The sequence below is a fragment of the Citrus clementina genome, unplaced genomic scaffold (assembly GCF_000493195.1).
Source record: "Citrus clementina cultivar Clemenules unplaced genomic scaffold, Citrus_clementina_v1.0 scaffold_2, whole genome shotgun sequence".
Taxonomy (NCBI): domain Eukaryota; kingdom Viridiplantae; phylum Streptophyta; class Magnoliopsida; order Sapindales; family Rutaceae; genus Citrus; species Citrus x clementina.
In genome coordinates, this window is record NW_006262688.1 from 11,339,629 (window position 1) to 11,555,634 (window position 216,006).

The 216,006-nt window shown below is 34.4% G+C and overlaps 32 protein-coding genes and 2 pseudogenes across 40 annotated transcripts; 11 read left to right on the top strand and 23 right to left on the bottom strand.

Annotated features, from left to right (window-relative positions):
- Positions 1 to 5,122: 5,122 nt before the first annotated feature.
- On the top strand, positions 5,123 to 11,165 carry LOC18051958 (shaggy-related protein kinase eta). The gene is made up of 12 exons (XM_006446751.2): positions 5,123 to 5,372; positions 6,721 to 6,813; positions 7,078 to 7,137; positions 7,226 to 7,498; positions 7,585 to 7,659; positions 7,736 to 7,792; positions 8,724 to 8,864; positions 9,008 to 9,058; positions 9,138 to 9,233; positions 9,731 to 9,814; positions 10,095 to 10,196; positions 10,612 to 11,165. The coding sequence occupies exons 1-12, from the start codon at positions 5,241 to 5,243 to the stop codon at positions 10,705 to 10,707; spliced, it is 1,260 nt and encodes a 419-aa protein (XP_006446814.1). The 5' UTR covers positions 5,123 to 5,240; the 3' UTR covers positions 10,708 to 11,165.
- A 2,357-nt stretch (positions 11,166 to 13,522) lies between these two features.
- On the bottom strand, positions 13,523 to 19,255 carry LOC18051556 (aspartate aminotransferase, mitochondrial). Its single transcript, XM_006446753.2, has 10 exons — positions 18,906 to 19,255; positions 18,514 to 18,599; positions 16,375 to 16,581; positions 16,099 to 16,204; positions 15,838 to 15,942; positions 15,572 to 15,744; positions 15,007 to 15,166; positions 14,187 to 14,282; positions 13,985 to 14,079; positions 13,523 to 13,883 (listed from the first exon to the last, which is right to left on the bottom strand). The coding sequence occupies exons 1-10, from the start codon at positions 19,077 to 19,079 to the stop codon at positions 13,811 to 13,813; spliced, it is 1,275 nt and encodes a 424-aa protein (XP_006446816.1). The 5' UTR covers positions 19,080 to 19,255; the 3' UTR covers positions 13,523 to 13,810.
- A 3,385-nt stretch (positions 19,256 to 22,640) lies between these two features.
- LOC18051557 (glycine-rich protein A3) lies at positions 22,641 to 23,629 on the top strand. Its single transcript, XM_006446754.2, has 2 exons — positions 22,641 to 22,684; positions 22,989 to 23,629. Exon 2 carries the CDS (start codon positions 23,007 to 23,009, stop codon positions 23,418 to 23,420), a length of 414 nt encoding a protein of 137 aa, XP_006446817.2. The 5' UTR covers positions 22,641 to 22,684; positions 22,989 to 23,006; the 3' UTR covers positions 23,421 to 23,629.
- Positions 23,630 to 25,492: 1,863 nt separating this feature from the next.
- LOC18051558 (glycine-rich protein A3) lies at positions 25,493 to 26,237 on the top strand. Its single transcript, XM_006446756.2, has 2 exons — positions 25,493 to 25,778; positions 25,887 to 26,237. The coding sequence occupies exons 1-2, from the start codon at positions 25,583 to 25,585 to the stop codon at positions 26,048 to 26,050; spliced, it is 360 nt and encodes a 119-aa protein (XP_006446819.1). The 5' UTR covers positions 25,493 to 25,582; the 3' UTR covers positions 26,051 to 26,237.
- Positions 26,238 to 30,280: 4,043 nt separating this feature from the next.
- LOC18051559 (60S ribosomal protein L11) lies at positions 30,281 to 32,586 on the top strand. The gene is made up of 5 exons (XM_006446757.2): positions 30,281 to 30,392; positions 30,540 to 30,647; positions 30,761 to 30,803; positions 31,673 to 31,868; positions 32,177 to 32,586. Exons 1-5 carry the CDS (start codon positions 30,390 to 30,392, stop codon positions 32,373 to 32,375), a joined length of 549 nt encoding a protein of 182 aa, XP_006446820.1. The 5' UTR covers positions 30,281 to 30,389; the 3' UTR covers positions 32,376 to 32,586.
- Positions 32,587 to 34,001: 1,415 nt separating this feature from the next.
- Positions 34,002 to 34,924, bottom strand: LOC18051560 (probable endopeptidase p60). Of its 2 annotated transcripts, none has more exons than XM_006446759.2 (3): positions 34,599 to 34,924; positions 34,404 to 34,505; positions 34,002 to 34,267 (listed from the first exon to the last, which is right to left on the bottom strand). In XM_006446759.2, the coding sequence occupies exons 1-3, from the start codon at positions 34,839 to 34,841 to the stop codon at positions 34,187 to 34,189; spliced, it is 426 nt and encodes a 141-aa protein (XP_006446822.1). In that variant the 5' UTR covers positions 34,842 to 34,924; the 3' UTR covers positions 34,002 to 34,186. The 2 variants fall into 2 exon arrangements, with proteins under 2 accessions (XP_006446822.1, XP_006446823.1); XM_006446760.2 differs by having other exon boundaries at positions 34,404 to 34,508.
- Positions 34,925 to 38,014: 3,090 nt separating this feature from the next.
- LOC112100884 lies at positions 38,015 to 38,653 on the bottom strand. The gene is made up of 2 exons (XM_024190747.1): positions 38,505 to 38,653; positions 38,015 to 38,303 (listed from the first exon to the last, which is right to left on the bottom strand). The coding sequence occupies exons 1-2, from the start codon at positions 38,651 to 38,653 to the stop codon at positions 38,015 to 38,017; spliced, it is 438 nt and encodes a 145-aa protein (XP_024046515.1).
- Positions 38,654 to 42,083: 3,430 nt separating this feature from the next.
- LOC18051561 (chaperone protein dnaJ C76, chloroplastic) lies at positions 42,084 to 46,374 on the top strand. The gene is made up of 9 exons (XM_006446761.2): positions 42,084 to 42,522; positions 42,751 to 42,879; positions 42,965 to 43,094; positions 43,480 to 43,600; positions 43,910 to 43,991; positions 44,423 to 44,476; positions 44,718 to 44,756; positions 45,065 to 45,167; positions 46,029 to 46,374. Exons 1-9 carry the CDS (start codon positions 42,289 to 42,291, stop codon positions 46,157 to 46,159), a joined length of 1,023 nt encoding a protein of 340 aa, XP_006446824.1. The 5' UTR covers positions 42,084 to 42,288; the 3' UTR covers positions 46,160 to 46,374.
- A 2,401-nt stretch (positions 46,375 to 48,775) lies between these two features.
- On the bottom strand, positions 48,776 to 49,982 carry LOC18051562. Its single transcript, XM_006446762.2, has one exon. The coding sequence runs from the start codon at positions 49,817 to 49,819 to the stop codon at positions 49,070 to 49,072; it is 750 nt and encodes a 249-aa protein (XP_006446825.1). The 5' UTR covers positions 49,820 to 49,982; the 3' UTR covers positions 48,776 to 49,069.
- Positions 49,983 to 53,675: 3,693 nt separating this feature from the next.
- LOC18051563 (ras-related protein Rab11D) lies at positions 53,676 to 57,575 on the bottom strand. Its single transcript, XM_006446763.2, has 2 exons — positions 56,974 to 57,575; positions 53,676 to 54,407 (listed from the first exon to the last, which is right to left on the bottom strand). Exons 1-2 carry the CDS (start codon positions 57,192 to 57,194, stop codon positions 53,972 to 53,974), a joined length of 657 nt encoding a protein of 218 aa, XP_006446826.2. The 5' UTR covers positions 57,195 to 57,575; the 3' UTR covers positions 53,676 to 53,971.
- A 2,711-nt stretch (positions 57,576 to 60,286) lies between these two features.
- On the bottom strand, positions 60,287 to 62,384 carry LOC112100778 (annotated as a pseudogene).
- Positions 62,385 to 63,488: 1,104 nt separating this feature from the next.
- LOC18051566 (pentatricopeptide repeat-containing protein At2g41080) lies at positions 63,489 to 71,331 on the bottom strand. The gene is given in 5 exon segments (XM_024190388.1): positions 63,489 to 63,745; positions 64,688 to 64,693; positions 68,806 to 69,045; positions 69,048 to 70,120; positions 70,863 to 71,331. Coding segments are annotated over 5 exon segments (1,956 nt in total). The 5' UTR covers positions 71,243 to 71,331.
- A 44-nt stretch (positions 71,332 to 71,375) lies between these two features.
- LOC18051567 (ATP-dependent zinc metalloprotease FTSH 2, chloroplastic) lies at positions 71,376 to 72,056 on the bottom strand. 2 transcript variants are annotated; one of them, XM_024190389.1, is made up of 2 exons: positions 71,926 to 72,056; positions 71,376 to 71,828 (listed from the first exon to the last, which is right to left on the bottom strand). In XM_024190389.1, the coding sequence occupies exon 2, from the start codon at positions 71,826 to 71,828 to the stop codon at positions 71,484 to 71,486; it is 345 nt and encodes a 114-aa protein (XP_024046157.1). In that variant the 5' UTR covers positions 71,926 to 72,056; the 3' UTR covers positions 71,376 to 71,483. The 2 variants fall into 2 exon arrangements, with proteins under 2 accessions (XP_024046157.1, XP_006446830.1); XM_006446767.2 differs by having other exon boundaries at positions 71,376 to 71,831.
- Positions 72,057 to 73,449: 1,393 nt separating this feature from the next.
- LOC18051568 lies at positions 73,450 to 75,195 on the bottom strand (annotated as a pseudogene).
- A 1,429-nt stretch (positions 75,196 to 76,624) lies between these two features.
- On the bottom strand, positions 76,625 to 78,701 carry LOC18051569 (pentatricopeptide repeat-containing protein At2g41080). Its single transcript, XM_024190386.1, is given in 1 exon segment — positions 76,625 to 78,701. A coding segment is annotated over 1 exon segment (1,974 nt). The 5' UTR covers positions 78,631 to 78,701; the 3' UTR covers positions 76,625 to 76,656.
- A 36-nt stretch (positions 78,702 to 78,737) lies between these two features.
- On the bottom strand, positions 78,738 to 82,715 carry LOC18051570 (ATP-dependent zinc metalloprotease FTSH 2, chloroplastic). Of its 2 annotated transcripts, none has more exons than XM_006446771.2 (5): positions 82,501 to 82,715; positions 80,885 to 82,069; positions 80,499 to 80,812; positions 79,331 to 79,571; positions 78,738 to 79,234 (listed from the first exon to the last, which is right to left on the bottom strand). In XM_006446771.2, exons 2-5 carry the CDS (start codon positions 82,067 to 82,069, stop codon positions 78,890 to 78,892), a joined length of 2,085 nt encoding a protein of 694 aa, XP_006446834.1. In that variant the 5' UTR covers positions 82,501 to 82,715; the 3' UTR covers positions 78,738 to 78,889. The 2 variants fall into 2 exon arrangements, with proteins under 2 accessions (XP_006446834.1, XP_006446833.1); XM_006446770.2 differs by lacking the exon at positions 82,501 to 82,715 and adding an exon at positions 82,404 to 82,491.
- Positions 82,716 to 83,468: 753 nt separating this feature from the next.
- On the bottom strand, positions 83,469 to 87,109 carry LOC18051571 (putative Peroxidase 48). The gene is made up of 4 exons (XM_024190748.1): positions 86,804 to 87,109; positions 85,886 to 86,083; positions 84,402 to 84,567; positions 83,469 to 84,290 (listed from the first exon to the last, which is right to left on the bottom strand). The coding sequence occupies exons 1-4, from the start codon at positions 87,107 to 87,109 to the stop codon at positions 83,785 to 83,787; spliced, it is 1,176 nt and encodes a 391-aa protein (XP_024046516.1). The 3' UTR covers positions 83,469 to 83,784.
- A 12,510-nt stretch (positions 87,110 to 99,619) lies between these two features.
- Positions 99,620 to 101,780, bottom strand: LOC18051572 (E3 ubiquitin-protein ligase RNF126). The gene is made up of 3 exons (XM_006446773.2): positions 101,549 to 101,780; positions 101,373 to 101,458; positions 99,620 to 100,395 (listed from the first exon to the last, which is right to left on the bottom strand). Exons 1-3 carry the CDS (start codon positions 101,696 to 101,698, stop codon positions 99,819 to 99,821), a joined length of 813 nt encoding a protein of 270 aa, XP_006446836.1. The 5' UTR covers positions 101,699 to 101,780; the 3' UTR covers positions 99,620 to 99,818.
- A 578-nt stretch (positions 101,781 to 102,358) lies between these two features.
- LOC18051573 (protein ROOT PRIMORDIUM DEFECTIVE 1) lies at positions 102,359 to 104,440 on the bottom strand. The gene is made up of 2 exons (XM_006446775.2): positions 104,355 to 104,440; positions 102,359 to 103,907 (listed from the first exon to the last, which is right to left on the bottom strand). The coding sequence occupies exon 2, from the start codon at positions 103,860 to 103,862 to the stop codon at positions 102,663 to 102,665; it is 1,200 nt and encodes a 399-aa protein (XP_006446838.1). The 5' UTR covers positions 103,863 to 103,907; positions 104,355 to 104,440; the 3' UTR covers positions 102,359 to 102,662.
- Positions 104,231 to 106,860, bottom strand: LOC18051574 (protein Mpv17). Its single transcript, XM_006446776.2, has 6 exons — positions 106,444 to 106,860; positions 105,685 to 105,840; positions 105,446 to 105,578; positions 105,308 to 105,347; positions 104,719 to 104,864; positions 104,231 to 104,604 (listed from the first exon to the last, which is right to left on the bottom strand). Exons 1-5 carry the CDS (start codon positions 106,714 to 106,716, stop codon positions 104,777 to 104,779), a joined length of 690 nt encoding a protein of 229 aa, XP_006446839.1. The 5' UTR covers positions 106,717 to 106,860; the 3' UTR covers positions 104,231 to 104,604; positions 104,719 to 104,776.
- A 22,469-nt stretch (positions 106,861 to 129,329) lies between these two features.
- Positions 129,330 to 137,630, top strand: LOC18051575 (auxin response factor 6). Its single transcript, XM_006446777.2, has 14 exons — positions 129,330 to 129,492; positions 129,927 to 130,039; positions 130,648 to 130,746; positions 130,837 to 130,893; positions 130,962 to 131,120; positions 131,225 to 131,309; positions 131,892 to 131,982; positions 132,413 to 132,577; positions 132,654 to 132,776; positions 133,602 to 133,677; positions 133,810 to 133,957; positions 134,081 to 135,228; positions 135,750 to 135,940; positions 137,049 to 137,630. The coding sequence occupies exons 1-14, from the start codon at positions 129,450 to 129,452 to the stop codon at positions 137,245 to 137,247; spliced, it is 2,697 nt and encodes an 898-aa protein (XP_006446840.1). The 5' UTR covers positions 129,330 to 129,449; the 3' UTR covers positions 137,248 to 137,630.
- Positions 137,631 to 138,510: 880 nt separating this feature from the next.
- On the top strand, positions 138,511 to 140,863 carry LOC18051576 (protein DETOXIFICATION 41). The gene is made up of 8 exons (XM_006446778.2): positions 138,511 to 138,871; positions 138,959 to 139,503; positions 139,586 to 139,672; positions 139,769 to 139,825; positions 139,914 to 140,152; positions 140,232 to 140,350; positions 140,427 to 140,513; positions 140,601 to 140,863. The coding sequence occupies exons 1-8, from the start codon at positions 138,557 to 138,559 to the stop codon at positions 140,667 to 140,669; spliced, it is 1,518 nt and encodes a 505-aa protein (XP_006446841.1). The 5' UTR covers positions 138,511 to 138,556; the 3' UTR covers positions 140,670 to 140,863.
- A 5,351-nt stretch (positions 140,864 to 146,214) lies between these two features.
- On the top strand, positions 146,215 to 147,721 carry LOC18051577 (protein DETOXIFICATION 41). Its single transcript, XM_024190749.1, has 6 exons — positions 146,215 to 146,267; positions 146,801 to 146,857; positions 146,945 to 147,183; positions 147,265 to 147,350; positions 147,491 to 147,577; positions 147,650 to 147,721. Exons 1-6 carry the CDS (start codon positions 146,215 to 146,217, stop codon positions 147,719 to 147,721), a joined length of 594 nt encoding a protein of 197 aa, XP_024046517.1.
- A 266-nt stretch (positions 147,722 to 147,987) lies between these two features.
- Positions 147,988 to 152,804, bottom strand: LOC18051578 (pentatricopeptide repeat-containing protein At3g59040). The gene is made up of 7 exons (XM_006446780.2): positions 152,661 to 152,804; positions 152,141 to 152,453; positions 151,760 to 152,050; positions 150,983 to 151,231; positions 150,040 to 150,164; positions 149,221 to 149,319; positions 147,988 to 148,890 (listed from the first exon to the last, which is right to left on the bottom strand). Exons 1-7 carry the CDS (start codon positions 152,714 to 152,716, stop codon positions 148,230 to 148,232), a joined length of 1,794 nt encoding a protein of 597 aa, XP_006446843.1. The 5' UTR covers positions 152,717 to 152,804; the 3' UTR covers positions 147,988 to 148,229.
- Positions 152,805 to 153,406: 602 nt separating this feature from the next.
- LOC18051579 (protein NPG1) lies at positions 153,407 to 157,604 on the bottom strand. 2 transcript variants are annotated; one of them, XM_024192120.1, is made up of 6 exons: positions 157,174 to 157,604; positions 156,770 to 157,022; positions 155,489 to 156,663; positions 154,597 to 154,744; positions 153,918 to 154,257; positions 153,407 to 153,825 (listed from the first exon to the last, which is right to left on the bottom strand). In XM_024192120.1, exons 1-5 carry the CDS (start codon positions 157,336 to 157,338, stop codon positions 153,938 to 153,940), a joined length of 2,061 nt encoding a protein of 686 aa, XP_024047888.1. In that variant the 5' UTR covers positions 157,339 to 157,604; the 3' UTR covers positions 153,407 to 153,825; positions 153,918 to 153,937. The 2 variants fall into 2 exon arrangements, with proteins under 2 accessions (XP_024047888.1, XP_006446844.1); XM_006446781.2 differs by having other exon boundaries at positions 155,489 to 156,699.
- A 298-nt stretch (positions 157,605 to 157,902) lies between these two features.
- Positions 157,903 to 159,118, bottom strand: LOC18051533 (non-specific lipid-transfer protein 1). The gene is made up of 2 exons (XM_006446782.2): positions 158,233 to 159,118; positions 157,903 to 158,112 (listed from the first exon to the last, which is right to left on the bottom strand). Exons 1-2 carry the CDS (start codon positions 158,568 to 158,570, stop codon positions 158,103 to 158,105), a joined length of 348 nt encoding a protein of 115 aa, XP_006446845.1. The 5' UTR covers positions 158,571 to 159,118; the 3' UTR covers positions 157,903 to 158,102.
- A 102-nt stretch (positions 159,119 to 159,220) lies between these two features.
- LOC18051534 (monothiol glutaredoxin-S7, chloroplastic) lies at positions 159,221 to 162,187 on the bottom strand. Its single transcript, XM_006446783.2, has 3 exons — positions 161,880 to 162,187; positions 161,255 to 161,524; positions 159,221 to 159,457 (listed from the first exon to the last, which is right to left on the bottom strand). Exons 1-3 carry the CDS (start codon positions 162,091 to 162,093, stop codon positions 159,402 to 159,404), a joined length of 540 nt encoding a protein of 179 aa, XP_006446846.1. The 5' UTR covers positions 162,094 to 162,187; the 3' UTR covers positions 159,221 to 159,401.
- A 1,621-nt stretch (positions 162,188 to 163,808) lies between these two features.
- On the top strand, positions 163,809 to 179,090 carry LOC18051535 (transportin MOS14). 5 transcript variants are annotated; one of them, XR_002907318.1, is made up of 26 exons: positions 163,814 to 164,584; positions 165,294 to 165,392; positions 165,509 to 165,733; positions 165,900 to 166,025; positions 166,268 to 166,351; positions 166,457 to 166,516; positions 167,174 to 167,302; positions 167,473 to 167,534; positions 167,979 to 168,035; positions 169,642 to 169,765; positions 170,294 to 170,425; positions 170,874 to 170,933; positions 171,592 to 171,672; positions 172,049 to 172,162; positions 172,276 to 172,355; positions 172,595 to 172,730; positions 173,301 to 173,450; positions 174,121 to 174,206; positions 174,654 to 174,841; positions 174,948 to 175,040; positions 176,125 to 176,312; positions 176,488 to 176,599; positions 177,079 to 177,236; positions 177,626 to 177,742; positions 177,851 to 178,396; positions 178,543 to 179,090. XR_002907318.1 is itself a non-coding variant. In XM_024191993.1 (25 exons), the coding sequence occupies exons 1-25, from the start codon at positions 164,366 to 164,368 to the stop codon at positions 178,070 to 178,072; spliced, it is 3,102 nt and encodes a 1,033-aa protein (XP_024047761.1). In that variant the 5' UTR covers positions 163,814 to 164,365; the 3' UTR covers positions 178,073 to 178,494. The 5 variants fall into 5 exon arrangements, 4 of the variants coding, with proteins under 4 accessions (XP_024047763.1, XP_024047761.1, XP_024047762.1 ...); XM_024191993.1 differs by lacking the exon at positions 178,543 to 179,090 and having other exon boundaries at positions 177,851 to 178,494; XM_024191994.1 differs by lacking the exons at positions 166,457 to 166,516; positions 178,543 to 179,090 and having other exon boundaries at positions 177,851 to 178,494.
- Positions 179,091 to 179,417: 327 nt separating this feature from the next.
- LOC18051536 (eukaryotic peptide chain release factor subunit 1-3) lies at positions 179,418 to 182,629 on the top strand. Its single transcript, XM_006446787.2, has 2 exons — positions 179,418 to 179,652; positions 180,968 to 182,629. The coding sequence occupies exon 2, from the start codon at positions 181,007 to 181,009 to the stop codon at positions 182,318 to 182,320; it is 1,314 nt and encodes a 437-aa protein (XP_006446850.1). The 5' UTR covers positions 179,418 to 179,652; positions 180,968 to 181,006; the 3' UTR covers positions 182,321 to 182,629.
- Positions 182,630 to 183,069: 440 nt separating this feature from the next.
- LOC18051537 (acetyl-coenzyme A synthetase, chloroplastic/glyoxysomal) lies at positions 183,070 to 189,339 on the bottom strand. The gene is made up of 18 exons (XM_006446789.2): positions 188,836 to 189,339; positions 188,576 to 188,719; positions 188,311 to 188,466; positions 188,092 to 188,214; positions 187,832 to 188,000; positions 187,242 to 187,324; positions 186,898 to 186,999; positions 186,725 to 186,813; positions 186,521 to 186,611; positions 186,008 to 186,121; positions 185,717 to 185,793; positions 185,542 to 185,620; positions 185,327 to 185,395; positions 185,040 to 185,215; positions 184,750 to 184,806; positions 184,426 to 184,516; positions 184,137 to 184,235; positions 183,070 to 183,714 (listed from the first exon to the last, which is right to left on the bottom strand). The coding sequence occupies exons 1-18, from the start codon at positions 189,247 to 189,249 to the stop codon at positions 183,529 to 183,531; spliced, it is 2,319 nt and encodes a 772-aa protein (XP_006446852.1). The 5' UTR covers positions 189,250 to 189,339; the 3' UTR covers positions 183,070 to 183,528.
- A 3,130-nt stretch (positions 189,340 to 192,469) lies between these two features.
- Positions 192,470 to 194,434, bottom strand: LOC18051539 (pentatricopeptide repeat-containing protein At3g26630, chloroplastic). The gene has a single exon (XM_006446791.2). The coding sequence runs from the start codon at positions 194,340 to 194,342 to the stop codon at positions 193,026 to 193,028; it is 1,317 nt and encodes a 438-aa protein (XP_006446854.1). The 5' UTR covers positions 194,343 to 194,434; the 3' UTR covers positions 192,470 to 193,025.
- A 108-nt stretch (positions 194,435 to 194,542) lies between these two features.
- Positions 194,543 to 195,628, bottom strand: LOC18051540 (putative MO25-like protein At5g47540). Its single transcript, XM_006446792.2, has one exon. It carries the CDS (start codon positions 195,556 to 195,558, stop codon positions 194,578 to 194,580), a length of 981 nt encoding a protein of 326 aa, XP_006446855.1. The 5' UTR covers positions 195,559 to 195,628; the 3' UTR covers positions 194,543 to 194,577.
- Positions 195,629 to 200,875: 5,247 nt separating this feature from the next.
- Positions 200,876 to 204,586, top strand: LOC18051541 (O-acyltransferase WSD1). The gene is made up of 5 exons (XM_006446794.2): positions 200,876 to 201,116; positions 201,410 to 201,979; positions 203,524 to 203,877; positions 204,029 to 204,166; positions 204,268 to 204,586. Exons 1-5 carry the CDS (start codon positions 200,925 to 200,927, stop codon positions 204,412 to 204,414), a joined length of 1,401 nt encoding a protein of 466 aa, XP_006446857.1. The 5' UTR covers positions 200,876 to 200,924; the 3' UTR covers positions 204,415 to 204,586.
- A 1,655-nt stretch (positions 204,587 to 206,241) lies between these two features.
- On the bottom strand, positions 206,242 to 206,934 carry LOC18051542 (pentatricopeptide repeat-containing protein At3g26630, chloroplastic). Its single transcript, XM_006446795.2, has one exon. The coding sequence runs from the start codon at positions 206,926 to 206,928 to the stop codon at positions 206,434 to 206,436; it is 495 nt and encodes a 164-aa protein (XP_006446858.2). The 5' UTR covers positions 206,929 to 206,934; the 3' UTR covers positions 206,242 to 206,433.
- Positions 206,935 to 216,006: the final 9,072 nt, after the last annotated feature.

Genomic DNA, 216,006 nt, shown 5'->3' on the forward strand with positions numbered 1-216,006 from the left:
ACTTTTTTTCAACAATATCTATTGATAATGTATGTGGAGACAACTGAATCTAACTTTTATTTATTGAAGAAAAGAGTGAAAAATTATAAACTCTCATCTTATATTAGATTGTAAGGCTTTAATGGAAAGATTAAACTGTTTTTCAACTAGAGATTTAAAGTATTAAAATTTAGGTAGGGCATATGACTTAAAAATCAAAGAAAAAATCCAGCAATATTTAATATAATCATAAACAAAAGAAATGCAGCATTTATAACCATCAATAGATATTACGGAAGCTAGTCCCCCTAAATCTATGTGAATCAATTCTAATGGATATTTTGTTTTGATCTCAATGACTGAAGAATGTAACTGATGTAATTTTTCAAGTTGACATGCATTACGAACTAAAAAGATGAATTATTGACGTTAACAAAAGACAAACATTTATTCCTTAGAATAGTTTGCGTAACATGTTTGCTTAGGTGACCAAGTTGATTGTGTAAAAGATTTGTCGAAATAGAATTTGAAGTATGGAAACTTATAAGGGACTTTGACTTAAAATTGAAAGACAAAACATTATTAGTGTTTTCAACAAAACTGATATCCTTATTGAAAGAAAGAACTGACACTATAGAGCTAGGTTGGAAAACTTGCATATAAAAAAGAGAGATGAATTCTTTTAGTAATAATAGCTTGTACATAACATCTTTAGCAATCCCCTGAGCCAATAGAATTCTATTCACTTTGTCATTCAGAAAACAAGCATCAGAGGAAAATTTAATGATAATGTTATTACCATTAAGAAGTTTGGAAACTGATAAAATTTTTGGTAAGTTTAGGGACACATAGAGCATCATTTAGATACAGACAAATGCCAAAGGAAGTATAGAAGCAAGCATAAACTATATGTGTAATTTGAAGAACTTAACCATTACCTACAACTAGTGAATTATAGCCAAAATAAAGCTTACCATCATTTAAGTTCTAAACTATATTACTGAGGTGGTGAGTTGCTCCACTGTTAAGGTACTAACCTTGATCAGTAGCTCCTTAAATGTGGCCATATATTGCCTTCGACCCCTGATTCTAACTAAAAAAGTAACCTAGGACTAGAAAGTTTGGAACAAAGTTCTTATTGAACCTGTCTTTGCATTTAGCTACAGTATGATTGAATCATTAAAAAAATCTAATAGGCAATTCTTCCTCTTTGAACAAATCTATTTTCAATACCTCTTGAACTAAAACCACCTGTTCCAAAGTTATTATTGAAACCACCAATAAAACCATCAACTAAACCTTTACAAATATTATTCTAATTTCTTTTCCCTAAGTTTTGTCCTTGATAACCACATTTGTTATTGCCACCAAAACCATTAAAGCCACCTCTTCCACCATGATTAGGGTTCCAGATACTGCCTCCACCTCTATTCCAGTTACCTTGACTATTATTGTTTCCTTTCTTCTAAAAATTTCTAGCTTGAGCTACATTAGCTGCACAGTTATTTTTGACCTCTTTGCTATCATTGAATTTACTGCTTTCAAGCCTAGCTTCATGTGTGAAAACCATAGCATATGCTTCACTAGGTTCTATAGTTAACATTTTTGTCTCAATGTAAATAACAATAGAATAATATGACTGATCTAAACTAGTAACATAATATGACTGATCTAAACTAGTAACATGATAAGTAATTAAATCTATATTGTTCACCAGACTACCAGCCAAAACAAGGCCATTAGTAACATTTTTTAGCTTTGTGAAATATTCAATCATTGATAAAGATCATTTTCTCAAATTGCTTAGAAACATTTTCAGATGAACTTTCTTAGCCATAAATCCATATCCACATTGTTTTTCAAGATTTTCCCACAACTCATAGGAGGTTTTAGAGCTTACCACAAAGCTGAGTATATCAACAGTCATTGATGACATGATCCAACTAAGCCGAAGCTAATCTTGGCGTTGCCACATAGTATATTCTAGATTTTCATGACCTTATGTGTTGGAAGAGGAGCCTCTAGATCCAGATCCATATGAAAGAAATTAATTAGGACAGACCTAGATCCATCAGTGTAGCATTCAAGTCCATTACCACAAATTGAAGAGAGTAATTATTTTTTTCTAGATTGTGTAATTTGTGCAATCAAGCTTGATTGGAGTAGCAAAGGTGAAAAAGGTTATGGCAGTAGTGTTAGATTGTTGACTCCAGCTTGTTGGAGCCGTTAGAGTGGCTCTAATACCAAGTTAAAGAAATTTATTCTGTTTGTTTATTGAAAAAGTTAAAGAAAAATATAAAAAAAATGTTGTGACTCAAATTAAAGAACAAATAATTGAATTCATCATATTAGCTTACATACTCAACTTAGATTACAAGAGTATTTATAGGAGTAACTAGAACCTTTTACAAGAAATAAAAACATGAGCATAAAACACAGCTCAGCTTAACCACTTTGTAGAGGGAAATAACAACCAAGAGCGGCTTGCATAACAACCTGCTTGCATGAAGGCTGACTCAAGTCACTCAACATCTTGTTTACATTTTGTTGATATAACTGCTGGCTCAACAACTAATTCAATATTATTCTTAACAGTGTTGACAATAGTGTGAGCATATTTTTACATCGTTGTAAAAGTATGTTCATACTGTTGTCAATTTATTTAGGACTTTAAAAAATCTAAGATCTTGAATAAGATAAACACTTTAAGTGTACAAATATAACTATAGAGTGAAAGATGGAGAGTTAGTCCTAGTGAAATTAGACTAAGATTGTCTACTTTGACCATGTCAGCAGCAAAATCTCCACACAAAAAAAAGTATATATGAAGTAACAATTATTAAAGGAGTAAAGTTCATTATGACATTATATCTCTGATTAGTTATTTTTCTCTGTTCCTTTTTTTTTTTTTTTTTTCAAATAACAAAATCTTTCTCATTTCGTCGAGGTTTTCACAAAATAAAAAATTGGAGAGTAGCATATTTGATTAATGAAATATCCTAATTATGATGAACGTCCTAATTATGTTTCATCTATTTGGGGGCAGCAGACAAGACTATGTGGAATGAATTAATCAGTTGGGTATTCGAAAATAGAAATTTTATTATAATATAAAATAAATTTCGGTTTTGATCGTGGAACAGGAACCAAACATCAATTATTAGAAACACAAAACCATGCACAAACAAAGGGCCCATGTTCATCATTAATTTTTCAATTCAATCTCCTTCCTTTAGAGTGGAGAAATGAGATGAACTTAACAGGGCAGTAGAGCATTATCTTTTATCTTTTACTTTTCCTTAAAAATTCTCCACAAATGATCTTTTATACTGACTAGCATTTGAAAATTCAAGAGGAAGCTCCATGATGAAATTTCGACCAAAACAGGGAAGCAATCTAATAATTTCTAAAGTCGGCAATAATTGGACAGGAGTGAATGATCCAAGAAGAAGCTGCTTAAGGAAGTGGGCCTCATGGGAGGCCCATTGTCATCAATTGACTCCAAATGTAAAGAGACTGTACAACAGTTGCCGGAGTCTTGTCGTCAATAATCAACATGCATGGTGTCTTGCCATGCACCGCTTTCTATAATAATAGACTGTGGATTTAAATTAATAAAGATTTCTTGTTATCATCTTTCTAATCATAAACAACTTTCTTTTTTTTTTTTTAATTCGCATGTATGATTTCGGTTCCTTTGATCAATCTACTAAATGGGTTAAATAACATGTACCTTCCCTTCCCTCTCCACAGGGAGATCATCTATGTTGCATACGGTGATGCCATATTTTTATTGCTAAAATATAGTGGGTGTCAAGTAATTAATGAATAGTATTAGAGGAACAAATTATTTCGCAAGGCATGTATGTTAGTTTGTTTCACTAGTAAATTTTTTTTTTAAAGTTAATATAAGTGGTTTGGAATTCAAATTATGTTCCCTATTTCAATCCATTGTGCAATCAAAGTTAAATAAAATCTAATTAAAGTACAGGAGGAATCAAATGGTTATTAGATAATGACTTGTAAACCTATTGATTGAGTTGAATTATAAATATAAATGTAATTAATGAGAATAATAACGCGTGTCATGTGACTATTGAACAGAAGCAATACCCATCAACTATTCAAATTACGCATGATAGTTTATAAAAAGAATTTGTATTCCTTCTACTATTTGTAAATGATCATATTAGAGCATCATCAAAAGACTTTTTTAATGAGATTTTACTTCTTATTGAAGAGTCACTAAAGGTATCAATTTTTTTTTTTTACATATTCAAATAAGATAGTGGTTTTCTTTATTCAATACTGAAAAGTAATTTCTTTATCTTCACAACATTTTTTTTGTGAAAAAAAGTTAATTAAAATAATACAAAATTTATTTTTATTTAAAGAGTTTTTGGAAGAGATCTTATTTTTCAGTATTCTATTTGCTACGTAGATAAATAAAAATTAAAGAGTCTTGTAATGGAATTAGGATTATCTACTAATATGAATTTTTACAAACTCTTAAGAATCTTTATATTATCTATTGTTTAGTATTAGTATATAATTATAAATTCAGTATTTTTATTTTTTTAAATTTATTAGTTAACAATCGCTTAAGTGAATTTTGTTAAGAAGAAGATGAGTTAATGAGAGGATTCTAATTAATTTTAGTGAAGGTCTATTCATTATTAATGTGCTTGTTTTACAAAATCTATCAATGAATCGACAAAAAACATGTCATAGGAAAGACATACCTTATCTTAGCAATTGAATGGTATTAATGAAGCGGATAATGCATTAAATATATTAAATAACAATTGTAACTATTTGATAATTGACACCATATTTAATGGATAATATGATTAACTCCACACACACCACTAAAACAAATTAACAAAAAATTTAAAACAACTCTTGGCCTCTTGGGCAACAACAATACAATTAGACGGTAGGCATGCTCGTACGACACCAACTAAAATAATGAATGAATATTCGGACGTAATATTATTATTTAAAACATAAAAAGAAAGAAAAAAAAAGGTGATTGGAGCGTGATTCACACTGCCACGAACAATCGCGTGGGTCTAAGTAGAAAGTAAGCTGCCTTGTGTTTTTTAATGTATCCAAACCAAAACCAAAACAGAAAGTGAGACAGAAGAGAGAGAAAGTAAAGCAAAGCGAAAAAGAAAGAAAAGAGGGGAGAGAGAGGGAGAGAGAGAGTGAGTGTATGTGTATTGAATTGAGAGTTTGAAGCTGTAGCAGCTGTAACCCACATGGCTTCAATGCCCTTGGGGCCTCAGCCTCAGCCACCGCCGCCACCACAAGCACAAGCCCCACCATCGCAGCAACCGCACTTCGACAATGACCTGCTGAAACGACACCGTCCGGATATGGACTCCGACAAGGTCTCCTCTCTGTGTTGCTGCTTCTTTTGCTTAGTAGTATATGGTAGTAGCTTCGTTTTAGATCTAGCTTAGTTGAAATTAGCTTTGTTTTAGCTTATATTCTATTTGATCTGCGATCCCACTCACTTTCCGGTTGGTTTTACTGTTTTTTTCCCCATATTATTCTGAAGTGTTGTTACGCACTGTTCATTTATTTATTCTAGTTTTTATAGGGATGGATAAAATACTTTAACAAAGTAAAAGAAGGGAGAATAAAATTGGATTTTTTTTAATTTAAATTTAGATTTTGGTAGAGAAAGAAGAGAGGTATGTTGAATTTTGCTTGAATTTTAAGGTTAATAAGCTTAAAAATCTTTGCATTTTGGGTTTTCTCAGCTACCCACAGGTGCATTAAGATTTTTCTCTATTTTTGGTACACCCATTTCTTTTTTTACTTTTTATTAGTTTGATTTTATATTAGATTTTTGGGTCTGTCGCAATCTTTTGTTTTTGGTCCCGGATAGATGTTTTGGATTTGTGTTTCAAGAGTTGTAAATTCTTTTGTGAAACTTTTTGCTTCTTTTTCTTTCGCTTTACGTAGAGTGTTCTTAAATCTGCTGTAGTTTGCTTCATCTAGTGAGTGTTCTTCGATTCTCTTGTGAATAGTTTCTTGTTTTAAATGCTAACTTTTCGATGCATGTGATTCTTTCTTGTAACTTGTGGTCTTTGTTTGTTGCTTTTCCTATACTTAAAAATAACACTTCATGATCTTTGTGGCTGCCTTATAATCTGCATTCTGAGGACATCTTTTACTTCCACATTGTGGTTGATTTTCTTTTCTCATCTTGTGGTTAATTTAATTTTTTTAAGTATTAACACGTTCTAATCAGTTCTCATTTTGTTTGCTTGTTTGTTGTTTGTGCTTTTAACTGTTGCTAATTGAATTATTAATTTGATCATCGTCGATTGCTTTTTTGTCGCTTTCAACAAAGACATCAAGTGTTATCATAACCCCAGTTCAAAAAGGCAAGTCACCATAATTTCACGGATAATGATGCCTGTATCTGACTTTGCATGGATTACAAGTGGATATGGTAGCTTCTAAAATACAATTAATTCCATGAACAATTGGTTAACAGGATGCCGTGTGCATTATAAACATGTTCTTGTACTGGGTTTATAGTTAATTAAGATGGAATCTACTTTATTGCCCAATTATTGTGAGTTACAAGTGGCTGTGGCCACATTTTTGCTTCAACAAGCGTCCTACATGCAACAAATATCGAAACAAGTGTCCTAGTTATCACATGCATAAGTAGCCCGTTGCAAGTGCCTTTGTTAATTCTTTTTTTGTTTCTGCGAATTGCAGGAAATGTCAGCTGCAGTTATTCAGGGGAATGATGCTGTCACCGGCCACATCATTTCTACCACAATTGGAGGCAAAAATGGCGAACCCAAGCAGGTGAGTGCATGGTCTTTGTTCAAGGATGTCTAAAGCAAAGTTTCATTTTTTCTAACTGGTCATTGTGTCATGCTGCTCTTATTTAGTTCAAGCGGTAACTTTTCTTGAAAATTGATCAATCTTATATCCCGATTATTGTTTTGCTAATATATTATTCCCTTTTTGTGCCTAACAGGTGATTTTTTCTATATATATCACTATACCTTGATGTATCAGAGCTTTGAGTCATTGTTTAATTAATGTATGGGTGTTTGTTTCTTGCAGACGATCAGTTACATGGCAGAGCGTGTTGTTGGTACTGGATCATTCGGTATCGTTTTTCAGGTATTAGCTGCAAACATATTTATTTAATAACAACTAAGGTTCCGTCTATTCTTCTACCCATTATGTCTCTGATTTCAACCGTATTTAGGCAAAATGCTTGGAAACTGGAGAGACAGTGGCTATAAAAAAGGTCTTGCAAGACAGGCGGTATAAAAATCGTGAACTGCAGTTAATGCGTTTGATGGATCACCCGAATGTGATTTCCCTTAAGCATTGTTTCTTCTCCACAACAAGTAAAGATGAGCTTTTTTTGAATTTGGTTATGGAATATGTTCCTGAGACTATGTACCGGGTGCTGAAGCATTACAGCAGTATGAACCAGAGGATGCCCCTCATCTATGTAAAACTGTATACATATCAAGTATGTTTTATTTTCCTCACTTACTTTTTTGAAATTGCCTTTCGTTTTTACAAATCCTGATTATTGTAATAGAAAACGTGTCTCAGATCTTTAGGGGCTTGGCATATACTCATACAGTTCCTGGGGTCTGCCATAGGGATGTGAAGCCTCAAAACCTCTTGGTACGTTACTCTTTATACATAGCTATTCTATGAGTTTCTGCTTTCAGAACCTAATGCACCAACATATTTTATGTAGGTTGATCCACTCACCCACCAGGTTAAGCTTTGTGATTTTGGGAGCGCAAAAGTTCTGGTAGGTGCATCCCCTTGTCATTTTCATTTAAGCTCTTTCAAGTGTTGCCCGTGTTAGAAACCCCATAGGGATCTCCTGACAAGTCAGTCATGACCATATATTCATTAAAAAGTTCTGGTATAAGCATTTCTGAGTTGTCACTGCCTAATAAAATGGAGAATAACACAGTTTATTCCGTTCATCCCTAAAACAGGCTAATGCTGTTTTATGGAGAGCATCATGGTCTAAATTCAGTTTTAGATAATGAGAAAGAAGTCATCATCTTTCACCTATGGTTTTGTTGGATGTATGCATGAGTATGTTAGTAGTAAATCACATGTCAGTGTAGAATTAGTCCAGTAAAGGATAGGCTAGGTTTGATTGAGCTTTTGGGTTGAAGATGGTATCCAATTTGTGTAAGGTCCTGGTGCAAAGACTATAAATTTCTCCTTTTATGTTAAGATGTGCGAATGGTTTGGCTTTTTGGGTGACCACAGCTTTAGCGGCATACTCCATGGCAAGTGGTGACATCAGTAGCCTTGTGGCACCCAAGTTAGTAGAAGGTGATGAGCTCCCGTTGTTTCCCTATCCTGTTGTAGAGCTACAAGTCAATGGTTGTCAGCTTTGAGTTCCTGGTTGATTGCTTGTACGCTTGATACTGTGAAGGTCCCCGTACATGGGTGCATTTATTAAATATTCACATATGGAGAGTAGATACAATGGATATATGTGTATGGGCAGCAAACCCCTGACTAAAGAGTAAACTGGGAAACTTGTACGTGAAATGAAATGGTCCATGACCATTGAGCTTAAGCTTTTTGACAAATAGGAATAAGATAGTAGTGCTTTAAACATTATTATTGCATTTTAATGAAGTTATTAGTATTACCCCAGCTGGAGGGTATTCTGTGGTACATTTTCTGATGAATTTGTCTCATTTCCTGGATATCAGGTCAAGGGCGAAGCTAATATATCGTACATATGCTCTCGATATTACCGAGCTCCAGAACTGATTTTTGGTGCAACAGAGTATACTACATCGATTGATATTTGGTCAGCTGGTTGTGTTCTTGCCGAGCTGCTTCTAGGCCAGGTTAGTAATATAAGTAGCTATTCAAACTTAAAAAATTTTGTATTGCCTACAGTTTTCTCAATTATATGTGAAGCTATGTGCTCAGTTTATATGTGTTGCTTGTACATTTTTTACTTCTAATTATTTCAATTCTTTTTTCATAGCCATTATTTCCAGGGGAAAATGCAGTTGACCAACTAGTAGAGATTATTAAGGTGAGCAACATTATCTATGCCAAAACCATTTACCAAGGTTTATTCTGCTCAAATAATCATGAGATCATGTGTGAGTTAGGTTCTTGGTACTCCTACTCGGGAAGAAATTCGATGCATGAATCCAAATTATACGGATTTTAGATTTCCTCAGATTAAGGCTCATCCTTGGCACAAGGTATACTCTTAACCGCTTTCTTTCCCTGATAAAATTGCTTAATGGTTTTCTAGAAATGATTTTCATTTCAAGAACAAGATAATGAATGGCATTGGATTTTTTATTTACAGGAGTTTCTACTTCACAAAGTTGTTTAGTGTTATAAGTATGGACATGGTCCAAGAAATTGGGTTTTGTACAAGAACAGGCACCCGTACCCACACGTGCCACTCTTTTGTCATTCTACTTTCTAGACATGAGTGAATTTACTGTCCTCAACTTTGAGTCTCTTGATTTCTGAAAGCATTTAGATTTTTTTTTGTGTGTGTATGTGTGTATTTTATATATATATATATATATATATATATATATATATTCATTTTTGTATATATATCTAAAAATTTCGGTTAGATAGTGTTTGTTTCTTGGTTAACGAGTCAAATTATAATTGTTGAATGGAGATTTTGTTTCAGTATTTCTTTCTACTTGTATATTTACTGCAACATTCCTTAATTCAGGTTTTCCACAAGCGAATGCCTCCGGAAGCAATTGACCTTGCATCAAGGCTTCTTCAATATTCACCTAGTCTCCGCTGTACTGCGGTGAGTTGGACTTTGTCATCTACTAATGGAGATTAAACGTTTGTGCTCACTTAAAAGCCCATTTTCAAATGAATTTTTTTCTATCTTTTTCACTTGGTAAAAAACAATTCCTACCTTCAAGTGTGACATCTTCTACTCTGGGTGTCAGCTGCCATTTCCTCATCTATCCATTATGACAATTTGAAACAGTTGAATTGTTATTATTGTTATCATTTTTTCTTTATTTTTATTTTTGTAGGTGATTACTATTTTTCTTAATAGCCTTGTTTTCTTATTGTAGCTTGAGGCATGTGCACATCCTTTCTTTGATGAGCTTCGTGAACCTAATGCCCGCCTTCCAAATGGTCGCCCCTTTCCTCCGCTTTTTAACTTTAAACAGGAAGTATGTATCCACTTTGTTAATTAAAGATTATGAACCACTCAATGTTAGCGGTACAATCCTTGTGTATATTTCATCATGCTTTAGATGACATAGCATTACATTGTTGACACACTCAAGGGCAGTGTCTGATTACTGCTGCCTCACCTTAAAATAGTACATGGGATATTCCATTGATGTGGAGAATCTGAGCCTTTGTTTTTGTAATGTTATCATCAGAATGTCAATCAAGATTTGACATTTATGTGCTATCAAAGCCATTGATTTAATTGCACGCCATTCACATGCCTTTCATGCTAATTTAGTATCATTTAGCCCGTCATAGATAAATTACTCTGCTATATATACATTGAAGATGTTTTGGGAGAAGTTTCCTTATTTTTCTACCTGATCAATTCTATTCGCATTCTGATTACAGTTAGCTGGAGCTTCACCTGAACTGATCAACAGGCTGATACCAGAGCATGTGAGGCGGCAAACAGGTCTTAGCATGCCACATTCAGCTGGCACGTAAATATGGTGACATGAAACAAGTATCAAGAATGCCATTGGTGGAGGGAAGTGAATGAAAGAACCTTCCTGGTCAACATATATTCAACATTTTGGCCTAGTTGGTGGATCTTCGCACCGTGCAAAGATGTATGCATATACTGGCTTTTGTGCAAAGATGTATGCATATACTGGCTTTTTGGCTTAACCTTGAAGTTGATGATTCTGTCTACTATGTCGATCATGCTATTTCCCTACTTTTTTGTACATTGTTTTGAGTGCAAGGATTCTGAAAAGCTAGGAGTATAAGAAAAGGTGACTGTATTTATGTCTAGCTAGGTAGGAGTTGCAAATCCCAGCAAGAGCTCAAGGGCTCAGTACTGTAGTAGTTTGGCTTGCTTTCTTGCTTGAACTTGGTGTTATTTTCACATTATGTCCATGCTGATCTCAAATGGAAACTAGATTTCGCTATTGATCCCTTTCTTTCCTGTTATTTTTGGCCGGTTCACTTTCTCTGCACTTTAGAGCTTCGTAGATTTAACTAGTTTGGAAAAGGATGCAGAATGTACAGGAAACTTGCAGTTTAGCAGCATAACTTAGTCTTGTTTTATTATCTGTTAGAATAGTTTAGGCATGGAGTGATGAAAGGGGTGTGTGTGTGTATACTACATATATAACAAAAGGAAGAAAGTGCCAAAGAAAGGAAAATGTAAACAATTATTAATCAATTGAAAATGTAACAAGAACTCTTAGTACCTAATTGTTTCATTACATCCTTATTCTTATATTCGCTCCCAAGTCTGAACCTGTCCAACAAGATGTTGAGTGTTGACTGAAAGCAACTAATACTATCAAACACTAATGGACAGAAATTAATTAATGGGAAACATGATCAAGCTTTAGTGTTTGAATCAGGATGCAGCGCTGCAGCAGGTTTCGGTGGCGGTGCCCAAGGCCAAGGGTGTACAGGCCAATTGATGGATGGCATTGGTGGGAGTGTTCCCCATGGGCAAGGCCATGGACGACCTGGAGCTGACGGTTTGAGGTGGTGGCACCAAAGGCCATCGGCCGTGGCCGCCCCATGGCATGCCCCAAGGGTGGAACCCAAACCATGATAGATCTTGGCCATAAGCTAAATTTGATGATGCTGATGCAGCCTCATTTCTACCTGCGACTGCTAGCACTTGACTGCAAACAACAAACGACAACAAACAAAATGAAAATGGCTTTTGCTCCTTTCATTGCTGCTCAGATCTAATTAAAACTCACACTCACTCACTAATTAAAACAAGGCTGCAAGTGCTCTCAGCAGTCAGCACCGTAGCTTGACAGCTTTATATAGGACTAACAAAAGAAAAGATGGACACCAACATAAGTTTCGCTAGGTTATCCTTCGATTTAATTTAACATTTTTCGAATTGGTATGGGATGACTTTACTTCAAACGGTAGCTTAATCTTTCCAAAATAGTTGTAAAAGAGTTATTTGTTTTTTTTTTTTTTTTAACATTTGGTGTTTTTCACGAAACTTGAACTCTCGAACTCGTCTTCCTGCGTGCGATAAATCATATAATAAATTGCATATACGGTATAGATTAATTATCTGCGGTTCATGAATCGTACGATTATCCTGTTAGGCCATTTTTGGATGCTATGATTAATTTTAGGATTAAATATTTATTTCATATTTGGCAAGCATAGTTGGATTGGATTAAGGGGACTAAATTTGAATTTAATCCTAAAATCATGGGATTAATAATACTAATTTATACATGGATTTAGATGGGTTGAGATTTAAAGAAAAAAAATTGTCCATTCATGAGACTTTTATTTATATCAGTTTTTTAACTTACACCTAATATTAATTAATTAATTGAATTTTTTTTATTTATGATTTACTCTTTTTTTTTATTATCTATGATCTTATTAAATTGGAACCTTTACTTCTACTTACTCTCAAGATTAAAATTCATTACTGTATATTTAATAATTTATCAATAAAATTAACCATTTAATAATTTATTGCATTATTTGATTGTACTAGATTTAATAATCACTAATATAATATTAAAAATAATCATGAAAATTAATTGTACCACTAATTAATTGATTTTATATAATATTTTTGATATTTGATAAAAGTTAATTAAATATTAAGATTGTTTTATGTATTGTTATTTGATTATTATATTATGACTACCCAATAACTTATTTACAATATATTTAATTTTCTTATTAATTACTTTTTAAATTTATTTTAATTATGATTATAAAATTTCATGAATAATTGATATTTATTTTTAAATATCAACTTAAATGCTATTTAATATTATCTAAATATAATTTAAAATATTCTAATATGGTATAAAACTATAATATAATCCAACTTAATCCAATCAACTTAATCTAATCTAATTCTAATAAATAGTCCAATCCAACTTTGTGTGCCAAAATGTAGCCTAAAAGTATAAAACAAAAATAAAAATAAATTTTTTTTTAAGATGAACCTCAATGATAACTTTATTAATTAAAAGAAAAAACTGGAGGAGCCGTAAACTAATCAAGACTTGGGAATAAACTAAGAACAAGCCAACAATTCAAAGAAAGGTGAACTAAACTCGTGCATCAACGCACCAAATGCAAGAACCAATTATTAATGTGTTGGAATTAAAATCAGTCCTTTGATTATAATTATCAAGTATTTTGGGTCTCATCATTTAGTTTTATGCATGATACATGCCATTTTCTAAAGGAATCAATAAAAATAACATTTCGAGCAAAATTTCCTATTTCTGCGCATACAATAACGTTTTTAACTTCTCTTAAGTCTCAAAGCCTCATATGTAACTGCAAAAATTTTGCCCCGGTATCATAGATAGTAGCGACCAGAAGTTTATTATACAAGAATGAGATAATTCAAAGGCTCTCTCCTCCCTCCTAAACAAAACAAACTTAAAAAGAGGGAAAGCAGCTCCTGTGAAAGAGCAAAAATAAATTATGTCCGTTATAATTGTCCTTCCCCCAGTCATGAAGGGAATGGCAAGAATATTTCAAAAATTTATTGTATTGCATTGTGCCCCTGTGTATATATGGCTGCCTACAAAATTGATATGCAACTTTTATAAACAAACTAAGTAGATTTTGTGACCTCATGAACAGCGTTTGCAAGATATCCGACATTGCCTGTAGTTACTCCGGCCATGCTGCATAATATGGTATAAAAATTAGCAAATATGAATTTGCAGATGCATGCATGTAGTTGGGTATCACACATGATTGTAAAAGTTGTAGCTGGATATCATACCTGATACGACCATTTCGCGTCATGTAGATGTGATATTCATTGGTTAGACGATCCACCTGTTCGGGTGTCAACCCACTATAGCAAAACATACCAATCTGTTCGCAAGAGCCAGCATTTTCATTAACACACAAACAAATGAAACCTGTCAAAGATAAGTTTGGCAAATGAAATTGAATGATGGATTTGCCAAATTTTGCCATACCTGATTAGTTATGTGTTTCCATGATAAGGGTGATCCCAATTCCTCGAGGTTTTCTCGAAGCGCAGTTCGCATTCCAATGATGCGATCTGCCATGCCCTGAAAGAGTTAATTGTTAATGATGGATTCTTTTCTCAGCATTGTTAATTCAGGAGATACTAAAAGAGAAAAGAAGACTATAATAATATTAAAGCCTGTTCAACTATAGTAGCAGTATAAACTCAAAACTACGATGTATGCTCCCTTTATTTTCTATTCGTTGGGAGGTAAGAACCTTTGCAACTACAAAGAGTCAAGGCATTCACCTCCAGGACAATCAAGCTACAAGAAAACAATTCCAGGAAGAGATAATAAATGATTTCTTGAAATAATTTTGATGGTCTGTAATTTCATCCATAGTCGGCAATCTACAAGGAAAATTCCACTCTAGGTAAGAACAACATCTACACAATTGCGGAAGTGTTTGCACAAATTTCAGTTTTTCTTGCTTAAACTGGATCCCTCCAAATATGGGTATAAATTGTAGCAGCCCATCTAAGTTCTAGTAATTAATCACATTAACTCTAGACCTGCAAGGTTGCATGACAAGGGATATTCCTTATGCTCTATTATATTAAAGTTTTAAAGTGAAAGCCTTCATGATATACATAATTTTTACCCTCCAGCCTAGCCCACAGAATCACCGGCAAGGCATGCGTTTGCACTTACATTGTGCTCATGTTTACTCATCTGCTTATACATGCAAATTTGAAGACTACTTCATGTATTAAAACCAAATATAAATGAAATAAATAACAAAAGAAGCCAATGAATAATAAATTACCTGAACTTCCTTGAGCCATAATTTCTTCAATTCTGCATCTCCAAGGATGGTTGAGACTATGAGTGCACCATGAACAGGAGGATTGCTGTACATGGGCCTGGCAAGCTGCTGCAACTGACTTTTAACAGCCACTGCTTGCTTTTCATCTTCACATAGCACACTGAAATGATTAGCACAGCATCAATGAGAAATTAGAAGAGTTGTTGCTTTAAGAGTTCATTAAATGAAATAAAACTCCTAACTCCATTGCTGTGTTCCTAAGTTTTGACTTCCAGGGAAAACCAGCTGTTCATCAGGTATGCATGGCCATCTTATTTTCAGAGGAAATTCGGAAGTATAATGTCAAAATTAATAACCAGCAATCACATTAAGAACATAAAATTCTATCATATGAAAAATCAGGTTTGCACAATTGCAATTGGTATTGGTAAACCCATGTCCACCCTCCAGCTAATCCAAAAAAATGCCAAACCAATTTTTTTAAGCCAACTGTTGTAAAAATGCTTCACAACATGAAGACATGCAATTGATCCAAATGATCAAACAAATAATAAGAAGACAATACCTAAGGCATCCTACTCTTTGGCCATAGAGTCCCATATTTTTTGCATATGACTGGGCTAATCCAAGTAGGTGACCATCCTTGAGAAAAATTCGGATGGCCTTGGCATCTCTCTCCGGATCACCACTGGCAAAACCCTGATACGCCATGTCAAAGAATGGGAAGTGACCTTTTGCCTGAAAATGAACATATTATTATATACAAGGCAAATTAGTCAGTATCAAAGTATAAAATTAGATGAAATGTAATACTAGGCAACAAGTATTTACCTTAATTTGGTATGAGATCTCTTTCCATTGTTCCTCTGAAGGATCCACTCCAGTGGGATTGTGAGCACAAGCATGAAGTAGAAAGAATGAACCATTTGGTGCATTCTAAGAGGAATATAAACAGAAAACAAACAACAGAATGTCAGCATTGTGGATTTAACATAAAATGGAAAAAGAAATGGAACCCTAAAAACAAAAAGAAGAAAATGACTAATGGTTGTGTAAAAAAACCAGTTCTGAAACTAGAATGGCCATACTTACCTTAATGTCATCCATCAGTGCTGCAAAATCTAAACCCTTAGTCCCAGGGTGATAGTAATGAAAAGTCCTTTGAGTGACATGGGCATCTCTCCAGATGTTATGGTGGCTGTTAAAATTTCATGTTAGAACTTAGAGGACATTTCAAATTAAAGAAAATAGGAGGAAGAAACAGCAAACTTCTGACTACATAATTAAATTTTCAAAAGTTAAAAAAATAGAAACAAATATCAAATATTTGACTGTGAAGGGATAGAGCAAGGGAGCAACAGTACTCACTTGGACCATGTTGGGACAGGTATGTAGATTTGAGAATCAGGATGAAAACGCTTCTGAAAGTCTGCAAAAAGTCGGCATGCACCAGTCCCTGAGAGAGATTGTACAGCTGCTATCCTTTTATCCTTGATGAACTCAGAATTATCTCCATAGGCGAGCTTCAGAGTTTCCTCCACCATTTTCACACTCCCTCCCATAGGAAGATACTCCCTGAACCAAAATATTCATAATTTGGAAACCGAAATTATAATATTAATAAGAGGAGGATAAAAATTTCAAAGCAACCCTATCCAATTACTTATACAACCAGCTCAACCGTCCTTCAAGAAGGGCAGGAAAAGGCAGAAAAAGGAAGGGAGGGGTAATGAATAGAAGTAACAGATGTTCTATGCTCACACAAACTCACACTTATAAGGAAGCTAGGAGAGATTAGGGCAGTGGTAATTTGCACCTAGTGTAGTTTGCCCAAAAAGAAGAGAAATGTGTACAAATGTATTTCCCTCGTTGAAGGTGTTCTTAATCTCCTAGAATTAAATTTCCAAAAATGTACTCATTGCCCTTTGACATATCACAGCTTCTAGGGGCATATGGTAGGGATATATTTTACATTCCTGGAACTTGGCAACTGTATTTTGGAGAAGCTGAGACATTCACATGGAGTAAAGAACAAATTACTTAACAAAGTAGAAGTAAGAAAATGCAAGACAAAAGATATTAAGAAACCGAAAAAATGGAAACTGCACATCATAAGATATTACAGTCAATACGATCCTTTCACAGTAATGTGCCACAGTCCAGACGAGTTGAAAAAAATCATTTTTTAAAGACGGCATATTTAAATTGTTCTGAATCTTGGTTTATCGTATGGACTATTTGTTTCATGGAGTTGGATTTCAAAACCATATCCATTTCTGTCCAAAGAAAAGCAGCAATGTGAACTGCAGAGTATAAAAACATAAGACTACTAGCTTCATCAAGGTATATCAGACATAAAAGCCCATAATTGAACTCGGTTGTAAGTCAAATAAGTATTGGTTTATTTAACCTACCTCCCTTATTCTACTAAAATAAAGCAAAAAATAAACATTTACTGCAAAAAATTCACATATTTTCTTTTTCCTAATAAGAGCCGACAGTAGTGACAAACCTTCTAAATTTCATGCAACTCAACGTGTGTTTGGGTTTGCTTTTTAATATTTTACAAAAGTATCAAAAAGAAATTCTTTCCAGAAATGCACGAAGTGCTCCTTCACAAGTGCTTTTAAAACAAAAAAGGGCTTTAGAAAAGCATCTACCAAATGTTAGTCCAAAACAAATGAATGCCCATTTTGAATGGCCGATAGAATTTTTTATATAAAAAGCTCTTTTAATTTGTACAGTGTCATTTTGTTGTAACTAGAGAAGAGCTAGTTAAGAAAATTTTACATCTACCGAAAGAAGCTGAAGTTAAAGGTCTATGGGAGAAGACATTAGCAACTCCTCCCCCCCCCCCCCCCCCTTGTGTGACAGTGTGAGTATGCTTTTTTTTTTCCCTTTTGAGCCTTGTGTGAGTTTGGTAAATAGCTTAAAATACACTTATTTTATTTTATTCCAATCATGAAAAAATTATCTAACTATAGAGTTTTTGCCAAAAGCTACTATTGACAACCAAGCAAGCAATAATTTTTCGGTCAAAAGCTCTACTAGTAGAAGTTCTACTTGAGGAAGCTAAATGGAAAAAATTATGTTTTTGAACTTGGCCAAAAGCACTTTTATTTAATTCACCTAGACGCTATAAAAGATTCAAAAGCTATCTTGGAAGCCATAACCACACTGCCACAAATCCTAACTAGTTTTGACCCCAAAAAGGGAATCTTATATCACCAACAGGCCATGATGTTTCAAAGCACACAATAATAGAAGACAACAGAAAGGAATCGAATACGTTAGTGGAGTTATAAAGGTGGTACTTTAAATTGAACCAAGCAGAAAAGTAGGGGAAAAAAAGAAAAAAAAAAATCATACACACAAATCTTATTGCTACATGTAAAGCGAAAAAGAACAGAATAAATATTTATCGGTTGATAAAAAGTCTTGCAAAATAGTAATATACTATTTTTATTTTTGACAACAAAAAAATATAAAGTACAAAAAATAGCTCACATGTTGGCGGTTCCAGCAATTCTCCGCTCTGCTTCTCTGACGCATTCAAGAACAACTGGCTTTCCATTATCATCTCGATAAGCTCCCTTAATCACCATTAATCAAAAGCCAACAGATAAATGATTTTATTAATTTAAAATACTAAAAGAAAATGAATAAACAAAACAAAACATGCCAAGTGTCAACCAAAATGATAGCTACGGAATGGATGATTAATAGAATAAATAAATAATCTCCTGTTTGGCTACAGAGAAAATTATAGGAGAGAACATAAATTGAAGTTCCTACAGGGATCTACTTTTCTACTCATCTGCGATCGCCAGCTGAGCTCAGAATTTGTGTTCCTTTTTTTTCTATATAAATTTACAGCTGAAATTGAGAGAGGAACTTACGACTCCAACATTGACTTTATCAGGACTGGGATCTGCCAAGAAAGCTTCAGTGACGCCGAGAATCGGATCCTTAGGAGCGGGCTCCACGTTCCGCCACCACGACGACATCCATCTAGCTCCTAAAACAGAGCTCCGACACGAGACCCGCTCCGATATCAAGCTCCGCATCGCCATGTAAATGAATTGGATTTTTCTTCTTCTTTCGCTCTAATCTTAAAAGAATAAGCGAAGAAAGATTTTGGTAATATACTTGGCTTTGAGGATGTGCCAACTGCCAAGTCAGGTGTTTATTGGGCGGCGTTCCAAGTTGTTGCAACGGACCTCGAATTGCGTGACTATCTCCTTCTTTTCATTTCATTTCCCATTTGGGTCCGCCTATGTTGCAACAGTTGCAACATACAATAACTTTTGTTGTTTTGTATTTATTACATTACAACACCTTATATTTTCTGTAAAATTTAATAGGAACTAAAAGTTATAAATTTTTACATATAAATCTATTTTTAGAATAAAATGACATTTGAAAAGAATTTTAATTTATTATTGTTATTATTAATATCATTATTATTATATAAGATTATTGCTATTAAATTTTATTATTTTAATTATTATTATTTATGATTATTACTGTCATTATTATTATTAAAATTTATTACTTTTATTATTTTAATTGTTATTATACCGTAATTAATTCATTATTATTAATATTTATCATGTTATGATTAAAATTAATGTTATTATTAAAATATATTAACTTTTTTATTTTAATTATTTTAATTGTTTTAATTATTGTTGTTATTATTTTTATTAATAATAATATTATTAAAACTTATTAATAATTTTTATTATTTTAATTATTATCATTATTAATATTATTGTTTCAGTTAATTTTGTTGTTGTTGTTATTATTATTATTGTTAAATTTTATTAATTTTTTGTTTTAATTAACATTATTGTCATAATTGTTATTTTTAGTTTTATTATTATTATTGTTTTAATTATAATAGATAGGGACACAATTAACAAAGGGCATTTTAATAACTGATAATAGTTTATTCCAATTATAAAATAAAGTAAACACATTAATGAGAATGTTGTTCATTCCGATTCCGATTCCTTATTACGATTCTATCTCATTTTGATTCTTATTTAATAAACGCACCATTAGAATGTGCTTAGAACATAATATTGTATATTGTTATAATATTGTTCACATTAATTTATTACTTACCTATGTTTGGAAGTTTTAAAAATTAGATTGTGGTCAATTATATAATTCACTACAATGTGCTAAATTTTGTCTTAATAGAAACGTTAAATATATTTAAATTATATTTTTATTTTTACTATAATAATTATAATATTATTTTATTATATCATATTATATTTATATATTAATAATTAATATAATAATAATAATTAAATATAATTTTTAATAAATTTACATAATGAGAGTAGATTTAGAAATGATAGTAATAATTAAAAAATATGAAACATTTATGAATTTGTGGAATAAATAAACGTATTTATCTTTATGAAGTTAGGATGCAAACATAAGCTTTATTTTATATTTAACAAGTTGTGGCTCTTATAAATTAGTATTGAATCATGCATTGTAATTGCATAATATCAATAACAAAAGTCCTCTTAAATTTCCTAGTTCTTAGAGCATCACCAAAAGACTCTTCAAATAAGATTTTATTATTTATTTGAAGAGCCATATTAATATTTAAAGATCCAAAAGACACTCCAATTAAAATTCTCCAAATAAGAATTGATTCTCTCTCTTCAAATTTAGAGAGTTAATTTCTCCTTCTTCAATTTGTATTTTATTACTTTTCATTGAAGAAAGAGAGAGAAATGTTTTAATTGCTATTGGCTTTTCTTTTAAAAAAATAATAATTTGATTAAAATAATATTAATTTATTTCTATTTGAAGAGTTTTTTTGAAGAATATCATATTTTTTTACCCTTCTATTTGCCACATAAGTAAGCAAATAGGTATTTAAAAAGTAAAATTTATAGAGGTTTTTGAAGATGCTCTTATTCATATCATTTAACAACTAAGCCAATAAATAAAATAATAATAATTATATTTTTTCCTGACATTTCAGAAAACAAGGGGGATTGCAATGAAAATAACCTAAATAAATACACTCTGCCGTTGGATTTGCTATTACCATTCTTATCTTGGATCCAATGGTTAAATTACAAAACGACAAAAAAAGTGATATGTTGCAACTGTTGCAACATAGGCGGACCCCATTTTCCTTCTTGTTATTATTTTTCATTTTTCACAACTGTCTTTGTTGGACCATTCATCTTTCTTTTTTATTTTAACGGCTTCGAGTTTTTGACAATTTCTGTTCAGAGTTGCCTGCGTACGCGCCCGTCGCTCCACAGCGCGTGAATGCCATTTCCTCCCTTGTTTTTGTTTTTGTTTTTGTTTTTTTTCCATTTTCACGTCAATATTCAAAGATGTCAACCACTAATTATGGATAAATTTATATTAAAGGTTAATTTTTGAGCAGTGACATCCAAATTTTTATCTGAACTGTTATGTTTTTATTGAATGATGAATTTATAATTAGTAAAATTATAATTAGATTATCCAATGAATAAATATTACATTTAGATAAAAAAAAATTGAGGAATGGGGATAAATAAGTATAATTGTCATTTAACAAAACTGATAGGGGTAGAAAAGTCAGTTGATTATTGGTATCTAGCTGCTTGCTTTCCCAAAAGGATATTTAAATTATTTTTTTATGCTAATTGGTTCATTTTTCTGGCGGTGATACAAGAGGTTTAGAATTTGAATTCCATTTCTCTTTCTTTTGGAATAATTGTTATCATTCGTCTTGTTTATTAAAAAAAAATTATTTATAAACACAGCGGATCCAAATAAGAAATTGACTTATTCATAATAGTTGAAATATTTAAAAACAACTTTAAAGATATAAAAAAATAATATATTGTATGATTATAATCACGGCTCACACGAATAATTTTCATTAAATACAATTGAATTTTTTTTTTAATTTTATATAAATTAAAGGTTTTGTTTCCTAACATTATACAGATACAAGCTCCATATATAAGCTAATAAAAACTGTGAAGGACAAAATCACCAAAAGTAACAATTAAGTAATATATAAATAAATAATGTCGGCTATGTGGCGATAGTTAATAATATGAAATCAATTTATATAGAAAAGCTTCCAGAAAACAATTCGTATGTGTAACATTATTATAATTCTACAGCCTAAGCACCATTAAATAATTTGATTTTCTTAATTTTTATAAACTTTATGATAATGTATAATGACATCATAATTGATAAAATGGATAACTCAATTGCCTAATCACTTAGAATAATATATTAGGGGCATAATTCGTAATTTCGATGTGGCATATTAACTTGTAAGATTATGCCTAAACACGAATTATTGAAGATTGATACCCTATCAATAATTGTTCGAGATTCGAGAATAAAAGCAAAGTCTTATCATCATAAAATTCGATTAAAAAATATTTTTTATCTTTTTTTTTTTTTTAATAAATCATTCATATACAGTTCGTACAATCATATTCTCTCCAGAGCACGTGCGGTGGCTCTTGCAACAGATGTTAAGACAATTGTAATTTGTAGAGATTCTCATATTCCATGTCAGGTCGAGAATTGCCTATAAAAGCTAAAACCAATGAGCTTTTTAGGCACCTCTGTCTTTAATTTGCTCTCGTCGTGTGTAGAACTTTCGGGTATCACATTACTGAAGGTTAGCTTTCTATCTCGTTTAATTACTTCCTATAATTATCATTATCTATATGTTTAATATTTTGGTGAAGTTGAATAAGAGCATTAATAATACGAGGGTGTAGTTCAATAAACTCATTTGGGTACAATCAATCATCTATTATTAGTATCATTTTTTAACTCTTAGACTTTAGTACTTTAAGTGATTCAATGTTGATTTTGGATTCAGTAATGATATTTTTTTATTAATTGGAACCTGTATTTGTTATGCATGATGTGTGTGTCTGAATCTAATCAGTTTATAATATCTTTATTGCGGAAACCAGTTATATTTGCTGACGACTATGGGAGGTGACAAAGGGCTGTTTGGCTTTGGCGGTCCTGGATATGGATCGTGTCCTCAAGGACAGAGCTATCCTCCATCGGGAGCAGCTTATCCGCCACAGAGCTACCCGCCAAGTGGCTACTCAGCTGGGTACCCGCCAAGTGGCTACTCAGCAGGGTACCCGCCAAGTGGCTACTCATCAGCAGGGTACGCGGCTTATCCTCAACAAGGCGGGTACCCCGTCACCAGTTACCCTGCCGGCCCATCCCCTCCAAGTACTGGCTATTCTCATCATGGTGGATTCGGGGGTTCCTATGGCACCCACCATGCGGCTCCCCACGGGCACTACGGTAGCCATGGAAAGAACAAGGGTGGCTTCGGCCATGGCCACAGCCACGGCTACGGAGGAGGAAAGTTGAAGAAGTGGAAGTGAAGATCCGATTACCTGTACCTTGAATAATATTCATACATCTTTATGATGTTTGTGTTTAAGTTACTTTTAAACTATAAGTGCTTTCTGGCTTCTTGTATCTAATAAGAAATGTGCTCTCAATAAATAAATGAAACCCCTGGGGGTCTGTGGAGGAATGCATACTTGTCTTCCATAGTATTTTCCAGATTAATATACATATACGCATTCTGTGTTTGTCTTTTAATTAATCCATCTCATTCCTTAGGTGCCAAAAATCCAATTCTTATGAGCAAAATTTTTTCCAATATTTTATCTGCAAAAATGATTATTATTTTTAGATTTTAAATCCATTTCATTAACAATATTAAATCTTTTGATAATTTGTTTCTCTAACAAGAAGTATTGATTGGTCTCGATTTCTTTTTCATTAATTGAAGTTAATTTAATTTTTGGGTAAATACTCGTTTAATCATTATGTTTTGACTTAAGAACTCATTTAATCCCTATATTTTAAAAAAATCCCAAGACACTCCTAATATTAAGTATATCATGTTCCTACCCTTAATTTTTCTTTCATTTTACAATAATCACCTTGTAACAATATTCTTAGGGAAAATAATGAAAAAAATGTTAATTAAAGAAATAAAATTTATGTAAATTTTATCTTATTTATTTACTTTTAGGATTAATTTGGTCAATTAAATTTTTATATACAATTATTAGTAAGACTGTTGCAAAGATATTGAACATTACTTCAAATAGACTGATATTAATTTATTTATAAATAGTTATTAGTAAGATTGTTATAAAGGTACAAAAAATACTAGCTCTGTCATATTGATATCTATTGATTAATTTACTAAAAAATAATTATTGGTCAATTTGCTAATTAACTTTTGTTTTATAGATAACATAATTAATTTTAAGAATATTGTTGGTAGGGTATTATTGTAAAAATAAAAGAAAAAATAAGAATAAGAATGTAACATATTTAATAATATTAGTAAATTGAGATTTTTTTAAAATATATAAACTAAATGAATACTTAAGTCAAAATATATAAGCTAAACAAATAGTTACCCTTGATTTTTCAACCAAAACAAAAACTTTCCTTCTAGTTTAGAAATAACAACTAATAATTATTCTAATCAATCTCACTTTAGGAATAATCTTGGTATCAAATAATTTCTTTTATACTTGTGAAATCAAAACATCTTTAGCAAAAGGTAACGTTATCTTGTGAAGTTGGTATCTCAAATTTGCATCACAAAAACCCAAAAAAAATCACTTTAGTTTAATATATCAAATATAGTGATTCATTTTAAAAATATATATATGCACAATTGGTCACTGTAATAATTAGAAAGTCGATTTAATAACATTATTGCCGACAAAAATATGCGAAAAAAACAAATTGTATATTAAAGATTTGGTTCACATTAATGAGTGCTTCACGAAATCAATCTAAAAAATTAGTTGTCAGAAAAATTGAATTAAGTGCTTTGTTTAGTATGGTTTATCTAATAATTATAAATGTTAATTTAATCCCCTAAGTTCTTTTCAAATTTTTTCTTGTTGTTTGGTTTTTTTTTAATAGAGTTTTTGAAGATTAAATAAATTATTTTGTTTCTACTAGCAAAAACTTGAATTTTGAGTTTTTTAAAGTAAAGTTGAGAAACTTTTTTAAAATATAAAAATATTTAAAATATCATTTCTTTATTTCATAATCTTATTTCATTTCTTTATAATATAACTTTAAATAACTTATCTATTAAAATAATTTTATAATTTTTAATACAAACTCTCATTGATAACCAAACAACTAATTTTTTTTTTATAAAAACTCTATTTAAATAAACCATATTTGAAAAGTTATATCAAACGGAACCTAAAAGAGATTCTTTCAATTTTTTTTTAATATATCATAAAGAATCCTCTAATTAAATTTTTTATTCTTTCTCCAACGAACAAAATATTTGGGGCTGATTGCTCTTGCAAATTGCAACACATGTTAATCCAAAATATTCTCTTCACAGTTCACACGCAGGATCAAAAGTTGAAAAGATTGCTTATAAAAAGAAGCGTTTATATTAACTTGAGTATCCTCCCTCGCTACCTTCTTGTTTAGAATTGTTTCACACACAGCACAAGGGTAGCTTTCTATATATCATCAGAAAATTAACATGGGAGACAGGAGGCACTTCTCATACGGAGCTCCAGGTTATGGATATCCTCCTCCGGCACAGTACTATCCTCCTCCACCAGGAGCAGCTTATCCGCCGCAAGGTTACCCTCCGCAGGGATATGGATATTCTCCAGTTGCCGGGTACCCGCCATCTGGTTACAGTACCGGCCTGTATGCTCCACCTCATCATTCAGGTTTGAATCTGCAGATATATTTTGATTTGAATGTTAATTCGCGTTATTGTTTATTAATTTCTGAAGCTGTTGACTTATTTATACATTTATGGTACGTTTTTATATTAGGATATGGTGGCGTAGGGGGACTGTTAGCCGGGGCTGCTTCTGCTTATGGTACTCACCACATGTCACACCATGGGTACGGCGGGCACCATCACGGCAAGTTCAAGCATGGAAAGAACTACGGTGGCTTCAGGCATGGAAAGCATGGAGGAAAGAAGTGGAAGTAAACTTCTAAATTTGTACCAATTCAACCTATCGCTACAAACGCTTCCCTATTAATTCCTCTTGGATTGAATAATCCATATACATTTATATGTGTATGATGGCTGTGTCTATTAAGTGCCTTCTGGCATATGTTGTATTTTTCTAAATAAGATCATCCGGGCTAGGTATTGCAAAGTTTTCTTGTTATCAGCTTGTTTCCATTCTTCATGTTTGTGCATGCGGTATAGCTGCGTGATGATTTAGTTGGGGCATCATCTTATCTGGTGCCAAATTAAAAGCCCAATTCACGGATGATAGTAATTAATTAACAGAATCAAATTATGGTCAAGTAAGTAATAATCTGTGTCTTGGATCACAGACAGGTCGCTAAAATATGCTACAGAAATCTTTACTGAGAATGCCGCCGCGCGTAACTTGGCGATTCATAAGCATGGCTTGCAAAACAGAACAGCTCTCTTAAGAGGACAAAGTACGTATACACGTATTAATTAGATGAAGATTTTTTCTTTTTTTCTTTTTTTGATAACGTAACAATTCCTGATCGATAGAACTGATATTCTTTTTGAGCTGTTTACTAAAACAGATTAAAAAAGTTACACATTGTTCCTCATTCCTGAACCACACAGCTGCACGCGAAGGCAAAAAGCTTCAGGATAGATTCGATTATAAGCCAGTGCGCGCTTTTAAGACTGAAGATCACGAAGGAATGAATTCCTTTGGCATGAGATCCCAATTGCAGTGGGAAAAAAAGTTGGTATCACTGCTTGAGAAAGCAAGATGCTCTTGCCCTAGCTTATCATTCACAGTGGCTTCCAATTCGGACCAACATAATATTAAAGTAGCTTGATATATAATTATGTATAATTGATTCACATTCTCATTTTCCTACCAATAATGATGGGTACAAACTCTTGCCGATACATTTGTGTATAAACTGACGTCAATATTGGCTGGATGTTCTTCTCATGAGCTCACTTCATTAATTTCATTGAATTGTGTACTCTATCTAACTTACAGTTCTTAAACACATGTTTATACAGAATTCAAATCATTAGTTTATTATTATTAGAATAATACTTTACATTTTCACTTTTTTTTTTATTAACTAATACTAGAAAATCCAAAATTCCAATGATTTTGATAATTTATCTATAACTGTCACTTCGTAGAAGCTATTAATTACATGTTAGTATGGCTCATTTGAGACTACTTTTGAAGGCTTAAAAATGATTTTGAAAAATTAAAAGTTAAATTTTAGTGTTTATTAATTTTTGGAAAATTATCACTTATATACCTTTTAATTTACTTTGTTATTAAGCATATTACAACACTTTTATACTGTGTTTACTTGTCAATAATCAGAACGGGCTGAAATGGGAATGAGCTGGAATGGGAGTCAGAATAAATTGTTTACTTGACCTACAGGAATCGAAATTGGAATGGACTAAAATTCCATTGATGTACTTATTTTATCTTGAAATCGGAATCGGAATAAGTTAGATTGTAACAAATTACTAAAAAGTACTTAATGAATTATTGTCATAATTATTATTTTATATTTTAATTATAGTGATTATTTATTCAAAAATTATTATTATTATTAATTATTGTCAATAATATATTAATTAATAAATGTAAATTGTTTAATTAATTAATTGAAATAATATACTAATTAATTATAATAATAATTAATATAAAATATATTAATTATTGTGATTATTTATTCAAAAACTATAATTTTAAATATATTATTGTTAATAATATATTAATATATTAATCAATAGTAATAATCATATTAATAATTATTATAATAGTATATTAACTAATTAATAATAATATATGAATTAATTAAAATGATTATATTAGTAATGATTATAATAGTATATTAATTAACTAATTATAATAATATATTAATTAATTATAGATGAGGAAAATAGTCATTATGGGGAATGGGAGACTCATTTCCACCTCCCCCTTGGGAATGAGTCTCCCATTCTTCATTCCCAAATTGTGGTGGGCCTCACGATTTTGATTCCGTTTCCCGACTTTATTTTGCGTAGTAAACGCTGTAAATAATTTTGATTCCCTAATTCGGGAAATAAACGCAACATTAGGGTGTTTTAGTCGTCCACCTTAAGTTAACAAAATGTATTTGTCGTCTACTAAATTGTTACTTACAGTTTAAATGTGATAACATCAGAGGGGTGATTTAGTTTTTTCATATGGAAAAAAGGGATACAAGTGATAATTTAATAGTATACAAGCGATAATATGATAATTTAAAGGTACACAATTAATAATTTCTTTTTACCTTAATTTAAGTTCCAAAGGCAAAATCATCAATTTGCTACAATTCCATTAACTATCAAGCGACAATTAGCAGTTTAGTAGACGACAAACATATTTTGTCAACTTAAGGTGGATGACTGAAACACATTGAAAGTGTTGTAGTACGTTTGATAAAAGTGTATCTTAAGGGTATACGAGTGATAATTTTCCTTATTTAAAAAAAAAATTTGGCAGAATAATTTTTCAAAAATTTAATTTTGAAAATTTATACACACACACACATATTCTTAGGTGTAGGCTTCTTCATATTTCTTAACGGGGCATGCTATTTACCAGTATGTCAGCACTAACTCTATTAATTTACATGGCTTAACAAATAAGGGCATCTGCATGAAAGAAGAATTGACATATATTATAAAAATATAAAATTATTCTTATTCGATTAGGAAATAAAATCATTACTTTTGAAGAGAATACTATTATTACCTATTGAGATAAAAAAATACAATTAATAAAATAAAAATGTGTAAATAAATTTTATATATTTATATTTATTTAAGTCATTTGCATTCTTAGAATATTTTAAAAGCAATATTTACTAAATATATACGACTGTTTTAAAACTCATATCATTTTTAGAAATAAAATTTATTAAACATTTAATTAACTCTCTTTACGATTGATTATTTCTATATCATAACTAACAATAATTATTTCAGAAAACAACAGTATTATCAAATTGACATTTAAGAGATCATTAAGATGTTGATATCATTGCTTTTTCATTACTAGTGGAATGAAACTATTGAATGGATAAAATCATTACTTTTGAAGAGAATACTATTATTACCAATTGTATTGAGATAAAAAAAAATATAATTAATAAAATAAAAATGTGTAAATAAATTTTATATATTTATATTTATTTAAGTCATTTGCATTTTCATAATATTTTAAAAGTAATATTTACCAAATATATACGACTGTTTTTTAAACTCATAGCATTTTTAAAAACAAAATTTATCAAATATTTAACTGATTCTCTTTATAATTGATTATTTCTACATCACAACTAATAGTAATTATTTTAAAAAATTACAGCATTATCAAACGAGCCCTTGAATGAAGAGATCATTAAAAATTGAATTCATTACTTTTTCATTATCTGGGAAATGAAACTATTGAATGGATAAAAACTGAAAATGCTTGGCCAGTTGAAGAAAGTCCTTCATTGTGGATTCACTAGTACTTTTAGGCTTGCTGAACTTAACATGAACATTTAAAGATTGAATAGTGATATTTAACCTCTCATTTATCTCACTAGTTCCCACTTTTTTAATTAATACTATTTATTCCAAAATTATCCTCAATTAAAAAATAAATATTTTTCTTCTCTAATGGCCTCAATAGATCATCTCTCACAACTTAAATTGAATATCAGCTTCTAATCAAATCCCAAATAAAATAGAATATTTGATTATTACACAAAATTAAAATCAATATCATCAATAATAACAAAATCTACCGTTTGTTTATAAAATTTAACAAAAATCAAATATCGAAACTCATCATATGTTGGTGGAGGTGATGGTTGATGGCGAAGAAGATATGCAGTGATGGTAGTGATGGTGGAGTAGTTGTTAATGAAAATAAGTTGTGGAGGTAATGGTTATGCTATAGAGATAGGGAGAAGATAGAATAAAATAAAGTAAAAATAATATTTTTAATAAGTATAATTCTGAAAAATAATAAGATAAATTGAAAAGTGGAGGACGGTGAAATAATTTGCGAGGTTATGATAATATGACTCTTAATAACCAAATCATGGGCCTAAGGTTAGGGAAAGAAATTGAATGTTTTTCCTAGCACACTAGCCATATCCCGAATGCACCCCACCTTTTGAATAACGGGGGCATTTTCGTCACTCACCATAAAGTCGGAAGCCATCAAAAACCCTAGTGTATGTAACTCAACATCACTCTTACATATTAGGGTTTGTTCCGTCTCCGTCTTCACTGAGCAGCGGCAGTAACTCATCATCAGCAAACCCGAATGGTCTCTCCCTCTTTCCCTCTCCGTATCTCTGTGAATTTCGACTTCCCATTTCATTTTCAATTAATTTCAGCTGTTTGTTCTTTTGTATTTACGTTAATGCTTGGCTTTGATTCATTGATTAAATAAAATTTAATTAAATGGGAACAGGCTTCAGAGAAGAAACTTTCGAACCCCATGAGGGAAATTAAGGTTCAGAAGCTTGTGCTCAACATCTCCGTTGGTGAAAGTGGAGATCGTCTCACCAGAGCCGCTAAGGTCTTCAATGAATACCCTGTTTCTTTCTTTTTATTTTATTTATTTAAATGATTAAAGTTAAAGCTTTTTATGTGTATTTAGTTAACTTTCATGTTTATTTATACAATGCGCAGGTGCTGGAGCAACTCAGTGGACAGACACCTGTTTTCTCCAAGGGTATTTTATTTATTTTATTTCTTTTTATTTATTATTATAAAAAATAGGATTTTGTTAAAAAGAAAGTCAAAGCTTTAGGGGCTCTGGATTCTAGATCTCTCTTTATATTGTGCTCAAGAATGTGATAAGGGTGTGTCCAATGCAAATAACCTCTTTCTTCAGTTGGATTTTTTTAATTTGTGAGATTCTGATAAGTCAGGTTTGCTCATTTTCTGCATACTGCAGTTGTTCATTGTCTTTTGTTTTATTGTTTTGTGGATTTTTGGAGAAGAAAACTGAATAAATTAGTGGTTTCTTTAGTAGTATTATTTTCTTTATGTCAAGTCCACTGGGATTGTTTTTGGATTATGTTGTTTTTTGTTCTCCATTGCTGGGATCTCTAGTAATGGATGTAAATATATTTGGAACAAGTCTGTTTGATTGATTGGGTTTTTTTGGTCTCTGTTTTGAATTTATTTGAGAAGAGAAAGCTTTTCGGTAAATGAATATTACAGTGTTTGTGATTGTCATTAGTTGAGATGATTTGATTTGTATATCATCTTAACGATCAACATTTAAGTTGTTTTTATGCTAATAACTTCCTAGTTTCTCATATATGATGACTTGAGCTAACTGGACAATTTGCAATCCCTATGTTTTCAAGCACGCCAATGTTGATGATGAAACCCAAAGTCCCAAACTATTTCTTCTCCCTGTTCTTTTAAAATGTCCCCCTTTAAGTATTGTACTGGGGATAGGAGTTTTTTGGTCTTGGATTTTGTGTGGTAGTTGCGATAGTATCAACCATAATAATTTATTTTTGCTGCATTTTTTTGGGGGTCAATTTTGCAGTTACTTATTTTTTCATTTTTTGTTTTTGTGATTAACAGCCAGGTACACTGTTCGGTCTTTTGGGATCAGACGTAATGAGAAGATTGCATGCTATGTGACTGTTAGAGGTGACAAGGCAATGCAGCTTTTGGAGAGTGGATTGAAGGTGAAGGAATATGAGCTTCTGCGTCGGAATTTCAGTGACACTGGCTGTTTTGGCTTTGGTATTCAAGAGCATATTGATCTTGGAATCAAGTAAGCATATTTCATTGAATTTTTGTGACTGTAGTTGTGTTAGCTTGAAAGTGTCATTTTGCAAATCAGTTTTTATCTGGGTTGTTAATGTATTGAGTTGACATTGCTTCGATTTTGACAAGTATCCATTGCATGGTTGGTTTTGTACAAATAATTTGATTTTTGATTAATAATATTTAGAACATGTAAATGATAGCACACCTATTTTGAGAGATTGGGACTATTTGTGAAGCGATTGCCCTTGTTGGTTTTAGAACTTGCATTATCTTTTTATTATTACTATATTGATCATTTCTTCCATGTTTCAGGTATGATCCTTCCACTGGAATTTATGGTATGGATTTCTTTGTGGTTCTGGAGCGCCCGGGTTATCGTGTAGGTCGCCGCCGTAGGTGCAAGTCTCGTGTTGGGATTCAGCACCGTGTCACGAAGGAAGATGCAATGAAATGGTTCCAGGTCAAATACGAAGGTGTGATCCTCAACAAGTCCCAGAATATTGGTGCTTAAGCCCTTTGTGTGATGACGATTTTGCATTTATAGTGTTGATGTTTGTAGACACTGGCTATTACTTGGCGTTTTGCAAACCTGAGTTAGATGCTTTCGGTAGTTCAAGATATTTTGTTATTTGTCTATTTAAATTTTATTATCAAGATTATGGCTTAGCTGCACTAAAAATCGCAGATACTAAATATGGACACTGTTTTTTCTCAAGTGATTATTCATGTTTCTCCTTACTATCATCCTGACTGCTCACTAGTTTTAACACTTTACAAACGGTGAAGAGGGGGAAAAAATCCTTGCATTGGTCTCACGATTTTGAACTGATAATGGAACAAAGACTTCAGATACGCACAGAATCGTTTCTTGGGAATGACGCATAAGCTTTTAATTTCAGCTAAGCTAATCACAACAGAGCTAATCACAACAGAGCTGAAGGTAACGCTGCATAGTTATAGTAGCCTTTCTTGTTATTCCTTTTCACTATGTATGTCTCTGCAACTTCCACCAATATGCAAAAGCAATTAGTCAGGAATTCTGAATTCCTAATTCCGTTTCAATAGTGTATTACCATCATGTTTAATATAGGCGACCTTTCATGCTAAACACTTGCAGCAAAAACAAAAGAACATGAGACATGGCCGCGCATTCAAGTTAGCATCCATAAAAGGCCAATTTGTACCCAGGTAGTCAGGTTCTGCAACTATATCAAAACAGATATTTGAAAAACCCCCTCTCTCTCTCTGTCTCTCTCTCTCTCTTTTCCTCTTCATGATACTACTGGCTTTTGCTGGATCTTTAACTTTGGGTTCTATTCACTTGGCATCAAAGATCAGCAAACTCAGATTTTCACGGCATGACGGCCATTCCAAGGGGAAAAAAAATTAAAAATAAAAAGCAAATGCATAGACTATATCCATCTTTCACTCTACTTGGAGCATGAAAAACCTTTCTTGATAAAAAGAAATCCCTAAAAATGTTCCCAGGATGGGCTTAAGAAGTTGCATTAACTGAAGAAAAGAGACTAATGATGCATTCTGCTGCGAGAACTAAGCCATGGAATTGGAATTGAATGATGTTGAAGGTGCCATTCATCAATGTTTCTGAAAAAAGTGACCAACTCCATCCAATTCCATTGTTATGTCAGCATTAAAAAAAACTCCAGTAAACCTCTAACCAATGCCTAATGTTTGCAAAATTTAAACAAAATTTCGAGGAATAACATGGGCAACTTAGCATCTTGCGATAGACTTATATGCATTAAGTTACCTTCCAAACTAACTTCAGAAATAAATGAAAGAATAAGAATGAATGACATGCTAAAAAAAGACCATGATGCTTTCGGATCAAGAAGAACACGTGTTCAAGAGTGAAGGCACCAAATTATTTTCACCACAAAATATATAGCTTTTAGCAGTGTGCCAAACATTCCAAAACATAAACATTCCGTAGCAGGGACAATAAGTGCAACTTTCATCTACAAAAATTATCACCCCTGGCAACCATCTCTTTACAGCAATTTAATGCTGCCAAATGCAAGATCAGAGCTTTCACTAAAAAATATGCATCTTCAACCCTCATAACTTGAAAAATTAAAGCAGAAAAGAATCAAGCAGTAGAACAATCTAATGCAAATTTAACAAAACGAAAGGTCGCAATATTCTAACTAAATGGCTGTCCATTAACATATTTTCTACCGAACGGCCGCAACAAGAAACATATTTCATTTCTCAAGACAAAACTGTAACAGAATGGGTACAAGCTCTTCGTCCAACCATGTGATGCATATTAACAAAAGATATGAAGAGCTAGAAATTACATCATGGAATGATGAGCTTCTTCCCGGCATAGATTGTGTCCCCTGAGAGCCCATTAGCCTCTTTGATTGCATCAATTGACACCTAAAGAAAGATCCCCAAAACAAAACACAAAATAAATAGCAAGAAACAATTCAAATTACATTTCAAACAGCCCATTATAACAAGAAGCAACATAATTTGATCAAAATTCTCCAAAAAGAAGAAGCGGTTTACATACCCCATATTTTCTAGAGAGTCCCCAAAGTGTATCTCCCCTTACTATCTCAACTGTTCTACACGATGCGGGCTCCGGCTCACTTTTCTCCGTACATATGCTAGGCTTCTTATTATCAACAAAAGCAAAAAAAGATTCAAGGAATTACGAAGAATTTTTTTTAAAGAAAAAATTAAATGAGTTAGTGCAAAAATATACCGTGACGATGGGCTGTTGAGGAGGAGGTTGGATGGGCTGAGTCGACTCGGCGATCGGCTGAGGCTGAGTTGTTTCATTTCTGTTTTTGTTGAGCGGGTTTAAAGCTTTGAGGATGCTGATTGCAATTCCAGAGAACACCACAAACCCCGCGGTTTTCGCGACGGCGGCTTCTCTGCCGTCGCCGCTGCCGTAATTTTCGGCGGGGACGCGAGGGGTCGGCACGGAATCTTCCGGTGATTGCATTGCCGGAGATGAAGATTAATCAGTTTGGGATTTGAAGTTTCAATGTTTCGGTCTTCGGACAATGGACAGTGGCAGGCAGTACTACGAATGGCAAAAGGTCAAGCCCGAGCCTGACCCGATCAAAAAAATTTGAAGTTAGGGTCGGAAATCGGGTCGGGCCCAATCCGTACCCACCGAAATTGTTTTCCACCCCACAGTTCAATTTCAATTTCTACAACTATTTCAAACACAATTCAATTCCACAACCATTTCAACCCCACACATAAATTAATTCTAAAATCCAACATGAAAAATACACAATACAATTAAATTAAAAACACACAATGTAATTCCACAATAATTTTAACCATACACAATTCAATTCAATAACCCAACTAGTGATAGTCGACACGGCACGGCCCACCAAACGTCGGCCCACGCGGGCTTGTGAGCCGTGCCGTGCCCACTTTTTTTTTTAATAAGGGCCTGGCAGTCTGGCACGACCCTAGTGACTAGCCCAAAAAAAGCCCATCAATTTTTTTTTCCACATGTCTAGCGTGCCTAAAAAAACCCACGTGCTTGGCGTGCTTTATTCAAACCCACCAGCCTAATAATAAAACCAACAACAACAACAACAATAATAATAATTTCATAGATCATAGTAATAATTAATGAAAAATAAAATTAAAATTCTAGAATAAAAATTACATCTAATTTTATTTAAACTACTAATATTATAATTGCACATAAATTCTATTGAATGAAAATGTAATTTTTAATTTATCATAAAAATATTTTGTTCATAATTTTATTTTTTTGTGCATAAATATGAAAAATATTTCATTCACAAATGAAACATATCTCCATTAACTATTAACTAAGTTATGATTTCATAAATGAAATATTAATGTCGTAAAATTTTTTATTTATCATTTATAAAATCATGATATTTATTTATCCATTTAATAAAAGAGCTTAAATTAATTTAAAAGGCCTATGCTAAAAATATATATTAAAAAAATTTAATTTCAAGATATTTATAAAATCATGATATTTTATATTTATTTTTCTTTAAATTTTTTTATTTTGATATACTTTGGCCCACGGACCGTGTGCTTAGCCCACCAATGAAGCGTGTTTATTACGTGCCTTTTCACGTACTATGTTTTGGCCCATCTTTAATCGTGCTATGCTTTTAAGACCCGCGTACCTAAAATTCTAGGCCTGGCACAGCCCACGTGCGTGCTGTGTCGTGTCTCGTGCCCTACCGAAACGTGCTCGTGTCGTGCCTCATCCCGCCCAACCCATTGGCCATCTCTAAATCCAACATAAAAAATAAAAAATAGAAAATTCATGTCTTATACAAATAAAAACACACAGTTTAGTTCCACAACCCAATATTAAAAAAATGTTTTATACAAATAAAAACTCATAATTCAATTCCACAACCAAACATTTAAAAAAAAAAACTACTCCAACACTTGCGGGTCACTTTCATCTTCATCAACAAATTCCTCTCCACTAAAAATTTCACTTTCCAGAATTTTACCTGTAAAAAACAAGAAAGAAAAAGAGAGTGAGAAAATAATTTAAGTTTTTAAAATTATTACTAAAGTAATTATTTAAATATTTTGTACATTATTTGTATTAATACCTTTGGAGTTTGCCCATATCCAACGTTAAGTGCATGTAAGCGCTTCCAATGTCAGAGGATGAAGTCTACTCCGATGTGGAGTCAAAACTCTACCTCCAGTGCTAAATGCAGATTCAGAGGCAACAGTTGTCACGGGAACGACTAAGATATCCTTGGCCATTTGAGCCAAAATGGGGTATTTGCCCTGGTTCACCTTTTACAAATTCAGAATATCAAAGTTCGGAGTGGATTTGATTAAAGGCTTTTCTAAATACCTCTCAAGGTCGGATTTCGATACCATGGTCTCATTATTTTGGCCTTACAAATGCCTCAAACTTACTTATATTAAAAAATTTACGGCTAGTTCCTACATTAAAATTAAAACGAACATTGATCGAAAAAGATTCACCAACAACCGCAACACTCACATTCCCATTCTTACCTTCATAAAACTTAACCAAATCATTACTTAAATTGCGTACCCTTTGAATCTCATTTGTAGCACCCTCACCATAAAGTTGTGGAAAATAATAATTAACCAATTGCATCTTAAATCTCGGATCAAGAATAACCGTCATCACCAAAATCCCATGAATTTGGGCCCAATATTTATCAAATTTCATAATCATTTGACCAGTCATTTCTCTAACCACAGGCACATAAAAAATTTCTCATTCATCCAAATTAATCTTTATTTCACATATCATTGTAAAAAAAAGATTGGATGTGGGATATTGCGTACCTGAAAATAACTCTGTCATCGAGTAAAACGGCAACAAATATTCCAACATCTTTTTCAGCCATTTCTCATTCCTCATATGTTAGCAAGAAGGTGTGGTGTTTGTCGCGTTGCTGCAGTTTAGAAAAGACTGTTTTATATTTCACAGCAACATTAAGCATAACATATGTAGAATTCCATCTAGTTACACAATCAAGTACCAACTTTTTCTCACACTTAACTTGTAATTGTCGTGCAGCCATCTCAAAAGTTTCCGCCCTCTTTGGTGTGCCGGTCCAACAAGCCCCACTATCCCTAATCTTTTTAATCCACTCCTCAATCACTTTTATCTCCTCCTTCACAATTAGGTTTAAAATATGAGCCACACACCTCATATGAAAAAAATCCCCACCCATTAACATATAATCAACTGAAATCAATCCCATCAACCTATCAACTATAGCATCATTAGTGGAATAATTATCTAAAGTTACAACCGATATCCTTCTATCCACATTCCTATCCAACATACATTTAAAAAATGCTTCATAAAGAAATTTAGCGGTATGCGGAGCCGGCAAATATATGAACCTATTCATTACCAAAAAACTAAATTTTAGAATTAATTAAATTGAATTAGAAATAAGTAAACATAATATCAACTTTGCAAATAAATGAACCTATTTATCACCAAAAATCTAAATTTTAGAATTAATTAAATTGAATTAAAATAAATATTAATTAATAAGAAAAGCACCTTAAAATTCGACTTTGTAACCGCCAAGACTTGTCCACAAAATATCTCGTAACAACCATGTACCCCTTCTTTGGATTACTTGCAGTCTACATGTCTATAGTAATTGCCACCCTACTATCATTATTCTCCAACAAAGCCATTGTTTTTGCCTTTTTAGCTTGATACAATTTAAGAATCTCAATCTTTAAAGTGTTTCTATTCAAATTCTTCACCAAAGGGTTGGCATAAGACATCAAATCCCTAAATGCATCATTTTCCACAAAATTAAATGGTAGCTCATGCTTTACAACCAAAGTTCCTATCTTTTGCCGAGCAACAATTGGATCAAATTCTCTCGTCTCAATACAACTTGTTCCATCATCTTTCCTCGTCACGCTAAGAGTTTTTTGTAAGCCATCAAAAATTGAGGGAACACCCTTGCCTTACATGATCTTTTCAAATGTCTATCCAAATGTGAGGCTCCTTTATGACCAAATGCTACCAACTTAGCTTGACAATGATTATATTTCGCCTTCAATTCGCCATTAATGGTTACCTTGGTGAAGTGTCCCCAAACATAAGAAGGTTCTCGCACACCTCGCTTTTATTTTATAACTACTTTGTTGTAATCCATTATCACCAAGGGATGCCTCTTCAACTCCTTCAACTTCTTGGACCCCTCCAAGAGGAATGACATCATTACTATTCCCTTCAACAATATGAAAATCCTCACACGAATTTGACATAATGACCTAAATTAAATGCGTAACAAGTTGCAATTAATTTATAGACTTAAAAATATGATTGAACATCTAAATTTTAAGTTGATTTATAAACTCAAAATATGATTAAACTTAATTTACAATTACAACATAATAATTAATATTTACAATCTTATATAAGGCTACATTTAGCTAAAATATAATATTTATAGTAACTACATAATCATTATGAATATAATTAGCTAAAAGTATAAATAAATTTATAAGCTTAAATGAAAAAATTTAATTAACATTTATGAAATTATAAATGTAAGATATGATTAAACTTAATTTACAATTATAACATAATAATTAAATAAACCCTATATAGAGCCTTATATGTAGCCATAATATAATATTTACAGTAACTACATAATTAATTAATTAACATGAATATATTTAGCTAAAATTATTAAATTATAAATTCAATTATAAGCTTAAATGAAAAACATTAATTAATATTTATGAAATTAAAATTACCAAAGCTAAATAGCTAATGCCGACGGCAGAAGCCGCAGAACGTGTGCGTTGGCTGGCTGGCAGACGTGGCAGGACGGCGACAAAGGGCGGTTGGTTCACGTCGTAGCATCGCGCAGCTGATTGCGATTGGAGTTGGAGCAAGCTGCAGGCAGTATGCGATAGCGAGACAAATGGTTGATTGGTTGGTGTGCAACGGACGGTCACGATGCTGGTTGATAGGACGGCGGCTAAGTGGCCGACTTACGGTTTTTGTGACTTTGTGTAAGTGTATGTGATTTACGGTTTAAAGTGAAGTGTGCGTGTGTGATTTGTCATCTGTGTTGTGTGCTTGTGTGATATTGTAATGTGTGCGTGTGTAAAACTTGTGTTAGCTTTTCTTTTCTTTTTTCAAATAGGGTCAAATTAGATCGGCTTAAGCCTGACCCTAACCCGAAATTTGTTTGAGCTTAAAAATTTTAGTCCGAGACCCAAAAATTCAGATTAAAACCCTAAAACCTAAAATAGGGTTAGTCATGCAAAAAATAAGGTCGGGCCAAATTGCAAAGCCTAGCAGGCACTGGTAGGGATGGCAGAATAATCTGGGTCCAGCCCAGATCTGCAAAGATCCGGAAAATTCGGATCCACATATTAAAAAATACGGATCTAGAGTCTAAAAATGAGAATCCGTACGGATGCGGATGCAGATCCAAATGCAAGTGCATCCGGAAAGCCAGATATTCGGATTAATTTTAATTATATTATTAATTAAATCAAATTTTTATTGGAAAATAAAAATTTTTATTGGCAGGACGGCGACAAAGGGTGGTTGGTTTACGTCGTAGCGTCACGCAACTGATTGCAATTGGAGTTGGAGCAAGCTGCATGCAGCATGCGATAGTGAGACAAATGGTTGATTGGTTGGTGTGCAACGGACGGTCACGATGCTGGCTGATAGGACGGTTGCTAAGTGGCTGACTTAGGGTTTTTGTGACTTTGTGTAAGTGTATGTGATTTACGGTTTAAAGTGAAGTGTGCGTGTGTGATTTGTCATCTGTGTTGTGTGCGTGTGTGATATTGTGATGTGTGCGTGTGTAAAACTTGTGTTAGCTTTTTTTTTTTTTTTTTCAAATAGGGTCAGATTAGATTGGCTTAAGCCTGACCCTAACCCAAAATTTGTTCGAGCTTAAAATTTTTAGTCCGAGACCCAAAAATTCAGATTAAAACCCTAAAACCTAAAATAGGGTCAGTCAGACAAAAAATAAGGTCAGGTCAAATTGCCAAGCCTAGCAGGCACTGGTAGGGATGGCAGAATAATCCGGGTCCGGCCTAGATCTGCAAAGATCCGGAAAATTCAGATCCGCATATTAAAAAATACGGATCCAGAGTCTAAAAATGAGAATCCGCACGGATGCGGATGCAGATCCGGATGCAAGTGCATCCGAAAATCCGGATATCCGGATTAATTTTAATTATATTATTAATTAAATCAAATTTTTATTGGAAAATAATTAAAATATATAAGCTAAAAGCCTAAAACTGCAAAAAAAAAAAAAGAAATCATGAAATTTAGTAACCCTTAAAACACATGGCTGCTCCCATGGCATTACTCTTGCCTCTTTTTTGTGCAGCTACTCTCTTGCTCCCCTGTACGACAGCTGCGGCTGCTCCCTTGCTCGCCCTTAGTCTCACGCCGACAGTGGAACACACATGGCTGCTCCTATGTCCCTGCTCTCGCCTCGCCTCACCGCTTGCTCCCCCGCGCGGTTGGTCCCTTGCTTGCCCTCAGCCTCACGCCAACGGTGGACAGCCGACTGACGCCTCCATTGCTCAGTTGCTCCTTACCACCCACAAGCGGTTGAACCTCACCACCCACAGCCACAAGCGACTGAAATAAGCCCCTGCTCGACTGCACTCATAAACGGCCGAAATCAGAAACCCACAAGGTGAGCCAACTACCAAGCCCACGCCAATTACTTTCCAACAATCAATATTCATAGTTTTAGTGAATTAATATGTAAAAGCATAAATTTAGTGAAAAATCATGGCTGGACCTTTACAAAATAGTTTAATTTCATATTTGCTTTAATTATTTTAATTAAGTTTTTGATTTAATTACTTTAATTTTTTAATTATTGAATCTTAATTTTGCGGATCCGAATATTCAAAACATCTGCCGGCATCTGTTACAAATATTATCCGCATCTGGATCCGTATATTTTTTTACGGATCTGGATATGGATCCGAATATAAAAATATAAATGCAGATCCGGATTTAGATTTTGCCATCCACCGGTATTATTTTACAAACTCAAGATCGTCCCGTGTCTAAATGAAGTTTTTGTCATTATTCGACTCGCGGTGTTCACGCACTTTGCTCATCGTAACTGGACAGATTTGGGAGGAAAGAAGATGCTTCAACTTTGAGGATGCTGCTCAAGTGACTAGAGCCACTCCCTCACAATTGTGAGGGAAGTGGTTCGAGCCCTCGCAAACGCATTGCGTTGGTTTAATTTAAATGTCCTTCCTTGGAGCCCCAGAGTTTGAGTAAAGGCAGTCTTTCTTCCAGAATGAGAGTTGGGCGTCCCTTGAATATTTGAGAGGGTTAAAAATCTAAGCGGTACCATATCAAAATTAATATAAATAAATTTTAATAATTTATATGGTGTAAATATTATGAGTAATAGTTCTCTTTAAAAAAAAAAATTTCGAGGATGCTTTTGCAATGTAAATGTCTTAATGGCCCGAATCTCAGATGGGGCTGGGACCCTTCTTAGGAGTCCGGCCCGTCCGGGGCAAGCAAACAAAAAGATTAGCCAACCCAAAGCGGTTGCTCGAGGCGTGAGGCAAACAAGTCATCCCACAAGGTGACACGTGCAACATGTCTGACAAGCGTGTACTCTCCACATTCCCCTCAGTCTTACCAGATTCACCTTTGACATTCGTACACATTCTTAAGCAAACCATATGGCTGAATGGCTCTCATGTTGCCATGTCAGCATTTTTTTTTTTTTTTCACAATTTCCATCTCCAAAATTTTGTAATTTCTTCCTCCTCATAATTTCTAGATATTCTAGTATCACCCCAAACAAAATCCAACTCTTCTCTTCATTTTTAAGTTAGCTCTATCTCTGTGCCTGGTTCCTTTGCTTGCTTGAACAACAATGGCTGCTCAGTTACTCACTCCTGTTTGCATTGATGTTCTCAAACTTCAAAACCCATCATTGAATAGTTTCAGCTCAAGAAGTTCATCGCGCTTGCTGGCTAATAACAGTAGCAGTTTGAGCTTGATGGGTCACAGTAGCAAGAGAAGAAGCTGTGGCAGAGCGAGGGTTACCGCAGAGGACTCTGCTTCAACGGATGCCATTGCTGATGACTACTATGCTGTTTTGGGATTGGTAAATTTATTTAAATCTGTCTGCTTTGATCATGAGAAATGTGCATTTTTTAATCTTGAATCTATGTCAGTTGCTGTTTCGCTTGTTGTAAAGTTGGCCACTACTTTGATTATATGCTCTTGATCTCCAAATGCTTAAATTTTGAGTTAAATGTTTCGTTAAAGCTCCAAGTGTTTGCTGGATTGGTGTTTGATACGTCTGATTGTTGGCTGTTGTGCATGTTACCAGCTTCCGGATGCTACACCAGAGCAGATCAAGAAAGCTTACTATAATTGCATGAAAGCATGCCATCCCGATTTAAGTGGCGATGATCCGGAGACCACAAATTTCTGCATGTTCATTAATGAGGTTTATGCGGTGGGTTCCCATTTGAATTTGAGTGATTATATTACAATTTAAGCCTTCATTTTTCTTCTGCTATAAGTAGACAGTTGAAGTGCAGGTTCTCAGTGACCCGGTGCAGCGGATGGTTTATGATGAAATTCACGGTTATTCATTGATTGCAACCAATCCTTTCTTGGACGATTCCTGCCCCAAGGATCATGTGTTTGTTGATGAGTTTAGTTGCATAGGTATGTATAAAGCAACACTTCTAGATATACTATGACCAAGTGATGCTGGTTGTGAGTGTATGTACTGTAGAATATGATGCAGCAGTTGTGAATGTATCACTTTCTCCCCTGAGATTGTGATGTCAACATCAAAATTTTAATTATTTCGGGCAGTTGTAACTTTATTTTGGGAAAAAAAAAATCTTATAGAGTATGAAATGCTGATCATTCAAGCTTCAGGAAGGTAAGAGCTGAAGTGCAGATGTGAAGTTAAGACATTTTCCTAGCATCACTACTTTTAAATCTCTCTTTTATGAAATGTATGTGTAAGACTGAGTTCTGAGGCGAATGATAAATGCCTAGAAATTCTAAGAATTTTTGTGAATCTGGCATCTTTTCTTTGCAGGCTGTAAAAATTGTAACAACGTGGCCCCAGAAGTTTTTAAAATTGAAGAGGACTTTGGAAGAGCAAGAGTGTACAACCAGTGTGGAATCAATGAATTTGTTCAACAAGCAATTGAAAGTTGGTATGTTCCTGCTGTGTGGAATCTGTGGATAATTTTTTCGTAATTGCCTTAATGTTCATATTTGCGATATCAATTTATGATTATAGTTACAAGAAAATCATTACCATCCATTACTTTGTTCATCTGTGCTCTATTATTTTCATGCCATTGTTTATTCTTCTAGCAATAATTTTTGGATTATTATCAACTTATTAAAATACTGGAGACATTAAACATGTTATATTCTTACATTTTTTCCTAGGTCCAAATCATTGTCATATGTTGTTTTATACCCATAAACTGATGATGATTATTCCATTTGTTATTCAGCCCAGTTGATTGCATTCATCGGACTTCTGCTCAACAGCTATCCCTGCTTGAAGACGAAATGCGTAGAGTAGAAAGAGTAAATGTAAGATTTCTTGTTACAGTTACACAGAACCAATTCTTGCAATTTCGTTATTAGGATTAGATGTTAATTATTCTGTATAGCATCCACGCTTATGATCTTTTCCTAATTGGTGAGTTGCTGAATAAATTCATGCTGACAGAATAGGGAAAGATAACATACACCTGATGCTTTTCCACCAGTTAATTGATCTAAAATCTGAACAAATTCATACTGACAGAGTAGGAAAGAGATCATACGCCTGACGTTTTTCCTCCAGTTAATTGATCTAAAATTACCGGTTCCATTGAAGATTTTACGACATTTTTTTGGGCTAAAATATTAGTGAAGAAAAATTTTATCTTTGCTTTTGCTTTAAGCATGGGAAGAACTTCTGTTTTTCTCTCGGAACATAACTTATAGCTAAATCTTGGTGTTTTTTGAATGTTGATCAGGTCGCCATGATGCTTTCAGGAATGGGATCTGGCTCAGCTGATGTTTTTAGGATGGTAAGAATGATAGTTTTGCTTCTTTTTTTTTTAATTTAAATATTATCCTTTCTGTCAACTAGATGAATTGTTTTTCAAAAAAAAAAAAAAGAAGGTTGAATTGTTGCTCTCCATCTTAACACTTGTATGGTCTTGCAAAACAGAACTAACTTTATCCCCATTTTGTGATCTGCTTGGCTGTTTTCAGTATCTTATTAGTAATTCAAGCATTTGTAATTAATTTTGCCCAATTATTTGGCAGGCAAGTTCTCGATGGGAAAGGAGGCAAGCAAAAGTTTTGGTATGTTATGTACATCTTAAATCAAGTTAATCTCCGGTTTATTTACAATTTTGTTGTGATACTGTGGCTTAGCTTGAGTAGCCTAAACCAGAGGCTAAATAAATCAGGGAGGTTTTCCTAAAATCTTTCTGATGCTTTGACTCGAAAAAATGTGTTCTTTACATAGCTGTGCTTGGCAGATATGTAGTAAACTTATTGGTTTTCGGTCGTTAAGTTCTACATTGCTGTGTTCAATCTCTGACTGATTTTGTCTGTTCATGGACGTTGATTTTATCAGTTCATGGTTGCTGATTCCAAGTTTTTCCCAGGAACAAGCTAAAATAAGGATGATGAATCGGGAGAAAGATTCTGACAAAACTGTATCATACTGGAGTAACATTTGGGGCAAGCCAAAAGAATATCGAAATTCAGGTATGATGGATTTCCGAGTAAGCTTTCCTGATAGTTAAATTCTTAAATTTTGCTGTTCTTAATTTGTTTTAATTTATTTTTTCTGCATATAAATATCTAATGTTTATAAAAGCTTTACTTTATTGAAACTTGTTTATCACACACGCTCCTGATTCGATGATGATTAACCCTGTAAAATACGAGAATGGTGAATATGAAGTTCTCTAGTCCTTGCTGAATTAAAGGAATTGACTGTCTTTGACCTTATGGAGACTTCGGAAAGAATTATAGTAAAATCCTGGCATTGGGTGTCCCAAAGGAGATACCTTCATTAGCTGATTGAGATTTCGTACATGGTCACACTCCAGTCTCCACTAACTTTATTTGGAAGGTTTGCCAGTTACAACTGGTACAGATGGAGACAAAAGAATTGTTGGTCAAACCATGTTGTATTTGACGTATAGAAGGCACAGAACTGTATTGATTTTAAGATTTTTAAATTGTAAAATGCTAGACGCTGACAACAATGGTTCCTATGTTATTGCTACATTCCTGTCTTGTGTTGAAGTATGAAGCTGTCCGGTAAAAGACTTCCTTGAAATAAATATTTAAAAACTAAGAGTATTGCCACAATATTAATCAAGCTAACAAATTTTTGTTAAGTGGAAGTTTAATGGATTTCAAAGGTTTATAGTGCTCAGGATTCTGGCTATCTTTGGTTTTAATACGTTATTGCAAATTTAGAACTGTTATTAAAGGAGCTTAATGTTTTTACTTTCAGAAAATAAATGTGTATGTTTATAATTTCTTGCGTGTCCTTAGCATGTTTTGCTGGCTCTGCTTCTACTAAATTTCAATGAATCTTGTGTGTGGTTGTTGCAGAAGAGGAAGTGAAGGAGAGATCAAAGAGGGCGGCAGCAGCAGCACGAACATGGAGGGAGTACTCAAGGAGAGGTGCTGACCAACCTCCCACGTTCAAACTTCCAGAGGCAACAACTAGCAAAGAGAAATGAACTAGTAAAATCTGGTAACTTTTCTATTCCTATGATTAAATGTAATTAATTTAAGTTACATGTCGTATTTTTAAGACTCTGATGAGCATGTTCCACATTTATTCATGTGGAACTGATGTCAAATTGTTCGACGTTGTAAATAATGATATATATGTAATTAAACCAACTAATGGAGGGGGGAAAAAAGGAAAGATTTGTAGAATAAACTTTCTATAGCATTTTTGTTCTACTGGTGGATGAACTTTTCAGTTCTGATTAGGCAGAAAAATACTGTCTTCGTGACTTCATAGCAAACTGTTATTGGGAATCAGTTTGCCCGGATGCTGCGCAACCAGTCGTATATTGCAGTCACCTTAGTATGTTTGTATCCTTTTTCATTGAATCTCTAGCTAGCTTCTTGCTTCTTCATTGAATCTCTGGCTAGTTTCTTGCATCTTACTAGGTCTAACAAAATGGGTTACTAGGTCATGTTCATATCATGACAAATTTATTTTGATCTAAACGCCATGCATTTAATAATTGTATCAAAATATTAAAACTAAATCTAATATGAAAAATAAATAAGTATTTAACAACTTATTTAATATCTATAGGGTTAATAAAATTTATATTAAATATTTGCACTCCACCATAGATACATATGTATATATGGTGTTGATGTGGTATGAAATCTTGGATTTTATTAAAATTCGAAAAAATTATTAAATCATGTAGTTTAATAGAATAATGACATTATACTATTAAATAGCACAAATTAATACACACTATTGAAGATCTAAATCTATAAAGAATTTTATAAATGAAACACCATTTATATGTTCATCCAAAAAAAAAAAATTTACTTCTTATTTGAATAGTCATATCAATATTAAACACTTTAAAAGACACGTTAATTTAGATCATCAAATAAGATTTGTTTCTCACTCTTCAATATTGACGAGTGAGTTTCTCACTTTCTTCCTCTTCTATTAATATATTTTTTAGGGTAAAAGTTCATTTAGTCCATATATTTTAAGATTAGTATCTATTTAGTCCCTATATTTTTTAAAATGTCTCGAAACATCCCTGCCGTTAAAGTATTGATACTCGTATCGTTACTTTTTATTTCTTTTGGCTTACTTTTACAATATTACCCTTTTATAATAATTTTTTTGTTTGGACATTAATAAAAAAAATAATTAAATTACCAATTAAATCCTAACAAATTATATTAATTTTTAATTGCCAAAAATTTAATTGTCAAAAATTGTATGCAAACTACCAAGTGTGCAAATGATGTTTGCAAAAAAATTAATATAATTTTTTAGGGTTAAATTGATAATTTAATTATTATTTTTTATTAATGTCCAAACAAAAAACTTATTATAAAAGAGTAATATTGTAAAAGTAAACCAAAAGAAATAAAAAGTAACGGTAGGAGTGTCAATACTTTAACGGCAGGGATGTTTAGAGACACTTTTAAAAATATAGGGACTAAATAGACATTAATCTTAAAATACATGGACTAAATAAGTTTTTATCATTTTTTTATTATTTATTGAAAAGATAAGACTGCAATAATTATTATTTATGTTTCTTTTTAAAAACATAACAGCAATTCAATTTAATAGTACAAAGATTTAATTAAAATAATGTTAACTTATTCTTATTTGATGAGTGTTTTGAAGGAGATTATATTTTTTTATTTATTTATTTGCCATATCAATAAATAAATTGATATTTAAAGAATAAAATTTAAAAAATCTTTTGGAGATGCTTCTAAAGGTGTCCTGCTGACGAAGACAATTGCGGTCAATTCAAATACCAACTTTAAGTCTTATTCGTCTTTTTTTTTTCTTATAAAAAAAATGGAGGATGTATAAAATTTAAAGCTGATATTTAAATTGACTGCAATTGTCTTCGTCAGCAGGGCACCAACTCTTCTGACTTCTGCAGTCATCATCTATTGACTATAATATTGGCAAACCCTAAGTTACATGTAGGGGGATCCCTATCATATTAATGCTGGGAGCTCAGCTCATTCTCGTCATCACCAATAAATATTACCATTTTGGTTTTTTTTTTTTTTTCCCTTTCTTTCTCTCTCTCTCTCTCTCTCTTTTTTCTTTTTCTTTAGGACACGGTAAAGAACTGCTAGTCGTTTTCATACTCCTAAACATTCCAAATGAACCAATTCGGAATATGTTTGGCATTAACTTTTCAGGAAATTGGAAAGAACAACTTAGAAAATAGAAATGCCTTTGAACATGCTTGTGACTTGTGAGTGCCGGGCCATCCTTTTTTGTTTTTCTTTTTAATGTTGATTTGATCATGTTTGCTGATTATTATTAACAAAATTATTGCTCTAACAGACCCCATTTTCTTTTTTTCTTTTTTTTTTTTGGGAGGGGTTTTGTATCTCTAATTGTCCTTTGGTGAGAACAAAGGGTAGCGTGGTGTAAAAGGCATAATGCAACTTGCAAAATCTTCTTTGTTTGTTAAAATGCGAATCATAATGCTTTCGAGGAAGTTGACATCTCTGCTCCTTCCATCTTCTTTTGTCTGTATGCAAATGAATAGTGGAAATACCCCTTTTTTTCCCCCAAAAAAAATTTAATAAATAATATGACTTACAAGTAAACTGTAAATTCATACATTTCATTAACTTTGCCCTTAGCAGTCTCGTGGTGGACACTTGCAACCAAGGAGAAGAGGAAACTGCTTCAATTTAGGGACAATTCTCTCATTATTTACATTTACATTCTTTCAAAGAGAAGACACCCGCAAAATTGCTCCGTAATCATAACAAAACAAACAAGCTAGATGTCAATACAAAATCGAAAGAGCATTCAAGAATCAACAAGGGAGGAAAAAAGGAGAAAAAAAAAAAAAACACACACACACACACACTAGATGCCGAGCAAATATTTGTTATCTTGCGGTTGATGCAACAGTATGAGCCCAAAACCTGAGCTGATCTTTCATGTTCACATCATGTCCCACAGATGGAATCCTCCAATTCATCAATGAATTTTCAACCTTTCTTTGATGATCCAGGACAGCCCATGCTTCTGATAAATAAGGCCTTGAAACAGTAGGCTTATTATTGTGATTATTATTAACTGATGCTTCTTCATGATCACGGCCATCTTCTCTAGCACTGCTGCCGCTTCCTCTCAATCTTTGCAAGCCAGGAAGTATAGACGCCAGGCTTGAATCTTTATCTTCCTCAGAAAACACAAACCCCAAATCCATAAACCCTTTCAGCTCCTCAAACTCAAGGTCTGATAAACTCTTACTACTCTTCTTCTTCTTCTTATTCATCTTATTCTTCCTTTTTGGCTTCGCAGCCGTCTCCATCTCTTCGTGTTGCTCATTATTAACTCTTTCACTTTCAAACTCAGGAACTTCTTTGCCAGATGCAATTGTTTGAAGCTTTGGTGTTAGCAGAGAATGATCAGAAGAGAAGCTTGTGGTACAACTTTTGCAGCTCGCCAAAGCATAGTCGCTTAAAGACCGGACATGGAGAATTGGTAAGCTTGAAACCTTTGGTTCTTGAACTTCCTGCTGAATTTCAAGAATTGGGTTTGTTTTTTGTGGCGATGCAGTTACCTTCTTGGTGAAAATCTCGTGCTCAAACCAGTATGAATCTAAGAGCTCAAAGATTTCTTCTGCAGCCATTTATTTGTAAAGTGCTGGCTACTGAAATATCTAGAATTTGATAAGATACGATCAAAATGAATTTTTTAGACAGCTATTTGCCCATATGGTCAATTGTTTATATATACACATACACAGCAGACACAGTAGATTTTTTTCCATAATTACATTAATGCCCATATTGGGGAGTTGATGTAACTACACACCACCCTCTAAACCCGTTACTTTTGATTTGCTTATGCATCATCATTCTCCTTTCAAAATAAATTCACTCATATCTCATAAGATTTAGCCAAAAAATAATAATAATAATAATAACAACACATTAAAAGCTTAGAAAGCATTAGATATTGCTTCTTTTTTTTTTTTAAAAAAAATAAAGTTAAGTTTGCGTTTGAGTGTTTTCAATTTAATATTAATAACACGTGGTGGCATCTTGGATATTCGATGCGAAGAAGACCATGTCAATGGGCCATGGCCTAAAAGTTGAAGGGTGATCATCATCTATTGGCACTTTAATTATCTTGTTCACACTGAGTGATAAAAATAAAATAAAACCATGTGGTTGCGACAAACTATTGGTTTATAATATTAATTGGAGCACTTGCTTAACAACCATCATATAAATAAGTACAATTATTGGGCGGCAGAACTTTGTGTTCTTAGACTTTGCGGATCTTTATTTTTTACATGATTGATATGATTAAGACTTTAGTTATTGAACCGAAGTAATCTTTAATAGGCAATCCTTAATGACGGTTGATGTTTGATAATTACTTGTTTTAGTAAAGATAAAGTTCGAACTTATCCACTAAAACGGGGTGTTGTGGTCCAGCACAGCTTGTATTTGATGATTTGATCAAACATCAAATGATGAGCCCAAGTCGTGCACGAATCAAATCATGATGCGAGCGGCAACACCAAATACTCGGTGCTTTTAGTTCTTAGTTATTACCCACCATTGATTTTACCTTATTAACTATTCTTTATTTCTTTAAATTGCAATATATTAACGCCCCATGCAAAAGCAAAACACGTGAAGCCTCAAGCTTTAGAGAGCAGAGACATTTATTAAATTATTTATTCAGGATATGATGGGTCATGTAAACAGTTTACGGCATTTAATTTTAAAACAGCTAATAATTATGCGGCATTTATAATTTTATATACTTCTCATTATTTTATCCAAATTCCAATATTTTTGAAATTGGGCGAGTTTTAGGCTCAGTTAAACAGTAAATGCCGAGGCTTTCAACAGAAGCAAACCCTCCTGATATTGGCCCATTTTCGGTCTCGCGGTCGCAACAGCAGACAATTCATTGATGCCCTGTTTGGTCGAGACTCAATGGGCAAAAAAGGACTCGACATTTATTTTATTTCAAGATAGGGCATGAAAAGAAACATTCGTAAGCAACAACCAATCTACGGAAAGGCAATTGGCTCACTCTTTAATGAATTAAAAGTATTGCCTTTTGACGCCGAAGTAACATTATCAGAAACCTTTATCAGACAAGAATATAAAAACATTATCGGAAATCATTTTGTATTCCAAACAGAACCCACAAACCCATTAGGCATCATCATCATGCTTGAGCATTTTTCGGTTTTATCAATGGAGAATTCACCGGAAACTAGGGAATGTGCTATCATTCGGCAAGTGCCCGCTTGATTAAAAAAATTTCTAAATTGTATCTATTATTTAAATCACTGTCCGATTACTTAATTAAAATGTTTAATAAGAGTTGATAAATTTAAGCACCTAATCCAGTAAACTTAATTAAAATATTTCATGAGTTAAAAGTTGTGATCATTTACAATATAATTCATTATTGAGTTACAGCTATGAACTAAATTTCTGACTCGTCCCTGAATCAGTAGTTGGTGTTGAAGTGAGAGAAGACGCGATAGTGCCGTTAACTGGAGGTAGAAATCCAACAAAGAGGCTCGCCCAGTTTCTCAAACCTTGCATTAACTCCATTAAAGGCCGAGTTTTTGAGCTTCCTTGACAGTGTCTTTCGTCAATACCAACAACTTTGGAGGCAAAAAGTTAGCCTTTCAAGCTGAATTTTCACAGATGGAAAAGGTGGGCTGCAAAAATGGCCGCATTGCATGGACCCACATGGAAGAAGGCTGGTATAAATGAAGCAATCTTGAACTCAACTTATAAAATTAAAAGAAACTATGGTTTGGTTCTTGGTCTCTCTGAGAAATAGTGTCCAGAGACCAAAAGTTGCATTTTTTCTTGGGGTGGAGCAACTGCGTGCATTAGAAGGTATGATGATTTCAGGGTACTCTGTTTTAGGCTCTCCAGTTTTCAGCATCCTTGAAACAGACGAAGCCAAGCAAATAGAAGTGAGACCGAATCAAGTGAGATTGGAACTGAATAGAAATGCAAACATGACGGCAGATCATAGTACTTCGATGAACAAGCGAGTTCATGAACAGTAAGAGTACAATCAAACATGAAGCATTTCTTGCCTTGTGGTTGTCAAGGTTTGTTTTTCCGCACTGCCCTTGTCTAATTGCTGTACTTTTAGCTAAAGGGACTAGAATTTCGATTGCACCAGCTATTCTGGCTAGCATTTATAGAGATTTGAGTTTGTTGAAAGAAAAAGATTGTTGCTTCTCTCTCTTGTGAGTTGGATGAAGATTGTGAATCAGCAATTGCTATACGTTCACCGTTTCAATTAGTCCAATTTTAGGCTTGGGAGAGGTTTATAGAATTAAGACCAAAGGCTGTAGTGATAAAAAATGGTCAGCCAAGATATGCTCGATGGCACAAGATAATGAATGGAGTTGAGAATGTGAGGACTGAGGACCGTTCTTGATTCAGCTAATGAGAGTTTTGAGTGGTGTCCCTACGCTAAAACTCTGGAAAACTGGAACTTGCGAAGCTTTATAGAGAAAAGGAATTGTGAGTATCCGTTGATCCTGATTTGTGTGAGGAATTTCAGTCATTTGCTTGATGTTTGAGGATTTCCAAACTACTGGGGCTTTACTGTATAGAACAGTACCTTCCTCATCGAGTAGCAATGCAATTTGGAATGGATCAAGACCTTCCAGCTCGTGTTGCTAGGCCAAATGAGAGTGCTAAAATTGCTTTGGGTTATTACAGTAAGCCAATCAGATATGTGGAAGTGGAATTGAATATTTGCTGATGTTACCACCCTATACTTAAGTGCTGGAAGCAATCAGTTTCACGTCTGCAAAATGCAAGTAGTGGTGCTTTGCCACAGAAAATAATCCTAACAAGTTCTGCGGTAGCACCAAAGAAGCAGATGGAGTGAAAAGAAAATTCGTCTTAACCTTTTCTGTCAATTTGGTCAGTGGGTGCAGTAATGTTAACAACAAAGGAAAGGAAATTTGTTGCAAGGACCAAGACAACAGCAAGGAGATTGGATAGAACTAATGATCCGGCTGGCAGTAAGGAAAATTCACCAGAAACTTTTAAAACAGAAGAGCAAAGATACTATGGAAACTAGTGATGCATCTGCTTGTACTGAATTACACTTCTGATATCTGTATCGGAAATATCAATCTCTTTCATAGGGAGTTAAGTGTAGATTGTATGCGTATGCTGCATTTATAACCAGCGGTATACTTGTAACTTCACAGAGAGTCAGTTGAGAGTTTTGCAGGATTCTTGTTTCTACAGAAAATAAATTGTTGTGGTTCTTTAGAGTTTTACAGAGTGCATACAAAAAATCCTTTAGAAATAACAAACACTGCCTATATAATAAATGTAAGACCAACAGCTTAAACTGACGCAATATGATTCATCCCAAGATGAACTGTATTTGCAATTCCGATCATTTTTACAATGAAGCTTGGGCTGATACATAGTTAAGATACCATTTGTCAAGTAATACACCAGATGTGGCAAATGCCCTGCGCATATTAGCAAACTTCATATTTAATCACTTGAAGAAAACAAAAAAAAGAAAGTCTACAGGCAATACTCTGTCAGGATTGAGAATACAATACATATGTTTCAGGTAATCAAATGAATTACACAAATGTTGGTTTTATTACAGACAATCTAGAGTTCTTTGAGAGAGGCCTTTTAGGAAAAATTCAATACCAGACGGTAGTTTTTCATTTTACACAGATTACTTTGATCATGTACAAGTAAATTGCCCAATGCTGTAAAATCTGGTAACCGAATATATCTCCCTAGTTTGAGCAGCATCCAATTCTCTTTAGAACGGATGAATCGTCTTTGACATTTATCGTCTCTCCTTTAGATGGAAGTGTGGAAGCAGTTCCATTGCTGCCTGCTTCAACTGCTCTCTTGCTCACGATCTTGTATATCTGAGTAAGAACCTCAGTAAAAGCATTTTCCACATTGGTTGCATCCAATGCGGAAGTCTCCATGAAATAGAGAGACTCCTGCTCAGCAAAAGCTTTCCCATCCTCAGTTGAGACAGCCACAAGGTGTCGAAGATCTGTCTTATTGCCAATGAGCATGACAATAATGTTCGGATCTGTGTGCTCTCTTAACTCCCTCAACCACCTTCCAACATTCTGAAATGTAGCATGTCGTGTTACATCGTATACAAGCAAAGCACCAACGGCACCCCGGTAGTAAGCACTTGTAATTGCACGGTACCTAATAGAACAAAGAAGCAAATTACAAATGTCGGAAACTTGTGTGTTATATTTCTTTCATTTTGAAGCAAAGCAATTTATAGAACCTGATCAGTTTGCAGCATTTGTAGTATATTCAATAAAAGTATTTGATATGATGATAAAATAAGATGATTGAATTCATGTTTCCACTGTATCACAACGGTCAAGTGAATAAAATTATCACTGTGAACCATAAACAAATAAAAGTTAGCTCATCAAGGGGAGCATTATGATGACACTATATAGCTTATAAAATTTGAATAAAACAAAATTCATAACAAAACAAATAAAAAAAAATAATCCCATATATATTAAGTAATGAAGAGTGCTATAGATATCATTTTGTTGAAGTGTAAAACAAACATAGGTATTCCAAATTGTCTTTAAACGATTCCCTGTACTTGTTTTCCATTTGGATGGTATACTGATGCTTAATTCACTTACCAGACATTGCATGCTTGTTTTATCACTAGAAATTAGGATTGATATGATTTTTTTTTGTCCAGTTTCTTATCCAAAAAAGGGGGGAAAGAAATGACTCTTTGTTCCTTCTTCTGCAATTAGTTAGACATTAATTTCTATATAACTTAAAGAAAGAAAAAAAGTTTCCAGGTATCAAGTATTGCCTTCGGCTAAGGCATTCTACAGCTTAAATTAGTTATCACGATGTCCTGTAAACAACAATTAGTGTTGTAGTCCTATAATCTAAAGTAGACTTTGCAGACCCAGATTGGCAAGTCAACTCCCATTCTCCAATTCTTCTCCATCAGAACCTAAACCAGTCTGGATAATTTATTATCAACCCCATCAGTTTGTAACTTTGGATAATTTACACTCAGATAAGCTAGCAAGACATGTATCATCAACCCCACCTGAAATCACCAATTCACTATTTGATGATCACATTTTTCTCCAGTCTAGAAAGACCTTAAAAGCACAAAGGAAACCTTTTGATACCCTAAACTGCTCCTTCACTGTAGTAAAGATACAAATTGGCGTTATAAGCATAATAAAGAAAACGGAGAAGGTAATGGTCTTACTATATTCTAAATCTGATACACCAATACGACCATCTTAAATGCAAAGAAGAAAGAACAGCTCAAGATCGATGGGCTTAAGATGAGCAATCACATGATTAGATTCAGTCAACCACTCTAGCCAAGAAAAGGTTTGAGACCAAACAAATTTATCAAATTGTCAATTAGCCAACATGTTTGTACACAGTATGCAAAGAGAGAAATCCATACTTCAGATGTGACCGTGACTCCTTTAACAATTTGTTTCATACATGACTGAAACAACATGGACACCTACGTGTATGAACACAGTATGCGAAGACAGAATTCCACCAACTATGTGTAACAGCAATTCTCATCCCGTGTAAACATTTAACTATTTGTTTCATACAGGATTGGAAAAACATGGACTGCATCTTTCAATTGAATTTCTAAAATGAGACCAACAGAAAACATACTTGAAGGTGCTACAACATAGACAAAACACCAAATAATTGACGAGGTTAATTCTTTAAATATCAACATCAGTCTCATTCCAATAAGTACTGAGACATCTCTAACCTTCCTTGAGTTTGTCACCAATATTAACAACCCTCCATAAATGTAACTGCATTAATCAACTTTATGAAAATCCTTTTTTTCCTCAATTTAAAATATTATAGGCAAAGTTTATGTGATGAGTGGATTCCTCACACTAACAGACAAATGTTGTCACATATCATCTCTAGGAAGACAGATGAAGGCAATTACTGATTTCAAAAACCTTAAGAAATGCCACAAGTATGCATCTACAAATCACAATATCAGACCTTATGCGTTACCCAACTCATTGCTCATATATATTGCAAGGGTATACATGCTGACTCTCTTATCAGCTCCAATGTATGAGTAATATCAAACAAATATAAAGTTTCCATTACTGTTAAGGCCTTGCAAATACATATTACTAATAAGACAATTAGTTGGTATTTGTACACCTATCAAGTGATTTCAATTGTTATCGCTACCCTTTCCAGATGATATCTACTAACCCTACAAGATAAATGATTATGGCTTCAATCATTTGATCACACAGACATGAACAAAGTATATGTATTCCAAAGAACAAAAGAAGGAGGCACAAGCCAAAAAAAAACCATCGAAATAAAAGCCCCAAAATAGTTTCAGAAAGAAAAACAGAACAATACAACCTCCAATAAAAATTCAAAATTCAAGAGTCCATAACAAGTTCAGACATCAACAAGAAAACCCATCATCACAAGTAGCCGTGAATTCCAGATAAAGTACCCCAACTTGCATATTGAATCAGATTGAAAACAACGTTATCAAAACCCATAGCACAAAATCAAAATTTCCATAAGAAATAACAGACTCCTCATGCCCTCACAAACCCATCAAGTATACATGAACACCAAGTTTCAGCTACAGGCTCACAAACCCACAAACGTTAAGATCATGCAACCAACACCCAATAAAAGTTGCAAGTAAAAGTGAGAGAAGGAACCCAAAAAAAAAAAAAAAAAAAAAAACCTTTCTTGGCCAGCAGTGTCCCAAATTTGAGCCTTGACAACCTTGTTATCAATCCTCAAACTCCTGGTAGCGAACTCAACACCAATAGTAGACTTTGATTCCAAATTAAACTCGTTTTTTGTAAACCTCGAAAGCAAGTTGGATTTACCAACGCCTGAGTCTCCAATCAAAACCAACTTGAAAAGGTAATCATACTCCTCATCAGGCTTGTAACCCGCCATTTATATAGGTGTATGTGTCACTGTTCACTTGTAACTAAGGAATCCCAAAGAAAGTTGGTAAAGAAACAGAGAAGTACAGAGAGTGTCTCTCTCTCTCTCTTTGTGAGGGGTGGGGTTATTTAAAGAGTAATAACTAATAAGCTTGTGAATTTTGCTAAAGAAGCGGTGACAAAGAGGAGCTTGTATATTGTTGTTTTGCTGTAAAAGTTTCGGCGGTTTTTGATTTGGATTGGGGTTGGCAAGATCAAGAATCTAGCAGGAGCCTTCTAAATAATACCGAAAGTAACTCCCACCACCTATATATTATTGATCTACTTTCTTATTCAACAAATCTATGCAAATCTTTGTAATTAATTTTGAAATTGATTTTTTTTTTCCTTCTTCACTCTGGTAATTAACTTTTGTATCACTATCCACGTACTGATAAAGATAAAGTAAAATATCTGTTTCTTTTTCGTAGTGGTTCATTTATTTGCTTGATAAATACTTTATTACAGTTCTGTTTCCACAGTTAACTGACTTATAAATTATTAATTTTATGGGTTATTATCAGAAACCTCACCTGAGGTTTAGCGTATTTTCAGTTTGAAGGATTATATTCGCATATTATCAGCCACCTCCCCCGACATTAATAACCTGTTTGTTTGACCGTTTATTGACTAATAAAATGACGAAAATACCCATATCGTGGGAAAATATCTTTCTGTACACAAATTAAAGAATTGTGCGTTAATAATAACATGTATGTTTTGGTGCCAAAATGGTCAATAAAATACCAAATCATCCTTTGGACTTTCTAAAATGACTTGGATGAATTAAACAAACAATTATAATTTTTTTTAATTATTGGACATGATGTGAAATATTGAAGTTAATACTTGAAATTGAACTGCAATTGTTACTGACATTATTATCGTGACTCGAAACTTCACTTTTTCAGCATATCGTATAGGTTTCTCATACATCATATCTTTAATGTCGTCCCACAGCTTTTTTAAAGTATATTGCTCAGGGATTATAGACCCAACTTTAATTACTTCACTATCAACCACAACCTCAATGTCCATGTAAATAAGGCTGAAAAATGAACCAACGAGAAATAGTTACTAAATGTTCGAAACAAGTTCAAAAAAAAAGTTTGGCCACTTTAACAGTACACATACGAAGCAATAACCATTACATCATCGTTTCAGAGTATGAACCAGTGAGGTTATGGGTTTTGCTTTTATAAAAGGTGTGCTTATTTTCATACCTTTTTCGTGGCTTAGACGAGCTGGGGTTGTTTGTGGGTCGACGACGAAACTCACTGGTCAGTCTTCTTCCACCTGGCGGTCGTGATTCAGTCGGTCCCGGTGTTGGCGTCTTCGGGTTTGTCGTCATTGTTTCTTGCTTATGGCACTCTTTCTCTACTAAAACAAAACAGAGATGGAGAAAATGGATGGAATGTTGTTCTCGGTAGCTTTGGTTTGAGCGGAGCAGGGAGATGCCCATTTCTCTTTCTTTTTTGGTGCATTGATAGTATCTTTTGGTTAAATGCTTGCTTCTGGTTTTTACTCAATGGATATGAACGAACATCAAACCATATTTTTTTTTTTGTGGAGTGTTAATATTTTTTGGTTAAATGCTTGCTTCGGTTTTAAACCCAATGGATTTGAACAAACTTCAAACCATTCTCGGAATCCAACGTGATAATTTAAAGTTTATTAGAATTTTTTATTATTAATGAGTTCTATTACCATTTTATCCTCACCAACTCAAATTATACTAAACAGTATACTAACATCAGGGGAGGTGGTTGATAATACGCGCATATAATCTCTCAAACTGAGAATACGCTAAATCTCAGGGGAGGTTTCTGATAATAACCCTTATATAAATTTTAAAAAAAACATTACATAGAAATTGCTTTCTTTTTGTTTCTGTTTTTTTACGGGGAATCAAAGATTTATAATGCCCTAAAAAAAATTAGTAGATGAATATTTGGGGTTAAAAAAATAACTTTTTTTCTTCTCTTCAAATTTTAAGGAAAAGAATGGCTACACTTTCTAAAATTTGAGAAAATAATTATCTAGTTCCCTCTAAATGTTTAGTAAGGTACACCAAGATCCTTTTTTTATTATAATAATATTTGGCCTATTAACCCAAAATTAACTCCAATATCTTATAATAAAAAGAAATGTAATAAAAAATTAATATAATAATATGTGCATAAATAATTTCAAGATTTTAAAATCTATTACTTATCTGAAAGTAAATTTTATAATAAATAGAAACATTATATTTTTATAATAAATGAAAATATTATATTAAAATAAATATAAAATGTTTAAATTATCTTAAATATTACATAAAATAATTGTAATATTATTAGAACGTGAGATATATTTTATTAATTGTCAAATCTATTTATCCAAGGATTTATTTAAAATATTTGTAATGAATACAAATGTATTATAAAAAAATATAATAATTTATATTTATAAAATTATTTTAATATTATTAATCTATCGACAAATTAAATTATTATATTATATATTTTTTAAAACTTTTTTAAAGTCAATTATTGTAGTTACTATATTGAAAAGATACTTCCGTCAAAAGAAAATTTTGGTGTGCTTTGTTGAAAATTTAAAAGTTTATATGATTATTTTCCTAAATTTTATGGGTGTAACTATACTTTTTCTCAAATTTTGAGAAATTTGAATGCAAAGTCAATTTTACCCCTGCACATGTACGTCCGTTTATTAATGACATTTACATAGAGATTAAAAATAATTTGTCAACAAGGATGTTAATTGTGCAAAGTGTCTTGTTTTGGCAGCAAAGTATTAATGTTTATTCCTCCTACAAACATGAAACTGTTTTGCATGTTTTCTTACTTCTGGATTCATTTTAGTTCCTTTTTGACTCTTTCTCTTCTGTCCAAGTTTGTTCCTATAAATTTAAATGACTAACGCTACTACCAGTTTTTCTTTTCCTTGTTCCTCTGCTTTTGCTTGCAATATCAAAGCTAAATGTAATATTTATTGCACAGCTGAAGTGATGAGTAAGCTTGAATCCTTGGCTCAAGTGACAAATATAAAATACTGGTTCTTTTTCTCCATTACAATTCTAACAGATAGTGAAGGAAAAAAAATAAAAAAAAAGAAGCATATCAGGCATACTACAATGAAATGCCAAAGGAGATAAATGACACAATGTACAATTAACAGAACTCAAAACAAGCTTAAAAATCAAATCTCATGAATACAAAACAGTGGATCTCATACTCATTAATGAATTTGGACTGCACTCAAATCTCAATGATGAACGTGCCTGAAAATGAATGTTCATCTAGGATTAGAAAGAACAGATTCTGTTGGCCTGGAGGAGACATGAACACTATTGACAATGGAAACATATGGCACTGCTTGTGCAAATTTGTAATTGATGTTTGCATCTACTTCCATTACTCCTTCCAACACCTTCACCACGGTTGACATTGACGGCCTTTTTCCGGGATCATTCTGCAAACACCAGGCTCCAATCTTAATCATTCTTATCATTTCATCCCTATGATTTTCCACCTCTTCGCCGAAACTTTCCACGATGTCAAACAGTCTGTCCTCCTTGGCCTTCTCCTGCAGCAGTCTGAGGAGATGGCAGCTAGATTCTGATCGCGAAAGATCTAAGTTTCTCCGAGCACTGACCACTTCAAGAAGTACAATTCCAAAGCTATATATGTCAACTTTGACACTGATTTTTGATTTCCTCCATTCCGGAGCAATGTATCCTGGAGTTCCTCTCATTGTTGCCTGCACTAGGCTCTCGTCTCTCTCGATTAGCTGAGCCAACCCAAAATCAGAAACCTTGGCATTGAAATTTTCATCCAAGAGAATATTTTGTGGCTTTATATCAAGACGTGCCACTCTTCTCCGGCAATCTTCATGAAGATAAGTCAATCCTTTGGCTACATCAAGTATTATTTTCTTCCTAGTTTGCCAGTCAAGACAAGGTCTCGGATCTCTGACAAAAATCCATTTTTCCAAGGAGCCATTGCTCATGTACTCATAAACAAGAAGCCTGCAGGATTTCTCTACGCAAAAGCCAATCAATCTCACAAGATTGAAATGATGCAAGCTACCGATGGTCTCAACTTCTGCTACGAACTCCCTCATCCCCTGCTCCATTCTATCCAGACGCTTTACAGCAATTTTACTGCCGTCTTTTAATACTCCCTTGAACACAGTTCCAAACCCCCCTCCTCCAAGTCTCTCTTTAAAATCTTCTGTCGCAATTTGTAGATCTTCATATGAAAACCTCACAGGTAATCCAGGAACTTGTTCATGTCATCTTCCAAATGTTCCTCCTCCTCTACGTTCTTCCGAACTTTCACAATATACAATGCAATTACAATACAGATAATCAGAAGCCCACCAGCGGTTGATCCTGCTACTACCGCCACCAATTTTGTTCCCCCTTTTTTGGGTGATTTTGGCCTGTTCTCTTCTGTTGGTGCTATGCCCGTGACAGGTGGTGGTGCATTTCCTTCTGGTGCTAATGTTGGGTTTGGAGTGATAGGGGGACGTGGTGGTGGACTGAATGATATCTTTTCAGCGGAGGATTTCCAAATTATTTTGCTTTCATTGTTAAAGAGAGCAATATTTCCATCGGGGTCAAGGTTCATCCAGTTAACGGAGTTACCTGAGTGGTTGCTCGCCCATATCTGGGTGCCATCCGAATCTCTCAGCACCAAACCGTCCGTCTTTAGCTGCACCATCGCGTTTGCTTTTACCGGGCGGTCTTTGTTAGCTGACCAGACCACTCTGGGATCATTCCCTCTAACGGCAACAATTGAAAAAACATAAGAATTGCAGGTCCCATTGCAGTAAAACCCACAATAAAAATCAAAATCACCGGCGTCCTGTAATAAGAGGAATACTCTCATGTCTCATCTGCCATCCATTCATGATGACAGAATTGTTGTTGTACCGTGTAGAGGGAAGGCCCGAATCCAAACAGTAAATATTGCTGGCCCTTACGGAACAATTTCCCGTTGTTGCAGCTGAAGTTGGGACGATGTGTACGCTAATAAGAAGGGAAAGAATGGGAAACAAGCAGCGGAGGCTGCAGCTAGCCATGCTCTGTGTGTTTGCAATTGGGTGAGGGAGACGGCAGAAGAAGAGAAAAAAGGGTCACGAAGACTTTTAAGTCAAGCAAGCTACATAAACGGCATTTGTCTCTATTTGATGATTCGTGGAAAAGTGTATTCATGTATCGGAATCTTCTTTCTTCCGGCTCCAACTTTGCTATGAATTTCTTTTTTCTTTTTTTCTTTTTTGGGTGTAACGTTACTCGATTTAACATTTATTATGAAGTGTAACACAAAATTTGTGGCGGCAAAACATTTGAGTCGATCTAACACAAATTGTCTCCTAATAGTGCGTATTGATGCATCTTTTGTATGTGTGCGATGAACACAGAATAACTAGCGAATGGTGCTTAAATACTAAATTTAATGTGTAAACAATAAGTTGGTGTATTAATATCTCACATGAGCAACATCACACATTAAAAAATAAATGAACAATCTTTAAGCTACAGTCAATATAACTTACAATCATTAAAAATAACACAAAAATAAATAATAAATAAGTGAGGCAAGTGGAATGGGTCTCACATATTGACCTTACGTTCCGTGATTATAAAGTGCAACTCACGGAAGACCTACTCAATATCAAATTTGTATGATTCCATGATTATTTCTTGGAAGAGCAGTGATTGCCGGCTATACTTATTGTCCAACACGTCTTTGACCAAGCCTTTATGACTTCTACAAGAGCAAATATAAAAAAGTAAAAAATAGAAAGCAACTGAAAGTGATACCAGACTTTCATGCATATGCTTGGCCTAACAGGTCAATTAACATTTAAGATTGAAGACAACCTACAGCTTTTGGGCATAATCTAAATTAATTATTATTTGAGTCAAACTATTATTTAAAAAAAATGCTTAGACCGCTCTAAATGGGTTGAAATATCCAAACTGCGGTTTAATAGAACTGGTTTAAACCCGATTCTTATAGTTGACTAAATTTAATAATTCAGAACAAATTAAATATGTTTGTAAATTTCTTAATCAATTTTCTGGATATGGAAAAACATCACAAAGAAAAGAAAAGGACTTTTCCTAATTCAGCTTGAAATTGGTAATCAAAGAAGTATGAATGTTCTTTTATTTCCTTTTTGATATAAAGTTTACAAAACCAATCTTTGTCAGTAGAGCTTACGACTATGAGGGCAATGAGTCATCTTCTTACCAGTAATCTCCACAAGAACATTTCCCATTTCTGAAATGATAAAATCTACTGGCATCTCGAACAACAATTTCTCTGTTTTTAATTTCCGAAATGTACTTAATGGCAACATGACAATCACTGCAGACGCGCAAGTTCTTCATCACCCTTATTGGTACACCCGCGGGTGTGTTCATCAGAGCAAAAGCAATTGCAAGCTTTTCGCTATGGTGTTTCAAATTATATTCCTTTTCCTCATTGTCCATGTCATGCATATCTGTTAAGATATTTGAATTGGTTAAATACAGTTAGCTTAACTTTATGTTTAGTTAGTTAAGTGATATTGTTAGTAGTGCTGATGTGGCAGTCCAGTCAGCTGAATTTGTTATGATCGTTAGCTTTAAACAAACACATTGCTCATTTGCAGAGTGTAGAAGATTCTATATACACTCATGTATAAATACTTGTAATTCTGCTCATTTCGAGCTTAAGATCAATACAATATATTCACTTTGTTTTCCCTCTCATTTTCTCTGCAACCAAACAACTCTTTTATCTTAACATGGTATCAGAGCCAAGTCTGTAAGCTGAAAAATGGCCTTAGCTCATTCTAATCAAAACGCAGTAACCTCCATTTCTTCATTTACATTCACATCACCAATTAAACTCGATCGATCGAATTATACAATCTGGAAGTCTCAGATCCTTTCTTCAGTTCGTGCTAATGGACTTGAAGATCTTCTTGATAGTTCAAAGCGCTGTCCAGATCAACTTCTTCCTCAAGATTCTGAAGACTCAACTGAAACTCAGATTAATCCAGCCTTCACAGCTTGGAAGAGGAAGGATCAAATGCTGCTGAGCTGGTTGATGTCATCTATTAATCTCGAGATTCTCAGCCTTGTGGTAAATTCTGAAACCTCTCTTGATCTGTGGATAAGTCTTGAGCAGCAGTTTGGATCTGAAACATTTGCTAAAAAGGTTCACCTAAAGATAATGCTTAACAATCTGAAAAAAGGATCAATGTCTATGACTGATTTCTTTGGGAAGCTAAAATCGATAACTGATGAATTAGCTATTGCTGGAAATCCTATCAGCTCTTTAGATTTCATTACTCACCTGATCTCTGGATTAGGTCAACCATACTACCCTGTAGTTGTATACATTGAAGCAAACCTTGCTAAAATGTCTATCAATGAAGCATATTCCATGCTTTTAATACATGAAGCTAGGCTGGAAGCACATCAGTCAAGTGCTAACAAGGAGGCTAAATTGAACTATGGTGCTAACATTGCTCAAACTGGATCTAATAATAAATCTGGTAATCAGTTCAATAATAATTGGAACAAAAATGTTGGGAACAATAATGGAGGCAGAGGTGGCTATGGTAGAGGTTATACACAAGGTCAAGGGAGAGGTAATTGGAATAATAATTGGAGTGGTAATGGTATGCAATCTGGAAACTATCAAGGAAGAGGAACATTTCAATCTGGAAACTATCAAGGAAGAGGTTATGCTGGAAATGGAGGTTATGTTGGTGGCAATGGCAATGGTAACCTTGCCAGGAGTGGTGGAGGTTTTAATAATGGCAAGAATTTCCTTGATCCAAATATTGCCACTGTCACTTGTCAAATCTGTTTTAAACCAAGGCATACTGCAGCTGAGTGTAGAAACAGATTTAATCGAGATTTTGCTCCCTTTTATCCAACCTTTGGCTACAATTCAGCTCAGTCTCAAGTACCAAGAGTAGCTTTTCTTACAACTTCTGAAGGAGAAATGGCATATCAAGGCTGGTATATTGACAGTGGGGCAACCCACCATCTCACCAACAATTTGCAAAATCTGAATCTTGGAAAAGAGTATTCAGGTAATCAGTTACTACATGTTGGTAATGGTCAAGGGTTATACATCTCACATATTGGATATATCTGTTTGTCTACATCATGTGGCTCATCTTTACATTTGCATGATATCTTATATGTTCCTCAGCTCACCAAAAATCTGATTAGCATTTCCAAATTACTTGAGAATACCAATTTAATCATTGAATTTGTTGCAAATATGTGTTTTATTAAGGACAAGAAGAGGGAAGTGCATCTGGCTCAAGGGATTGCTAGAGGAGGATTGTATCAACTGTTATCAAAAAATGACTTTGTCTCAAACTCTTGTAATCTGACCTATGGTCCTAGTTCTATGCTTTCTATTTTCAATAACTCAACTTGTAATCATTCTGATTCAGCTGAGAATAAAGCTTGTATTCCTCAGTGTCATACAAACACTGTCAAGTCAATAATGTCAGCAAACTTGTTTCATCAACGTTTTGGTCATCCTAGCAAGCATGTATTAAAATGTATTTTGTCTTCTCTGTCACTTAACTGTAATGTTACTATGCCTGATTTCTGTGATGCATGTCAATATGGCAAAATGCATCAGCTTCCATTTTACTCAACAGGCATCAACACTAAAGCTCCCCTAGAACTTATTCATACTGATCTTTGGGGTCCAGCACCATTACCTTCCTCAAATGGTTATAGATATTATATAAGTTTTATGGATGACTACAGCAGATATTGTTGGATATTCCCTTTAACTCTAAAATCCGAAGCTCTAGACACCTTTAAATTCTTCAAAAACTTAGTTGAAAAATAAATTGGGTGTCCTGTCAAAGCTTTACAATTAGATTGAGGGGGGGAGAATATAGGAATTTTCAACAGTTTCTTGAAGAAGAAGGGGTAGTTTTTAGGCATAGCTGTCCTCACACACATCATCAAAATGGTGTGGTAGAGAGGAAGCATAGACACATTGTAGAAACAGGGCTGACCTTACTTGCTCAAGCCAAAATACCCTTATCTTTTTGGTGAGAATCCTTTCATACTGCTTCTTTTCTTATAAATCGAATGCCAACACCCATGTTAAATAATCAGTCACCCTTTACCAAACTCTATGGCAGAAAACCTGATGATCACTTTCTTAGAACTTTTGGCTGCTCATGCTACCCTTTTCTCAGGCCTTACAGTAAGCACAAATTCAACTTTCATACACAAAAGTGTCATGATTGGTTACAGTCCCATACATAAGGGGTATAAGTGTCTTGACTCCTCTGGGAAGATTTATATTGCTAGACATGTGACATTTAATGAATCTGAGTTTCCATACTCAGCACTTTTTCCTTCCTATAAGCCAAATCACAAAATACAGTTGAGTCAATTTCTTTCTACAAATTTCTCTCTTCCAGCAGTCATTGAAGATATAAGCAGCATACAATCCTCTCTCAGCTCTCCAACTCCAGGTGCAGCTCCTGATTCAGGTCAGTCTGACACACAATCTGTGCAACAATCTTCAAACACTTCATCACAAAGCTTAGACTCCCAACCATTATTTGCTAATCAACTACAAACACAACCTTTATCAACACCTGCTATCCAAAACACCCATTCCATGGTCACTAGATCAAAAGCTGGAGTGTTTAAACCCAAAACATATCTAGCAGCAGTCCAAGAGCTTGAGCCATATTCTGTAAAAGCTGCTTTAGCAGATCCCAAGTGGAAGCAAGCTATGCAAGATGAATATGAAGCATTGCAGAAAAATGAAACCTGGGTTCTAGTTTCCAAGGAGTCAGCAGGAAAGATTGTTGGCAACAAATGGGTTTTCAGAGTCAAATATAATCCAGATGGCAGCATATCCAAGTATAAAGTAAGACTAGTTGCAAAGGGGTTCCATCAAACACAAGGTGTAGACTTCTTTGAAATCTTTAGTCCAGTTGTTAAGCAATGCACAATCAGAGTTATTCTTAACCTTGCTGTTATGCATAACTGGACAGTGAGACAGCTAGATGTTAATAATGCGTTTCTCCATGGCATACTTACTGAAAATGTCTTCATGCATCAACCTGAGGGCTTTGTTCATCCTCAATATCCATCACATGTATGTCAGCTTACCAAGGCACTTTATGAACTCAAGCAAGCACCAAGGGCCTGGTATGATAGATTGAAATCATCTCTACTGCAGTGGGGGTTCATTGCTTCTAAGTCTGACACCTCATTGTTTATTCATCATGTGGGAGAAGACATTGTAGTTATACTTATCTATGTGGATGATATCTTAATAACTGGCTCTAATTCTAAGTTTGTAGAAGGAGTTATAAATAAGTTGGGGACATAATTTGCATTAAAGGATCTTGGAGAGTTTAATTACTTTCTTGGTCTTGAAGTTACCCCATCAGTTGAAGGATTGCATTTATCACAAACTAAGTATATAAGAGACTTATTGAAGAAAGCTCAGATGTTAGATTGCAAAGGATGTCAAACTCCTATGAGCTCAACAGAGAAGCTGATTAAGGACAAAGGAGCCATGTTTGAAAATCCCTCACTTTACAGAAGCTTGGTTGGTTCTCTGCAATATGTTACTTTAACAAGGCCTGAGATTGCATTTACAGTAAACAAGCTTAGTCAATTTCTTGCTTGTCCATCAGTCTTTCACTGGCAGGCTTGTAAAAGAGTGCTGAGATATTTGCAGAATACAGCAAACTATGGCCTGCAGTTCTATAGTTCTGGATCTCTTAATCTCACAGCTTTCTCAGATGCAGATTGGGGTTCAGATTTGGATGATAGAAGATCAGTAGGAGGATATTGTGTTTACTTGGGAAATAACTTGATTTTAATGGTCTTCAAAGAAGCAACACAGTTTCCAGGAGTACTGCTGAGTCTGAGTTAGAGCTTTAGCTCTAGCTGCAGCAGAGGTGCTATGGATTACTTACTTACTTAAAGAATTAAAAGTGTCATTACAGCAAACTCCAGTTATCCACTGCGATAACAAAAGTGCTGAAGCATTAGCTAGTAATCCAAAGTATCATTCCAGGACTAAACATATTGAACTTGATCTTCACTTCATTAGAGAACATATAGCCAAAAAGGAACTTCAGGTCAGCCATGTTCCCAGCCATGAACAAGTTGCTGATATACTTACAAAACCCTTGGCTTATGATCAATTCAATTATCTGCGATCCAAGCTCAATGTTCTTTCTAGACCTTGAGCTTGAAAGGGGATGTTAAGATATTTGAATTGGTTAAATACAGTTAGCTTAACTTTCTGTTTAGTTAGTTAAGTGATATTGTTAGTAGTGCTGATGTGGCAGTCCAGTCAGCTGAATTTGTTATGATCGTTAGCTTTAAACAAACACATTGCTCATGTGCAGAGTGTAGAAGATTCTATATACACTCATGTATAAATACTTGTAATTCTGCTCATTTCGAGCTTAAGATCAATACAATATATTCACTCTGTTTTCCCTCTCATTTTCTCTGCAACCAAACAACTCTTTTATCTTAACAATATCAGCGCCCGTATTAGGGACATAGCCCCGTAGCTTCATCTCTGATGTTAGTTCTTCCAAATACAAATAAATCTCCATCGAACTTGGATGAGATTTGTCACCCATAGTGAACTGATGAACTTGATTCTTTATTTCTAACCAGCTTACACCTGGTTCCTTCTTCACATTCCTCTCCCTCATGGCTTCCCTCAACTCAGAAACACCCTGCCACCTCTTAGCAGAAGCATGAATGTTAGAAAGCAATAAGGAGCCGCATCCCGAGGATTAAGCCTAGGAATTTCTTCAGCGATTCTTCCAGCCATATCAGTCCTCTTATGGGTTTTACATGCAGATAACAAAGTTTTCCATATGATAGTATCGGCTTTGACAGGCATGTTTCTTATCAGAGCCTCTGCTTTATCTAAACAACCACAACGGCCAAGTAGGTCAACCACACATGTATAATGTTCTAATCTAGGCTTCAGACCATACTTCTTTACCATCAAATCAAATAATTCCATCCCTTTTTCCTTCAGACCACAATGACTGCAAGCATACAGCAAGCTCACAAAAGTAACATCATTTGCCTCAAATTCTTTCTGCTCCATCTACTCAAACAAGTTGATAGCTTCCTCTCCCTTTCCATGAAATCCATACGCAGCAATCATTGAACTCCACAAAACGACATCTGAGTATTCACATTCCAGAAAGGCTTTCACTGAATCATCCAAACACCCACATCTCGAATACAAGCTAATTAACGAGCTAATCACCCCAACATCCAAACTAGCCCCAGCTTTAGCCACTTCCGCATGAATCTGCTGACCTTGACCTATTGTTGCCAATTCCGAACATGAACTAATCACACTCACAAATGTAATCTTGTCAGGCCTAAACCCTACCATTCTCATCAAATTATATTGATCCAAGACATCCTCAGCAAGCCCATTTTGAGCTTTTCCTGCAATGAGTGTGTTCCAAGCTATCACATTGCAGACATGCATCAATCTAATCACCTTCTCTCCTTCTACCAAGGTTCCACTTTTCATATACATATGAGCCAATGAACTCCCAACAACCAAATCCTGCTCAAACCCACCTTTCACCACGTAACAATGAATTTGCCTCCCAGCATGTAACCCTCTCAAACCAGCACACCCCCTCAAAACACTACCTAAAGTAAATTCATCAGGCAAAAAACCAACTTGATGCATTTCACTTAGTAATCTTAAACCCTCCTCATTAAACTCAAACTGAACCAATCTCGCAACCATCGCATTCCAGGTTGCAATATTTCTCTTAGTCATCCCATCAAACACTTTTCGTGCACTCTCCAAATCACCGCTCTGCACATTCGCATTGATCATAATTAGGGGTGGGCATCAACTCGCCCAACCCGTGAACCCGACCCAACTCGTGTGATTTTTTGCGAATTGGGTTGGGTTAAAAATTTTTAACCCAACCCAACCCGTCAACCCGTATATATATATATATATATATATATAAATTATTATATGAATTTTGATATTTTATATAAAAATTAAAAAAATATAAATATAAGAACTTTGAAATGTTGGATTTGTTTTAAGGATTTTAATATTTACATTTTTTTGTTTATCTAATTTATTTATTTATTTTTGTTCACTATTTAATTAGACTATAACAATAGATTTTTTCAAAAATCCAATCCAATCAACCTAACCCAACCGGTCAACCTGTATGTATATAAAAATTATTATATAAATTTTGATATTTCATATAAAAATTTAAAAATATAAATATAAAAACTTTGAAATGTTAGATTTGTTCTAAAGATTTTAATATTTGCATTTTTTAGTTTTTTTAATTAATTAATTTATTTTTGTTCACTATTTAATTATACTATAAAAATAATTTTTTTTTAAAGTCTAACCCAATCAACCCAACCCGCAAAACTGCGGGTTGGGTTGAGATATATAATGGGTTTAGTTGGGTTGAAAAATTTCAACCTGTTCTACATGCGGGTTGGGTCAAAGGTTGAAAATTTTTAACCCTTTCTACATGCGGGTTGGGTCGGGTTGATGCTCAACCCGACCCAACCCCCGACCCGTGCCCACCCCTAATTATAATGTTACAAGACATGATATTTCTCCTCGGCAGGAGACCAAACAGGGAAACAGCTGTTTGTAATTGCCCAATTTTTGAGTACATGTTGAGCAAGTGATTGCAAATGAAATTGTTTGAGGAACACCCAGATGTGACGATCAAAGAGTGAAGCTGTTTTGAACATGAAAGCGATTTTTTGAGCGTGCATGATTGGATTAGATGAGAGAAGAGAGTTGGGTCTGACCATATTTCAGATTTAAATCTGTTGACGGCTTCTTTTATGTGTCCTTTTGAGCATAAGTTGATAAATTCTTCTGTTGAGTCAACGAAATGAGCAACTACTTCTGTGGCAGTCTTGGAGAAAAAACGAGGGCAAGACATGACTGATACTGTTTTTAAGTTGAGCTGATTTCGTATGATTCCGAAACTTATAACGATAAAAAGTCTGCACCTGTGGATAGTGCTGAGATTTTATGCTTCAAAAATCAGGTGCAAAACTTTACTCGATCATGACTTAGTGTACAATCCTGCTTACATTTGATCAAGAATACAAAGTATTATACATTCAAGTGTGTGCGTTCAGAGTGGCTGAAATTTCAAGTATGGACAATATTAATGCCACTCAAGCAGATACAGATAATGGTGCTGGAACAGCTGGAGCAACCCTATTTTCAGCTGGGATTTCGACAAACTCTGAGAGGATTGCCCGGAAGTCATCCCCTGACATCGTTTCCTTCTCAAGAACAACTTCCACGATCTTGTCAATGGCTTCACGGTTGTTCCTTATTTGGCTCAACGCAATCTCATAAGCACGGTCTGATAGTCTCTTGACTGCGGCATCGATGTCTTCAGCAAGCTTCTCAGACATTGAGTTCCTTGCCATCATTCTCATGATGACATCACCACTCTGTGATCCGTGCACGAGGGACCATGGGCCAATTTCAGACATTCCAAATGTGGTTACCATCTGCTGAAAAAAAGAAAAAAAAAAAATGCCTAAATTTTATTGAAAATTGTTGGAGGAATAATTGACGGAGAAGGCAAAAACAGGATTATTAAATTACCTGTTTGGCCAAGAAGTGATTTGGATTTGGGTTGGCAAGATCAAGAATCTAGCAAGAGCCTTCTAAATAATACCGAAAAGTAACTCCCACCACTTGTATATTGATCCACTTTCTTTTTCAACACATCTCTGCAAATCTTTATAATTAATTTTGATATGGATTTTTTTTCCTCCTTCACTCTGGTAATATACTTTTGTATCCATGTAGTGGTAAAGTAAAATCTCTCTTTCTTTTATCCTAATTGTTCATTTATTTGCTTGATAAATATCTTGTTACAGTCTTATTTCCACAGTTAACTGACTTTTAAATTACAATTTTATCTTTCAATAAATTAAAAGGACATTACATAAAAATTATTTTCTTTTTGTTTCTTTTTTTAACGGAGAATCAATGATTTAGACTCTATTTGGTACAGTTTTTCAAATAGAGTTTATTTAAGCAGAGTTTTTGGTAATAGAGCTTTTACAAATGAAGCTTTCATCTAAAAAATTTTAATTGTTTCATAGTCAATAAGAGTTTTTATTAAAAATTTATGAAATTATTTTAATAGGCAATTTTTTTAAGTTATCTTATGAAAAAATAAAATAATATTATCAAATAAATAAAAAAAATATTTTGAATATTTTAACATTTAAAAAAAAACTTTTCAACCTCTATTCCCAAAAACCCAAAATTTGGGCTTTTACTAGTAGAGAAAAAATAATTTATTTAAGCTCTAAAAGCTCTAAAAAAAAACCAAATAACAATAAAAATTATGATAAGAGTTATGAGATTAAATAAGCACTTGGTTGTGGTCATTAGATAAGTCATATTAAACAGGCACTTATAATGCCCTAAAAAAATTAGTAGATGAATATTTGGGGTTGAAAAATAATTTTTTTTTTCTCTTCGAATTTTAAGGAAAAGAATAGTTATACTTCCTAAAATTTGAGAAAATAGTTATCAAGATCCCCTAAATTTTGTATTATAATTTTTGAGAAATCTGAATGCAAAGTCAATTTCACCCTCGCATATGCACATCCGTTTATTAATGACATTTACATAGAGATTAGAAATAATTTGTCAACAAGTAAAGGATGTTAATTGCGCAGAGTGTCTTGTTTTGGCAGCAAAGTATTAATGTTTATTCCTCCTACAAACATGAAACTGTTTTGCATATTTTCTTTCTTCTGGATTCATTTTAGTTCCTTTTTGACTCTTTCTCTTCTGTCCAAGTTTGTTCCTATAAATTTAATTGCCTATTGCTACTACCAGTTTTTCCTTTCCTTGTTTCTCTGCTTCTGCTTGCAATATCAAAGCTAAATGTAATATTTATTGCACAGCTGAAGTGATGAGTAAGCTTGAATCCTTAGCTCAAGTGACAAATATAAAATACAGGTTCTTTTTCTCCATTACAATTCTAACAGATAGTGAGGGGGAAAAAAAATGAAGCATATCAGGCATACTACACTGAAATGCCAAAGGAGAAAAATGGCACAATGTACAATTAACAGAACTCAAAACAAGCTTAAAAATCAAATCTCATGAACACAAAACAGTGGATCTCATACTCATTAATGAATTTGGCCTGCACTCAAATCCCAATGATGAATGTGGCTGAAAATGAATGTTCATCTAGGATTAGAAAGAACAGATTCTGTTGGCCTGGAGGAGACATGAACACTATTGACAATGGAAACATATGGCATTGCTTGTGCAAATTTGTAATTGATGTTTGCATCTACTTCCATTACTCCTTCCAACACCTTCACCACGGTTGACATTGACGGCCTTTTTTCGGGATCATTCTGCAAACACCAGGCTCCAATCTTAATCATTCTTATCATTTCATCCCTATGATTTTCCACCTCTTCGCCGAAACTTTCCACGATGTCAAACAGTCTGTCCTCCTTGGCCTTCTCCTGCAGCAGTCTGAGGAGATGGCAGCTAGATTCTGATCGCGAACGATCTAAGTTTCTCCGAGCACTGACCACTTCAAGAAGTACAATTCCAAAGCTATATATGTCAACTTTGACACTGATTTTTGATTTCCTCCATTCCGGAGCAATGTATCCTGGAGTTCCTCTCATTGTTGCCTGCACTAGGCTCTCGTCTCTCTCGATTAGCTGAGCCAACCCAAAATCAGAAACCTTGGCATTGAAATTTTCATCCAAGAGAATATTTTGTGGCTTTATATCAAGATGTGCCACTCTTCTCCGGCAATCTTCATGAAGATAAGTCAATCCTTTGGCTACATCAAGTGTTATTTTCTTCCTAGTTTGGCAGTCAAGACAAGGTCTCGGATCTCTAACAAAAATCCATTTTTCCAAGGAGCCATTGCTCATGTACTCATAAACAAGAAGCCTGCAGGATTTCTCTACGCAAAAGCCAATCAATCTCACAAGATTGAAATGATGCAAGCTACCGATGGTCTCAACTTCTGCTACGAACTCCCTCATCCCCTGCTCCATTCTATCCAGACGCTTTACAGCAATTTTACTGCCGTCTTTTAATACTCCCTTGAACACAGTTCCAAACCCCCCTCCTCCAAGTCTCTCTTTAAAATCTTCTGTCGCAATTTGTAGATCTTCATATGAAAACCTCACAGGTAATCCAGGAACTTGTTTCATGTCATCTTCCAAGTGTTCCTCATCCTCTACGTTCTTCCGAACTTTCACAATATACAACACAATTACAATACAGATAATCAGAAGCCCACCACTAGTTGATCCTGCTATTACCGCCACCAATTTTGTTCCTCTTTTTTCAGTGATTTTGGCATGTTTTCTTCTGTTGGTGCTATGCCCGTTACAGGTGGTGGTGCGTTTCCTTCTGGTGTTGATGTTCCGTTTGTTGGAGTGATGTAGGGTGCAGTTCCTTCTGGTGTTGATGTTCCGTTTGTTGGAGTGATGTAGGGTGCAGTTCCTTCTGGTGTTGATGTTCCGTTTGTTGGAGTGATGTAGGGTGCAGTTCCTTTTGGTGTTGATGTTTCGTTTGTTGGAGTGATGACCGCCACCAATTTTGTTCCTCTTTTTTTGGGTGATTTTGGCATGTTCTCTTCTGTTGGTGCTATGCCCGTTACAGGTGGTGGTGCATTTCCTTCTGGTGTTAATGTTCCGTTTGGAGTGATGGAGGGATTTGGTGGACTTAGTGATATCTTTTCTGCTGAGGATTTCCAATTTCCCGTTGTTGCAGCTGAAGTTGGGATGATGTGTAAGCTAATAAGAACGGAGAGAATGGGAAACAAGCAGCGGAGGCTGCAGCTAGCCATGATCTGTGTGTTTGGAATTAGGTGAGGGAGAAGGCAGATGAAGAGAAAAAAGGGTCACGAAGACTTTTTAAGTCAAGCAAGCTACATAAACGGCATTCGTCTCTATTTGATGATTCATGGTAAAGTATATTCATGTATCACTATCTTCTTTCGGCTCCAACTTTGCTATGAATTTTATTTTTTTTTCGTTGTACGACATGTGATAAAAATGTTGAGAAATATCACATGGAATTAGAATGACAATTTTGTGAAGCATAACACAAAACTTGCAAAGGTGTAACGTTACTCGATTTAACATATATTATGAAGTGTAACACAAAGTTTGTGGCGGTAAAACATTTGAGTCAATCTAACACAATTGTCTCCTAATAGTATGCATCGACGCATCTTCCGCGTGTGCGTGCGATGAACACACAATAATTAGTGAATGATGGTGCTTAAATACTAAATTTAATACGCAAACGACGTGTTCGCGTATTAATATCTCACACGAACAAAATCACACATTAAATAATGTACATAATATATGCATATCATCTTAAGAATTCATACAATCAGAGAATACTAATTAGACAATCTTTTAAGTTACATTTAATTTAATGGAAGACTTAGTAAATATAAAATTTGTATCATTTCATGATTATTTCTTTCTCCCTAGCACTACTCTTTCTTAGAGGAAAATGGTTGGTGTAGAAAAATCCAAGAGAAAGACGAGAGAAACAATGAAGATAGGGGTAGAGAGAGAGAGAGAGAGCAAAATTCTCTCGTTTTTCTCTAAATATAAAATTTGTATCATTTCATGATTATTTCTTTCTCTTTAGCACTACTCTTTCCTAGATAAAAATATTTAGTGTAGAAAAACACAAGAAAAATAATATAAAAAAAAGATAGAGAGAGCAAAATTCTCTCGTGCTTCTGTCTCTCTAGGGCTACTCTTTCTTGGAAGAGCAGTGATTGCCAGTTATACTTATTGTCCAACACGTCTTTGACGAAGCCTTTATGACTTCCACAAGAGCAAATATAAAAAAGTAAAAAATAGAAAGCAACTGAAAGTCATATCAGACTTTCTTACATGTGCTTGGCCTAACAGGTCACATTTAAGATTGAAGACAACCTACAGCCTTATTGTCTTCACTGCTTTTGGGCATAGTCTAAATTAATTATTATTTGAGTCAAACTATTATTTAAAAAAATGCTTAAACCGCTCTAAATGAGTTGAAACATCCAGACTGCGGTTTAATAGAACTGGTCTAAACCCGATTCTTATAGTTGACTAAATTTAATAATTCAGAACATTTCTTAATCAATTTTCTGGATATGGAAAAAACATAAAAATGAAAAGAAAAGGACTTTTCCTAATTCAGCTTGAAATTGGTAATCAAAGAAGTATGAATATTCTTTTATTTCCTTTTTGATATAAAGTTTACAAAACCAATCTTTGTCGGTAGAGCTTACAACTATGAGAGCAATGAGTCATCTTCTCACCAGTAATCTCCACAAGAACATTTCCCGTTTCTGAAATGATGAAATCTACTGGAATCTCGAACAATAATTTCTCTGTTTTTAATTTCCGAAATGTACTTAATGGCAACATGGCAATCACTGCAGACGCGCAAGTTCTTCATCACCCTTATTGGTACACCCGCGGGTGTGTTCATCAGAGCAAGCGCAATTGCAAGCTTTTCGCTATGGTGTTTCAAATTATATTCCTTTTCCTCATTGTCCATGTCATGCATATCAGCGCCCGTATCAGGGACATAGCCCCGTAGCTTCATCTCTGATGCTAGTTCTTCCAAATACAAATCAATCTCCATCGAACTTGGATGAGATTTGTCACCCATGGTAAACTGATGAACTTGATTCTTTATTTCTAACCAGCTTACACCTGGTTCCTTCTTCACATTCCTCTCCCTCATGGCTTCCCTCAACTCAGAAACACCCTGCCACCTCTTAGCAGAAGCATGAATGTTAGAAAGCAACACATAAGGAGCCGCATCCTGAGGATTAAGCTTAAGAACTTCTTCAGCGATTCTTCCAGCCATATCAGTACTCTTATGGATTTTACATGCAGATAACAAAGTTTTCCATATAATAGTATCGGCTTTGACAGGCATGTTTCTTATCAGAGCCTCTGCTTCATCTAAACAACCACAACGGCCAAGTAGGTCAACCACACATGTATAATGTTCTAATCTAGGCTTCAGACCATACTTCTTTACCATCAAATCAAAGAATTCCATCCCTTTTTCCTTCAGACCACAATGACTGCAAGCATACAGCAAGCTCACAAAAGTAACATCATTTGCCTCGAATTCTTTCTGCTCCATCTGCTCAAACAAATTAATAGCTTCTTCTCCTTTTCCATGAAATCCATAAGCAGCAATCATCGAGCTCCACAAAACAACATCCGAATATTCACATTCCAGAAAGGCTTTCATTGAATCATCCAAACAACCGCACCTTGAATACATGCTTATTAACGAACTAATCACCCCAACATCCAAACTAGCCCCAGCTTTTACCACTTCAGCATGAATCTGCTGACCTTGACCTAATGTTGCCAATTCTGAACATGAACTAATCACGCTCACAAAGGTAATCTTGTCAGGCCTAAATCCTACCATTCTCATCAAATTATATTGATCCAAAACATCCTCAGCAAGCCCATTTTGAGCTTTTCCGGCAATGAGTGTGTTCCAACCAATCACATTGCGGGATAGGGCATTCAATCTAATCACCCTTCTCTCCTTCTACCCAAGCTTCCACTTTTCATATACATATGAGCCCAATGAACTCCCAACAACCAAAATCCAGCTCAAACCCACCCTTTCGTTCACGTAACAATGAATTTGCCTCCCAGCATCTAACCCTCTCAAACCAGCACACCCCCTCAAAACACTACCTAAAGTAAACTCATCAGGCAAAAAACCAACTTGATGCATTTCACTTAGTAAACTTAAACCCTCCTCATTAAACTCAAACTGAACCAATCCCGCGACCATCGCATTCCAGGTTGCAATATTTCTCTTAGTCATCCCATCAAACACTTTCCGTGCACGCTCCAAATCACCGCTCTGCACATACGCATTGATCATAATGTTACAAGACATGATATTTCTCCTCGGCATGAGACCAAACAGAGTAACAGCTGTTTGTAATTGCCCAATTTTTGAGTACATGTTGAGCAAGTGATTGCAAATGAAACTGTTTGAGGAACACCCAGATGTGACGATCAAAGAGTGAAGCTGTTTTGAACATGAAAGTGATTTTTTGAGCGTGCACCATTGGATTAGATGAGAGAAGAGAGTTGGGTCTGACCATATTTCAGATTTGAATCTGTTGAAGGCTTCCTTTATGTGTCCTTTTGAGCATAAGTTGATAAATTCTTCTGTTGAGTCAATGAAATTTGCGACTACTTCCGTGGCAGTCTTGGAGAAAAAACGAAGGCAAGACATGACTGATACTGTTTTTAAGTTGAGCTGATTTCGTATGATTCCGAAACTTATAACGATAATTAGTCTGCACCTGTGGATAACGCTGAGATTTTATGCTTCAAAAATCAGGAGCAAAACTTTAGAAATTTACTCAATCATGACTTTTTGAGTTAGTGTACAATCCTACTTACATTTGATCAAGAATACAGAGTATTATACATTCAAGTGTATGCGTTCAAAGAGTGGCTGAAATTTCAAGTATGGATAATATTAATGCCACTCAAACAGATACAGATAATGGTGCTGGAACAGCTGGAGGGACCCTATTTTCAGCTGGGATTTCGACAAACTCTGAGAGGATTGCCCGGAATTCATCCCCTGACATTGTTTCCTTCTCAAGAAGAACTTCCACGATCTTGTCAATGGCTTCACGGTTGTTCCTTATTTGGCTCAACGCAATCTCATAGGCACGGTCTGATAGTCTCTTGACTGCAGCATCAATGTCTTCAGCAAGCTTCTCAGACATTGAGTTCCTTGCCATCATTCTCATGATGACATCACCACTCTGTGATCCGTCCATGAGCGACCATGGGCCAATTTCAGACATTCCAAATGTGGTTACCATCTGCAAAAAGAAAAAAAAAATAATGTGCCTAAATTTTATTGAAAATTGTTGGAGGAATAATTGAAGGAGAAGGCAAAAATAGGATTATTAAATTACCTGTTTGGCCAAACCAGTGATCTGCTGCAAATCACCAGCTGCTCCTGTTGTCACTTCAGGCTCTCCAAAAATCACTTCCTCAGCAGCTCTACCACCGAGTCCACCAACAATTCTTGCAAAGAGCTGCTGCTTCGATATCAAGGTGGGGTCATCTGAAGGGATGAACCAGGTAAGACCTCTTGCCTGACCACGTGGAACAAGGGTGACTTTTTGAACGGGATCGTGTCCTGGAGTCAAAGTTCTGGAACCAAAAGAAAGTAAAACAATTCCATAAGTTCTTAAAACAACTAGATAGTAGCAAAACAGACATCTAACAAAGCCTAAAAGATGAACCTCAGGAAAAGAAGAACAGACGGAAGAAAAAAAATCGATTATAGATGAAAACAGAGGAATGGAGAAGGGTACGAGGAGATTGATGGATTGCTCGTAAAGTCCTGCTTACATTCCTGTAGCAAACTTTACTGTGCTTACAAAGAGTGCTTGTCAAAACAAGAATGCTGCATTAGCAAATCTACCCAGATTCTTATAAGACGACTCTAAAAGTAGTACATAGTCTAGCTTCAACTTACTGCATTGTATGTATGATGCAAGCGCAAACTTTTAAACATGAACATGTACTCCCATTGGTATCATGACAATGCTTTTCAGCCTAACTGGCAGTTTTTTGTATGTTTGACCAGGAATTCAGGCTAGATGCTACCTTCATCAAAGCAAAGGTTCTGTAACCAACCATCCAAAACTTCTTATCAAAGTAAAGGATTTGCTAGTCTACCATCCAAAACTTCCACCAAGCAGTAACCAAAATCATATTTTAATTGGAAAACTTTATCTCATATTTATACAAGTTTCATACTATTAACTATAGTCAGGTTTAGTAGAAAATATAATTTTTAGACTCTTCCTTAGAGATTCAAAAAATTCATTGACCACCAATTTAACTAACCACTATCACATAAATAACACAATCAAGGCACCTTAGTTGTGCCAAATGGTAAGTTCATTGAGATGATTTCCATCAATTATATACCATTATATCTAACATAATAGCATAAAACTTCCGCAGGCTAAAACTATGGATCGGCTTAAACTGAAGATTAATCAAAGGCCTTATTATAATTCATCTGATAAATTTCATAAAAGACAAATAAATAAAAATAATCCTACTTACCCGCATATTGCGTGGCCAACTTCATGGTATGCAACAAGACTTTTACTCTTCCCATCTGTCATGACAGTTCCTTCCATTCCAGCCACAATCCTATCAATCGAATCATCAATCTCTTTAGATGAAATAGCAGCTTTCCCACGTCGTCCAGCCAATATAGCAGCCTCATTTAAGAGGTTTGCAAGGTCAGCACCACTGAACCCAGGTGTTCTCATGGCTATCACATCAAGAGACACATCTGCATCAAACTTCTTGTTGCTACCGTGAACCTTTAATATCTCTGTTCTTCCTCGAATGTCAGGAACATCAACAGTAACCTACAATGGATCTTTATATTGAGAATGTGTTTTAAGAAACCAGAGCATTAAGGATAAGCTGACATGTTTTACCTGTCTATCAAAACGTCCAGGCCTCAATAAGGCAGAATCAAGAATGTCCGCCCTGTTAGTTGCAGCAATCACAATGATACCAGTATTACCCTCAAAACCATCCATTTCTGTCAAAAGCTGGTTAAGGGTCTGCTCTCTTTCATCATTCCCTCCTCCAATTCCAGTTCCTCTTTGTCTTCCAACGGCATCAATTTCATCCACAAATACAATGCAAGGAGCATTCTCTTTGGCCTTCTTGAAAAGATCTCGGACTCTAGATGCACCAACACCAACAAACATCTCAACAAACTCAGAACCTGATATGGAGAAAAATGGAACACCGGCTTCACCAGCAATTGCCTTGGCAAGAAGAGTCTTCCCAGTTCCTGGAGGACCAACGAGAAGAACACCCTTTGGAATACGAGCTCCAATAGCAGTAAATCTCTCAGGCTTCTTAAGGAACTCCACCACTTCCATGAAATCTTGTTTTGCCTCATCAACTCCGGCAACATCATCAAATGTCACACCAGTATTTGGTTCCATCTGGAATTTAGCTTTGGACTGACCAAAGGCAAGGGGGAAACCAGGCCCACCAGGACCGCCCATTCCACCAGATGAACGCCTTGAGAGAAGGAACAGCCCTCCAATTAAGATAAGTGGGAAAGCCAGATTCCCAATCAAGTTAAACAACAATGATCCTGAGTCCTCTTGAGCATTATGGGCAGCAAAATCAATGTTCTTCTCCCTGAATTTCTGGAGAAGCTCCTGACTTAGACCTGGAAGTTGAACGCGAACTCGTTGCACCCGGTTACCCAACTCAGGGGAAATAGCCTCCACAATAGCTATGGTACCATTCTCAAACAAATCAACCTTCTTCACCCTGTCCTTATCAAGATACTCCAAGAACCTAGAGTAAGACATCCTCGAGGAAGAAACCCCCTGTTCATCGGCATAGGCTTTCCCACTCCCCAACAAAGCAGTACCAACTCCAACATTTCCAAGCAGCTTCTTAAGAAACCCTCTTCTTCCTTCATGCTGCTTCTCGCTCAAAGATGCCTTTACAACGGCTACTTTTGGCTTCTTTTCCAATGATCGAAAACTCGAGTTAAACAGAAGATGCCTACCATGGAAGTCCTTGCTCAAATTTGTTTTAGTTTTTTGTGTTATCAAAATATTCCCTACAAGGCAAGCTGATGAAGCTGCCATCTGCAGAAACAAAGCAAGCCCATTAGCAGGAACTAAAATACGGAAAATCCAAAAAAAAATAAAATTTAAGACAAACATCACATTCAGAAATCAAAACACATCCCCCAAGAAATCAACAATAGAATAAAACTACAGCTGATTCATTTAATTCAACTTCTTCTGCTAAAACAAGGAATGGAAAGGAATGACAGCGATTATAAGAAGCATGAGAGACTTGAAACTTCACATGAAGCAGTTTTTAAATTACCCATCTGGGTCACGTTCACGATTGTAGCAGAACCACTTACTAATGCATAAAATTTATAATCATATGTCAAATCAATGAAATTCTTACTTGTGATGAATCAAGAGAATCAAATAAATAATAGTGTCAATCAAAAGAACTAATTTGATGACTAAAACAAAAGGGTAAATATAGCAGAAGCGGGTACCTTGAAAGAAAGAATTGTTTGGAACAGAATTTGAAGGCCAGTGAAGGAACTTGTGTGAAGTTTTTAGAGGGAGTGGATGTGGTTTTGTAACCAAATACGTGGCGCTCTTCTAATGAATCATATGAATTTACATGTTCTGATTTTTCTTTGTTTCGCTTGTTTTGTTTTTGCTTCTAAGATCTTTTTTGCGTGACGTGAGTGAATTTTGACACGGGATTGTATGGCATACGTGCCGCACGTGCGATGATCTTTGAACTATTGATTGTGACCCAACCCAAGTTTCAGGTAAAAGAATAGAGAGGCTGTCAATATAGCACGCTCATGGCCTTGTTGCCGGTGCCAATTTTTCTCTGGGAACTGTCGTACTTGAATTGGATTCAATCCATTCCATCCAATAAGGGCTACCAGAAAATTGGCATGCTTATTTTTTGTTTCTGGTAAGGTCTGATTACAGAAATACCCTGACAAGTACCTCGATATTTTGAGAATAAGCAGGCACAAAATACTGGTAGTCAAATAATGGAAGGAAACCTGATTCGTGCCCAAAACCAAAAGAATTGTAAAATCTAATTTTGTTAGATTACTTAAAAATGTTTCTAATCAATTTAGAATATATTTGCCCGTGTCAATCTCTTTTTAGTTTCTCTAAGAGAGGTAAATAGATTTACAAAACCATAAATGCCTAGGTGGACATTTATTGGCCAAAATGAGAGCTACTTGCCAGCATGCATCCTAATAGTATTAGGAAAAATATCCTAAATCAACTGGGTATTAAACCTATGTAAAGTATATAAAACTTAGATAATCCTCAACTCTTACACTAATTTTTGAATTGAGGTAGGCTTTTATAAACTGCATTATATATATCTCGTGCTTATATTTAAAAAAGAAAAAAAGAAAAATTCATATCTACCCTTAGCGATGAATAAAAATAAATAACAGGAATGCAAAACAGTGAAAAAGGGGCAAACAAAGATGAAGACAAAGTGATTGCTCAAGACAGACCATTCAACTTGGCCTCTTCCAAGGTTGGTTATGTGTTTATGACATATCGGCTTATTTATGTATTTGTAACACTCTCAAGTCACTACTACCAGAAAATCCGAATTCTTTGAAAGTTGATGGCAATTGTTCCTCTGTAAAGCATGATACAAGTAGCAATATACAGCACAGTCATTAGATGGTTACCCGGATATGAACTTCCCTGTCAGTAGTGAATTCAGCTAATCAAAAAGCAAAAAAGCCTCAGAGTACGCAGCCATGCAGGGGCAAGGCTTTGATGGTTTAAGAGCTGTTAAGTGACAAGGAGCAGTTTGATCGGACCTGACCTTGGGATCCGGACAAGACACCAAGGTTTGACATCTTCAACATAACCCTGGCAAAGTCTGTTCTGTAGGCTGTTCCACAGTCTGATGCATATGCCCAGACCAGCTTTGCAGTCTTCTCCTCAGCCATCAATTGCTGATCAGCATGGAGAAGTCCTCTCCCTCTCAGCAAATTCTGATAGTAATGTGCGTCAAAACCTGCCCCAGATGAGATGGAAGTTGATAATCTCTGATAGTAATTCATTCCTAGAGTTGACTCACGCATTCCACTAGATCTCATTGGAGCAGGCGCAGAAGCAGGAGCAGGAGAGCCATGAAGACTAGTTTGGTTGCCATCCCCACAAAGAACCCTCATTTCAACTAAAAAATCATCAGACATGGTAGGATCTGGCTGACCTGTCCCCAAAAAGTCATAGAGGCGGTTTCTAATGAATTGACAACTGATTTTTCCAATGTTATGAGCCCCTTCAGATAACAAAAAATATCAAATTCAAATTATGATTCTAATTCGAATGTTTTAGCATTAATTTACTTTATGATACACAAGAGATGGAGGAAGAAGCATAGAAAGAGTACCTATTAGACTGACTGTTTCTCTTGGACTGAAACCTCTGAGCGAGAACAGGTGAAGAATCTTGTTAAGATCATCATCAGGTCCTGGTATCTCAGCAGTAGCTTCCTGAAAGTACGATTTAATGCTGTCTCTTCTGCCCGTAAATACTGGATAGTATGGGCCACCAGCCTGTTCTTTCATTGCACAAACATTGGAGTGCTTAAATAACAATGAAAAATAAGCATATGCTAACCCAATAGCATAAATAGGTATCAAGAGAAATATGAAACTTAAAAAGGACAACATAACCAAGAAAAACTGAGGGAAACCTTACTAACAGGTAAAAAGAAAGAAAATGTATATAGTCTTTTTTCAAAATTTTCAAAACAAAAGAATTAACCGACTATTCAATCATTTGGCAGAGATGAATTTGATTCTAAGGTCAGAAACCATGCCGATGGAATCATATGAGCTGTAATCAGCTGAAGAAAAAGGGTGAGACAGATTGAGAGAGAGAAGAATAAATTACAAGAATTTTAAGAAAGAAACCTGCAAATAACAGAATCATAGGACATCAAGTGATTTGCAAGTAATTAAAAGGATAGTACCCAGTGAAGTTGAAGAAAAATAACACAATAGATATCTCCAAAGAGTTTTCATATATTATGTAATAATGATATTTTTCAGTTTTGAAGCCTACTTCTGTTAAAAGTTCAGCAATAAGTAAGAGTCACACTGGAAAAGTTATGCTGATCCTATAGCACTTGATAGCCATATCAACCTATGAGTCCTGATATTGCCCCATCAGATCCACATCAAGTCTAGCATATGCTTAAATTTTCTACGGTATTTAGTCCAACAGAATCCATTAATATCGTTCAACATAAAGAAGAATCGGTACTTCAAAATAGTTTAAAGGTTTTCCCCTTTTGGATTCGACAAGTGTAAGTTGAACCAAATGTTTTTTCATTTCAATTATAGTAAACAGCAAATTTAAAAGCAGCAGCTGCAGCATAACAATCACAGCAGCTAGCGCCTAGTTGAACCAGATACCAATAATTGAATTCTTAAAAATTTTCTAAATTGTCTAATAAGACCATACCAAAGTTGAGATACCTTAATAATATTTAAGTTACTGATTTCAGTTTTCAGAGTTGTCCCAAACCCTTAGCAAAGACATAAAAGAGACATATAAAGTATGTCGTGAGAGCATTCATCTTCTTGAATTACTAATTATCCTTCCACAAAGAAATGGAAAGGTCACTGCCAGAACTTTCCAAGTATACAGAAAAATTCTACCCAAAAGCAAGCTATAAAATCTCTTTCACTGTTCGGGGTTCATAACCACGGAGTATTCAAACAACATGTTTTTAGGCATCTTCAGGTTGTATTCCCCCCCACCCCCTTCCCCCCCCCCCCCCCAATTAGAGGAGGAAAAAAGCGGAAGGGGGGTGGGGGGGAGAGATGGGGAACAGACACAAAGTAATAGCTGAGAATTAAAGCTTACCAAAAGGATGCCATCTCTGGTGGCAAGAGCTAGTGCGTCGGCACACGAAACCATCCCTGGACAAGCCTCTTCAAGCTCTTCCTTGATCAGATTAATTTTGTCAAAGCCCTTGAGAGTTTGGCTGGGAATCGCCTGCCTCTCTATTGGATGGCTCTCATTGCCGTTGCTATCATCTAAGAACACCGAAGCATCACAGCCCTGGTTCAAAGAAACACCAGAACGACACAAACAATTAACAGCAAAATCATGAGCTAACAAAAGTTCAGGACTAAAAAAATCAAAATGGAAGGCAAAATTTACCAATGAATACGTCTGTTCAGGCCTAACATCATGAAATTGAGAAAAGATGAAACCCAACCAAATAAAAACTATAAAGAATATTATGGTAATCAACCATTTCAGCAATAAGAAAAGAACAAACCCACCTGAAATTAGGAAAATATTTCGAATCGAAAACTTAATGCTCATTTATAGAAATTGAAAAAGGAAAAAGAAGCACATTACAGCAGACCAAAGGGAACAGAACCCTTTCAAGAACCCAGAACAAAAGCCAACAAGAATTAAAAAAAAAAAAAAAAAGGGAGAAAAGCAAAAATATGATCAATAGAACAGAACCCATTGGAAATAAATTGACATCAATCCAAGAATCGAAAAAGATAAGAATACACCATGATGGAGCAGTCATGGAAACGAAAAAACCCAGAAAAGATCAAGTGGGATGAAATTAATACTCATAAAGAACTACTAAAGGCAAAAGATTAGAAAAGGAAGATCATTAGAAAGGATCAAAGAGAAGAAAATCCTTACAAGAATACGGAAAAAGAAGCGGCAAAGCAACTTAGTGCAAAAGAACAGAAGCCATTGGAGAGAAAGCTACAGAAACCCAAGAATTGTGACCAAAAGATTAAAATGATATACCATGATGAAGCAGTCGTGGAAGAATAGGCGCAACAAATTTGCGGGAACTTGTTTATCCTGCGAGTAAAGTTGGGCCATTTTTGACCTCACTATCTTTTCAGCATCAGGACATTTGTCTCTATAGTAATCATACTCAAGACGAAGTTCATGACCTTGACTTATATTGAAATGGGATCTTTGAAGGAAAATGGATAAACTTGGATGAGTTAACTCATCATCTGTTATTGTTTGTGTATCGAATCTCTTTGGGTTTCTCAATGACAGAATCAAAGAGATTACAAGAACAACATAAACCCACCTACCCATCATTTCTTCTTTCAATCGATGATTATTTTTTTTTTCTTTTATTTTCTTTCTGTGTTTGGGATTCAGGAGAGCGTGAGAATGGGTTATGATCGAGGGTTTTATAGGGTGGGAGCCAAGACAAGAATGAGCGGGAAAATTAGCAGCTGTCGTTAGTTCTCCAAACCGAAAAGTTGGTTCCGGTTAATAACATCTGTACCCCTATAGTTTGACATTTTATTATTTGTGACATATTTATAAGTATTTATATTAAATAATAAATAGGTCCTTACCTCTCGTTAAATGGCTGAAATAAAAAGTACCTTTCGTCTTTTCAAGGAAATAAATCCTTGTTTCACTATAATCACAGCCTTAGGTGAAAAGTTTTCTAATGTTAACAAACTAATTTATCAATGTTTTCATGTTTGGTATATTTGGCTAGATTTTGTCCTAAATATGTTAGAAAGATTGTCAATATAGCATGTTTAAGAACACTTGTGCAACTAAGAATGCAGATGCCATGTCCACATAAACATTCACACTTGGTGTTGCTGCTCAGATTTCGAGTGGGAAAATATCACCAGGCACCAAGTATCAACCATCCAAGAGGACCCCAAGACCAGGCAAATCTGGCAACGTATATGCAGATGGAAATTACTACCAGAAAGGCATACTAAGATTCCCATCAACTCCAAATTTATAACCAATGCAAGCAGCAACAAAAGCCTGGCATATTAACATTAGAGCACCACCTCCAAGGAAAAGAGATGATCTTCTTCCCCAATGTTGCAACAACATTAACAATATCGATTATTGCAGCAGACACAAGGGAAGCCTTGTTACCGAAACCAAATGCATGGAACAAAATTGGAGTGTAAAGGTGCTTCACTAGCTGCAACAAGATCATGATCATTAAATTCTTCATCAACATCATCATTAACACCGTGAACTTTCTAAGTTTCTCACTGCCTTCATCGTGCTGGCCAAGTTCAATCATTGAATTTAGTGTGTCCGGGAGGAAAATTGAACCGATGGTAATGACAAGGGCAAGGATCATGGTTCAAGGCTCATCCATATTTAGTGGGAGCCATCTCAGAGAGGTAGAGTGGCAGACTGATTAGTGAAACCGACTATTTTTTTTTATCCTATATTGGCTAGTAAAAGGAAGTTAATTGTGTTTATATATAAGATAAGTTACTATACCCAATAAGCTAATATTGTTGCTTCCCGTAGGCAGATAGGAAAAAGCCTTATAAAAAACGAAGGCATTGAATTCACACCACCAGCATTAATTCATAAACAATAATCAAACAAAAAGGAAAATAAATTAGTACTTATGTATAATTATGATAAAAGTGGCAAGATAAGGATGAGTTTTGGGGACAAAATTCAATAGAGAAAGTGGCAAGATAAGGATGAGCTGTTGAGATAAGTTTGTTAGGGAAATAGTTTAGACTTTATTTTGTGTAAGATGTGTAATAAGGTTGGCTCTACAACAACTTTTTATTATTTATATATATTTGCTAGAAGTAAAGGGAATCCCTCTCTCTCTCTCTTTGTGCTCGGTGAATCTTTTTTTTTCTTTATTGGGTTTGCCTGGCTTTTTTTATCTCATAAAAGGGAATGGCTCGACTATCCTCCCTAGCCGAGCCAAAAAATGTATAAAATAGATTAGATATAACTGAGTTGAAAAGAAAGGAAAAATGAATACTTTTTTTTTAAAGTATAACCTGCTTCCCTTAATATACAGGGTGCAATCAAACCAATTTCTATTTTATTTTAAGCATACGCCTCTATTTTAGAGGAATTCCCCCTAGAAGTGGGAAGCTAGTTTAACTTTCTTGTGTTTATGTTCCAATTCTTATTATTAGTATCAAAGTGGTTCATCCTACCTTGAGTGAAGGCGATTATGGCTGATGAGACTAGAGGACAAAAGGCTAAGCGCATAGATGGAGCTATTCGACAGTTAAAGAAAAATTTAGATAGACACACCGCTGATTTGTAAGAGTTGAGATAACAACTATTGACATCAAGGAACTGAAGCAGATGATGAGTACTGTGATTGCCAAGTATGAAAAGCTTGCCTTGTTCATAATAGGGGACAACATAAGTGAATCTTCTGCTAATTCCACAAAACGTTCCATAAAACGAACTGAAGGACACCGAGAATACATTTCAACAAAATATGCTAAATTGGATTTTCCACGGTTCGACAATGATGATCCAAGTGGGTGGATTTACAAATGTAAAAGATTCTATCATTTTTATGCCATAGAGGAAGATGATGGAATATATGTGGCTTCTATTTACATAGAGGGAAGAGCTTTGGATTGGTTCCAAGAGTATGAAACTTCCAAGCCCAAGATTACTTGGAAGGGATTTATTAAAGATCTTATATTGCGTTTTAGTCCCGGAAGATATGATGATCCAATCAGCCAACTCACAAAGCTAAGACAGTCGGGCACAGTACAACAATATCAAGAGCAATTTGAGGCCTTGGTGGTCAAAACACATGTCTTATCTGAAGAGTTTTATTTGAGTTGCTTTACAAGTGGATTATGTGAGGAGTTGCGGAATGAGGTATTGCTATTTGAGACTACAACTTTAGTTCAAGCCATGAGTTTGACGTGTATGTAAGAAGGACTATGAATGCAATAGTTAGTCGTGTGAAGCTTTCTAACTCAAATGCTACCATAAAAATGACTAACTTGTCAGACTAATTCCTTAAGCCGAAGACCAACCTTAAAGAAAAGAGACCAGTTGTACAGTGGATTTCACAAGCAGAAATGGATGAGTGAAGGGCAAAAGAATTGTGGTACACGTGTGATGAAAAGTATTTTCCTGGCCATCGTTGTAAAAAGTTACAGTTGTTTATCATTAAGGGAAAGGATTCTTTTAAAGAAAAAGACAAATTTGAAGTAGTACAAAAAGAATTAGAATCAGAACCATCCATAGAAGAACCAAGTGAACCCATAATATCCTTACATGCCTTGGCTGGTTCAAATTCTTATCAAACAATGCGTGTTAGAGAGTACATTAGTTGAGAACCAGTGATAATACTTATTGACTCAGATAGTACACACAATTTTCTTGACCCAATGGTTGCAAAATGAATGGGTTGCCTGGTGGAACAAACCAATTTCTTTTACAGTGACTATTGCAGATGGTGCACAATAACAAGTTCAACCATTAAAAAAAAAATGCAGTGGGTTATGCAGTACCACATTTGACGTTGATATGAGAATGTTGCCTCTAGGTGGGTGTGACTTAGCGGTTGGTGTGGAATGGTTGGTTGAGTTAGGATCAATCGTATGAGATTTTAAAAATATAAAAATGGAATTTACAATAAAAGGAAAGAGACACGTGCTAAAGGGGGCAATAGCTGGACCTAATAAATTAGTGGAGACAAGCCAAGTAAAGCATCTATTACAACAATCTAATGATAGGGCCCTGGCACAATTATGTTCCATTTATCCAAATTCAGCATTAGGAACTGTTAACTCTGAGGTATGCCTTGAAGCTGACTTGGTGAAATTACTAAGCTAATTTGAATTTACTTTTTCAGAACCTAAAGTTTATCACCACTAAGAGCATAAGACCATGATAATTCCATTGAAGCCAGGTTGTTCAACAATAAATGTTCAGCCTTTTAGATATCCCTATTTTCAAAAGCATGAAATTGAGAAGAATGTTCGAGAAATGCCTGAAACATGTATCATTCATCAAAAGTGAGTCCTTTCTTTTCACAAGTGCTCTTAATGAAAAAAAATATGGTACGTGGCGCATGTGTGTTGATTACGAAGCCCTCAATACGAAAACAATTAAAGATAAATTTTCAATTTCGTTGATTGATGAATTATTAGATGAACTCAATGGTGCCTGATACTCCTCCAAATTGGACTTACGGTTTAGATACCACTAAATATGCTTGCACTTTAGTGACACTTATAATTCCACTATGAGTTTCTAGTAATTCCATTTGCGCTAATAAATGTACCATCAACATTTTAGAGTGTTATGAATGAGGCATTTCGCCCCTACCTTCGCAAGCTTATAATTGTGTTTTTTTAACGATATTTTGGTGAACAACAATGATTGGAAAAGCCATAGGAGTCACCTTTAGATAGCTCTTTCATTATTATAACACCAATAGTTTTTTGTCAAGCAGTCCAAAATGTATATTTGGACACCAACAACTACAGTATTTAGGGCGCATAATTTCTCATGAAAGGGTTACTATAGACCTGGAAAATGTTTCCGGTATGCAAGCTTGGCCTCAACTTACAAGTTTGAAGTCATTAAGAGGATTTTTGAGGTTAACAAGATCATATAAGAGGTTTTTCAGAGACTACGACAAGATAAGTAAGCCTTTTACTGACTTGCTAAAAAAAGACAATTTTGTGTGGACATCTGCAGCAACAGAATCATTTGAACAATTAAGGCGTGCTATTACAACAATACTAGTTTTAGCCATGTCTAAGGTTTTTGTGGTGGAATGTGATGCATCTAGAAGCAATATTGCGGTAGTACTGATGCAAGAATCAAATCATATTTCCTTTATCAGTGAGGCTTTTTCTGACAAAAATCTAGGCCTCTCGACTTATGAAATGGAATTGTTGGAAGTAGTGTTTGCAATTACCAAATGGAGACCTTACCTGGTGGGACAACATTTCAAGGTAAAGTCTGATCACTTTGGTTCGAAATATTTGCTTGAGCAAAGAATTACTACACCTCTACAACAAAAATGTGTAACCAAATTGCTAGAATATATTTTGAGATTATTTATTGAAGTAGCCAAGAAAATAAAATGGCAGATGATTTATCTCGAAAATTTAAAGATCAAGTTTTGGCATTAGCTATAACTTTCTAAGTCCCTGACTGGTTGGAACAATTGAAGCATGAATGTCAAGTTGATCAGCAAGCCATAGAGCTAATTAGACGTTTGCAAGCTGACCCAAAAGCAGTACCTAATTTCACTATAGATCAAAATTTAATCCTTTATAAAGGGCGATTGTGGGTTGGGCCGAACTCTCCCCTTAGATCTCAAATCTTATTTGAGGAACATAATGGTCCTTGTGGAGGTCATTAAGGAGTTCAAAAGACATTGCACAAAATCAGACGAAGTTTCTGTTGGAAGGGTCTCCGCTAAGATGTCTACAAGTATGTTACTGAACGTGATACTTGTAAAAGAAACAAGAACGAAACAATGGTTATGCCTAGCCTACTTCAGCCATTACTTATACCAGAGTGTCCATGGACCGATATTTCCATAGATTTTATAAAAAGACTTCCCATTTCACATAGTAAGGACGTAATATTTGTAGTAGTTGATCGACTCAGCAAGTACTCTCACTTCATTCCACTAAAGCATCCTTACACTGCTTTAGAAGTAGCTCAAGTCTTTATAGACAATGTTTTCAAGCTGCATAGGCTCCAAGTGATTGTGATCCTATTTTCACTTGCAATTTTTTTGGCAGGGGCTTTTTAACATCGATGGCACCAAACTTCTTATGAGTTTTGCATACCACTCGCAAATAGATGGCTAAATTGAAGTGGTCAATCGTTGTTTGGAGCAGTGTTTAAGATGCATGACATGTGACAAGCCAAAGGAATGGGTTTGTTGGTTACCTATGGCTGAGTATTGGTTCAATACAAATTTTCATACTTCTATAAAGCTTACTGTTGTGAAAATTTTAATATACTCGCAAGCGCACGAATCTAGATATAGAATAATGGTAACGAGGTCGATCCCACATGAATTGTTATAAATTGAAAAGTCTAATTTAAATCTAAAATTAATATTAATTCTAACCTAGTTGACCAAATTGAGTTTCTAAGAAAATTAAATCAATTAAACTAAGAAAGCAATTAAAATAAAGGAGAATTCAATAAGACAAAAATTATCAAGGTTTCAGAATCCATCACTATTCAACTAATAATTATCTAATTATTAATTAATCCCCAATTTTAGAGTGACAACTCGAAATCAATTTATGTCATCTCATGGATATAACAATTAAGCCCAAATAAAATTAATCTTGTGTAGGTTCTTTTTCTGCTTAATAGTATGATATCTAAGTATCTCATGTAAACATATTGAATAACAAAGAGTCAAAATTTTCCTAAGTACTCTGTGTAAACAATTTAATGAAAGACATAGAATCAAAGATAATCATGTATAAACTTTATAGATCCAAGCATAGATTTAATCGAATATTAATCCTAACAATCAATAATGCATGACAGAATTGATGAAAAGATTTTAATAACATCTAATTAATCATGTGAAATAAAAATCATAATCATCAAATAACATATATAGGGAATTAAATAAATAAAAAGATAATTATTTTATTGAATATGGTTTCATCCTTAACCTCAGTATAAGAAAATTAGCTAGACATACTTGAATTAAGAGCAACAAAACAAATAAAAATAGCCATGGAGAAGCCGAACTATTGCTGCTCTTCCCTACCGAATCGCATCTGCGTTTCTTTCTGGCGGCTTTTCTTTTCAAAAGCCGAAATTCAGCTTTTATATTGTTGCTGACCACCGAATCCTTCAACAATTCTAAAGGAATCCTTTTCCAATTATAAAACAAATCCTCCAAATTATTCATGCCACCATAAGCCATTAATTCCAACTTTTAAAAGCCAAGTGCGGGCCCCTTCAAATTGCTTTCCATACATTGCAATGCCATACACGTGCACTCCAGTTGCCAATTGGAAAAATTAAATCTTTTAATTATTCAACATTTCTCAATTGGATTAATTATTTTGATTTCTTCCACTCGATTCTATCAATTCTTGGCTGTATTTTTTGTCTTCCAATTTAATCTTTATTCCTTCTAAATTTAAACTTCTTCATACCTTTTTTATCCACAATCTCCAATTGATTCCCTATTCAACAAAATAGTTCAGTTAATTAAAAATAACAAATAAAAACAACTAGCAATTAAATAATTAAGGGTAAAATATGTATATAAATTATATTCATCACTCACACCATTTAAAGCAATGGAAGAGCTCCACCTTCATATGTAATGTATAACCCAGGAGATTCAAATGTAAATTCACTAGATAATAGTTTGCAAGATCTTGACAATATGACACTGTTATTAAGAGAAAATTTAATTCAATCCCAACATCGAATAAAGCAGATTGCTGATGCTAAACACACTGATCGAGAGTTCAAAGTTGATGATTTGGTCTTCCTCGGCTTGCAACCATTTCGTCAACCTTCTATTGATTTGAGGGACAATAGAAAGTTAGCTCCAAAATACAATGGACATTTTCCAGTTCAAGCCTGTCTCAGACAGGTGGCCTACAAATTACAGTTGCCAATAGGTTTAGCAATTCACCAAGTATTTCACGTTTTGTATCTAAAAAATAAGTTAGGTAGCCGGTCATCGTTGGTTCCACATCTTCCTCTAGTGGATGCTGATGGATGCTTTCGTAGCGAGCTTGTTGCAGTATTGGACTGTCGCATGGTTAAAAAGAATAATAAGGTTGTCACTTAAGTCTTGGTTCGGTGATCAAATGTTAGTCTAGAAGATGCTATGTGGGAAACAATTTATGATCTTAGACAAAAGTATGCAGATTTTTTGCCTCGAGGATAATTCTAGTTTAAGCGGGATGGAGTGATATGACTGAATAAAGTGGCAAAATAAGGATGAGTTGTTGGGATAAAATTCATTAGAGAAAGTGACATGATAAGGATGAGCTGTTGAGATAGGTTTGTTAGGGAAATAGTTTAGATTTTGTTTTGTGTAAGAGTGTGTAATTGTTGGGAAAATATGCTCTTTAAAAGCATATGTGTTTATTTAATTGTAATAAATAATTTTTTTGATTAATAAAATAAATGAGGTATTTTATTCAAATATCTTAATTGCATTAATATTTTTATTAAAGTCCATTTAATCATATTATATGTATTTATGTGATCACCATGTGAATTCACAGAAGACATAAATACAAGTTATCTTATGATTAAATAAATTTGGTTCGCAGTTGATAAATAAAGTTGGATACTTTATTTAGGTATAGACTATAATAAATTCATTGAATGATTTGTCTTAATCATGTATGAATTTATTGATGTAGTACGACTACATTGAACAAGATCACATATGAGATTTAATTAACTTTGTAATAACTGTCAGACTTATTAAATCTCATAGGCATTGATTTTACTGTAATCTTAATCTTGAGTTAATTATGATTTCATGATTGTAATTGTTATTCCATTTGAGTTACCAATGGGCACGACACATACTTGTGGTCAAGATTACCCGGTATCTTGGTGGGAACAATTATGAGTATTTGAGTTATGGATTAACAATATAAAATTTGTACAACACATCTCTTGATGAGTTTTCGGCACTTGATCATAGAATTCTCTGGCCAGAGTGTGTCAACATATTTAGTATGTTAAAAATGATCATTAGAGAAAACTAGTAAGTATCAAGGAACAAGATGTAATTAAATTGATTGGACAGTTGAGATATTGATTTAATTAATGATGTGGTACAAAGGATTGTACAGTAAAAAAATCAATGTAGCTTGGGATGAATTATTATTCGAGCATACAATTATGGAGGTCAATTCCAATCTTTTAGTGGAGTAGATTTAGAATTAAATAATTAGGTTATTTTAATTACAGACCTAATTGTTGTAGCCACTATTGTATATTCCCAAATGATCCACGGGTTAGCTCATTTAATTGACTGCACCACTATTGGATTAATAAGCAAGATAACTAGTTATTTGGGTTAAAATCCTAAATATATCATTTAGTGGGATGCTCCATTTAATTAGCTTGTGTGTAAGGGGCCTTATGTTATTTTATAAGGTGGGTCCCTTATAGAAAAAGCAAGTAAAGTGAGTTTTGATTTTGATTATTTAGAGCCTAGGGTTTTTACTAAAGGGAGATATAAAATGCTTATTTTCTTTAAAGAAAAAAGAGAGCAGCCACTTTATACAGATCAGAGAAAAATATTTTTCTCTCTATTGTTGAGAGAAAAATTTTCTCGTGCTAGTTGCTTTGGTAGTGATAAAGGCGCCCACACGTCAAGTGCAGATCAAATCTGAGTCATAACCTAGAAGATCATTGGATTGCCAATTCGTGTTCTAACAAGTATGGTGGTGACGGATCGTGATCTAACAGGAGTGGTGGTGACGGATCGTGATCTGGGAGCCTAAATCATTTCAGCGGAAAAAGCCAAATCGAATTTTTAAGGTACGATTTATAGATTACAAATTCCTATATATTCTATGAGAGCGGTCCTTAAAAGGTTTTATAAAAATTTAAAAAACTGTATTTTTCTCCAACAGTAATAAGGCTGGATCCATAGCAGCTTTTTATTATCTATATGTATCTGCTTGAAGTAGAGGGATGTGGAAATATTATCTCAATATTTCGATTTCAATAAAGAGGAATTTCCCCTGAAAGTGGGAAGCTAGTTTAGCTTTCTTGTGTTTTTCTTCCAATTCTTATCAAATTATAAATATAATTACCAGAAATCCCAATGTGGTGACCAAAGATGAGGCCGCCCAAGATATGGCAGCAACAATGCTTGTTATCGCGACGAATGGGGTAAGCTATCCAGGGTGCCCTTTGCCATTACCCATATCAACTCCAACAGCAGGCATATTCATTTTATGAATACGGTAACAGGAGAAGAACTTAACAAAGCAGAGAATCCTGGACTGACAAAAAATAAAGAGCTAGCTACAGGCTAATTAAAAGAAGAAGCTATAGTGTAGGAGAAATTCTGCAATACTGCGTTTCAACAAGCATAGCCAAGTCTCTTTCTATTGATTGATTTTCCTCGTTTTCTTCAGACAACCATAGGCAAGTCTTTATTTAATTATAATTATATACATAAAGTTTCCTTAATTGTTTTCTGTGCAAACGGACAAAGATTATTGCCTTTGCCTTTGTTGCTTTTCTTTTGTTCTAATCCGAAATTTTCCCCTGTTTTAATTTTTGTTTTTAATTTGAGTAGGATTTATCTTTTTTGTTTCCATATTAAAGTATTTCTCTCAATTATTTTAGTTTGATTCCAAATTAAATTATCAAAATCCATTTATTTTGCTATTGCTCCGCATGTGCTTTTCTTACAAATTGGCCCATAAATTTAATTCTAATTCCGCCTTAACTAATAACAACAAAATAAATAATCTTCTCTGTAAATTCGATTCCTTTAAGGATGTTTGCTCTCTAATTTTTGATTTATTACCCTAATCAACCAAATAATTTGATTAACTAAACTAACAAATATAAGATTAGTTTCTCAAAAAAAAGAAAAAGAAAAAGAAATATAAAATTAGAGGCAAAATATGTGTAAAAGTCCATTTAGTCCATGTATTTTAAGATTAGTATCCATTTAGTCCCTATATTTTTAAAAATATCTCGAAACATCCTTCCGTTAAAGTATTGATACCCTTACCGTTACTTTTTATTTATTTTGACTTATTTTTACAATATTACCCTTTAATAATAATTTTTTTATATGGACATTAATAAAAATAAAATAATTAAATTACCAATTTAACCCTAAAAAATAAAAATAAAAATTTACATTAATTTTAAATTGTCAAAAATTGTATGCAAACTACCAAGTGTGCAAACGGTGCTTGCAAAAAAATTAATATAATTTTTTTATTTTTAGGGTTAAATTAGTAATTTAATTATTTTCTTTTTATTAATGTCCAAAAAAATTATTATAGAAGGGTAATATTGTAAAAGTAAATTAAAAGAAATGAAAAGTAACGGTAGGAGTATCAATACTTTAACGGCATGGATGTTTTAAGATATTTTAAAAAATACAAGGACTAAATGAACACTAATCTTAAAATACAGGGACTAAATGAGCTTTTACTCGGCAAAATATATCAATAAATTATGACCATCATCTAAGAAGATAATTATAAGCTAGTCTCAAGAAAAATGGAAACATGCATTTCGTTGCAAGAAGCATAGTTCAATTAAAATTGTTTTTAATTTAAAAATAGTTAAAATTATTTCATCATAATCTCACAGCAGAAAATGCTATATGCAGTGAGATCATGTGAATCCAATTTATGAATTACATGACTCATGAAAAAAATGATTACACTTTATGAGTTACATGACTTATGAGAATCCAATTTTATATAATAAGGTAGCGTTTACTTTTTGGATTGGAGTGGAATCCTGAGGAGTGGGAATCCTAGGATTGAGAGTGTGGAGTGGGAATGAGAGTATGTTGTTTACTTACACTAAAATGGAAGCATGGAATGGAGATCAGAATTCAATTTATGTGTTTACTTTGTCTTGGATTGGGAATAAATAGTTTCAAATTACAATTTTATCCTTATTTAGAGAATTATAGTTTTTAATTACAAAGTTAATAAAAAATATATTTAATGAATAAACATTTATTTTATTATATTTGTAAATTTATAATAATTATTAATATTCTTAATTATGAACATCACAATTTTTTATTAATTTTAATTTTAATTATATAAATTAAAAATTATTGATAAGGGCAATATAAATGAACTATTTTTACTATTAACATAGTATGAAATTAATATTTTCTTAGAATAAACTATTTATTAGTATTAATTATTAATATTAAATAAATATAATACTAATATTTTAAAATAAATATAATAATATTATATTTTCAAATAAAGATGGTATATAGTAATATTATTAATTCTTTATTAATATAATATTATTATTTTTAAGTAATTTAGACTTAGAATCAAACCAAATTATTATTTAGTTAAATATAATAATATTATTTAAATAAATATAATATTATTTAAATATTTATTAAATATAATTATAGTAAATTTAATAAAAAGAGGGTAAATATAAAATGAAACATTATTTTATTTTATTTAATATAATTATATTAAATTTATTATTATATAAAATAATAATATAATATTATTTAGTACAAAATTAATATTTTCTTAGAATAAAATATTTATTATTATTAATTATTAATATTAAATAAATATAGTACTATTATTTTTAAAATAAATATAATAATATTATTCAAATAAATATAATATTATTTATTTTATTAAATATTAAATTAAGTTAAATTAAATTAAATTAAAAAGGGTAGAAAAGGGAGAGGTGGGAGTGGGAATTCAAATAAATATAATATTATTTATTTTATTAAACATTAAATTAAATTAAAAAAGGTAGAAAATGGAGAGGTGGGAGTGGACTCTCCCCATGGTAGTCCCACTCTCACTCCCCACTCCCCACTCCAAAAATAAATAGGGCCCAGGGAGTGAGATTCCTAATCCGGAGCTAATTTATTGAAGTAAATACTAGAGTAGGAGGAATCCACACTCCTCACTCCCACTCCAGAAAATAAACACAACATAAGTCACTTTCTTCCAAATCACTAATGGCGTAATGGTACATGGCTTTGATGGCTTTGAGATAGAGCCTTTAACAAGCAATTCATGGCTTTACGGCACAACAGTAGTCAAAATGTCAAAATAAATAACCCAAAAGCGCTTACTTTATAACCACCGTATGCGGTAACAAAATTATATGTGTAAATTAATCCATTCACCTGTCTGATATGATCAAACCTGATCTGTTACAAACTCAACATTTAGAAGTGAAAGTGAAGAAGAATCACCATTACAACACTATAATAATGTTTATATTTTATGGCTCTGACGACAAACAAAGATTAGCATCGATTACATTACAATCAGCGGGCTGCATTGTTCCATAACAAAGACTCCTCCATAGCTCTTATGACTGACACAAGCTCCATCGCAAACACTTCGTCGCTTACGGCTGCATTGGCAATGTTATTATCAGAAGCACGACTTTCTCTCTTGTTCTCACCGAGTGAAAACCTACACACAGGGCACTGAGCATTGCTTTTCACCCATGGCACGATGCAATCCTCGTGGAACATATGGTTGCATGGAGTGAGCATCACTTTCTCTTTAGGCTCGAAATCTTCTAGGCAAACAGCACACCTCATAGCATCTTCTTCTTTCTGCTTTTGCATCTCCTTGTAAACATTTGTTGCTTGGTCTCTGTAATACAAACTCAATCGCTTTGCCAAATTCATCGGAGCGGGATTGTATACTTCTTTCTTTAGCTTGCTTAAAACTGCATTTTGCTCGTCTTCTTGAGCAGGAAGTATATTTGGCCGATTCACAAGGAACCTTGGAGGCGATCCCTGAATGATTTGCCTGGGACGGGGGCGGACTTCCCTAGCCATGAGATTGCCAAGGATTGGTATTCGCACTGAAGACTGAGATTGACCTAGAACACTATAAAAAAAAAAGAAATAAAATAAAATCAGAAAATCCCATGATTAGATTTTTTTTTTGAAATACTGATATTTACAATTAGATAACATTATAACAATTAGGAATCTCCTTTATGATTCTAGTATGGCACATACCAAACAACGACCCTCACTTAATAATAAAAAAAAAATTATTTTACCCCAAAACGGGGAGTCAAATAAACCCTTATAAAAAGAGAACTCAAACTCATGCTCCCAAAATTATTGGGCGCATGAGTTGCCAATGACCTATGAGTCCATTGGCTATCCCAAGATTAAAATCGAAAGGAAAGAACTTCTAAAATTTATCCTATCTCATTTAAATACATAATTTACTACTCCATCACAGAATTAATGAGAAGGCTGAGAAACCATTTAAAGGAGGGGAAAAAACCGTAAATCTGACGATTGACCGTTTTGACCCAAACAAAAGTACAATTATAACCTTGATTGGAATTAATATGTGATTAAAAAAAAGACCCATATAAGCATAGTGTAAGAATTAATCACACATATTAGAAATTTTATGCAAAGCTAAATCTTTATTGAATTCATAAATGAGTAATGATACAGCCACAAACTCTTGTACAAATTTATTTTGTACAAACTGACGTGGCATGATAAGATTGGTTGAATGAAAATATAAATTAATAAAAGCAAATCATGTGGGCTAAGTGATATTTAATTCAACCAATCTTATCATGCCACATCAGTTTGTACAAAATAAGTTTGTACAAGAGTTTGTGGCTGTATCATTACTCTTCATAAATTGATCATTTGATCTGTTTTCTTTTTTATAGCCATTTCCGTAGAACTGGTAGATTATTATTATCCGTGAGTTGAATATGAAAAGAATGCAAAGTTGCAACTCAAACCAAAAGTTCTGATGGACCATGGAACAATCGTCATCTAAAGATTGTTTCTAGGAACCATTTTAACAGAATAAGTAAACATGCTTACCCAGCTAAACTGAATGGTACTGGTACAGCCGATACCGCCATCCCTCCCTCTTCAAATGACTGCCTTGGCGCACCTCTGTTGGCATCCTAACAAACCGACGAGAATCAACATATCAAGGGAATAAAGTCACAAACACCTACTTTTGATCCACATTATGCAGGCAAAAGCATACTTACTGGACTAGCACGGAAGGACGCAGATCCAAATCGATGAAATGGGGCTTGCCTGCTGTTCCAGTCGCTACTATTAGGAGAATCGGCACCATAATCATGTCCAACCTGCTGATATCTTCTTGTTGGAGTGAAATTGTTGCTGCCACCACTCATGGTCTCTATATCTGGTTGATATCCAGAAATTCCAAGGTTTTTCAATTAATATTGGTAGCTTTAGATAGGGGCGTTATGTAGCTTTCCTTTTTTTTATTCCCCTGTCCACTAGAATGACGTGCACCTATTGAACTTATTCCATGAGTTGCTTAATTGTCTCCTTGTGTACTTTTCTTGTTTTCTGTTCTAATATAAAGTCGATTCTTTCCCCATTCATAGAGTCTGATCTGTGGAATCAAATTAAAAGGGGAGAAATGAAGCAACGGTCATCAAGAAAGGAATCGAATTCTAACAATCTGGGTGCATATTTGTCTGGAGTTTTGTGAATGTGCATCCAGCGTGCAAATGACCACACAAGATGTGGTTCTGTTGTTCAGTGTCAAAAAGTCAGAACGTAAATAGCACTTCAGTACTTTTCTGACCCCATAATTAAAAAGAACGGGGAATACTTTAGTCTCTAGCATATGCTCTCATGAGATAGAATTCCTTTTCTCTGGAAAAAGGAAGAAAAAAGAAGACGATGTAATCTCTCTCCCCATTGCCCCACAGTTTAGCATGAAAAGCTGACCAATATAGGTAATAATAATTAAAAAAATTAAAAAAGAGTAATCAATGAACATAATTCTCTTACTGAAAAAAAATTCTAATTCAGAATACAAATTTTCAAACCAATCCTCGTAGGAAAATAAAATTTAAGCTGAATACCAAATATATTCAATAAGTTGGAGGCAGATTAGGACATTATTCAAGAAATTGAGAAGTTCTGTGATAGTGCGTTTGGGAGCGAGATTTAAGAATTCTGCGATCACCTCTCTGAATCTGTTGAATGCAATCACCCAGATGATATTCACCCCATGCAGCTCTTCACCATTGACGGGAGTTTACCACGTGAACCTACAGGACGGTGGCAGACAAGTAAACCAAACCAGATGTTTGTATGCCCAGGGAATGAAAAATCGTTACTTCATTCATTGTTCTCATCTTCGGACTGAGAGTCCCCTCGCGTACTAACTTCTCCTGACTTTGAACCACCAGTAACCGAACCATGACGACCCAAAAATACGAGATCAAGAAGCTTTCTTCTAACATCATACACCGGATTTGGCTCAATCAACTGCCCCCTCTCATATGCTTCCCTCAAAAAGACAGTATGTCTCTTCCCCTTGGTAGACAAATAAAAAATCCCCGGGTGATCCAAGAACAAATCCCTTATATTAAAATCAATACCAAACCATTTCCTAAAATGACTAATCTTCTCTACTTCCACCATCTTCTCAACCGTCAAACTCAGAAATTCATGCACAATAGCAACAGCCCGCTTCTCCAATCTCTTCACCCCAGCCTTAGTCTTCTTACTCTCTCCCATCTCCTCATACGGCCCCACATAAGGCAACCTCTGCCATTCCTTCACTCTACCCTTAAAATCTTTACCCAACCTCATCCCGGACGGAAACCCTTGTTTAAAACCATAACGTAATTCCATCCTTTCAACTTTGCAATCCTCTTTACAACACTCAGTAACCCTCCAATTATCAACTGCAGCCGTAAAATCCCTCTTAGACATCCCATCAAACAGTTTCAAGACGTGAGTATTCGGCTCATTGCCAGCACAAAGCCTAAATATTTTCAGATTTCGGGCAATCACAGAGTCCTCAAAATCATCGGGAAGCCCAAGCTCCCTCCAAACCTTAAATACTGCACGAAGCGGCAAAGACTTGGACGTGGACATTGACAAAAGCCTAACCAACCGCTCAACGACGAGCGACAAGCAGGCATTGATAGCTTCCGCCTCTTGGCGGGAAATTTCAACGGCGGTTTCAGTTAGTTTACAGAAGGGCTGGGACTTAACGGGGTCGTAGAAAATGTGGAAAATGTGAGGGTACTTGCGTAAAAACGCGGTGGCGCCGCGGTTGAGGTGGAGCTTCTGGGAGAGTCGTGAGAGGAATTCGAGGGAAACTGATGGTGGGCTGTTGCGGTTAGCGAGAATGAGGTCTTGAACGGAGATTACTTTGATGTAGTTCTTGTACTTGTCCATCAGCTTTTCGAATGTTGGGTCTCGGAATCTTGATGCTACGTACTGCGCTGAGGTTGTTTTTGACCGAATGAATGTTGATGTTGTTGGGTGTTTTAAGATTGATTCGAGGATTCTGGCTTTACTTCTCATTCTGGCTATCTGCTGCCGGAATCAGCTCTCTCTTCATTTTCCTCTCTGCGTGCATTTAAAAGAAACATTGAGAATCATTTTCGATTTCAGGAAGCTATGTTTGGGGGATCAATAATTCCTTATAATTTTCATTTTTCTTATTTAAGCGGAATCATACACTTCTTATGTTGTCAAACATTTGACAACGGCTAATTTGTGGGCGAGGATTTGCATGTCAAGGCAACAAGGGCAGCTAGCCGTTTTGATAAAAGGAAAATACAAAATCCCATTTGAAATTCCTATAAAAACAAAATCAAGCTATTTTCATGTTGAAACCTAACAGAAAGGACATCAAATTATGTATATTGCTGACTTGATGGAGGGTAAAATCATTTCCAACAGCCACCTCGCTTCGATATTGAAAAGATAGAAAACAGAAGGTACCAACATTTGATATTCGAAATTTGTTGACTACGCATAATAAAATTTATGGAAAATGTTCAAAACAATCACCAGAAGTCATTGTTTCACTGGTGCTCCTTGGTGAAGTAAACAACAGATCAGCAATTGCTTCTTCAGTTGTAGGCCTCATGGTAAATAACCTTGGACAACCAGAAGCTAAATCTTCTTTAGACATATCAGTAGGACAAGTAAGTTACTAGCCAGGTCACGTCAATAGAAAGTAAGAAAAAGGGGAAAAAAATGATCAATCATGCCTCGATCTCCAATTGTCTCTTGCTTGATGTCACTACCTGCTTCGGGTCTGTAAATGATTTCGCAAAAGAGAAGAAAAAGGGAAAAAAAGTTTTAGCAGAAAAAGAAAAGAAAAAACAATAGAGCATGCTACTAATGAATAAAATTCATATAAGAAAGATACCTCATGGTCACACTCCAAATGTTGGCATCACATCAATGACAAAAGCCTCACAGATGAACTACTTGCTCATAGTTGATGATAAATAAAAATTCCAAAATATTGATCCCATTGACATGAAAGCTACACGAGCTTGAAGAGGGATCACCCTGTTAACATACATAGTTACTGTATAAGCAAATTATACACTATCAACCAGAGTGGCAAGTAATCAGTACGAGAAATTTGCATAAGTAGCCAAGAAGGCAGTCATTGTTTTTGAAGTTAAAATTAGTAAACTCAGATCACTTTCGAAGTTACATATATCTCTGTGAAAGTTTATAGGAGTTGTGAATACAAAACATATGCCAGATACGGCAGACATGCTAGTTTATACCATGAGATACAAAATGAGAAACTATAGAAGTTGGTGGGTCATGATCTGACATGAGTTTTTTTTCCCTTGATTTCCATAAGACTACTTTAGAGAGCAGCAAAAGATGGTTCTTTTGTCTACCAAAGTATAATGTTTCCACCTGGAGGCATTGGTTTAGTTCCTTGTTACCAAAGTACCAAAAGCGAACAACAATTAACAAAAGAAGAAAAAATGTACCAGAAATTCAATATGCTGACTGGGATCCAGAACCTAAATCCTGCAAGGAAATCAAAGTTAATATGTAGAACCCAAAATTTGAGCCATGTATCAATCCAAAAAAATAAAGAAAAAAAACTGCTTCCAAGAGGTTGTTACCATAAAGTAATGTAGGAAGAGCATCTTTCTGGTACTTATTTGGAAGCTCGGAAACTGTTCCTTGCCATAAATTGTTCCAGGCAAAACAAACAGCAATCACACACGGACCCAATACAATTTGATTTAGTAAAACCTGCAAAGACCAGATGTTACAAGGCATTTATGGGAATAACTGGTCTTCTAAAATACCTAATTGATTGTGGCAACGAAATGCCATATAAAACCAAAAGACATTGTACCTTCATCATCAAATTCCCTGCTGTTTGCTTTGGCATACAATGATCAAGATACTGATACCAAACATAAGAACCAGGGCCATATAAAAGAAACCCATAAGAAGTCATCCGCACAGCGCGAAGCCAGTCATGATCCAGAAGGGCGGTCCAGAAGACATCCTAAGAATTGTTGAAGAGTTTGGTCAAAATCAAAGTCAAACTGCTTCAAAAACTACTTACAAACAAATCTTAGGAGTAACCATCAAGATATCTGCAACAGAAAATACAGGAGAAGATACGCTACAAATATGGACGGTTTTACAAGTTATACAGCAACACTTTACATCATTATACGTTAATTTTTATAAGGAAATTGCATAAAATTATGCTCATTATGTCATAGTATAAACATTTCTGAATGACCTATCTTCTCAGTACAATAAATTGACACGGTACAGATTACCATTTTCTGGACTACACTAGATTGACCAATTTAGTTTCAGTCTCAAGAACAAGCAGATTTGCGAACAGAATAGTAATTGTTGCAGATGATATCAACTTTCTAGACAGAATTTATTTATATAATTCAAGGCATTACCATTCATGAGAACTAACTTAAAAAGAGCCTATCTAACTCAAAACCGTTTTGTGCAGAATCATTTATCAAGTAATTTTCCAAACAGAAGTCTAAGAGCATTTTCCAACCAAGAATAAAAATGCATTTACATCAGCCGTGCATCAAAGTAACTATTCTTAATTATCTGAAACAAATGTAAGACCGACCTCATCGGATTGCTCGGAGCGGGAGAGCGAGTGTTGTTGTTCGGAAGCCTTTTGTTTTCGCCACCGCTGGATGAGCTGAGCGATCGTGTCGCCGGTAAAAGCGAGTGAACCCGCGGTCGCCGCTTGCTTCAAGGGGAACCGGTAACCAGTTCCTCCAGTGGCCTCCGCGGAATCGGAGGGTTTCGATTTCCTACTTTGAGATTTAAACGGTTTCGGTTTTCCGTGTGAAAAGTTCCAACCAAGGAACCCGCCGCCACCTAATGCTTCCATCATCAACTCGAACTTGTAATCGGGGTGGTCTCTCCTTCTTCTTTCAGCGCGGCGCGCCTCCGAAGTTTCAGCGTAAAGAAACGCTGCGTTTTGCCTAATCTGTTTTGACAACCGGAACGGTACGCAACACACAGCGGGGAAATTAAAAAAAATGTTTTGAAACTAATAATGCATTATCCAAGTGTTTTAAATTTAAAAAATAAATAAATAAATAACGGTCTACGGGTTTTAAATTAGAAAAATTAATAAACATTATATTAATATTTTTTTGTCACTAAAATATATAAGTAATTTTAAATCCTAAATGTATTTGAATAATTTTGTCGTATATCATTTTTTAATTCTTTATTATAAATTTATTAATATTTGTAATCTGAAAACTATTGTACTACTGTAACCTAAAAATAATAACTCATCAATTTACTACCAATGTTTAAAAAAAAAAATTAAAAATCAACCTCTACTTATGTTATGCAAACCAAGCTCAAGGAAATCAACTGCTACTACTAATGCACGTGGAACACAAACTCTTTCTTATTGAAGTGGTCTATGAGGCTCTCAAAATTATCCATTATTCATGTATGTTATGATGTAAAAAATTTTAAATGATTCACTTTTTACAATTTAGTAAATTATTTAATTTCTTATAGTATATGTGTAGGGTTTAAAATAAACTCGGGAATATATATATATATATATATATATATATATATACACACACACATTCGTGATTTGATAAAGATAGTTGTAAAAACTCTTTTATTTTCACAAACTATTTCACATACACACAAATCTCATTTTATATGTCGAATAGTCACATATACTCAAAAATTTGTTAAAAAGAAAAAAAAAATCTTTGTACATAAAATAGATTTGTGAGTCTGTATGACATAGAGGTGGCAAAAATACCCGATCGGTCCGAACCCGAACCGTACCCGAGCGTTGTGGGCCGGGTATTACCCGATCCGGGTATGAAGCCGGGTTGGTCTTGGGCATCACTTGATAAACCTGGAACCCGGATTTTATTAAAAAAATATTATAAAATATATATTATTTTAAATATTTATATTTATTTGACTCATTTATTATATATATATAAAGTTTTAAACACTTAAAGTTTATATTTTCATATCAAATTTTATTGAAATAAATTTAAAACTTATAAAATTACAAAAAAAATACATATATACACATATAATATTAAAAAATATAAAATTCAGGTACTCGAATTAAAACCAGGTCCGAACCTGGACCCGGACTGGTTGCATCCGGGTAGGATCCGGTCATTACAATACCCGGATCCGGAGATTTTGCCATCCCTAGTATGACCATTTTCTAAGAAAGTTTTTCATAATTATTTTGCTAGGTCTGTTATCCTTTGCCTCTGAACGGTGACATATGAACATGATTCTGTGCTCCTTGTGAAGGATTAGATTTCCTTTAATTGGGAAGGGCCTGTGACCGTGAGCGAACAGTACAAATGCGACATGAACGAATCCATGAAAGAAAGAAAATGAGTCAACACTTCATGGGCTTCTTGAAGCTTTCAGCCATCGCCGAGGGCCCAAGACAAAATATTTATTTTAAGCAACACACGTATGTGATCAGAATAAACTCAATAAAGACCACCTCGTATCTTTTGTCAAACATTGTAATCACAAGTCACAACTAACTATATTCATAATGGAACACTTTGTTAATGTTGGTTCGCAGGCCTTAAGATTTTAATTTTAAACTAAATCATAGTATTCGAAAGGTTAAATATATAGATTAAGATTTTTTACTGATTTAAACTCTCTTATACTTATAATAATTTTACGTTTTGTGTTATTTAAAATTATATAAATAAATAAATAAATATATATATATATATATATATATATATAGAGTAGTTAAACTAAATCATAGTATTCGAAAGGTTAAATATATAGATTAAGATTTTTTACTGATCTAAACTCTCTTATAAATTTATCATGTAGTGTAATAAAATTTAAACTTTTTTATCTTTTAACTAATCCCTGACTTTATTAAAGTCAGGAATCCCTAATTGGAAAACTACTATATATATATATATATATTTCACATTTATTTTTCTCGAATTAATATCCAAAACTTGATGATAACTTTTTTTTTTTCAGTCACAGACCATTAAGGAGAGAGTTTGACTAAAGCACTACGAATAAACAATGTCATCAAGAGCACTATAAAGACATCTATACTTTATTTGGATAAAAAGAAACAATCATCCATGAGATTGCAATTATAAAGTTTGAAGTCAAATTAAAAAAGACAGAGAAAAGAAAAATGATTCAGAGAAAGTCTCATATTGCAATTCGTGACGTTGCTCGATCCATATAGTGGTTTTGAGTCATCTGTTCATTAGAACTCATACTCTCTTCTCATAATTAATCAGGTGGAGTAAACAATATCACTCATAAAAGATCATGGGATAAATATGGATCATGTCTTAATCTAATTAATTGAGATTAATCCTAATAAATTCTTGATTTTAAATAGTTAAATTTCTTAGAGTGCTAATGCTTACCTCGAGTCAAACTCCGACCATTACCAAACGCACCATTTTAATTAAGTAAAAATACAACACAACAAGGTTTAGTTTAGATCTTACAAAATTAAATAAAAACAAGAAAACAAAAACCTATTTCCCTTATCTTAGCACAATTCAAGCGCAAAGACCGTGAGCAACCAAAGCCAAGCCACGCACCCCCACTATACCGCCACGAGCAGCCATAGCCAAGCCACAACGATTTAAGAGTCTGGTCCTAGCTATTCTGGCCACTGCTGCTACTGTAAGTTGAAGTTTAGATTCGAAATATTTTCTAGAATTTTATGATTGGATTTATTATAGACTAATTGGGATTACAAAAGCATTTACTAATGATTCTGTAATTTATGCAGACTTGATTGGGTTTGTAACTCAGCTTTTGGATACAAATGATTTTGCAATTTCAACCTACCGCACATTTAATGATTTTCGGGATTTTGCATATATTATTTTAGGATAATTAATTAATAATATTTTGTATACGTTACTTTGTAGTAGTTATATTGAATACGAATGAATTTTTCTTTAAAAAACAAATTTATTATAGTAATGGACAATCTGGAACAAATGGATGAAGTTAAAGAACTACATGAGTCGGAGGAATTATAATAGGCTAATTTTGAGTAAAATATTGACGAGTTAGAGGAGACCAAATTTGATAATGATGAAAATGTGAAAGAAAAAAAAGTTGCTGAGCCTAAAGATGGGATATGTTTTAATAATCTTGATGAAAGGTTTGAATACTACAAAGCCTATAGTCAATAAAGGAGATTTTCAGTGATGCAGAGATCTTGTAAAAAGAAGAAAGATGAGGATATAAAATATGTGATATTTACTTGTGGGTGAAACATTAAGTCAAAAAGCTAATGCAGTAGTGTTTTGCGGCTTCAACCTAACTAAAAAATTGAATACAATTCTAAAATCGGAGGACATCATAATGTTCTTAATGAAAAATAGGCAATTAGAATTCTGCTCCTTGAACACAACCATATCGTGAGTCCAAGCAAGAGTATGTATTATTGATGCAACTGCACCATTAGTCCTTATATAAAAAAGCAGCTTGAAATTAATGAAGAAGTATGAATTAAAATGGCTTAAAATTCTTGAAATAAATGAAGAAATAGGAATTAAATTGCTTTAAAATTTCAAAATATATTGTTGTTAAGGCTGATAACTTTAAAATTTCTCATTCTTAGAAAGAGATGCTAGAAATTATGTGCTTGACACTAAAAAATGTACATTTAATAAGGAAATAATTATCAGTTTTTCACTTATTGTGTCAATAAATGCGCTCATTATTCTTATATTATCTTAACACTCCCCAAAAATATTTTTTTATGTTAAATTAATTTGTAATATTTTAATTTTATTTTAATTTTATGTTGTACATATATTTTAAGAATAAATAAGAGTTGGAACTGGAAGCGAGAATAAAGAAAATTACTAGAGTAATTTGGAATGCATTATTTAGGGGTGGGCAAATCGGATTTTGGTTCGGGTTGTTCGGGTTTCAGTTTAGAGAATTCAACCCAACCAAGTTCAAATTATAAATCCGAACCGAACCAAACCGAATTTAATTTAATTTGGTTCGGTTCGGATTATAAATTTGGGTTGACTTAAATTACAAACCCTAATTTTACATTTCTCATAATCTCAGCAAATTAACTAAATTATATAAACAAATTTATATTTAACAATTAACAAAATAATTAATAACACTTGACAAAATAAAATTAAGAAATTAACTGAGAATAAAAAAATAAATTATTAAAAATTAATTAATGGGAAATCAGAAAAAGAAGAATAAATATTTGGTAGTGGAGGAGGAAAAAAAGAATAAGAAGATTTTTTGCAGCAGCGAAGGAAAGAAGAAGAAGAAGAAAAAGAGAAAAAGAACTAAAGAAGAAGAAGAAGAAAAGAAGATGATATTTAGCAGTGACGGAAGAAAATGAGGAAAAGAAAAAAAGAAGAAGAAGAAGAAGAGGAGAATGAGAAATGTGTGTAAGTTGTGATAGTTAGGGTTACAAAAGTGTTTTTAATTTTTTTTATTTGTTAGTTAAACCGACCGAGTTGGCTATTCGGTTCGGTTGAACTCGAATCGAAATACAATCCCATCGGGTTTGCATTTTGAACCAAAACAGGTTATAAGGTACAACCCGAACCGAACCGAACCGAACCAAACCCAAAATAAATTTCAGGTTCGGTTCGGTTCGGTTCGATTCGGGTTAACCCGATCCAAATGCCCACCCCTAGCATTATTAAGGAAATGTAATTAATAAAAAATATATTTTAAAAAAGAAAAAGAAAAGAAAAGGTGAAAGATGCTTCTGATGGTCAAGTGCCCATTTTGCCACCTAACCATCGCACTTCTCAACGTACATATATATTATAAAAATAAAATAAAATAAATAAAAAAGAGGATGCATTATAGGCAAGGAGATGCAGGCATAAAGGGAGCGGAGGAGAGAACAGAGTAAAGTTGAGGAACTCCTTCTTTCTTTCTTTCCTTATTTTTTGATATAATCAATATCCTTATAATTTATTTTAGAAGTATGTTAAATAAAATAAGTGTTTTGTTTCTTAATATGAGTGGCTAATTTTCTAAACTGAGGTGAATGGTGAAGCTTAAGTATTCAAATTATTAAATTAATTATTCTCTTAAGTGAGTTTTAATGTTTTATTTGTTGTATTTTTCTTCCTTACCAATTTCTTTTATGTCATGTTAATTTATAGATCTAGATAACTTCATATTTATATAATATTTTGACATAATATCAATACTTCAATATAGTTGTGGCACATTAGGAACTTGGTCCCATATTTATCACACCTTAAGTTAGTTAAGAATTAAATGACATAATAATTAATTGGTAAAATAAATACAAAATACAAATATGAGAGAGTTGTTATAACTGTAATTTGAAATTCAAGAGGAGATCCCGTAAATTTAGCATATTTTAAAATTGATTCCTAACAATTTCTTTTCCCGCAATTAATTTTCTTTATTTAACAAATTGACTACTAGATTTTAAATTTCCTGTGGTTTGACCTCGGACTCATCGAGTTATATTATAACTAGATACTTGTATGAAATACTAACTAGGCAACCCAAGAGGGGGGTGAATTGGGATTTTAAAAATTATCCTAGGCAAACCACACAACAATTTAATCTATTGCCTTAATCAAATTGAAAACAATAAATTCAATCATGAACAATATTAAAAGAGTAAGGGAAGAGAAAACAAACACAAGGATTTTTACGTGGTTCGGCAATCCCCGCCTACGTCCACGCCTCCAAGCACACCGGGCTTGAGGATTTCACTAAGCTAGCCTCCCAAGGCTTCAAACGCTTACAATTGACTTCCAAGGTGTCAATGGACCTTTACAACAAGAGATTATCCCCAATCTCTTAACCCAAGTGTATCCCAACACTTACAATCTTTTAACTTGATTTTACAAAAAAGATTACAAATGAATCTCTCTCACACAATATGTTTGATCACAAGTGATAGCTCAATGTGTGAATGAATGAGATGAATACAAAGATTTAAAGCTCAATGAAAGTTGTATTCTCAATATTTTGCTCAATGATGATCGTTGGAATTCTACTTGTTTGAATTGGATTGAGCTTATTTATAGTTGGAGCTGAAAAACTAGCCGTTATAGACTTTCTGCTCGAAAACGGTTCGCCGTTAACAATTAACGGTTAACCGTTTAGGCCGGTCAAAGTTACCGTTGGGCTAATTTTCAAATAAACGGTTAGCCGTTTAGGCTTACCCTTTCGCCGTTAATTTCCAGAGACCTGCAAAACAAATTTGGTTTAACCGTTCTTACTAAACGGTTCAAGGTTAGCAAACTGGAAATAATCGGTTAACCGTTTTCAGTAAACGGTTCACCGTTAATTTCCAGAATCATCATTTTAACAATACTTTAAAGAACATGCTTTCTGGAAATTATCGGTTAGCCTTTTTTTAAATAAACGGTTAGCCGTTTGCTACAGTGATTGCTATAGTAACCTGCACAGTGCACTATTTTCCAAAATTACAGTTTGACCCCAAAACTTTATAAAACTGTACTATAGCCCAAAACGTTATAAAACTTTGCAAATAGGTCCAATTTCAGAATTTCTAAGTAATGCTTTATTAATCTCAAAACTTTCTGAAATTATGATATAGCCCAAAATGCTATGACACTTTTCAAATAAGTCCTTTACCAAAATTTCAAGCAATACTTGTTTATTTCAAAGTTTTTAAAATTCTTTCAATTAAATCATAAACTTTGAAAAACAACCAATTTCATAAAATCATTTTTCCATTAAATATGAAACATTTATAATGTGAAAATAATGATTTATTTAAAAGGAATAAAACAATCAATTTCATAAAATCATTTTTCCATTAAATATAAAACCTTTATAATGTAAAAAATAATGATTTATTTAAAAAGAATATTAAATAATTTGGGCTTAAAATATTAATCATTCTTAATCTTGTTTGTTATCATCAAAATCAATATTATAGAAACATATATGTTATATGTTAACATTGTATACTTGAGAGTAATAACACTTTTGAGTCGTGTCATTATGTTGACAATGTAAGGTAATTAAGGATTAGAGAAAGGGATGCTGCTACAATTCAAAGATATTTTAAGAAAATGAAAGTAGAAAATGATAGGGTTTTTCTTTAGTATTGATTTGGATAAGGAGGATCAGTTAAAAAAAAATATTTTGGGTAGATCCAAAGAGTAGGGCAGCCTGTAAAGACTTGAAGATGTTGTTACATTTGACATCACATACTTCAGAAATAAGAATGACATGCCCTTTGCTCCTTTTGTGAGAATTAATCATCACGATCATTTTATTTTGTTAGGATGTGGGTTGACTTCACATGAGAATACTGAGGCATTTAAATAGTTATTTGACACATGACTATCATATATGTATGAATTTTCTCCCTTGGAATGATCATAGACCAAGCCAAAGCAATGAAAAATGCAATTGAGATTGTTTTTCTAAAAACTAGGCATCAATAGTATTTGTGGCATATATACTAAAAAAGTGCATGAAAAGTTAGGGACGCAAAATATCATAACATTAGAGTTTCATTGCATTATGTTGTTTATCATTCATAGACTCTTGTTGAATTGAAAAAGCTTGGCATGACATGTTAAAATCAATATGATCTAGATGATAATCAGTGATTAAGTGGTTTATATGAGGAAAGACATCATTAGGTTTCATTTTTTGTTAAAGCTACTTTTTAAGTTGGAATGTCAAATGCTCAACGTAGTAAGAGTATGAATGTTTTATTTGATGGGTAGATTATCTAAAAAACAATTTTGAAGTAATTTGTGGAGAAATATAAGAAAGTAATGGAAAGTAAAATTGAAAAAAAAATGGCAAGTAGATGATAAGTGTTTCAACCAATGGATGCCATGTTTTATTAGTTTTGCGATAGAGAAGCAAATGGAAGAAGTATGTACCATTTATAAGTTTCAAGAATTTCAGCAAAAGCTAATAATAAGATGTATTGTGAGATTTTCAACTCTTGGGATCAGAATATGAAATCATTGAAAATAATGGAAAAAGTAAAGAAAAAACTTCTAAAGTTAGTTTAAAAAAAAACAGAGGTGAAATTCATTGTATGCTTTCCATGTTTGAATGTAAAGTGATTCTCTGCAAACATTACATTGCAGTGTTGTCATGTAACCATATAAAATTACTTCTTAAAAAGTATATCATATGAAGATGGAGGAAAAATGGGCGGAGATTCCATAGTAGAGTGAAAGTCAGTTATGATATGAGGAGTTCGATGATTGAACATCAACAATATAAAGAATTGTGTGTTACTTTTTATTATGTTGCTGATATAACTTCAACAAATGTAGAAAGTTATAAAATTGTTTTGGCTAGGATCTTATTCATGTCGTATCAGTTTCGTATCGTGTCAAATTTAGGCAAATTCAAAGACGACCCATTTAATAATTATCTTAAAATATTGAAACTAAACCTGATATGGAAAATAAATGAGTTACCCAAACTCGTTTAAGACCTATATACTGAACAATAATTACATCAAATATTACACACTCAATTGACACAAATTACATCATATATATATATATAAAGATATGCATGTATCACGAGTGCACAAGAGAGATTCTCTAAGGATAAGTATGTACTGTGTGATGTAATGTAAAGTGTAATGAGTCATAAAGTAGATTCCTTTGGGATAAGGATGCAATGATGTAAATAGTAAAAGGAGATTCCTTTGGTGCCTATAAAAGGGACTCTCTGATATTGTGTTGGATCATCGAGTCTTAGAGTCTTTGTAATATAAAGTTGTAAGAATACTTGGGTGAGATCTTGTATTCTCTCTTCTAGCAATAAAATCATCCTTTGTGTTTTCTTTATTTGTATTTTGGTATCAAAGCCATATTTCCCAAAAGAAAACCCTTGGGTATGCAACAATATTATACTCTGTGGTTGCTGAAGTAATTCGGATCCTCCACATCAGGAAGTTGTTGGGTATTGACCTGGTTGCCAAAATTCTCCAGAAACTAAAGCCTCTCAGAGAGAATTCCCTTAGGTGTGGCGCCCGTTTGAAAAGGACAGGGGAGCCGTGTGTTTAGGGCGTATCACCTTAAAGAAAATTCTTTGAAACACTTTAGCTATGGAAAATCCAAACAATCCCAGATCAGAATCCCAACCAATTTATGATCCTTCCTCCTCAGCCATCAGAGTCCCCATAGATAGCTCACCCTCAATAACCTTCCATTACGAAACACAAGAAGATGACAACAAAGAGAGAGCAGTTCAGTCCTTTAAGCTGGACCCGCTGGACCCATACATATACGACCATGTAAATACCACCTTAAACTCCCTGAGAGTCATAATCCCAAACATTGCTTTCGACTACTCTGGAGAAGACATGATACTATTCTAAGTCTCATTGCCCCATTTTCATTTTTTCTAGAAGGATTTTTTTACACCATCCATAATCCTATGGATGGTAAACCCCATCTCTTCCAAGTTCTTTGGGTCGAAAATCAATCCATTTTTTGAAAGGGTAATAATAAAAAAAAGATACGCAGAAACCCCATTCATAAATTTGAGGCCTAAATAAAGGAACTACTTGAGTACTGTGCAAAGGTGCCAAACAAGTTTTGGGCACGAGAACAATACTTTGTGTCTTTAACAAACATAGATGGACCATGCCACATTAGACAGCCTCGCATACGGGAATGCCTCATGATGAAGAATTGTGCAAAACAAAGATAGATGCCTTAATAGACCTTAAGCTGATCAGACCCTCTAAGTCTCATTAGGCCAGCCCTGTATTTATGTCAACAAACATTCAGAACAGATACGTGGAAAAAAGAGATTGGTGATAAACTACAGAAAACTAAGTAATTGCTTGCAAGACATAAGGTACCTCATTCCTCGCCGGACACACCTTTTGAAGCGAATGGCAAGAGCAAAAGTATTCTCAAAGTTTGACATGAAGTCTGACTTTTGGCAAATTGGAATAAAGGAAAAAGACAGACATAAGACAACTTTAATAGTACCCACGGACATTATGAGTGGAACATAATGCCTTTTGGATTAAAGAATGCACCGTTAGAATTTCAAAATACAATTGATGAGGTATACAAATCTATTTCAAGATTCTGCGTTATCTATATCGATAATGCTCTTTTATTCAGTAATAATGATGAAAAGCATGCTGAACATATATATAAATTTAAAGAATTAACATACAGGCATAGGTTAGCCCTGTCAGAATCTAAGATGAAGATAGGCCTCGAAGCAGTAGATTTTTTGGGACTGCATATCAAACAGGAATACATCATTCATCAACCACACATTGTTGAGAAAATATCTCAGTTCCTTGACCAACTGTCTAATAGAAAGCAGATCCCGTAGTTTCTCGGAATAATTAATTATGCAGCAGATCACATTCAGAATCTTTCAGTAATGACGAATCAGATATCCAAGCATCTGAAAAGGGTGCCCCACAATGGTCTGAAGAAGTGACGAAAGCAGTAAATGAGCTAAAGCAAAAGTGCCAGTCACTTCCGTCATTAATGATACCTGAAAATGGACAACTCATCTTGTAAACCGACGCAAGTGAAAATTATTGGGGAGCACTGTTAATAGAAGAATCTGAGGGAAACATGAGAGTTTGTGGTCTGGGCAATTCAATGACGCTCAAAGCCATTATCCATCCTCCAAGAAAGAAGTACTAGTAGTAGTAAAAGGAATAAAAAAATTCCAGCTCTTTCTTTTTCTTACTTATTTTATAGTCTAAACAGATTACGAGTACCTACAGGGACTTCTAAGGAGAAAAGAAGGCGAAATCCCAGATCCACAAATTGCTAGGTGGTCAGAATCCCTTTCAAGATTCAAGTTCGAAGTCAGACACATCAAGAGAGAATCAAACATTGTTGCTGCCTTCCTCTCTAGACCTATCACAATGATGAAAAGGAGCTCGCCTAAACCTTGGCAAGAAGGAATATCCAGATGACATAAAGAAAAGACTTATTTTTTGAAAGATCTGTCAATGTTTATTTTATGGCTTCCTATTGAAATAAGCAAAATAATTTTCAAAAAGGCCATAGATCATACGAGAGACTCATATGACCAAGCCCTAACATGGAGAGTCTGGCAGCTCTTGAGCAAACAAGAATTAGGCCTGCTCAGAACCGGCTATGCCAAAGACCGTTTGAGCCGTTCCCAGAAGTGGACCAGATGCATGAGACTATCTTCAAGGTAGGATGCACATTCCACTACGTGATAGACGAGAACACCAACTGGGGACATTATGTTATCTGTGACATAACCTCTCAAGCCTACTATGTGTTTTTGGTACTAGCTAAACATATACCCAGTCGCCCTACTGTTCAAGCCAAACATCATCCATACCAGCAGAAGATACGGAAATAAGAGATGGTTTAATAGGATGTTTGCCCTAATCTTTGAAAACATCCTAACCCTAAAACTTATCAATGGATACCATTTCGCGCATAGTACAATCGTAATTGTCAAACTAACAAACATCTGAGGAAGATACGAATCGCCTATGGTCCATGTGGTAGAACATGACCACTCCCATGAAGATATAGACTCCATGTGGACATGATGCTTGACTGTAAGGAGAGCACTGGCAGAGGTATATGGAACAATCCCCATGTACATAACTCACAGCCTTATTTCACCACAAGTTTAAAGTACACCAGATCTCTACTTCAAAGAATAGATCATAAACTTAAGACTCCATAATAATGAAAATGGAGAAGCATAAATGCATGACAGGTATAATGACTACCTTATACACTATGAAATGTTAGAAGGAGTCAACCCGTAGGAACCACCAGATATGGATAGATGGAGAAGGGAATTAGAAGAAATAGCAGACTGGCTAAACAATGACCAATGGCCACAACCAGAGCCTGGCTCGCAGCCAGATGCTGATGAAGAAATGAATTGGCAAGATCTGGCAGACAAAATGGAGATCTTGGCCCACAGGTCAGGAAGGAGCACGCCAACGAGTGGTAACTCTGGACTATAGCGGAAGCAAAATTGACCTCGCAGTGGAAGTAATATTGATAATAATATATAGATATTTGTAATAAAGATATGCATGTATCACGAGTGCACATGAGAGATTCCCTAAGGATAAGTATGTACTGTGTGATGTAATGTAATGTAAAGTGTGATGAGTCATAAAGTAAATTCTTTTAGGATAAGGATGCAATGATGTAAATAGTAAAAGGAGATTCCTTGGTGCTTATAAAAGGGACTCTCTAATAGTGTGTTGGATCATTGAGCATTAAAGTCTTTGTAATATAGAGTTGTAAGGATACTTAGGTGAAATCTTGCATTCTCTCTTCTAGCAATAAAACCATCCTTTGTGTTTTCTTTATATATATTATAAAATACACATATCTACTAAAATATTACACATTTAAACCATTAGAGTAATGAATCTCTATAGAATTTTACAAAATAGATATCTTCTTGTCCAAAACTCTAATCTCTATTGCAAACTATTGATTCCAGGTTTCAAGCTTAAGTGAACTCCAAAATTAATCAAGAACTCAACCATCTACATTAAAAGCTAATTCAGATGTAACAATTGATATTGGAATAGTTAAAACATCAGGAGCTATAGAAGTGAGTTCAAGATAGCGAATTTGATTGTGTTTTCAAAAGCTTAAAATATCTAAGTGATTACTTTTATCAGCTCGTGATTCACTCAAATAAAGCTAGTTGAGTCTTTTGGCTACAACTAGATTCCATGCTCTCAAAATTATCAAATTCCTATATTACAAGGGGAAAAAAAAGAATAATTCAACAAACATGAAATGTAACTAAAATTCGTTAAACATTGAATGTAACTAAAATTCATCAAATATAAAATGTAACTATGAAGTAAATAAGAATAACTTGCAGCTAAAAATATATATATAAATCAAACTAATCTCAAGACATAAATCTAATTTTCCTTTGCCTTTTTTATCATCATTCTCATTTGAGTGAGAAATAAAGCCTTGCATGGAAGATGATGTACTGGTAGATTGAGTCGAAATGAGAATATATTCATTGAACAATGAAAACAACCTCTCTCTATTATTTTTTAACTCATTTGAATGATCACTATAAACCTTTCTGCATGCCCACTTAAAAATTGTAACTTGTAACGAGGATTTAAGATAATAGCTATTGTCAATATTGTACAAAAGTCAGACCAATACTTCAAGAATTTTTCAAGCATCATCTTCCTTATTTTCTAAGTACTTCCTCAAAGTTACATACTCTGCAAATACTTTGAAGTGGGATACTTTGACTTAGAAAATATGTAAGTAACTTCATAAAAAATACCAAAAAATTACTAGTTCTCTATAATTTGTTCACTCATCTTCTGAAGGGCAGTACTTATATTTAGAATCACTTAAAGCTAAGTGAGAAAAAAACACTTTTGTAATAAAGTGCATAATCAAGCGTAATATAAGTGGAATTTCATCCGTAGGAACATCTTGTCTCAAGCCTTTTTTTTTTTTATCCAAGGATATTTGATTAACACACTCCAAAAAATTTTGTTTTCTACTTTAAGATGCTTTCACATATTTCATACTTTCACGAATTTTATAAAGTTCTACCTTTATTGCTTTTAATCTATCTTGAACAATTAAATTGATAATATGAACACAACAACACATATGTAAATAATCACCATTAGACAGTGTTGTTTTCCTAATTTTCAACTGAAATTTCAACATAATAACACATGCCTTATTAGCTAAAGCATTATCCAATGTTATAGAAAAAAAATGGTTTTCTTAATGCCCCATTCTATCTATAAAGATAATAACTTTTCAGACAAACATAGTCCAATATGCGGAGATATCATCAAGGTGAGTTTAGCAATCATTTTTGTGAAACCCAAGTTTTATCACTAAAATGTGCAGTAAGACTTATATATCCATCAGTCGTGTAGGCAGCCCATAAATCAGAGGTAAAACAAATTTTACCGATAACATTCTCTAACATAGCTTTAATCCTAAGTCTTACCCTATTATAAACTTTTAGGATATCTGCTTTTGCTGTATTTTTAAAAATATTTTGTAGTTTAGAATTTAGAAATTCAAAACAAGTTTTAATTGCATCAAATTTAAGAAATCGACAATGTAAGCCGTGCTTCACAATTGCTGTAGACAATAGCTCATGGAAGACATCTTGATCAAATTCTAGAGAACATGACCCTATAGAACTTGAATGGTCTAAAATCATTTGAAGGGAGTCACGTGGTTTTTTTAACTTAGGACATTTTTTAATATGCTTAATCATGTTATTAATTCTATAAGTGCTTTCATTAATGTAAACTTTTCCATAAATACACGTAAACCTTTCCTTTCCATCTTGATTTGCATCTAATGGCAATTTAGTGAACATACCCTATACTTTAGATGTTCTTCTCCTTTTGCGTTGTTTCTTTGGAACATCAATGTTACTATCTTGCTCTACTTCCCCCAAATTCACTTGATGTTTATGTAAAAAGGCTTCAGTATTAGTTGAATTATCATTATTTGGATTTATTTCCCATGTTATTACTGTACCAAAAAAAACTAATATCAATAATCATTGTAACATTAAGTTACTAACAAAGGAATACAATAACCAATAAGTAACAAAAAATTTTTTAAAAAGAATTACTATCAAAGCAAAAGTTGTAATCACACATGAAGAAGGCAATAGAAAATAAAATGCATTACAGACTATATACAATATTTAAATAATTGAGAAATTGCCTTTCAAACTAACCTAACCATGAATGCTAGAGCTCAAGAACAGCCAATTAGAGTCTTGCAACCTGTAAGAATTGAAATTTGAGACTCAATTGAGTGTTTGCTAATGAAAAAGAAAGTGGGTATGGCATGTGGATAAAAGAAAGGAAATGGGTATATCTATAAATGGATTGTAGCATTTTTTTTTTTTTTTGCAATTTGGGTTCTTATTCTAAATTCTTAATTGGTGGCAATTTAGGTTCTTTGGGCAGTAATTATTTTTTTAATTAGCAGCAATTAAGAAAATTTTATCTATTGGTCCATTAAGTTAAGTTGAAGTTTTCTTATTTTATTTGTTTTAATTACGAAGGTATTCTGATAATTTTTTTTTAAATGTCAAAAATTTAATATTTTAGTGATGTCATGTTAAAGGGTTTAGGTTGATAAGACGCGATTACTTCTTTAATAATTGTGTCATTGGTCGAATAAATGGGTCAAAAATTGAACTCTAAACAGACATGGAAAAAAATAAAGTTGACCCAGACCCGACCCATTTACTAATCATGTCAAATTTTACGACCTAAATCCATTTATTCGTATCGTGTTCATGTTAGGTATTTGGATCATCTTAAATTTTGTCAGTTTTATAAGAAAGTAATGAATGATCTATATCTAAATATTCATTGTGATTGTGACGATATAATTGTTATTGGTGGGGCAGAAAGTTGTATTGAAATCATACACGATAAAAAAAGAAACTCGTCATAAAGGTCATTGACCTTGTTAAAAGAAGCAATTTAAGTTTGAAAAGCCAAAAGAATAGTTGAACAATGTTTCATCAAGTACAACTGTAGAGGTGATTCTTTTATATCGAAGTAATTTAAATTAATTTAATAAATATTTTAAATGTGTTTTGCTTTTGAATGACTCATAAGTACACAATTCATTATCTTCTCATATGGTTATTACAATCCCAATACAAGAGAGCAATATGGCTATAGTAAGTTCTTTTTATTGGACTACTATCATGTAAGTTTTTCATTCAAGTTAAACACAAGTTATAATTATCATGGAACTTACAAATCATGTTTTGTTTAGTTACCTGCATGCTCACACTATGTACTTGAGATTAATATCATATGTCATTTTCATATAATTTTTACAATTAAAGGTGGGCAAATAACCCAACCTGATTCGATCTAAAAAATTTAGATTCAGATCGGATGTGGACGAATACTCCACATTTCAACCTGAATATATGCACACACATTCAACGACAAGCCTAGCCTATAATCATTGTGCATACATATAGAGATCTAGCAGTCATCGTGCACACACAGATCCAACCGCTCGACTGATGCAACATTCTACTGAAGTGCAAAACCAAGCCACCATGACATGTTGATGAGGCCCGGTGCAGTTTGCTCCACTGTAGCCACTGCTTCAATTTGCTCCACTGTAGCCACTGCTTCAATTTGCTTGACTTTGACCATGCCACCTTGAAGTCGACCGAACGCCATCTTCTTAGATTTAAGCCCAGTTGGCAGCCACACCAAGTTCCAACAGTGAAATTTGTATCTAATCCAAACTATGTTTGAATTAGATTACAAATTCATATAAGTGTGAATTATTTTTTTTTTCCGACTTGATGAATCTGAAACTCGATCAAGTTGGTTCGAACCTAAATTTGCCCACCCTACTAGCCAAATAAGTAGGGATCAATTTTCTATTTATTTACTTATACTTGCTGTTAGTGTTTTTTTTCTTTTCATCCAAATATAATTTGAGTTTTTTTTTCTTTTGTTGTAAAATAGCTAGCACAACAACCACTCTGACAACATGCCTCTTTTTTCCCTTGCTAAGTCTTAAATAAACTTATGAAGGAATTTATCATGTAAATTTCTAATAATTAGCATAACAAGATAATGAGGATGCCAATCAGAGGGAGATTACAACTAATGAACTAAGCACATGATAGAAGCCCATTGAAGCCAGCTAAATGAAAAACAAAATTAACTTATGTTTTGATGTATTATTTTGTTTTTGTTATCATTTGAATTCAAATTAATAATTCAGTTGTGGAATGTAATTCATTCACATCTATAAATGCAATTTATATTTATGCTGGCATATCATAATGAAGTCATTGTTTAGTCATTTGTATCTTTTGGGTTTATGGCTAAATGATATTAAATTGTAATCAAGATATTGTTGTTATTTTCAGTAATAATAATAGTCTAAACTACATTTATAATGCGCTGTTATTTTGTAATGGTTATAGTAGTCTAATGTATAAGTGTATTTTTACTGCTATTTTTCAGTAGTTATAATAGCTTAAATCATATAGGTTTTTAAACAATTAAACTCCCTTGAATGGTGGTAAACAACCTAACATGTTCAATAAGATTGCTAAATATATTTACGTGCTGCTACATTCTTTCAGCATTAAAACCACACTTTCAATCTAATTTCAAAATCAATAAAATAAAAAAAAATCAGTTACTTATATTTCAAATAGTATTATATATATCTACAAATCTTTTCTTAGTACATAAGTACAAATTCAAACAACTTAAAAATAACACTTGAATAGAAAACATAGTACAACAATTGTTAGCCTAAAGGGCTACACATAATGTAATTTTGATGATAACAAACATATGTCTTAAGTAAAAATAATAAATATTGTATTTCACATTTACACTAGTTTTTGAAGGATAATATTTATGTAAGTGAATCAAGTGAAATCAAGATTGAAGACACTAAACGGACAACGGCGAAATCAAGAATAAATTTTAGAGCTCAACGGATAAATTATTGCGACAAATTCTTGTAAAGCCGGTATGATTTAATTGATGCATGATTTAACATTTGAGAAGCTCAAGAGATTAATTTAATTAAATACTTTTCATAAACTAAAATGTTTTATTTTTATAAAGTAAAGTATTTTGTGGATTTGAGTAAATTGGACTTAAATACTAAGTATTAAATTTTGGAGTTGGATGTTTTTACAAACATTTGAAATGTTTTGGGCCATACTATAATTTATGAATATTTTGGACTTAAGTGAAAGGTTTTGAGAACTTTGAAAAATATGGGTATTATGTTGAAAAAGGACCTTTGTGCGAAACAATAAAATCTTTGAGGCCATATCATAATTTCAAAAAGTTTGGAAAAGACAACTATTCTTAGGAAGTTCTGAAATTGGACCTATTTGTAAAGTTTTCTGATGTTTTGGGCCAAAGTGTAATTTAAGTGAACAGTATTACTGTAGCAAAATTCAAAAATAACGATAATATCACTGTTCCTGAGCGGCGAGCCGGATAAACAAGTGGCTAGCCGCTTGGGCGCTGGAATTTGCCTATAACGGCTAGTTTTCGGGCTTTTACTATAAAAACTCAACTCAAACTTCATTTTAAGTATCAATACAAGGAAAAACAAGATCATATAACATATATTGAGCTTCCATTTCGTAAATCATCATTTGTTGAATCATCATTGAGCTATAATTTGTTATTCGCTCTTAAATAGAGTTTTATTGTTGTGAATTTCATTTCTCACCAAATTGTGAGTGTACAAGTGTGGGAAATACTTGAGGTGAAGAGATTGAAGATATAATCTCTTGTTGTAAACGTTCATTGACACCTTGGAAGTCAATTGTAAACATTGGAAGCCTTGGGAGGCTTGGATAGTGAAATCCTCAAGCCAGGTGAGCTTGGAGGCGTGGACGTAGGCGGGGATAGCCGAACCACGTAAAAATCCTTGTGTTCGTTTTTCTCTTCCCTTACTTTTTTAATATTGTGCTTGATTGAATTTATTGATTTGATTTGATTAAGGCAATAGATTAATTGTTGTGCAAATTGTATTGTATTAAAATCTCAATTCACCCCCTCTCTTGGGTTGCATAACTTGTATTTCAACAATCACAAGTACTTTAATAAAATCATATCCTAGGGTATGTCGCATTCGTAGTTCGTCTTCAAACAATCACCTTTTTATTTTTACATTCTTGCATTTGTTCAAGTTCTTTAGGAGACAATTGAAATGTAATGGACAAACATTTGACCTCCAATCTTAACTTCCTAATCTCTTCTCCTAAGAAGTCAATTTTCTCTTTACTAAGTTTAAAGTCTTTTGCCTATTGAAAGTTCTTACATCCATTACAAAGCCACAATTTGTTATTTGGATTCTTTGTCGTACATGACGTTAGTATCTCCATCCAATTACTACATCTATTATATATTTGTAATGAGTTTCAAATTTCACTTGTACCAGAAGACACTATGATTAATTGACTACCAAGACTGCCAAACATAAAATTCTCACCAATTAAGTAATCATACACATTTCTATGAAAAACTAAAACTCAATACAAATGTAAAATTAGTACCTTGTTCTAATATCAGTTACCATTTGATCAACACAAAATTTATATATAGAAAGAAATCCGTAATAAAATTTCATAAACAGCTTAAATCACAATATTTGTTGTGATTTATTTAATATCCTAAATAAATTTATATATAAAAACATGTCTATCTAAAAATTTTCACATATAGCTTACATCTTAATATTCGAAACATATTTATACGCACACAAAAAAGTAAGACCCATCATAAAAGTAAGCAAATAGCTTACAATTTGATTTGATATTCTAAACACACACACAAAATTCATTATAAAATTTCACAAACAATTTGAAATGCAATGATTAACTTAAGCAAAATAAGTTAGGGAAACAAACTTACATGTGCGGGTCAAGAAATCTTGGGTAACAACAACGGTGGCGATGGTTGATTTCAAGGTGTTGTTTTGTGAGTGGTTGTGGCTACTGCGTGATGGTTGTGGGTAGTGGCGATGGGGGTGGTTGTGCTATCATCTATTGTACGATTCTAGGAAAATATGGTTGTGACGAGTAGTGCTATTGTGGTTGGAGTTGTTAGCTGCAACTTTGTGGGTGGCTATTGCTATCATGTGATGGTTGTGGGTGGTGGTAGTGGCGGTGATTGTTGGTGGTGGTTGCTTCGATGGCTATAGTGTGATCGATTCAAGAGAGTGTGGGGTGGAGAATAGTGCTCTAATTGTGGTTGTCATTCACGATATAAAATATAATAAATGAGAAATCTTTTTCCCCCCTTAATTTGTTGAGTGCATTTTAAATTGTTAGGGTTTGACTTGGTTCAAATAACATTTTTAAAATCTTTATTGTGAATATATTTATTTAGGAAAATGTGAGTGCTATTTTCCTTAGACAAAATTACAAGTATTAAAAGGCAAATCTCATATCAAGATCATTAGCTTTTAGTAACATAATTTCGTCATTATAATTAAAATTAATGCTATAGATTATTTAATTGAAAAGAAATGAGCATTGTTTGCTCGAAGAAATCTATCAACTAAATTAGGAAGTTTATTCATATTGCAAATAATTGGAATTGAACCCCTTTCATGTTTGGAGAGGTGAGTAATTTCATAAGTTGGTTGTTTTTATATAATATCTATATTTTAGTTGATGTACGCAAGTGATCTCTTGTTCAATTTATTGTATAAGTACCACTAATTTGAATAATATAAAAAGATAAAAATAATAATAATCTACTACTATATTATCAATTATCACAAGTTATGAAGATGAATAATGATGCTAATTAGTAAGTTTTATTTGGGTAAGGATGAAAATAATTAAGTAGGTAGGATTATTTTTGGAGAATATCTTTTATTGATGTCATTTGGATTTTTTTATTTTAAGTAAAAAGAAAAAAATGACTTATTAACTTAACTACTCAATGATTGGAAGAGACTTATAATCACTTAACTGATTGAAATTTAGCCAATTAAGTGATTAAGTTAAAAAATAAAAGCTCTCAAGTTGCATTTAAAGCCTAATGTTTATTCAATAAAGAAAGTGATGAATATTATTATTTTTGTAACTTGTAAGTTGTATTTAAGAGTTTATTGATTTCTCAAATGACTAACATTTATTTTGGAGGTTTAAGTTTTCTCGAATTAACCTATTTCTTTGTATTTCCTTTTATTTTGTTCAATTTATTGATACAAACATTTGTCTGTGTAACAATCTTTCACTTGAAAAATAAATTTTTGTATCACGAATTTTGGATCACATATCTCAAGAAAATTGTAAATATATTATACAATATTACTTTAGTTAAATGTATATCTTATACTAATCTAATGATAAAAATTAATGTTGATCACTGTCACATCACTACACCATCACTAGTAATATTTCACTAAATTAAAAAAAGAAAAAGCGAGAAATAAGGTTTTAAAATTATAAAAATTAAAGAGTGTGTAACACATGATGAAGAGAGTACCTAGCAAAACCTCATGACATGTTTTGCACCTTCCATTAGATAAAGTATATTTTAAATTCATTATTTTGACACATATGATATGTATACATATGACGTAGTAATAGGGACTGAAAATTAAATTAGATTTTGTTCACCTCTGCATAAAATGAAATAAAATAAAATAAACTTTAATATGGTCATTAAATTCACTTTTTTTATTCATAAATTTAAATATCGTGCTGCAAATGATCTTTTATTAATTAAAAAAGATAATAGTTTACCAACTGTAGTTACTGTCCACGTGTATTTAATCTAATCCTAATAGAGGATACATCCCATACATTAAAGTGGAATAGAATTTATTTAATCTTATACACTCCACCACGGCACACCAAATGCATCCCCAATAATTTATGGGACACGTCAGCGGTCAACAAGATTAGGACATGAAAAGGAAAAGAAAATATCTTATGAACAAGATTTGCCGTCCAGACACAAAAAATCCATAGCCATTGGCAACGAAGGAGAAGTAAACTTTTTTTTTTTTTTTAAATTTTATATATGCTTATTTATTTATATTTTGAAAAAAGAAAAGAAAAGAAACATACCATGATTCAGGCTATATTCGTAGGACCCACAAAGATCTAAAATATCTGTACTCGGAGATCTACGGTGCACCAGAGAGTACTAGATTCTACAATCCCACGCAGGCAAAGCAGCAGCCACCCACATCCACACGCTGCGTTTTGCCCCCACGTACATACCTGACGCATCACTTGATTGATTTATTTATTTATTATAAAAAAAATCTCTAAAAAAATCACTTAAATAAATAATCCAAACACTGTCTTTTAATTGATGATTGATCGCTGAAGCCTGAAGACCTGAAGTCGTAGTGCTGCTACTGCTGGTAGAAAGTAGAAACCAGACCCGAAAAAGGGGAAAAAAAAGAAAAAATAAAAATAAAAATAAAAAATAAAAGCGCTTTCAAAAGCAACACTCACCCGTCTTTCTCTCTCTACAGCTTTCAGCTTCCCTCATAAAAATAATTTTTGTTTAAAAAAAAACCATAAAAGTCATTTTCTGCTCAGTAAGCAAGCAAGCAAGCTTCCAACTGGATACTGTGTCTATACGTTGGTTCAACTTCTTCAAGCTAGAGTTCTTAGCTTTTTCTTTTGCCTAGCTGAAATTTTGAGATCTGGTGGGGAATTAGGGTTTCAGTTCAAAATTTGGGGATTTGAGCTGATTATTGGAGCTAGGGTTTAGCTTCGAGTGAGTTGCAAAATGCGGTAATTTGTGGAGGGTTTTGGTGTAAGGGAAGATCTGAGGCTTTATGAGGCTGAAGAGGGTAGTGGCTTGTAGTGGCACTGGTTTTGGATGATTAGAATTTAATTTGTATACATATATTTTTGTGGGTATTTGGGGGGGCGGGCGGGTGGGTTTTGGTGAATGTCGTCAAATAGAGAAGGCGTGCGGTGATTAGAGGGTTAGCTTTTTTGGGTGGGAATTGTGGTGGGGCGTGGTGATTTTGGTTGGTTAAAAGACTTGGTTTTATTGGAGTTTGAAGAATGAGACTCGCTACGTCGGGGTTTAATCAGCAGACTCAGGAAGGTTAGAGCTTCGTTTCTCATTTGGTTTGGTTTGGTTTCTTTGTTGTTGTAAATTTCTCATGTTCTGAGTATTTGGTTAGATGTGCGTTTGCAAGGTATGGTTATGTTTAAAGGTGATTTAGCTCACATTTTATCTATGCACCTGACATTGCTTGTGATTTGAGGGACTGGTTTTATTGTTTATATAGTTTGAAGACTGTATCCTTACTTTTTTATTATCAGCTTCAACGCATGTGTGCATGTTAGGGTCTTGGTTGAAACAGACAAATTAAGCTTGGGGTGGTTGAATTTCTAAGCATTTTATGAACTCCATACATAGTAATCCTGTATTACTGGGCATACCTTATAAGCTTGATCAAATTGTTTTAAATTTTGTGCTTTTTTTTTCTTTGGTTATGATGCTAGATAACACAAAGTGTTGGGAAAATTTTGCAGGGGAGAAGAAATGTTTGAATTCTGAGCTTTGGCATGCATGTGCTGGTCCTCTTGTATCTTTGCCTCCTGTTGGAAGCCGTGTTGTCTACTTTCCCCAGGGTCATAGCGAACAGGTAATTATCGGTATATTACTATGTCTATATGATGGTAAATGATTGAAACATGAATCGTCCTAGGGCATAGAATTACCATGTGGAAAGTTTGATAATTGTAGTTTGAGGATATATTACTTTGATGCTGCCGGTCATCACTTACAGTTTCTAAAGAAATGTTTTATGCCTTAAATTGTATCGTCACGCTTACAGCATTGCTTTAGTCATTTTGCTATTTCCTGCTTCTACAAATGGTTTGCTTGTTTAAGAGAGGATTATTTTATTGTAGTTGTCTGCTTTCTTTCACCTGTAACCAGATGCTTTGAAGTGTAATTGTTATTATATGCTCATTACATTTTTCCCTATTGTTTAAAGAAATGCTTGTGGTACCGTATCCTCAAAAGTTGCTTGCTTCTTGAGCTTTTATATACTGTAGCCGAGTGGGGTATGCATTTGTTGCCTTATCAATTACAAGTACAGTTATAGAATGAAATAATGGAGTCCATAGATGGTTTCTTGTATGCTGAAACCTCTAATGTGCTAGTACCTCTTGGGATTGCCCCATCGCTCATGGACATATAATTTCCTTGTTCTGTTAGTGGCTTGATCGTTTTTGATTGTCTGTGCAGGTTGCTGCTTCAACAAACAAGGAAGTAGATGCTCATATTCCTAATTATCCTAACTTACCTCCGCAACTCATCTGTCAGCTTCACAATCTCACCATGCATGTAAGTGTTGGTCCTTTCCTTTCGTATTACATTTGCTTCACATCGTTTTCATGTGCTAGTTGTTAAAAGTTCTTAATCTTACATTTGCAGGCAGATGTGGAGACAGATGAAGTATATGCTCAGATGACCTTGCAACCACTGAGTCCGGTACTTCATTTGAATTATGAATTTTTTGGTATTTTAACGAACTCTCTGATGTGAAATTTTTATTGTAGCAAGAGCAAAAGGATGTATACCTACTTCCAGCAGAATTGGGTGCTCCCAACAAACAGCCAACCAACTACTTTTGTAAAACATTGACAGCAAGTGATACCAGCACTCATGGGGGATTCTCTGTTCCTCGCCGCGCAGCTGAAAAAGTGTTTCCACCCCTTGTCAGTGACATCTAACGATTCACCAGTTTCTTATTCTAGTGATGTTTTATGTGTTGTGAATATAATTTGTTTCATTCAATTTTTTATTTCTATTTCTGTTCCAGGACTACTCACAAACACCTCCAGCTCAAGAACTGATTGCGAGGGATCTTCATGATAATGAATGGAAATTCAGACATATATTTCGAGGTAAAATTTTTCCTGATAAATTGTTGTTCATCTGAACCTCTATCTAATTGAAGGCCAACTAGGTTTGAGTTTGTTCATCTGAATGTGAATGTTAGCTCGTTATAATGGAAATGAGAGGTATTAAAATAATTAAGTTAGAAGACAAGATATTTAGTGATTTTAGCTCACTGACGAGGACTGATTTTCCAAATCTCTATTGCAATGAACTCACATCACGCTTTAGCGACACTTTGTGATCAATCTCTAATGCAACGAATTCATGTTGCTATGAATTGAATGTGCTTTTCTTCTAGAGCAAGAATGCCTTTGTTTCTTGTGTCTGTTTTCTGCATCATGATTGAAAGGAAGGAATTGTGTTTTTATTTTCGAAATTGAGTCTAACATACCTATATATCTGTGTATATGACTGCTCCAAGATAAAAAGTGGTGAAAGGATTTACAAGTAACTACTGACTTAGTTGACAACAATGATGATTTTGTGAGAAGTGCAAAATCTTTTCCCAACTATTTTTAGAAGAAACTGACATTCAATTTCTTAAGGAAGACCTACAACATTAAACTAGTATCTGATTGCACGTGCAGGCCAGCCCAAGAGGCATCTTCTTACAACTGGATGGAGTGTTTTTGTTAGTGCCAAAAGACTTGTTGCCGGTGATTCTGTCCTGTTTATCTGGTTAGAATATTTCCTATACCACTTACAGATCTTTTTGTTTCCAATATTGTGCTGGAATATTTCCATATGGATGGTTAGTTGGCATGGGAATCAAAATGCTCGCTCCTGCTGATGGGAGCTCGAGACAACCTGATGAATTGATCCTAATTATTAAATCTTTATTGTGGATGACCAGCAAAAAGATTTTATAGAAGTTTAAATTAGAAGCTTTCTGGTTTATAACTTTAATCTTACACTTACTGTCATACCAAAAAATCTTTTTGTCTGCATACATGCCAAGTAGATTCATGCCTGCATTTGCACTTCATGTGTGATGCAGTGGATGGGGCAATGTTCTTCTGTTTGGTGCATGCTGACGTTGATCAGCAAAAATGATTACATAGTATGATTTCTCATAATTGTCTTTTCATTATATGTTCTCTTCTGTTAGGAATGAAAAAAATCAATTGCTCTTGGGTATCCGACGAGCGACTCGTCCACAGACTGTCATGCCCTCATCGGTTCTATCAAGTGATAGCATGCACATTGGTCTTCTCGCTGCAGCTGCCCATGCTGCTGCCACAAATAGCCGTTTCACTATATTTTATAATCCAAGGTGAAGTTTCTTAGCACAGAGACAGTTTGAACACATTCAGTGGCAATCCTAGTTATTCAAATTACCTTGATTGCAGGGCAAGTCCTTCAGAATTTGTCATTCCTTTGGCTAAGTATGTTAAAGCAGTCTACCATACTCGAGTTTCTGTGGGCATGCGATTTAGGATGCTTTTTGAGACAGAAGAGTCAAGTGTCCGGCGGTAGGTCACACTTTTTATAAGTTACTTATATTTTATGGTTGAAAGAAATAAATATAAAATGAAAAATTAGTTTTTCGAATCCTGGTATCTCCCTAAAGAAGCAAATAAACAGAATTAAAGTCATATTCTTATTGGCTTTTTACATATAGCAGATGTAACTGGTGTGAGTTTTTAATTTGTAATTAGAGTAAATCAGGACTGAAAATGTTTACATAGATGGGGAAAAAAGAATGCAAGGAATAAAAGTCATACCTTAAATTCCTTAGGATGAGGATCCATATGCATGACATGTTGGATTACAAGTGAATCAGACAAACCTAATGAGAGTTTGATAGTTATTGAATTTTCCCAACCATGCTTCTTTAGACTTGAAAGTATTACAGAAATTATTTGTGTTATGCTGCTAAACCTGCAAGGAGTTGGATGAGTGGTCATGGATAATTATCATAATTAGAAAAGAGATGAGATGGCTGACCCGAAATTAAGATTCAAGGGACTACATGCATTCAAGCAAAACTTAAAAATACCAGATTGAATCTTCCTCTGATGCTGGAGTTGTACAGTGTGACTTGCTCTTCCACTTCTTCTTTCATCCTACCCCTTTTTGTTATTATCTTTTTCCTCTTCTCAAGTATCTTTTAGTTTCATGTTCTGAAAAATAATTATCTTTTAGTTTGAAATTGTACAAGTACTTGCATGCTTATATGGTAGTTAAATGTGCTCTTGTTGTTTGAATTTATGTGTTATAGCTTATTGTTGTCTTTTCCTATTTCCATTCTTGTAAATTGTATATAATTTTGCCCACTGGTGTATGTTAATGTGCAGATACATGGGTACGATTACAGGCATTAGTGATCTGGACCCTGTTCGCTGGCCGAATTCACATTGGCGCTCTGTTAAGGTGTGTATGGATCATATATTTGTTTGAATATTCAACTTTCTCACTCTACTGTCATAGATGTTATTGAGTTATATCTTATATGCTAGATCTGCCACTCCATGTAATGCAAAATTTATTTTTCCACTTATGCAGGTTGGCTGGGATGAATCCACTGCAGGGGAGAGGCAGCCAAGAGTGTCGTTGTGGGAGATTGAACCTTTGACTACGTTCCCTATGTATTCATCCCCCTTCCCTCTGAGACTTAAGCGACCATGGCCATCTGGATTACCCTCCTTCCATGGTATGTTTAGATTTTTGCTTTTCATGCTGGTGACATGCATAATATCTCTATTACTTTAATTGGAAAATGAAATTCACATTCTGGCAACTCTTCTCCTAAACTTTGTTAATTTGTTTTACAAAGGTATGAAAGATGGTGATATGAGCATCAATTCTCCATTAATGTGGCTTCAAGGAGGTGTTGGAGATCAGGGAATCCAATCTCTGAACTTCCAGGGATACGGTGTTACTCCCTGGATGCAGCCGAGGCTGGATGCTTCTATTCCAGGTCTACAACCAGATGTATACCAGGCCATGGCAGCTGCTGCACTTCAGGAAATGAGAACAGTGGATTCTTCGAAACTAGCATCTCAATCTCTTCTCCAGTTTCAGCAATCTCAAAATGTATCCAATGGGACTGCTTCTATGATTCCAAGGCAGATGCTCCAGCAGTCCCAAGCTCAAAATGCCTTGTTACAGAGTTTCCAAGAAAATCATGCCTCTGCACAGGCTCAGCTTCTGCAACAGCAATTACAGCGTCAACACTCTTATAATGAGCAAAGGCAACAACAGCAGCAAGTTCAACAATCCCAGCAATTGCACCAGTTGTCAGTCCAGCCACAGATCTCAAATGTCATCTCTACTCTTCCACATCTTGCATCATCCAGCCAGTCCCAGCCTCCAACTCTTCAGACTGTTGCTTCGCAGTGCCAGCAGTCAAACTTTTCTGATTCTCTTGGGAACCCAATAGCCTCATCTGATGTTTCTAGTATGCACACTATCTTAGGATCATTATCTCAGGCTGGAGCATCCCACTTGCTTAACTCAAATGCATCCAACCCTATCATTTCTTCTTCTGCGATGCTAACCAAACAAGTGACTGTTGATAATCATGTTCCTTCCGCAGTTTCTCAGTGCATACTGCCCCAGGTGGAACAGTTAGGAGCACAACAGTCCAATGTCTCTGAACTTACTAGTTTACTGCCTCCATTTCCTGGGAGGGAGTACTCCTCTTACCATGGCTCAGGTGATCCACAAAACAATCTTTTATTTGGTGTTTCCATTGACTCATCTCTTATGGGTCAGAATGGGCTGCCAAACCTGAAAAATATTAGCAGTGAAAATGAGTCCTTATCTCTGCCATATGCTGCTTCTAATTTCACAAACAATGTGGGAACTGATTTTCCACTGAATTCCGACATGACAACCTCAAGTTGTGTGGATGAATCGGGTTTCTTGCAGTCTTCTGAAAATGTGGACCAAGTGAATCCACCAACCAGAACCTTTGTGAAGGTAAACAAATTGGCTTATCTTTTGCAAGCATACCAGAAGTTCTAGGATTTTTCTGTTTTTTAACAAATGGTGTGTCCAATGGCAAAAACATTTTCGCAGTTTTCAGAAAAACCTGAATGGATTATGCTCATGAACTTTGTTCTATTACTTCTGCTGCCTGCTGTTTCATAGAAATCTTGATTATGCCTGCCGTTACTAATTGAGTCCATGATTGGCAGCGTATTGGACTTATGATGTGTTTAATGTTAATAGGATCCCTTGCTTCTAGAATGCATATTGCTTGGAGGACGCCACCTCCAGCTTGTTAAATCCTTGTTGTTTAAGACCTGCTGAGTACCTAGCAATATGTTTTGATTTTTTCCTTTTTAGACAAGTTTTGTTCTGTCATGATTTGATGTATTACTGCTAAATGAATGATTGTTTTAACTTCTACTTGTCTTCTGCTGTGATTTTTGGGTGTGACTTATGTATTATGGCCTTTCATCTTGTAATTATTGATTCATATACTTTAAATTTGACAGGTTCATAAGTCAGGGTCCTTTGGGAGATCACTGGATATTTCCAAATTCAGCAGCTATGATGAGCTGCGTGGTGAGCTCGCTCGCATGTTTGGCCTCGAAGGCCAACTAGAGGACCCTCAGAGATCAGGCTGGCAGCTTGTATTTGTTGACCGGGAGAATGATGTTCTTCTCCTTGGTGATGACCCTTGGCAGTAAGTCAAAATTTTCTCCCAGTGTATTCTTTTATCTAGTTTCTTAATTGTGCAGCCTACTCGTACTGTTTCTTAATTGTTGCTTAAAAAATGGTTGCCCCTGATAAGCATGGGGTATAAGTGGATTATAGAATCTGCTGTGATAGTGGATCTGACCTTGGTCATTTCATTGTGCTACACAAACCTCAGTATGCATTTTAGTTAGTCTAATTGGCAAATAAATTTAACTCTGAATAGGTTATTTCATTTTCCCTCTTTTGTAACTGGCTAAAGAATGTTCTTATATGACGTCATGAGAGTAAAAAATGAATGGAATTTGTTATGTTCCATGTTTGATGGCGGCCCAAGATTTTGGAGATGCAACCAGCATAACTTAAATCAAGGTAGGATTTGTTAAGATATGTGAAAAGGATGCCACCTTTTCAAACTAATTGACACAAATGAGAATTAAAGATGAATTGCAATGAATGAAATTAGATGTCGCAGTATTGATAAGGGTGTGCTGAAATTGGCACAACAAAATATCAATGTTTCAATGTAAAGAGTTCATAGGAATTTTCATATTTGATATTTGGTGTTAAACTGATGAGAAAAACTGCTCAATGACTTAAAGAGGTTTATATCCATTTTAGGAACAAAGAATTTCTGCAATTCGTAAAAGTTAAATCTCATCTATTCCAACTCATTACAGTCACATGAAGGTAACATGCCACTTTTATGCGATGAAATAATAATAAACTCTGGTAAGTGGACTGATTGGCCTTTTTGTCAATTAGTTTATTTGTAACTAAAAGCTCTTGTGCTACTCATGCCACTTTTGAGGATTAGATGCTGATGTTGGTAGATTACATACTTCTATTTTCTTGAATCTGGATGCATGTTTTATTATGAGTGAAATTTTGTGTTTTCAGTTTGCTAGTTGCATAATCCACACTTTTGAGGTCTTGAAACTGTTGTGAACATAGGAATCTCCTATGTTTATGTATTATGGTATACTTGGAGGTTGAGTTTGCATATGACAAGATTTCAATTCTTCTTTGGTTTTACTGTGATCTATTATTATCTAGTTTGAATTACGAGTCCTCTTCCTTAATTATCCTCTCTCCAGGGAGTTTGTAAACAATGTGGGGTATATTAAGATACTATCTCCGCTGGAAGTGCAACAAATGGGCAAAGGTCTCAGTCCTGTGACATCTGGCCCAGGCCAAAGGCTCTCCTCCAACAACAATTTTGATGACTATGTAAGCAGGCAGGAACTGAGAAGTTCCAGCAATGGCGTTGCATCTATGGGGTCTATCAACTACTGAAGCCAAATTCTCTTCTGAAATTTGTAAATTCAAAATGAGAATTGGCTTATCCCACGTCTTTTTAACTGTTGTACCGGACTGTATCTTAAGCAAGGATTTTATTATTCTTATTTACCATGTTGTAATTGTTGAGATGTAGTTTTTTGTTAAGTTCCTTTTGGACCTTGGCATATCTCTGTATATTATTGTAGGAGACTTATCTGGGTACCATTATCCTACTTAGAACACATCCATGCGGATGATGACACTCACCAGTAGCACTTTGTATGCTATTTTGAATTGTAATGTAATTTATGAGATGATCTTAAAGAGTATTACGATGTTAAACTCGCTCCAACTTTTTAGGGATTAGTTATCAATTTTAAAGATAGTCTGGTTATCTATATATGAAGGTAGACTTACTGCTGATGTTGATGGTGGTTGCCTGAAGTTTGATGATTATTTTTCTCATTTATTATCTGAATAGAAATTGAGAAACTAAGATAGTCAATGATTTTTCTTTTGGCACTCTCAGATGGTCAAGCCGTCAAGGGCTCCCGATTAGGTGCACGTGCACGGGGCCACTCCTAAGCAGTCCATTGACTGATAAAAATTGAAAGGAAACGTAGGCTCTTGTTATCCCAAGAACATAACAACCGACGCTACATTCGAAAAGTGATTCTCAGCTATCCTATCCTAAGTAGAACTTGCTTCAACAAACTTATAGGTAACACACGCGACAACAGTAACGGAGTGCGTTAGCTTCAGCTACCCTTCTTCTATCGCAGGTTGAAGAGCCGGTCGTTACACATCTTCTCAATTGAGAAAATGGCATTTGAAAACTTGAAAAACTTGCCAAAATCTCACGCAAGTTCACATGTATTATCAACTTTTACTCCATTTAACTAAATGTATGTACTAATAGGCCTTTGGTCCAGTGGGAGAATTCTTGCATTGACAATATTGAGATCAGTGGTTCAAGTCTCCATAAAAGCATTATGGGAGTTAGTTTCAGTTCTTTCTCGATTATCAAATAATTGAGTGGAGCCAGTCTATTCCTCGCGAAATGTGAGTGAAGTGGACATCTCTCGAATATTAAGGAGGGTTTAAAGAATTTGGACTGTGCTTCAGAGGAGTACATGCCACGACGAAAGTCCCAATTGTATTGTATAATCTATTTGTAAATATTAATTGTAATATCTGATGTAATATCAGTAACGGTCTTATATAACAGTATTAAAAAAAAACTAAATATACATAGCAGTTAATAAGCTTGTTGTTTGCTAAGGTCACTGAGAGTAATGTGACACCTTAGTGACTAACATTAGTCATGGACTCGGAAGAGATCGTGTACCGGCCGTTGCTACTTGGACTGGACTCACATTCCAGGATACCGGACTTGTCTTCCGCTGTGATTGAGGAGTTTCTAGAGCATAGGCCGGTTGCACTCCGGTGGTGGCCTCGTCTTCTTGGGTGGGAGTCAAGGCTGCTTTGGCTTCTTTCCTGGGCGTCTATAGTTGTTTCCATATTTAATTACATGCTTAGCTTTGTCACGTTGATGTTCACTGGTCATTTGGGTGCTTTGGAGCTGGCTGGTGCGTCCATTGCTAGTGTTGGAATTCAAGGTCTCGCTTATGGGATAATGGTATGTGTTCATGATTTGGTTGTCTTGGTTCATTGCTGTTGATAGAAGTATTGTGCATTTTGTAATGTCTGATTGAAATTTATACAGTTGGGCATGGCTAGTGCTGTGCAAACCGTCTGTGGGCAAGCATACGGAGCCAAGAAATATTCGGCAATGGGGCTCATTTGCCAAAGAGCAATAGTCCTGCACTTAGGAGCGGCTGTGATCTTGACATTTCTGTATTGGTACTCGAGCCCAATCCTTCGAGCAATAGGCCAGTCAGATACCATAGCAGAGCAGGGCCAAGTTTTTGCCCGCGGTTTGATCCCTCAACTTTATGCATTTGCAATAAGCTGCCCAATGCAGCGGTTTCTTCAAGCACAAAACATAGTAAACCCTTTGGCATACATGTCTGTTGGGGTATTTCTGCTGCACATTCTATTGACATGGATTGTTGTTTTCGTTTTGGACTATGGCCTTCTTGGAGCAGCTCTTACACTCGGTCTCTCTTGGTGGCTTCTTGTCATCATAAATGGTCTTTACATTGTTCTAAGCCCCTCTTGCAAAGACACCTGGACAGGCTTATCAATCAAAGCATTTAGAGGGATCTGGCCATATTTCAAGCTCACTGTTGCTTCAGCTGTCATGCTTTGGTTTGTATATATTCTCCCTCCTTTGATCTTACATATCTCATATGGTTCATATATTAATTAATTTATATCTTTATTGATTTAGTTTGGAGATTTGGTACAATCAAGGACTGGTGCTTATATCTGGACTCCTCACTAATCCTACAATCTCACTAGACTCCATTTCCATTTGGTAAATTTATTAACATCCATTCTTTCCACATTACACTTAAAAGAACATTTTAATTTTACATGCTACATAAGAAAATCTGTTGTAATATATTTTCAGCCTGAATTACCTGAACTGGGATATGCAATTTATGTTGGGGCTGTCTACAGCAGCCAGGTTTGTTTCAACACTGCAAATTTAGATACTCCAGTAGTTTGGTTTCTCTCTGAAAGTGTAATGTTAATATTTTTCAAACTGATTGTAGCATTCGAGTGAGTAATGAACTTGGAGCAGCTCATCCGAGGGTTGCAAAATTTTCAGTAATAGTAGTGAATGCAACCGGCATTCTCATTAGTATAGTTTTCTGTGCTATCGTCTTAATCTTCCGGGTTGGTTTAAGCAAACTCTTCACAAGTGATTCTGAGGTTATAGAAGCAGTTTCCAATTTGACGCCGCTACTGGCCATCTCCGTTTTCTTAAATGGGATTCAACCTATACTTTCAGGTAACGTTGAACAAAAATAAATCACTAGATAAGCATCACTCAACAGTATTGAGCTTGGTTTTAAGTGAATTCTTTTCAGGTGTGGCCATTGGAAGCGGATGGCAAGCTGTAGTTGCTTACGTTAACCTAGCAACTTACTATATCATTGGTCTCCCCATTGGATGTATCCTTGGCTTCAAAACAATCTTAGGAGTAGCAGTATGTTGAACATCTTTCTCTCTTTTCAAATTGCAAATTATTCATCAAATCATCGTTACACCGACTCATTGTTTAGGGTATTTGGTGGGGGATGATTATCGGAGTTCTCTTGCAAACAACAACTCTTATCATTCTCACTGCCAGAACAAATTGGAACACTGAGGTAACATGCTGTTTCAGTGAGTTGTGTAATTTTATCAAATGCTTGTTGCGCTGCAGCATATGATCACAATTGGTAATGCTTTTGTAGGTTGAAAAAGCAGCTGACCGCTTGAGGAAATCTTCAAATGAAGAGACATTGGAGACTTGGTGGCTGTGATATAATAATCATCTGATCAAGAAAACAAAAATCAGGCTACAGCTTTCGGTTTCTTGAGCTTATGAGCCTGTTGTCTACAAACAATCTTGCTTGTTATTAATTCAGCGTCATTCACCTCTATTGTGACACATATTATTAGATCATTAGCAGAGGACCCCAAATTAAGTCTAATATGTATGTGTTAATTTGGCAGTAGCACATCAAATTAAACAACATCTTCTCTGAAGATCCTGTTGCGGTACAATATCAATATTACTAAAGGCATGGACAATTGGCAATATTACCTCCGCTAAAAGTCTGAAGTCTTGAATTATTGAAGCAAAGGACTTAAAATCACAATATCAAATATAATTTTATTTAAATTTAATTTAAAATAATTCAATCCGATATTTTATCAAACATAAGTCAATGCTATACTATGTAATAACTAATCAAATCCCAATAGAATATAGTTTAATCCTAATACTTAATTCATTCTAATCTTACAAGCTATTCTAGCCCAAGTGCACTTGAAGCTGTAATATGTAATATTTGACTTCTTTCATGTATCCCATCAAACTTTTATTTCTATATAGTCCTCCTATTTTATCTATCAATTTACTAATTTTATTTTATTAGTTAATTATATTATGCAGTATAAAATTAAATATAAATTTAATCATTTAAAATGGAATTAGACTAAAGTGCAAATAGAGAATTAAATAAAATAATTTTATAATTTTAAATTTGATGATTTTTTTTAAGGATTTAATAATGGTGCAAACATGTCAACTGTTTTGTTAGGTAACGTTAAAGACGTAAAAACACCAATGAATTGAGAATGTTTTATTGGTAAATTGTCGTGAAAAGATGGGTAAAATTGCCAAATTGAACCATTATTCTAAAACCCTAATCCATATTTGACCAATAACCGTTACCTAATTTATCAATCACCTATTCTCACTCTCTCAAAATGAATACACTACAAGTTCGAGGACGACCAGACAACAAAATTGAAATTATTGGATTCTAGCTTAATTTTGTTCATCCATTTTACTTTACTCACACCATTTGCCACTAGTGGTCCCACCCAAAAATTTTATCTAGTATAGGTATCGTACAAATTGAAAAAAAATTCAACCAAAAATAATAAGTACCGAATTATTGAACTTCATTGAATTAACGACTTTAAACACGTTTATGACTATCCTCGAGTCATTATTAGTTTTAAAAAAAGTTACATGCTATAATAATTTTGATGTCAACTTAATCAACATATTGAAATTTTGTTGTTTTCAAGTAATGACTTAAATTAATATGATTATCGAAGGCAAACATAGAAAACTTACGACAAATAATAATAAATCTCATTGATCAAATAACTCCAACTCAACTGAATATGTTTAACTTGTTTAAGAAAACCTTGATAGTTTCTTTATTTTTTTATCTGAGCATGAGAAAGAGACCATGGAAATTCATTTTTGAAAGGGTACTGAAATCAGTTGGCTAATATTTTTTTTTAATTTTTATAAAGGATCCTTTTCATTCAACTAATAAGACAAAACATCAGCTATGTTTGCTGATATGAGGTCCAGCCATAGATCAATAACATTGTTCATTACAGCATATCTATCTAAATTGTGAGCCTGGACATTACACACCCTTGGAACATGTTGAACTTTGACTTCTTGGAACCACTTGCTCTATTTTTGGATTTCGGAGATTATCCAAAAAAATTAAGTTCTACTCCCTTTCTTCTTGTTAACTAAATCAGCAACTTCTTGGCAATCTGTCTCCATTATCAGGTAAGACATAACAGCTTCCTTTGCTACCTCAAGTCCTCATTCCATGGCTTCAGCCTCAGCATAAGCCACACCCTTCCACTGTTTTGATGTTTTGACAACCGCTACCATTATCTTGCTGTTGGAATCTCTTATGACCACTCCCAGCCTTGCTTGCTGATTTTGCTTGTTAATTGTTGCATCCACGTTTATCTTACTAACATTTCTTGGAGGAGGATGCCATTTCTCCTTAAATCCAGTAGCCTTTTTGTTAATGTGTGTTTGTCCTGTGAGGCTTACTCTTTGATAAGCTTCTATAACGGCTTCAGCTTTTGCAAAAAAGATCAGAAGATCTAGCTTATTCCCTTCAAAGACAAAACAATTTCTTGCATGCCAAGCTACCCAGTAATAGATGACCATCTGCTCAAGCTCCCTTTTACTTAAGCCTTTTGCGATCTCCTAAATTACAGAAAGCATATCAAAGTTTATAGCTTCTAGGAATTTAACAGTAAAGGGAACTAATATCTATATCTTCTGAGTTGCTTTACAGTTCAATAAAAACATGGAACACGGTTTCTACTTCTTTTCTACACACTTGACAAATTGTGTTTTGCACAATTTCCCTCTTCCAAAGATTATCAGCAGTTAGAAGGAGATTTTTGCTTGCTCTCCACATAAAGTGTTTGATTTTAGTTAGGAGGTCCATAGTCCACAAGCTACACCAGTAACGAGGATTATCCTTGGAGCATCCTGGAGTATCATGATGTTTGATCTTCATTGCTATTTGACAGCTACTTTTCACAGAGTAAACACCTTTTTTTATCAAAATGCCACAAAATTGAGTTTGCCTGTGGAGTTTTAGGCGGTGGAATATTTAAAATCAGAGGTGCATCCTCATCCAAGAAGTGTTGCTTCACCATCTCAGCATTCCATCTGCTATCTCTGTGGATTAAATCGAAAATTGTAGCATCAATATCTAAGGTTAGAGTAGAAAGGTTTGAATGTTATTGGCCTTGGAATCCAAATGTCTTTGTAAACTTGGATCTTCTCCCCATTACCAACTCTCATCTAATTTCTTTTTGAATGACCCGCTTGCCCTAAACAATACTTCTCCAGATAAAAAAAGGCTTATGCCCAAGCTTTGCCTTTAGAAACTCAAAGGCTTTATAATATCTAGCCTGCAAAACTCTAGCTACCAGGGACTCTGGATTTTTCAGCAATCTCCAGTTTTGCTTTGCCACCAATGCATGGTTGAAGATGGAAAAGTCTTTGAATCCCAAGCCACCTCTACTTTTGGCATGGTTCAGTCTCTTCCACCTAGCCTAATGTATTCCATTTTTGTCTTCTTTTGATCCCCACCAGAATCTTACTATGACTTTCTGGATATCATCACACAAACTCTTCGAAAGCTTGAAAACACTTATCGCGTAAGCTGGAATGGCTTGTGCTAAGATTTTACTTAGCACCCTCAGCTTTATATCATTAAAGAAACCCGTTCTCTTCCTTCTAATTATAAATGGTAATCCTAAATATTTCGCATATTTGGACACCACATTAACTTGGAATAAACTCTTGATTGTTGCTACTTGCCCCTCTAAGATTTTGCCACTAAAGAACATTAAAGACTTTTTATAGTTGAATATCTGTTCTGAAGTCGAGGATTAGCTGTCAAAAATAGCTTTTAAGTTCTTATAATCTTCAGTAGAAGCACTAGTGAAAATGAAGCTATCATCAATGAAGAGAAGATGTGAAGTTGTAAGGTTTCTCCCAAACTTTGGCCCTTGAATTAGTTGCTGTCTTTTTAGCCTGCATAAGTAAGCTTGAAAATACTTCTGCTCACATAATGGACAAGTATGAGGAGAGATGGAAACCTTGTCGAAGGCCTCATTGAGGGTGAATTAATCTCTTAGGGGTTCCATTAATAATCATAGAAAAAGATGAAGTAGTTACACAATTCATAATCAAAGCTGCCCATCTGCTGGAAAAACCAAGCTTTAACATTGTTTATTTTAGGAAAGCCCATTCAATCCTATCATAAGCCTTGCTGATGTCTAATTTTAAAGCTACTTGCCCATTTTTTCTTTTACAGTGCCTAATCTTATGGAGGCATTCATAGCTAATAATTATATTATCTGTAATAAGTCTATTGTTCTCCACACTACTTTTATTGCTATCCTCAAACCTTTTACATGAACTTTCCTATTATGAATTATCTTCCCCATCAAACATTCAGCCACAATCTTTGCTCCCTTCTCTTTCATTTTGCTTTTAAAATAGACTCTCCCTTCCTCTTCTTTACTTAATCGTATAGCTTTAAACCTTTTAATCAATTCTTCCTATCCATCTTAATAAACTTTGAGGCCAACAAACAAAGAAAATAAAAGAAAAATACCACTTAGGAGTGACTCACTGAGTCAGGACGATTCTATGTTAACTTTTATCTTTTTTTTTTCGGAGAAAACCCAAAAGAGAAAGAGAAACTTCCCATACACACTATCAATTGGCTAATTATGAAACTTAAAACTAGTGAATTTTGACTTAATATTTTGAAATTTAAAACTATGAGATGGACAATTAAATCAATCAATTCATTTCAAGTTCATAACACATATAACAAACTAAGAAATAGGTCAAACATACGACATATTTGTAAGTCTAGAAGGAGCTTTAAATTTTTAAATAGACGAAATATAATATGTTCAAATAAATTTTAAAATCAAATGGCCTCCTGAGCCTATGCTAGGTCCAGTCGTGTTTGCCATGATTTACAATGTTGTTCATGCGGCCTATCGTTTTATTAAATGCCTTGTTGGGGTAGCTTTGGAAGCTTTTTTGATCATTTGAAGACAATAAAACCGAATTCTATTTGGTAATACAATTTTAGATGGATATCCAACATCTAATGGATATCCAACATTTAACTCATTTACTCGATTTTTGGGTTAAAAAAAATACGAAAAAATCTTCAATAAAAACATTTATTCTGAAATATACCCTTACAACAAAATTATAAAATAAATATTTTAATTTTAAAAATTTATAAAAAATTCAACAGTGGCACTGTCTAATCGCTGGCAGCAGTCTTCCGACAACAATGATGGTGAAAATGGTTGTATGGTAACAAATTTAGTATTGTCAGACTCATCATCTCATGATCTATGCAATGTGTTGGATCAAGACCTGCAAATAAACCAATCTCAATCCCCCAAGACCCACTCGACTTTAGCTTTAATCAAAGAACAAATCAAGATCAACCAATGCTACGTAGAACAACCTTAGCAAGAACCACAAAATATCAAGGAAAGTAAAAACAGAGGAACAATCAACACCAATGAGTTAAGTGGTTCAGCCACTAAGTGACCTACATCCACTGTGAAAGAGAGGAAAAAATCTTTACTAATTCGGTGTTTACAAGATACAAGATATTTAAGAAGCTATCACCCTCTTAATCGACTCAATAATGAAGCAAGGACAGCTTATGTACACGCCTGAATTGCCCTAGCAACCACCCCCAGAAACCAGCTCATCAGACCTGGGTTTGTTGCTAACAAAACCCAGAAATTTTCCGCTGATCTTAACAGCATTAACAGCCTTTTAAACTGGTTTCAGCACACGTGTAAAAGCTTCACTCAAAACGCAGCCTTCTTCAGTCGTTTTAGGATAAGTAAAGCATGTGCAATATCACGTGCTCAACTTACTTATTCGGCTGATCCACCAGGCTCGTCATACGCCTCACCAGTGTCACAAAACCGACATATCATCCAGTTCAGAATATCTAAACTGACATGTCGTATCCAACTACAACTTCAGATTTGCGGTTCACTTCTTCAACACAATGGTACTAATTTCGTCAACAAAAATGAAACATTGATGGTGCAAATGCCATCCAAAGGGTAGCAGAAACTTCTCATTGGCGTCAAATTACAGTGTTGTGATTTGCAATTACAGTGTTGTGATGTGCATTGTCACGACTATCAAACTCATCAGATGCTACTGACATTGATTCAGTTGGTAGTGCACTTTACCGCACTTTCAATCAATAGTCGACTCAAGTTACTACCACCATTTTTTAAACATTTTTCTTATATAAACCTCATATACCATTCCATAAGGTTTTAAGCAGTGTCATGGGAGTTGCTGTGCCATTTTCTTGATGATTGATCTTACATATTAATTTATTTGTTCATTGATTTTTTGGAGATTTGGTACAATCAAGGACTGGCACTTGTATCAGGACTCCTTCCTAATCCGACAATCTCACTAGACGCCATCACCATTTGGTATCTTCATCCATCCCTTATTCTTCTTCAACTTACATTTTAGAGATAGCAAACTTTTGATACTTTCATAGTGGTGCTTCATTAATTTCAGCATGAATTACCTCAACTGGGACATAAATGCTAAGTTGGGCTTATCTGCAGCAGCCAGGTTGGTTATGCTGCAAATATAGATATTCCAGTAGTTTGGTTTCCATCTAAAAGCGTGATGTTATTATTTTTTTCAATCTGATTGCAGTGTTCGGGTGAGTAATGAACTAGGAGCAGCTCATCCAAGAGTTGCAAAATTTTCAGTATTTGTAGTGAATGCGAATAGCATCTTCATCAGTGCAGTCTTCAGTGCAATTGTTTTGATCTTCCGAGCTGATTTAAGTAAACTCTTCACAAGTGATTCTGAGGTTGTCCAAGCTGCCTCCGATTTGACACCTCTGCTTGCCATCTCTGTTTTCCTCAATGGCATTCAACCTATATTTTCAGGTAATGTAATATAAAATGATGATGGCATTGCGCCTCATCTTGCCATTGGTTTAAGCTTTTTCTTCCTTGTCTAATTTGCAGGTGTGGCTATTGGGAGTGGATGGCAAGCTATAGTTGCTTATGTTAATTTAGCCTGTTACTATATAATTGGTCTCCCAATTGCATATGTACTTTGCTTCAAAACAAACATAGGAGTAGTAGTAAGTTGAAGACCTTCATTTCTTGTTACATTTTTTTTTTATGTGAATTGGATTTAAATTATTGGTCATTGATCATGAAACTGGATGCTTATTGATCTAATTTTTAGGGAATTTGGTGGGGAATGATTACTGGGGTTGTCTTACAAACAATAACTCTAATTATTCTCACTGCCAGAACAAATTGGAATGCTGAGGTAACATCTTGGTTTTATGAATTATGTTACGTAATTATCAGCAATTTATCACAATTGTTACTGCATTTGTAGGTTGAAAAAGCCGCCGACCGCTTAAAGAAGTCTTCCAGTGAGGAGACAATAGACTTGATGGCTGTAACATAACTGTGCTAATCAGCTCCACATGGTATGTTATCAGAGCCCCTCCTTTTACGTATAAATGTGAACTTTGTACAATAAAAGTGGGGGCCAAATAACAATTTTTTCCCTTTCCATTGTTCTTACATCAGTTGCAGGCTCCTAGCCAATTTCAGAATCTCAAATGAACCGAAAATTGGAGTTGAGAAACTAAATAGGAGCGCTCTCGTCATCAACATGGTTTCACCGGACATCCTGCATTGAACAAAACGACCTATAAAGAAGTCCAATCATGTTTAAGAACCATTTCACATTCTGATATTGTTAAGAAAAACTTTATCAAAGCTTCAGAAAGTAAAGTTGATGGGTTCATCCATATGATGATCTACACATACAATTCAAAATTGATTGATTTTACATGAAATTTTCCCCTTAAATGAGTACACATTTACATGAAAAGACTGACTAATCTAATTGAACCAACTTTTCGACGTGAAGTATCCTAACTGTATTGCAGAAAATGAAACACCCGAACTCACAAGTCAACTGTTTGTAGAGTATGTAGCCCTTCTTGACTTCGCTGATGATCACCATTAAAAAATATCAGTTCATCTTCCTTTCCAGAACAAGCAATGGTCTCTTCTGCATCATCTTCATTGTCATCACCATCACCATCACGGTAGATATTATCATCACCGTCCTCATCATTGTCATCGTCATCGTCATCATCTTCCTCATCAACAGACATAGATAATCCATTAATCCCTGGCTCATTGTTCGGGTGATTGAAATTTCCTAAAAGTTCATTAGCTTCATTTCGCTCATCTGCAGTTTTGGCTAAAGACAAGAGAATATTCTTTGCCTTCTGGTCAGGAGGGAAACCACAAGATTCCATTTCCTTATACCAAACAACAGCGCTATCGAAATCCTTGTTCTTCCCATATGCATCCATAATTGTCGTGAAGATTGTTTGATTGGGTTTGATACCATTCACTCGCATTTTGTCATATATCTCCATCATTTTTTCAAGATTATTTACCTTAGCATACCCTTTAATCAATGTTCCATAGGTTATCACATTGGGTACAAATCCATCTTGTTTCAATCTCCTGAAGAACTTTTCAGCACCCTCCATGTCAGATGCATTCACATAAGCTGATAACATAGTTGTATATGAGCAAATATCTGGAGAGCATCTGCAGAAAATATAAAAGGAAAGATTGCACTGTGTTGGGACTTGATCCATTATCGGAATAATCAACTGCAAAGAACAAGATAAAAGTCTAACTTTGAACTCCACCCTCCTTAATGGCAAAAGTTAGTCAATTGAACAAGAGAAAAAAAGTTGAAGAATCTTACTGATTAGATGGTAATTAGTTCAAAATTTTATGGGTACAATAGTTCGTTTTAATGATCTTAGTAGTTCATGAGGATCTTTCCCTAAAAGAGTCCATGACTGAAGGTTATTGAGTAAATGAAATAAAAATAATAAGCCTCAACTTGCTGTGAATTTTAAGATATTTTACCTGTCCCTTCTCATGCACTTGAACACAGTCCGAGCCTGATCCACCATTCCAGAAATTGCAAATGCATCAAGCAAAATGTTATAAGCTTTGTGGGTTGGTCTGACAAAGAGACAAAATGAAACAATATTTGAGCTTCCAATGGCGAAAGTACGGAGGCAAATTTAATGAAAAGAATATATAAGTAGTTAGATTTTTGTGGTATGGTAGGAGGTCAAACTTTAAATCACAGACCCAGGAAATCAAAAGTACTGTACTACCCATCTAAGGCATGATGACTTCAGAGAAGGCTGCGAATATTAGGTGAAGTTTGTAATGGAGCCATGGTTGGTTAAGAGTGAAGTACATAGTACAATAGCAATAAGATGCGTTTTGGTAGGCCTCCCACCAACTAGATACTCTCTGTCCAATGCACAAGTAGTGTGGGGGCATCTAGGAGACAAATGACTAAATCACAAAAACTTTTAGAGATTAACTTGACTAGGTTTCAGAGAAAATAAAACAAACATATACAGCTAGAAAGCTTGATTATATTTTGAGCGGTAGCTTCTTTTGTTTTAATGTATAGATTTTTCTTTCTGCATCAGATATCCCGTTTGTCATGCCAGCACTCTTTTTGGCTAAAACTTTTTATACATCATGTGCTTCTCATCTCCAATTGAGGGTTTTGTTGCCAAGAAATACTTTTTTGGTTTAACATCTGTGTGCTTTTGTGTTTGAAGAATCCCCTCTGACCAATCTAGTTTTCTTCAAGTACAGTTGCCTTGCTTGACTCCATGGGTTCCCCCTATCACAATAGCAATAATTTCAGTTCCTGCATACCTGACACCAGCGTCCAGCATTTCTTCAAAAACAGCTAGAGCTTCTTCCTCCCTTCTAGCTTTCCCATAAGCATTAATGAGTAAGGCATAGCTCACCACATCAGGTTGAAGACCAGCTCTTTGCATCTGAAAGGGGGTGATCATTAAAGATCAGATAAATATCTACTAAGTTATTAAACCCAAAAAAGTAGAAAGAGAGGGTAAGAATAAATATTTGGGAAGATTAAGTAAAGTACTCACATACCCCTTGGCAATGGACATACAGTCTGACATGAGCAGTATGATAAATTTTTATCTCAAGCTTTTAGTCATTTTGGTATTGATGAAATATATAGACTTGCCGACCAGAAAGTAATAAGAGTTCTCCTAACTAGAGTATGTGGGTCAGCGATGCTGTGTGCGAGTATGCGGGTCAGCGCACGCACACACATGCGTAGAGAATAGATAGTGCATAACCTAGTAGTTACTATGCATGGACAATGTTGTGAGCCTGTGCATATTTAGATATGTCAGTATACTTTTCTATCTACCTCCTTAAGATCTCGTACATATTTTTGCAAGGACCGCATGTAACAAGCATGGTACAATGTTGCCAGCTAATGTCTATTTAGACATGTCAGAATCCATTCATTGCCAACTTCTTCAGGTAATGTAAAATTTTATCTATTACCAATTTAAACTTTTCACCTGGGTGGGTGAACCAAGGAGAGAGAGGGGGAAAAAAAAAGACATACTCTATAAATCCCGTCTTTGAAGATTATTAATAATTTTTCTATGGTTAGAGTGGCAAATGGCAGCTAATCAAGAACATGTCAGGTCAGTTCCAGTAAGGTCTTAGCCCCAGATCTAATCATCTGGTGAAGACTGTCAATGACCATATATACTTCAAGCCAATCCCAAAATATGAAGGAAAAGAAAAGATCACATAAAACTTGAAGTTTTACCTGGTCATAGATCTTTGAAACCTCCTTGTAATTAGTTTCAAATGACATAAGACTATTATAAGTGACTGTAGATTGCTGAACACCTCGCTCAGCCATCAATGCAAATAGTTTACGAGCCTTTTCATAACCCCCAGCTTTCTTATACATATAGATCATCATGTGGAACATTTTCTGGTCTGGCTTCAGTGGTGATTTTTCCTCATCCAAGAGTGTCATGAAAACTTCTTCAGCTTCCTTAAACTTGTTAGCCTGCAGTAGTGCCAATATTGCACAATGGAAACTTAGTTTTATAGGCATGAATTTCGGAATGTCTAGTCAATTCGAAGAAAAATGGATGCAAGTCTTACTTTTGGGCAATAATCATTCCCGATGGTCTTAAACATATCCTTTTGGTAATATTTGCTAATTGGCACAAGAAAATCATGTTCAGGTTTTGCGAACATCCGAATTATTAGAGTACCCATCACATAATTGGTTAATTTGTAGGTTCAATTTTCACTGGAGGTATGTGAAGTCTGTCTCAGCTATGATTCCAAAACCAACTTGATGTAGTAAAACCAAGATTTCTTGGTTCCTTAATTCTTCCCATTATACGCTTTATGTACCTAATTATATCTATGTAATGGAAACCCAGGACAAGACCTCTTTTTGATTTATTTCAATTATTTACAAATTATTAGAAGGCATCACGTAAATTTCTTCTCTTGTACACAATCTACTTATTAAGATATTTCATACAACAAAGGTGAAAAGAAACACTTTGACAGAGCTGATTACCTCAACAAATAATTTGAGTATAATTTGATATGTTAAAGCAGAAGGTCGGGGGCCAGATGACTGCATTCTTCGAAATATAGCCTCAGCATTTTTGTATCGGCCTCCTCTTCCATACGCTTCCATAAGAGCAGTATGAGACACAACACTTGGCGCATAACCCTTCTTGTTCATAAAACTTAAAACCTTCTCAGCCTTGTTGAAGTCCCCCTGCTTTCCATATGCTGTAATAAGCATCAAGAAATCCATTTCATTGAAGTCCCACCAACTCTGAATCCGAAGCCATTCGAGTACCTAGAAACGAAGGAACTTAATCAACATGCTATCTCTTACAGGCATCCACGAAAATATTAAAGATTAAGATTGACAAATATTTTAAATTACCTCACTAACAACATTCCACTTCTTTAGCTGCTTTAATCTAACCAAAGTGCCCAAAACAAGATCTTTTGGAAGAGGCTGGCCTCTGGTTCTTTCACTTCTGAGCACCGCAACAGCAGAACCTACTTCTTCAATTTGATTCATCAGTCTCCTCCAATTCTTCTTCCCAGCTTCATCAGCGGCATCTTTGAACACTTCCACTTTCCTCCTCTTCTGCATAAACTTTCTCGGTGCTAACATGCCCATGCAAATTACCCCAACTCTCCGGTGAACTTTAAAATTGGCATCAAGTGGACTAACCGGTACATTCTGCTGGCTAAAACATTAATTGCAAAAGTAAAGGCGCTATCTTGCTAGCATTTTAAAATCAATTGTAAAAATGATAAAACCCCACACGATTTCTTGCTTCTTTTGAGTGAAAAATTGAACTTTAATTTTGTTTTCAATGATCCTTGGGGAGGGTTTAGTAAGGGTTTATCACAAAAGATTACAAAAGAAAATGAAAAAAGTTAAAAGAACAAACCTGAAATTAATTGAAGAAGGTGAAATGAATGGCTTGAGGAACAGAGTTTGAGGCATTGAGCTCTTATGATGCTAAAACTAAGCTTTGAATTTTTTAAGCTTCGTTATTCTGTTACTCATTTCATCGCAGAACCAGTTTTGAGATATTTCGGGTTCTATAAGTTATCTTATCCTATTAGTTTGGACCGACTGGTCTGTAAAATCATAGGTGAACCGGACGGTCCGAAACTGTTTTCAGGTCTCCCTCTTTTTTTTTTGTAAAAAAAAAAATGTTAAAAAGGATCGTTAACGATTGACGCTCGAGGGGCAAAAATTACATCATGAATCCACTACTCAATTTTTTTTTTAAAAAAAAAAAACTGATAATAGAGATTTATTTAATAAAATATAATAAATTAGTAATTTTACGCTATTATTGAACTAGATAATTAACTACTAAAAATATAAAAATAAAAAGGTCAACGTTTTTATTGTCTTAACGTGTTGATTATACTCACTATTGAATATTTGAATTCATGCAAAATGTAATTTATTGAGCCAATCACAGCGTAAAACTTACATAAGAAATTTTATGCGTTGCACCAGAGTTTATGATTGATTGAGAGGCGCAATGATAATTTAACGCGAGTTGCCCGAAATTTTCCAAATTTTTAACATTTTAAAATTTTGATTCGTCCTCACAAACCACATCAATAAGATCTTCTGTTTACAGTTCCATCTGTTACCAACATGACTGAAAAAATAATTGAATAAATAGCACAAATGAGGGAAAAAAAAAAATTAAAAAACTAACAAAGAGGGGGAAAAGAATATGTTACTATAATTTAGCAACAATTGCTTTCTTAAACAAAAAAAATTTACACAGCCGGCAATGATTGCAGATTAACCCATACATTGCTTACAAATCTCTAGTACTACTATTCATCCTACAATTGGATTGAGCAACTAAAATTTACCTCTTCTTTCTCTGTTCTTGTTTCCCTACATCAACTTCAGTGACTGAGTCCCTCATTTTCGCCGAGACCTTGATTACGGCGAGGTGTCTTAAATAATGAACTGGGAAAATACCCATAATCACCAATGGAACAAATCCACGAAACAATCCTTGAGCACTGGACTTCTCAAGTCGTGCATTGAAGACATGTTACACAAAGGTGAAGATTTGACTGCAAAAGCGATAAGGGAGAGTTAGAATGAACGCATAGATTTTAAAAGAAAAGAGATTATCAAATGGTAAAAGTAAAACAAAAGGCGAAACCTTTGATATATTGGAGCCAGTCAAGCAATAGAACTGAAGCTTTCAATTGGATCAGATTCTTCAAGCATGGAGGCTGCCTGGAAGCAGTCTGCGGCATCAGCTATTCGTCCATCGTCTTTATGAACCAACCCCAAGTAATACCAAGCCTTACGATTGGTAGGTTCTATCCTTAATGCATCTGACAGTAAGCTTCTTGCAACAGGCAATGCCTTTGGGCCCAACTTTGAGAACAAAGAGCCGACCAGTACTTTGCAGGGCACATAAGATGGTTCGATTAAAAGAGCATTGATATAAGCACGCAGAGCTTCATGTGTTTGCCCACATCCTTCATGCATAACACCTGGGAGAATTAAACAAGAAGATGACAAGTTTTATATTAAATTGACATTATCTATGCAAAATTGTGTACCCACCAGTTGACATTACATAAACATACAAATCCTCTAATTCATTGAAACTGCGTGGAAGCAGAGTGAAATACGTTGAGTTACTGCCATTGTCCTCTTTTCAAGCAGATGGCAGTAAAAAATTTGGAGACATTTTTATCAGTTGACAGGAAGATCCAAAAAAAAAAGAAAATGTTTTCAAGAACCGTGCTATTGAAGTCACTTTCCAAGCATGTAGAAAATGAAGGTTCAGATTTGATATTCATATGTTAAAATAAAGTTCCAGTTCTTGCCTTCTGTGTGCAGCATTTCAGCAGAGTAGGCTTTCAACTCTCTGGCTTTTCCCATACATATTGCAACATCCTTCCAATGTGAAAGGCCTGAATATAAATTTGCGAGACCATGCCAAACTTGAAATTCATTGACTTTATCATCCTCGATCTATCATAAGCTACAAAAGGTTAATAATGAATTTGGAAGCAACTGTCCTCAGAAGAAAAAGAAATTGAAAACTGATGATTACGGCATATGGAAATTGAAATAAACTAAAAGAGAGAAAGGAAGAGAATGGCTAGTACAACTTGAAATAGAACTCAGGAACTACACATTTTAAATTGCTACTAGATCACTGCAATGTTGTAGAGCTTTTTGTCATTTTTTTCTCACATACTATAGATAAGTTAACTCGCAAATTCAAAAGGAGCAACCAAACCAACTCAGCCATTTCCACCAGCACCAATAATTCTTCCTAGATCTTGTAGGGTGATCGTGTAGTAGCAAATTCATTTTTAACTTGAAACGTAAATAGTTGAAACAGCTGGATCGCGTAATTCAATCAAAACCGAAGACATCATATTCTTGTAATATCTCTAATTGTAGGCTTATATTCTTGTAATATCTCTAATTGTGGGCTTATAGCTAGATAATCATAGATAATCATATTCATAAAACTTTACAAGCTCCAATTACCATTGTGTTGCACTACTTAGAAGCACTAAAAATTGCTTCAGGATACTCACTCCTGCAGCATTCCAAGATCATGAAATGATACAATATATGCACCATTTATGTTAATAATACAAAACATACAGCATATACTTGCAATTTAAATATAAATGCGAACTAAAAGGACATTAATCTCTTTAAGATAAAGAAAATCATGTAAAATGATGGGGAGAATCTAACCTGTGAAAGACATCTCAGAGGACCGAAAGATTTCCTTTGGGCCTGAACCAACGCCAGGAGGTAACGATAAGTTTCAATAGCATCCATAGGGAGTGCCTGTGCGATCTTCAGCTTTGCTTTCAGCCTAAGAATAGGTCCTTGCTCCCACTTTGTGGTCTCATCTAAAGCAGCATCAGTGACCACCTCAGCCTCTGAGAACCGCTGTTGAGCAGACAAAACTAGAGCAAGCAATTTCCAGCCTTTTAATACAGAGCCACCCGTCGCATCAATGTACTGCTTTGCATAACGCAAAGCAGTGCTTAAATTCCTTTGCTCTGCGTAGTGAACACCTAAATCGAAAAATAGATCTGCATTGTTATTTTCAAAAGTACTTGCTCCATCCAAAGACTTTAATGCTTCAGATTGCAGACGCGACCTTTCATAGTCGGAGGAAGAAACTTTGGCATGTCTTCCCAAACAAAGACCCAACATGCGTAGACCTACACCCTTCAAGTGCTCATCCTTCCCCTGAGCATTACTGAGAGCAGTCCTTGCATATTGTATCCCTTCAGCAGCAAGATGACAATCCTCACTGCAGATCTTGGCAGCTAACAGCAGTGCCATGAGGTCGTGAGGTCGTTCATGTTTATGTAGTGACTTCCTCAACAGATTCAAGGCAGCATCATTTTGTCCTATTGCACTGTAGCAAAGAGCTAATGCATTCCAACGGTCAGAGCGAAGAAACACTCCAGGCATAATCTCCTCAAGTTGCTTAGCTAAAATAGAAGTTTGGCTGCACAAAGAGAGTGCATAAGTTAGGTGCTCCATCACAGCCGGATCCCATTTGATCTTACCAAGGTGGTATTTCTTCATCAGAATCAACAAAAGTAAAATGGCCTCTTCCAGATTATTTTTAGGCGCATAGGAACCCTCAACCTGAGAACCCAAACTGGGTGGACCAGCCTCCACCCCACTATGCAACAAAAACACAGCAAATCGTTTTTGAATCCTCGCACAGCATTCATTATCAAGGTTCCATTGACTAAGCACAGCACGTCTGTAAGCAGCAAGCGCATCATGATCACAACCCACCTGCTTCCAGAGCTCCGGAAGTAGCTCCACCGCACGGCTAACTGTTTCTTGCAATCTATTATCCACTTGTGCATCAGGTATCCCCTGCTGGAATATCCTCTCCACTGCGTCAAGCACACTTTTACATTCATTAGCGGCCTCTGCAAGCAAATTCCCAAAATGAGAACAGTGTAAACAACAAGGAAATATTGAGAAACTAAATTAAGTTACCTGTTAATCTTCCGAGCTTCTGCAGGGACTTAGCCTTCAAGTAAATAGCCTCAAGCACGAGGCTAGCAGCGTGCTGGGAGACTGAAACGTGAGAATCACTGCGTGAACGACACTTTTTAGAAGCCGATTTTTCAGAAAACGAAGGTTGCAGCCGCTGTATTGCCGCATGAAGATCAATGCCATCAAACACACGAAGCGCTCCTTCTACATTTCCTCTTTGATACTCCAATCTTCCAAGCAGAGCTCTTGCTTCCTTTTAAATAATAATATTCCACAAACGATAAATCATACAGCCTAAAGAGATCTTTATTTTACCGTACATTTGAAATAAAATGTGTCGTGTAATTAAATGTAAAAAATTAATCTTCTTTAATTTTTTTTAATTGAATTAAAAATAAACGAACCTCGAAATTGAGGGACAAGCCTTCGCGCAACGATGATTCGGCCTCTTGAATGTTGCCTTCGTCGAGTTTGGCCTCGACTTCAGCTGCTTTCATGCACGCGCCATTCACGCAGAGTTCTCTCACGCTCCCGCCGTCGTCTCCTTCGTACTCCCCCGAATCAGCCATTTATTATACTTATATATATCTGTTACAATCCAATTTTCATCGCTCTGTTTGCCGAAAACGAAGGCGTTTCAAAACAATTCTTTACAGCAACCAATCAAATCAATCAGAGCTTTTGGCCGTTGAATTCAGGTTGAAACGTCGACGACGGTGTGAAGATTAGAGTAATGCAGATCTGAAAATGTGATTATTATATGCATTTAATTGCCTTCAACGTAGAATTCTGAAAGGGAATATGTAAACAAGGCTTCTGGTTTCGTTTTTTACAGTTTTATATTTGGTCTGTTTTTTTTTATTATATCTCCTTTTTAAGAAATAAAAATCGCATATCAATGCTGCATTGAATTGGGTTTCACGTTCACGTAGTATTCGGATCTGTCTCTGTGGTCCAAGGTGACAGCATTTATTAATTTAAGTTTAATATCATATGCTATTATATCTAATTAATATTTATTATCACGTAGATGTCATGACTGTATATCAATACTGGTAATGTGCTACTGAAAATTGATGACAGTTTTTTTTTTTTTTTTTTTAATATGATTAATGTTAGGTAGAGGTAATAACTCTCGTTTTATTAACGCTAATTATGTGCTAAAACACCATGCACTAAAAGTATCCCGATACAAAAGTTCTTCAGCAAGAACCATAACAAGCAGCATAAATTAACAAGCTTAATTAGATCATGTATATTAATTGTGCTGTGTTTTCTCCAGCTGGCAGAGATGTTTATTCAACGCACAAGCTCAAAGCCTCCGTGGGGGGTTCTAAGAAATTCTGCCAAAACAAAGCCGAATTGAATTTTCTATTGATAAGAATGCAGATTAAAAATATCAATTATATATGGAGTAAGATAATGAATACTGAAATGTAGTGGAGAAGCAAATTAAAGCTCACTTGCTACAGTCGATATCGGGGGTGATGGGAACGCCGATGTCGACGCCACATTCTTTGGGGAGTTGACGAGCTTTGTCCAGCTTGATGCCGCGATAGCGAGTTGCCGCATCTTTGATGCATTTACAAGCAGCTTGCCTGTCTGCAGTTGTTGGAGTGTTGTCTTTCAGATACTCGACACCAGTGCAGCATGCCCGAGATGGCTTGCCTTCCCCGGTCAGATATGCCAAGCAAGGAGCTAGAAAGGAGTCGACTTGGCCGCAGGTTATAGCGGCCTGGCCTCGCTCCACCATGACGATCGCTGCCAGTAACATCACAGCAAGAACCACACCGGCTTTCATGTTTTCTAATAATGCTGGAGGATTTTGAAGGTGTTTGGTGTTTTTGTGTTGCCTTCAGTTACGGTTTCTCTAGGGAGGTTTTGTGGGTATTTATAGCGCATTGTGGGAGCTGCTGTTACAAAAGCTTTTGGCTTCTTGTTCCGGCTGCAGCTCCAAATGTCGTTTAGCTATCAGAAAAGCAGCACACAGCCGTTGCACAAACAGATCCTTGCTCGTTCATAGCAGTACTCCAGCGGAACAGATGCGTGACTGAGACTGGCGTTACAACTTCAGAAAGTGAAGAAACTGTACGTGTTTTGCGAAATTTTACTTGCTCTGACCACACAATCCATGTTCCATAAGACACCGCCCGCAAGATCAGCTAACCTGTAAATCTTTTACCATTTCAGCATCCGGTTTGATTTCTCTCTTTAATTTCAGTATGTTGAATGATGTGACCACGACTATATTTATCAATCGTACATCCGTGCAGTCTTCATCTTATAACTCCGATAAACTCACATCTAAAGATAATTAAACTACACAGATCATTTATGAAAGTTACATTTTCGTCTCTCAGACATTAGGTTAAGTGTAACAAGTCGAAGTTAAACAACAAACATTTCATTTATCTACTTATCTCAAACTCAATAAAGCAACTTGACAAATGATTTTTCATTCAATAATCAATATCGTAGCTGCTATTAGGTAATAATAAACTTGGGTTTGTGTTCATTTATACAATTTTTTTTTTTTTTTAATCAGAACCAAGCAAGAAACAACAGTTGATTTTTTCTAATCACCACTAAGCAAGTACACAAGTATAATAGCCCTCTTCCAACTAAAAGAGTCTCAGGTGCACAGTGCCTTCTCCAAAAGTTCTTGCAATTCCCCACTCTTATAGGCCTCTGCAAATTAAAAAATAAAAAAAAGCAATCAGAACAGTTGACAATTCTGAATAATATGCCTACTTGAATACTGTGGGCTTATTATCCTGAAGATGTTGCAAACTGCCACAAGACATAACGAAGCAAAACAATAAATTGATTTTAGAATTACATTTGAAGTCAGTAAACAAAGCGTCAAAAGATTTTAAGATTCAAGCTAGTAACTGCAAGGTAATACGACCACATAAAAAAATACAAACTTAAAGAGGAAACTATTCTTATTGCAAGAAGTAAATTCCTAAATCAAAACTCAGCTGATTTATCTACAAAGTAATAATCCATTCTCATTCCTAAAACTTGAGAGCCAAGACCAAGTTGTGTATTTCGCTCCAGTGTATTTATGCACATGAATCGTACACTGAATCTAAACCTGCTGCAGTGACACAGGAAACTAATTTTCTTAATTTTCATTCATTGTGATATTTAATAAAATTTCAAATATTCTTAGAGATTTGTACTTATTTCTACATTCAATGGTGTAAGGCAGTTATTTTACTACTCACAAACCGAGTGATGTTCCTTTTCCAGTCCACAAAGTGACATCCATTGAATATTTTAATTGAGTTCCTTGGTTGAACTAATGAAGGCATGCATTAACATATTAAAATTAGTGAAAAACCGAGTTAATGGTGCCGCAGATTACCAATTTTCTTTCTTTCTTTTTCAAATGCTTTATGCGAAAAGTATAATAGTTGATTGAAGTTGGTGAAACAATTAGAAAAGAGAAATATTAAAGTAAAATTCTCTCCGGATACACCAAATTCCTAATTCTAGATATAATAATGTCCATATAAAGGCAAGAGTACTTGACTTACAACCAAGTAATATGTAAACTAGCATTATGAATTTTCTTGCAAACATCACACATGGAGACAAGAAAACAATGTCCGGTTTTCTTTCCCCAAATCAGTATGTTCAAATGAATCATCAAATCTGAATTCATACTCTCTGCAGGGAAAAGTGGCTATGAATTCACTAATGCATCATACACAAATCAATTCCCCATAATTATAAGGCCACTAATTTGTGTAAACTGTACTAAAATTTGATTCATCTTCTCATTTAAGTTTTCTAAAATATATTTACAAGACATACACATAAGCGAACATCATATTTGTTGTTAACAATAAAATGTTAGAAATCGTGTCAGTGATAGATGCGGAGTGCAAGTACTCTGCAATTAAGTTTATGATGTCTATACCTATAATCTTTCTGATATAAAAGAGTCTGAACTATGAAATATATGTGGCAAGGATTTTAGCTATTTTTGCATCCCTAATTTTAAGAACCAGACCAAGGACTCATCAGGGATCACAACTTGTAATACAGCATTGACTACATGGCAAGGGCCAAATCACGGGCATGAACCATCAACTTTCATATTTTGAGAAACATATGCAATCATATCCTTTCAATGCATTGTCCACAGGCATTCACATCTTTTGTATGCAAACACAACTACAGGTTCCAGTAAGTAAAATGCTTATTTGAAATATAAATTCTGATATCTTCCAATATTGGACTTCCTTATCAAAAGGTTCCAGTGCATCAATTGAAAAAAATTTAACAAACAATACAAGGTTTAAATGATCAGCACGCTGAGTTAGGAAAGATTAAAATATCCGACAGTCTAATGCGTTTAGCAACCACGCTTCATAGACATGAACTAGATAGCAGAACAAAAAGCATAAAGATCACAAACAACTAGCCAAATAGTGCTGCTGAAGTTTAAAAGATTCAAGAAATCCATTAGCTTACCAACTGTGATGTCACAGCCACCAAAAAACTCTCCTTCAATGTAAAGTTGAGGAAAGGTTGGCCAACTAGAATACTCCTTCAACCCTTGTCGTAACATTTCATTTTCTAGAATGTTTACCGTTTCAAATGGTGCATTCAAGGACTTCAATATCTGCACCACAGTGTGTGAGAATCCGCATTGTGGGAAATCCTTCGTGCCCTTCATAAACAGAACCACTTTGTTTCCTGTAACAACTTTATCCAATGTTGACTTGAGCTCAGGTGTCAAAGCTGTAACACAAAGGAACAAAAACAGATATCATCATTCTGATGTAAGTTTCAGCAAAAGAACAGTAAAGAGAAAACTAATCAATACAAATTATATTATAATTAACTATTTTCATACGTAAAAATAAATTTTAAAAAAAAAGAAATCCTTTCAGTAACTTAACAATTTACAAACTCAAAGCCTACATATGATAAACCTCAACTCAGTTGAATTAATCTTACAATCACAAAAACCCCATTTTGTCAGGTCAAAGTAGAACACAATTGACTGTCTAATCAAATTCAATTTGATAAGCCAAGTTAAATTTCCGAGCTAAATTAGGGGAAATTTTAGGCAAAAACTGGAAGTGAAGGGTACCAGAAGCCAAGCAGCGAAAGGTCGTGGCTTTGTTAGACTTAACCCCCAACAGGCGGAGATTATTTGTGACGCCGGTCAAGGAGCGCGGAGAGTAAGATGACGGAGATGCGAAATTCACAAGCGGAGGTGGAAAGGATGCAACTTTGCCCACCGATACTGATTTACAGGTGAAGGCGCGTGGCGTTGCAGTCATCGACGAATGAAGAAGAGCCATAACAGCCCCAACTACGAGCAGCTCCTAATCTTTCCTTCTTTGTGTTCCTGTTAATGCTGACCAGGTGTACTTTGTTTCCTTCTTGTTTGTTTTGCTGCTTTTATTTATTTTTATTTTTAATCTTAAATAATATTTCGTTATTGATATATATTTTTTAATTTTTTTAAAACATTTAACAATTTTTAATTAAAATATGTTCAAGAATCAAGAGAGTTTGTTTGTGGTTATTCAATTTTACTTTGCTTATTTTTTGTAAAAACGAAAATAACATCCAACCACCCTCTCAATTAACATAATAACACTTTTGATCTCTCTGAAATAAAAAGTACCATAATGTCAAAACTAACTTTATATCCCTTAAACATATACGGACCATGAGTAAAAAGGTATTAATATACTACATTTAGGCTAATATTAAATATTTATAATTTAAAATTTTGTTATAGTATTTTATTAATGATTAAATATAAAAATAATATCTATGGTCACCACCAATTACTGTTTGTTATTATCAGGGAACCTAAGACCCTGTAATACCCCCAAAGAAAATTTTTTCTTTTTAATTTATGTCGTAAAGTGAAAATTTAATTTAATAGGTAGAAAAAATAAAATACACTTAATAAGGGGACATTATGAGTCTTATTCTAAAAAATATTTATTGTAAACAAAATAATTATTTGAAAAAGTAGAAAATAAAATACAATTCAAATACTAGCTCTAATTCTATCCAAAACAAACCCTAACATAATATGAAATTTTTAAAAATTGATAATAAGATAAGCAATAATCAATAAAATTTGATAATTTAATAACAAAATACAAGTTTCTTATGTTGGGAGAATAACTTTAAAAAATTGACTCTATAAGTAAGATGAAAATGTTCTGATAATGGAGTGAACCACTAATATTTTGGCTTTTATTAGTAATTGATCGGTGAAAGTTGCGAAACAAGACAAGAGATAGTCAAAATAAACAATTGGAAAAATATATTCTTAATATTGAGTAGCCGATTTTAATATATCTATGATGGCAGTTTGTAAATTTTAATAAAAGTATTATTATTTTTCCTCATCTATAGCCAGATATAGCCCGCTAATGGGTCCGTCCTCATTATTATTGACCATCATTTGCTAGGTTCTTCACTAGTATGATTAAAATTTTTGTTATTGAATATATTTATTTGTACCATCATTGAGGAATTTTGAGCTACTGTTTATATAAAAACATTAGTAAAATTTTGCATTCACTTTTATAATTATTACTGAATGACAAATAGTTATAGCCAACACTATTTAATAGAAAATTGACCTAGCTTCTAATAGATGTGGCGAAGCACCACTCTTTTTTTTAGTGACGAAACCAAAATTTTAATTTGATACCATAATTGATATATTTTGAATTTGACTACTTTACAACATAAAATTTATAAAATTGAAGAGGCCAACACTGGGGATTAATAGATAAACCATAAAATCTTGTAGGATATAACAAAAATGAGCAAAAAAATGAGGGGGCTAAACATAAGAATGACATAAAATAGCTCAGTTTTATTTTTTTATTCTGGAATTTGATTTTTTTTTTTAACCCGAGGGTGTGTGGCCTTGGACGCTCGATAAGTACATATAGTTCCGTTCTTGCCCTCGCTACCGTATAATGTATAAGTTGGTCATTTAACAGTGTCAAAATACGCTTATTAGAGGGCAGCTGAAAGCCTGAAAGTGATTATTCAAAAATTATTTGCTTTGAATTTTGTAATTTGCAATTTCATCTTTGTCCCGCTTTGTCTTTTCATCCGATTAGTTATATTTGTAGTATTTATTTGGATTTTGTAATAGCAATTTTATCTTAGTCCTGTTTTGACTTTTCATCCTAGTTTTGTTTGTAGTATTTCTTTGAAAAAAAGAAAACCGATGAACCAGTTGCGGACCCGTTCAGTTGGTAGGAATGTTGAGCCTCAGTTACCAGCTACTCAGCTAGCAAGTAGCAACGTAGTGGCTAGTCACGGTCAGGTCAATCTCGAAAGTAAAATTAAATTAATTAATTAAAAAAATTTAAAATCAAAGAAAAAGCTCCATGCGTCTGTCATCCCCATCCAATCTATTCAATCCATGTATCATCATCAATCAGCAAGACATGAACACTTGATTCATTTGTGTCGCTCGTAGCCGTCCGATGAAAGAGGAAAAGTTATTGCTAAGAAGAAATCAAACAGACGAGGAGTAATTACTATTCTTAATTATTATTATTAAAATAGCTTTACGGCCGTCATTTGATGCAGATGGACTTGCAAATCAAGGTGGCGCAAGCTGTTCACGTCTTGAATCACGACACCGAATCATGCAACCGCGTAGCAGCGAATCAGTGGCTCGTTCAGTTTCAGCAAACCGACGCTGCTTGGGAAATCGCCACCTCTATCCTCACCTCCGATCGCCAGTCCTTCCTCACCGATTTCGAAGTCGAGTTCTTCGCAGCTCAGATTCTTAAGCGAAAGGTCAATTTCTAGGGTTTCGATTCTAGTCCTACGCTTCTAGCTGCGCGCTTTTTTTTTTTCCTTCTATTAACATTTTTTTCTCTTCAGTTTTTCTGTTAACAAAATGGAGGCTTTACGTGCGGGAAAATACAATATTCGTAAAGTTATTTTCTAGCAACTGCTCTGAAAGTCAAAACGTGTCGTTTTATGTGTGTTTTGCGCTGCAGGGTTTCGAAAAAGCATGTCTTTTTTCTCCTACTCGTGCATGCATTTTCATTGGTTTTCCCTCGAAAATACTGATTTTTAAATACAATAACTGTAGCATTTTTATATTTGGAAGTAGAAAATTTAATTTCTCTTTTTCCTTTTTCTGTTTTACAAACAGTTTTTCAAGCGTCTATACTTATTGCAGTAGTTAAGGTCTTGGTGTGCTAGCTTGGATTGTTTCTTCCTATAGTTATTTGGAGGATGAAGTGTGCTTGCATTATTTTGATTAAAGAGTTGACAACAATAAGAGTAATTCCAAGTTTACTGTTGCATTGACTTGATTTCTTTGGTGTTTCAAATATTAAACCCATATGACAACAGATAAAAATTGTTTGAATTATTGGAGTCTCGTTAATTGATACATTCGATGCAATTGTTTCAAATTACCTCCGAACTCTCTCACAAAAAATATTTTCTTCCATTTTTTGAGTGAATGATACTTACACACTATGTCACAATGCAGATTCAGAATGAAGGATATTATTTGCAGTCAGCTGCTAAAGATGCTTTGTTAAATGCTCTTCTTGTGGCTGCCAAAAGATTTAGTTCGGGTCCTCCTCAGGTAATTAAGCTGTTCTTTCTCTGAGAGGCTTCTGTGTGCTGCAATGTATTCACCTTTCAAAATGATTTGTTTATTCTTTTCACTCAGTAATGAGTTATGCTTTATCTAAATAACAGCTTTTGACTCAAATCTGTCTTGCACTCTCTGCTCTCATCCTTCGTGCTGTTGAGCATGGAAAACCTATTGAGAAGCTCTTTTACAGTCTCCAGAATCTACAGAGCCAGGATAATGGCAATATGGCTGTTCTTGAGATGCTTACTGTTCTTCCAGAAGAAGTTATTGACTGTCAAGCTTCTGATTGTAATATAAGTTCAGCCCACAGAAGCCAGTATGGCCAAGAGGTTTAGGATTTTCCTTTTTGTTTTGACACATATTCCTTGTGTGTTTCTACCTTCTTATTTATTTAGTCTTTTCTTTGATTCTTCTCTGCATTTGGTTATGTGTGCTGTTTGCTTTGGTGTATCTTAATTATCTTCTAATAATAATGTCCTGGTCTATTTTATTCAGCTGCTCTCCCACACACCCATGGTTGTTGAGTTCCTCATGCAGCAATCTGATAAAAGGTTTGATGGTGGTGTTCCAGTTCAGCTACATGATAGGAACAGAAAAATTCTACGCTGCTTACTAAGTTGGGTAAGATAGTTGAAAAATATGTCAATAGCTCACTCTACTGATTTAAAGTTGAGTGCAGATTTTTATCTACAAGCAGCATTACCGCCTTCATTATTGTTTTCAATAAAATTGTTGGATTGTATGTCACTAGTTTGAAACTGAACAAAATGGATTTCTGTGCTTAATTTGCATGCTTTTCATTTTATATAAATGGTTGTTGCACATGTATGATTTTCAAATTGTGACAACATTCTAGCATTCAGGTTCGAGCTGGATGCTTCACAGAGATTTCCCAAGGCTCGTTGGCAGCACATCCACTTCTTAATTTTGTTTTCAACTCTTTGCAGGTATATTCATAATTATTTTCATTTGTTTAATCGACATGGTGTTTCTATTTAAGCGTTCAATAATAGCATGAGTGTGGATTTTTGTCATCGTACTGGTTGTTATAGGTTCAATCTTCATTTGATGTGGCCATTGAAGTTCTTGTTGAACTCGTGGGTCGGCATGAGGTATGCTCTTGCTCTGTGGAATGATATTGGATGCTCGTACTACCATGTATACACAAATTTTGTAATCACATTCCTCTTCATTGCCTGTTGTTTATCTATTTGATCTGGTGTTTATAACGTTTTTGATTCATTTAATGCACCAAGTTAGAGTGTTTCTGTGAAAGACATTTTGGTGTATGGTTTAGATGTCAGTAGATATGTGATTTACCTAGTTATACAAGAAAGTGGCACCTTTAGAGCAAATGTTGTTGTCCTTTTAATTAAGTGGTGGCAAATTATTTGTCCCATCTGAATTATCAAGCAAAACAATGTCTACATCGGTTGTTATTCCATATCAAATAGGTGGTGCTTTTTGTTTTACTTTTGTATCCATGGGTATTCTTTCCTTCTTCTTCTTTTTCTTGAAGTGAATCTAGGCTGCAAGGTGGTACGGTGGGATGCTCTCTTATTATTGACCACTGAGCCACTTGTCCATTGCTTGTATCCTAATGCCAAGTCATAATCTATTTATCAATGAAAATTGTTGCTACTTCTCATAAACTCATATTTTCAAGGCAAACTGGGAGTCTACTTTCTTACAATTATGCTGTGATTAAATTTTGTGCAAACATTTCGTTCAAATAGGGTAATCTACATTAACTTGTGCTTGCTTTGCAGGGGCTACCTCAGGCTTTGTTATGCCGAGTACCTTTTCTTAAAGAACTACTACTTCTACCGGCTCTTACTGATGGAGATGAGAAGGTTATTGGGGGTCTTGCCTGCTTGATGTCCGAGATTGGACAGGCTGTAAGTGCTTAGCAGGATTTTTTAATGTTTACTAATTTCTTTTCCGAAGATTTCTTGCTTTTTTTATTGCTTTTGTTGACAGTGAGATAAAGATGTATCTTATAATTATGACTTGATATTTCTTAAACTCTCTTTCTGATTTATATTTTTTTACTTCTTTTGTTCATTAGGCACCATCTCTGATTGTAGCAGCAAGTCCCGAGGCACTTGCACTGGCGGATGCCCTCTTGAGGTGATTTCTCAGTGTTTTAACTTCTGCATATCGTTGTTTGTTGTTTGTTACTGTTTTTTTGTTGTTATTCTTTGTTTATTTGTTGTTGGGTCCTATATTTGGAAGTTGTTTCAGTAATAACACTTATTTGGAATCTACCTCACATGCTTCACCATGTGGGCAAGCATCTTAAAATATGCTGATCACACTTTGCTTGAAGCCAGTGTGTTTGGTGATTTGTGTGGAATTGAGTTCCGAAGTTATTAGGCATTAGACAGTCAGCATATAAGTTCTTAATAACTTATAATGGGCATGTAGCTGGGAGCATGCAGATGTTAAAGTGTGCTCCTTGCAGTCTGTTGGTTATGCTTCTTTCCCGCAAGTTTATTTATTTAGGTTATCCTCTTATCATGCATTTTTATTTTTCTCACATACTTGTTCTGTTTCTGTTTATTGCTTTGGCAGCTGTGTAGCATTTCCAAGTGAAGACTGGGAGATTGCAGACTCAACTTTGCAATTTTGGTATTGACTTATTCCCTTGTTTGGTATTTTCTGATTCTCTTAAATTGTTTTCAGATCTGATGAGAGAATAGGTTGAAAAGTTATATTTTCACTTAATTGGAGGACACTTCCTTTTTCTCTTCACTTTTCGTGAGAGTATCTGGATTTCTTCTGTGATTTTGTAACTTGATAGTTGGCCGATGATTATTGAATGGTTGGATGTTTATGCATTCTATTAGTTTTTTACCTGATGGATGTCAACATGCTTCAGAGGATGTCATTGAGTTTACAATGTTTAAATTGTATGCCTGATATCTTATGTAGGATGCCTTTTTGAATTATAGACTGAAGTCAACTGCAATTAGTGCTTGTCTATGTACCTTTTTTTTTGGGTTTATTGAGAGAAGTTGTAACTGGGCTTGTAAACGGAATCGCTCTTAAATTGTTAAGTTTTGGCTTCTGAAGGAGTTATAGGCTGACAGTACAGTGCATGGATTACCGCCTTTTTATGATAAAAGAACTAGGGAAAATACTATTTTCAATGTTAAAACAATGTAGGAACTGGATTTAGTATTTATGGCCAATGAGGTTGGGTCCAAAGGAAGGAATTGGTTTGAATGTTGCTGTCTTTCATGTGAAGTCAGTCTAACCACATAGGAAGTAGCAAGAGAGAGTGGATTATGTGCTACAAGACTTATTCATGTAGAAGCAGGAGTAATAGAAAACAAAAACCAAGTTACTGACTTGGTTGTAAGAGGAAGAAACGGCTGAGGATTGTTTGATGATAATTCAAACGTGTAGATGTATATGGTTTTCTTTCTTGGTTTTAGGAGGTCCAATGTAACTTCCCACATAGCTTAAATGTCTGCAAACCTATTTCTGGTGGGAGTACATTTGGTTTCTCTTTTAAATGTAAGTTATTGATATACCATTGGTTGCTCAAACTAGAGAATATCATGAATAAATTTTGATTTGTGGTAGTGTTCTTACTTTGTGCAGTTTAGTGTTCCTTAAAATAGCGGAATGTTCTCTGAAAGTGTGCATCTATCTAGAATAAGATTTCCTGGTGAAAAAAGATGCAACAAAGCTAGTTTTGCAATTTTAGGCAATATGGAAAACATACAGTTTTCACTGTCTAAGTTTTTGACATTTATAAGTCCAGCAAGATTGATAATACTGGTTTTTCTTATGGGAACTGTTTAAGGGGTAAGTCTTTGGCAGTTTTAGCCAGGTGGATGATAGTTCAATGATTGTTACTCCTAGATTCGACCACTTATGGTGAAGATTACTTTCAGAGAGCATAACAAATTTTATCTGTTGATTTTACCTTTAATTCTGACCTTCAATGATTATGGATTTTATTTCGAGTCCCTAACTTTCGTCTAATCTTATTTAAACATTAGTTGTATGGTTATGCTAGCGGGTTATTGATTCTCTCGCCTCAAACTCTTTTACTCAATGTCTGAACTACTTATAGTCAAAGCTGATTTTCTTGTTGCAAAAGATGAGGACTTTACCATCTAGTACCAGTTAGTAGTTTGATTGGGAGACTACTGTACAATTTGTTATTAAAGGTCACTTAACTCTTGATAAAGTATCATAATATGATCTCTGTTTTCTTTTCCAGGTCTACTCTTGCGAGCTATATACTTGGACTTGATGCAAGCATTGCAAAAAATAAGAAGCATGTGGAAGACATGTTTTTTTCTGTATTTTCGGCTCTACTTGATGCTCTTTTATTACGTGCTCAGGTTTTATATCCATCTTCACTGGTCTTTTCTTAAGAGTCCTATTTTTAGTTTTTTGGGAAGACATATTTCTCACTTACTATCACTACATTTATGTAGAGATGCGAGTCAGCACCTCTGCCTTTCCTGAACTTAAGTTAGCATATATTTTTATTTATTTATTTATTAAAAAAAAACAGTGAAGAAAGAAAGACTGAGTTCATACCAATCTTGTAGTTATGCTTTTTATTACTATTGGCATGCTGCCCTGCCCTCTAAACAAGTATGCATAAATAGATGACTAGGAGATTCATTGTGTGCATCTTCTTGGGGAATAATTTTTTACGGATATTGTGGTTGTTGGCTGTCGTTTATTTTTTTACACATCATCACGAACATCAATGTTTTCACGAATTGTTGTAGCAAATGCCAATCTACTTCCTATACTGGATGTAATGTTCACAATGGAATTTTTTGGTCCACATTTGTCATCTCCTGCTTATAACTTTTTAATTATCAAACACAAAGGTAACTGATAGTTACATGTGACAGGTGGATGAATCTTCATTTAATGATGATGGTATGGTTGATCTTCCAGATGGTCTTGTCCAATATAGGATGAACCTTGTTGAGCTTTTGGTGGATATTTGTCAGCTATTAAGATCTGCTACATTTATACAAAAGGTTCTTGCTTAAATAGTATCTTTTTCTGTATACATTTGCACGAAACATACACTTGTGGTTTCAACTGTGTTAATATGCAACAATATTGTTATTGTTATTAATTTTGCAATATTTTTAATGAATTCATTTTGTTTTGGTTTGTGTTAATTGACAATATGCATGATTAGAAGCTGAGAATTGTGGGTTTTTTATCATGCATTTTTTCTTGGTGCTTTTTTTTTTGGGGGGGGGGGGGGTGTTGTGGGGTGGGGTTTGGGAGGGTAGCTTACCTTCTGATTCTAAATGGTATTAGTATTGTCATAAACATGGTTTAGAATCCCAACTCCACATCTGTTACTATCTAGAAGGGGTAGGTTGGCACCACTTTGTATCAGGTATTAGAAGATGTAATAGGAAGGAGACATGGGAATTTCACAGTGTCTCATGAGTGACTTTTGAACCTGTTCAGTGTGAGTGTTTGGTCAAACGTCACACACTGCTGGACACCCGTGTGGATATAATATTTAAGGTGAGTAATATCACTGGGAAGATCATTCTTCTCTTTCTGTCTCTCCCAATATGTATAGATCCTTGGGCTGTTTTCCTTTTTCAATCCTCTTTTACTAAGAGAATTAAAATGCCATAAACTTGCTAAAGAATTGGTGATCCTATTGCCATGCCATCCCATGAAATACCACATATCAGTTTTAATTGAGTGTCATAAGCCACCATTTTTGAGCTAAAACTCCTAACCATTTGGCGGGAAGAGTTTTACCTTTTATCTTTGTCTTCATTGTGTCTTTTTGATTTTTCGTAAATTTTTTAATATGTTGTTGGTCTTTTGATAATATTTGAGGAGGTAAGATGTCTGACATAGAATGAATTCGCTTCAGTTTCATGCAAACTTTTTCTTTGTTGGTTTTCCCTTTCCATGATCCATTGCCTGCGACCTAAATTATGGTCTCATATCTCAAAATTATTAAGTCATAAATGATTTAACCTTTGGAGATCAGGTTAATACACATTTAATAGAAATATATACAATTATCTAATGACGTATGAAATCTCAGCTTCTTGGATTGTTGCATTCCATCTGTTTTCTTTTCCTGGATTTATTAGTTTGCTGTTATGTTCTGCTAAAATATGATCGTCTTGCTGTATTTTCTGTTTTTCTCATCCCATTGTAGGTTTTCTTTGGTAGTTGGGGATCTGCAAATGTACCAATACCTTGGAAGGAGGTGGAAACAAAATTGTTTGCTCTTAATGTGGTAAACAAACTATTTTGTACTTTGGTCCTTTTTCTTAAGTGCAGTAGGTTGTTACCTTTTATTCTTTTTAACTTTTAGGCTAATATTTTTGGGGTGGATAGCATTTCCCATAATTAGTCTAATCTTGTTCAGATTAGTTTAGACTAAGATTTTCATGTGTAGCAACATATTCATAAATTATCTGTTGACTTAATTAAATATGCTCACCAACATAGTTTTCCTATTTGATCTTTGCTAAATTGCAAATGGGTGTCTCCAGCCAAAAAAAAAAAGGAAAGAAAGAAAGTTTGCAATGGGTCGCTACATCATTGTTGCCAGATTTTCTTAGTACTCAACATAATCTTGTCTCTAGTGACATAGAAGTTTCACATTTCAGGTTTCCGAAGTAGTTTTACAGGAGGGCCAAGCCTTTGATTTCTCAGTGATTATGCAGTTGGTTGCGGTGTTGTCTGCTAGCCGTTCTGAAGAGCTTAAGGGATTTATGCATATTGTATGTTACTTATCCCTTTTTATTTATTTGCATATTTTTTTTCTGTTTTGTAATCGAAAGGAGTTTTTACTCCTTATCTGATTCAATAGTCTAAGATAAAGTTTCCATTCTAGGTATACAGATCTCTCGCAGATGTAATTGGTTCCTATTCCAAGTGGATATCTGCTTTTCAAACTAATGCAAGACCCTTATTGTAAGGATCTTCTCCTGTTTAAAGCTCTGATGTCTATTTAAATTGAATGTATGCATGTTTCTTTATAGATTTTGCTTTATGTTTAGCAATCCAGAGGACTGCCTGCCAGCATATCTTATAGATGTATCATCCTTAATGGCTTGTGTGCTTTTCATTGTGTTTGTTTTGTATACCTATGCATCATTTAGCATCCATGCTAGCATTGTCCATTTCTTTGGGTGCTAATTTGCTACTTTCAGATTATTTCTTGCTGCAGGGATTTCAGAGGCTGTATCATCAAATGCTTGTGCCTCTGCCTTGCGTAAAATTTGTGAAGATGCTTCTGCTCTAATTGATGAACCTTCGAATTTGGAAATTTTAATGTGGATAGGGGAGGTATTGGATGTTACGCTAGTGCAATGTTCTTTTTTGTTTATTATTATTTTTAAGAAAAAAATTATATTTTGAGAATTTTTGCCTCTCTTATTTGTGTGTGGGAAATTGCAAATCAATTTTAAACAATTATCTGTTCACATTAAAATCACTCTGTTTTGGTTTGAGAAATTTTAATTTTTGGAAATACTTTTATCTTTGTAATTCATAATTAAGATGTGAATGCTTCACCATTCAACCTGTTGTAGTCAATGGATCATTTGATCCCTTATTGTACCATCTTTCACCAAAAGAGTTACCATTATAATATTATTTATTTGTTGATAAGATAGCATTATGTTGTCCAAACTGATCTAGACCAAGTTTGATAGTTTTCTGTTGCACAGATCCAATTAGCTCTTTGGCATTATGCTTTCCTTTGACTTTTTCTTCATTTTATAAAATAGATGTTTGTATAATAATATATATTTATGTGGCCTAGTTGATTATTTTTTAATTTCTTGTGGGTTATTTTCAATTTATTTTTGGTAATAAAGCTCGTGAGCAGTCTTAAAGTGGATGTTGGTTTCTCAGGCTTTGGAGAAGAGGCATTTACCTTTGGAAGATGAGGAAGAAGTCGTTGGTGCAATCAGTCTGATCCTTGGCTCTGTTTCAAATAAAGAGTTGAAAAACAATTTGTTGGCTAGACTGCTTTCATCTAGCTATGAAGCTATTGGAAAACTCGTAAGTTTTGGCTTTCCTGCCTCATTTACTTTCTTTTGTTATGATTTTTCCTTCCTGGCTGTCTTTTCTTAATATTTTTTTTTTCCTGTGTTGCTCTATGGTTTTAATCTTGCTATTCTATGCCAATATTATATTTTTTCCTGATTTCATTGATACATTAAGTTATCTGTCTTTGCTTTAGTTTTTGAGTTTGGTGTTTCTTTATGTATGTTTTCTTGGTGCGGGGCGTTTTACTTGCTGAAAAGAATGAAAGAGAGTTTGTAAATCTCCTTTGACTTATTAGATATGCAGTTCTTCTGCTCCCGTTTAAGAGTAGTATCCCCTCTCCCCCCCCCCCACAACAAAAAAAAGAAAAGGAAACTGGGAGCAGTATTTGATGTTGTTGTACTCATTTCCATAACTATCCATGGTCCTAGTAATAAGTGAAGAATATCTCGCCATTATCATTTGACATTCAAGCTATTGGTTATAAATCCAGTTAATTGGGATTTGTGAATGAAAAGACAATGAGTTGATCTTGGATTGATTATGGTAGTTGTCTGAACCTCAGCATTTTTTTTGTGGCATTTTGTGTTAGCTTGCCACTTGGGCCATGATTTGAATCATATTTCATAGTAAACTATAATTTTATAATTTTGAAGTGTAATTAAAAACATTAACATTCTTTCAGATTGATGGAGATAATAACCATTCTCTCATACATAATCCAGCTACATATACGCAAATTTTGAGTTCTGCAACAAGAGGGCTTTACAGGTATGCCATGAGACTACAAAGTTTGTTCGTATGCCTTAGGGATAGTTTGTTTTTCTTCTAAAATCTTAATAGAGCTGAATCTTTTGTTTTTAGTTTTTCTACATCTGAATAGAATATTTTAAAAACATCATTAGAGACACTACTGACAGGAAATGATAACGTTTTAATAAGGTAAAAGATTTTATTCTGGAATAAATAGTATATAACATTTAAATTCTGTGATAAAACTAAAAAAAGAGGGCGACTTAATTTTATTCAGTTGCATTTAGCAAATTTTTAGTGTTAAGTTAAAAAACAGTCACACTTAAAACAACAGAAATATATTCACTGTTCAATTATAAAACAAAAAGGTTCTTAGTGTGCAATTTAAAACCTGTCACGTACAATTATTCTGTAATCACTTTTCTCACGGTGCCTTAGCTCGATTGGCTGATTGTTTGATTACAGGATGGGAACTGTATTCAGTCATCTTCCAGTGCCTCTGCCAACCAATCCTGCTGGAGATGACCCTATATTTGCACTGCTAAGAGTCTTTTGGCCCATGTTAGAGAAACTTTTTAGGTCTGAACACATGGAGAATGGGAATTTATCTACAGCAGCTTGCCGGGCTCTTTCATTAGCGATTCAATCATCAGGTATTTAAGTACCTTTTTCTCCCGCACTTCCTCGGGTTTTGTGAAAGGTCATGGAGGTTTCTGATCACATAATTAATATGAACATCTGAAGTTGCTTAATTCACAGGCCAACACTTTGAAACGCTGCTGCCCCAAGTACTTGATTGCCTATCAACAAATTTTGTTTCATTCCAGAATCATGAATGCTATATTAGAACAGGTAAGAGTTTCTTTTCATTGTAATGTTATCATGGTGTTTCTGAAGCTATCCAAGGATCATCTTTTGTTGGATACACCCTGGACGTCCCAATCTGCTTTAGTCAATGTTTTTGTGATTTTTAGCTACTCCTGGCAGCAACCACCCTTGGCAAAAGAGTTTATTCCATGATGTGTAAAATGGCAACAAACAGCTCTGCTAGCGAAGAGCACTTGGCTGCTTTGCTGAATGTGAACATTCCTTCCTGATTCGTTGGGTTAATATGAGATTATCCTATTGTCCCTAACTTGGAGACACAATCGAGAAAAGTTACACACAATCATTTTCTCAGTACTATTTTTTTTTTTGATAAGAAACTATGAGTTATTGTATTACTAAATAATGGAGAAATAAACTGTAGTAGGGGACCAAGTATCCACCCAAAATCACCAAAAGTGTGATTAAACCCAAAAGTGTGATTAAACCCAAAAGAGACTACATAACCCTATGAAAAAATGAGAAAGAATATACTCTAAATCTCTAAAACTCCCCTCCAATCAAGATGAATGATGAAAAATGAACTGTCCTAGAAATCATTAGTCACCGACACCCATAGCGAAGCTAAAAGATGAATTCTATCCCACAGGTGGACTCTTTGAAGATTCTACTGTTTCTATCATTCCAGATCACCCAAAAGATAGCTGAAACTGCACTTCTCCAAAGAGTCTTAGCTTTCCTCCCTTTCCCAAAAGCATCAATGCTTGCCTTTAACACAGCTTCACGAGAACAGAGAATAGCTTTTTGGCATAATTTTCCCCACAATCTAGAAGCAACCTCACAACAAAGAAACAAATGATTAGCGTTCTCTTCACAATGAAGCAACTGCAATACTTTAAAATATAGCGTATAGAATTGCTCATGAAAATCCTTCAATTATATGTCAATGTCTTAGTAAAATTTTATGTTAATGTTGAAATATCGATCTCTATAGATGCGGTTGTTTTGCACAAGACCGTGTTGCTGGAAATAATTAAGTCTTAATTGTGTGCTTTTATCATATATTAATTGCTTTTTGCTTACTTTCTTTTCCTTGTATGAAAATTCTCAGCTTCTGTGGTCATTGAAGAATTTGGTCACAAGGACGAGTATGGACCTTTGTTTGTCACGACATTTGAAAGGTTTTCCCAAGCAACATCAGTGAGGGCTCTTAATTCATCATATATATGTGACCAAGAACCTGATTTAGTGGAAGCCTACACAAATTTTGCATCCACTTTTGTTCGTACTTCTCGTAAGGTTTAGTATACCTTTCATCATAAGTGATCATGTTCCTCTTTTCATTTTCTATTCCTTCTCTAGCAATTAGATTTAAATAATTTAAACCAATGTGAGCTTAATCAGAAGTTGTGAAGGCTTAACTGCTTCAGGGAAATTAATCCGAATGATGTCTCTGGTATGTGTTATACCTCAGGAAGTATTGGCTGCCTCTGGTGCTCTTCTTGAAGTTTCCTTCCAAAAGGCAGCTATATGCTGCACGGCTATGCATCGAGGAGCAGCACTAGCAGCAATGTCATATTTATCTTGTAAGTATAACGGACAGCAGCTTAAATAAACTAATTGCTGTTGTATGCTTTGTTTTGGTAATATATATTATGGAGGAGAACATTTGTTACTGCCCTGGCATTTTTTTCCCCTGCTTGGAATTATATATTGTAGGAGTATAACTGTATAACAAGCTAATAGATCTGTCGTAGTTTGAGGCCCTCTGTATTTTCAAGTAAAGGAGTTAAAGAGCTCATTCTGCAGCCAAATTATCCCTGACAAATAGAAAAGTTGCCAACTACATATGAGCTTACATTGTGCATGTTTGATAACAATAGTAGTTTATAGTTCAATAAAGGATTAGGGATAGCTGCTGCTTTATGTAATTCTTCATGGACTTTGTGCTCTCTGTGATTTTAATTGTAATGTGGACTCTTGTTGCTTCTTTTTGAATTTCTTGTTTAATTCACTTTTATCTAGGTGATGATATATTGACTGTTGTTTATGTTGATTCTTTAAGGTTTCTTAGAAGAATGTCTGGCGTCTTTGTTGGGATACACGACTAGTATTCCTGAAGGATCATTTAATGCAATGGCAATTCAGGTTATATCTCATAGTGGTGAGGGACTGGTATCAAATGTAGTGTATGCTTTACTTGGTGTTTCAGCAATGTCACGGGTAAATACATCTTTCAATCTTAAATATGCAATTTTTTTCTATAAGAAATATAAATATTAATATCTTGCAAATTCAAGGTGCCTAAACTGCTAATATCTATGAAATGCTTTTCATGATTGGAGATTCAAACTTTGCTATAAAATATTTGGCAAGTCTTTTGTTATCTTCAAGCTAAGAATTCTGCCTTCTGGGATACTTTCTGATCCTAAGTAGCATAATTAAAGTTACATAATTCCTACAGATTCATTCTGGTGGATCGTGTTTCCAGAAGAAACGTGAGATTCATCTTAATTATTACTTATTAAACTGCTCATTAGAAGTATCTTATAGTCAAAAAATTTGAAATTCATTGAAGTTGAGGAATTATTGTTGTTTCCTGTTCTTAATAGGTTCACAAGTGTGCAACAATCCTGCAACAATTGGCTGCAATTTGCAGTATAAGTGAAAGAACGTCTGGGAAGGCTATTCTTTCTTGGGAATCTTTGCAAGGATGGCTACACTCAGCGGTCTCACCCTTTCTCATTCTCATTGGTTTTGGTCTACAAGTGCAAACACATCCATCTGGATTTCTTTTTCTTCAATTTCAGATTACTTAAATACATGACTTATTGCAGGTGCAGGTTCTTCCAGCAGAGTATTTAAAGCAGGGAGAAACTGAAACACTGCCACCAGTTTGGTTAAAAGCCCTAGCAGGTGCAGCCTCAGATTATCTGGAGAGCATGAGCTGCAATAGGGGAAACAGCAATTACGGCCATATGCAAGGGAAAGGGGGACGAGTTCTGAAGCGTATAATTCGAGAATTTGCTGATAGTCATCGCAATGTTAACCTGACTTGATTGCAGCCCAAACAACGAGGAGGGCCTTCTGTCCTGTGCATTGGTGGCAGTTTTATGTATGTTTGTAAATTGATGGCTTCGCTTCAAGCTTGGGATGTCTCATATGATGAGGCGATGAGCTACGCTCCCCTTATTTAATCTGTACAGTATAACGTCCCCAATTTTGTCAGACCTCTAAAATTTTGGTTAGGAAATTATTTTCAGCTCAAGTACTTCTGCAACAGCGGAGCTGCCGGAGATGAGAATATTGCTGATCATATAAGGAAAATGGGAAAAAAAAGTGAGATTTAATTTTGTCATCTCAGATTGGCACATTGTTATGAGGTTAGCATAAGTCACTGATTTTTGAGGGGTTAAAAGAGGAAAAGAAAAAAAAAAGGAAAAAGAAGGAAGGCCTGATCAAGATCTTTTGTTTATCAAAACCTTGTGTTAATTTTTTCGCTTTTTGTGCTCTTTGTTGTGGTGGATAGGGTGCGGACGGTTGAGACGAGTAGTCTAAGAACGGTATTGACAAAGTTGGAGCACGATTTTGCTTGACGTGGATGGAGTTAATGTGAAATATATAATATAAATAGACCGAGGAAAGCGAAATACAATATAGCGTTATGTTTTGAAAGCGTTGAAAGAGAAACCTTTTAGAGAAGTTTCTAACTTCATATAAGATTACATGAATAATTAGGAGTCTTTATTTTTTCAATATGATGAACACAACTTCTCAAAATAGTGAAGAAAATAAATTCTCACAAGCATGTGGGGATTGATAAACGGAGGAGGTGTGTTGATAAGTTAAAAGTAAGAGGCCGCTGGCAAAGTAATTTTTTCTCTTAAGAAAGTAAAGTAAGAAGTTGGCGGCAAATTATTATTATTATTTTTTGGTTAATTGTGTGAGTGGTTTGGTGCAAATCAGTTTGATGAAATTATTTAAGTTGATAAGGACCTTTGTTTATTCAAATCAATTAGAATTCTGTGAGTGTTAGTCGACTTTTAATAGGTAAAGTCGTTTGAGTTGGCATGGTTTGAGATTTTATTTAGGTTTCTATTTCATAAAAAAAAAAATAGAATCATGCTCCCAAAACGCCAACATAATAATAATAATAATAATAATAATAATAATAATCAAGAGTAGTTGAGGCCAAAATAATACCATAAAATTCGTAGTATTCTTTTTTTTTTTAAAAAAAAAAGAAAAACATTTTTTTTTCTTTTTTTGGGATGTGAAGGTAAAAACAGAAAAGCAGGTTTTTTTCCTTTTTTTTCTTGAACATTTTTTTTTAGGTAAAAACAGAAAAACCAAAATATGCCGACAAAAGGAGGGAGACTATTTTCAAGAAACGAAAAAGAAAAGGCAAAAAAAAAAAAAAGAATAACACAGGCAAACTAGTAAACAGTGGGCTGTAGTGTTCGTGGGCCCGGTAATTAGAGGGAAAACAAGGTTCCCAATTGGAAAACCCTACCCTGCGGCCAAGGGACGGGATTCTTCTCCTTTAGAGATTTGTCATTGGAGGTCTTTCTTGAAGGAAGGAGAGTGACAGAAGCCGACTTTTGCTGCTGCGCCGTCGCCGATTACCTCTCTCATCTAGGTTAACCGACAGACCGCAATGCTTCCTTCTTCTTTTCATTTTTTAGCAACTCTACTCATCGAGTCTGTTTCATCTGCGGCTGATTCGATTCTCTCTTTCTTTTTTCACTTTCTTTAATGGATTAATTGATTGTTTTCCGATTCGTTTATTAAAGCCACATACTATTCACTGCTCCTCCTCACTTGCATCTGTGAAGTTCGTTTCCACGCGTTTACTTCCATTTTTTTAACGTAATCAAATTTGATTCGCCAATTGCTTATTGTTTTGTCTGAGTTAAATTTAATCCTGAAATACGCTCAGATCTTGTCGGTTTAACACTCTTCCTTTGCATTTTTTTTTTAATTCAGATTTTTTGTTTTTGTCTCATGTTATGAATTTTAATCGATCTTGCTTTTTCATTGTTTCATGATTTAATTGTGTGCGCGCGCACTTTACCAGGGGTTTCCCAATGATGAATGTTTGTTTGTGTTAATTAATTAGCCGGATTGTGCTTGTGGTTTCTTGGCTTGTTGGATTTTCGTTGAAAGTCATCTTTTGAACATATACATATACGTATAGAGTCTTTTTCATCTAGAGAACCCGATTATTGAATTTGTTGTAGAGATGGTTTCAATACTCTGGTTGTGGGCTTTTGAAGGTTGTATTAAAGTTGAATTTCCTTTCAAGAATGGCATTTTTAGTCGTGGTGGGGGACTAGGTTATTGATTTGGTTCTGGAACGGCTCGTGCGCAATGAAGTGGATTTGATTGGTTCCTTGTCCAGTTTTTGTGGTTTCTTATAGAGATTTTCTTGTATTTACTGGTATGTGCTATTCATCTAATGTTCATGCCGGATAGCTTTGGTGTATTTTTCAGTATGAGCTCTTTCATTACAGTCCGTTGCATATTAAAATGAAATTTTGTACCTATTGTCTAATTTTTTGTTCCTTCTAAATCTTTTTCTATTGCTCTTTTAAATAGATCTTGGTTGTGGGAACATATTATAATTTATATTCTTATCAGAATTCGTATTTAGTAATTTACTATGCTCATAGTTTCTTATGGAATTTATGCTTGATATGGGGCTCAGAACATTTTTTGTGGTTAGTTCATTAAACTTTTTACTAATTTATGCTAGTGTTGAATGATTCTGCTTCTGCTTGAAAATAAGGATGCATAATTGCATGGGATAATGTTGATTAACATGCAATCATAGCTAATATAATTGGGTTCATCACAGTGTGGTAATTTCAAATACTTTTTGCTTTGTTCTTGGACTTTTGTAATTTCAAATTCTCGTACCTAAACTTGCACATTTTGTTTCTTCCCTTTATCAGATTATATCACCGTTTCTGCAGTTTCAACCAGTACCCACAATGTCAGATGGTCAGGAAACCGATAAGAACATTGAGATATGGAAAATCAAAAAATTGATCAAGGCACTGGAATCTGCAAGAGGTAATGGAACCAGTATGATATCCCTTATTATGCCTCCCCGTGATCAAATTTCTCGGGTCACGAAGATGCTTGGTGATGAATTTGGAACTGCTTCAAACATTAAAAGTAGGGTCAACCGTCAGTCTGTTCTGGCTGCTATTACTTCTGCTCAGCAGAGGCTGAAGCTATATAACAAGGTTCCTCCCAATGGGTTGGTGCTTTATACTGGAACAGTTGTTACTGACGACGGCAAGGAAAAGAAAGTGACAATTGACTTTGAGCCTTTCAAGCCTATAAATGCATCGTTGTATCTCTGTGATAACAAGTTTCACACTGAAGCCTTGAATGAACTCTTAGAATCTGATGATAAATTTGGGTTTATTGTCATGGATGGAAATGGCACCCTATTTGGCACATTAAGTGGAAACACAAGAGAGGTGCTTCATAAGTTTACTGTTGATCTGCCGAAGAAGCATGGAAGAGGAGGGCAGTCAGCTCTTCGCTTTGCTCGTCTTCGGATGGAGAAACGGCACAACTATGTGAGGAAGACAGCAGAGCTTGCTACACAGTTCTTTATCAATCCTGCTACCAGTCAGCCCAATGTGTCTGGGTTAATTCTTGCTGGTTCTGCTGATTTCAAAACTGAGCTGAGCCAGTCTGATATGTTTGATCCTCGTTTACAAGCCAAGATATTGAATGTTGTTGATGTTTCTTATGGTGGGGAAAATGGTTTTAACCAAGCAATTGAGTTGTCTGCAGAAATCTTATCAAATGTGAAGTTCATACAAGAAAAACGTTTGATTGGAAAATACTTTGAGGAGATTAGTCAGGACACTGGAAAATATGTGTTTGGTGTTGATGACACTCTGAAGGCTCTGGAATTGGGTGCTGTAGAAATCCTTATTGTGTGGGAAAATCTGGATATCAATAGGTATGTACTGAAAAACAGTGCTACTGGTGAAATTGTCATAAAGCACTTAAACAGAGACCAAGAGGCCGATCAGAGCAACTTCCGCGATGCAGCCACATCTGCTGAGTTGGAGGTTCAGGAAAAGACATCTTTACTCGAGTGGTTTGCCAATGAGTACAAACAGTTTGGTTGTACGCTTGAGTTTGTTACCAACAAATCCCAGGAGGGCTCACAGTTTTGCAGAGGGTTTGGTGGAATTGGTGGTATACTTCGCTACCAGCTTGACATAAGATCATATGATGAGCTATCTGACGATGGAGGTGTTTATGAGGATTCTGATTAGAAACAAAAAGCTAGCAGAAGGATCTGTGAACGTTTGTACGAAGTGTGATGAATTTTTGTTGCTACTGCATTGTGAGATTCCTAAAAAATAATTTGGGATATTACTGCTTTTGACTATTTCATATTTTGGCTGCCCATCTGTTGGATATGAGATTGATTTAATCAACATCTATATTCATTTAATTTTGCTGCTGAAACAGACAGGTGGGTGTATAAAAATGCTAAGGATTATACGGTCGTCCTCCGGGCAGTCAAGTGTTTAATGTGATTCCAATTTCCATATCATGAATTTACATTGTTTTTGAGATGATATGTTGAGTAACTTGTAATATAGTGATTATTGTCTATGTTATGATTTGAATTTGGGCAGCATTTCGTGGACTGATCACTTTTTTTTAACTGTGAATGATTCTTTTGTGCCCGCAGGTATGAAGTTGTTATTGTCTGAGTCGTCTATTGATCAGACCACAATCTTGTATTTTGATCCTATTTAGGTTTGCTGAAACGCTAGATGATTTATTGCACTAAAATTTTTCTCATTTTCAAGGTTCTCATTTTTCACTCGCATGAATACTGCGATTTTTCACTTTGCACTCCTAACCACATTATTATTATATGCGGTCGAATACTACACTCGTGGTTTCCAAGATTTTCAGAATGAGCTTTTGGAACACTGCAACAAAAATCTCGTGTTGGGTTTTAACACGTTCGTAAATAAACAATAACATTAACAATATATCACAAGCGATGTCGAACCCAATTTCCATTAATATTAGGGCAAAAATGTAAAGGAAAAAAGTATTGTGATACAAGTTCCTAACACCCTATCGGTATGTTATGATTTGAAGAAATGTTAAGGAAAGGAGGAAAGGGAAAAGAAATAAGGGATAAAGAGACGGTTTCATGTTAAACCAAATTGACTATCTTTTTCCCTTATTTTCTATCTCCTCTCCTCTCCTCTCATTTCCTTTAACCAAACATGCATTAAAGAAATTTAACGTGTTGAGAATGAAGTAAATAGAGAACATGAACAGAACCAGCTCGAATTATTTTATTGACGACACAAGTTGAAACGAAAAAGTTTGAAAAGGGACCAGAATGTGTGAATGAAAAAGAATAGCGGTTGCTCATGGTAACTTATGCTCCGGGACAATAACTATAATAAACACGGTACTGATGGATGCGCTACAAAAATGCAGATTAGGATCTTCAGCAATCAGCAAGCGCAATCAGTTGATCGACCACACCTGGATCTGCAAGTGTGCTAGTGTCTCCCAGTTCATCTAACTGCCTGGAAGCAATTTTTCTCAGAATTCTCCTCATTATCTTTCCACTCCTAGTTTTTGGAAGGCCAGGGGCCCAGTGGATTTTGTCCGGAGCCGCAAATGCTCCAATCTGAAATGTGCAACGATCAAGAAGCTTCAGTTTATATTCTAATTGATGAATATACAGGCACTTTTCTCTATTATAGCAATATAAAATTCAACATGCAGTTAGACGAACTGCATGTTCCAACAGTTTCAAAGATCATTATATTTGTCAGAACTCAAATTAGCATGGAGGATCAGCTCTTATTAGACGAAAAGATCAAGACAATTGTTTCATGGATAAACATGAATTGATTTTGACTATAATAACTAGGTAGTATGAGAGTTTATAGGTCCAGTTGAGGAATTTTCTTAAAAAGGGAAAACAGCTATCTGCGATATGATTGATAATGGCAGTAAGAATGCAATGATCAGCATCCAGACAACATATTTATATGCTTTTGAAAGGCTTGTCTTCAGACTGGGGAGACAATTGGGTTAGACAAAAACCTGTTTTCTCACAGCAAGAACAAGGCTCTTCCGGAGTTCTTCACTGTAAGGAACACCCTCCACAAGAGTAACAAATGCATATATACCCTGTCCTTTTACCTATTGGCAACAGAATGTAGAAGTTATTTATTAGATATGTAGGACACAACCATCTGCATCAATTAAAATTATTTTAAACATGAAAACTTGCAAGAACAGAAGTCACTTTATCAACTGTACAATCCCCATTTTTCCCATTTTCTCCCCCCCCCCCCCCCCCCACACACACACACACATGCCTGAAGTATACCTCATGCTCAACACCAACCACAGCCGCTTCTGCACATTGGGAATGAGAAACTAAAGCAGATTCCACTTCTGCTGTGCCAATGCGATGTCCACTGCAAACATCATTGGGCATCATTCAAAGACAGCAAAAATGGCATACAAAAAGATCCTGATAGATATATAGGCATGCAACACGTTCCTCAGACATACATGTGTATGACTCGTGAGTGAGAATGCATAGCATAGTTTGACAGCTTAAACTGGTTAGTCAATGATAACTCATTTTGCAAGTTTGTTCAAAGCAAATGGGTTGACAGCTGATAAAGCTGAAAATTTTAAAAATTACCTAACGTTGATGACATCATCAACTCGTCCGGTGAGCCAGTGGTATCCATCCTTGTCCCTGAAAGATAGATCCAAGGAACAAAACTAACCATCACAGTCCACTTTACAGAAAACATAGCATGCAAATCCTAAACATAGCATGCGAATCCTAATATACACTTCCAAGGTATGGGCACTTCACTTTCAACGGATTAGATCAAACACCAAAACATAGCATGCGAATCCTAAATCAAGATCACATAAAACAGTGGTTACGTATCAATGATTCTCTCAACACTAGTAGGAGCTTACCTGCTGCAGCCATCACCAGTGAAATAATATCCTGGGAATGGCTTAAAGTAAGTGGTTTCGTATCTTTCATGATCACCATAAAGAGTCCGAAATGCACCAGGCCATGAGCTTTTTATGCAAAGATACCCACTGCACTCGCCTTCAATTTCAACACCCTTCTCATCTACTATGACAGGCTACAGTTGGATCCAAAGAAGAAAATGATAGAAAAAGGGCAAATGATCAAAGCAAAGAACATAACTTACGTATTAGATGGTAAGATCAATAAAAGGTTTTTCATCTCAGACCTGAACCCCAAAGAAAGGAAACGTAGCAGAACCAGGCTTCTGCGGCCAGGCACCTGGTAACGGAGTAATCTGCCAGGTAGCAGGGTTGAAATATCATTAATTAGATTACTGTCATGGAGAAACAGCAACGTGCATACACAGCAGAGAAATCACCATATAATTTCTTCTAGAAAGTATGTGCAACCTGGGAAATTCACAGAAGAAAACATACTTACCATGAAGCCACCAGTTTCAGTTTGCCACCAAGTGTCGGAGATAGGACACCTTGAATCTCCAACTACATTGAAAAACCACCTAAAAGAAACAGGAGGGTATTAGAAAATTCTTTTAAAGAAATATGCTTACACACGTTGACTTCTGCATAAGACAAAATAAAGAAGAGCTAAAGACCTCCATGCACTTGGATTTATAGGCTCGCCTACACTTCCCAAGACCCGTAAGGATTTGCGGGAGTAGCGGGTAACATACTGCATAATCAACAATATTTGACGTGAATATGAAATTAATGAAAAGTAACTTGAGAAAAACTCCTCAAATTTTTCTCTCCTTCTCTGATCACTTGTAACTGGGATAGGTATTATTGAGTAGTCGCTTATCATGATTAAAAAAATTTGCTGTAAATGATTTAAACCCCAAGTAAGCCACAGATTTTTCACATGTAAAATTAGATAAATTTCATACCTCATTGCCATCACGCATGAGAGAACGCACCAAGGTCGGTGCAGTATAGAATATTGTCACCTTGTATTTGTCAACAATGTCCCAACTGCGACCAGAATCAGGATAAGTTGGAGCCTGCAGATAACATAATGAAGCATCACTACTATTAATGATGCCACTCAGTTTCTTCAGAATCAGAACTTAGAACCAAAACATAGCGAACTCATAATTTATTCTCTATGATTACAGTCATTAATAAAAAGTTCTATACTGATAAGGTACAGTATTACTGAGTATTGCGGCATTACAATAACAGTAAACACCTAAAAACAACATATTTAGATGAATTTTAACAGTCTTCAATAGAATGCTCTTTCTTTTGGTTATAAACTCTATAAATTATGTATGTCTTCATCTTGCCTATTGAAAACTGTCTTCCCTAGTCCCACACTTAAAATTATCAGTTTATAATCCACTTTCCCATCGTACAAGTGAACTTTATTAAACTATGTTCATGAGTTCTTTGGTCATTACCCCTTCAAAAACAACTACAGAAGCTCCATTGAGCATGGGTCCATACATGACATAACTGTGCCCCGTAATCCAACCACAGTCAGCTGTACACCTGTATGAGAAAAATGAAAAGTGTTTTAAGTCTCATCATGTATCAACAGATCACTGAGCAGCTTTAAACAGAGAAAGTTACAACATTCAGTATGAGCTGAGTCTGAAGAGTACCAATAGACATCAGAGGGCTTGTAGTCAAATGCATACTTGAACGTTGTTGCTGTGTGCACCATATATCCTCCAGTTGTATGGAGAACACCCTTTTTTGGAAAATCTACATTAGCATAAACTAAAGAGATAAAGAAAGAAAGAAAAAAAAACTTAAAACTAAGGCCAACAAGTACCTTTGGTTTTCCTGTGCTCCCACTAGTATAAAGCAAGAACAAAGGATCTTCAGCATCTACCCATTCTACCTCACATTTAGTTGGATATTTAGGGACAACATCCTAGTATACATTCATCACTTGTTAGCAAACATAAACTCTATCTTGAAACATAACAGGTAGACTCGTCAAGCCTAAAGCCATTCAGTTAGCATATATCAAAAGATTTTCATCTTGCATTAAGAAATTAATTTATCTACCATGCAGTAATAGCATGAAATAAGAACATCACGGAATAGACTGCAAGAATTAGAAGTAGAAGCATTCTACCATTCATGGTAGAGGAATGGCAATGTAATACCAACCTGCCACCATATGTCCCTTCCGTCTTGCCATTTGGTGTTTTCCCTTGTCATGGCCGATTGGTTTTCATAGGTTAAGCATACATCTGGTCAGAAGGGAAAAATGAAAATGAGCAGTTATGATGGGAGAGAACTGTAGTACGAGATTAATTTCTACTGATAAGTCACTGTAGCTTCTGAATGGATAGGCTATTATAGTTGGTGAAAGTAGCCACTCTGGGAAGTCAAGCTGATTCGAGACCAGAACAAGCCAGCAAGTCAAAAAATATAGGGATTGGACTCGCTAATACCCAAGAAAGTTCAATCTGGCATGCAAGCCGTTTTAGTTTCTTTGTTCAATCAGTTTGGCAAGTGGCAAGCTGTTAGATAAGGCAAGCAAAACAATGCATAATAAAGTGATCTCAAGCCTTAGTATAGCAGCCTGGTTAAAGAGGACCAGTTTGATAAATATTATTCCTAACATTATGTCTAAAGACAAAAAAATTTTACTAAAAAGGTCTATTGCTTAGTAAACTTCCTTAGTGAACTTCACATGAATGACAGGAGATATCTTGTTGTTCTAATTAAGAAAGCAATGACATTAAAATACACACCTACAGAGATCCCACTTTTGGCAGATTCGTCAAGTGCAGCATCAACTATGTCCTTGAGGTGGATGGCCTTAGGACCTCTCTTAACAGCATTACTAGTAATTACAACTTTTGGCTTGCAGTCCATGATTCTCTGTGCAAGAGAATCTGAAGAAAATCCAGCAAAGACAACCTGAAGGCATGTGAAAGCCAATTGAAATGCAAATCTTTCAGAAATAACCAAGTAGAAACATTGATAAACTAGAAATATAACCAATAATTACCGAATGAACTGCACCAATTCGAGCACACGCAAGCATAGCAATGGGGAGTTCCATAAGCATGGGCAAGTAAATTATAACAGCATCACCCTTTTTAACACCAATATCTTTCAAGTAATTTGCAAGCTGTGTAGTAAAGATCCGATAAAATCAGCCTCGGCATTGACTCACAAAACCAAGATAAAATCAATTAATCAGTAGAATAAAAAGAATAACTTAGACCTGGCAAACTTGTTGAAGCAGCTGGGAGTATGTAAGAGTACCATCAACACCCGGATCATTGGCTTCCCAGTAAATGGCAACTTTGTCACCCAATCCTGCTTCAATGTTTCTGTCCAAGCAATTGTAGCAAATGTTGGTGATACCACCCTTGAACCACTGCCAAAATGCAGAAGAAAACCAACCTCCTATTAGCATAAAAGAAATACCATTTTTTGATCAATTCCCAGTTCTATTTTTCGATGGGAGAATATCATTTTTTAAGTACCTCAATCTTGACATTGCCTTTCCTAACATCAAGATTCTCAGAGCAAACTCGCTGACCCCATTTCTCCTTCCAATAAAACTCCGAAGCTATATCGGCCCAAAATCCAGCAGGGTCCTCAACAGACCTTTTGTACATTTCCAAATACTAACCCAATAACAACAACAACCGAAAAAAAAGGCAAATGCCAGTCAGGAACAAAGAAAATAAATAATGTGAAACCAAATTTATTTAAAATGCAAAAGAAAAGGGAAAGGAGCAACCTTTTGGGGCGAAGGGACCAAAGCCTGGCGAGAGAAATCATCACTGGGTAAAACAATATCATTTTCCTCAGAAGAGAGAGCTTCCCCCAATATGACAGCGCTGAACCGAGAGATCTTACCAGCCCCAGATGGGAAACTCGCCAAAGACTCCACATGCCTCAAGAAACTCTCTGTTTTCATCTTCTTGCTATTGCTTCCGTTATTGTTGTTGCAGCCAGATGATGCCATCACCACAGCGCCGCCGCCGCCCGACTGTCTGATTAATTTCAACGGTTTTGAATAGGATGAAGCTCCGACGGTGCTGCCTCTGCTGGCTCCTCCTCCAACTCCGAGGTTGCTTAAACAAACGTTATTATTATAATAATAATAATAATAATAATGTCCATCGACGTGGGGTTGACAGGCCATAATCATCTTATATAATTTTCCTAATTACAAATAGTTTTTATTTTCTTTTATTTTTAAATTAAATTTTAACTTAATGATATATAGTTATTACTTATTACGCAGCAAGAACATTAATTGAATTTCAAATAAGTGATTCATGCTACTTCCAGTCCGTCTATCGCAAGTAGTTTTTGAACGCAACCCAAAGCTTTTTTAATTTCTCATCCTCAAAGTCTTTTAATATCTTAATTTTTTTATTATTTCATAACTCTATCACCTGTACAAATCATATATAAATATATAGATATAATAAGATAATGAACACTAATTACGACAATTACGCTTTTTGGCAAGCAAAGCTAGGAGAGGTGGCGGATTAGCGTGTAGCGTTTGGAAGGAAAGAAGAGAAAAGTCAAAAAGAAAACATTTTATAGTAAGAAAGTCAAAATTGCCGGGACATTAAACAATTATTATCGTACCATCGCAGCACGCATCGATCGACTACTGATTCAAAGAGAAACATTTTTTGAGAAAGTGGGAATTTTTTTGGCAGTGGCTACACGCACGCGCCGGTCTAGAAAGGGCTGGACTGAGGGAGAACCGGTGACCAGTTTTATTTATGTGAAGGGGAAGAAACCTGGAATTAGATGTTCAATTTTTTTTTATTTATTTATTTCTTTATTTTGTGTAGCGATGATTACGATGCTGGAAGCCGATTTATGTCCACGTAAAAATGGTCGTGTCTTCTTCTTCTTCTTCTTGTTGTTGTCGTTGGCGGTGATGACCGTTTCACTTTCACTATTGGTCCAGTCCAATATGTGATGATATAAAAGTTTCAAAGTAAATTAAATTTTGGAAAAGAGGACTCAATAGCTCGTTAATTCAAACAGAACTCCCTTAGATCTTGAATTACCAGGAGTGGTAGCAATTCAATCAAAACAAGTGGACGTGTTTGGCAACGATGCTTGCTTGCTTGAAAATGTGTGTGAGGGTAGTAGTTCGAACTCTCATAAAAGTATTGTAGGAGTTTAATTTTCTTCCTTAAATTTAAGCGAAGATAGTCTTCTCTCTAATTGTAGTTTCATGTATACGAGTTATAATCTTGAACAATAGTCTTATGTAATTAAAAAAAAAAAAAAAGTGGACGTGTTTGGCCGGCCAAACAATTTAGAGAAATAGAATCGCTCCATCCAAATGGATACTTCATCATACTTCATACTCATGACAACAAACATAATCTAATTTAATTGATCATATTTCATATACAGTACATTCAACTCTTTACTTTATATCCAACTTAAAATCACGGTAGCTCCGAGATTAAAGGGTAACAATAACTCTTTTGATTTGAAAATTTTTTCAGTATCTCAAGACGAAAAATAGAGGTGCAACTCATTTTGATTTTGTTGGCTTTTCTAGTGCATCCGTTATAGGCAAACTAACCGCATTTCCAATTGCCCCAGCTGGTTTTGCGTGTCCTCCTCGAGCATCGTCCTTTGAGCTATGAACAACGGCGACGAGCAAGCAGCAGTGGAAGTTTGAGTCTGGAAATTCGTAAGAGCAGACCTCCTTCAAAGCTTGGGTTCTCAAATTGTAAGAGACAATCATCCCTGGTAGCCTCAGGTAGAGTGTCTGAAAGCTTTGAATGTAAGCGAATGGTGATATGAAGTATGGCTCCCATTGTATAAAGTAAATGTTTCTCCGTCCCATTCGGAGAAAGATCTCAGGATTTTGACACATCAAGTACTGGTGTGTGACAGTGTGGGCTAACTTCCACTGGTACCTGTCGCGATCGTAGTGGTAGTAGCTGGAATAGTATTGATGATCCTCTTCCTTGAGGAGAACCCAGGTGTGAATTCCTTCAGAATCAGTGTAGCAGTAGTGCACATACCCTTGAGCCTCCCACAGACATTGCCCAAAAGTCAGTGAATTACAGGACCACTTTTGGGGATAGTTTGGCAGTTCAATCAGCCTACAGTAGCTACTGTTGACATAGTACATAAGCAAGTATCCACCCAGTTCCCAATGGATAGCTCCGTTTGAGAAGAGAGGGATTGTGCTAAGCTTCGGAAGATCAGATGGTAGATGAATTGGGGGGGAGTGTCGTTTCCATATGCCAGTTTCAGATGAGAAGATCTCCATCTGTATAAGCCGACCGCCCCTGGCACCAGAAGGAGCAGATGATGATGACGGTTCTGAAATGCTTCTATCACCTTCACTGCTGAAAATGCATACAACTTGATAGTGGAAACCATCAAAAGCTAAACCAGTTCCAATACTTCGTCTAGTGATCTGCGGTTGGGGAAGAACAACACACTGCTCGGTAAGAAGATTGAAGAGGTTATATCTGAGCAAGTTGCCATTAACACTTGACAGCAGAAGCAAACCATTCGAAGAAGCACATATATGCATATTTGATTCGGTATTAAAAGACAGTGATCGGTTCACAACAACAGATCCTTCATCCGCCAAATCAAGGAAGATATATTGAGCAGAGCCATCTCTGAACAGATAGTGGCACAGAAGACCATCCCTATAGTTTCTGTTAGCACTGGACCACCTCTCCATAGTTTCTGGCCAGATAAAGCTTCTCACTCTGATTCTGCACTAGAATATCAACAGCCTCTCACCACACCAGGACATTTACTACCATACACAACAAGAAACAGTATAATTTCGATAGTTGCAATGATCAGACACTTTCATTGGCATTTCCACCGAAAACGACATGTTCTGTAAGTCAACAGAAAAAAATAAAAACAAAAGAAATATAAGGTATGCTCATGTATCTGTCTATGAAACCTCATTTTTGTCTTCAACCTTATATAAAGACCTTACAGCCGAGGAAACTTCACCAACTCAATGGAAGTAAAGCATTAGAATAAACTGGGGAATATAAAAAGATTGCAAAAAAGAGACCCACTATGGTGATATTACAAATATAAAAAGGAAAAAGCTAAAAATTCTTTTTACATACTGTAGAAACTAAGACATCAATCCACCTAGCCACTCCAATGACATGAGATCGTTCAACCAGCAACCTCCATATAACTTGTCCCTCAAGCTGTAACACCTGGGAGATTGATATATAGCCCCTTTAAGAATAATGCTTTTAAGTCTTTCATTAATTTTTATCTCTGTATACAGTTGAAGAATCCACAAGATTTACAAGTCAAAAAGAATATCAAGTAAATTAACTTTACAGCTAATAAATAAAGCTAAAGCATGTACAGAACAGCCAATTGATGCATATTTTTATCAGCAAAATTAAAAATATAAAGAATCGCAACTATCTCCAATATCAATGATAGTATGAAGAATTAAATAAAAACATAAACAGACTAGAATATCACACATGTATTGAGAAGTTGCAGAACCATATTCTCTTCCCTCCGAAACAATAGTCTGCAAAAAGAGAAGGGGAATCCACATCTTCTTTATGTTACTTGCAAAGCTTTTAAGAACAAGGATTGTGTTGCTTGCAGGCTGAACTTCACTATACAGCTCCTTTCTCAATGATCATAATAAGTGTATGGCATGAAATATTCTTAAGGAATAAGGAAAGATTCGTTGAAGTCAATCCACATCCCTCTTGAAGCACTGGAACATATTTTGAGGGAAATAGCATGTAGACACACCCAAGCATTGTCACTCCTTGGGAAGCAGGTAAGAACTTTTGTCTGCTTTAGCAACACCGCTGTCAGTACTTAGTAAGGCTGTTGCTGTATTCAAATTCAGTTTCTCAGGCAGGCTATTCAGCCTTAGAAATTCTGTATTTTCATTCAACTCTTCCAGCATGGTGTTCAAAACCTTAGCAATTCTACAGCTGTTCTTTCATTCAGGTCCTCTGATATGGTGTTCAGCTCTTCACTAACCTCATCTTTCATTTTGGCACGATTATACAATTCAATCAAGCAAGTATAATGTTCTTCAATAGGTGAAATACCGTAATGTTCTCTCATGTACCGGAAGTACCTATAACCCTCATTTACATTATTCGTATGCACACAAGCACATAAAACACCTACAAAAGTGATTGCATCTGGCTGAACATTTGCATTCTCCATCTGGGCAAAAAGGGCAAGGGCTTCCTCCCCATGACCATGAACACCCAAGCTAGTAATCATAGAATTCCAAGTAGCTAAATTCTTGATTTCCATCTTATCGAACACTTTCCTAGCATCCTCCAAACTACCACATTTACTATACATGTCAATTAGAGCAGTCCCCAGATAAACCCCTAGAACAAACCCATTCTTAAGAGCAAAGTCATGAATCCAGTTGCCCAATTTTAGGCTTCCCAGTTCTGTACAAGCTTGTAACAAGCTAACAAGTGTAAACTCATTCGGCCTGACATTATCAAGCAGCATTCTTTGAAACAACTCAAATGCCTCGTGAGCTCTCTCATTCCTAACATACGCATTAATCATAGCTGTCCACGAAACAACATTTCTCGTTTGCATTTGCTCAAAAACCCTTCGGGCAGCATCCAAATCCCCAGAGGCCGCAAGGCCAGAGATCATCGTCGTCCACGAAACCACACTTCTAACACGCATTTTATCAAACACCTTACGCCCACCATTTACATCCCCGCACTTGAAATAAAGATCCATCAAAGTGTTTTGCACGAACATATCTCGCGAAAACCCAGCTTTAACGGCTAGTCCGTGAACCTCTTTTCCCTTCTCAATAGCCAAAGACGTAATACAAGCTTTAAAAACAAACGGGAAAGTAAATTTATCGGGTCTAAAGCCATTGCATATCATAAGGTTATACAGCAAAAGCGCTTGCCGGGAGCTGCCATTAATAGTCAGTGCCCGAATCATAAGATTCCAAGTAAACACATGTGGACACTGAATTTGACTAAAAACAAGAAGGGCATGATCCGTTTTGCCATAAAAGGAGCAAAGGTCAAGAAGTTTTCTTACTAGTAACTGATCATTAGAGAGACCATGGCGAATGATTTTTGCATGGATAAGCTTCAGCTGACCAAAATTTCTACACTTTCTGAGTAAAACCAGAGCTTCCTGATAACCAAACTTCAATCTTGTGATGGAGGAATTGAGTAATGGGGTTTTGTGGGTAAGCGGGTCAGGTGTGTATGAAAGACATACCACCATGGTACAGTCTCAGAGCTTTGAACATATTATATACAAGATGTCACCTCACCTCACTTGTTAAAGAACTGTGGGCTGGCTCGCAGTAGTTGATAAGTATTAAGCTTGATATGTTTCCCATTTTAGTGATGTGGGAAATTTTGGCATAAATGTCAAAAAAAACAAAAAAGCTTTTCATTGATGAACAATTTAGTCATTTTACATCGATGGAATTTACAAGCAAATAAATAACAACAATTTAGCTTTTAACAGTAACACTCGTCGTATTGATAATCTCTCTCATAACTCGAGACTTGTCAGCTTCGAACTGCTCATCATTCACTCGATCAAGATAAAACTCCCCGAAGAACTGAAGAAGCTTGCTCTGATTCGCCAGCAAAACACGGATGATCTCCTGAGGCTTACTCTGATTCCCAACAAACAGCTTGAACACATGGAAGCACTCGAACTGAATGTGTCTGTTGGAATCTCTGAGAAGATTCATCACGACCCTCAAGTTATTCAATGAGCTAACATATTTGTCTCTCACAGCAGAATTTGAACTGCACTGCAATATATCTCCCAGTAGTTTAACAGCACGCCTTCTTGTGATGTAATTAGGGGATTCGAGCAACTGGGAATTGTATTCTTGAAAGAACCAATCTTGATTCTTGGAAAGAAACTCGGAAACTGTAGACTTATGTCTTGTCAGGAGTTCTCTAAACGTTGCTTGTGCGTCTGAGGCAATCTCGAAACTCGGGTTCTGCAAATATGCAAAGAACTTCTTCATATGATCCGATTCCAACACGTACTTGGCCACGCACTGATGACGAATACAACCTCTGGCAATGGCGCCATAAGTGAGAGCAAGATCATCAACTTGGTACCCAGATAAAAGAATGTCTATCAAGTCCAAATTATTTTCCATATAATCGGAAGCGATATACGGATTGGCCGCGACCCTTCGTCTCTGCAAGCCTGAAATAACGTGAATGGCGTCCAACTGGAGGCCGGACTCGAGTTTTGGAAGGGACAGGATTAGAACACGGAGCCGGCCTTCGCTGAAGAACGTGTTCGTCAATTGGTCGCAGGCTCTCTCTGAAACTGTCACTTCATCATCATCATCACCGAAAAGAACCATCCGCATCTCCGGGATGATTCTCTCCAAGTCCTGAATCGATGACGCCGGTGTTTTGGAAATCGAAATCTTTTTCTTCTTGAATAAGCCAAACCCTACCATGGCTGTGAAGACGAAAATGCAAACTTATTCCCTCGCTCGAAGCTCTCTCCTTTGCTTTTCCCCGTGCTGTTTTTCCTCCGGTAGTTGAAATAATATAGCAGTTTATAAACGTACGTAGTTACCTAATCTGCATAGGAGTTAAAATTAGTAATGAACTCTAATCGGTGTTTAATTCTAATTCATTTAGGATATATGAATGCTTTATTCTAATGACACGTGGCGCTATATGAATGGTCTTATTCTGCATTTCTGCATGCATATTGAAGAAGTTGAAGATTACACGAATAGAAGACTCGATTTATTAACTATAGAATTTGATGAAGATTTCTGAAGACATGTGAAGACTAATTACACAGAAGAACTTTTGAGGATATCTTCATCTTCTAATCTAACAAATTGAGTTTGCCATTTAGGGAAATAAAATTATGCTTCCCCTGAAACTAGAGTGGTAATGGGTGGTAATGGATACTGATCGTAGCGGGTTTGTCATTATCAAATCAGTACTTATAAAAAATTTAAATTATTAAATTCATTTACAACCTACTGTAAGTTTTTAATTTTTTCAAAAAAAATCCACCCGTTGTAAGTTTTAACAGTTACTAATTAATTCTCCTGCAATCTGCAGCTATTTTTGCCCGTAACGCACAATAGCAGCAGTGGCAACACATTTATTTCAGGTCAGCGGGTTTTGCCTATAACTCATAGCCATGGCAACAACAACATATTTGTTTCAAATCATAACATCACATCTAAAATCATAATACAACATCCAAAAAAATAGATTTATCTAACATTTCTATAAAAATATACTTTCACTACTGCATACAAATATACAATTAACTCTGCATTAAAAGTTAGATTAGTAGCTAAATTTGGGTGGATTTTTTGTTGAAACCAATAAATCTAAGACAAACTAATTTCAACTAATATGATTGTTTTTTCGTTGATAGCTACACAAGTGTTTTTTAAAAATATATGCATACATACTGTGGAGAGGACGATGTGAATCAAGTTAGCGACAACAGTTATTTTTTTTATAATTAAGAAGATTGGGTTAGGTCTTGAGCAATAAATGATTGTCAATAACTTATTTTATGTATTTTTATAATTAAATATTTTTAGTGTAATTTTAATAATTTAAATTTATAAAAAAATAAAGTTATGGGTTACTAGATACCCACACAATTTTTTTGTTAATACAAAACCCACCGATAACCCAGAGCGGATTTAAATTTATTATAGTAAACCCCCATGCAACCCACAAAATTACCTATAGCAGGCAGCTTTTGATGGACAAGTTTGGATAAATTTACAGGTAACATTGTCATCCCTACAACTAAAATCCAAATGCTATTGACCTTGCCAACTTCATGATAAAGCCTCGAAATAACACATTTATTCAAGATGACATCAATTGTTGTATGAATTTCCTTGGTCATCATGATATGTCATTTGGAAGAACTTAACTAATAGAAATTTGACCAATCTATTTATTATGTCTCACATACAAAACTATTTGTGTTATACAAGTGTTATAGTTGCAAGTATGCTAAGATAGAACCTTAGCATTATTTATAAATTTATAAGTATATTTAACTCAATGTCCATTATTAAATATCTTGAACATATGAAAGGGGATGTCTTTACTATATATTTTTTTTGTATTTTCATTGTGATGACTAAACAAAATAGGACGGATTGTCAAAGTTCACAAGTACTTCTTGGCGGAATGAGGGAAGTATGCTAGGTTGTGCATTGAAATGCATTTAAAGCTACTCATTTCCCATTAAGTACATCTTTGGGTTTGACTTAAGATTTTCTTTATTGGATTTGGTTTATCGCATTTTTTTTAATTTAGTTAGTTCATTAATTTCATTAATTATTTTATTTTAATTAAATTGAAATTGCATTGTTAAGATTGTTGAAACAAATCTTATAACATCAATCACTGTGGAGACGATTTGAATATTCATCATTATATTACTTGTTGTGTACACTTGCACACTGATACCTTTAGCAATAAGCAAACCAACACTACCATTTCAACAACTATTCACACATAAGAAAAATAGTCTATTTTGTGTCTGTTCGTATGAAAAATGCACCAACAAAGTTGTAGGAAAGGCTGGAGAGGTCACAACCATCTTACTTAAAACTTAGACTCCTTAGACAATGATAGCTTTGTTAGCAGAAATTTCCTGGACATGCACTTATCTACATAACAATACTACATGCTTTTGATATACCCAAGTAGTAACTGTTGGCTCCATCGTATTTGTGAACAGTACCATATATGTGAATAATATTATATACACGAATATTATCATATACGTGAACAAAACTGTATACCTCAAGTACGAATCGTCTGTTCCACTATATTCATGAACAGTGCGTATCGCAAGTATGAAGTATCGGCTCTGATACCAATTGTCTTGCTTTGATACCACTTATTGTGCTCTGGTACCGGTTGTTGCTCCCTAATACCACTTGTGCTACAAAAGCGTCATTTGTTGTGGTTTGATACTACTTTTGCGCAAATGCAGAATTAATACGCACCAAATATTTACAAAAAAAATAAGCGAAACAAGAATTTTACGTGATTCGACAATAAAATACATCCACGGAAACAAAAGAGAATAATTATTTTACTAACAATTAATAGATTACAAATTAGAGTAATTACCCAAATATATCTATTACTCTCACATATTTTGAAAGAAACATTTTTCCTAAGACAAACATTCTCTCACACCTCTACAAATAACCCAACTGAGCAACCAAACAAACGCTCTCCCAAACTTTCTAAGAACTCACTTGCAGATAATCTCTTTCTCTGAAATCTCTCATTGATAACTCTCTGAATATTCTCTCAGAGAGCTCTTCACCTAAGCTCTCTACTTTTTAGGATACACTGAATGAAAGAAGTGGCTTCAATTTATGGGGAAAACAATTACAACCAAATCCTTTAATTGTTTTCAACCATGTTGGCCACCGTTTCATGAAATAAGAAAATCTCCAAATAGCATCCGTTTGGCCACCAAAGCTTTAAATTTGGACACCAAAACATTAAATTTGTCGGAAATTGCATGTGGCTCCTTTCTTGACTCTTCAACGTCAAGAAATTTTTTTATTCTAATTCATAAAAACTCTTTTTAATTTATAGCTTAGAATTGCGTAAAAGGATAAAAATAAATTTAATTAAAATCAAACATAATTTCTTTTCGTCACTAACTCTTCACACACCATCAATTACTTTATTATTATTTTATTATTTTTCTTTAATTTCTTATATTTTTAGTACTAAGAAAAATAATTACAAACTTGTAGTTACTATTATTATTTTCTTAAAAAGGTCGGTATAGACAAAGTTTAAATTAATTTGTTGGTCACTATCGCCCTAAAAATTCAAACTCAGGTAGGGAAAAAAAAATAAAAAACATTCAACCATGCCTTGGGGCAAATTCTACACTATAAAAAGTTTATTTTATTTTTTTTAATTTAGTCTAATAGCAAACAAATAATTTGTGAGGAGATTGTGAACTATCTGAAACCCACAAATTATTATTATTATTTTTTTATTTCTCTACCGTTTAAACACAAATGATCAATTAAATAAAACAACTTAACCTCATCTTGTCCTTGTTTAAATATTATAAAGGAAAGAGATTATTTTATTTGGTTTTTCTGGAATTTTAATGTGCCATATAGGACAAAGAAAAACATTATTGTAGAAAGCGTTTTAACTTGAAGCAATTGATTATTGATTGTTGCCAATCTGCCATTGGAATAATCTCATGGTTCAAATTCAATGCACGCATTCTTCCTTCTCCATCAAGCGTATCCGTATGAGAGAGGAGCTTTCTATCTCGAAATTCATAGAAAGATTACATATAATTTGCGTGATAAATATTAAATTATGAATGTAAGTTCTAGAATATATATATATATATATATATATTAACACTCTTCCAAATAAATTTTGATCTACATTGATGTATTATGAATGTCATTTTCCAAATACGAGGACACAATTTTCAACGAGTACCATGTGAAAGTATCTAATGAATTCAATAGTAACTTTGCTACCTTGAAAATTGACGTGTCATCATGTGCTCACCGAACTTTGCATTAATAGCAAGCAATATCAGAAAATCAGTATAAATGGACCACCTGATTCTTTCACTGTGGCTTAACCGGCTCCAATATGTTTGTCCCGTAAGATAAATAAATGGGAAACGAATGTAATTACTATATAAGCTCAATCATATTTGGGGTTTTCGGTAAATGGTTTTAATTAATTCTTTCTAAAATTTAGGATTATTGAAAATCAATTCTTTAAACACTCTAAAATGTAAAATTATTAAATAAAATTCTATTCTACTGTTGTTAATCCACGAAATTTTAATTCAATATAAAATTTCTACTTATTGTTTTTTTACTCAAATTATATCTTTTTTTTTACTACTCCTTTTCTAAATTAAACTAATTTTTCTATTCTTCTAATCTCTAAAGTTTTTCGATATAGTTTTATTTCAAAATAGATAAAACAAGCACACACACAAAAAAGTAGATCAATAAAAGAATATAATAAAAAGAAATAAGAACAAATAAATAACACAACTAATTAAGAAAATAATAAAAAGATAAAATCTGAAATTTGAGACGAAATCAACTTATGTTTACATTAATTGTTTGAGGATTTGAGTAATGGCCAATAGTCAGAGAATAGAGAGAACTATTAGATTTTTTCTTTTTCTTCTTGAGTGGAAAGTAGACGAAGATTTTTTTTTCTCTCTCTTTCTTTATCTCAAACACCAAGAACATATCATGTCTTGATTGTTGGAGGAAAAATTTAATGGATAAATAATAAAATGTGGGCCTTTTATAGAGGTTTAAAATGAATATAAAACTTTTGAAATATAACATATTAATTCTAACAATAAAATAGAGAATTTGTAGGATTGAAACTATTAATTTATCGATTTTGTAGAAATTAAAACTATTAAGTACTACATTAAATACACTAAACTTTATAGGAATTAATAGTTTATTTAAGAAAAGATAATTACAAAATAATAATAACTGAAATGAATAATAATAATTTTTAAATTCACTTTCCTCTTTTATATATAAAATAATCATCTCGTGGGGCCTTCATGTAAAGTGAGGCTCTAGGCAACCGCCTAAGTTGCCAAAAGGTCGAGCCGAGCCGCTATTGAGCTGGGAAAATTTAATGCTTGACAAAGATGGCTAGCTAACTTGCTTGCCATTTATATTTAACCAAGACCAAGAGAAAGAGAAGCTCGTACTCAAAAGAAGGAAAAAAAAAAAAAAAGAAAGGTTCAGGATCTAACACAAAACTGGAAATGGAGTGTGAGAAAGCTGATGAAGTGGTAGCAGAGCCTGTGAGCCCAATTGGGCAATATTTCAATAGCTCTATTCTATCAATCTCCATTCTTGCTGTTTTGGAATTAGAAGTGCCCTTTGATGATTCGTGGGCTATTCCGTTGCTAAAGGATATTTTCCTTCCCATCAACCCTCGCTTCTCCTCCATCATGGTAATTAGTTATATTCCTATCATTTCTCTTTTCTCTTTCTCTTCCCGCATATTTTTACATGTTTTAAAATGCTCATTTAAGGTTAAATTGTGCGGTCTGATTACACTATATATAGAATTATTCTGTAGGTACACCAAGTTGTTTAGTCTTTAAATATATTAAAGGTTGTGTCTACGATGCTGTATGTGTTCTTAAAAAAACTTTACTAACAAAAATTTTATTTAAATAACCTCCATTTAAAAAAATATATCAAACGGATCTTAATATATTGAAAAGTGCTTTTATTGAAACAGGTTGTGGAAAAAAATGGAGTGAAACATTGGAAAAGCGTTGAAGTGAAGCTCAAAAACCACGTCTATGTTCCAAATTTTCCCGTTGGCATGTCACAACAATTCTACGACAAGTGCCTGCAAGATTACTTATCAAAATTATCCGCGGAACAAATGCCTCAAAGCCAACCATTGTGGGAAGTTCACATAGTAAAATATCCAACGAGCAATGCAGCAAGTAGTGTGATATTCAAGCTTCATCATGCACTTGGCGACGGCTTCTCATTGATGGGAGCTCTTCTTTCATGTCTTCAAAGAGCCGATGATCCTTCTCGCCCCTTGACATTTCCTAGTGTTCGAATGAGACCAGACATTAATGGCAGTAGTATATTCAAGAATGTACCTAAGTTTTTCAATACTGTGTTCAATACAGCTTCAGATTTTTGTTGGAGCATGATCAAAAGCAGCTTGATTGAAGACGATAAAACGCCAATAAGATCTGGTAGTGCTGCGGCGGGCTGGTTGCCAATTACTATAACAACAATGACATTCCCTCTCCATCAAATCAAGCAAATTAAGGACAATCTTGGAGCGGTAAGTATCTTAATCACGATGACATTAAATTAACATCAATAATATTCTTGTTGCATGTAGTTTTGAAGACACCGCCTGAACACAATATGTGGATCACATATATTGTGTGTCCACATACGAGTAGTATTTTAGGAGAACGTGACAAGTTGTTAAGTTAATTACACATATTTTGAATTTAATATAAAAACAATCTTAGATATAAAAATTTTTAACAGTAAGAAATAAGAAAATAAAAATAAATTATTCCAAATTTTTTATAGTTAGAAAGAAGTGGTAGGATGTCTATATCATTTCCACCTAAAAAATGTTGTTAGCTTGGCCATTGATCTAGCCATTTCTAAAAATAAAATACCCCATCAACTCTTCGGCCCTTTGATGGCCCACATATCTAAGATTGTGGGAGCACTTCTCTTAGGTATTGTCATTACATATGAAACATATAGTAGAACATTTTTCTTCACAAGAGAGAATAAAACATTTTTTTCCGCTAATATTGACTTCTCAAAATGAGAGTGAACATCACATGATCTTGTGATTTTGGTTTTTATGTATTTTGAACTCACAGAATGTGATGATGAATATTGATAATGACCCGGGGACAACGATCATCAATAGCTTTAATTAATAACCGAGCCAGAAAAATACTCAGTGCCGACATAAGCTTCACTATTTCCAGGACAATTTATTGTCAATGAAAATTTGCAGAGGGGTCGGCATGTTTCACCTCTCACATCCCCTTTCTGTAAATTATAGAATTATATTTCGTAGGTGCAGTGAAATGTTGTAATAAACTTGGAACACAATTAGTTTGACAAAACATAGCCACGTGATTACAACAAAAGGCTTTCATTTTCGTTGAAAGGCCAGAGAAAAATAGAGAGAAAATAGATAGGAATGACCATGAGATACACTAGAAGTTTAAATAATATTTAGGAACAAAATTTTCTAACTAAGAAATAAGAAAATAAAAATAAATTATTCCACAGCTTTTTTGTTGTTTATTGTCATTTATATTCAACACCGTGCTTCTTGGTATGCTATGAAATTATGTCGTTGATTTTATTTATCACTTTTTTTAAGTAAAATTAAATTAAAAATATTTTTTTAAAATTGCATTGTTTTTCCTTAATAATGCCAAATCCACCTGCATTCAAATGCGGGTCTCAATTTATAATACTAAACCCACCTGCAACCCGTAAAATTATCCGTAGTAGACAGGTTTTGACTGGTGGGTCCGGGTGGATTTACGGATTTGCGGGCACAATTACCGTCCTTAGGTGTCGACAATTCCAGCTCATAAATTGAAAGGACGATTTTTATGGACCCCTTTATGTGTCTGGCCGCCGCAGATAGTTAAAAATAAAATGAATTACTGATTACTGAAGGATTCTAGGAGTGGCTCTTAGGGCAATAAGAGATTTTATATTTTGTTAATTGGACTAATCAACACCCACAATCAACTAATTAAATTAAATTAGCTTAACTATTTAAAAGCTATTTGTCTATATTTTAACCGTTATGTAATGTCAAATGACAATATACAGACATTAAACGATGTTGTTACGGGAACTATATTTTTGGGGATTCGATTATACATGCAAGCAGTGAACCAGGAGTCAACTAATCTACATTCAACAGCAGTGGTACTGCTCAACACCAGGATGTTCAAAAGCATCAGTTCCATCAAGGAGATGGTTAAGCCTGGCAGTAAGGCACCTTGGGGAAACCATTTTTCATTTTTGCACATATCAGTTCCTCAATTAACCAATGCGGAGGTCCAAAACCCACTGAAATTCATCCAGAAAGCTCAAGAGATCATCCAGAGTAAGCGCGGTTCTTTCGGTGCTTACCTTACTGCCAAGCTTTTGGAGACTGTGAAGAAATTGAGAGGCCATGAGGTAGGATTGTTAAAAATTTATTTAAGCTTTTACTAAATATGTGGAGCAATACTGCCACGTCATATTGTCCAGAATTTCAGCATTTTTCTTAAGTACTACAAAAATTGTGCCATGTGTGCGATTATACTGATTAGGTCCAGTTGTAATGCAGACAGCAGCTAAATTTATCCATGGCTCGCTGAATAACTCCAGTTTAGCGATTACCAATATGATGGGACCGGTGGAAAAGATGGCTTTGGCCAATCATCCCATCAAAGGCTTGTACTTTATGGTGGCTGGTTCACCTCAGGTATAGGTTAATTGATATTTCAGCTAAAATTTAAAAAAAATAAAAAAATAAAAAAAATTTGGAATTTGATTGATTATATTTGTCCATTTATGGGTTTACAGAGTCTTGTGGTGACGATTGTGACCTACATGGGAAATCTAAGGGTTTCATTAGGAACAGAAGAAGGCTTCATTGATTCTCCAAAGCTGAAGTCATGCATCGAAAATGCCTTTGAGATGATACTCGATGCTGCATCCGCAACTCCTTGAAGCACAAATTTTCTTAATGGTCATCGTGCCTCATTTGGCCCATAACTACTTTTCCTATTATTTTGCTGCTTAGGTTGATGCTAATTATTCAATTTCAATGGATTATGCATTTTCTCCAAAAATTTATATTACTCCTTTTGGACATCATTGCGAACTAATTTTGTGCATCATGAAATGGAAAGCTCTCTATATAAATGAATTAAGCTTATATATATATACCAAATATTTTATTTCAAAAGGGAAAAAAAAAACTTGAATTAAGCTTACTATATACGTAATTGGCGTTTTCTTTTAATAGACTAAGGTGGCGTTTGTTTTTTATCTGAAATCTGAATAGACCTGAATTAGTCTGAATTCTGAATAGGTCTGAATGTCTGAATCTGAATAATATGTTTGTTTTTTTGTCTGAATCTCGGAAAATAAGGATTAAGTTGTTTGTTTTTTTCAACTTAAAAAGCTGAAAATATGTACTTTTACATTCGTATCCTTATTAAATTTAAATATCAAATAAATAATATATTAAATACCACAATATTTTAACATTTATAAGTAAAACTATATTCAAGTGAATACATAATTATTTTAGAATTTTAATATATAAAATACCATAAATTTTAAATTTTATCGTATATAATATAAGAAATAAAAATGGGATATTTTTATGTGGGGTAAATATCTATGTGTGAGTTTTGGGATAGACATGAAAAATAAATTATAAAACAGAGATATTTTTGACATTAGCAAGTAATTGACTTAATTCAGATTTAGTCAAAATTATCTAAAAAGTCTCATTAAGTTATAAAAACAAACATCTCTAATTAACTTAATTAATTAAGTTAAGTCACTTTAAGTCATTAAGTTAAAAAACAAACGCCACCTAATTGATTATTTATAACAAGTAATTTGTTAATGTTTACAATTAGATATTTATCGAGACTAATTTAGGTTAAGATCAAATCTTATAGATATCTATCTCCTAAGACAAATTTAGATCATATTTTAAAGGAAAAAGGACATTCAACCCCCCAACGTTTAGGAAAAATGACAAAAAACCCCTCAACGTTTCAAAAAGGACTTATAATCCTTTTTCTGTTAACAAATACCGTTTGTTTTAACAGTAAATTTATTTTTAATTTTTAATTACTATTATACCCTTATAATAAATAAATTAATATATTAATTTGAGATATATCACAATTAATAATTTTTTAAAAGCTTAAAATTGAGATACAATTATTTTTTTATCTCTCACTATAAGTGTTGCCGTCAAGTCAATCTAGTGTAATGGATTTGATTCCTAAAAAAAAGGGTTTAATCAAATTTCATTTTATTAGTAATAATCACATATGAAAGGTTTGATCATTAGAAATGTATAATTTATAGCAAATCATTTGGGCAAAAATGTAATTGTATCTCAATTTTTAGTTTTAAAAAATTATTAATTGTGATATATCTCAAATTAATATATTAATTAATTTATTATAAGGGTATAATAGTAATTAAAAATTAAAAATAAATTTACTATTAAAACAAATGGTGTTTGTTAACGGAAAGGGGGTTATAAGTCCTTTTTGAAACGTTGAGGGGTTTTTTGTCCCTTTTCCTATACGTTGGGGGGTTGAATGTCCTTTTCCCTATTTTAAAACAAAAATTTAGATCAAGATTAATTCTTATTATAGTACCATCTATATTTCTGCCCCACTCATAATTAAGAAAATATATCTACTCTATCCATAATTATGAGGAGACAAATCTACCTCCACTACTATGGTAAGGAATTAAGTCCCATAAAATTATTATGGGACTCAAACCGTGAATCCAGCCCCCCAATTTTAGGCTCCCCAGTTCTGTACAAGCTCGTAACAAGCTAACAAGTGTAAACTCATTCGGCCTCAAATTACCAAGCTGCATTCTTTGAAACAACTCAAAAGCCTCTTGAGCTCTCTCATTCCTCACATACGCATTAATCATAGCCGTCCACGAAACAACATTTATCGTTTGCATTTGATCAAAAACCCTTCAGGCAGCATCCAGATCCCCAGAGGCCGCAAGGCCAGAGATCATCGTCGTCCACGAAACCACACTTCTAACACGCATTTTATCAAACATCTTACGCCCACCATCTACATCCCCGCACTTTAAATAAAGATCCATCAAAGTGCTTTGCACGAACATATCTCGCGAAAACCCAGCTTTAACGGCTAGCCCGTGAACCTCTTTTCCCTTCTCAATAGCCAAAGACGCAATACAAGCTTTAATAACAAACGGGAAAGTAAACTTATCGGGTCTAAAGCCATTGCATATCATAAGGTTATACAGCAAGAGCGCTTGCAGGGAGCTGCCATCAATAGTCAGTGCCCGAATCATAAGATTCCAAGTAAACACATGTGGGCACCGGATTTGACTAAAAACAAGAAGGGCATGATCCGTTTTGCCATAAAAAGAGCAAAGGTCAAGAAGTTTTCTTACTAGTAACTGATCATTAGAGAGACCATAGCGAATGATTTTTTGCATGGATAAGCTTCAGCTGACCAAAATGACCAAACTTCAATCTTGTGATGGAGGAATTGAGTAATGGGGTTTTGTGGGCAAGTGGGTCAGGTGTGTATGAAAGTCATACCACCTGTTGAAAAGTCAAGCATGTTTGCATGAGCCAGCTAGCATGAAAATTTTAAGCACACCAATGTTGAGCTAGCGCGATCTAGGGATGGGTGTGGTTCGGTTCGATTTACTAATTTATTAATTTTTTTATAATTGTAATTAATTAAATTAACAAAATAATTAAATATTCAATTAATTAAAATAATTCGATTCGATTCAGTTCGATTATTTTGATTATAGGCCTATTAGACCTACTTTTAGCTTTTTTAAATTTAAAATCTTAAATTAATAAATCTACCACAAACATAAGAAGTTAACAAACAAAAAAATTAAAATACGTATCAAAGTATATTCAAGAACACATAACACGTTCAAATAACAATTTTAAATCAAAATAAATAACAAAAAAGTCTTTTAAACTTTAACAAAACTACAAAAGAAATAAATTGGGTGAACAAAACCAAAGTATATAAAAAAAGTTCCGGTTCCTTTCAAAGTTTCAATTACAAGAAATAACAATATCATTCCGCTTCCATCACTGAAGAACTTCGATTGAAATCAAAACTTTTTTTTTTTTTTACCTTGTGAAGGCGATCGAGAGTGAAGGAAAGGAGCTCTCGATGACAGCCACTCAGTTTTGACCCTCTGGGACCTCCTCTTCCATGCTTGCGTTGCGACTATGGGCTCTCACTGGCATAATCATCAAGATTCAAGCAATTACCCAAGCCACTTTTTCGTACAAGTCTATAAGAGAGCAAGCTTCAAGCTCTCTCCACCCTTCCCAAAAGTTCAATAATCTCAAACACCACCTGTAAAAGCCAGAAATGGATCTTCAGTTCAGGTCAGAAAACCGACAGCCATCTAAACTAAGCAGAAAACGGCTAACCCAAGATCAGGTCAGGCTCTTGGAGACATGCTTCAATGCAAACCAAAAGCTCCAAGTAGACCGTAAACTTGGTGACGACTGACGAGCGGCGGCGGCGACGAGCAGAGGGGACAGAAGTGTGGCTGAAGGTCACGACTCGAGCCTGTGGCTGAAGGTCACGACGAGCAGCGGTGGGTTTTTGCTTTTGGCTGAAGGTCATGACGAGCAGCGGGAACAGAACTACAAAAGAAGACAGAAGTGTTTAGATTTAGATTTTAGCTTTAGGGTTTTTTTACAATCGGTTTATTTGAGATTCTGGTTCAATTTTTTGTTTTTTTTAAAAAATAAACCGAAAATGGAACCGATTAGTTTTATTACTTGTACTATATTACTATTTCGGTTCGGTTCGGTTCTGTTTTTTATTAATCAGCTTTTTTGCTCACTCTTAATGCGATCCAATTTAAGTGGATTTTTAGCTGAAACTGATAAATCTAAGACAAACCAATTTCAATTAATATGATTAATTGTTTTTTCATTGAAAAAATATATGCATACATATTGTGAAGATAACGATGTGAATCAAGTTAGCGGTAGTAGTTATTTATTTTTATAATTAAATATTTCTATAATTAAAAAGATTGGGTTAGGTCTTGAGCAATAAATGATTGTCAATAACTTAGTTTATGTATTTTTATAATTAGATATTTTTAGTGTAATTTTAATAATTTAAATTTATAAAAAATAAATAAAATAAAATTACGGGTTGGCACATACCCACACGGATTTTTTGTTAACACAAAACCCATTGATAATCGGTAGCGGATTTAAATTTATAATACTAAACCCACAAAATTACCCATAGCAAGCAGTTTTTTACGGGCAAATTTGGGTAAATTTGTGAGTAACATTGTCATCCCTACAACTGAAATCCAAACGCTATTGACCTTGGTAACTTCATGATAAAGACTCGAAATAATACATTAATTCAAGATAACATCAATTGCTGTATGAATTTCCCTGGTCATCATGATATGACCTTTTAAAGAACTTAATTAATAGAGATTTGACCAATCTATTTATTATGTCTCACTATTAGAGTGCAATTTATGCACTAATTTTGCATTGTTTACTTCCCTCAATATCGATGTTTTGCACTTAATAATAGTGATTCACTTGTGTTTTATTTTTGTATGTGCAATTCTATTGATTGGTGCTAAACTTGAACTCCAAGATAATGTTTGAGGATGATTGTTTTCTTGGAGAAATTATGAGCGTCAGAAGAACTTTGTTGATAAGGCGTGGGCGCGTGCTGTCAACTACGGACCTGCAGTTTTTAGTTTAACGTGTTTTATATTTTTGGTTATTTTTGTAATTACAAATTTAATATTTCAGATATTAGTATTTTATTTTAAAAAGAACTATATAGGAGAAGAGAGAGAGAGTATTTAAGGAAGGAATCCATTGTGAAAAGGGGGAGATTTTTGAAAAGAAAGAAACCCTAGATCTAAATTTTGATATTCTCTCTATGAAGAACTAAACCTATTATTCTAGTTGAAGGTTAATGAAGCTTTGATTCGTCACTACTGTGAGATATTTCTTATGCTTTAATTGTTTTATTACTTTTTGGGTATTTGTTTATTCTCTGAATTATTGTCATGAGTATGTTTGTTAATTAGATAATTGATCACTATTTAATTATCAACTTAATTTATTGTCAATTAAATGATTTATCGTATGAAGATTTTAATGTTTGTGACAAATAGCATAGCAGTGCGTTGTGTTATGAGAATAAATAATCTAATTTAAATGAACCATCGTATGCGTTTGTTGATTAGGATTTGGGTCTCTCTGGTTTTTCAGGCTGTCAATTGATTAAATTCTATAATCGTATCTAGGGTTATCTATTGATTAGGGAAATAACCAACGGTCGTACCTTGGTTATCGACTAGTTAAGGAGAGATTGACTATTAGAGGGTCTCAATAGCTATAACCAGTCTATTCATATGTAGTAATAATTTATATTTGAATCAATGATCAGTAGTCGAATAAACTGAGTTAATTCCTTCAACCAGAGCTTTCTCCAATTTGAATTACAATTTTAATTTGCGTTCTTGTTATTTTAATTTGATTTTTATTATTGTCAACAATTCCCCCATTTTGCATTTTATATTTTAAAAGGATTTAAATAATTACCGATCTATGTGGACACGACCCTACTCAATCACTATACACAATTTATTTAGAGTAGGTATTTATTTTTACTGGCTTCGACAACCATCACTCACATACAAGTGTTATAGTTGCAAGTACTCTAAGATAGGACCTTAGTGTTATTTATAAACTAGAAAATAGAACCGCGCTTCGCGTGGCTTTAAAAAAAATTTAATATTATTCTTTTTTCGTACTTTACACTTGATGAAACTGATAAAAAATATGAATTGATTTTTTTTAAGATGAGGCAACCTTATAAAACTACTGTTATTTATTAAAGTTAATTATTTTTTTGTTAACTTTAAAAATATATATATTAGTGTGTATAGTGTAAGGGGAAAATGACAAACACACCCCCAACGTTTAGGTAAAGGGACAAAAACCCCTCTAATATTTCAAAAAAGACATTTACATCCCAATTTATTATAATTTTACCATTATACCCTTCTAGCGTATAAAAAAAAATTATTAGATTATCTAATTTGTCTATTTATTGTTAATAAAATTATAAATATACCCTCATTGCCTCATTCTTCTATTTAAATTTTTATCAATAACCAATTTTCAAAAAAGACATCTACACACTTAAAAAAATTATAAATAAATTATAATTTTAAAAATAAAATTGGTTATTAATACCATAATAAATAACATAGAAAATTAGTTATAAATATACAAGTTTAAATGATTGACATGTGGAGAATTATTAAATATACAAGTTTAAAGTTTAAATAAAATTGGTTACCAATTTTATTTTTAAAATTATAATTTATTTACAATTTTTTTAGGTGTATAGATTTTTTTTTTTTTTGAAAATTGGTTATTGATAAAAATTTAAATAGAGGAATTTGGCAATGAGGGTATATTTATAATTTTTTTAATAATATCCAACTTATCTATTTATAATTTTATTAACAATATATAGACAAATTGGATAATCTAATAATTTTTTTATATGCTAGAAGGGTATAATGGTGAAATTATAATAAATTTGGGTGTAAATGTCTTTTTTAAAACATTAGGGAGGTTTTTGTCCCTTTGTCTAAACGTTGGGGGTGTGTTTGTCCTTTTCCCTAGTGTAAGTGTACATACCTTATACATTTTATAGTTGTGATAAGTTCCAAATTATATTCAACTGGCTAATCTGTTAGAACTTTTATATCTATTTTTTTGCAACCAGCTCCAACGATCTCAATATCACCGACACCACATAAACTTTCGACAACATCTGTAATATTATGAAAAAATAATATAAACATGTTAAAACATAAGGATTAATAATTTCTAATATACACTTAAAGATTAACGAACATTAATAATTAAAAAAATTAGCTGAGAGGATTGTGTTATCATTCATACGTATATCAATCAAATTTAGAGATATGAATTGGAATCTATTGATCGAAATCTTAACAGTTCCTTCTTCTAACCTCTTAAGCGAAGTTATAATCAAGAACATAATTTTATACTGATTTGAAAGTGGTCTGTATTCACCTGTAGTTGAAACAATTTTCAAATTCTTGACACTGTACAAAGAATCCTCACTCAACATGTGTCTAAACCTTATCACTAAATTTTTCCTAATTGTTGCATGCATTAGATTTTCCTACGAAAAAAAATGCTACGTTAAGTATAAAACAATTGGGAAAAAAATTAGAGAAAACAATGGGAGAAGGAATTTTTTATACAACATTTTCATCAATAAAAATCATATTCACACTAATTAATTCTCTATTCTTCTTGGTATTAACAGACGCCCACATCCTACAAAGCCTAACCCTTATCATCCAACTATCTTTATCATTGTTCAACTCATGAAGAAAAAAGTACTCCATGAAGCACACAATACTAAAAATTCAAATAAGTTAAAAAATAAAAATATAAGAATATTTCTAAAGAGGATGTTGGTTAAATAATAAAAAAAAAACTCAAACATAACAAATCTTAAATACTTATTGTTTATAGAGTTTGAAGAAGCCAAAAAATGTTGCATAATTAAATATGAGATTATTGCATTAAAATTAGGCCATATTGGCATTGATGAGGGAAGATGAAGGAACCTTCTTTCCTATATTAATTAGTTGATGTATTTTAAACCACTAAAGTTTAGTTGTTGGCTTAATAAAATAAATGAATCTTTCAAGACTTATAATTAATTATTATCAATGGTTATATATTGTTGAATTTAAATAGAAAGCGGAAGAGACATGTAATCTTTTGTAATCTAATAATTATTTTTTATTTATTTTCTATTTTTAATATTTTGTAATGTAATTATTTTTTAATCTCAACCAATATATTATATAATAGAGAATATAAAAAGATGAGAAATAATTATGCCACAAAATTTAAATACTTAATGCTTATAAAGTTTGAAGAAGCCAAAAAACACTAAACAAAAGGTTGCATAATTAAATATGTGATTATGACATTAAAATTGGGTCTTAATAGTATTGTTGAGGGAAGATGAAGGAACTTTCCTTCCTATATTAATTAATTAATATATTTTAAACTACTAAAGTTTAGTTGTTGGCATAATAAAATAAATGAATGTTTGAAAACTTATAATTAATTATTATTAATGGTTACTTATTGTTGAATTTAAATAGAAAGAGGAAGAGACATGTAATCTCTTGTAATTTAACAATTATTTTTTATTTTTAATATTTTGTAATGTAATTGTTTTTTAATCTCAACCAATATATTAGATAATAAAGAATTCAAGAAGATGAGAAATACTGATGCCACATCACCTCTTGTAGTTCCAGCTTTATATAGATGCTAGGAAATAGAACCGCGCTTCGCGAGACTTTGAAAAAAGAATTTAATATTTTTCTTTTTTTCTTATTTTATTTTTAACGATTTATTCTATTCAATTAAGAGGTAAGACTTCAAAAAAAAAAATGAAAAAATAAAGCAAAGCTAAAACCAAAAAGACTTTTTTAATTATTTAAAATTGCATTAACTAAATTAACACCACGGAAATAGAAGTGCCATAGATGCACCTTGTCTAAGCCAAAACCTTGGAAACCTGAGGCTGATATATCACCGCGAGGCCACCTGGAGAAGGAGCAGAAGATGCATCACAGTAGCCTCTCAGTATGTTCCCTTCTTCGGCAGTGAATTCGAGAGAGATGAACATTGCAGGCCAACAATTACGGGTGATGATATCAATAGCGCGGCAACAGTCAGGGCCAATATCAGCTTGGCTATTAAGGAAGAATATAACAATCTCATTTGAGCATGATTTCAGCTCCATTAACGCGTTCTAGCACTCTGTTAGGCCTCCGCTAGCTTCAAGTCTTGTTGCAAGATCGTAGCTTGGTTTCATATTGTTGTTGAGGCGATCATTCCTGCTGGTTGCATTTGCAATATTTGTCATGATCAGGCAAGTGAGGGCCAAAATGAAAAACATATGTTTTAGAGCCATTGGTATTTTTTGGTCTTTTATGTTGTGTTTATGTTTACGTTGGATATCATATTTTTTGTTACTATTTATAAATTAAGGTGAGGTAGAGGAGAAGAGTGATTAAAAATGTTTATAAATTATTGCTTAATTTATGATCAAGAAGGTTTCAATTAGAGAAGATAGTGGGTCTTTTGATGAACTGTTATATATTGATTGTGTAATAACAGTCAAATTAATTATGAGAAGATGAAAAGTCAAATCTAAAAGAAAATTTCTCTATTTATTAGATAATAGAGAATATACATTTATGACAAATTACTTGCAAAGAATTCTCATAATTAATTACACGTGCCTAGACAAATCGTACAAAACTATTCTCTAAATACTCCATTGCAAGCATAGCATTAGGACACACCACTCTCCAAGAACAAATTTAATAACAGAAGCAAAGGTTGTGGAACAAAAAACAGGATAGTAGTCACTTTGCAGTGACCAGCTAACCAAAAACTTCCTCCGGAAACCTCACCAGCATCCGTCATCAAGGATTCTTGGATTCTGTTACATGAGTAAGACAAATATACAGCCTAAGATTAGGATAATTGGAAGTTTTATGGAAAGGTTGCTAATGGCATGTGTATGAATTAAATGAATAGACAAGCATAGGAATACATATATGATACACATACATATCTTGTTGAAGGCTACAATATCGCAGCTCTGGACATATTCATTTATTGGCTCAGCCATCAGATGCTCCTCAATGAGATTGTCAACAGACACCAAATCATCCACAATGGTAAGCATTATCTGCAACTTCTTTATGCCATATCCAACGGGTACAAGTTTGTCTGTGACATCAAACATGTTCATGTTAGCTTGAAGTCCAGAAACTAAACTGTAAGTTTAATATCAGCTTGTCCAATTACATTCTTCTGATGGAGAAAAGGTGATATTTAATTAGAAGATGGTTTCAGCTGCAGCAAGCATTAAGGTAATGTTTTGTTGGGAGGAGAGAATGAGGGACAAGAAAATAATTCAAATTCTACTTTTATTTCCATTGTTTGGTTGCACAGAATATATAAGAATTTAATTTTCATTAGAATTTAATATCCCTTATAATGTAGAATTTGAATTCCACACCAAAAAGTGAAGAATTTAAATTCCTCTTATGTTGAAAACCCAAGCTTCCAAAATTGCCCTTCAACATTTTAACTTGTTTAATGTTATTAATTATTATTATTATTTATAATTTTATTTTATCAATTTAATATTATAAATAATTTTATATTAATCAAATTTAATGAATGATTTAAAAATTTTAACAAAATAAATAAACTTATTTATTTATTTAATATGAAAATATATAAATATAAATTAATTATCGCCGGACCTTCACCGGATCTTCGTCGGAACTTCGTCCGACAGCCGCCGGTACACCAGAATTTCGCCGGATCATCGCCGGAATTTCGCCGGACCACCGCTGATACACCGGAACTTCACCAGAACCTCACCAGATCTCCGCAGGAACTCGCCGGACTTCCGTCGGAAAGGTACCGGACGCCGTTGACCGGTGTTGACTTCTGTTGACCGGCACTGACTTAGTTGACCGGCTTTTATTTATATTAAATTATATTTAATATTAAATTATATTAATTAGTTTAATATATTAAATTATTTTATATTAAATATAAATCATGAATTGTTTTAGAACATTTTGAAATTAAAAAAGTTTGGTATTAATATTAAATTATATTTTATTACTAATATAGATAATTTAATATTTAAGGCAAAGAATAAATTTGTCCAAAGAAAAAATTACAATTCCTTTCCCTATCAAATTTTATGTCGAACCAAACAATGAAATTTAATTTCACTATTCTCTTCCACTCCTCTCTTCTCCTTTCCCCTCCATTTCACTCTTTTTCTCTCCTCCCCTTTCTTAAAACCAAACACCACCTAAAGGTATATTTATTGACGTCAAATATAAAAGAAATTATAGCTGAAGTGCATATAGAAAAGACTTACATGCTCCCTAGTGCAACCCTTCCATCTTAATGCCGCGTACTGCTTCATCCAGCTTTTGTATATCAGTCTCATCATCCCATGGCTTTATATCCAATAGAACTAATGACTTGCCAACTGAGAATGAAATACGAGGAAATTCAGAATGTAGAATGGAAAAAATTAAGCACAAAAGAGCTGGGCCTGTTGTTAATAAATAAATTAATCAGTCAATGAGAAGAGAAGCTTACATTCTTCCTTCTTTGCAGATGTTTTGATGGCAGTTGAGCGTTCTTCAGCAGCCTTCTTTTCCTCTTCTGTCTTCTCACCGAACAGATACACATCGTCATTATCATCGTCAGCGGCAGCAGTCTGAGAATTAAGTATAGCCAAATTTCATAAACCAAGCGAGGAACATAATTGATATAAGTTCCCAAATAAGCCAACCCCCTCCAAATCTGAACCCCATGATTATAAAAATTAATGGGAGTCCAAAACAATGGAA

Bases quoted from the DNA above. Each gene is read 5' to 3' on its own strand.
- LOC18051571 (XM_024190748.1), bottom strand. From the start codon at position 87,109: ATGGGTAGGTGGGTTTATGTTGTTCTTGTAATCTCTTTGATTCTGTCA. The intron at 86,084-86,803 runs GTATATCATTTT...TCTTTGAACCAG, and splicing joins TCCACGACTGCTTCATCATG to GGCTGTGATGCTTCGGTGTT. The intron at 84,291-84,401 runs GTACTCTTTCTA...TGTTATCTGAAG, and splicing joins AGAAACAGTCAGTCTAATAG to GGGCTCATAACATTGGAAAA.
- LOC18051575 (XM_006446777.2), top strand. From the start codon at position 129,450: ATGAGACTCGCTACGTCGGGGTTTAATCAGCAGACTCAGGAAG. The intron at 129,493-129,926 runs GTTAGAGCTTCG...AAAATTTTGCAG, and splicing joins TAATCAGCAGACTCAGGAAG to GGGAGAAGAAATGTTTGAAT. The intron at 132,578-132,653 runs GTGAAGTTTCTT...CCTTGATTGCAG, and splicing joins ACTATATTTTATAATCCAAG to GGCAAGTCCTTCAGAATTTG.
- LOC18051570 (XM_006446771.2), bottom strand. From the start codon at position 82,069: ATGGCAGCTTCATCAGCTTGCCTTGTAGGGAATATTTTGATAACACAA. The intron at 80,813-80,884 runs GTAAAACATGTC...GATCCATTGTAG, and splicing joins CTGGACGTTTTGATAGACAG to GTTACTGTTGATGTTCCTGA. The intron at 79,572-80,498 runs GTAAGTAGGATT...TTTTGGTTCCAG, and splicing joins GTTGGCCACGCAATATGCGG to AACTTTGACTCCAGGACACG.
- LOC18051533 (XM_006446782.2), bottom strand. From the start codon at position 158,570: ATGAAAGCCGGTGTGGTTCTTGCTGTGATGTTACTGGCAGCGATCGTC.
- LOC18051958 (XM_006446751.2), top strand. From the start codon at position 5,241: ATGGCTTCAATGCCCTTGGGGCCTCAGCCTCAGCCACCGCCGCCACCA. The intron at 9,059-9,137 runs GTGAGCAACATT...TGTGTGAGTTAG, and splicing joins AACTAGTAGAGATTATTAAG to GTTCTTGGTACTCCTACTCG. The intron at 9,234-9,730 runs GTATACTCTTAA...TCCTTAATTCAG, and splicing joins AGGCTCATCCTTGGCACAAG to GTTTTCCACAAGCGAATGCC.
- LOC18051541 (XM_006446794.2), top strand. From the start codon at position 200,925: ATGGAGTGTGAGAAAGCTGATGAAGTGGTAGCAGAGCCTGTGAGCCCA. The intron at 201,980-203,523 runs GTAAGTATCTTA...GACAATATACAG, and splicing joins TTAAGGACAATCTTGGAGCG to ACATTAAACGATGTTGTTAC. The intron at 203,878-204,028 runs GTAGGATTGTTA...GTTGTAATGCAG, and splicing joins AGAAATTGAGAGGCCATGAG to ACAGCAGCTAAATTTATCCA.
- LOC18051537 (XM_006446789.2), bottom strand. From the start codon at position 189,249: ATGATTATGGCCTGTCAACCCCACGTCGATGGACATTATTATTATTAT. The intron at 185,794-186,007 runs GTATGAAATTTA...TTGATTATGCAG, and splicing joins TCATGCGTGATGGCAATGAG to TATGTTACCCGCTACTCCCG. The intron at 184,517-184,749 runs GTAATTTTTAAA...TGATGTTTGCAG, and splicing joins GATGATGTCATCAACGTTAG to TGGACATCGCATTGGCACAG.
- LOC18051562 (XM_006446762.2), bottom strand. From the start codon at position 49,819: ATGGCTGCAGAAGAAATCTTTGAGCTCTTAGATTCATACTGGTTTGAG.
- LOC18051578 (XM_006446780.2), bottom strand. From the start codon at position 152,716: ATGCCTCAAACTCTGTTCCTCAAGCCATTCATTTCACCTTCTTCAATT. The intron at 152,051-152,140 runs GTAATTTAAAAT...CTTCGTTTCTAG, and splicing joins AGTGGAATGTTGTTAGTGAG to GTACTCGAATGGCTTCGGAT. The intron at 151,232-151,759 runs GTAATCAGCTCT...GCACTACTGCAG, and splicing joins TACTCAAATTATTTGTTGAG to GCTAACAAGTTTAAGGAAGC.
- LOC18051576 (XM_006446778.2), top strand. From the start codon at position 138,557: ATGGACTCGGAAGAGATCGTGTACCGGCCGTTGCTACTTGGACTGGAC. The intron at 139,673-139,768 runs GTAAATTTATTA...ATATATTTTCAG, and splicing joins CTAGACTCCATTTCCATTTG to CCTGAATTACCTGAACTGGG. The intron at 139,826-139,913 runs GTTTGTTTCAAC...AACTGATTGTAG, and splicing joins GGGCTGTCTACAGCAGCCAG to CATTCGAGTGAGTAATGAAC.
- LOC18051540 (XM_006446792.2), bottom strand. From the start codon at position 195,558: ATGGTAGGGTTTGGCTTATTCAAGAAGAAAAAGATTTCGATTTCCAAA.
- LOC18051560 (XM_006446760.2), bottom strand. From the start codon at position 34,841: ATGCAATCACCGGAAGATTCCGTGCCGACCCCTCGCGTCCCCGCCGAA. The intron at 34,509-34,598 runs GTATATTTTTGC...GTTGATAATAAG, and splicing joins CTCAACAGCCCATCGTCACG to AAGCCTAGCATATGTACGGA. The intron at 34,268-34,403 runs GTATGTAAACCG...ATCTTTCTTTAG, and splicing joins GACTCTCTAGAAAATATGGG to GTGTCAATTGATGCAATCAA.
- LOC18051536 (XM_006446787.2), top strand. From the start codon at position 181,007: ATGTCAGATGGTCAGGAAACCGATAAGAACATTGAGATATGGAAAATC.
- LOC18051567 (XM_024190389.1), bottom strand. From the start codon at position 71,828: ATGGTAACCACATTTGGAATGTCTGAAATTGGCCCATGGTCCCTCGTG.
- LOC112100884 (XM_024190747.1), bottom strand. From the start codon at position 38,653: ATGTCAAATTCGTGTGAGGATTTTCATATTGTTGAAGGGAATAGTAAT. The intron at 38,304-38,504 runs GTGTGCGAGAAC...AAAAACTCTTAG, and splicing joins AGTTATAAAATAAAAGCGAG to CGTGACGAGGAAAGATGATG.
- LOC18051577 (XM_024190749.1), top strand. From the start codon at position 146,215: ATGTCGTATCCAACTACAACTTCAGATTTGCGGTTCACTTCTTCAACA. The intron at 146,268-146,800 runs GTACTAATTTCG...CATTAATTTCAG, and splicing joins TTCACTTCTTCAACACAATG to CATGAATTACCTCAACTGGG. The intron at 147,184-147,264 runs GTAATGTAATAT...TCTAATTTGCAG, and splicing joins CATTCAACCTATATTTTCAG to GTGTGGCTATTGGGAGTGGA.
- LOC18051579 (XM_006446781.2), bottom strand. From the start codon at position 157,338: ATGGCTGATTCGGGGGAGTACGAAGGAGACGACGGCGGGAGCGTGAGA. The intron at 156,700-156,769 runs GTAACTTAATTT...ATTTGCTTGCAG, and splicing joins GAAGCTCGGAAGATTAACAG to AGGCCGCTAATGAATGTAAA. The intron at 154,258-154,596 runs GCAAGAACTGGA...TAATTCTCCCAG, and splicing joins TGAAATGCTGCACACAGAAG to GTGTTATGCATGAAGGATGT.
- LOC18051561 (XM_006446761.2), top strand. From the start codon at position 42,289: ATGGCTGCTCAGTTACTCACTCCTGTTTGCATTGATGTTCTCAAACTT. The intron at 43,601-43,909 runs GTATGTTCCTGC...TTTGTTATTCAG, and splicing joins CAACAAGCAATTGAAAGTTG to CCCAGTTGATTGCATTCATC. The intron at 45,168-46,028 runs GTATGATGGATT...TGGTTGTTGCAG, and splicing joins AAAAGAATATCGAAATTCAG to AAGAGGAAGTGAAGGAGAGA.
- LOC18051558 (XM_006446756.2), top strand. From the start codon at position 25,583: ATGGGAGACAGGAGGCACTTCTCATACGGAGCTCCAGGTTATGGATAT. The intron at 25,779-25,886 runs GTTTGAATCTGC...TTTTTATATTAG, and splicing joins TGCTCCACCTCATCATTCAG to GATATGGTGGCGTAGGGGGA.
- LOC18051539 (XM_006446791.2), bottom strand. From the start codon at position 194,342: ATGGTGGTATGTCTTTCATACACACCTGACCCGCTTACCCACAAAACC.
- LOC18051559 (XM_006446757.2), top strand. The intron at 30,804-31,672 runs GTATTTTATTTA...TGTGATTAACAG, and splicing joins GACACCTGTTTTCTCCAAGG to CCAGGTACACTGTTCGGTCT. The intron at 31,869-32,176 runs GTAAGCATATTT...TCCATGTTTCAG, and splicing joins CATATTGATCTTGGAATCAA to GTATGATCCTTCCACTGGAA.
- LOC18051556 (XM_006446753.2), bottom strand. From the start codon at position 19,079: ATGGCGATGCGGAGCTTGATATCGGAGCGGGTCTCGTGTCGGAGCTCT. The intron at 14,283-15,006 runs GTAATTTATTAT...TAACTCTTTCAG, and splicing joins TATGGCTCAAGGAAGTTCAG to GGCATGGCAGATCGCATCAT. The intron at 13,884-13,984 runs GTATGATATCCA...CATATTATGCAG, and splicing joins ACGCGAAATGGTCGTATCAG to CATGGCCGGAGTAACTACAG.
- LOC18051542 (XM_006446795.2), bottom strand. From the start codon at position 206,928: ATGCAAAAAATCATTCGCTATGGTCTCTCTAATGATCAGTTACTAGTA.
- LOC18051563 (XM_006446763.2), bottom strand. From the start codon at position 57,194: ATGGCGGGTTACAAGCCTGATGAGGAGTATGATTACCTTTTCAAGTTG. The intron at 54,408-56,973 runs GTTTTTTTTTTT...TTGTTCTATTAG, and splicing joins GACACTGCTGGCCAAGAAAG to GTACCGTGCAATTACAAGTG.
- LOC18051534 (XM_006446783.2), bottom strand. From the start codon at position 162,093: ATGGCTCTTCTTCATTCGTCGATGACTGCAACGCCACGCGCCTTCACC. The intron at 161,525-161,879 runs GTACCCTTCACT...TTTGTGTTACAG, and splicing joins CTTTCGCTGCTTGGCTTCTG to CTTTGACACCTGAGCTCAAG. The intron at 159,458-161,254 runs GTAAGCTAATGG...TTTAATTTGCAG, and splicing joins TGGCTGTGACATCACAGTTG to AGGCCTATAAGAGTGGGGAA.
- LOC18051535 (XM_024191993.1), top strand. From the start codon at position 164,366: ATGCAGATGGACTTGCAAATCAAGGTGGCGCAAGCTGTTCACGTCTTG. The intron at 169,766-170,293 runs GTTTTATATCCA...TACATGTGACAG, and splicing joins CTCTTTTATTACGTGCTCAG to GTGGATGAATCTTCATTTAA. The intron at 176,313-176,487 runs GTTTAGTATACC...GTTATACCTCAG, and splicing joins TTGTTCGTACTTCTCGTAAG to GAAGTATTGGCTGCCTCTGG.
- LOC18051557 (XM_006446754.2), top strand. From the start codon at position 23,007: ATGGGAGGTGACAAAGGGCTGTTTGGCTTTGGCGGTCCTGGATATGGA.
- LOC18051572 (XM_006446773.2), bottom strand. From the start codon at position 101,698: ATGAGTGGTGGCAGCAACAATTTCACTCCAACAAGAAGATATCAGCAG. The intron at 101,459-101,548 runs GTAAGTATGCTT...TCGGTTTGTTAG, and splicing joins CGTCCTTCCGTGCTAGTCCA to GATGCCAACAGAGGTGCGCC. The intron at 100,396-101,372 runs GTAAGCATGTTT...TTTTTTTTATAG, and splicing joins GTACCATTCAGTTTAGCTGG to TGTTCTAGGTCAATCTCAGT.
- LOC18051573 (XM_006446775.2), bottom strand. From the start codon at position 103,862: ATGAGAAGTAAAGCCAGAATCCTCGAATCAATCTTAAAACACCCAACA.
- LOC18051574 (XM_006446776.2), bottom strand. From the start codon at position 106,716: ATGATGGAAGCATTAGGTGGCGGCGGGTTCCTTGGTTGGAACTTTTCA. The intron at 105,579-105,684 runs GTACAATGTCTT...TGGTCTTTGCAG, and splicing joins CAGGGAATTTGATGATGAAG to GTTTTACTAAATCAAATTGT. The intron at 104,865-105,307 runs GTACATTTTTTC...GTATGTTAACAG, and splicing joins GTCAGCATATTGAATTTCTG to GGTGATCCCTCTTCAAGCTC.